Genomic DNA, 230,435 nt, shown 5'->3' on the forward strand with positions numbered 1-230,435 from the left:
GGTTTTTGAAAAAAATACGAAAATCGCAAAACTTTGGGATGGGTCCAAAAAAGGAGGGGTGTTCCAATTTGGTTTAAAATCGGGATTCATACATGTTTTGATAGTATCAATAGCTCCACTAAATTTGAGCTTGATCAGAAAAAAGTGGATTTCGAATTTGTTTTTACTTCGACGCATCGAATAAATTCAAAATGATCGAAATCCGTAATGAAAACTGATTTTATGAATAATTTGAGAATAGACATAATAAAGTCTCATCTCATGTTCATTCTAACACCATTCAAACTCAAAAGTGTCACTTTCAAAATGATCATCATCGGACATGAATTGCTGATTTTATGACAGTTTTAAGGTAAACGTTAACTCATTTTAGTCCTGATTGGATCCGATTTTTAGAAACGATAACACAGCACAAAGCTATGAATAACTGCTAAATTTTGATCCTACTTATATTGATGCAATCTACAGAATCAAAATTTGGAGAATTTCTCGCCCAGAAGAAAATATTTCCTTTTGCCTTCCTCACCTCAATGAGGAAAGGCTATAAAATCACTCGAAAAGTGAACTTCTTTATTTGACCTCGTAGACCCACCTTCACGTATACCTATCGACTCAGAATCAAATTCTAACCAAAACGCTGTGCGTGTGTCTGGATGTGAGTCCGGGCACCGAAAAATAAGCACACGATTATCTCCGGACTGGCTGGACCGATTTGGACCGTTTTGGTCTCATTCGATTCGTCTTGAGGTCCCATAAGACCCTAGTTAATATTATGAAGTTATGAAAAGTACTTCAAAAGTTATGCTAAAAAAACGATTTGGCTAGGGTTTGAAATATTATAAAAAAGGGTGTTTTTATGAAAGTTGAATAAAACCATTGAATGATTCCATAGCATTTCTACTTCCAATTTGGGTTATTGTTTCTCGGCCGTAAATAACCTAATATTTCATTCTGGCTCAAAGCGGTTTCAAAAGCACAAAAAAAAGCAAAAACTGAAAATTTTGTTTATGGACCTATTAAAAAAAACTCAAGATTTGATCAATTCCGTTGTACATAAATTTGTGTCGAAGTTCAATACCATTCCTACTGTGCTACCTACAATAAAACATAAACAATCATTGATCAATCCGCCACCCGCTATCAATCATCATAACGCCGCGCAGCGGCGTCCACCTATGTATCAAAACAAAGCAAACCGCGCACCGTCACATCATCAACTGCGACGTGCAACAACGCGACTCCGCGCAACACGCGATCATTGCACTGCATCAACGCAACATCTGGCAGCATGCCATGCCATTGAAGCGCGCGCGCAAAAGTCCACTCAGTCTTGCAGCGTACGATCAACCATTCGGTCGAGTTGTTCTTCAACACGTTTTTTAATCACACCGCCGCGAGGATCACTAGATCAGAACGCATTAAAAACTGTTCGACGGTGGAAATTTACGTAAGGTTCGCGTGAAAGAAAGTTAAGCAACGGCCTGCTAAGATCAATCAAGATCGCTGGTCACGAGATCCTCGTTAGAGCAACAACGGTTTCTAGTGTACAAGTTGCATTCCAACGTGCTACCTAGAACTAGAACAATGCCCATTCTATGGAAAGCGAAGGTGTAACTGCTTTCGCTATCGTTTGTGCTAATTACCAACAGGGCGGTGAATTTGTAGTCTTCGACGTCAGCTGTTTGTTGTGAAAAAGTCGCCGACGAAGATCGCGACCGGCTTCTTATAAATAGAATTCTTCTGCCACAAGCCTCATTGCTGCTGTATACGATCGTGAGCCGGACTTGGAACGCTCAAAACACTTTCTCTTGAGCTGCTGATCCGGTCAGTTGCGCATTCTTTCGTTCCGTTCAACAACAAAAATCACAAGTGAGTGACAAACGCGCGCGCGCTGATCTTGTTGTCGCTGTTTGCTGATCATTCTTTGTTGATGCGCAATTCTTGTGTTCTAATCTTCGGCAATTAAACCGGGAAGAAACAATAGAGGAAGAGAAGAACCAATCAACAAAACGATGGAAAACGACGGAGGAGCCTTCAGCGCGAAGCTGGCGAAAGAGAATGAAGGTGAGTGAGTGAGTGTGATGATGATTCTTCCGAAATGATGGTTTGAAAATCGCGGGATCGCTCGCGTATGCAAACTAAAAGCCCATTGACGGCAGCAACGGCCAAAGTGGTTTAGTGAATGAGATAATTGGGCAGTTCGCGCTTGTTGAAGGGGCTTTTGGGCGAATTTGAGGCAATTTTGTGTTACGTATCGTGATAGATGATCGTTTGAGAGGGTTTTTTTTGTTGCTTCTATTATTTGTGTGTGCACCTTACGGTTGGTTTTCGATTCGTGATTTTCGAAATTTGTTCTAGTTTGTGTTGAGTAGAGTATCTCACACGTGAATGAAATTGGGCAAGAAGGTGTAGATGCCGGCGAGTTATGATCTGGGTCAGCAACAGAGAACATACTGTCGTGACAGTACGTTGATCTGTTCCAATCTGAATCTGGGTAAATTGAATGATTGATATGAATTTGGGAAAATGAAAGTTGCCGGTGAAGATGCTGACTTAAAACAATTGAGCCAACTGATCGTTGGGTTGGTGCTGGGGTTTCAGTAAAATAAAATAAATTAAGGGGTAAAAAAATATTATTCAGCAATTCCATATGAAAGTTATAAAACTCGAAATTTAAAATGGCCCAAAAACGGTGAGTAAGTTTCTTTTAAACAAAAATTTACTAAAATTTGAATTTTAATAGAAAAACTTGAACAATCGATTGAAAACTATTCGAATAGATTGTATAACAGTTATTTATGCATTTTAAATTAATATTTTAACAAATTTAGAATTTTGAAACCACAGATCGGTAAAAGACGCAAAAGCCAAGAAAAAAAAATTGATATTTATTGATATTTGGCAAATTTGTGATGGTAGCATTACTGATTACGTTTGATTGCCTTTTACATTGAAAAATGAATTTTTTCAAAATGTCATCATCGCCATTTTGACCGCCATCTTGGATTTAAAAGTTCTAAATCATTTAAGAGTTGTTTACGGGTCATACTTTAGCTCGATCTCAAAAATAGGACATCGAGTAAATTATTTTTCGTGATTCGATTAACCGAAGCGAAATTTTTCCGAGGCATTCGGATAATCGAGTTTGGACTGTATAATACATTTTCCAATGGTATTATTTTGTGGCAAAGTTGTCCAAATATGGCTCTAAAAGCTGTCCTTATTCGTTCCATTTGATCCACCCCAAATGCCGAAAATTTGTTTCGGATTAAAAAAATATAATAAAATCCTTTAAAAATTATAAAAATGCATATACAATATTAAAAGAACTAGGCATTTTGTGGATCTGTAAATTCATCAATTTTCTTAATAAGCCAAATTTATGCTTATATATGCCAATTAAAAATGTAAAAAAGTAATATTGAAAATTCCGGAAATTCTATCCCGGGAAATCCCGGGATGCACTATGGTACCATTGGGTGGCCAAGTTTCAAAAAAATTACCTTCTCCAAATATTTTTGGGTATTTTTTTTCTAGAAAGTAAACATTTAAATAAGAAAAATCCAAATTTTCAAAGCTCTGAGTTTGTTCATTACGGAGATACGCAAGCTGAAAGTCAAAAAATTGGGTAAAAAGCTAGCGTTTTTCATGAAAAAAGCTGATTGTTTAATTTTAACATAGCTCAGCCATTTTAAATATTTTATTAGGACAATTATAAATCGTTGGAAAGGTAATAAAATAAGCTTTGAAATTATTAATAGATAAAATGTTGTTTCCAAACCAAAAACTAAAGTTTTCATTGAATAACTGCATCATTTTTTTTTAAACACGGGTTTTGTGTCGAGTACTTTTGCTAAACATGACACTAAGATCACTTGAAAGCTTGGATCATAATCTAAAATTGCTGAAATATTCAGCCTGCGATTTTTGGCGTTTTCGGAGATATGCCATTTTGAACATTTACGTTATACCAAATTTGCTGCAATCTACATATGCGTCCGTTTCTATCACTTGCTTTGCTACCTACTTCGTGGGCATCATCGGGGTGAACGAAAGAGAGAGGAGAGGTTGTGTCCTTAAAGTGGGGATGTGTTAGCATAACCATAATTTAATAATATAAATTGGCAATACAATATATACGCAATTCTGTTGTACTTGCAAATGTATGAAAACACTATTTATTAAAAAACAATCAACTATTGAAAAACATGAAAAAATCGACCTATACCATTTCAATACTTTTTTCGTTTCGTTTTGCTGTGTTTATAACATGAATTCAATTGAAAAATGGCCGAATAACGATTTGAATAATTCTCTACAATTGAATATAAAATTTAGCAAGAATCTACAGGAAAGTTCAATTCGATATTTTTTTTGCAAAATGATAAAAAATCACGATTTTTGTACACGGACCGATTACAGCATAGGCTAGATAAAAAAAAAGTACCGACTACTGGGGTGAATCGGGATTACCGTCTGAATAGGGACAGCAGTTTTCAGTGCAAATATTTTTTTTGAAATTTGGAAAACGATGCACTATTTTTGTTCTTCTGTGTCTGTTCTATCCGAAATCATTCTAAAACAGTAACAAGGCTAAAACAGCTGTCTCGATTCGCCCCAGATAGTGGTATTTTTGATAAAATAATAGTTGATCAAGGAATAAACTTATTTTTTAATGCTATCGAATTCAATTCAGATTATTCTAACTAACTAACAAATGTTTTTGTAAGAGCCATAGTGGGTAATGGAGGATCTTTCCAGTTGTGCATAATAATTCTATCTCGTTGGATACTTTTATAGTTTGTTGCAGGAGTATAGTTTCTTGTCAACTTATCTATATATTTTTTTAAGTTTACAAAATAACTCACCCATTTATATTTAAAAAAAGTTGGAACTTTATCTTTATCATTTCTATACATTTCCAAAAAAAACACTGCAAATTAAAAAAAATGTTTTTAGTGGCTGAACATCAACATTAAAATTTCCTTACAAAATGAACGCCATAAATGAAACCAACTATTTTGAAGGTTACTTTAACTTGATGCGATACCTTTTTGAAAGCATCCCATTAGAAATTGAGTCGGTCATTCAATTCTCGTCCAGACAGTAGCTTTTTTATTTTTGATTGCATAAATCCCACTGACATGCCACTGGCGCTTGAAAAAAACACACAGAATTGATGATTTCCTGCTATATTCCCCACCTGTTTCACAGTGTGTATGAGTGTTTGTACCGTATGTGTGGTGGATCACGTCCAGATCTTGATGATGCCTTCCAGATCTTTTCGAACATTTTGAACTGCGCTCCAAACACGTGTCACTCGACTCTGGATTAATCTGGCGCTCGGAATCTCTGGATGCTGCGCAAAACGTGAATGATTCTGGCAGAATTGGACGATTGTTTTGGCTTGTGTAATACTTTTTTATCAAGACTGAGGTTGGCTAATGGAAATTGTCACGAAATTTTGCATTGCAGCGATAAAAAGTTGACTAATTTGATACAATTTGCTAGCTGATAGCCTGTCTAATGACTTCTGGAAGAAGTTGCATGATGTGCTCTAATCAGGATCAAATGGAATAGATGAGCTGAACGTGTTGGTAAAATAATCATTCATAAATGAAGCCATTAAGACTCGGTGCTTCTGATTCGAGTTGTGATCATGAAATTATTAGAAATGGTGCTGACAAAATTCATAATTTAAATCTTTTTGTAGGTCAATGACATTCTAATCCAACATAGGCATGGGAGCTCAACCGTGAAAAAATGTGCTGTATCATGCTGAAATTTCAACGTAATCCATCATCATCATCATCATTCCGACCGAGTGCCAAATGTCACTTAACATATGTGTGTCCTTAACCTTCACGCGCATGAAGTACCACAGCCTAGCCAAATCTGCAAGAAACATTGCAGAGGAAATCGATCCGACTTAGCTCTTACCGACCGTTCTGTTGAAGTTGAATCAAGTTTGAAAAAAATAAGCAAGCGGGGGTAGGAGATTTACTTGTTTTTTTCTTCATAGCATACTAGATCTAAATAACGAGTTTTGTGTGATTTCTGCAAGTTGTTATGAGTTGGGACTCGAAACACTCGTTACCCGATCATACCTCGATGGTGACAACCTGTCTGTGCTTCAACATTGCCAATTTGCCAATCAGTTCAATAATCTCATTACGCTGCCTTTTTATGAGGCTCTTTTTACGATCGTCACTTTATACTAGAACACTTTCATTATTTTATTTTTTGTGTTGAAACATAACTTTCAATTAAGTTATCGTTTTTATTAACTATTGCTTCCACTACAATGTACTCACGCCCTAAAGTGAAATCTATTCAGCACTTTAGTTATGCCACGGCGCAAGTACAATGTCGCGTGCGGTTTTCTCATTTCGTCGGTGTAAACAGGCGTTAGTCGAACTAATTAGCGATCATCTGTGACGACGACGGCGACGACCAGATCAAACATGTAGTTTCGACATTGTACTGTTGTATTCTTGCATTTGTGGGAACTATAACACCGACCAACAAAATTTCTGTGTAGGTTCAACTCGAGGGGAAGCATGCAGTTTAGAGTCCCCAGAACCACGTGCACTTTGAATTTTTCAAAAATATTTAGACAGAGCCGAATCGTTTTTCTCCAAAGTTTGTATGAAGAATTAGTGCTGTTCGCTACTCCCACATATAGGTCAGTGTAACGATTGCTGAAGAATTAAAATGTGCTTAGGGAAACGCCGTGACATTAGTGGTAATGGTGGACAATTGAAGAACTTGCTAGATCATCATGGTGATAACGTTGGGCAGCTGTAGAATGGTGGAAAGTTCCACTGGAAAAGTAAGAAAGCAACGAAGATTATCGGGGTAGCATTTACAAAGCGGATTCAGTGGCTTTTTCTTAAGGTTGATGTTAACATTCCTTAGGTGTCGTTATAAGATCCAGCTTGTTACGGATGTGGTCCAGAGTAAAAGGCTTGAGCGTCTGTTCGATACAAGAGCTTTAATAGAATGACTTTAGGAGGGAATCAAGAGTGTTCAGTGTAGGTGGGAATACAGTTTAGCGTGTGTGGTAACCCGAGTAATAGTTAATGTAACATCCTCCTTTCTTTATAAAAAATTAAGTTTCCAAAACGTAGTCCGCAAACTTGCTTGGAATTTTTCTCTCGCGTGTTGGTCTGTTCGTCGCATCTGTGGTTTGCTTGCCGGGTGTGTTGATCGCAGCAAGCTGGCTTCCTCTCTCTCGCACCGACGGGGTGGCAGCAGCTGATTGGTTGACAACGGGTAATGTTGTTGTCGTTGTTGCAGTTTCGTCGAACCTCATCGCAGCAAGCGACGACGCTTCAGGTTCAGCTGTCAAATCAGCGCCAGTTTGTGCAGCACTTGATTCGGTTGGTGGATGGCTTTGGGCTGGAACGAGAGGGATTGTTGTTGGTTCTTTGCGCGGTCGCAGGTTGGTCAGGTCTCGGCGATAGCTAGCTCCATTCACGTCCACCACATACGAGCGATCATTCAGTTTCTCGGTCACAATCGCTGGCGTCCAAGTTTTGCTGATTTCGGGGTGAGCCTGGACGTACACCGGCGAGCCAGTCTCCAGTGCAGGTAGGTTGCGAGATTTTCGATCGTAGTAGTATTTGACCTTCCTCTTGTTTTCCAGAATTGCTCCCGGAACGTTCTGCACGATTCGAGGAGTGTATTTCTCGAACGAAGCGGGTACTCCACACCTTGTGCTGCGTGAGAACAGCCTGCTCGCCGGACTGCTGCCGATCTTGTTCGGGATGTTCCTCCAATGCAGCAAGACGTACCAAACGTCCTGGTCGGTTTCCTCCGCCTTTTGGATCAACCTCTTCGCAATCTTCACCGCTGCTTCCGCTTTGCCGTTTGCCTGCTGGTGGTGAGGGGCCGAAGTCGAATGCTTGAAGTTCCATTTGATCGCCATTTCCTTCATCTCCTCGTTCACAAAGTTTGTCCCGTTGTCCGTGACAACGATCTGTGGGCATCCGTAACGCGCAAAGTTCTTCCTGCAGGTCTCGACTAGGCTTCTGGCAGACATGTCCTTGAGGATATCCAATTCGATGTAGTCGGAGTAGTGGTCCACCGTCACAAGAAACTGGTGTCGCTTTCCCTGGTAGCTGGTGAAGAACACGTCCATCGAAACGACTTGCCACGGATAGATCGGGACTGCGTGACTCTGCATCGGCGGTTTCTGCTGACTTGCAGCGAATTTAGCGCAGATATGGCACTCCTTCACCACATCCGTAATCTGCGCGCTCATTCCGGGCCAGAAGATGTTCTCTCGCGCAAGCTTCAGTGTAGACTCGATACCGTTGTGGCTCACGTGCACTTTGTCGATCATGGACCGCTGCAGTGCACACGGGATCAGAATACGATCGTTCCTGAACACCAATCCGTCTTGCGTGGACAGCTCGCTTCGGTACTTGAAGTAGATTTTAGCGGCTGAGGGAACGCGATCGATGGTGCTGGGCCAACCGTTCCGAATGAAATCGATCACCGTCTGTAGGGCTGCGTCTTGTTCAGTCGCCTTTATGATCGTGTCCAGGCAGTTGTCGGAGATGCTCAGGTAGTCGCTTACGTTGCAATCTTCGAGTTGCTTGAAGATCTTGTAGATGTTCAGCTTCTGGTATTCGTCACGCACCGTCGAGTCGTTGTGAGGTGCACGAGAGAGCGCATCTGCCACAACGTTCTCCTTTCCGGTGACAAACTCCAACGCCAGATGGTAACGTTGCAAGTTCAGGAGCATGTGCTGCAGTCGCTTTGGAGCCGTCAACAATGGCTTGTTGAAAATGTTGATCAAAGGCTTGTGGTCGGTTTTCACCGTGGTTTGGGGGTTACCGACAATCAGCTGGTCAAAGCGCACACATGCAAAAAGAATCGCAAGCAACTCTTTCTCGATTTGAGCGTAGTTTTTCTCCGTGTCCGTCAACGTTCTCGACGCGTAGCCCACGATGCCGTCCTTCTGGAAGACGGCCACTCCGAGACCGAAGCAGCTCGCGTCGCACTCGATAGTCAACGGCTCTCGAACGTTGTAGTACCGCAGCGTTGTGATATCGGACACTAGCGACTTCACCCTGGAGAAATCTTCGTCCTCCTCTCGAGTCCAACGCCACGGTTCTTTCTCCGAAATCAACCGCCGCAGCCTTGTGAAGGCGGCGCTCAAATTGGGAATGAATCGGCTGAGGTATGTGACCATCCCAATGAAACGGTGCAGTTCCGTCCTGCTGGTTGGCACCGGGTAGTGCTTTATGGTCGAGATCTTGGTGTGGTCCGGTTGAAGCCCTTCGGTGGTGAGAACGTGTCCGTAAAACTTGACGGATGTCTCACAGAGCTTGAGTTTCGAATTGTTGAGTTTGACGTGGTTTAGCTTCAAGCGCGAGAGGAGGTTCTTCAGATTTGCGTTGTGGTCACGTAGCGCTTCCTCCATCGTTGTACCACGGCCGTACACCAAGACGTCATCTGCTATGCACTCGACCCCGTTCAATCCCTGGACTATCCCCTGCAGTTTGGACTGGAAAATTTCCGGCGCCGGGGAGATGCCAAACGGAAGTCGCAGCCACCGATAGCGTCCAAATGGAGTCCAGAACGAAGTCAACTTGCTGCTCTGCTCGTCTAGCACCACGTGCCAGAAACCCTTCCGTGCATCCACGGTCGAGAAAACCTTTGCCTGACCCAACTCCGGCAAAATCTCGTCCAGCGTCACAAATTGCAGATTTGGTCTCTTCAACGCTTTGTTCAGAGGAATGGGGTCCAGGCAAATGCGAATCGACTCGGCTCCGGCGATACCCCGTTTCACGAGAAGAATGTTACTCACCCATTCGGTGTGGCTGTACTCTCGCGCGATGATTCCATCCTTCTCCAACTGGTCCAGTTCGGCCTTCAGCTTCGGCCGCAGAGCTATCGGGACTCGGCGAGGCTGCTGAATCACCGGCGGCACCGATTCGTCGATCTCCAGGGTGACTTCTCCGTCGAATTTTCCGTAGCCACGAAAAACGTCGCCGAACTCGTCGACGATCTTCTCAGCTTCGATGCGGTAGATTCGCATCAGATCTTGAGCTCCTTCCGGCGTCGCTTTAGCTGGAACCATGCTAACGGAGTTGCAGAACTTGATCAGGCCGAACGTGGTACAGACCTTCAGCGACAGCAACGGCCTGTGACTGACGTCGACAACTTGAAGCACGAGAATGTACTTCTTGTTCTGGCACTTGCACGGCAGCTTGACTTGGCCCATAACGTTAATGATGCCACCGCCGAACGCTTGGAGTTTGAACGGTGACGGCTGCAATTCGGGGTCAGACTCTCCCGTCAGCTTGCACAACCAGTCGTGGCCAATCAAGCTCGTGTTTGCTCCCGTATCCAGCTCGCACTTCACACTTTTCCACTTGCCTTTCACTTTCAGGGACACTTCCGCAAGAACGTTTCCCCCTTTCTTCGAGTTATCGAAGATCTTGCCGATTTCGCCTTCAATCTCCGTCTCTGTTCCGGACTGATCGCTCCACTCGTCGTCCGACTCGCTGTCCTCCGAGGATTCGTCGTTGATCTTCTTGACGCGGCGCACACTGTTGCGCTTCGACGAACTCATTCGAGCCCGATTCTTCCGGCACACCTTCTCGAAGTGATTCTTGCCGGAACAAAGCTTGCACTTCTTTCCGTAGGCTGGGCACGATCCTTTGGTGAACGCATGCCAATCGCCACAGAACTTGCACTGGCGGGCCTTCGACGACGATGCTTTGAGCTTATTCACCTCCGACAGCTTGTCCGCTGATAGCACCTGAACGTGCTTGGCCGTGATTTCCTCCACACGGCACAGATCTACCGCCTTCGCTTCCGACAAATCCGCCATCGTGAGCATCTTGGACCTCAGATGAGGCCACTTGTTGGAGGTGGCCAGCTTGAAGGTGATAAGTTCTGCTTCCACGGCTCCGAGTTTTGCCGGCTTGGCCAGCGACTTCAGTCGGGATGTGTACTCGTCGATACTTTCCACCGGTGACTGGGCTGCCGAGAAGAAGTCCAGTCGGTCCACGATGACGTTTCTGGTTCGAGTAACCTTCTTCTTGATGGCGGCCAACACGGTTATCGGCGTAGCCCTGTCGGCTTGCGTCAGATCGAAGTTGCTGAACTTTTTCAGCGCATCGGGGCCAACGATCGACAGCAAAAAGCTCACTTTTTTCGGGTTGTCCGCTTCCGGCCAGTCGCCCATGCCCACCGCTGTGGCATAATTGTTCCAGTTGTCCTCGAAGAACGCGTAATTCTCGTCCATGTCCCCTTCCAAGGACAATGGCGGAGGGAGCGGCACATTGTGGGGCCCTGGTGCTACCGCTCGGGGCTCGGCCTGCTGCTTCTTGAGCAAATCTTCGAAGAGCTTGTTCTGGTTCTTTAGCAGCGCCTTCAGCTCGTCCATTGTTGTGGATTTTCGGCGGAAGTTTAAATCGCTTCCTTCACTCACTCTTCACGCGATCCCGGGTTGTACGATGCCCGACGATTCTAAACGTTTCTCGAACTTTATGCCGCAAAAACTTCTGACACCATGTTACGGATGTGGTCCAGAGTAAAAGGCTTGAGCGTCTGTTCGATACAAGAGCTTTAATAGAATGACTTTAGGAGGGAATCAAGAGTGTTCAGTGTAGGTGGGAATACAGTTTAGCGTGTGTGGTAACCCGAGTAATAGTTAATGTAACACAGCTGCACAAATTTGGCGCTTTTAAGGGGTTACATACATGTAGAAAATCACAAAAATTAATATTACATAAAATTTATCACATCCATGTATAGGTCATCGCTGAAATTTTAAAGTTATAGCAGTTTTAGAAAAAAAAGTTGATTTTTCCCATTTTCGTCATTTTCTAGATTTTGCGCACGGCACGCCGAAAATCCCAGATTTTATTTTCAAAAAATCTTATCTCAGAATCCTGTTAATGAACACCTTCAATTTTTGAGTATTTTATGTAAAATTGTCCAAGGAATCCGATAAAAAATATTTTTAGATCTAGGCTCTTTGGTCCTAACACTGTCAAAACGGCATTTTAAAGTGTTACTCGATCTTTTGAAATGTTAGGCTAGATGTTTTGGTCTTTAGACTATTTTCCCTAGAAATACCTACTTATCACATTTACTTTGCGTCCAAAACAACAAATTGCAAATTACAGCTAAAATCGGTTGAAATGGCGTGGAGTAATGATTTTTTTAAATGTGGTTTTTGCTAAAAAATACGAAAATTTCCAATTTGGGACCACCCCAGCACGCTTTGGTCACACTAACAGTCAAACAAAAAAAAATACTGATCTAATTATTTTGGCCAAGTAACCCCCACAAAAAATTGAGCCCGATCAAAGAACTTTTTTTTTCGGTTTATGCTCCTTTCAAATGGAATTGCTGTATGGGAGCGTTCTTTCATTACGTATACAGGGAAGGGGGGATGGGGGGGTGGAGGGTGGTTTAAGGCTGTGTTACTCTCCATATTTTTTTTAATTTGTAAGGACATTTTAAAGCGAGGGGGTTCAAAAATCTTTTTTTTTGCGTTGCGTAACAAAAGAATGCCCCCTTTATCCCTTAACTCAATTTGGCCTAAAATCTATTAAAAAAAACAACATTTTTAAGAGCGAGTCCATGAACAAGGCATAACAATCTGCCTGAAATATTCAGGGGTTGTTTGTAAATATAAAACTAGCATCTAGTCAAAATATGAGCACTCTAGGTCAACGAGAAGGGGGGCATCGGGACACAAAGTTTAAAGCTTCAAAAACGTCAAAAATCTTAAAAAGGCTGTAACTTAGTTAAAATTCAATTTAATTTCAAAATTCAAAATGCATCTGAAAAGGCTTGAAAAATGCAACAAAATGCAGGGTAGAGCATCCCAGTTGGTTAAATTTAAAGGGAGGTATTGGCATTTTAGTGAAAAATAGCACAATTTTCAAACTCAAATAAAAAATATTCCACCCAGATATCAACTCGGTTCGACCTGCAGCTTGAAGGGGACATTTGGGACAACCATCGGAGACTGATAACTCTTTGGGGAAGGCTGTTTAACATATTACATGTCTACTTTTTCGTTTAGTGAAATTTACAACTCCCATACCTCGTGAAATTTTCCGAGGATTCCGAATATGACAAAATTTAGACGTGCCACTATGGCGGCCTACAGGGCAAAAACTAACGTTGTATAATGTTAGCTATAGAAAAATCGAAAAACTATGAGATAAACTGCGATTGGCCAAAAAGTTAATACCGTAGGCTTATAGTCCATGAAATTCCCTAACTTTTAACATATGGGAGTATGGGTGTTGGATGCTGTTGCAAAAAGATATTAAGGTTTTAAAAAAATCCATTTTTAACAGTAATTTGCAAAAGCTAAGAGAAAAATTGGAACCAATCCTGGATGTCTATGGCACATTTTGAAGTGCTTCAAAAGACCTTTCGAATGCATTTAAGAGAGTTGGAATTGATGAAGTTTTACGGAAATGCGAGCGATTTTAAGATTTTTTTATGTTTTTAGGACCTCAAACTTCAAAGTCCGTTTTACCCCACTTCCCTTCCCTTTGAGGGCTCATATTTGGCATGAGTTCATCTCATGTATAGGCAAACAAACGATGAAAGTTTCATACAAATCGGAGCACCCCGATACGACCTGTTACACATTGGTGAAAAACTCGCTCTTAACGCAATTCCTTGCCACATTACACATTAATTAATGCAAGATTTGCAAAAAATGTATCGCTTAGTTGCGAATTTGCAAAAGTGTTTGGGCTTCTATATTTTTTCCCCCATTTTCGTTTGATGTTCCTGAAAGTTTCTCAGCAAGTGTAGCTGCGCATCTGTCAAACCGTCTGTTTGACACTCGCCCGATCGCTGAGGGTGAGTGAGAAGGAAGATAGGAAAGTGCGGTCAAGTTTGGATTCGGGGTGGTACGTCAGTTCGTCAGTGCTAATATAGTCGTTTTTTCAGCAAAAAACCATTTAAAATGAAATTTGATACGTTCAAAATCATATTTAGACCGATTCTTAGCGGAGCTACACCAAAATGTCACATTTTTCAATTTTCAATGTGATTTTTAATATGAAAGATTTCATTTTTATTATGATTCAATAATTGCAATGTGCTTTAAATGCGTTTTCTAACCTTAAAAGCCAAGAATATTGACCAAATATGGTCTGCAAGCCATTGAACGGGAGAGGAGTTTTTTCATAAATCTGCTCCTTTCGTTGTCCCGTCACGAAAAGAAATGGCTGGCAAAAACTCAAATTTCAACCAATTTGTTCAGTTCAAGGAGCAAAAGATTCGTTTTTTAATTTGTGATAATGTGTAGAACAGCAAAAGTTTTTGAACATCAAACTGGCAAAACTGTAGCGATTTTTGTAGTGTGCCTTTTAAATGTCCAGTTTTACGATGTTGTCCCGTCACGCTACATTTTTATTTCAGGGGAAGCACAGGTACTATATGGTTCATTCTGCATGATATTTCTTTGTAGGAAAATCAATTATCTTTCCAAATATGTAATAACATTAGGGGGTTTCTTCGTTTATTTTGCCAGTACAGCCAAAACGATGAAAAAAACTTGGATTTTTTTTGAAAAGGAGCCGAAGAATCGGTCTTTATCATGTTTGGGATCGACTTTAAAATATTTGTATTTTTTGTAAAATTCCAATGTTTTTTTTTCGCAAAAAAAAGTATTTCCTCAGAACTTAGATATTTTGAAAACATGATTGCAAAACAACTGACCAGGTGTAAAATGCATTTGAAAACACTTTTTTCATTCAAACCCCTAAGTGATTTAGAATTTTTAAATCCAAGATGGGGCGGGCAAAATGGCGGTGATGAAATATTGAAAAAAAAGCATTTTTTAATTTAATAGCCTAGGCAATCAACCATTCAAATTTGACTAAAAAGGAGTATCAGAACTCGAATTTGATATTAAATGTAAGAAAATAAAAAAAAACGAAAAAATCGATCATGCGAAGTCCCAAATCGAACTTTGGATAATCTTATAATATATAAGGATTAAATTTGGCCTAAATATGTGAAAGTTTTTCCTAAACTAACCTACGAAGTTGACTTTATAGCTGTCGGCCACCATTGCTAGTACCAACCACTAGTGTCTTCCTTTTTATCTACAAGGACTTCGCCGCCCTGGGCTCCTAAGTATATGAAAGTATGGCACAGAGCGATGGCGCCGAATACCCATATTTACACAAAGAATTTTAGAGCGCCCGCCGCGGGATTCGAACCGGCGACCTCCTAAACTAACCTGCCGTAAGTAAAAAGATCACCCTAGTTAATGAAAGTCTAATCGATCACATAACGCATTAGAACTCATTCAAACTTCTCCAAAGAACACGCAAAAACGTTCCGTGCCAAGTGACTTGCTCCAGTTGTGACGACCGTTTGACAACCTCTTGACAAACGCTCATAAAGATAAATTGCCCGCTAACCTGATGATGGTGAATAACAAAAAAAAAACGTTGATCAGGAAACGACCGTTTTGCGGGCACGATTTCGTTCTCCGGCGGTTATGCTAAAGATGCGAGATCAAGATGATTGATTGGGTCATTAGTTGATGTGTTTATTAGGATCATATGCGTGTTTTTATTTTAGAATTGAAGCCGCAGGTAACGGAATAATATGCTCACTGCTCTGCCCATGATCGCATAAATGTCCCATATGCATTTTGGTCAATTATGAGTAAAACATTGGAATAAGTTCAGCTATTAATCTATTTATCGCTGAACTAATAATATTAACTACTTTGTTCCATAAATTTGAAAATCAACCGCAGGTTAGTTTGTCCCATCCAACAAATTTTCAAATATGAGTCCCATCGTGAAATGTTCACAAACATGTCCCGCTCAGGATTATCGTGTTCTGAACTCACTTTTCTGTCGGCTCAAAGTTGATTTTTTTTGGCAGCGTATCCTTAATTATGCTAACTTACACTAGTTTCAGCACAAATAAGTTGGCACAATTATCATAACACTCAGTTTTTTCAAGTTTGAAAAATCAAACTTTTATCATTTTGAACTGAAAAAGTTGTTTACAACTACGGGTTTCCTAGGCAGCATGCTTCGATCAGGCTGATATACGAACATTTTGATGAACTATTAAGAAAATGATCACATACCAGGTCCCATCCTGCACACTTTTTCAAATCGGAAGCATTAAATCAAGACGATAATCGAAACTAACTTAACAAAACTATAAATAGAAGCATGTGTGAGATTTCTGTTGAATTAATTTTCAATGGAATGATTTTATAATTGAAATTTACAACAAATAATTTTGAAAACTTCCAAGCTCGTTTTCTCAACTTGCTGAAAATGCATATGGGCAGCGCCGTACCTAGGGGTTGGCGCAGTTGGCGACCGCCAAGAGCGCCAGCCCTTGGGGGGCGCCAAAATTGATGATTGTACATAATTTTCATGTCAGCTATAACATCTTCATTAGATAATTGAAACAGAAAGGGCGCCGAATTATAAAATAGAATTACAATTAACTTATTTGGTTTAAAATATAAAAACAATATTTAGGGGCGCCAAGGTCAATTGTATGAATATTTCTACTGAAGTGTTTTTGAAAATTCATACTTAATGCTAAATTATTTTTTTCATCGAAGAAGGGGCGCTCAAGCGACAGAAAGTTAAAGGAGTTTTAAAAGAAATTCTCAAAATAAATACACGTTAAAGTTTGGACCGTTTTATAATGAAGTTTAAGTCATACCTTCCAGACTATAAAAATGTCCCCCTATATGTTATTATCACGTTAATTTGGCTGTGAATCACAATATTCTATGAAATGGGAATTATTTTAACATTAAAACATATACCTTTCTTTTGTAATTTTGACATTCTCGAGTTAAAAAAATGGCCTTTGCAATAATTTCAGCACGATTTCCCCTTTTATAATCAACTTCGTGCATTGAAATTTGCATACTCTTTTTCAAAATACAAGGGCTTTGAAATTGGAAAACTGCAGTAAATTTTCACCAATAAGACCAACATTATTTGTTCAAGAAAAAAATGTTTTTCAGAGCACATAACTTTTTATGTTTTAGCTTAACCAGTGTTATTTACTTTTTAAATCGTCTAAAAAGCTTTGATAATGAAAAACAATCTATTTGTTTTAAGTTAAAACCAAAAAATAATATTTTATCAAGGTTTGAAATTATTTGTATAGTTTTACGCACAAAAATATTTTTCTAGAATATAAAATTTAACTTTGCGAATTAAAAATAAACAAATAAATACATATGAAAATAAAAATTAATGCGAAACATAATTAAAAAAAATTAAATGATGAAATATATTCTCAAAAATCGTATGGGCAAATCACTCAAAATTAATAAAAATTTCTTATCTTTATATTTTTTTTAACTATTTTTTCTAACAAAACATAAAATTCGTCGATATTTAGACATTTTGGAAACTTGTGATTGCAAAACAACTGAACGGCCCAAGTAGCAAGTAAAACATCGCTTTTTATTGTTTTTGTTGATCAATTGCTTCACTAGCGCTTTTATACGTTAATTATTGAACAAGTGTCAGAAAATTTGGTCAATTGTTCACATTTTGATCAAAAAACCATTATTCAACATGGTTGTGTAACATATCTAGCAACGGATAAAGAATAGTTCATTTTGAAGTTTAGTCTGACTTAAATAAAACATGCTTGTAGAACTCGAAAAGCAAAATGACATTTGCAGACATGATGATTCATTTCAGTTTGCTAAACATGATAACATAGTAGATGTAACCTTTGGTTTCAGCTGGGATTTCTCGTAAACAAGTTGTTAATGTGTAGTTCTCAAATCGTTTTCCTAAATCAGTTCTTAATCTTAAGGGCAGGATGTTGTTAAACGGTTCTAACGACGTTTACCTTACCCGGTTCAGTATCTTATGGTCATGAGTTCTTATGACATGTTCAAAAAACGTTCTCTATGCAAGTATGACTTGCACTTGCAAAACTAGCTCGAAACACGGACTTTTCTAACGGATGAAGAGATGTTCAACAAAAGCAAAAACGTGCGCTTTTTCCAGCGTTCAAGAGTTCTCGGGGACGTTCGGAAAACATAGTAAATGAGTTCAACAACCAGTTCGGAAATCTCTTGGCGAACAAATGTGCTACTTGGGGGGTTTATAATGCATTTTTTGCAATTCCGTCGTGAAACTATTTACTTTTCCTGTCATTCTTGAACGAAAAAATAGCCTACTTTTCTGTACCAAAAATAACAGAATCGAATAGCAACATTTTTCAAAATAAATGCTGAAAAGTTCTACTTTTCAGCACTGAAATGGGTGCTGAAAAGTTGAACTTTTCAGCACTTGTTTCGAAAAGTAACACTTTTCAACATTTTTTTGATTTAAACGATTTATTGACAAAATACATGAAAATACGACTTAAAATTTCACTCAATGAGTGTTTTTCGAAATTGCAAAAAAATGTTGTATGGAACTCGTTGCAAAACTTGATTTTTTCTGCACTCGTCGTATTTATCCGACTCGGTGAACCTCGTTGGATAAATGTACAACTCGTGCTGAAAAAATCCTCTTTTGGCAACTTGTTGCATTAACTACTATTAAAACTTTTTTTTCGTTAAAATTTTGAAACCGTGGCCTGTAATTTAAATTTTTTAACTGTTTTATTTTTTTGGTCATAGTCGAGGGACATAAACTTCAAAAAAAAATTGCAAAGGCCTAAATTGTTTTTAACGAAATTTTGTTCTGCCGCTGCATGTTGAAAAATTATACTTCGATGCCGGTGTGCTCTTTTGAGCTAAGCTTGCTGGGATTCACATCTAGATAGAACAAGATAGCACACGGTCATCGAATTATTATTTTTTTAATTTTGAAGAAGGATTTTTTTTCATTTTTCGTTGTAATTATCGAAATGAAATCCAAAGCCAAATCAGCTAATTATTTTTCGCTTATACAATCAGATTAAGACTAGATCAGATCAAATTATGCAGGCTTAAAAATATAAAATTTGCTAACAAGTTATAGCAAAATTTATTATGATTGAGCATTTAATTCTGTGCATTTATCTGAGAAATAAATTTAAAAAAGAAAAAACAAAAAACTGCTATCATTATCGATTTTATGAAATCTGAGAAAATATTCAGCCAAATTAACTCCTGTAATAAATTTTCAATTCAACCTATCTCATATTATATGAACAATAAAACATACAATAACTGTGTTTCTGAATTTTACCATATTAAGGTCTCCAATTGCAATTATAAAATCAAAACTCATATTGAAGCAATAATTAAAAATCAATATCAATTTATCAAAATGCTTGTTAATTTGGGAGGGGCGCCAAATTGATGCTTCGCCAAGGGCGCCGTAGACCCAAGGTACGGCTCTGCATATGGGACATTTATGTGAACAGAGGCAGTAGCTGCTGATTTGAAAAATATGGAACTAATCTACCCTGGAAGCAATCTAGGAACCAGTAAATTTAATTATTAGCATACGTCGACACCTGACGTTGAACCACCTTGTTCAAATGTTTTGATAAATACGCGAAACCACTTGCAGTCTACTTTTCACAACCTCATAAGTTGTATAATGATCTCTAAGTGCACATGCATTATCAGCAGTTCAAATCTTGGACTGCCTTAAAAAGAAGTTGGTGACAAGTCCGTTACTTTGTCGTCTTAGTTTAGTGTGTAGACAACTCTATTATGCGTCGATAATGCGGCAAGGTGCGCGAAATGTCATTTTAACACGCGACACGCTCATTTTTTCTGCTCTCTTCTTGTTAAATGACAACCGCGCACACACGCTGTTAAACACGTTAATTAGTCGTGTCTGGCGCGCCACCAGCGGCAAGCCTTTTTTCGCACTGTCATACCCCTCGTACAGTTATTGGGATTTGTAGCACGTGCCTTTAGTACGGTATGTCAACAAACCCAGCGCATGCTTTGACTTAAAAGTGCCGTTCAGATGCATTCTTCAAGTTGGCCAAGTTCTAGTTCAGCGAGTTCTTCAAGAACCGTGGACGTTTCGAAAGTCTTCACCAAGGTTACGACAAAGACTTTTTGGATTGAATAGGGGAGTTGATTTCCAGTCAAAACACATCTGTCAAATTACATTTTATGAAGCGTCAAACGATGATAGCGCCAGCAAATTCGTAACAACTGATCAACTCTCCCGTCATTTTGTCTGTGGTTCCGCCATAGACTGATTTAGTAGACAGCTCACACCTAACGTCAAACAAAGTTGACATTTTGCTTCCGCGTAAATTCCACAAACGATCCGCGCTACACTGCACAACAAAGATTTGTCTGTGACTGAGCCGGACTAGGGCTTCTGGTCTGCGTGCAAAAATTTATGACTTTGGGCGCGATCGTGCCGTTGTGGTTAAGCCCTGTTTAACTAATCGCTTTGTGTGTATGACCGGGGGGAGACTTGCTCGTCTTCTGTTCAAATATCTAATTAGTTACATCACGCAGCCTGAAGATGGCACTGTCACGAACTGCGGTTAACTGTGGAAAAGATATTTTGTTTTTGTTTAACGTTGCTTCCGTTTCTGGGAAAACCCGGTGCTCAGGATCAACTTATCATCCGGGCCAGACGGATAGAGTCGTGATTTATTTTCTGAGGAGTAATTATTTTTTTTTTCTTCTTAACTTATTTTTATTAGGTCCTTTTAGGTGCTTGGACCAGGTTAGGACCGAGGGACAGTTCAAAATACATTATAATACATTACAAAAAGATGATCATTTTCCTCCATACTTGCCGAGCATGTAACTAACGAGTCTTAATTGATCCACGCGGGTCTTGCAGGTCTGGAACCTGGCGCTGTACTCGTTGAAAATGTGCCACAGCTCAGTCGAACTGTAGAGCACCTCCTCTCTTTCCGCCGTGGGGGTGGTACCGGCGCCGGCGCCGGTTTTTTGTTGACTGCTTCCTGCGGGTCGAGGGCGATCCTTTGGTTTTACGTCCGGGACTGCGCCCGGCAGCGAAGGGAACTCCGCCGGCGTGAACACCGGAACTGCTGGACTCTGCTTTTCCGCCTTCCGTACCGGCGGTTTCGGATTCGATGACTGCTGCCGCATCCGGATGAAATCCGCACACTTGGGACAGCTTCGGTCCATGGCTTCGTGCGTTCCGTTGCAGTTGGCCCACCTCTTCGGCTCGGCTTCTTGCACTTGGCAGTCGTCCGTCGTGTGGGGACCCCCACAGCTGTTGCACCTGGCCTTAAGGTGACATTTCCTGGTTCCATGGCCCAGATGCAAGCAGTTCCTGCACTGGGTCACGTGCGGCTGCTTGTTCCGGTAGGCCTCCCACCGGATGATAGTGCTTGCCACAACCTTCATTGCAGAGAGCTTCTTCAGATTGGTGTATCCCTTGGGGAAGACCACAATGTATGGAGTTTCGTCCACGGTGGACTTTTCCTTCCGCTTGATGACATGCACCTCCAGCGCGTCCAGCTTGAGATCCCTCTTCAGCAGGTACTTGACCTCATCCGGTTTTAGTTCATCAGGTAAACCACGAAGAACTAATGGTTACGGTGTTCGCTTTGTAAGCGAATGGTTCTGGGTTCGATTCCCATCTGCTCCTATCGAGAAAGTTAAGGACATAGAAATACTTGAAATGCTGAATATGAACGAAAAATCAAAGTCGCTTGTGGCGGGGTTCGAACCCCCGTCCTTTGGATTGGTAAGCAAAAATGCTAACCACTAGGCCATGGCGACTTGGTGAGACTAGACTGGAATTAGGAATACTGTTACAACCAACCCGCAACGCCTTTCGAGGTGTATCCTAGGGTTCTACCTCTCCTACTAACATTGAGTCCAAAACCTCCCTACAAACATCTATACCACTAAGGTGACGTAGGGGTCCTTGCGCACTTTAGATAGGTGTTTACTAACGATCCTCCCCTTATGCCCTGGGTAGTATTACACACTCATCAAAAGATGAAGACATGGTATCTCCCGTTGTTCCGGATGAGGGTCTAACACAACCAGACCAAACAGTGGGATAAGCGTTGTGGAGCCTTCCGGTGGTGGGGCGTCCTCCAAATGCTAATGCTAATGCTAATGCTAATGCTAGGTAAACCACGAAGAACTACCCGATGATTTCGTTCGCTCCGTCGTTCGTGGGTGTAGAATTCCACTTTGTGCTTTTTGAAGAGCACTTGCAACTTGACGAAGTCTTCGACAGAGAAGCTGGTTACCTTGGTGCCAAACCGGGTAATCTTGAAAATTGGCTCGAAGTCGTATTGACACAGCGACGTTAGCTTCACAAGCCTGTAAAAGGCCGTGGAGCTCTTTACCACCAAAGGTGGTTGCTTTTGTTTACCTGCCGACTGGCCGGGTGGCGGAACTGCCGGGGCGTCTCCTCCTCCTGCTGGGCTGGCATTGTTGTTGTTTTTGTTTTCCGCTAGCGTGCTGAACTTGTTGTTGTTGAGCACATTCTGCTCCACTTTTCTTTCTTCGACGACAGCTCCGGTGATCTCAGGGGACTTCTTCCGCTTCCGATTTCCGGGGATGATTTGGAAATCATCCGTCTCGGAGGTCTCTTCCACCTCCATCCGTCAAACAACTCGAGGCACGCAACGATGCCTTAGCGCGCACGACACAACAAACACGTCTACTCTCTCAGAGCTGTCGAAGACGCAAACTGTGAGGAGTAATTATACGTCATATTTTTACCCTAAAGGTTTTAAGAATCAAGTTGAATCAAAACACCCTCAGGTCGATGATATTCGATCCAATGTCGTGCAAAAAAGCACATAAACTTAATTTGATTTTAATTAATTGGTTGATTGATACGTAGAACAACAGGTAACTACTCAAGTAATACAGTCTACTCTCTGGTTGTCAATATCGAAGGGACAATTGAGGAAGTGAAGTATCAGTTCACAGACTGATACCAAATGAAGAATCAATTGAAAACAGAGAGAATCGTGGCAAAGTCGAGCAAAAAAAACAAATCTGGGCTCTCTGACAGACAGAAAGTATTTTTGGAGCAAATTAAATCCAAAGGGCCATCGAAGAAGGGATTCATCGAGCTAGAAAGAGTAACGAGGAAGGAAGAGCATGGAAGTATGCAGCTTAAAGTGACTTAGAAATTATCGATGTATGGAGCAACATTAGCGAAATGCGGCAACGAAAGAGTCGACTAAATTTAGGAAAATTCTTGAACTTCTACAAAGGGTTATTGTACTCAGAATAATTAACTTTGACCGAGCCACGTAACTTAGTGGTAACGCTTTCGCCTCGTAAGCGGTAGATCGGGGTTCAAATCCCGGCTTGGACCAAACAACTGCTGATCGTTTCTCTTCTGGATTCGATTGCTTAGTAAAAGGAAGGTAGTGCATCGTCACAAGCTGAACCTTGTCAACGACACCTTAGGAAGGCGTCCTATGATTAACCTTAACATCACGCAGAAAAATATTTTGTAGAATCAGCCTGTACGAGGTTTGATTCAACAAAATTTTTGTTGAATATAACCAACGCCGTTTTTGCGTTGAATCAAACCTTGATTTTCTCAATTCCACAAAAATCTTTTGTTGTTTTAAAAAAGTTGCTTTGACGTTTAGCGTTGATTCAACAAAAATCTTTTTAATTGATCGTACTTCTTTATTTTCTATAGAAATTTATATGATTCCGAAAATAATTTTGTTTTACTAATTTGATTAATTTATTTTTACTTCAATTAGGTATTAGCACTAATTTTTGTAACGTTCAATTCAATTATAACGTTTGTGTTCCTTTTAAGTTTTAAAGTTTAATTCAAGAGTTGATAAAGTAAAATTCTTGAATTTCACGGGATTTTGCGGGAATTGTTGAATTTCACGATTTCTACGCTGTCCGTGAAATCGTGAAAATTAACTTACCCTTGTCATCAGGGATTACATGGGGTCTGGGGGGTAAGATCGGCTCAAATTTATATGACCCAATCTCACATCCCAGACCCAATGTCACCCCTGATGACGGTACTAAATTCGGTACAAAAAATCCTAGAGTGTTAGGATGATAATTATTTATTATTAAATATTTTTATTGACTTTGATTAGTTTTTTTAGTTTCATATTGCTTTTCACTTTGTGTCATTTGTTTTATATTCATGAGTGTTAATTTTACTTGTAAGTTTATTTTATACTGGATTATAATTCCAAATTCAACAATATTTTAACTAGATTGGGACGATACGCCCGATATGACATTTCCATTATAATTCCTTGAATTATTGTGTCTTAAATATGTCATAAATTTTGCATAGTTTTGAATATCATTGTAGGGAAGATCTTGCAACTGTCTTTATCAATTGCATCAGTTTCCTATCCGTTGACTTTATCTTTATGATAGCAATTTAGCATTAAAAGTACCGTTCTCTAAGGTAAATCAGCACATGAGGCAAATTTGAACAGCTGTTGCCTTCCTCACTGAGGTAAGGCTATAATCCTGCTCTGAAAATGAACTTTATATTAAAAGCTCCTAGACCCACCTTCATGTATACATATCGACTCAGAATCGAAATCTGAACAAATGTCTGTGTGTGTGTATGTGTGTATGTGACCAAATTCTCACTGAGTTTTCTCAGCACTGGCTGAACCGATTTTGATCGAACCAGTTGCATTTGACTTGGTTTAGGAACTCATACATCGCTATTGAATTGTTTGAAGTTTCGATGAGTAGTTCAAAAGTTATGTATAAAAATGTGATTTCACAAATACCCGGATCTCAATTATATGCATGTAAACGATGTCCGGATCCATCATCCGACCAATCGTTGGTTGGGTAATTGAAAGGTCTTTCCAATGAGTCCAAAACATTGAAGATCTGGCAACCCTGTCTCGAGTTATGACCACTTAAGTGATATTTATATACTTTTTTGAAGCTGGATCTCACTTAAATGTATGTAAACTATGTCCGGATCCATTATCCGACCAATCGATGGTTGAGTAATTGAAAAGCCTTTCCAATGAGTCCTAAACAACCCAGTCTCGAGTTATGACCACTTAAGTGATATTCACGTACTTTTTTAATGCCGGATCTCACTTAAATGTATGTAAATTATGTCCGGATCCATCATCCGACCCATCGTTGGTTAGGCAATTGAAAAGCCTTTCCAAAAACTCCTAAATATTGAAGATCTGGCAACCCTGCCTCGAGTTATGACCACTTATGTGATATTTATGTACTTTTTTTAAGCCGGATCTCACTTAAATGTATGTAAACTATGTCCGGATCCGTCATCCAACCCATCGTTGGTTAGGTAATTGAAAGGACTTTCCAATGAGTCCAAAGAAGAACTGACCAACTGACCAATGAGCCCACATTGAAAAACTGACAATACAGGGTATCGAGTTATTACCACATAAGTTATATATTGTGTTCATTTTTTCTGGATCTAAAAAAAAGCTGAAACCACTCATATTACCCATTTTTGGTAAAAAGTGAGGAAGGCATCAACCACATAGGTGGATTAAGTTAATATTTTAATATTTGTTTTGATTGGCTTCCGTTAACCCTCTACTGCCCAAATGTTTTTTTTCCTTTCTTATATTTTGTCCGTGTTCAGAAGGTCATTTTGAGTAACTTTTGTTCTACGAAAAACTTTACTTCTCTTGTTTTATGTTTTTCTTGTTTTATTTTTAGTATTTTAATTTGCATTTATCTTGTTTAGTTTGAGTTTGTTTTTGGTAGTATTTGGCCTATTCCACCACCTACTATGATTACATTTCGCCTAAATATTTTTTTCATGTTTTTATAGTCACTTTTTCAATTGTTTGCTTGTTTTTCACATGTTCTGCTATAGAACGGCCTCATTATTATTTAAATTGTAAAAAAAAGTAGAGGCATAGTCACTACAAAAATTACTGCATACTTCTTTTTACTTAAGATATAGGAAATGTTAGTAAAAAACACAGCCAAAGTTGACCCCTAAAAAAATGATTTTTTTTTTAATTATAAGAGTTCTATCCAATGCTTTTAAAAAATCAAAATTGGTTTAAAAATGGATTTTTGGTGATTTTTAAGATCGAAGCCCGTCTTGAGGCGGGTTAGGTTGTAGAGGATTAAATCAAAAACGAAAATTTCCAAAATTTAAACTTTCAAATTCTCTAAAAATTTCCGTCCTTGTTCAAACTGTAGTCCCGATTCATTCCGGTTGAGGGTATGCGCTCTAATTGATCCCTTCTTCCAGAACATCTTATCTCATCCAGTCCCTCATATTGCATAACCTCAAACATTAATTATAGCAGCAACTATCAAGCCACCTTTTGGATTCACGCTTCCACGATTACAAAATGCCAATTATTATTTATTGTGCAATACTGAAAATGTGGCAACCTCCGCTTCCAGAGACGATGCTAATTAATTGACGCAACAGCAAAGTGGACGATAAAAGAGAAGTCCCATTAACAGGGAAGCTTCTCGAACGAATCGGGAAGAGTTCTTTCGATCACGACCACGAAGGTGGACGGACACCTGTCGACGAACTCTTAAAGAGTAGCGACTAACGGATTTGCTCTCGAACTTTCAACGTAACCGCAGACGAAAGGTGAACAAGTTCCTACTTGAGGCGTTTTTAAATGTAGTAAAAAAAAGCTTTTTCGGAATATCCCAGCAACTTGGTGGCGCAGTTGTTGATTATTAACCAATCAAGCTTCTTTTAGTTCTGGGCGATTCGTTCGGAAATTGATGGCGTGTTGATGCTAATAAAAACCTGCCTCTTAAGTTTTTGTTTATGACTTGGTTTATTTTTTGCTTGCCGGTGGTGGCGTGCCCGACACCTGATTACCAAGAAATGGAAATTGCACCCGACTTATGAATGGACAAATCGTGTGTGTGTGGTCGAAAGCGGGAAGTGGAAGTGGAATACTTAATCGGAATCGTGCACTACGAATTACTCATTCATCGTATCGAGTTTCGTTGATTTGTTTCTTGGGTTGGTGCACTGTCATAAGAATTGTTTTTTAAAGGTGCAAAAGCACCTTTTTATCAGCTTGTGCGATCTAGATTGCAGCCCTTTCTGACATCAATTAGCCCTGTTTGCACTTAAAGTGCATCGATGCTAAGCCTGAGTTCGGTTCGTTGCACATCAACATGATTTCACCATACCTCGATGCATGATTTTGAATCTAAGAACGGATATATCAGTGGCAGCAAGTATTTAAAGTGCCTGACTGACACGCCTAGCGTTTAGTAGAATGAATCAAGCTATAGTCGTAACAGATTCCCAAAAAAGTGTCCACGTGGTTTATGGATGGTCCCTAATTGATGCAACAAATCATGCGTTAAAACAAGATTGTACGTGTGATACAGACAATTACAGCGAATCTTATCAACCGAGTTTGTCGAGTAAATTTTTATTTTTTTCTGTGCAGGGAATTATGAAAATTCGCCCTTTTATTTGATGAAAATGGCTGCATCTTGGCACTGAAGTAGGCAACAAAAACTAATTGTTCAAAAAGCAAAATTGTTCAGAAAGAAATTACCCAAAGAATGATGCTATTTGTTTAGTGGCATTTTTTTAGATGGTTTTATGAGAAAAAATCGTAATAAACTAAAAATGATATTTTCTATGAAAACAGACTATTATTTGTAAATTGTAAATCTTGAGTTCTAAACGATTCATTGGAATATTTCATTGTGTGAAAACATTGCACAGTGGTTCATGAATAGGGTGATTTTGAAAATCTAACGTTTCAGAAATATTTATGGGATTTTGTTGTCTTCTATAAAGTAATACTGCCCATGTTCGCATAAATGTCACATATGGTAAAACAGCAAGCCGAGAAAAACGCATTTGAAATTTGTCCCACACATAAGGCTACGAGTTAAGTTTTCGCGAAAAAAAACTGGATTTCCTCCTGATTTCTAGAACAAAGTACTGGATGTTGTAGGTTTGTTTGAAAGAGCACACGATATTGAACCAATCTGCATCAATAACTCAAAAACGATGAAAATTCATATGGGACATTTATGCGATCAGGGGCAGTATAGGGCTTGCCAATCTAAGCAACCAAAATGACACCAAAATTTAATCTTGTGATCTACGCTTTCTACGACCAAATTAAGAAAAAGCATCTGAGCAAAGCTTCAAAAATCAGAAGCAATTCAGGGTTAAATTTTGGAGTAAAGTGACTTTTACTGCTCTGCATTTTACATTTATATGTTTTGATGAGACAATTTGGACTTAAGGGTCAAAAGTTTCAACCATTTTAAGATAAAAAAGATGCAAATTTAAAACTCAAATATCTTGAAAAAGCGCAGGCCAATCTCAAATATTTCGAAAAAGCGCAAGCCAAATTTTAAGCGCCTGGTTGCATTCGAAAGAGGAGATCTAGATCTTTAAACGCTGATAAAATGCCTGGGGTATTTTTCTTTAAACTCTAGATAATTTCCTTAAAAAAATGTCTAATTTTCAAGGGAAAAGTGTATGAAACCACCCGAACGAAATTCGAAAATTGTCCACATATATGTTTTTCCATGTAATTTTGCCCGCTAAATCTGTCCTCAGAATTGAGCCAAAGTGTCAAAAAATCGATTTTTGGTCATATTTTGGGTTTCTATGTAAAATTATCATAAAAACCCAAAATATGCCCATAATTTTATTTACACTTTGACTCAATTCTGAGGACAGATTCAGATTCAGCGGAAAAAATTACATGGAAAAACATATAGTTTAACAATTTTCGAATTTCAACATTACAGGTGTAACTTCATTGAAGAATGTTGAAAAAAGGTTGCAAATTTCTTTTGAATTATTGTCTACATTTTCGTCCGGTTACATTTGCGATGGAAAGTTTCTACTTCCGGATTTGGATTTTACGTAATTAAAGAAATTTTTCGGACATGATTTGACTTCAGATTCGACTTTACTATTGTATTCTTCGTTGGCAGTATTGAGTGCCGAATAGAATTGGTCAGAAATATTCAGATAATTCAGAAGATTTGTGTCATTTTGATTGCTTCTATACAATTTGTAGGCTTTGAATATTGGCTTCTGAATTTTTGAAATTATCCAAATGAGCAATTATTCTCTGTTAATTTTCAAGTTTGATAACACCTTCTGTTCGGAAAAAATCCCCCTTTCGCCTTGCCACACTCTGACCACTGTGACTACACTGCGTGCACAACTGAAAATTGCCTGTCGTAAAACACTTTATTACTGAAATTTGCCTAATCAAATCAAACATCCTCTCACGTTCCCGGAGCAGCTTTCCATATACGTATACGATTCTCCCATTGAAGAAAAAAAAACACACAAAACAGTTTGCAAACTTGCAACGACAACTTTATTTAGTAGCTGAGTCAGACTGACTGTTGCATTTTGATGCATGGCACATTGGCACACGTTCGTCATGCTTCTGTGGAAACTGCCTCTCGACTTTTCCATTTTCAAGACGCACGCGACGACGCAGCCGACAGTATCCCACGGGAACCGTCACCCACTGGACGTTTTCACGACATCAATTAGTTTGAAGTGAAGCATGGAAGAAAATGGAAAATCGCCGGAAGTTTTTCGTTAGCGGGAATCAAACTGAATATCGTTAGCCATTCGTTTAATTTTGAGTGGACGCTAGATAGTACATAAGTTTTAATCTTATATATTTTTTATATTTTTTCCTTTTCACAGTTCCGATGGTTTCGATGGACGGTGAATCCCATCCGGAGATTACCCTGGCAGCGGTCGGACTTGGCGTGCTGGTGGCCTGCATCATCCTCATCACCTTGATCGCGTTTATTACGCGCCGAAAGAGGTAAGTCGATGTTCTGCTTTTTTACAGATTTTCATTTTTTAGTTTTATTTAGCTTTTCTTTTTTCCAAAATACTGAAGACTTTTTATCAACTCGTCGCACGTCGATATCAAGTCAAAAGGAGTTAATGACACAATTTTGTGCAGCTTTCAATGCCCTACATATCCCCAAAATTCGATTTCAATCGTGAGATTTTTAAAAAAATTGAACAAAAACCGGAAGGCCTCCGTGCATTGTTGTCACTTCTCATATGAATGAAGTTTCGATCTGATCGTGCTATCTTGACATACCCTGAAAATGTCTGTAAGTGCGACAACTAGCCAAAGGGAGTTTAGTCAGAGCGCGTTTGACACAAGTACATGACTGACTACTGTAAACATTTTTAATCATAACTGACTTCGTTTTTATTTTCTATACTTTTTTATTTGACTCAAACTTTGTGGGGGCCTTCCCTGGAGACAAGTCTCCATACAATTTTGGCAGCTGTCCATACAGAAATGGTGCCTTAATATTTGAAAATCTATATTTTTTAAGTGATTTTTTGATTAATTTGATACCTTTGGCAAAGTTGTAGGTATGATGAGGACTGTTCAGAAAAAATAGGTTCACGGAAAAACAATCTGGTCGATTTTTAATAATTTTTTTTTTCACATAAACTCAATTTCCCAAAATCGGTATTTATTTTATTTTCGGGAGTTTTTGATATGTTTAGGAGACCAAAACCCGCAACTTTTGAACTTTTTTAGAGAATTATGATAAAAAATGTTGCCGCGATTTTGCGATCGAAAAGTACTTTAAATATGTTTTGATAAAGTTCCTCGTCTTCAAGAAAGTTTGATTTCAGTGAAATATTTGATTTACAAAAAATGGTGACCATTTGCTATTTTGGTCTTCTAAAACATATCAAAAAATCTTGAAAATAAAAAAATACACATTTTGGGAAATTGAGTTTTTTGAAAAAAAAAAGTTAATTAATAAATGTGCAGAAGTTTTTACCCTGTACCTATATTTTTTTTCTGAACAGTCCTCAACAATACCTACAATTTTGGCGAAGACCAGAAAATTTCTTCAAAAGTTACAGATTTTCAAATATTTACGTACCATTTTTGCATGGAAAAATAAAAAAAAATAAAAAAATGGGCATAGGGAAGGACCCCAGAAAGTCAAATAAAAAAATATAAATAACATTAATTTCCGGATTTCGTAGAGATTGCTCAATAAAATTTGTTTTTTTTTTATTACAAAAACTCGATTCAAAATTGAATATAATGCAAAACTTTTTAAGTGAAATAATGATTGAGTACATCCTGGGTGCTGAAAAGACAGAATGCATAACGTGATTTTCGAATGCTCCCAACTGCTCACTACTACAAGTGCTCTACCTGTAAACATAAACAAAGTAGAAGGCTTTGTTCAAGCTCAAGCGTGACATATTTTTTGCTGCTGAAGTGACTTGTTACATTTTGAATCTGTTGATGTTTATGTTTTCGCTGAAAAATTAAATGCTTCGCTCATTTTTTGTTGGAAGACTAAACGATGGGCGGCCAAAAAATGCTCTTTGTTCATTTTCAACGTGACGATAACTTGCAACAGAATTAGGGGAAATCTACCCTTTCCAATCAAACACCTATCTTCGTCATATGGAGAGTTTGATGCTCGATTAAAGCTCCAAAAATACTATTTGGGCTATAAACTTACCAGCAACAGCACCGCCTCGAGTAAGCACGCAAATGTATGCCACTTACTGGCCAAAAAGATCACATTTAATGCACTTTTGATCATAATTTGTATTTTGCGAGACCACTTCTCATCATTTTGTTGGCACACACAGTGACACACACGAGAATCCCTCAAACGCTTAATGAATATCGCCAAAATTAACTTTTCACTTTCGCTTACTTTTTCACGGCGCTTAAGATATGAAATTGCTTCCAACTACCGGCAACATGTTCTTTTGATCATTAGTAAGGCACTCACTTGAAGAATAATCCCGAAAAATGTAATAAATTAGCAAGCGCCATCAAAAAAACAAACGCGTCAAGTCGTTTGACGTTTCAATTTTCACTTTGCATTCCAAACGAAGGCTGAAGAAAACCGAGCGAGAGACGAAGGCAAAAAAGAACAAAGGCTGGCCGTCAACACCACCAGCAGCACAGCCAGCGATGCCAGGAAACTTTCCCTATAAATGCCACTTTTCGTGAGTGTTCGTTTGAACTGTCAGCGCAAATGGCAACACTCGACAGAGTGTTGGAAGAAAAAAGAACTAAGCCGATATTAGAAAAATGGGCGTGGCCCAATGCATTCGCCTCGATTAGAATACCCTTGGGATTTTTTTTTGTTAAATGCTTGGTAAAGAAATAGAATAGCTTTTAGTGAAAGTGAAAATAAACAGAAATGTTCACAAAAACTTGCTCTACTCGTTGGTGTACTTGGTTTTAGAAAAATTCAAGGGAGACTCTAGATTATCCAGCATCATTCAAACACGACCGCTTATTAGGATTAAAATGGGTAGATTTCCCCTAGGTGGAATTTTGTGACCAGAAGAACAACCGAATGGAAGTTCAGAAATTATGTATCATTGTATCTTAAGATTTGTTGACTTCGAATACCTCAAAAGCTGGAGTCATATTTTTAATGCTGACATAATAAATTATCAGAGTCAGTTTGACAGCTTGCTCAGAGCAGACGTGTTTCCTTTGAGCGCGTTTTTGACGGTGTTTTTTTTTAACTTTCGCCGACGGCCATGGCGGCGGCCGCGACGGCGGAGAGTGAGTGGACGGAGCATAGGGCTGAGGATGGAAGGCCGTTCTACTGGAACGCGGCCATGAAGAAAAGTGTGTGGGAGAAACCGGACGGGTTCCAACCCAAAACGCAGGCGGCGACGGGCATGGAAGTGGAAGACTCCGAAGGAGGAGGAGAGGACGGGGGCGAATTTCGTCCCGTGATCAAGGTTCGGCGCAGGAAGGCTAAGGAGGAGATCAACGACGGCAAAGGCCAGGAAGTGGAGAAACTGCTCAGCAACAACAAGTTCAGCCCGCTAGCGGAGAAGAGCAACAACAACAACAATGCGAACCCAGCAGCAGAAAAAACCACCCCCGTGGTACCAGCATCCGGCAAGTCGGCAGGGGAGAAGAAGCAGCCGCCGCTGGTGGTGAAAGAAACGAGTTTCGCCCGCCTTGCGAAGGTGATGTCGACATGTGATGTCCAGCCGGAACACAAACTGACGCGGTACGGCACCAAAATTACGTGCTTCTTGAGCGACGACTTCGACACGGTGCAAGCTCACCTGAAGAAGAACAAGGTGCAGTTCTATACGCACGGAAAGCGCAGTGCGAGACCGCACCGGGTAGTAATGCGAGGTCTCCCGAACGCGGAACCGGATTACGTCAAGGAGCTGCTCAAGACGGAACATCAGCTGGACGTCTTGGCAGTACACGCCATCAGGCGGAAGCAGCAGCTTCCCGCCATCGATGAGACGCCTTTCATCGTGCTCTTCCCCAAGGGGCACACCAGTTTGAAGGAGTTGAGTAGCAAGGTAAAGAAAGTGGGATCAGTCGTCGTCCGGTGGGTGGCCTACCGGAACAAAGAACCGCACGTGACCCAGTGCAAGAACTGCTTGCAGTTCGGTCACGGAACCAGTAACTGCCATCTCAAGCCAAGGTGCAGCAGCTGTGGGGGTGCCCACAGCACGGAAAAGTGCAAAGCAGAAGAAACGCAAGCCAAGAAGTGTGTCAACTGCTCTGGATCCCACGAGGGTCTGGACCGCAGCTGTCCCAAACGTGCGCAGTTCATCCAGTCGAGGCAGCAGGCGTCCAAGCCGAAGCCGCCAGCATGGAAGAAGGACAAGCAGACTCCGGCTGTAGCCGCATTCAACGCGGTGGATTTTCCTCCGCTACCTGGAGCGGTGCCGTCCGTCGGGACGGAAGAAAAACATCCTCGTCCCGCAGGAAGAAGTCCAGATAATACTGGCGCCGGCGCCGGTGCAACCCCGAAGGCGGATCAAGGCGAACCGAAGCTGTACAGCGAGTCGGAGCTGTGGTCCATTTATAGAGAATACAGAGGTCGCTTGAGGCAGTGCAAGACACCCGAGGAACAGATTGACGTGATCGCACACTTGCTGACACATGGCACGAGAAAATGATAATCTAGATTAGTTCCGTTTTTTTTTTTATTTTCCTTTTATTATTTTTTGTACTTTTGATCCTCGGTCCTAACCTGGTCACAGCACCTAAAAGGACCTAATAAAAATAAGTTATGAACAAAAAAAAAAATAATAAATTATAGATCGATTACAATACTTGCCACTTCTTGGTGGCAATTTGCAAACAGTAAATTGGTTCCGCTTTGACAGTTCTAAATTGAGGTCGCTTTGCGAACCACTATAGAGCTTTATGACGTTTCGCGTACGCACACTAGCACACCATCTGATTTTGCTGGCTGGACAAAATTTAACCTCAATCTTTTTCGTGCACGTACACGCAATACATGCGCACGTAGAAACCACTATTCTGCACCCAGAGTACAACATTTCCGAGTTATAACAATTTTGAAGAATAATTTTCAAAAAAATGTAGTTTTCAGAAATTTTTAAAAAATGATGTCCAACCGTGTCTATTTCTGAAAAAAGTATTTTCAAACAATAACAGAGGGTTGTTCAGAAAAAAAATCATGAATATACAGTAGGGTAACAGTAAAAAATTGACCTCAGGGATACCCCCAGATTCGATTCCTCATGCAAAAATAAATTACTGTTTTAATTTTGATCGAAATCTGTTAAGGTTCAAGGGTCACTTTTTATCGTCTAAGTTGGTGTAAAAAATCTTTTCATACAAAAACGTCTTCTTCAAATCGCTAATAATTCGTCAGGGTTTATTCAGATCGTTTTGCCATCTTCGTTGTTTGTCAAGAAATTTTACACCATCATCAACTATAAAAAGCGACCCTTATACCTTAACCGATTTGGCTCAACATTTGCACTGTTTCTAAAAAATCGAACCAGGAAGTATCTCTTAAGATTTTCATTTTTTTTTTGTCACCCTAATATACAGTCATCCCACATATTCCGAACACCTACAAACTCGGAACACTTTTGTGGTTATTTATCAATAGCATGCCAAATAAATCATTTCTGTCGACCCTACTATTTTTAGGACTATTATTTAAACATTATCTTGCTATTTCACTAGTAAAAGTAACACGTTTTGAACAAAAAACTGCTTAAAATTTTGGAATGAATGAATACATTTTGTTGCTCTGAATCTGGTCTTACCGAAACTATGTCAAGAAACCAAAATATTAGGCTGCAACAGCGTTAGCGATTGTACACGCTCCATACAATAAAGATTTGTATTGTATGGAAATTGTTCAGTAGGGTGGAAGGGGGTATGAGATTTATAAAAAATGTCCACGTGGTTTATGGATAATCCCTAAGGATTTTTCATGAAAAAATAGCATCACAAGTGCCTTCATCGATTTCCACCACTGGTTGCCAGAATTTGACCCAAATATCTTCATCTTTTTTTCAGACAACTCTTCACCAACATGGAGAGCGGCGCCCGCGAGATGAACACCTCCTCCAAGCTGGACTCACCCGCGATTCTAACCATTTCCCAGCGAATCGACACGACGACGCCCAGCAGCTACCGAAGAAGCTCCTCGACGCTGACCATGTGCTCGGACGTGGTGACGCAAATTTAAAGAAAGGGGGTTTGTCTTCTTCCATGACGACGGCGACGAATGACTGAGACTGAGTTTGTTGAATAGCTGTGGGTTGCTATTAATGACTGTATTAGGGAGTGAATCTTTTATTTATATGTATTTAGTTTAAGACTTAAGATAAAAACAAACTGTATTTTACCGCTTTAGGATAAATGTGTTTTTACTACAATATGGCAAATGTGTCTAAGATAGAACCATCAAATGGTTGATCACTATTAAAGTTGTTAGCAAAAAAAAAAAGTTTTATGATTCATTCCAATCCGAAATTCCGGCTCAGCATTTGCCCAGAACCATCGCGAGCAGCGCCATCCGGATGTACATGCCGTACTCGGCCTGACGGAAGTACGCCGCCCGTGGGTCGATGTCGATCTCCTTGCTGATTTCGAACACTCGCGGAAGGGGGTGCATCACGATCATGCGGCGTTTGGCGCGGGTCATCAGCTGCGGGGTGAGGACGAGTTGGCCGCAGCACTGGTGAAGGAGAAACGGTATTAATTTTGATAGTGTTTTCGAAAATAAAAATTAAAAATATTGTGAGATATGTTGGGAAATCGAGTTTTTTTTCGTGCCACCTTCTAGCTGTCAAAAAAATTTTAGCACAAAAAATGGATTTTATATGGAGATTTTCGAAAAAAGAAAATTTGACCATTTTCCAGGCAAATTTCACATGAATTTTTTGGTAGGGTTACTTAACATGCCCAACTGGATCGTATGTTTGTCAGGCTCAAAACTTTGCTTACTATTTTTTGACAGCTGAAAAACCCGTCTTACTTATCTAATCTATATTCTTTACTAGCCCACACACTCACTCACATACACTCACTCATTCTCACTCTCCTTACTGTTTTACTAACTCACTCACTCACTCACTAATGACACGTGCACTAATGATGCAAAATAAAGGCGAAATTTTGGAAGTGATAAAATTGTGTTATGGTTACACAATTGAAACGTACCTTTTTGTACTCTTCCTCAGAGTCAAAGCGTTCCTTCTGGATGCGAGTCATGTACAGGACATCTGTCTCAGCAATAGCGTCTTCCAAGTTGTCGTAAATCTGCAAAAACAAAAACCAAAATCAACATGACTCACTCACAATAATCATCTTCAATTCAACCCACCTTCTGCGAGATCCCCTTCGCCTCGACCAGCTTCGTAATCTTCTCCGGCATGCCCAAACTCTTCGGGCTGACGTACCGCACGTTAACGTTGTACAGCGTCAACAGACGCGCCAACGAGTGCACCGTCCGGCCATGCTTCAAATCTCCCACCATGGTAATGGTCAGTCCGTTGACCGTTCCGATTTCCTCCCTGATGGTGAAGATGTCCAGCAGGGCTTGCGTGGGATGTTCCCCGATTCCGTCGCCGGCGTTGATCAGCGGCTTTCGGCAGTGGTGGGCCGCCTTCGAGACCGCACCCGGTTCCGGATGTCGCAGCACCACCACGTCCGAGTAGCCTGCCATCACGAGGATGCTGTCTTCGAGCGTTTCGCCCTTCTTGACGGAGGAGCTCGTTTCGTCCATGTAGATTACGCGACCTCCGAGACGTTGCATTGCCGCCGCGAAGCTGCAGCTGGTCCGCGTGCTGACCTCGTAGAAAACGGACGCCATGATCTTGCCTCGCAGCAGGTCGTCCAACGGACGATCTTTCGTAACGCGAGCACGCATCGTTTGTGCCACATTGAAGATCTCGTTGAGCTGCTCCTTGCTGAACATCGAAACGCTGAGCACGTGCTTGCCAGCCAGCGTTCGCTCCTTCGGAGTGAGGCTAGCGGCCGGAAGGAGGACGTCCTTGCCGTAGTTGCTGGTGGAGTCGCACCGGATACGGGGAAGAGGAGAAGTTGGATGGTTTTGAGGAGCTTCCCCAAAGTGAACTCCGAGTTGTTTGGACTCGTTGCCGGCGAGCAACTTCGAGAACACGTCGTTGGTGTGGCCGTCATTTTCCCAGAAATCGTGGCGGATCGTATCCGGCAATGTCTTACTCAGCGTCAGCAGGTCCAGCCCGTCCAGCGATCCGTTGATCTTCTCGACGGACGGCGCCACCGTCGGTTTCTTGATGTGCCACTCGCGGACGTTCTGTCCATAGCCAGGATTAGCGAGAACGACCCCGTCCACAAACGCGGTTTCACCGCGCAGAACTACCCGGTGGACGCGCCCCTTTACCTTCATGCCGGCAAACGGCGTCCAGCGTGCTTTGGAGTGCGGCGGGGACTCCGGGATGGTCCACTCTTCGTTGAAGTCAACCTCCACGTAGGTGTTCGGTTGTTCCGGGAGCCCAAAAATCCGCTTGGGGTTCTTGTAGAACTTGGCGATGAGGTCCTCCAGCGAGAGGCGACCCTCGTTGACGGCGGTCAACAGCAGGGGTAAAATAGTCTCCAATCCCGGGAACCCAGGCGGAGGATTCTCCGACTCCTTCTCCTGCTTGGTATGCGGCGCATGATCCGTAGCAAACACGTCGATCACGTCCAGATTGTCCCAGAGGGCTTGCTGATCCTCAGGACTGCACAGAACCGGCCTGACTTCACCTTTTCCATGCCCAATCCGGTCAAGATCCGCCGTAGAAAGAAACAGATGGTGCGGACAAACCTCACACGTGATCTTGATTCCCTTCTCCTTCGCCGCCTTAATAATCATGATCTCCTCCTTCCGCGCCACGTGACAGATGTGAATCGGTCGATCAACCAACGACGCCAGCAAAATCACCGCCGCCGTCGACTGCCGTTCCGCATGAACGCAAAGTGGCGCCCGCTTAGGCCAATTCGACAAGTGCTTCTGCCACACGATCATGTCCGTCAACTTCAGCGTCGTAAACGTCTCATTCAGGTACATCTTCAACGCGGCCGCATGCGGTGCCAACTCCCCAATCGTACCATAATTAGTAGAAGACGCCCCCACAAACAGCGCGTAATCACAGCGAGCCCCCTTCTGGGCCAACTCCTGAACCAGCTCGAACGCTGCACGATCAACGATCGGCGGTGTCGTATTCGGCATCGCGCAGATCATCGTAACGCCACCCGCCAACGCGGCGGCCGTCCCGGAATCGAAGTCCTCCTTGTAGGTGGCTCCGGGTTCGCGCAGATGTACGTGGACGTCGATGAAGCCGGGTAGTTTGACCATGGCCCGCGAAGACATACAGTCGGTGTGGGTCTTCATGACGGGGGCCCGTCCGATGCGGCTCATGGCTTCCACCAGCAGTTTGGTGCACTTGACGTCCGTTACGAGTGGGATCGAGTAGTCGACGGCCAATCTGAAAAAGATTATTTATAAAATATCAAATTTACATCAATATGGACCGCTTATAATAAGAAAATTGTCAATTTTCGAATTTTCCAAGCCTTCTGACTTTGACAATTTCTAAAAATACAAAAAAAAAAATCAAACCATCCACATTAACGACCCCCGGGTCTTTTGTGGTCTCTATTGCAAGTTTCTGCTCGAACCTAGGAGTCCGAAGGCTTGAATGGGGAGAGCACCCAAACCTCTTTCTACTCCAAGGAACCTTCCACCCCAGTGTTTGAACTGACGACCTTTGGATTGCGAGTCCAACCGCCGCCAGCGATTCCACCGGAGTAGGCTTGGTTTGGTGTGTTGTTTGTACTTATGGCAAGGAGACGACTCCTACACCTGGAATGAGTTAACGGCCTAACAACAACCAAGGCCGAGACCGCCATTTTACTTCCTCATCCGATGGAAGGTTGGAGCAGATGGGAATCGAACCCAGAATCATCCGCTTACAAAGCGGACAGCGTAACCATTCGGCCACGCACTGCTCGGAAATAAAAATACCCGTAACTTCCAAAATCCCATGACAGCATTTCCAGATTGTAAATCTTTATGACTGATCGGAAAAGTTTTTAAAATACATATGGAATGATGTACATTAAGGATGAAACATTCATGCCTCAAAAGTTCAATATATTCCACCAAATTGTTATATCTTAAGACTTACATCTTAAGACTGTGCTACCAAGCTTTATAGCTGAATGGTAAGGTTACCGAGCTACTGTGGCCGTAAGGTTACGGGTTTCACCTTGTAAGCAGAAGGTGATGGGTTCGATTCCTGTCTGGCTAGGCAAAGTCGGATCCCTTAAAAGAGTAATTCTATTCACTGGGAATACTGACCGGTAGGAATGGGCAAGGAATGGGTTTCGACTAGCGGCGTGCTGGATTTCGATTCTCGTACCGGGATGATGATGATTCAAAGGTATTTCGAACACATATTCAAGGATGAACAGAATGGAGGATCCGAAAGTTATTTCCAAAGTAAGGCTTTTATGTTAAGGCGCCCAATTCGACAGCATAATCAAAATTCTGAAGAAAAAAAAAACTCTTTGATCAACAAAATAATTAAAAATTGTTTATGTAAAAAATCCTGAGAAGTTTCATTTGATTGGAAATTGAATCAGGCCATTTTTTCAAAAAACAAAAAAAACACGTTATTTGCAAGGGGTTTCCAGCATCGTGTCAGACTGGTTATCCGGAATTACTTGAAGTTTGAGCAAATAATTCTGTTATTCCGGATTTACCCAGTAATTCTAAAGTAATCCTGGTAAGTCCATGATTACATTTTGTGAAAGGTAATAAAACAATGAAAATAACTGTTAAAAAGATAATCTCGATAAACATTTTACTAATCTATTTATTACCTAATAATTTTCAAGTAAGGAGCCAAAGTTGCAGCTAATACGGAATCATTCGGACTTTGGACAAGTAATTTTAGAATTACTCCACAACTCTGCAGTAATTCTTGTTATTCCGAAATTACCTAGTAATTCCATAGTAATGGAGCACCCGCAGTCGAGCAGTTTTTGACAGTTCGCTCCATAAGAAATACATTGTAGAAAAAAGCAAAAACTGCTCGAATGGAAATGCTCCATTCGTGTAATTCCATAGCTACTCAATAATTCGTGTATAAACCGTTGATTCAAGTAACTACTGGAAATTATATAAAGGGAATTCTGCAGAAGGCATTTTGCTTTCGCTTGATGTCTTTATGTTTGTGAGAAGTACAGAGCGGATTAAGAATGTCCGCTAATTCGAATGCTCGCTAATTCAAATGTATTTGTATGAAAAAGCACTCAAACGTCAAAACCAGTTGTCAAACTGATGTTGATATTTACCCCATTGTTCGATAAATTTCAAGTAGAGCGTTCAATTTTCCCGGGAAACGAGAAAAATATTTTTTAATCCCGGGAAATTTTTGAAACGGTTCTAAAGTCTATGTTTTAGTTATATTTGTTATGATTCCAAGAATTAAAATCATAGAATTAGCTGAATAAACAAGAATAGCAACATTATATATTATCTATTATATTATATATTGTCTGTGATAGCATTTTAAGATAGATATAAAAAAATGTTCTTTTTTGTGCCTTGGATTTTAAATGCACCACAATTTCTTATCAAGTTTGATTCCAAGTCACTTATAAATATTTATATTTTATTCGTTTCCATGGGACATGACTCTAAAAAACAAAAACGACAAGACAACCAATACAATGATACCAATTTATGTGAAATTTTAGATAAGTTTAGACTTGCATGGGAATCTTTGAACAAAAATTTTAACAATTTTCCTTTATAAACCAAACGTATGCTTCTGTATACTGATTTAAAATTGTTATGCTACAAATTTCTTATCAAACACTAATTATTCAACTGTTCATCTATTTCCACAACCAAATCTTAATTTCTAGACCAAAATTTGATTCTCTTTCAATTCCGGAAATTCCCGGTACAAAATATTATAATTCCGAGTATACGGAAATTCCCGCTTTATTTAAAAAATCCGGAAATTTTGTGCCAGGAATTTCCGTCATTAGGGGTGACATTGGGTCTGTAGTTGAGATTGGGTCGTACAAAAATGCAGAAATTTATATGACCCAATCTCAACCCAAATTCAATGGTTACCCCTGACAGTACATATAACAAATAAGCCCCTTTGGCACCAAATTTCTCTCTCTTCACGGTTTCTAGTTAGACATCATTGCAAAACGTGCTTTAGTAAATCCAAAAATCGTGTTTAAAATCCAAGAATCGTAAATGAAATTGGAACAATGCCAACCTCAAAAAAATAAATTATACTAAAAATTGTACGCATAAAACAATACTAACCTTCTCGTCCTGTACCCGTGGGTCATGAACGAACTGACCCTACGCGCTCCTCCGCCACGCATTGGCAGATTGATCACCATATCGAACTGCTTGTTCGCCAGGAACTCTGCCAGGTGACGTAACTCTCCAGCTCCACCGTTCTCGTCCCCTCCGGAAAGGGCCGCATCGAACGTCCACTGGACACACTCCACCTGTTGAATAGCAAAAAAGAAAAACAAAGGAATAAAATAAGGTTAGAAGAAATTAGAATGTTGGCATTTTTAAGATAACAAACTGTAAAAGTTATAAATTTTGTTCAAAGTAAGACTTAACAAAGATTATTTTAGAAAGTTACTGGAGCTAACCTTTCAATGCTTAAAGCCATGAAAAAGCCTGCAAGAAGTTCAACTCAAAACAGAGATGCGAACTACATTGTCCTTACATAAAAACCACATTTAAAAAAACGCACCAGGAACTAGAGTTTCCCAGGTTATCGAAACCGGCAGATCTTCCCCGGCTCCCTCCGCAGCAGTTGCTTCCATCACCAGAGAGGGTAGCCAATCAAGATAATTGTGATGCTACTGAGGGCGATTTCTGCCGAAATTTGTCGGGCGGTTGGAGCTATGTCAATTATGTTTGAACTAATTAAATTAAACTTATTTGATGATTGGTGTTCTTGGTTCAGAGATTGAAGATGGCGGCAATTAGCAGGAACATTGATGTTGGGGAGATTATTGCGGAAAAGTGTTTGTGGTGGAAGTATTGAATTATGAGCGATTGTTTTCGCATTTTTGCTTTTAACAATTGTTTCATTTGAAAAGTTATGATTGAAATGTGCTGCAAGTCATTTTCAATCAAATTGATTAAACCCACTACGGTACGACGTTTCCGAAAGCCATTTTCTATTATAAGTTCAATGTTTCTATTCACACAGATATTCAGTTTTTCAATCTAAGTCGAATGCCAGCCTGAGGGTGGAAGGCCAAATAAGGAATTTAGTTTTTCTAACAAATCATTTTTTAAATTACACAGACAATTTTTTTTTTTTTTTTTTGGAAGGTTGAAAATGTTGTTGGTTGAACATTACCTCTTTTATGAGATATTACCTAAAAAAAGGGAAATTCAACAGAAATTGAAGAAAATTTAAATTTTATCAAGAAATAAATATCTTGCTTGGCAGCGTTTTGGCAGCAGACTAGGGGTCGGACAGAGTCGATGGTTTTATTATTCGTTAATCTATTGACGGCGGTTTTGATATTTTTGTCAATAGATCGACGAATAGTTGAGCTAGCGTTCCCACCGTGTATTATCAATCTCGGTTAAATTTGACATCTTATAAACATCATCACATCATTTTCAAAAAAAAATTGCGCAAAACGGAGTTTAACACGGTTTATATCCAGAATCGACGATTCCTTCGTATGACCCTTCTGCCTGAGCCGCCCGACTAGGAAAAACGGGGACGGGGACTTGGTCAAACCATCCGGAATGGTGTGGTGCCCGAGGACGTTCACGGCAATGTCCACGAAAGCCAAAACCCACTTTCTTGCTAGCTAGCTTTCAAATGATTTGTGTCCGTTTGCTCCTCTGAAGGAGGCCATCATTTGCCTTTGGAGCACAAGGTGTTTTTTCAGCATCTCAGGACTTTTGCTGTGGCTTTTGCGGAACCGTCTACAGCATGCCGGTTGCACAGAACAACACATAAAAAAGGCTCACAATCTGTAGAAGGCCCTCCTAAGTCAACAATCGAGAAGAATACCATCAAGAAGATCGTTGGAGAAAACAAAAACCCGGGGAGTTCATCCATCACGACGTGACTACGGCGGACGAGTTGAGGCCCATCATCGTGAGCGTTCTTAATAGGGTGTCCAGGGCCTGCTATAGGACGAAACGAAACCCTCCTCTCCCTTTTTCGGTGGTTTATCAATAAAAAGCGGAGACACAACTATATTTACAACAAAAAAACAGCAAATTAAAGAATTATACAAAAAATTTAAAACAATGAGTTTGAAATCTTCGTCGGCATGTATCCCGCGAACCGTTTGTAGGTCTGGTTGAAAAAGTGCAGCAACTGGGACGAAATGGATTTAGCACCTCCGCGTTCCGCTTAAAACTTCCGCACAAGTGCCGAAACAATGTAAATCGTGTTGTTGGTTCCCGGAATCTTTCGACCGCCGCCGCCCGTGGCTACGTTGGGATTGAATCTGGTACTGGCGATCGTACCGGATGCGCTTGAACGAGCGAAGCTCGCCGAGGTTGTTTAGAACCGGAAAAGAGTCTGAGGGAGGAAGTCGATTAGATTTTTTGATGTTAAACCATCCAGCTTAATAACCTCCTCAATTGCTCCAGTTCAACCCTTCCTCGCTCCTGTCCCGCTTCTTCAACAGCATTCGATCGGACCGGACCGAAATCTGCACGTCCAACTTCCACTGGCCTCCGCTCACTCGAACCCGCTCAAACACGTCCATCAGCTCGACTCCGCATCCGCATCCGGCAGTTGGTTGATCTGGTTCACCGTAACGAGACTATGTCCTATGATTTGGAACCGATTTGGGGGTGAAAGCAGGTCGTCACTTTCCATGTAGAACAGCGCCGAAACGGCGCCCAGGCCACTTTTTCATGGGTTCCGTTTGGTTTTCTGGAACGACGTCGTGACTGTAACCGAAACCGGTGAAATTTGTTTTGTTTTGATTTGAATATGACATTTCAACTCACCAAGGTTCCTATAGGCATGGTGGGATTTCGTTAATATATTGACGAAATGTCGATATACTGACCAATTATTTTGATGCGTTGATAATGTATTGACCGATCTGTCCGACCCCTAGGCAGCAGATCTCGGGAAGAATTTCTCATCAATTTTTTTAGATTATTTTAAACTATAAAGACTCATATTAAGACCATCCATAAACCACGAGGACACTTTTTTTTAACTTTACAACAAACACAGTCTGGAATATAACCAAAAACTGCTGAATACGAGGGGCGTGACATTGGCCTTTATGAATTAATTTTAGCAGTTAATATATTAAGGAATTAAATACCTCACGTCATTTGACATCTGACAGCGCCACACCTGCATTCAAAACATTGGTTTTGTTTGTTTCTCTTTCGCGCGCTCAACTGTCAAGTTTGTTTGGATTCCGTGAAGCGTTGGAAAAAAAGTGGTGATGGATAAAGTGAAATTTACGGAGAATGCAGAAAAGATGTGATCCGCTGGTAGAGTAGATGTTGCCGGAGGAAGAGATTACATTTGCATCATTATTTTGCTTCCAGAACGATGGCTTTGCTGAGGGGAACGGAGAATTATTCTTTAAGCATGAACCCAACCTGTTCCGCGCTCGGATCGCACACAATCTACGCCAAAATCCCGTGTCCCCGCTGGACGATGCCCATCAGCCGGCTGCTGACCGAGTTGACCGGCCTAGATTCGAGCGAGTGCCAGCCGCACTGCTGGCCTCCCGGTATCTGGTAAAGCCGGCGGTGAAACGACCGGAAATGAACGACGTTTGCCTGTGGATGATGACGGCGGGCCGGATGGGCGGGCGGTGCCCTTTCAGAAGAACCTGGACAAAAGCAGCTGATGCAGACGTGTTGCTTAATGGGAATGGGTGGACGCAGCAGCAGCGAAGCAAGAGGCAGAACAATTTGGACGAGGAACGGCTCCAGATGGACGAAGCGGAGATTTTTTCTTTAAGCATGAACCCCACATGGCAGAGTTGTTGCGGATGATTACGGTGGAACCTATGCTGAGGATTCTGAACCGGGCATGGTGAAGTACCTGACAAAATGGCGATGAGCAGCTGGAGAACAAAACGGTGCTGCAATCCGAAGGATTGAAAGGGCAAACCGAAGTTTCTTCTCAATATTGTTTCTTAGGACTAGACAAAATCAAAATAAAGCGGAATAATATTCTTTAGTGTTGTGTGGATATTACGTTGCGTGGTGAAAATGCATTTTTATTAGCACAAATAAAAATAAGATTTGGTTGTTGTTTTTTTGTGTTCGCTTTTTATTACCCAAATAATTTTACCGAAAACTCTGCTCTCGCAGGCATCTTCCGTCCTAACCACTTCTCTGGAACCAAGTCTGGAACAGTTACGTAATTTTACATCGTTACATAATTCGCCACAATTGGCTCTTGGTCCTGGCCCATCCTCATATTCCGGGTCTTCCGGTCACAAAACGTACGTCCGCTGGATCGTCTTCGATGGCTTCTTCGTTGATGTTCAGGTGCAGGCGCTCTTCCAAGACGAAATCCATGAAATCGGTGCTGTAAATGTTGGGAAGGCAGGGTTGGAGGCCAGTTTGCACTCGAAAACAGACACGGCGATTTGTCGAAGCCCCGTGAATTCATTTGCGATCATCCAATGGGGACGAGTCAGCTAATTTTCCAGAGTTAATCATGTCGATGGAAATGATGTAGGACGTTGTCTGCCTGGATCCGGTTGACCACGTTCAGGAGGCAGGTTAGGATCTGGAACGCCACAGTTCCAAGTGAACTGGCATTATTGTACTTTCCGATGCAGTAAAAGCGATGTACATCTGGCAGGAGTTCAACCAGTTGGCTTGTTGGAGCAGATTCCTGGCGAGCAATGCCCTTTTGTTTGGTTAACGCAAATACGCAATCAAAACAAAACAAAATTTGACCAAACACAACAACAAATATCCCGCGCAATGTCAAGCTGCCAAATCAATGTGGTGTGAAAAGAGGTGGCGTTGTTTTGGTCGTAAACAAAAGTTAATTTTGCCTTAATTTGTTAATTTTGACCGTTAATTAATTAAATTATTTAATTTCTTACTATTGTCCCGCCCCTCGGCTGAATACTAATTTTGGCTCGAAATATAGAGAGTCAAAAATACGGTTGTTGACCCATTAAAAATCAACGCAATCGAATCAACGCAAACCCTTACAATTTTTTTTTCATAGGCTGCCCAGTTTAAAAAAAAAACAATTTATGGTATTTGTCCCTATTTTAGGTCTAGTACTTATTTTGGGTCTACCAAACTTAATTCAACGAAATTGTGCATTTCATCAAATCTGGCAAGAATCTGCCACTTGAGAATGATTCGTGCTGTCATTTCCTTTATTTTGGTGGGCAAGAATAATTCACTTTTTCCTCTTGAATTAGCAAAAATGCAATACATATATTACTCTTCACATTTTTCTTGGCAAATTGTTACTTGCCCATTAGGTCCAAAATTTTCACCACTTTTGCTTACCGCTTTTTGACACTCAGCGTCACGGCTTTCATCGCTCAGCACACGAATAAGAGCCGTCCCCCGAATCTCCAACCACCGGCAATATGTTTTTATTGGTGGGTGCCACAATCCCGTTGCAAAAGCAATCACTAAACTACCACCAAATCACTTGAATTGTTAATTAAAGTTACTTCGACCATCTCGAAGAGAATGGATGTATTTACAGCACATTTGACGCTTCTCCAAACTGTGACAGTGTGTGTGTGCGCTTTTCAGATAGACTTTACAGATTTTCTCGCATATTACGAGTTTATTGTTTGGCTGTGCAATAATTGTTTAATTGTGTTTAAAACTCGTAAATAAATGATATAAATGATGTCCAAGCTAATTATGCACGTAATGCAAGTGAAATCAATCATTCTAATGTTGATTTGTGGCTTAAAACATCACAATGATTTAGCATGTTTATCGACCGAATTTGTGCGGCTGTACTGTATGAGCTGGGGCTGAACCGTACGCCAAAAAAGTTCAACACGTGCTTCCAGATTTCAACCAATCAGAAGGTAGGCCGAAAATTGGCACAAAGATGGTCGTATCCTAGGAGCAATATCCCCAAGATAGGGACAAAAAATGTTTTAGTTTCTCGGGCTTAAACAGCGATATAAAGTATTTTTATGTAATTAAGTACGAGCATAAGCATAAAAAACCAACTTATTCATGTAATATAAGCAAAGCTACCTAAAGCAGCCTTTGAGAATACATCAAATTAAAAGTGCGCTCGGCTTAGTAGGCCCAAATAGGGACAAATACCCTTTGAATTTGACAAACACCTAAAATTATTATTTTTAATTTTCAAAACCTGCTCTTTAATGAACTGATGTTTTGATAACTTGGCTCTATTTATGTTTGTAAAGTTCTTATTAGTTTAAGTAACCAAACATCATTAAGACCACCGGGTTAACAAGGTAATATTACATAGAATTTCATAATAATAAGGCAAAAATTGTTTTACGCCTAGGCCTTTTACATGCAGCTTGATTACTACTTTTTTTGCATTGTAGTTTGTACAAGTTGTAATAACTTAAAAAAATGCAATAAATTAAAAGAATAATTCTAGAGTTTTTTTTTTAATCGTTCCTATAAAAACGTTACTTAATCCACCCTTAGGTGGTTGATGCCTTCCTCACATTCATATAGTATCATTCACCCTACACATTTCTTCTAATAGATTTGTCAGATCTTCAAAATGAATATAATTCAAAAGGTCTTTAGCTTAACTTTCGAAAGACGCGTAACATGATGGATTCGGAAACCATTTTCATAGAAATATATGAGAACCAACTGAAAAAGTAGGTAATCAACATCTAAGTGCTCGTAAATAAAAAATCTCCTGATGGCCAACACCATCTGTTTTAATTTGTTTTTTGTTCATATTCTATGTCCAATCCCAATGCCGTTTCAATGGGAACAACCGGAATTTGACCCCTGAACTTTCAGCTTATGAGAAAGAAGCTACGGAGCCGGAGATCATGATATCGAGCTTCTTCAAACTTGGCGAAAATTCCACTCCCATCAACAGCACATAGCTCTTCATGACCACCCCCGACACAGTCTTGCGGAACTTCTCCTACTATACCCTCCCCTTGACATGTCCCTGAACCACGTTCTCAATCGAATCCACTTTCCGCTTAATCAACGGCGCTCCCCCGCTACTGTCAATCTGAATCCACCCGTTGGACATGGCCTTGCTGAAGCCAACCTTGGCATTCGGCGAACTCTTCATCAGCTAAGCCTGTGCAGCTCTTCAGCCAGAACTACCCGGTAAATCGTTGCTTCAACTGCCCGTCTCCAGAATCACTTTACCCTCCTCGTTCAGTTCCCAGCACATCCGGGTGTCCTGTTCCGTCTGGATCACGCCTCTGACCGTCGACTCGATACTTTTCACGCCGCCCACAATCTTCTGGTGCTCCAGCACAAACACCGGCACCAAATCCAGCGGGTCGACGATCGTGCCTTGCTGGTCGATGCAGGATGCGCTCCGTTTCTTCATGATAGCCGATTCAGAATCGGCGATTCCGTCCGGGGATGGAATAAATTCACCAAAAAATATCATACAATCACAACCCGGCGACGGCAGATCACTCTCACATCAAAAAGATAAACAGAGAGAGAGAGAGAGAGAGAGAGAGAGAGAGAGCACGTTTGACGTTTACGCAGCAGCAGTGCCAGAAATACAAAACAAACTTATTATACAGACTTTTCAACACCAAAAATTCGAAACACTTATAGAGTAATCCAAGGCTGGAGTTAAACTTTCTGTGAAGTTGCTGTGAAGATTATCATAGCACTTTGAAAAGTTTAACTCCATGTTGCACGCACACACTCTCACTTTTAATTTCTCGATATCATAGGTAGAAAGCCATGAGCGCAAGCACCACAAACACCGTTCCCCCGAAAATGGTGCGGAGAGTAATTATTATTCGTTTACATTTTTACTTTTATTAAGTTATAAAATTAGTTAATAAGTCTAAGTGTTAAGTTTCTTATTAGTTTTTTATTTACATGTAATCGAGACATGACGACGATTTGTTTCATATTCTATACAGACTTTTTCAAGAAGAGATGCAGACTCTCATTTGAAACAATGTGGCAACCGGGCGATACGCATGCTGCGCGACTCTCGCGCGTAAGCAAAAAGATCCGGCCTTTGAGGTTATGCAAAAATCACCCTTTTTTGTAGCTACAAAAAAACTTTTTCGTGTCATAACTTTAAAAGTACTTCACTAAACAGAATAAAATTTAATAGGGTCTTAGGGGACCCCAAAACGAACAGAATAAGGCGGATCCGGCCAAAATCGATTCAGCCAGTTCTGAGATAATCGTGTGGAAAAAAAATCATGTCTACACACATCCCCACAGACATTTGTAGAGAATTTGATTCTGAGTCGATAGGTATACGTGAAGGTATATCTAGGAGGTGTATTTAAAAAGTTCATTTTTCGAGTGATTTTATAGCCTTGCCTCAGTGAGGTGAGGAAGGCAAAAAATGAAACACAATAGCTGATGACCTTTTCAAAAAAAAAAATTCTGGAATTTACCCCCAATCACTTTCAGTTTTTTTTTTTAATACGTGAGGATAATTATAAAATAGATTGTTTGTGAAAATGTTTATGTTTCTTCGGGAATTTATTTAGAAAAATAGTTAGTGTTAGTATGGTTTTTTTTCATTTTACAAATAAATTCCAATTTTACCCAAAAACTGATTCGGGATTCCCCAACTATACTTTCCACAGCTTAAAACATTAATCATTCGGGTACTAAGCTGAGTCACGCGTACTCTTAGGCACTTCCGCCGAACTCGGAACAACCCTATCCGATCATGTCCCAGCAATTACGTCATTGCTTTAGAAATACCATCAGAAAAGTCCAGCTGTCTCTTTCCAGCTCGTCGTTTGCCAGAACCACCCAACTTCGGCGACGCACATACCGATTCGATAACCGATCCACGAAGAAGCTTTCAACGATGGGGAAGTTCTCTGGAGTTTTTGTTTTGTTATTATTGCTGCACTTTTATTTTTTGTTGTGTTAGAAAATATGTCATCAAAATACTTGTTTTAAACAATAACACAAGAAGTGATTTGACAGTTTAAATCAAATCAATCTACCAATCCATTAAATTATTAAATATTTTAAAAGACGAAAAAGAATTATAAAAAATAAAATTATGACCAAGACTGTGAAGTTAACACCACTGACGAACTAACGTGCCACCCCAACTTCAAACTTGACCGCATTTTCCTATCTTCCTTCTCACTCACCCTCAGCGAACAGCGATTGTCAAACAGAAGATTTGACAGATGCACAACTGCACTTGCTGGGAAAATTTCAGGAACAACAAATGAAAATGGTGGAAAACATATTGAAGCCAAAAACCTTTTGCAAATTCTGAACTAATCGACGAATATTTTGCAAATCTTGCATTATTTAATATGAACTAAGGCTAGAAATTGTCGAAAACTTCCAAAATTCCAAATTTTCAACCAATTTTTGATGTTTAAAAAGCATTGGAAAGAAGAACTCTTAAAATTTTAGAAAATTTTAGGGTTGGATGTTTGACTTGTTTTAAAAAATGTCATTTTTTTAGGGGTCTACTTTGGCTGTGCTAACGGTATTTCCAGTAAAAAGAAGCATGCAGTGATTTTTGTAGTGTACCAGACTTTAAATGAAAATGGTGCCATTCTAGAGCAGAAAATATGGAAAACAAGCAAAAAATTGTAAAAAGCGACTTTAAAAACATTAAAAAATTAGAAATGCAAAATATAAAGATACGAGGTGGTAGAATAGGCCAAATTCCTCCTAAAACAAAGATAAACTAAACAAGATAAATGCAAATTAAAATACTAAAATGAAACAAGAAAAATATAAAACAAGAGAAGTAAAGTTTTTCGTAGCATAAAAGTTGCTCAAAATGACCTCCTCAACACAGGAAAAATAAAAAAAATCGAAGAAAAATTTGGGCAGCAGAGGGTTAAAGTGGCAGTGCGTGGCCGAATGGTTACGCTGTCCGCTTTGTAAGCGGATGATTCTGGGTTTGATTCCCATCTGCTCCAACCTTCCATCGGATGAGGAAGTAAAATGTCGGTCCCGGCCTTGGTTGTTAGGCCATTAAGTCATTCCAGGTGTAGGAGTCGTCTCCATGCCATAAGTACAAACAACACACCAAACCAAGCCTACTCCGGTGGAATCGCTGGCGGCGGTTGGACTCGCAATCCAAAGGTCGTCAGCTCAAACACTGGGGTGGAAGGTTCCTTGGAGTAGAAAGAGGTTTGGGTGCTCTCTCCATTCAAGCCTTCGGACTCCTAGGTTCGAGCAGAAACTTGCAATACACACTAAAAAATTATGAATTTTACATCAAACGGAATTCAAAACCAGACGTAAAAACTCATCATGTAATCAAAAATCAAACGTAATATTATGTTTGGTTTGATGCTGAACAACCAAATTCACCGTCACAAAATAGAGAACAAAATTGTATCTGATAAAATGCAACATTAAATCATTTTTAACTGAACATTACATCTAAGATGATGCACATGACTGGAGCGTGTTTTGTCGTGTAATATTCTGTGCGATGATTTAATTTTACATTAGAATACCCCAATTATACGCTGATTTGCTGTCTTTCCACTTCACAGTGCAGCGTGGTGCTGCAAACGTCAGACATGTTTGAGATTCAAGAAAATCGGTCGAGGTCGCGAATAAGTTTTTCCGTAGATTTTTGAGAAATGTACAGGTTTTTTATTTCGATTGAGCTGAAAAGCGATATTAAATCAATTTTTAAGGCAGGTTTAATGATTTTTTGTTTATATTTTTCCTGTCATTTTAATTCTGAATTCTTAATTTCAGTCAGGAAAATGTCCTCCCTTCTTCCGGACGATGACGCACCGGTCCGTTTCATGTTCAAGCTGCTGGTCAAGGTTATCCAGCAAACGACCACACGGAGACGGCTGCTGGCGACGGAGAACTGGAGTGCGAAGCAAACTTCAAGCTGTGCCCCAGCAACGACGCACGGTTGATAGTGCCGCGGAGGTTTGTGATTGATGCAGACGGCGGCATTTAGCCAAGGAGGCCGCTTTCCGGTACTGGCGCATCGACACTTCAACTTAACTGCTCCGGTGCGCACAACAGTTTGGCGGTCCGGGTGTGGAGCGGTGTCGAATCGACGAAGCTATCCTGAACGGCGCATCTTTAGGACAGGTGGGACAAAAACGGACGGAAGCCGTTGGCTGGGGCCTTGCTAGACAACCGCAGCTAGCTGATAGACGCGTACGACGATCTGAGACGAGCTCGGATCAATATCCGGCGCAGCTGGATGGTTGTGGCTCGTTGTGCAGAACGCGATGAAAGAGTCTTCTGTAGTTCACAGAAAAAAATCAATTCCCGTAATCGTGAATTAAGTTCACGAATGTGAGATCCACGAAGGAATTTATTCATGAGTATGGTGCATTTGCACCATAAACGTGAATATATTCCTTCGTGGTTCTCATAATCGTGAACTGACTTCACGGTTTCGAGAATTGATTTTTTTCTGTGTTGGACAGTTCCTGGCACAGCCGGGCGTTCCGGTAGTGACAGAAGAAGGAAAATCGTAGGACACTTCGCTCATCGCGACCACCGTGAGTTGGATCATACTGGAACCAGAAGCCGGAACCGCGATGAGATTGATTATTCGTTCCGCCACGGCAAAAACACTCGTGCTTTGTTATACCCTTTTTATTATAATAATATCAAATTAAATGTTTTTTTCAGTAAGAATGTGTTTTTCTTTCTCTGCCCAAAAAAATCCAATCCAATAAAAGTAGATTCTAATAGGAATGCTTTCCAATTCATTGCGTTGATTGTAATTTTACACGACCATACCAATCGCTGGTTTGGTCGTGTAATTTTCAAATCAGATGTAATTTTCCGTCTTATGTGACGCTCCAGTTATGTGCATCATATAAGACAGAAAATTACACGATTTTTTCGAAGTGTGTAGAGACCACAAAAGACCCGGGGGTCGTTAATGTGGATGGTTTGATTGAGGGTTAAAGTCGGAACCGGAGTCGGTGGAGTCGGGTCTTTTGGAGATCTGGAGTCGAAGTCGAAATCGCTTCAACGCAAACTGTATTGGTACATCCAAACGAAATTCCGCTGGCAGTGTGCCTACGTATGACTACGTCGAGCAAAACTTTCAAGTTCCTTATTTTCCAAAGAACTCCTCTATTGCTCATTACATTAAAGAGCCTCGGCACTGATAACAGCCAGTGAAGAGTCTGGTAAAAAAAAGTTGTTCACCAGCTAATGTCTCCGATGGCCACCACGTATTCAGTTCACTTCGGTTGCTCTACCCCTCGGTACACACATTCCAACAATTCTCGTATCCGCGCGCGGCCTCGACTCCTCCCCAAAAAATCTTCGGATTAATCGCCTCGCTGGACGAGGAGGCATGTCCACCTGTCGTCGTCGTTGCTGATCCGTCCTCCGCCCAAGGTCACCGCGATGGGTCGTTCCGCGTCCAAGGAACAGCCACAGTCCACGCCCAACAACCCGTGGGAGGCGGAAATGGCCCGCAAGAAGCGCCGCGAGCAGAACGTCAAGGATGCCACTGCGGAGCTGAAACGGCTCGAAAAGCAGCGGAAACGAGCGGACAAGGCAGCGAAGCGGGCAGCGGAGAAGCAGAAGCAGAAAAGGGGGAAGAAGGGTCGAAAGTCCAAGCTGGACGCGCTGGCGGACACTCAGCCGCCGCCGATTGTACGAAAGTCGAAAGCCAAGCTGGAAGAGAGTGACTACGATTCGGAAGCTATCCGCCGGATGCAGGATCAGCTCGCGTTCAACAGTGATGTGTTCGTGCTGAACCAGCTGCTGCTGGGAGTGCAGTTCTACGGGAACTACGAGAGGTAGCTTGAAGTGACGGGTTGCCCTGCGTTTGACAGTTGCTTACCTTCAAGATCGTTCACCTTGGTACTGCGCATCTGTCAAACGTATACATATTTCTGAAATGAAGATCTACGAGTATCATCAAGTTCCTCAATGTTCGTCAATAGCTTGTTCCATTAAGTGCATTCTCAGAAGTGTTTTGTAAACGCTTCCGTTACCTCGTCGATAGAAGAATCAAGAAGAGTCAATTTATTTTCGAGCCACCAAATGAAATCATTGCTCCCCAAATTAGATGAAAATCGGTCCAGTCCAAATAAAAAGCCCAATTCGATTCGATAGAGTGCGCCACCGCTATCAGTCGGTCGGCCGAGGCGGTTTGACGACAGTTGTTCGACAAGGTGTTGAGTTCGTGTGCGCAAAAATAAAGCGAAAGGAAAACAGTTTGCGCGCAGAGCAGCGTGATTTAGACAAAGTATTTCAACGTTATCGATTACGGTTGTGATTCAAGAGTTCAAGTGCGAAAAAACAGACAGGGAACATGTGTGCTGGGTAATAAAACTAGACAGATCAACCGGTGTTTCAAGTGTCGTGGAACTGTTATATAAAAAGTACATGGGCAAGTGATGGATCTAAGGAAGATAAGGGTAGAAAATAGTTTGAACAAACCATGCCGAACTTGTGATGCACCAGTTCCACTTATAAGCTGTTAGCCAGGCCCGTAGCCAGGGGGGGGGCTACCGGGCTACAGCCCCCCCCGAAATTTTTCCCAATTTTTTTAAATTGTACTGCCTTAAAAAATCTCAAAACAATGATTGTGTGTACTACCTTAAAAATAATTCAAAAACAATGATTGTGTGTTCTCTCCACAGAAATAATTTGTAAGAGAGAATCAAGAATAGATTGATCAAACTAAGTAATTTGCCTGTCCATTGCCGAGCTCAGTTTTCGTAGATTATGGGTCCAATATTTAAAAATTGAGCTGCAGATTTGAAGATCGTTCCGTTCAGTAACTTTTCATTTATCTCGTATTTTTAGCATTACATTGGTTAGGGTGGTCCAAATCTGGGCTTACTTGAGGCTACCCCCTAAAATCAAAGATTGACCCATCACTACACAGCTAAAAAAGTAGTAATCCAGCTGCGTGTAAAAGGTCTGGGTGTAAATTAAATATGCTTTATTTTATGCAATTTTATGTGATTTTACACCCTGAAATATGTAGCCCATCAATATGGGAAACCTACTTGACCGAATCGTAAAAATATATGGAGAAAAGCAACTGTTTCAGTTTTTGACCTGTGGAAGGCGCTTCCACTTTCCCGAAGACACCTTATATTTCGGGTTTTTTGCTAAAAAGTTATTAGCCTTCGAAAATAGCAATATCCGGGGCTACATAGAAATAAATAATTTTTAAACTCATGTCTGTGCTAGCTTGCCTGGCAATGCACCTGTTATGTTGCGCAAAAATGGTCATTTTCGGAAGCTGATAACTTTTTAGCAAAAATCCTTAAATCTCGTTGTCTTACTTTTGATTGTCGAACTTAAGTATGACCCCTGAAGAACCATAAAATAATTTAGAATTTTTAAATTCAATGTGTCGGCCAAAATGGTGGTCAAGAAATATTGTTCAAATTAAACTCAAATGTGGTTGCAGGTGCCGAATTTGATGTTAAAAGCAAACAAATAAAAAAACGATTTCATTTATTCATGATTCGATTATCCGAAGTCCTTCGAATTTTTGGATAATCTGGACTGCAAAATTAGTAACCCTTCTTTATTTGCATTAAAAACCCTTATCTTTTTGAAGACCTTCATACTATTAACAAATGATTTTTTCTACATTTTTCAAAATATACCATAATTTCTACAAAATATTCAGTTTTATTTCAAAATCGAAAGCTTTTAAAATGAAGAACATTTGAGTGAATTTCGACTATTTTAGAAATACACTTCTAATTCTATCGTTTTGGTTTTTAGAATATGGTTAGTTACATATCTGAGACCTTAGAGAAAAATGCTTGAGAAATATCTGTGTGTATTTTTTATTACATTTTCGTAATCCTTTTTCCCGAAACCACTCGTCCAAAATGCTTACTTTTGGTAACATTTATTTGTTTCCACCGTGGCCACTCTCCAATTTTTATTTAATATATCAAAAATCGAAAGATCCTCAAGTGAATCCTTATTATCAACTAATTTTTGCTTTGTGCATGAGCTTGCGCGTTTTTAAGCAAGAAATAAAATGATAAAAATTGAAAACGTTAAAAAAATTGAAGCTTGCATTCAAAAACTCAGAAATTAAATTAATTAAACAACATTTTCAAATTGTTAAATTTGTGATAAATAATTTATTTTTAAACTTCTTCATTTCAAATTTTTGGATTTTATGGATTAGAATTTCCATTTTGAAGATTTTAAGATTTCTTTATTATTTTTTTTTAAATTGTATTTCATTGTAAATATTTTCCAAAGTATATGTTGCCACCCTTTCAAAATTGGCCAAACAGCAGAGGGTAAATACAATATTTTTTAAAAAAAATGAAAATGGAAGTCTAATCAACTCAAAACAGTTATTTTTTTAATCATAACTTATTTCGATTAAGTCCTTTTAGGAGCAGCGACAACAAATTTGAAATGTTTTTTCCTGCGTTGATAATCATGTACGACATGTTTGGGCTCGTTTGAAAATATTTATAATTTTTTTAACATTTCGTTGAACCGCGGCAAGTTGTTTTCACGAAAAAAGCTTTTCGACAGTTACTGGATATTTTGAAAACTAATGATGCAAAATGTACTGATTTAAAGTGAGGTTTTGAAACACGTTTAAAATGATAAACCAATGGCTTGTAATTTAAATTTTTATATTTTTCATTGTTTGCTCTACCCTGTCGACTTTGGTCAGAGTTTAGTAACATAAAGTTCAGAATAATATTTGCAACGGTCTTATTGAGAATTTAAAAAATTTACTACTTTTTAATTTATAAACTTTAGATTTCAAATATTTTGGTATTAGACAAAGAAAAGTCAAAAATCAAAAATAACAATAATAAAAAGAAACAAAAATTTATAATAACAATACACATAATAATTTAAAAAAAACAGAAATTCAATAAAAAAAATAAAAAAAACTAAAAAATAAACAAAATAATTGATATTAAAAAATATCAAAATTAAAAAAAAAATACCATTATTGTAATGGCTTTTCTCTTATTTTAAACTTAGTTCTGAGCAAGAAACAAAATCCATTCTTAACATCTTCGGCATTTTAAGAACAGTCGGCTTCATGAGGCAATTCTTCAATATTATTTTAGCGAATACATTTTCAAATATTATTCTCAGTCGCATTCAAATAAACAAATCAAAATCTCATCAACACATATTGCATCCGAAGAAATATCAAACACCACTTTTTGTTTTTGTTGCTTTTCAGCTGCGTACCGTTAAAGCAAAATCTATTCGTAAATATTTTCTTGACCGTTTCTTGAGCATTTTTTTTGTATGGATTTTAAGAGTCTCCGTGCAACAGGACATTTTTTTAAATTTTCATTTGAATGTAAAATATGGTTCTTGTAGCAAAATTCAGACTAAGATTAAATTTACAGGAATAATCTACTTGGTTCAAGAATTCTTACATAAAGTTTTCTTTACTTTTAAAACATAAAAAAATTAAGATAACAACTACACATGATAATTTAAAAAAATCAGAAATTGCAAAACAAAAAAACTACAAAAATTATAAATAATTAATGCTAATAAATCCTGAATTTTTATAAAAATAAATTTTAATCATTTCAAAAAAAAGATATTCAATAAAAAATATTGAAACATTTCAATGTATTATTTTTTCTAATATAAAAAAAAAGGTTACAATTCTATATTATTCAACATAATTTTTATTAGTTATATCCCAGAAATCCAAAAAAGGATTTCATTTGCGTTTTTTTTTTTTTTTTTTTTTTTTTAGAAAGATACAGAGAGTTTTTTCCTGCATTATTTCAATTAACAATAATGCAAAAATAAACCGGAGCGTTTGGTACGGTATGTCCACGCATCCCTCCTCCCCTGTAGATTCTGTGGAATGTGATCCGTTCAAAGAATCCTCTCTGCGGTAAACACAACGTAGTAGGGCTGGCCGCTTTAATTTTTGTAATGCATTTTCGGGTGTACTCGGTTGTATTGCAATTATTAATATTGACAAGAAAAGTGCTTGGGGCGTTATCTAATCACAAGACTTTCCAGCATGCTTTCATCGAACTGGCTGCGTTTGTGTTAGATTAGATTAGATTAGATTAGAAAGATACAGAGAGTCTTTTCTATAACCAGCACAACTAATTATCTTTTAAAATCATATTGGTTATCAACACTTATTTAAAAAATTAATTCAGTTTTGACAGTTATTTCAAAATAAAGAAATAAGTAAATTGAAGATTTTAATTTGTTAATCGTGTTAACATTTATATTTTTTATCGTACAAGTTTATTTTTTATTTCAAGAAGATGTGTCAAAGAAACTAATAGACCAATCTCCAATGGTTCTTAGTCGATAAGAACAATAAAAATTTTGCTTGAAGTTGCTGTTATATCATTTTCATTGAAAACACTTGTTAAACAGTTTGTATACTATTTTCAATAAATTTGATAATGTTAATTTTTGCGTTTTAATGAAATAAGCACTTCAAAGCTTACTGTGCATTTAATTTTTTTCCCGATAAAAAAAATAAATTATTTCTAAGAATTCATAGACTTTAAAATATGTTGACTCTTGATATCTCTGGATACGAATGTCTTTAAGCATTTTTTGATACTCGTTGGTTGAAATTTAACTGTTATTTTTTTTTTCAATTTCAAAGATAAGCAACACTGAAACGATACATTGAAATTTTATTTAAAAATTACCTTAAATTAAGATCTGATTTATGTCAATTTTTTTAAATTCTCAAATTCTGAACCAATTTGTCAGATAAACCATCACAGTGAACACACAGCTGAAAATGTAAACCCAGACGATTTAAAATTTGATAGTTCAAATTTACCAGTTTGCTCGTGAGTTTTTCTATCAGTATAAAGTACAAAAATATAATACTTATGGGTAGATAAATCGATACAGGATTTTTTTTTATTTCAAAATATTTATTCAAGTTATGTAAATTTTAAATTTTGCGACAGTTTATCACGAAATTCAATTACAATTAAACAGTTCAAGAAAATGTAAAAAAACACTTTCTTCTCTACTCCTTCAATACAAACTAGCTGTATGAATAAAGAGAAACTTTTGACGAAGGAGTTTCTTCAATAGAGACATTGAAAACTTAAGAACAAAATCTTTTAAAACATTTTTGCATATATTATTCTACAATTTTACAATTCATCCTAATAATCATACCATAAACCAAGTGATGGTATAAATAATTTGCTGGTTTTTATAATCTTTGAATTTTTGCACCCAAGCCCCCCCCAAACAAAAATCCTGGCTACGGCCCTGCTGTTAGCTTAGTGGGGATCCCCAATGACTGTTGTGAAGGACTAAAGGATTTACGTTTGGAACCAGAGTGAGCAAAGATCATCGACTCGCAACAAACAAATAGAGTTTAAAAGGAATAAAAATTTATACAGATGCTGAACCTGATTCCGTACCAAAAATTAGTCAAATGACGAATTTGGACATAATATAAATCAGTTTAATCAAAAGCTGACTTCATATAAGTATAAAAATTTCACCTGAGCATCATAACTTGAGATTTAAGAGTTATCAGATCATCATTTAACATATTGGAATGATCTATTCAACCTATTCAACGAAGGGTCGCATGATGGTTTCGGACATTTTTTATATAAATTACAGAGATCATGCTTTGAAATGTACAAGAAATTCATTTCATTCATTCATTTTTTTACGAGTTAGAAAGATTATTACTCATTAAATTACACCGACCAACAAAATTATTGCGCAGGTTCAACTCGAGGGTAAGCATGATGTTTGAGGTCCCCAGAAACACGTGCACTTTATATTTAATCAAGGCCCAAGGGTTTTTCCCCAAAGTTTGTATGGAGAATTAGTGCTGTTCGCTAATCCCTCATATTGCATGCAATATTTGCTTATATACAACATCAAACCGCCCTAGTACACCATACAAATTTTGAAAAAAAAAAACATACAGCCCTGTCTAAATATTTTGGAAAAATTTAAAGTGCACGTGTTTCTGGGGACCCCAAGCTCCATGCTTCCCCTCGAGTTGAGCCTGCGCAGTGGGTGCCCAGAATATGGGACTTTTTTTTAAACCTCGCTCCAAAAGCTGATTTCTTGTTCTTGAGCTATTACTCTGGACCAAAAATGAGCAAAATTGGTTAACATGTACCCATTGATACTCGAAGGTAATGTTTGTATGGGAAAATCGAAAAAAATATGAAAAATCCCATTTTCTTAAGGTTTTACCTGCAGGGTACACTACTCCCATCCAAAATGCCTATTCTCAAAAGTTCTCGTTGGAAATTTAATGCTCTACAACTTTGTATTTGTAAACTGAATCAATCATGCTAAAAATAAATATCATTTTTCAGTTAATCGCATGTTTAATTTCTTTGAAATTTTTAAGGTTTTGGAGAAAAATATTGTTTTGCCCCCTGGTTTTTCGGGTCAGTTTTGAAGGGGCGACATAAACTTCGAAGAAGTATTCGCAATGGCCTTAGGCTGATGTAAATTCTATTTAATGTTTTTGAATTTTGCTGCCTCACATAAAAGAATAGACGAAACACACAAAACAATTTGTTCGTGAATTTACTGTTACAATGCATACAACTTTTTGTGATACGTTTTGTTTCAAAAAATTAAAGTATGGCATGAAAATTGAAATTTGGTCTTTTTGCTATAAAATTCCAAATCCGTCAACCCACACAAAATTTAAAAAAGTTGCCCCGTCCCCTCTTCAATTTCCGCAAAACTTTGCTCTAAAGGGTTATTCAGGCCCCTGATCACGAAGAGGGTCCATTTTTCGATATCTCGTGACGGAGGGGCGGTACGACCCCTTTAATTTTTCTGGATTTTTACTGAGATAGGTTTTGCCTTCCTCACTAAAGTAAGGCAATAATCCTACTCTAAAAATGAACTTTTCACAAAAAGCTCGAAAACCCGCCGTCATGTATAGGGGAGAGTGGGGAGACTAGATCCCTTTTTTTATCACAAAACTATGAACTTTTTGCATGAGTTGAAAGCTTAAACATTCAACTTTGTTTGACTGGTAAGGATACTTGATCAGATGAATTCTTCGAATAACGCCATGTGTTTAAAAAAAATATTTTAAACCTTTCAACATTTTGAAGAAATCTTAAGCGAAATGTTTTTTATTAATCTAAACTATTGATTTTCTTAACGCTCCCGCCTAGTAAGCGGTAGAAATTTTATGTGTTTTCTACACAAATCCAAACAAAGAAAAAAGATCTCTTGGAGGTTTTTTACAGTACTTTTTGGAAAAATGTGTGTAAATCAATCCGACCATTTTGTTTTCTTTGTTTTCCACAATCAGTTTGAGTCAATTTCGCACAATTTTCTAGAACAAAGCTATTTTTTACCCACACGCTTACGAGATACAGGCTAGGGATCAAGTGTCCCCGGGGATCAAGTCTCCCCGCTCTCCCCTACAGTATCAGTATTGAAAACTGAACAAATGTCTGTCTGTCTGTGTGTGTGTATGTGTGTGTGTGTGTGTATGTGTGTCTGTGTGTTACTACTGTATCTCAGCAACCAGTGCACAGTGGGAAAAAAGGGCCCAAAAAATTACCGCAACATGATTTCGCGCAAACCATCGATTGCTATACACCAAAAGCTTCGTTTTTGCACCAGGAACAATAACCCGATGAAAAATCGCACTGCACGGACCGGTGGCCGGAGTACAGGCCCCCGGAAGATCCGGATTTTTGGAAAAAGTGTCAGATTTATCCAATTGTGAACTGATAAGCTTTCTTCTACCATGAATAGTCATGCAAAACAATCCTAGAATAATATGAAATACCATAGGACCCATCGGAACCGGTTCCACCGATCTCCGGTGGCCACATCCGGAACCGCATTAGGAAACAGCGTAAACTAGTCATGCGACGTATCAAACTTCTTGATTTTGGATGGAGACATAAGTTATACAATCCTTTGTTAAAAACATGAAGTTTGATATGTCGCAAGAGTGGTTTCAGGAATTTGCCAAATATGATCTTCGGATGTGGCCACCGGAAAACCTGGGATCCGGTCACCGGAGGCAAAAATACATTTTAAGGATACTCTCCATCCAAAATCAAGAAGTTTGATACGTCGCATGACTAGTTTACGCTGTTTCCTAATGCGGTTCCGGATGTGGCCACCGGAGATCGGTGGAACCGGTTCCGATGGGTCCTATGGTATTTCATATTATTCTAGGATTGTTTTGCATGACTATTCATGGTAGAAAAAAGCTTATCAGTTCACAATTGGATAAATCTGACACTTTTTCCAAAAATCCGGATCTTCCGGTGGCCTGTACTCCGGCCACCGGTCCGTGCAGTGCGATTTTTGATCGGATTATTGTTCCTGGTGCAAAAACGAAGCTTTTGGTGTATAGCAATCGATGGTTTGCGCGAAATCATGTTGCGGTAATTTTTTGGGTCCTTTTTTCCCACTGTGCAGTGGTTCAATCTTTTTTAGACAAAATTGCAGGAAATTTTCAGAATTTTTCGAAAAAAATATTTTTAGGAATGGAAAATCATTGACACTATTTCAAAAAGTCAAAAATACGGAATTGATCTGACAAAATTTAACTTGGAATGGCTATATTTTGAAAATGGTTTACTTAATCAAAAAATGTGTAAATTACTTTTCGATTTCACATAAAAAATTAGGTCAAAAAATGTTAAGTACAAGATTTCAATGTTGTTAACTATTTAAAAAAAAATCATAACTCGTCGGCAAAATTTTGGTCTATACTTCTAAATGGCCTAAAAGCTGCAAGGTTTTGTCCCCTAAAACGAATAAAAAATATTAAAAAAAAAATACTAATTTTGGGAAATAGATTTTTTGTGAAAAAATTAATTAAAAAATCACCAAAAAAGGTCGAAATCGGACGATTTTGTAGAGAATTGCTCATCTGATAAATCTATTTATAAAATGAAAAAATGGCAACGCAGAGCATGCGACTTAAAAAAAAACAATTAAAAATATAAGAAGTTTTGTGAATTAACCTGCATTATAACAAATACTGAACAATAAAAAACATATTTCTTGTTGAATTTTAAATAACTTCGACTTCGAGTTATCAGAAATTTTCGGCTCCGACTAAGACTCCAGGTCCCCAAAAAGACAGGACTCCATCGACTCCGACTCCACTTCCCTGAATATATCCTTCTGTCACTGGCCAGACCAAATGCCTAAAGTTAACCGCAAACTTGTAGTAGATATGATTTCTTCTTTCAAACGCATATGATGCAATGAAGAAACATATGAATTTAGAAAAAAAAAACAAAAGGACTTAAATGCCATTCACTAGTCGATACCATGATGCTTTTACATTCATGTATAACACGTCTGTTAAGTACCTCAGCAAATATTCAGCAAATGCCAAACATCCTCCGAACTACAGCAATCAACCCCATTACATCCACTTAACAGCACTTGTCTTATCAGACAAAGAATTTCCTTTGCTTTATCGACAAGGTTGCAAACGTTCTATCTACCAAAACAAACGCACTTTAAAGTAGTCGTCGTCTACTATCTACACTACAGCAATACAGGTTGAACGCCAAACACTCGTGACCACACGTGCTTCGGAATCACGTCTCTTCCGGACATCCCGATACCTCAACACTCGATACACTCGGACGAATTCGTCACCACCTTTTTTTTATCAAATATGCCGTCACAGTTCCCTTATCAATGCACACACTAATTGACGAATGCTGTTTATGTTGTTTTTTTTTTCGGTAGAGACATGTGGGACGCCGTCGAGCGAAACCGGCAGGAGGAGAACCAACGCAGCGGCAAGATTGCGCACCACTGCAAAACCGTCATCCTGCCGGACCGGCTGCAGAGCGCCGTCGACCAGCGGGTCAAGTACATGGCAAAGTGAGTCATCTGTGGCGTTGTCTCACGTAGACCGTCCTCAGTATCAAGATTCATGTTTGTTTCCTTCCAGGCACGGTCCACAGAAGAACGACCTGCAGCCGTTGCACATGCAGACCTGTTACGTGATCCACGACAACATCGAGATCTCGAATCCGGGCGAGACGTCGGTGTACAGCATCCTGACGAACGCTCCTATCTACAAGGTGGAGATCGAGGACGGTCTGAAGGAGAAGATGAACGACGCGGGGCAGAGAAGACGGCGAAGGAACTGTCACCACGGGTACGTCAAGCTGAAGAGCACAGAGTACATTAAGCCGAACAATCCGACGCCGCTGGATAAGATGGAGCAGAATGGTGGGATGTACGGGGAATCTAGCGGAATGAGCAAGGGTCGGACGAGGCAGAATGGGAAGAGACATTCCAGTTCTGACAGTGATAGCATGGATGAGGAGGACGAGGTTAGTGAGGACGATGAGGTGCCGATCACCAACTTTGGGAAGCTAAAGTTCCGGGACAGCATCGCGATAAAGGCACCTCCTAAAGCGTTGAACGGTAGCATATACGGGTTGAGTCGGTTGATGGTGCCGTCAACTTCGACAAGTTCTACTTCTCCACCCAGCAGTGAGTACGACTACGCGTACATTACGGCGATCAACACGCATCAGCCGTTGAGTGTGATGAAGAGTATTGGTGAGGATCACCCGTTGAGTACCACCGTACTGCCGGACTATTGCGTGACCACGATCAACTGTTCAACAGAACTGAGCGCCGGGTACTACTCGGACAACGAATCCGAAGAAGATAAACTCATGTACATGGTTAAGAACGGTTTGCAAATCAAGAACAACCCAACGGAGTACATCACCGAGCGGAGACAATACCTCAACTCCAAGGGATTCCTTGCGTACTTCATAAACCTCTTCCAGGACACGCTGGCATACGACCTGGGGATCGGTCAGGATGATCTGGACAACGCGACCTGGAAGGGAGCCGTAATCTACACCGGAAACTGGGAGATCATCCCAGCGATTCTATGTCCTTGGCCACAGGAAGCCAGCGAGTGGATTCAACGGAAGCGGGAGGTCAAGATAAACCCAATGACCAAACAAAAGTTTCAATGGCCTACACCTCCCATGATCCAAAAGGTCAAATCGTTCGGATGTCACGTGGTCCCAACCGGGTACGCTCCCAAAATCGGCACCAACACGTACCGTCAGCTCGAGTGGAAGATCGTCTTCCCGGAAGCCGAACGCTACCTCGAGAGCTGCCTCACCAACACCCAAGTAAAGATCTACATGCTAACGAAGCTACTGCTGAAAACCTTCGTCGAACCCGCCCTCTCCACCAGCACCAACATGTTCAGCAACGAACACCTTCGGGCTCACCTCTTTTGGCAGTGCGAAAGCAACTATGCAGCATGGCCCGAAGACTACCTCGGAGAAGCGCTCATCCGCTTCCTCAACGGTCTACTCGATCGCATCAAAACCCACAAACTCCCCGACTACTTCCTACCCAGCCGGAACCTCTTCGAGAACATCCCGGAAAAGTTCCTCGTAGAACTGCACAAACGAATCTTCCGAATCACCGAAAACCCCGTAATGCACATGCTGATCGCGCTCCGTAACGTCAAACTCCCGGGAGCCCAGGTTACCTTCTACCCGAAGATCAACGTCAAGCGCCTCTACTCCATGCTGATCATCGACAACCCGCTCAAGATTGTGAATCCACGCTTTCGTGACGAGAACGAAAACCTCGCCGCGGAGGACTCCGCGGATGAGGCCGAGGACGCCGAGAAGGAGATCGCGGTCGGCTCGATGGCGTACTTCAACCAGCAGGAGATCGAGTCGCGGAAGCAACGCACGAGGATCGTACGCTTCATGGAGGCGGAAAAGTTCAAGATGGAGAAGCAAGGCGAGAGGAGACCTTCGTTGGAGTCGATTGATCTGATGGTGCGTTGCGTGATCGTGTGTAATATCAACTGATTGTTCTGACAAAGTTCTTGTTTTACAGTTCGCCCCCCTCAAACACATGGAGAACCTGCGCCGACAGCTGATCTACAACATCTTCGTGCAGCATTTTATCGAGATGGCCCGCGTCTCGTACGTGTTCCGATCGATGAACCAGGGCTTGGTCTACCTGAAGCAAGCCGAACGACTGTGCAGCTTGCTTAGCGACGATCAAGGCGTGGAAGAAGCCCGTAAATACCTCTCCAAGATCTACAGCCTACGCAACGAGATTCAGAAGACGGTCAGCAACGCCTCATACGGTCCGGCGCTGCCGAAGCGAGTCAGTTTGGTGACGACGAGTCCACAGCACCGACGATCGAAGCTGAAATCACCCAAACAACAAGAACAACAACCGCGACGCGGTGGAAGGTCCTCTTATACGAACCTTCCACCGGGACAAGAATCACCGGAACGAAGGCGGACGTCACGACAAGTATCCAAGCGTAGTCCGAACGTTGGGAAACGGGTGGGGCCGATGGACCCGGACCCCGACGACATCTCACAGCTGTTGGGGAATGTTACGGTACATGCGTGAGGGTTTGGGGTTTGAGGTTATGAAATTATTCTGTGATATCGAAAAGGCAGTAAAATACAAGTTTTCGTTGACAACAGTTGGTTTGGCCATTGTGGATAACCACAAAGTCCCTCTTAGCGAAATGAATTCTTCTAACGCTTCCCTGTCAACTGTCAATCATTGCACGTTTCAGGAAGAAATGGTCTCTTTTGGGTTATTATAACGCAGTCAACAAGATTGCATGATCTTGGGTGACAAAACCCTATTGTATCTCGTCCTAACAGATAATCTTGGCGAGAATGTTGGTTTAGTACTCACGTCAACTCCATGCTCCGAGTAGAAGTCGCCGGTTCCCATCGACGCGTACAGCTTGTAGCCCATCTTGTGCAGGATACGGATGCTCGGTAGCAGTTCCATTTTGTGCTGTGTTGACAAACAATCGATAAGCTTTACCAACTCAAACTTGACATCCACTCAACCTTACCTTAAAGCTTCCAATACTGAGCAGAATCGCCCGCTTCGGGATCTGGAACCCGGTCGACATCATCGCCTTCAGGTACGCCTCGTACCGGTTGTCCCCGAAGCAGGCGACCTCCCCAGTCGATGCCATCTCAACGCCCAGCATAACATCCGCCCCGGCCAGCCGCGCAAAGCTAAACTGCGGCACCTTTACGCCGACCTTCCCACAGCCCGCCAGCACATCGACCGGTTCCACACTGAGCCCCACGATCACGCGCGTTGCCATCGCGACAAAGTCGTGGTTGAGGGTCTTTGACACGAAAGGGAAAGATCGCGACACGCGCACGTTACACTCGATCACCTTCAGTTCGTTGTTCTTCGCGATCAGCTGCATGTTGAAGGGTCCGGTAACGTCCAGCAGGGCCGCAATGTGCCGGACGATCTCCTTGATGCGCTCCAGCGTTTCTTGGTTGATGTCTTGGGGAGGAGTTACCAGAGTGGCGTCTCCGGAGTGGACTCCGGCGTTTTCCACGTGTTCGGAGACGGCCATGCACAGGATCTCACCGTCGGCGGCGACTGCATCTACGTCGATCTCTTTGGCTTCGACGAGGAACTTGGAGATCACAACGGGGTGTTCCTTGCTAACGTCCGAAGCGAACTTGAGGTAGGTTTCCAGGTCTTGGTTGGAGTAGGCAACGTTCATGGCAGCTCCAGAGAGCACGTACGAAGGTCGAACCAGGCAGGGGTAGCCGACATGTTCGCAGAACTCGATCGCGGACTCTAAGTTGGTAAGCTCCTTCCAGCGAGGTTGAAGGATTCCTTTGCGATCGAGCATTCGGGAGAACTTGAAGCGATTCTCGGCACCGTCTACCGATTCCGGTGACGTTCCCAGGATCCTCGCTTGCTGTCGGTGAAGATCCATGGCGATGTTGTTCGGTAGCTGACCGCCCATCGACAGGATGATACCTTCCGGTTGTTCCACGTCATAGATGTCCATCACCACCTCGAATGAGATCTCCTCGAAGTACAACCGATCACACATATCGTAATCGGTACTGACCGTTTCCGGATTGTAGTTCACCATGATCGTCTTTCTGCCGAGATTTCGCAACTCCCGCAGACATCCAACGGCACACCAATCGAACTCAACCGAACTGCCAATCCGGTACACCCCCGATCCGATCACCATCGTGTACTGCCCCGGGAATTCAATGTCATTCTCGGTGCCGTTGTACGTCATGTACAGGTAATTCGTCGAAGCCGGCCACTCGCCCGCCACCGTATCGATCTGCTTCACGAACGGCAGCACTCCAGTCTCCTTCCGCTGCATTCGCACCACCAGCTCGGTAGTATTGATCAATCCGGCGATTTGCTTGTCCGAAAAGCCAATCTTCTTCGCTTCCAGCAGCATCGCTTTGCCAGGAACCGCCGACAGCTCCTCCAATCGGTTTGTAAAGTCGATGATCGTCTTCATTTTGCGCAGGAACCACCGATCGATCTGTGTCAGTTCGTAGATCTTCTCCACCGTGTAGCCCGCCTTGAGTGCCGCTGCAAGCACAAACATCCGCTTGTCCGTGGGCTGCACCAACTCGTGCTCGTTGACCGCCTTCAGGTACGGATCGAACCCGTTCACGTTATCCACCATGCGAAGGGCTTTCTGGAAGGCCTCTTCAAACTTACGACCGATTGCCATAACCTCGCCAACGCTCTTCATCGAACTGCCGATGTGCTTGCTGACACGCGTGAACTTGGACAGATCCCAGCGGGGCATCTTCACCACGCAGTAGTCCAAGCTTGGCTCAAAGCATGCGGTTGTGACGCCTGTGACGGAGTTCTTGATCTCCGGCAGCGGGATCGCTAGCGCAAGTTTGGCCGCAACGTAAGCTAGTGGGTAACCGGTTGCCTTACTGGCGAGGGCAGAACTTCTGGACAACCTGGCGTTCACCTCGATGATGTAGTACTCCTCCGAGTACGGGTTCAACGCGTACTGGATGTTACACTCACCAACCACTCCAAAGTGTCGGATGACCTTGATTGCGGTCGATCGCAGCATGTTGTACTCTCGGTTGGACAACGTTTGCGACGGTGCTACTACGATGCTCTCTCCGGTATGGATACCCAGCGGATCCACGTTCTCCATGTTACATACCGTGATACAGTTGTCGTAAGCATCCCGAACCACTTCGTACTCAACTTCCTTCCATCCCTTAAGCGACTTGTCGATGATCAATTGGTTGGAGTGTGCTAGGGCGTGCTGGGCGAGAACCTTTAACTCATCCTGGTTGCTCGCGAAACCCGACCCAAGACCTCCCAGTGAAAAGGCCGCCCTCGCCATCACCGGATATCCGATCTTGTTCGCAGCCTCGATCGCTTCCTGCACCGAGTACACCGCCGCTGACGGAGCAACCTTCTCGCCAATTTCCGCCACACGATCCGCGAAGATCTTGCGATCCTCGGTCTCTATGATTGAAGTGATCGGTGTTCCCATGATCTTAACACCGTACTTTTGGAAGATCCCAGCCTTTTCCAGCTCAATACCGCAATTCAGAGCTGTTTGACCACCGAATGTCAGCAGGATCCCGCCCGGGCGTTCCGCCTTGATCACCTGCTCAACGTACTCCGGAGTCAGCGGCAGGAAGTACACCTTATCGGCGAGACCCTTGGACGTTTGCACGGTCGCAATGTTCGGGTTGATCAGCACCGTCTGGATCTTCTCCTCCTTCAGTGCCTTGATCGCTTGCGATCCGGAATAGTCAAACTCTCCCGCTTGACCGATCGACAAGCCACCCGACCCGAGGATCAGTACCTTCTTCGGTCTAGCGGTATCAACCGGACGCTTCGGCGTGTACCGCAAGCTCTCAATCAACTTCTCCTTTATCGATGTCTTTGTAGTTGCACCTGACTTGTACTCTTTCACGGCATCCAAAAACACGTCAAACAGCACCTCCAGATCTTCCGGTCCCGCCGTATGCTCCGGATGGAACTGCACACTAAAGTACGGCTTCTCCTCATGAACAATTCCTTCGTTGGTATGATCGTTAATGTTGGTGAACAGCTCTTCCCAACCCGTCGGGAGCTTCTCGGCGTCAACAGCAAACCCATGGTTCTGCGAGGTCATAAAACACCTTTTCGTTCCCTTATGGATACACGGCAGGTTGTGACCCCGATTGCCGTACTTCATCTTGAAGGTTCGACATCCGGCCGCAGTCGACAGCAGCTGATGACCCAGACAGATACCGAAGATCGGCTTCACAACCGGTTCCTGCAGCAGCTGGCGGATGTTGTCAACCGTGATCTTGCACATGACCGGGTCTCCGGGCCCGTTGCTCAAGAACAACCCGTCAAAGTCCGCCGGGTTCAACTTGGCGTTCCACGGAACTACGTCCACGCGGGCTCCTCGCTTGATGAAGCAACGCACCTGGTTCAGCTTCAGACCACAGTCGATCGCGCAGATCCTCGGACTTCCGGACGGGTTGTACGTGGTTGGCTTCGACAGCGATACCTCCGCAACCAAGTTGCGCAAGTTCTGATTGCTAAACGTAATGCCGGAAGGACTCGAGAGGATACCTTGGACGATCTTGCCTAAAAATACATCAATTAGTACCTAACACGAGTCTCCCATCGAAATAACCCTTACCCAGCACCGTTCCATTCTCGCGAATCTTCTTCGTCAAGGCCCTCGTGTCAATCCCGCTGATCCCCGGCACCCGATGCTTCTTCATCCACTCCGACAGAGTCAGCTTGCTGCGCCAATGTGACGGTTCCTCGCAGATCTCCCCAACCACCAGCCCCGACGTCCAGATCTTATTGTTGGACTCAAAGTGCAACATCATCCCACGCTCGTCCAGATCCTCGTCCGGAATGCCGTAGTTCCCGATCAACGGGTAAGTCAGCACCAGGATCTGGCCGTGGTACGACGGGTCGGTCATCGACTCCGGGTAGCCGACCATTCCCGTCTGGAAGACCACCTCGCCGTCCGAATTGGTGGCGGCACCGAACGTGTCCCCGTGGAAGATGGTTCCATCTTCGAGGACGAGAGAGGCGGGCATTTCGATTGAGCTAGAGAAGGAGAATTAGAATGAGAAAACTTCTCGTTATTTATTAATATGTCAAGGGGATGTGGAATAGAGAATATAGTCAGCAAAGTCAGAATTTTCTATTATGTTATTTCCACAAAGTAATTGATGAACTAATAATCATGCTGCAAAAACAGCTGTCTCGATTCACCCCGCTGGCGTTGAGAGTATCAAGATGAAAGAAGAGCAGTGATATTTTAGTGCAAAATTAATTATTTTGTCAAAATTGGTCAAAATTTTCCCATAGTTTCAGAGGAATTTGATAAAACACTTTAATACCAAAATAATACCAAAATGTGCCATCCTGACTTAGAAAATTTTCAACAATTTCAAGTAATTTCTTTAGGGGGTATATCAAAAATGTTTAAAATCAAGTTTGAAATTTCCGGTTTTCAATGAAAGCATTCGCTTTGAGACATCATTTTAAAGCAAAATTAATTATTTTGTCAAAATTGGTCAAAATTTTCCCATAGTTTCAGAGGAATTTGATAAAACACTTTAATACCAAAATAATACCAAAATGTGCCATCCTGACTTAGAAAATTTTCCACAATTTCAAGTAATTTCTGTAGGGGGTATATCAAAAATGTTTAAAATCAAGTTTGAAATTTCCGGTTTTCAATGAAAGCATTCGCTTTGAGACATCATTTTAGCGCAAAATTAATTATTTTGTCAAAATTGGACAAAATTTTCCCATAGTTTCAGAGGAATTTGATAAAACACCTTAATACCAAAATGTGCCATCCTGACTTAGAAAATTTTCCACAATTTCAAGTCATTTCTGTAGGGGGTATATCAAAAATGTTTAAAATCAAGTTTGAAATTTCCGGTTTTCAATGAAAGCATTCGCTTTGAGACATAATTTTAGCGCAAAATTAATTATTTTGTCAAAATTGTTCAAAATTTTCCCATAGTTTCAGAGGAATTTGATAAAACACTGTAATACCAAAATAATACCAATATGTGGTGTTCGACCATTGACAAATTCTGCAATTTTGCAATATCAAAACAATACCTTAAATTGGTATGATACCACATTTTGCTCTTGCATAATCCTCAAGACAAATTTTAAAGGGTCCAGGAATACCAAAATTTGGTATTGATACCAGAGAAAGGTATTATTACGCATTTCCCTTGTTATTTACCCATGCTCGGGAAAGGGTATCGAAAATGTACTGAATTTGACATACCCTTTTAAAAGGGTGACGCCGGGTGAACTTTAAAAAAGGATAGAAAGTATCCTTTATGAGGATTGAAAGTACCCTTTTGAGGGATACTTCTGACTTTGAGTGTATATACAGTAGTTGTTCGGTAACTGGGCGCTGTTTAACTGGGCTGCTTTTTAACTGGGCGCTCGATAACTGTGCTGTAGCTGTTACGACGTGCCCCACGGAGTTGATCGTGGCCACCGGCCACGAATAAAACACGACGTAAACAAATTAAAACTATTTATTTACACAGGTCGGGAGAAGACATTCTCCACGACCACACAGAACAAGATCTGGACGAACAAGAACGAATCACAATATGAATGACGATAACAACAGATTAAAAACAGTTGAAACTGTTGTTGACATCTCCGGATGACAACTGAGTTGTCACCGGAGAGCCCAGTGTAAATACTCTGGCTGGCATGGCAGTGTTGCCAGAGTACTGTTCCAGTTATCCCAACATCTCCCCCTTTTAATGTTGTGGGTTGAGTCACTGGAGCGGTCTTCGGGAACAGGAAGATCGTCAGTGCTGCTGCACCTCACGGATGCCGGAAGATGTGGTTGAAGATGACGACGATCAGATCCGGATCATGGACCGGACCGGCAGGACCCACAGCGACGAACCTTGGTGGATGTCACTTGGCTGCGCTGAACGCGACGTCATCGATTCGTTGGTAGTACGGCCGCAACACGACAACGTCCCGGCTGATGAACGATGAGTCGACACCATGTTGAACTGCATCTGGCGGACGACTCGGATGAAGACGTTGTTGCTGCTCGTTCACGCGACCGCACGTTGCTGACCACCTGAAGGTGATGCTGTGGTTGGTCAGCCTTCAAGATTCCAGTGCGTTCTTTCTCTCCTCCTTCATTTTTTTTAACGCGTGAAGAACGACGGGGACTTTTGATGGCACTGGCCGCAGACGGTTGCGTCCGGCGGATTAGGAACCGGTGTGCCTTGATGTGGACCGGGTTCGTGGTTGTGCTGTGATGCACTGCTGTGACGTCATCGGATGCCGTCCGCTTCATGACGTCAGCACACCCAACCTTACCGTCGACGGCGAGAGCGTTGATGGACGCCATCGGACGAGTTGGATGTTTCGCCGGGATGATAAGTTCCGGCTGCGTGTTAAACTGCAAGCGGAACGGTCGACCGCGTCGGCGGGACCTTTGGAGGAGGACGATGCTCGTGCCACTTGGTGCGCTCCACACGGCTGCTGACGACATCGCTGCGAACTCACCGGTTGCTGCTGGAACCGCTGCTGTGGGTCGCACCTGTGCGAATGTTGTTGTTGGAACCGCTGCTGGAGTTTGCTGGTCACGAGTTGCTGCTGGGGAAGTTGCTGGTGGATTGGCAGGATGAAGTCCGTTGGCAGCTTCTGCTGCTGCGCCGTTTTGACAGGCGGATCTCTGGCGGCATCCACGACGAACGCGATGGCTGCCACCTCCATCGCACTTTTCTTCCCCCGCGTGGGGAGCAAGTTTGTCCGGTGATCGAACCGGGTCAAACTCGCGAAGAACACCTCGTCGCCACTGTTACGACGTGCCCCGCGGAGTTGATCGTGGCCATCGGCCACGAATAAAACACACGACGTAAACAAATTAAAACTATTTATTTACACAGGTCGGGAGAAGACATTCTCCACGACCACACAGAACAAGATCTGGACGAACAAGAACGAATCACAATATGAATGACGATAACAACAGATTAAAAACAGTTGAAACTGTTGTTGACATCTCCGGATGACAACTGAGTTGTCACCGGAGAGCCCAGTGTAAATACTCTGGCTGGCATGGCAGTGTTGCCAGAGTACTGTTCCAGTTATCCCAACAGTAGCCCAGTTAAAAATCAGACAAACGTCAAAAAATCAAAACAAACCGAAATGACCCAGGGGTTAATGGATGCTAAAAGCCTGTTCAATGAATAAAAAAACTTGTTTCTAACATTTATTCAATTTCAAGTCACAATTTAAGAAATATGAAAAGTAAGCATTGTAAATAAATTTGAGTAACTTTTATTTTTATATTTCATCAGGAAAATATTATGAATCGGTGGTCCCCTCGTTATTTTTCGTTCAGCCCAATTATCGAGCAGCTTTCGGTGACTGGGCTACGTTCTCAGCCCAGTTACCGAACAACTACTGTATAGAGTTATCTAAGCCCGATCTCACGCACACTAGCACGCCATTTGTTTTGCTGGGCGGTACAAAATTTAACCTCAATCTTTTTCATGTGCGTACACGCAATACATGCGCACGTAGATAACTCTATAGGGTAGAACCCTTTTTAATGGGTTTTGATTTTGAGTGTAGAGCTGTCAGACCAAATCTGTCGGACAAAGACTGTCAGACTGAAAAGTAAAAAGTAAGTAGTCTAGGTTTTTGACTTAGGTGCACACAAATCAAGAAAAAAACAATTTGAAACCAAATTTATCTTTTTCAATTCATAAACTGGTTTTGAGCTGCAAAATTATCTGTACGTCAGAAAATGATTAATTAATTCAGCGTCGTGTAAACAAACAATTAGTTAAGCAGTTAAGAGCCTTATACGGCCTCTTTAATTTTTGATAGCGTTTTTGGTGTTCACCTGAGCAATCTTGAAATTAGTTATGATAATTTGTGATATCTCTTGTTCCATCATTCCCTAGAGAAAAATAGTTATGTTAAATTTAAAAGTGTTAATTTTTGTTTTTAAATATAACACTTTGCCGCATAATTCATAAAGATTTTTCCCAAGTTCAAAAGGTTTTGTTGAACAGCTTATGTTCTATGAAAAACTATGCTTCATTTCTTATTTTTTTCTTCATTCGTGTCTAGCATTTTAAAACGCATTTATTTTGTTTTATTTTTTTTTTGCTTTGGGACATACAAAAAATTCTGATGTTTATGATAAAACTTTAAAATAAATGAAATCTAGAAAAATACAAACAAAAGTAAAAAAAAACGAAATTTTCCCAAAATCTTTCCTAAGTTCAAGTATCTATCTAAAGGTCAGAACCCCCAAAAAAAAGGTCCTAGCGTAAAATCATAAATGGTTAACGTAAAAACACGTGCTGCTCTCAGGTGTATGTGTTAACTTGTTCGATTTCCATTTCGTTCGCGAATGTAAACATCAAATCAGTATCAGTATTCGTGTGTTGCCGACGGAGTTAAAAGTTTGTAAACAAGATTTTGCAGACATGCAAACTTTACACGTTATGCGTTACGAACACTAACGATTGTAGGCATTTGAGGAACTGGAGTAAAAGGGTTATTCAGTTAATTTGATGTTTTAAATTTATTTTAAATAGTTTTCCACTACACGAATATTTGCTGAAAATATGCTATTTTTTTTAAACACAATTGAAGGTTTTGATTCTGAAAATAAAGTTGTGTGCAATAAATTCCGAATACCCCTAAAAATATCCCTAATTCGCACTACAGAAAGTGCTTGCTAATCAATTTCATTGGAGCATTACTTAGAACAACGATCAAGTGATGATAATCGAACTCAATTGAGACAACTGCATTAAGTATGCTAAATATAGACTTTACAAGTTTATTATGACTGCGAATATCTATTGTTTTGTAATTACGGTAAACGATAAAAACCTTGTTATTTCCAGCTGGCAGCAAATATTCCAAAAACTCTCCAAATCCTGTAATTTTTCAAACTGCAAACACACTTAAAACATGCACCCAAACGAGCCTCGTACGATACAATCGCGAAAACACGCAAAATCGTCCCGAAAAACACCGAAATCGTACACTTTAACAAAAACACGTGGCACGGGCGTCACCGGCGAGTCGATTCCTGAAACACAGTTCCGAGCGCGTCAACAGCCGAGATCGGACTGAAACGAGATTCCTTCTGCCTTCTGCCTGGCGCTGCTGGTGCTCCGGGAAGGCCTGATAGAGAGTAGTTGTGATACCTTCTACTAACATCAGGCAAGATGGCAAGAAGAAGAGCCCCAACCAACCGCGGCGCTTGGTTGTCGGCTAGGTTTCGGTAGAACCGGTCAGGTAGGGAGGTAATGCTGTCTGGCGGGTAGACGATAGTTGGAAGAGTTGGGCTCGAGGGAAGTATTGAGATTAAATCTCAACACTTCAATGGTGTTTGTTTGGTTTAAATCTTAAATTCTAGTTTTATTAATTTATGAATTTCATGGATAATAGAGCGGTACGAATTTGACTTTTTCAGGGCTGAATTGTATGGAAGTACTAACGCTAGATCTCGAATATGAGCTCGATAGAACGGAAACTAGAACGTTAAAAAAATATTTGCAAAAAAATCACAAAACAAATTCTTCTGGTACTGTATGGGCGCAGCATTGAAGCACAGTGTGATTGGTACATCCAACCACGGTCCCTGAAATGTCGACTCATACTAAATCGACTTTTCTATTCAATTATTAAAAAACAACAAAATCTGAGCAATATTTAAAAAAAAATAATCACAATAGACTTGTTCATATAATTTAAAAGGTTTCGATTGAAAAACTTTATGATTACAAAAAATGGTAAATTTCACAGAATATCACGAAAATTTTCAAATTAACATTGAAGCAAGCACCAGACGGATCCTTGCTTTATCTTAATGCATCGCTTAATGCAAATCAGGGATCAGAGCGTATTTAATATCAGAAGAATACAACATATTTTTTTTATAAGCTTCGGATGGCCGACTGGTTAAAGACTGGTTAGATCAATCCAAAGGTGTGATTTTGAATCCCACCTGATTTATTTTAGTTTTTGTTAATATTCAAAGTTCAAAATTCCTGATTCCAAATTTCAAAGGCACCGACTGGGAAATGATCCCTGAACCTTCTGATTGTGAAACAGATGCCGTAACCATTAAGTCACGGAACCGGTTCATCATATTTGGGGTCCTTTAAAAGGATGTGCGACAAAATGGCGAAAGACATAAGGTCGAATGGACAAATGGTCGAATGCCAAAAGATCGAAAGACGTAAGGTCGAATTGACAAAAGGTCGAAAGTGGACAAAAGGTCGAATGGACAAAAGGTCGAAAGTGGAAAAAAGGTCAAATGTGAAAAAATGAAACGATTAATTGTAATTATAAACTAAAAAAAATCTTCGAAAAAATATTTCCTTACAAACAAATCTGATTTTTTCCTGTGAGTTTATCTTTGGTTTATCCATCCTTCAAGTAATGATCTTTTTTTTTAAATATTATCGCGGGCGTTAATAATTAGAGTTCACGCGCGCTGATATGACCGCAGAAGAATGGCCGCATGACAGCCGCAGAACAAATTTTTGGCTGTTGTCAAAGGTTGCCTTGAGTTTTCTGCTGACTTTTTGGAAAATATTCAAAACAAATCAGGTTGACAGCCAAATCAACGCTGAATTTCAGTTCAACCTGCTGATTTTTACACAGCGGTAGTTCGGCGGCTGTAACCTCCTGTCAGTCACAGCGATGGAGAAAAGTGATTTTATCTCGCAATAAGCAATAAACAGAATAACTTTCAAACCATTTTTTGAGAAGATTACCATTCTTTCAAACATGAGCAGTTTTTTCAAAATAAGTTCGACTTCTAAAATATTGTTCAAGTTTTTATTTTATTTTTAAAAACAATCTTTTCTTGTTTGTCGTAATATTTTTGTGATTTTTTTCATTTTTTCAAACATGGGCAGTTCTTAGAAAAAAGTTCGACTTCTAAAATATTGTTCAAGTTTTTATTTTGATTTAAAAAACAACCTTTTCTTGTTTGCCGTAATATTTTTGTGAGTTTATAATTTTTTACAAACATGGGCAGTTTTTTGAAAAAAGTTCGACTTCTGGAATATTTTGGAAGTTGATTTTTATTTTTTAAACAACCTATTCTTCATTGTCAAAATGTTTTTGTGAGTTTTTTCCATTTTTTTTTCTGTTTGAGTATTAAGACACGGAATCCTGATTACAAGGACTATTGTATCGTGTTACCCATTTTTACTGTTATTAAGCATTTCCAGATCTATAACACAGTTCCTATTGAGAGGAAAAGTGCTGTTCCATCCAGATGCTGAAAACTCCATTCCTTGTGCTAGAACCGCGGTGATAATTTTTTCGTGTCATTTTTCAAGCTCTTCCCAGCAGCTATTATTTGCCGCGCGGGGTCTTGTAAAGACAATTGTCTTTTTGCGGCGCTACTTTGCGGTGTTCCCTTTGCTCTGATCTGGACAATGCGACTGGACTGCAGTGCAATACCGATCGGCTGGGCATTATTTACATGCGAAGACACGAGGAAAGTATTTTGGGAAAGAGGCGCAAAGGAATATCCCAAGATCGATCACATGCTTGAAGAGCACGTGAAGCAACCGTTTTATACTCATGCGGTTGCTGCTACCTCTGAACTTAAACCTAAGGATGCCACCCTGAGAAGAACCCATGACTTTCCGCTTATGAGGCGAAACCCGTAACCATTCGGCCACAGGAGGTTGGCTGGAGTTTTTTCATTCTTTCATGAGCAGTTCTTAAAAAAAGTGCGACTTTTAAAACATTTTAACCTATCTTGACTGTCGTAATGATTTTGTGATTTTTTTTTCATTCTTTCACATATTAGCGCTACTTTAAAAAAAACTACTCCATAAATATTTTATTAGTTTTATTTTGTTTATAAAAATCGTTGGAATATTTTAGAGACTTTTACCTTCTTTAAAATTTAAATAGTTTCGAAAAATGAAAAAGTGTTGCTTCTTAAATATTGTTTAAAACGTTCAAATCACCTTTCCATAGCTGTTTTCCAATATTTGTGTATTAAGGCTCACATCAAAAGTTTTGTTTAGAAAAAGGTATTTTGTTTGTTAAATTCAACCTTTTGTCCTTTCGACGTTTTGTCTATTCGACCTTTTGTCCATTCGACCATTTGTCCATTCAACCTTATGTCTTTCGATCTTTTGTCATACATTCCCTTTAAAAATGTTTGTTTTTTTTTAACTGCAATGTACGTAGCGCAAAAAAAACGGGAAAATAAAACTCGGCAATGTTTACATATTTTGTAGATATCATGATTAATTTTGACTATCCTTGAGATAAATATATTTTTTTAAAGTAAAAATGCTTCAAAACCCAATGGTTGCTGAGATACAACCTAAGAAAAACAAACAAAAAAAAAGATTTTTCAAAGTTTCAACTAAAAAGTGTCCAATATCTACACGCGGAAAAATAAGGCATATTTGAATCAACAAAACGTTTTGTTGATTTGAAAATCATTATTTTAGTTGAATCAACGCTAAATGTCAAAGCAGCTTTTTCGAAACAACAAAAGACTTTTGTGGAATTGAGAAAATCAAGGTTTGTTTCAACGCAAAATCGGCGTTGATTATATTCAACAAAAATTTTGTTGATTCAAACCTCGTTCAGGCTGATTCTACAAAACATTTTTCTGCGTGTAGTTAAGAATTGTCAGGTTATCCATTTCAAAAAATGTAGCATTCGTTAAATTTTCTGATTTGTCCTATTTTTAATTTTTCAATTATTGAAATCAACTTTGACTTTTCAAAAGGTCAAAGTTAAGTTGTTAAAATCGAAGAATAATGTAAAAAGGCTTTTGATTTTAGCATTTTGTATGACCACTAGGGTGCCCAGAATATGAAACTTTTTTTCAAAACCTCGCTCCACAAGTTGAATATTGTTTCTTGAGCTATTTTAGGATTCTGGGCCAAATATGAGCAAAATCGGTCAACATTTACCCATTGATACTCGAAGGTGAAGTTTGTATGGGGAAAATCGAAATAATGTATGAAAAACTCAATCTTCTTACGGTTTTGTCTGCAGAGTGGGTCACTTCCATCCAAATACCCTCAAAAGTGAGTTTTTTATTGAAAATTTAACGCTCTACAACTTTGTAGAACATACCAAAGCTGTAAAACTCGATCCTGAAAAGTTGTTAGCAATTAAAAATAGTCATTTTTGTATGTAAAACATATTTTTCAACAACTTTAGGCTCGGGTATCGATGGGTTAAGTTTTCCAATTTCGCTCAAAATGGGCAAAGAGGCTTTAAATGACCCAAAGAACCGATTTTGGCTTGTGGAGCAGGGGGTCATTTATTCTGGGCACCCTAATGACCACCCCTCAAATTTGGATGAAAAAATCGATACCAACATTTCAAAAAGCATCATGTACAAACTACGCGTTTTGAGAAAAACGCATTTGAATGTTGAGCATTAATTTTCAATTCCCATTTTAATATAAAAGCAAAATAAGATGTTCTAATGATAACAAACGATGAAAAACGTTGCTTTTGTCGATATTTGATCATCAAAATTCAATAAAACATCATTTCCGTAATTTTATTTGAGAAAAACAAATATAACTTCTTTTGAAATCACCAACGTCTATATCACCCTGCTGTCATTGAGGGGGACGCTTTGTTATGATTCGTTTTTCTTCGCCGAATGTACATGGCGCTTTTTTCATGATGCTTTTTTTTCGTCACGAGGTTCATGTAGTCTTTTATTTGACAGGTTGACAGGGCTATATAAACAGGGACTGCTGATGCCAGAGATTTTGTTTATGTTACTTTATTTAAAATCATTATTAAACAGACTTTACTGAAGTAACTTTTGCTCATTTTTGGTGGAGAGGTAGCTTATTAGGAGTACTTTCAGAATATGCAATAACCCAGAAAGTGTCAAAATGTACATGATGCCTTTTGAAATGTTACCGTCGAAATGTTTTTTTCGGATATAGAGTTATCTACGTGCGCATGTATTGCGTGTTTGTACACGAAGGGTTTTTAGGTTAAAATTTGTACCCGCCAGCAAAAACAAATGGTAAGCTAGTGTGCGTGAGATCGGGCTTAGATAGCTCTATAGGATCCAGAGAACTGCTCATGTGTATGTGCCTTCATTTGTTTGTTTTGGTCAAATTTACAAAATGAACAATCGGATTTCCCGATTTTACCAATCACTTTAAGGGGTTACATACATGTAGAAAATCACAAAATTTCATGTTTCAGAAAATTTATTTAATCAACTTAAAAGATGATTTTCAATCACTCCTGAATTTTTCATGAAGATATTTTATGATTAAAGTAAGTCACAGACGATTTAAGCTGAAATTTTTGCCATGCGCAAAGCGAACTGTCAATCTTTGCGAGCGTTTTTCTCTGAACACCGAGTTGATATACGGGTGCCACGATATCTCGAGATGGGATTGACCAAATTAGCTGAAATTTCGAGTGAAGACCCGTTTTTTGAAAATTTTAATTTAGCTGTATTTCGGCAATGATACAACCAAATGTCTTCAAATTTATTTTGTTATTAGTCGAAAATGTGTATTTTTATGTCCTGAAAACAGATTTAATTTAACAGATTGGTACTCAATCCAACGTCTGACATTTTGCCGGTTTACATGTATGTAGCCCCTTAAGCGACAATCAGAATGTAAAATCGGTCGGATTTTTAGAAAAAAAAATATCCCAAAATCATATCCAGCAAACAAAAAAAAATCATATTACCGGATCATATTCGATTGTGTATATTTCAAAAATCCCCCTCGAACAAGTCATGCAAATGCTTCAACTTTTAGTCCTACAGGCCCCAACACTTACCACTAACACATCAGCATCGCCCAACAACCACTTGCTGGAGTCGTGCCTCGTGCAATTTACCCTGCGGAGCCTTTCGTGGTGCGATGAGTACCCAAGTTCGATCTCTCAAAACGGAATTCAACATGATTTCAATTTCTAAATTGCTCGAAATTAACATGTTTTAAAACATTGATTGCAGAACTCAAAATGAGAAGCCCAAGCTCCACCTCAAACCGTCATCTCTCAAAAAACCCCGCGCGCCAATCTCCAGTTTGCATTACATCGTCTGAACGTGTTTGCCACAACACAAGCGCAAAAACGGGGTCTTTTTTCTCATTAGTTGAGTGCGAAATTGCACTTGTGCGACTCTTCGTCGCTGCAAGGTTGATATTCACCAGAAATCACTCGCACGGCGGGTTGCCTACTTGAGGGCGGGCGTTCTTTTTCGTGTTCATCAAAGTAGGCGAGACTAGTCAACTGATTTGATTTGATCACTTTATTTGGATTCGTTTAAGTGGGGGGATGTTAACAGGTTGTTATTCACGAAGGCGCATGCAACACATAACAATTCACGATCTATTCTTTTTTTTTTTTGCTTCGTCGTTAAAAATAAGTTTAAAACAGTTCCACTAACAATAATTCTCGTTCTATACACATTTCACTACACGTAACAGATGATCTTCTTTTTTTTTTGGGTTGCCCAAGGTGTCTTAAATTTCTAAGGTTAGAGTAGAAGTGCACATTGTTTTTTTTTTACATCGATCGATATAAACGTCGCTCTCTAAGCAGGTTCTAGAGGATAAGAAGTATTTCAAGGTAATCAAATGGCATTAGTAAGTATCATTTTTATATCCTTTGGAATGCTTTCCTTCATTCACATTCATTCTCGCCACTCACTCTCACTCTCACTTTAAGCTTAATATTTGCACATAATTTAATCCGGAGGTGGGGGAAATGCCCTCCTCGCTCACACCGTTGCCGCGATCGTCTCCCGCAGCCACTGCGTATTCGAGGTGATCTTGTCATACATCCGCGGCCGCTCGATTCCATTCGGGGCGCAAGCGATCCGCCACGAGGCCACCCCAACGAGGGCCCACTTGCGTTCTGCCGGCAGCAGACAAACCACCGGACTTCCGGCAAACTCCTCCTCGCTGCAGTCCTGCTTGTGGTAGGCGGCCTCCGTGCACATGCTGTTGACGGTCGCGATCGAGATATTCTCGCACGGCTTCATGTCGCTGATCTTGAGCTGAACCCGCTGAAGGTGGTCCCGCTGACGGCTCCAGCCGAGCGTATTGCAGTTCGTCCAGACGGTTTGCTTGGCCTTCGGCGGGGTGAAGCTGTGTCCGATGTAGTTGGACGGCGAGATGTAGTTGTTCGTCTGCGGTGAGTTCTCCGGAAGTGGGTACGGATTGCGTGTTCCACTAACCGCCCCAACAGCCTCCGCCTTCGGAATCTGCGATCCCTCGTCGGCAAATTCCGCGGTGAACTCATTAACCGAAAATTTCGAAGACTCCGTCACATCGCTGTACTCATCCGAACTGGCAGTCTCGTCATCTCCGGGAGTCTCAAAGTACTGCCGGTTCTCCTTGATTCGCTTCTTCGAGCGGGACTTGGAGAACTTCTCAGCGTGAGGCGTCGGAGTCACGTTATCGCTGCGATCGATCGTTTCCTTGAGTGGGATGTCTGGTAAGCAAATCGGTCGTACAAAGTCCGAGTAGATCACCGGATTCTCCAAACGTACCAACGCAGCAGTGCTGCCCTCAACGGGAGATTTTACCATGCCGATCTAAAAAAAAAAGATTCAAATTTAACACCTTATCTAACGCAATCAAATGATTTTTTTGGTTAAAGTTACGATTCTTCGCCGCTGCGTCCAGGGAGCGTTTGAAGTGAGACGAACTGCGCCGAAGATCGCGTACCAGGTGGCCTTGGCCTGACCCTGGAAGCAGGATTCCGTCGTGAGGACCCAATCGGAAGAGACCTGAAAAAAATGTAACAATTTAACAATTTAACAATTTAACAATTTAACAATTTAACAATTTAACAATTTAACAATTTAACAATTTAACAATTTAACAATTTAACAATTTAACAATTCAACAATTTAACAATTTAACAATTTAGCAATTTAACAATTTAACAATTTAAAATTTAACAATCTAACAATTTAACCATTAACAATTTAAAAATTTAAAAATTTAACAATTTAACATCAAATTTTTCATTTGTTTATTTAGCAAATATTTTCAAGGTTATTTAATGTTACTAAATGCTTTTAAAAACTTTTAAGCTTTTAGTTTTTAGTTTTTAGTTTTTAGTTTTTAGTTTTTAATTTTTAGTTTTTAGTTTTTAGTTTTTAGTTTTTAGTTTTTAGTTTTTAGTTTTTAGTTTTTAGTTTTTAGTTTTTAGTTTTTAGTTTTTAGTTTTTAGTTTTTAGTTTTTAGTTTTTAGTTTTTAGTTTTTAGTTTTTAGTTTTTAGTTTTTAGTTTTTAGTTTTTAGTTTTTAGTTTTTAGTTTTTAGTTTTTAGTTTTTAGTTTTTAGTTTTTAGTTTTTAGTTTTTAGTTTTTAGTTTTTAGTTTTTAGTTTTTAGTTTTTAGTTTTTAGTTTTTAGTTTTTAGTTTTTATTTTTTAGTTTTTAGTTTTTAGTTTTTAGTTTTTAGTTTTTAGTTTTTAGTTTTTAGTTTTTAGTTTTTAGTTTTTAGTTTTTAGTTTTAGTTTTTAGTTTTTAGTTTTTAGTTTTTAGTTTTTAGTTTTTAGTTTTTAGTTTTTAGTTTTTAGTTTTTAGTTTTTAGTTTTTAGTTTTTAGTTTTTAGTTTTTAGTTTTTAGTTTTTAGTTTTTAGTTTTTAGTTTTTAGTTTTTAGTTTTTAGTTTTTTAGTTTTTAGTTTTTAGTTTTTAGTTTTTAGTTTTTAGTTTTTAGTTTTTAGTTTTTAGTTTTTAGTTTTTAGTTTTTAGTTTTTAGTTTTTAGTTTTTAGTTTTTAGTTTTTAGTTTTTAGTTTTTAGTTTTTAGTTTTTAGTTTTTAGTTTTTAGTTTTTAGTTTTTAGTTTTTAGTTTTTAGTTTTTAGTTTTTAGTTTTTAGTTTTATGTTTTTAGTTTTTAGTTTGTTTTTAATTTATAAAAACAAAGCTCACTCACCAACGTCCCATCACACACGTGCGTATCCGCCCGGAATAGCGCCACCAGCCAGGGCCAATCGCCGGGCGCGGCCATCTTAGACAGTCCCACGTTGCCTCCGTTCGGCAGCGCCGACTGCACGCCACACTCCAGCTGTCCACAGCTCACGTACAGCGACTGCTTGCTCTGGCAGGTCGTCCGCACGAAGGAGATTTCCGACGCCCTTGGGTCCAGCACCCTCACGTAGCTGGTGTTCGGTTCCGTATCGTTCCGGATCTCGGAGAAATCGACGCGTTCGAAGCCGAGGGCTTTACAGAGGGACTCGGCGACCGTATTTCGGACGTACTCGTTCGATTCCATGCCGACGGAGCAGAGCTTTCCGGTGGTTCCCTTCTCCGAGAAGACGGCGTAACCTTCCGAGTAGAAGCGCGGTCGATGGGGCACAATTGGCGGGGGGAAGGTCAGGTGGGTCACTTGCGGTGAGATTGACACTGGAAGAAAGTGAGGTTAGAACGCGTGAAATGTTAATATTTGCAACCCACAAAAAGTTTGTTTAAAAGACTTCCGGACGATACTTACGACAATCCTTCTCGTCCGCCCCGTCCGGGCAGTCGATCTTTCCGTCGCACCGAGCATTCCGGGCGTAACAAACCCGACCTCGGCCGCAGTAGATCGCTCCGTACGCACAGAACGTGCACGTGTTCTCATCGGACAGATCGGGACAGTCCGCCACTCCGTCGCACATCCTCGAGGACAGCGCGTTCGACTGGAGCTCTCCGGAACATCCGGGCCGACTGTGGCAGGACTGGATCCCCGTTGATTCGGGGAACCGTTCACAATCCATGAACCTCCGGAAGCGTTCCGGCAGACGATCGCCACATCCGGCCCAGAACGCCTGGCAGTACTGCCGACAGACCTTCCCGGCGGAAGGTTCCTCAATCCGGCGATACTCGCACGGCGGCTGAAGAAGTCGACAGATGAAGTCGAACGCCTGCCGGAAGCACTCCGCGTCAACAAGCTCCCGGAACGAGATCAGATCCGCTTCGACCTCCTCGACCGAGTTGTGGCCGAAAAAGTTCGGATAGGTGGTCATGTTGTACCCGACCGAACGGCAGTAGTTCAACCGCAGCGGTTCACACTTCCGGGGAGGTCGCATCGTGGTGACCACTTCGCTGACAACGTCGTCCTTTCCGCCGAGCGGTGACGAAGACGTTCCCGGGATGTCGTCAAACTGGCCGAGAACCTCCTTGATGATCAAGCTCGACGGGTCGATGGTGAGATTCCGGAAAAACCTAGGGCTATCCGAGGTGATCTCCTCCATCATGATCGAGTGCAGGTCGGCGGCGGAGACTAGTTCAGCGTACGGGTCAAAGTACATGGCAAAGTGGAGCGTCAGGTCTTCACCTTCGTTGCTGCAAGAAAAGTTGAGGTTATGTTTCCATAATTTTTAATTCCTACCACTACCTAACTAACCCGTCAAGTGCCAGTATCTCACTGCCCTCGTACGGTTCCCGCAGGTCCGACCTCCGCATGATCAGGTTAATCCGTTCCCGATAATCGCGTGACTTGTGCTGAAATCGTAGCGTACTCTGGTCGGCGAGCTCCGGCGTCCAGTGGTCTCCGTCGACGACCCGTAACCGGGCGCGGAATATCCGATCCGGGAGGGGTTCCGGCCGCAGGTAGGTATCTGCAAAAGGTTGGGTGCATCGGTTATTCAACGTGATGTAAACACAATGGCACTCTCCACGTGGTGGTGAATTAGTATCATTTGGAAAAAGCGAAATTTCCCAGGAAGATGAGGAGTTTTCACCGAAGTCTTTAAATCTACGCATGGGTTTAAAAGTGAGGTATACGGTCACTGGAACAATGGCACTGACTAGACCGAGTTGCAATCATCTAGACAAGTCATTTAATGTGTTACACGTGTGGGATTTTGAGCTTCAATTTGTTTCATCTGGGTATGTTTGTGAGGCAGTTGTACAAGGCAGTTGTGTAACATTTGAGAAATGATAAGGTATTGTAGATATGAATCAAATGTTTGAGTTGGAAAACGATTGGGTTTGGTTTGCTGAAAAGCAACGACGATCAAGACGACGAAGCACTCTCGTGTGCCAAGAAATTGGTCAGCAACGAGTACACACGCGCGCTGTATGAGTGTGAGTGCTTCGTATAGGTTGGTCCTGCTGCGCAACTTAAAGCTTTGCTAAGAGAGAAAAATTGGAGAGAGAGATAACGAACGATTGCGGCGATGGTTGCAAAGCTTTCGAGCGTCGGGTCGGAATCGCGCGGCGTGGGAGAGATGAAATGAAAGAGTCGCAAGTATGTGTGCGCTCTCAGGATGATCGTGTAGAGTGGCTTTTGTCGGGGACAGGTCTTTAGTCTTGTTTGCAAATTTGCAGTGAACGGTCGTTTGACGACATATTTTAGGTTTGGCCGTGAGTTTACAACATGGCGCAGTTGGTAGGTATTATGGTGACGATTTCATGGCATAAAGACGGAGTGAGCGATGCCTCAACCGTAAAAAAAAAAAAAGGAAAAAGAAGACTGTGGACGAACGCCTCCACAGCACAAAAAAAAACAGTTGACGAACGCCTCAACTGAACAAAAAAACAGTTGACGAACGCCTCAACTGCAGAAAAAAACCAGACAATGTTTTAATGAAAACAGTTGACGAACGCCTCAACTGAACACAGAGAATGTTGACGAATGCCTCAACTTAATTCTTAGCGTGAACTGGATTAAAAAAAAATCGGGTTGATGAGAAGACATGAGAAACGGTTGATTAAAAACCAAGATAAAATGGAAAAGATTTAAAAGAAAAAAGAACGTTAAAGTTTGAAGAGAAAATGCAAAAGTCGTTTTTTGAGAGTTGAAATTGAATAAAAGTGATATTTTATCATGAAAAAACAACATAACAATTTTGAATGGGTTTGAAGAATTCTTAACGGATTTTTTGGAGGAAATTAAATAGAGCTGTCAGTTTAATGACATAATGTAAGAAACGGTAGCTTGGAAACCTACACGTCTTATAATTGTTAATTGAACTGAATTTCTAAACGAAATGGAAAAAAAGAAGTGATTTTTCCCCTCAACGAAAGAAAAACAAACAAAATGATTTGGACTGATATTTGAAGTTAATAAACCGCGTTTTTGTAAGAAATGAAATATAACATTTCCTTTTCAAGCAAAGAGTAAAATAAAATTTGGGATAGCTTAAAAAATAAATTGGCGATGAAAACTACACTGATATTTAAACAATGTATCAAAAAAATTTAAATGATTTTTTGATAGAAAAAAAAAAAATAAAACAATTTGTAATGATTACGAACAATTTTGTCCTTTAAAAAAACGGAAAGTTTGGGAAAAAAGATACCATGGTTTTTGAAATCTACAAAACAAAATAATTTTGAATGGGTTTGAAGAATTCTTAACAAATTTTTTGGAGGAAATTAAGTAGAGCTGATTTATTTTTCACACAAAAAAAATGACGATTCAAATGATTCGGAATAATTTTGGAAATTTAAGTCAGGTTAATGAGATAATGTAAGAAACGGTAGCTTGGAAACCTACACGTCTTATATTTGTTAATTGAACTGAATTTCTAAACGAAATGAAAAAAGAAGTGATTTTCCACTCAACGAAAGAAAAACAAACAAAATGATTTGGAATGATTTCGAAAATTTCAACAATTTTAAGGAGAAAATGTAAGAAACGAGGGTTGAAATACACTCGTTTTCTTTAAAAAAAAAATCAGAAAAAAAATAATTTGGATTGATATTTGAAGTTAATAAACTGCGTTTCTGTAAAAAAATGAAATATAAGATTTCTTTTTCAAGCAAAGAGTAAAACAAAATTTGGGATAGCATAAAAAAATAAATAAAATCGGTCGATGAAAAATACTACAAACGGTAGATTAGATATTTAAACAATGTATAAAATGATAAAACATAACTTTTCTGATATAAGGTTGGGTAGGCATTGACTTTTGTCTTATTTTCCTTCCTCTACAAGACATAATTCTGGTAACAGGAAATATAGCAAAATATAATACATCGAGACCACCCATTGGATACGTAGAAAGTTGTGTTTCACCTTCCTGATTAAGAATATGTTCGGGTCCGGTGGTGTAGTGGTTAGCGTGGTAGCCTCTCACCCCAGTAAGGCCTGGGTTCAATTCCAGGTAAAACGTCAGTCCAAATGCCTAAAAGAGGTTTTGAGCACATAACCTCCGAACGCCTAGAAATTAACAGAAACTTACCACAGAGACCACAGAAGACATGTCTTGGTATCAAAAGTTGAGTATTTTAAATACGAAAATTTTGGTATCCAAACATGTATAGGGGTCTTCCTTCCCAAGTGACCACGCGTCCAACATCGACCTTCACGAAATCTGCTCATATTTGGCATGGGGGTTGTTTTTGCCCCAAAAACAAAGAATCCCAAGTTTGGTGACATTTGGTCCAACCCCGCGCCCGTGGCACCCCCCTCTTTTTCTGAGATTTTTGAAAACCCTCATTTTTAAAATGCATTTTGCTAATAGAAAAGTTTACAAAAAGTGAACTTTTGGGTATGCATATTTGAAGATTTGTTGACATAGAATCGAATGGCGTACTCAAAATTTACGTACAGTGATGCCAGATATGAAAATTTTGCGCTTTAAGTTTTAAAATGCATTTTTAACCCTTTGGTCGAGCACTTACGGGAAAACTGACAATTGCATTTGATTGCTGAGAGTTTTTTACATTAAATTCAATCAAAACCTCAGGGTAAATTGAATATTTCTTGAGATATCACATTTTTAAGTTGGAAAGCTCTGTATTACATAGCAAATGTTTTACTTAACCATCAATTTTCAACAGTACATTGCGTAAAAGCATAGTAGGCCTTGAAATTTGAATAATTTTTTTCAATTTCTTAGCGGAAGCAAGTGAATGTCCCAAAATTGAATTTATGTATGTATTGTATGTATGTATGTATTCATGTATGTATGTATTATATATATATGCATTTGAACACCCGTCTTGGCAGGACTTGGCGTGGTTCACGGATATAAGAAAATGACAAAATGTTTAATTTCGAGCGCTTCAACAGGATTTTTTTTTGGGAAACTTTGTCGAAGAAGATGTTAAAAGTGAAAATTCCCCATAGTAAATACATTAAAGTTCCATTCTAACTTCAGGTCAAAACTGGACCCACTAAACATTAACAAAATGGGCTCAACTTATCAGGCTTGCTTCTGGGGCCATAAAACTAGAAAATTCCTGTTGAAGCGCTCGAAATTAAACGAAACAAAATATTCAAATTTCAAGGCCTACTATGCTCTCACGCAATGTACTGTTGAAAATTGATGGTTAAGTAAAACATTTGCTATGCAATACAGAGCTTTCCAACTTAAAAATATGATATCTCAAGAAATATTCAATTTACCCTGAGGTGTTGATTGAATTTAACGTAAAAAACTCTCAGCTATCGAATGCAATTGTCAGTTTTCCCGTAAGTGCTCGTCCAAAGGGTTAAAAATGCATTTTAAAACTTAAAGCGCAAAATTTTCATATCTGGCATCACTGTACGTAAATTTTGAGTACGCCATTCGATTCTACGTCAACAAATCTTCAAATATGCATACCCAAAAGTTCACTTTTTGTAAACTTTTCTATTAGCAAAATGCATTTTAAAAATGAGGGTTTTCAAAAATCTCAGAAAAAGAGGGGGGTGCCACGGGCGCGGGGTGGACCAAATGTCACCAAACTTGGGATTCTTTGTTTTTGAGGGAAAAACAACCCCCATGCCAAATATGAGCAGATTTGGTGAAGGTCGATGTTGGACGCTAGGTCACTTGGGAAGGAATGACCCATAGGTCATCGCTGAAATTTTAAAGTTATCGCAGTTTTAGTGAAAAAAGTAGATTTTTTGCCGATTTTGTCATTTTCCCGTTTTTGCGCGCGGCCCATTTTTTAGCATGTTACGTAAAAATTTCCGGGGAATCCGATAAAAATATTTCCAGGCATGGGCTCTTTGGTCCAGACACCGTCAAAACGGCATTTTAAAGTTTCATACGCCCTTTTTAATGAAAAGTTTTCATATAGGGGAACTATACCCTTTCTCAGCCTATTTCTATTATCGGCCTATCAGCACTTTGATCATGAATTACAGCTTTCATAAAGTGTTTTTGACTGTTCCAATGTAATAAATAGCTCAAACAAAAGTGAGCAAGCAAATCTCCATTGTTGATACATCTGAAAAAGTTGATTTAATAGCGGAAAACGGCAAAAGTGATGAGAATTGGTCGAACGGCTTAGAGTGATTAAAATGGGCATATTTCCCCTAATAGGCTATATTTTTGAAACTTCTCACTATTTTTCTTTGAAAGGCCAACTGATCACCTTTCATTTGCGTATAAGACAATTGAAATCGGTTGAAATGGCGAAGACTTATGATTTTTCGAAAAAAGTGGTTTTTGCGAAAATCGACGAAAATGGCCATTTTTCAGACCACCCTAACACGGCGTAGGTCCCCCTAATGGCCAAACAAAAAAATACGGGGCTAATTATTTCGGCCAGGGAACCCCCAGAAAAATTTTGAGCCCTTTTGTTTTTTTCCATGCTGTTTTCGTGGGGAATTGCTGTACAGAAAAGTTATTTGTCATGGAAAACGTAATACTGCCCATGTTCGCATAAATGTCCCATATGCAAAAACAGCAAGCTGAGAAAAACGCATTTGAAGTTTGTCCCATACATAAGGCTACGTGTTAAGTTTTCGCGGAAAAACTGGATTTCCTCCTGATTTCTAGAACAAAGTACTGGATGTTATAGGCTCTTTTGAAAGAGCACACAATTTTGAACCAAACTGCATCAGTAACTCAAAAACGATGAAAATGCATATGGGACATTTATGCGATCATGGGCAGTATAGTACTCTAAAATCCAAGATGGCGGCCAAAATGGCGTCGATGAAATATTGTGAAAATGCATTTGGTATTTTAAAAGACAATCAATTATTCAAATTTGACAATAATGGGGTAGCAGAAAAAAGGGCCTCGTGGCGCGGTGGTTAGCGGCTTCGGCTGCCGATCCCTAAGTTGCTATGGGGCGCGGGTTCGATTCCCGCCTTATTCTCCTGGCCTTCTATCGAATGGGGAAGTAAAACGTCGGTCGTAAAAGAGATTTTGGGTGACTCACCACACATAACCTTCGGACGCCTAGAAATGAGCAGAAACTTGCAACAGAGACCACAAAAGACCCGGTGGTCGTTAAAGTGAGTTGCTTTGCTTTTTTTTTTGTGTGAAACACGTAGAATAAACGTGAAATGATCTGGCCAAGCACATTCCGTTTCAACGGGAGTCTCCTCATAGAAGTTACGTGAAAACTTTATTGGAAAAATACCATATAGGATCTCACGTAACTTCAACCTGAATGATTTTTTTTTTTTTTTGAGTGCTCATAACTAATTTTAAGATTGTTTAGGTGAACACCAAAAATACGACCAAAAAATAAACTGCACGAATAAGTTTCTTAACTGCTATATTCAAATGGTTGTGTACAGAACGCCGAACTATTGAATCATTTTTTGAAGTAAAATGAATTTTGCAGCTTAAAACCAGTTAAAGAAATGAAATAAAATATTTTTGTTTCAAATTTCCTTCGCCTGATTTGTGAGTACCTACGTTAAAAACCTTGATTGTTTATTTTTTACTCTCTGGTATGACAGTCTTGGCCTGACGTTTTTGGTCTGATACACCGAAAATCCAAATAACACAGATAAGCTAAAAGCCTTGTACACAGAACTGTGTACAACCGTTGTCTGTCAAATCTGTGTAAAATTTTACACAGATTCTGGGTAAAATTTTGCACAGAATCCGGGTAAAAATTAAAAAAAAATCAGAATCTAATTTCGATTTTTCAGGCCAATACAAGTAAAAAATATAATATCATTTATTAATCTTTGTTTTGGGTTTTATACATAAGACAACATAAACTAAATATTTGACCACTCAGCGTACTACCCAGGCCCGGAAAAGCTGACAGTGTCCGTTTACTAGTGCTGTCTATGGAACTCTCCGCTCGGAACCGGAATTGGGAAAATGGTTAGCGCGGGCTCGAGTTCCGGGGCTCTGGACTTCCGAGGTTCCGCAAAAGCACCACGTCGGAGGAATTCAGTGTGTGTGAGACAACTTGAATAAAAAAAATTGAGTTAGGTTAGGATTACCAAGCAAATATTTATGAGATACATTACCTTGAATTCAAATACGAGCACTGCTCCCCATGGGTTTACGGTGCATATGATGATCAGTTTGTTGATAAGTCTAAAATCATTGAAGTATTTTAATAATTTTCCAATATTTTGATCACGAGGAAAAACTTACAAAAGTTTGCTGCAAGAGCGACGCCATCTTAGCTTTTCCTTTTTTACCCAGATTTGAAAGGAAAGCTGATCGGAAATCTGTGTAACTTTTTACACAGATCTGTGTTATAAAACTACACAGTTTTGACAGCTAGAACATGTTCTACAATCTGTGTAATTTTTTTACACAGATCTGTGTTATCTGGAATTTGCGTGTAGCTTTATCATGGATTTTGGTCTGGACAAGGCGAGGGATAGGACACAGCTCCCTCTTGATAAATTATGGAAAAGTAAACACAGGAAAAAATATGTGAATTTACTCGACACGGAAAAAAAGAATCACATGTAAACTCAGTTGATGTAAACTTGAGATTCGACGTCGAATCACACGTAAAATCATGTTTTTACGTATAATTTGTTGCAAATTTTCATCAAATTGCATTTTAATTTAAATGTAAAATTACCAAATTATGTTGCTAAAACCTGTAATTTTTACTGAATCAGCTTAAATTTAGCTGTTTTGCCTTCCTCACCTTACTGAGGAAAGGCTATAACATCACTCGAAAACTGAACTTCTCAATTAGACCTCCTAGACCCACCTTCATGTATACCTATCGACTCAGAATCGAATTCTGAGCAAATGTCTGTGTGTGTGGTGGGATGTTGATCAAAAAATTGTCACTTGATTATCTCGACATTGGGTGAACCGATTTTGTCCGTTTTGGCGTCATTCGATCCGTCTTGGGGTCCCATAAGTCGCTATTAAAAATTATGAAGTTTAGTTAAGTACTTCAAAAGTTATGCTAAAAAAACGATTTTAACAAAAGTCCGGAAGATTGTAAAAAGGGTGGTTTTTGTAAGGAAATCCAGCATATTATACATTTTTAGAAAGGTATTTAAAAGACCTTTCCAACGCGACCAATACATTGAAGATCTGAAAACCCTATCAAAAGTTATAAGCACTTAAGTGTTATTTATGCACTTTTTGGAGGCCGGATCTCAGATATTTTGATGAAAACGATGTCTGGATCTATCATGCGACCTGTCGTTGGATAGTTAATTAAAATACCTTCCCACGAGCCTGTCTATTTTGGAAAGCATTACCCTTTAAATGAGAGGAAGGCACCAACCACCTGAGGGTGGATTAAGTAACGTTTTATTAATATTGATTGATTGATTGATATTGATAATATTGAGAAAATACGAAAAAAAATCAAGATTTATCATGATCAGAATGGTCAGTAAAATTAAACTGATCGGTAGGGACATAAAAAAATCAAACAAACTACTTACACCCCACATAGACGATCACCCCCGCAAACAGCAGAATCAGCAAAAAGCCCGCAATCAACGCACAGCCACACTTTTGATTGTCGCCCAACTTCCGCCGCGTGAACCGGATGTCCGAATCACTCGACAGCACCGAATCCGCCCGGCTGCTCTTCGAGTGCCGATGGTGATGGTGGTGGTGATGATGATGATGCGCCCCTCCGTTGGAACCTTTATGGTGCAATCCGTTGCCGCCATTCCGGTGGTGGTGCTTGGCGTCCGAACTGGACCGGTGCTGTTTGCGGGACTTTTCCGGACTCAACCCCGTCGCCGTCGTTCCGGTAGGGATCGTTGTCGTTTGGGGCAGGGTGTCCAGGTGGTTCAGGTGGTTGAGGTGGTTAAGGCCCGGCGGTGGGGACAGATCGTCAAAGTAGGGGTCGTCCTCGGGGGGAGGGGGCGGCGGGAGGGAGTCGTTGTCGTCGGATTCGGGATATTTGGAACTTTTCTGGAAATGGGAGAGAAAAAAATGATATTAATAAGCAACCATTAGAATTTTCATTAAAATAAGTTTATTTAATTTGTAATCTCTTCAAGTAAGGAGAAAATTGAGCAATAAAAAAGAAAAGAAACTAACACAATTTTCCTTGGACCTAGATAACATAACGTGATGACCACCAGCACAGCCACAGACTAGTTCCGTCCCTTACCATTTGTGCGGTGTGGTCGTCTCAATAATTTCACCTACATTTTACGCGCCAGTGAATTTTCGAACAGAGGCGGCAAAACATTTAGAGGTGAATGGAGAAAAAGCTTATTCCATAGGAGCGGCCGTGGCTGACTGGTCACGGTGTTCGCTTTGTAAGCGAATGGTCCTGGGTTCGATTCCCATCTGCTCCCAACGAGAAAGTATAGGAATTATAAATCATGAAACTCTGAACATGAACGAAAAATCAAACTCGCTCGAGTCGGGGTTCGATCCCCCGTCCTTTGGATTGGTAAGCAAAAATGCTAACCACTAGGCCATCACGGCTTGGTGAGCTATAAATGGAATTAAGAATACTGTTACTATCAAATATATACGCGCTGGGTCCTTGTCCATTTGACAAGGGTTCGGAAGTTCTAAATAACGTTTGAACCCGATTGGTGCAAACGTTCTTCAGGGCGGGGCTTGTCGATAAAGCTGAAGTACCTCGCGCTCGGCTAGCCAGCGTAGAAATGGGTCACCGAAGCTCGGCAGAGCTAACACCTTCCAAATTCCTATGCGAGTTATTTGCATGTATAGAATGTAGATCTAAAAATACATGGAAACAACTCAATTTGTAAGAAGTGACCGCGTGGTCCCGTTTGGTTGGTTGCACACACACACACACACAATGGAGAAAAAGCTAATTCCATGAAAACTATTTATAGCAGAGGCACGCATTTGATTTTCTGTCTGGAATTATTGGTCGACATTGCGAAAATATTTATAATGCTTGGAATATTATATTAATAATTTCTATTTATTAGAAACATAACATATTGTTAACTCATGATTTCCTAAATTTACAGTAATTTTGGATACAAACTTAATCAAAAACAACTTTTAACAAAAATTTCGAAAGCGCGAAGAGATTTCTGTCCAATATTGTACCCACCCCATTCAGTTCAAAGCGCCGAGATTGTTAGTTCGATGGTTTAAGCGGGTGAAAATCGCACGTGGTCAATCATGCGTTTAGACGCGGAGTCGTAAAGCACAGTGTGCGGTTTAGTTCAAGTATCTATTATTGAGCCCCAACAATATTGAGCGCCAGCTGTGGTGGACAATGACCCTCTCTCGTCCAAGCTCCGTTCGAGGAGAGATTTCCCACGTGCGGCGATCAAGCGTTGAATAGCAGCGCGTTGAAAGTGTTCCATGAATTTACTAGGTGAGTGGAATGCGGTTGAGGGTGATGGAATTTTGAGCGCATCGTCGATACGTTTAGATTTATTTTTTTAAATGGTGCATTATTAAATTCAAAAAAAATTACTGTCAACTGTAAACTACCGAATTCGGTAGTAAAGCTCATTATTGTTCACCTTACAACCAGTTTTCAGTAAAATTTAGTTAATTTTGACAGATTGTTTACCAAACTATTTTTTGTGGTTTATTGAGTTCGGTTGAAAATCTAAATCACTTCGCTTCGCTTAGATACGGTGATTTAAGCGGATTGCAGACTGGATTTCGCCATGTATATGTTATGATTTTACTAGAAATTGATGGTTGGGAATAAAGGGTTGAAAATCTAAATGTATATAAAGTAATACTTTTGAAAGAGAACGTAGACAAATATTCCTAGAAATTTATTCAAGATTTGTAAAGGGGTCATTCACAAGTACCATATTATTGCCACCCCCCCTTCTTCTGTCAGAGCCTGGCCATGCTACTGATAGTAATCGTTTCTGTCAATTGCAATAGCATACGCTGATATCACTAACAGTGTTTCTTACAAATTTCAACCTTAGTGGGGTAACCTTTAGTTAATTATTTGAAAAAAAAAAACAATTAAATGTTTGTTCAACCAAGTTTATTAAGTTTAAAAAAAATATAAAGATTTGAGGTTGAATAACTAATAAGTTTAAAATGAGATCAAAATTTAAAATAATATATATAAATTTTGTTCAAAAAATGTAAAATGTTTGTTGCCACCAAACCCAATTTTGTAGCTTAACGCAGAAAATATTGAATTTACTTATGAAATTGTTCGACGGAAAAAGCTGAAGATATTTTTAATTTCTATTTCAATAACACTTAAACCTTATAGCGTATAAACTAATGTTTACTGTTCTTAGCGTTAAACTTAAAAAAAAGTAAATCTTTTCCAGTTCCTGAGGGGAACACTTGAAGAGTATCGGGGCCGGCATTAACAAAGCGGATTCAGTGGCAGTTTCATTCTCAACTTAATGTTAACATGTTAAGGTTAATGTTAAACATTCCATAGGTCGCCTCCCTAAGGTGTCGTGATAAGGTCCAGTTTGTCACGATACACTACCTTCCCTTTACTAAGCAATCGATTCCAGAAGGGAAACTCATTTTCACAGAAAAAATGACATTTTAAGAGCATTAACAAATCAAATTCATCAATGAGCATGAGCATGAGAGACCACCCGGTTATTTGGTGTTGAGTTTTGCATAAATGATTCAATCTTAGGCAGCTGGCTGTGGAAACTCATTGAAATTCATCAATGTATTCATAACTAGAGTTAATTAACTATAAAAACATTTCAAAATTTAAATAAAACTGAAAATGAAGCCATTTTGTGTCATTGGTTGATCCATACAAATCTTCATACAATTTTGGCAGCTGTTCATACAAAAATGGTACGTAAATATTCGAAAATCTGTAACTTTTCAAGGATTTTTTTTTATTGATTTGGTATCTTCGGCAAAACTGATGAGGACTGTTTAGAAAAAAATAGGAACACGCAAAAACATATTTTTTTATTAACTTTTTTTTCGCTAAAATTCAATTTCTCAAAATTCGTATTTTGTTTATTTTTTTTTAGATTTTAGGGGACAAAACCCCGTTAAGCCATTCAGAAGTATGGACCAAAATTTTGCCGACGAGTTATGATTTTTTAAATAGCGATTTTAGCAAAATTTTATACTTAATTTTTTTTGACTTATTTCTTTTAATGTAAAGTCGAGTTTGCAATCGAAAAGTACTTTACAATTTTTCGATTAAGTGCATCGTTTTCAAAATATAGCCATTCAAAGATAAATTTTGTCCCAAAAATTCAGTTTTTTTTTAATTTAGATTTTCTTTTCCATGTACATTCATTCAGTTAAAATATTATTGAGTGTCCAATCACAATCGATGACTTTTCACCTCAATTTTAAATACTAGCAACTTTCATTTATTCATGAAATATTGTAGCTTTCGCTATTCAGTGATTTCAAATGTAGGAGGTCCTACATGTACAAAAGGGAAAAGGGATACATTAAAACTAACTTATAAACTATATAAAGAGCGGTTTTATTTTTTAACTAGTGTCCATTGTCTAAGAGACATTACAGATTAGACCTCTGGTTGCTGAGATACAGCGGCTTAAAAAAAAGAAAGAGGAAAATTGACCGATTCTTCGGCTCCTTTTCAAAAAAATCCCATGTTTTTTCAGCGTTTCGCCTGTAGTGGCAAAATAAAAGAAGAAACCCCCCAATGTTATTACATATTTGGAAAGATAATTGATTTTCCTACAAAGAAATATCATGCAGAATGAACCATATAGTACCTCTGCTTCCCCTGAAAAAAAAATGTAGCGTGACGGGACAACATCGTAAAACTGAACTTTTAAAAGGCACACTACAAAAATTGCTACAGTTTTGCAAGTTAGATTTTTAGAAACTTTTGCTCTTCTACACATTATCACAAATTAAAAAAACGAATCTTTTGCTCCTTGAACTGAACGTTTTGATTGAAATTTGAGTTTTTGCCAGCCATTTCTTTTCGTGACGGGACAACGAAAGGAGCAGCTTTATGAAAAAACTCCTCTCCCGTTCAATGGCTTGCAGATCACATTTGGTCAATATTCTTGACTTTTAAGGTAAGAAAACGCATTTAAAGCACATTGCAATTATTGAATCATAATAAAAATTAAATCTTTCATACAAAAAATCACATAGAAAATTGAAAAATGTGACATTTTGGTGTAGCTTCGCTAAGAATCGGTCAATTTTGAAGATTTTTTAGTCTCACCCAAACACTCCTCCAATTTCTATTGTCGATATCTCAGCAAGTAATGGTCCGATTGTCAATGTTAAAAAATGAAACATTCGTGAAATTGTTCGAACTTTTCGAAAAAAAAGGAACGTGATAATAAATTTGGTTTGGTCTGATTGATAAGCAAACAATTATTAATACTTTTTGCCTTCCTCACTGAGGTAAGGCTATAATCCTGCTCTAAAAATGAACTTTTTATTAAAAGCTCAAAGACCCACCTTCATGTATACATATCGACTCAGAATTGAAAACTGAACAAATGTCTGTGTGTGTGTATGTGTGTGTGTATGTATGTTTGTGACCAAAATTCTCACTGAGTTTTCTCAGCACTGGCTGAACCGATTTTGACCAAACCAGTTGCATTCGCCTTGGTTTAGGGTCCCATACATCGCTATTGAATTGTTTGAAGTTTTGATGACTAGTTCAAAAGTTATGTATAAAAATGTGTTTTTACATATATCCGGATCTCATTTATATGCATGTAAACGATGTCCGGATCCATCATCCGACACATCGTTGGTTAGGTATTTGAAAGACCTTTCCAAAAAGTCGACAATATTGAAGATCTGGCAACCCTGTCTCGAGTTATGACCACTTAAGTGACATTTATGTAATTTTTTGAAGCCGGATCTCACTTAAATGTACGTAAACGATGTCAAGATCCATCATCCGACCCATCGTTGGTTAGGTAATCGAAAAACCTTTCCAACGAGACTACATTATTAAAAATCTGGCAACCCTGTCTCGAGTTATGACCACTTAACAGATATTTATGTACTTTTTATGCCGGATCTCACTTAATTGTATGTAAACGATGTCCGGATCCATCAACCAACCCATCGTTGGTTATGTAATCAAAAGAACTTTCCAACGATTCCAAAACATTAAAGAACTAGCAACCCTGTATCGAGTTATTACCACTTAAGTTATATCTCCCAAGTAACATTTTTTTCCAGGAGTTCTACAAGAGCTCTTCAAGATAGCTACAGCATAGGATAAAATTCTCTTCAAGTACTCTTCCAAACTCCTGAAGAAGTTTTGAAGAGAATTTTATCCTACCGTGGTCCAAACTGCTATGCTGTAGCTATCTTGAAGAGCTCTTGTAGAACTCCTGGAAAAAAATGTTACTTGGGCTGTGAACTTATTTTTCTGGATCTAAAAAAATAGCTGAAGTATGTGCCCAAACCTCTCATATTACCCATTGTTGGTAAAAAGTGAGGAAGGCATCAACCACATAGGTGGATTAAGTTAGTTTTTCTAGCTATTTTTAAAGGCGAAGCCGTCAATCATTTTCAAAGAAAATCATATCATCACGTTAAATAAAGCACCATGCGTCTCCAGAAAAATGTATTGCGAACTCTATTCGATGGAGAAGCATGGTTCGATTGATAAATTGAGTTCGATTGATAAATTGAAATTGAGCAATTTTTTTTAATTTCGTAGAATGGAGAAATTTTCTTAACCCTCTACCGCCCAAAATTTTTATTTTTCCCGTGTTCAGGAGGTCATTTTGAGCAACTTTTGTTCTACGAAAAACTTTACTTCTCTTGTTTTATGGTTTTCTTGTTTCATTTTTAGTATTTTAATTTGCATTTATCTTGTTTAGTTTATGTTTGTTTTTGGTAGTATTTGACCTATTCTACCACCTCCTATCATTACATTTTGCCTATCTAATTTTGTCATGTTTTAATAGCCACTTTTTCATTTTTTTGCTAGATTTTCACATTTTCTGCTATAAAATGGCACCATTATGATTTAAATTGTAAATAAATGCGTAGAGGCCTTAAAATGACATTTTTGAAAACATTGGCAAAGTCACATAAAACAAGTAAAACTTCCAACCCATACATTTTCTAAAATTTTAAGAGTTCTTCTTTCCAATGCTTTTTAAAGATCAAAAATTGGTTGAAAAATGGATTTTTGGCGATTTTTTAAATCGAAGCCCGTCTAAAGGCGGGATTGGGTTGTAGAGGGTTAACAGATATCGACATAAATCACAAAGCAAACATAAAACCAAAAACTTAAATTTTGGTCATAAATTGGCAGTGCATCTTGATCCTCGGATAATCACAAAATGAGTCTTTTAAAAAAATAATAAAAAAGGTAAAAAAATTGAAATTACGATGGTTTCAACATTTTAACGAAAAAAGTGTTTTAAAATGCATTATACACCTGTCCAGTTGCTCTGCCATCATCAGTTTCCAAAATATTTAAATATTGACGATTTTTTTTTACGAAAAATAAGATTTTTGCGGTGTTGTATATTCGAATTTCATAAAAATTCAAAACATTTTCAAACATGCCTAAACATGCTTAATATGATTATCAATGCTGAAAAATGCATTTTAGATTGTTTTCAGTTGATTAGACTTCTATTTTCATGGAAATTTTGAAGTTATTCGGATTTTTTTTTTGCCCCCTGATTTTTCAGACTAATTTTGGAGGGGGCGCCTAAACATATGTTTTTTTGGAATGTCGAGAATGACATCAAACCAAATTTTACATAAAAATCCCTTTGACACCAAAATTCCATCTCATTACCATTTCAGGCTGCAAATTATTGAAAAACACGTATTTTTTATGTTAAAAATTAAAGGGGTCATACCACCCTTCCGTCACGTTATCAAAAAAATATTTGAAATGGTTAAAATTTTCAAACAAATGTAATTCATCGTTAAGTATGTTTGAATGTTGGTTTTATTTTTTTATTCCTCACAAGGCAAGTAAATCTTTTATAAACTGTTTCAAAAAGTAAAATGCATGCCAAATTCCACAAAGCTCAACTATTAAAAACGTGTTTCCAAAAATGTGTGTCACTAGAGACAACTTAATTGCTAACACACACCCGAGGGCACATTTGTATTGCCATTTCTAGCACTCCAAAAAAGGGAAAGTCTTTCTGTCTGGAAAGACAACTTTTGCCACCATTTATGACACAATAGAGCATCTTTAACAAAAAATGAATCGGAATATCGCGTCCAACCGGTCCCAAAATTCGACCATCAACTTTTTTTTTCTCTCTCTTCTTTTGACAAATCGATGACCACATCCCCACACTTTTGTTTCCAGAGCCAGAAAGTCCGAAAAAAGAAGCAGCTGGGCAACGGTTACGTAACATATGCACAGTCCACGTGCACCATTTTCGGGGGCCGTTTGTTTTGTTATTCAAATTAGTGCCGGCTTGAACCTAACTGCGATTCGATTTCGATGGGACATACTTTTGTCGGCTGCAGGAACTAATTTGGAAAAGGGGCAATTTGACAATTGTTGGTGGATTGTGTAATGCATGCAAATTACTGTAGCGTTTGAGAAAATTTACTTTTAAATTGTTTTATGTAATGTGTCGAAAATTGACAAATTACCCAAACAAGCAATAATAAATTGGAAAACGATCGGTTCCGTTTGTCTCAAATAAATTGCGGTGGCGGAGGAGAAATTTCCAAACTGAAAATAAGATGTTTTTCTCACTCTCTTTCTTTCCTTTATGTTCCGTTCATTTATCTCTTCTCTTTTTGTTTTGTGTTCATTTCTGTCTAATTTTCATAATTTATTAATTTTTAATTTCTTTTGGCCGGCTCTCCCAGCTAATGGAGTACGTTACTTTGCTGTTTTTTGTCGGGGTGCTTTTTACTCTTTTTCAATTTCTCATTATTCCGCTTTGGGTGCTCATTTTCACACTGAAACGACCTTCAACAAGGCGAACGAAGAAAAAAACCGGTGCGCAAATGAACTGTTTCTGCGCGAAATTAAGACTGGCGTGAGAGAGAGGAGAAGAAAAAAACATTCATTTAAGTCTTTTGCGGTTTTGAGCTGATCAAAGATTTAAAGTGAAAGTGTGCGTGTGTATTTGCATATTTTATTAGCTCACCGGGAAGTGTTGGTTGGGCATAAACGGCAGCAATCTCGTGGTAATATTTTGGAACAATCGCCTTTTGTTTTTGTTTAATGCTTAGATTTGCTGGGTGTTTGATTGTATTTAATTGAGTTTTAATCAAACGATTTAACTGAGTCCTGAGTTATGGCTTTTGTAAACATGTTTGAATTTGCGTGTTTTTGTTTAATGCACACACTTAGATTTTTTTTACCGAAATCGGTAAAGTTTATCAAATTTTGAACTGCTGAACAGATCGGTAAACTGAAAACTACCGATTTCGGTAAAAAATACCGAAATTCGGTAATGAAGTTCATTATTGTTCATCGTACAACCACAATTCGGTAAAATGTTGTTCATTTTGACAGATGGTTTATCGATTTTTTAACTATCGAATTCGAATTCGGTAAAAAAAATCTAAGTGTGCAAGAATAAAATACACCAAATGAAACAAAACAGTGAAAGAAAGCTTCCAAACACAAAAACAAAAAACAATACTAAGAGCAAATGAAAAATTAAATTTATTTTATATCAAACATTAATATTTCGAACCTTGGCCATTTTGAGCAACTTTTGTTCTACGAAAGACTTTACTTCTCTTGTTTTATGTTTTTCTTGTTTAATTTTTAGTATTCCATTTTTGTTTATGTTGTTTAGTATTTTTATTTATGTCTATGTTTTTATTAATTTTTATGTTGTTCAATTTATGTTTGATTCTGATGGTATTTGGGTTATTCTAGCACCTCCAATCATCACTTTTCCCTTTTAGTTTTTGCCTTCCTCACCTTACTGAGGAAAGGTTATAAAATCACTGGAAAAATGAACTTCTTGATTCGACCTCATAGACCCACCTTCGCGTACATCTATCGACTCAGAATCAAGTTCTGAGCAAATGTCTGTGCGTGTGAGTGTCTGTATGTCCGTGCACCAAAAAATATGTTAGTACAAAATTTGTTAGATACATCATGCGACCCGTTGTTAGTTGAATAATTAAAAGATCTTTCAAATGAACCTATAACACCGAAGATCTGAAAACCCTTTCAAAAGTTATGAGCACTAATGTGTTATTTATACACTTTTTAGAGGTCAGATCTCAGATATTTCCATGAAAAAGATGTCCGGGTCCATCATGCGACCCATATTCAGTTGAATAATTGAAAGACCTTGAAAGGCCTAAAACATCAAAGATCTGATAACCATATCAAAAGTAATTAGCACTAAAGTGTTTTTTATACACTTTAGAGAGGCAGGATCTCAGATATTTCGATGAAAATGATGTCGGTGTCCAATATACGTCGTTAGTTAGATAATTGAAAGACCTTTCAAATGAGCTTAAAACTCGAAAATCTGATAACCCTATCAAAAGTTATGAGCATTTAAATATTTTTACCTTTTTTGACAGGTATGTTAATGTAGCGATCCATGTGCCCAGTTCTTCCAATTAGTATTTTTAGATTCCCAAAAGATCGAAGTTCTGACAATCCTCTTTTGATATGAGTAATGAAGCTTAAATAATTTTACATTTTTAGAATGAATGGTGCTGTTTTGGCTAAATGTTATCGCTAGTGTGCGATTTTCTGACAAGTCTTTTGTAAAAATATAGGACGTGTAACAAGATAGTACACAAGAGACGATGTAATGTGAGGACACCAACCACCTAAATGTGGATTAAGTAATTTTTTTTAAAAAATATTTTTGCAGTATTTTTTACAATTTGTTGTAATTAAATAACAAAAAAACAATAAATGGAAACAAATAGTTGACGAAAAACACACATGAACTCAAAGTAAAACTCAAAATATTTTAATCAATGGTTTAAAAAAGAGGGTTAATACATAAATTAGTATAAACATATGAAGAAAATCGTAAAAAAAACAAAGGATGTATTATAAAAATAAAATGTGAAAGAAAAACGAAACTCTACTAACCAAACAATGGAAATTAAAGATGACCTAAAAGGTTAAAAAAGCTTAAAAATAGGCTAATATGTACCAACAAAAGCAAAATAAAATTAATAAATAAATAAAACAACAACAAAATGTCATAAGTTCGAAAAAAATGCAACAAATGATCAAAATATGAAAATAAAATAAACAAATTTATGAAAACGAAAATAGCATAAAGATTCAAAGCAATCAACAACAAACCAATAAACAACCCAAAAATAAGAAAAAGAAGACAAACAAAAATCAAAAATATGATCAGCCAAAAACCAAAAAAAATACTTTAACAGTCCTGTATGAAACAAAAACAAATTTGCAAAACTAAAAAAAACAGTCTTTATTTAAAAAAAAATCATATCTCTTGAAAGTACTGGTCAACAGCTCCAATTTTTTTTAAATGTTTTGCGAAATTTTCCGATAAATGCGATAAAAATATTGTCAGACATTGGCTTTTCGGTCCAGACACGATCAAAACTCCATTTTAAGTTTTCATTCGACTTTTTCAAATGTTTGGCTGGTTTTTTCTCATCTCAAATTATTTTTCCTTGAAAGGCAAACTAATCACCTTTCATTTGCGTCTAAGACAGCTAAAATCGGTTGGAATGGCACGGAGTTATATTTTTTTGGAAAAAGTGGTTTTTTCTAAAATTTACGAAAATATCCTCATCTTGCACGTTGAGGTCACCCAACGGCCAAACAAAAAAATACGGGTCTAATCATTTTGGCTAAGAAACCCCCAGTAAAATGTTGAGCCCGATCGGAGATTTCGGTTTATGTTCTTTGCAAGTGGAATTGCTGAAATATCAATAGAAAAAAAATAAAAAAATATAATTTGCAACCTGAATTGTTTTTTTTACTCACAAGAATATTCATTAAAATAAGATAATTTTAGCTGATTGACAATCTAGTTGTAGAGCAAATGATTCTATTTTTCTTTTTGGTTTTCTTGAATTCAATTTTTTTTCTATACTTAAAGGTATTAAAATATAATTGTTATATAGATACTATTAATAACCCTAACTACTTCTTTTCGCATAAATGTCCCATATGCAAAAAACGACAAGCTGAGTGAGCAAGGAAAATTTGCCCCAAAAATTAGTGTACGTGCGAACATGGGCAGTTAAATCCTCTTCAAAAATCACTGTCTAAACTTCAAGCAAATGCCTGCATTATTTTCTTGCACAAAATTTCGTAACAACTCGTCTTTACAACTCCTCATTCAAAACAAAGTTAAGCCGACGATATAGGCAAAACCCACTCCGTCAAGTGTGATTAGTTCAACAGGTCGTCACAGCCATCGTCGTCCTCGGCACTGGGTTATCTAATTAACGGCTGGTCCGGCCCAACTTTACAACTCAAGCTTGCCGGGCCGACGTGAAATTTGTTCCGCCAGCTGGGCCCGAAAATTGGCCAAAAAACAAACAGCTCAGAAATGATCAGGTGATGGACAACCTTACAAACTACCGGCGCGCGGAGAAACAATCGATTATTCAACCCTTGCTAATTTGGGTTTTGTTTTTGTGTGTTGCGCGAACACGATCTGATTTTAGATCAAATTTTGAAACTCTATTTTTTTATGTTTTGCTTTTTTGTAGTGGAAGAAGTATGCACCTAAACGAGCACGTCGTGACCATAAATCGATCAAAGTAGCTTGCTTGTGTTACGCTTATTGGTGTTGTTCTGGTGTAACTCGATCGATTCACCTCCATTTAACACAGTGAGTATTGTTTTTGATCTATGTTATGTATTTGAATAATAAGGAAAAGAAAACTAGATCAGGAACATGGATAAACAAAAAAGGAAATTGTACGCAAATGTGCGTGTTTCTTTTGAACGTGTAATTAATGCACAAACAAAAAATGATTCAAAATGGAGCGCCGCGATTTATGTGTGTGCGTGTATTTGTGTGTGATGACCATGTCCGTGAAAATTAATGCCACCGTGACACACAAAAACGCACAAACACTGTGCACGCAAAATAGTGCTGCGAATGCGATCGGGGTTTGATTCGCTAATGCGATAATTTACGGGATAATGACGAGGTGGAAGCGTGTGTGTGTGCGTAACGTTACTGTTGGATTCAATCGCGATCGAGTGCTTTGAAAAGTTCACGGGCGACGAATCAAAGTAGGCGTAGTGAATTGGACTAGGTTGCACGGCAAGTAGGCTCGAAGTTGACTTTGAATGTAGACATAGACTTAGTCGCCGTAGGAATTGGCCAAAAGCCATAATTCGACTTGTAAACAAACAGTGCATCTTCGTTTGTTGTCTTTTGACTACAAACCAGAGCCAGGGACTAAAACTTTATATACAATCTGTAATGTCCTTATTGAGTCTTCACCAAATCTTTTTTTCATAAAACTTTGCCCATATTTTTTATGTGTCAAAGAAGACAGTCTAAATCATTTGTTTTTCCATACGATTTTGCAGGTCGATCATAGAAAATGGAGTCATTTGACCAACATTTCACAGCATTTGAGTTGATGTCTTCAGCAAACTTTTTGTCTTCAGCAATCTTTTGAACCAAAACCCTCCATTTTCTATTGTCGATATCTCAGCAACTAATGGTCCGATTTCAAAATATGTAACATTCGTGAAATTTTCCGATCTTTTCAAAAACAATATTTTAAAAAATGATTCAAGACTTGCATTAAAAAAGGCCAAACATTCAATATTACGCCTTTTTGATATATTAGTCTTGCTTAAAAAAATAAAATATTGTTTTCGAAGAGATCGGAAAATTTCACGAATTTTTCATAATTTAACATTGAAAATCGGACTTTTAGTTGCTGAGATATCGACAATAGAAAATGTAGGGTTGTTTGGGTGAGACTTAAAAAACTTCAATTTTCCTGTATCTTTTTCTTAGGCTGCTGTATCTCAGCAACCAGATGTCCAATCTTCAAAGTCTTCTGGAAAACTTTATAGCAAATTTTCTAAACTATAAAAAATATTTTCAGAAATGGTATCTCATGGTCACTATTTTTAAAAATCGAATTTTACATTAAAAAATCAGGTCAAAAAAAATTGTTTGAAATTTCAATTTGCGGGTTTTCGTCCCCTAAAACATATCAAAAAATATAAAAAATAAAAAATACGTATTTTGGGAAATTTAGTTTTTGTTAAAAAAAGTTATTGAAAAAAAACGGCATTCTTCCGTGTACCTTTTTTCTGAATATTCGTCAGCAATACCTACAATTTTTTATGGGTGAACCAATGACACAAAAAAGCTTCTTTGGTCGTAGGGAAGACCTCAACAAAGTTTGAGCCAAATAAAAAAATACAAAAAATAAAAATGGTCGAAATCGGCCGATTTCGTGGATTTTTCTATGCTTTTAAAGTAAAGAGGGGCTATTTCCCAACATTTTGAGAGCTAAATCGTCTTATATCGTTGGGGTGCCTATTGCAACTTTCTAAATAGCATTGATGCCAATATATGAACTTCACCTGCAAGTTTAAAAAAAATCATATCCTCATGCCCGAATAAACTTTAGCATTTAAATTCTTTATCGTTTAAATCACAATGTAGAAAAGAGTTCGCAAAGTATTTTCTAAAAATAAAACATCAGCATTTGTTCAATTTTTGCCGGAATAAAAGCAATTTTGTAAAATTAATAGTCAGGACCCGGTGCCTGCAGTTCCCGTTACAGTTTATATGGAATGCAACAGAAAAATCAGGCTTCGGGTCCAGACTGTTATTTTTTTTCCAAAATCCTAGATTTAAGTTTGGGTGCCATTCAATTATTCGAACGTTTAGGTTCAAGTAGAAATCTAGATATAGAGACCGCTAAGATTTATGGATTTCAAACGCATCTTCTCGTTTTGAGTTTTTTTTTTAAATAATTTATAAAAGCCCAATAAAAAAAAACTTCACAATCACACCATTCTTTAAAATAGCATTTTCATCAAATTTTTTTAAAAGAGCGAAAGAGCCGCTCGAGTGAACCAAAATGAAAAAGCGATTTTGCCCACCTCTATTATTGTCAGTTGAAACATCAAGATAAAAAAACACTTTAAAAACGCCCTTTTCTAAATTTTAATTCTTTGCCGTGCTTTATTTCAGCAATTTTAATTTAACTTTTTATATACTGTCATCAAAATTAAGACAACTTAAGTCACGCTTCTCTCAAAACAATCCCTGATAACTCGCCCTCCATCAAGCTGATTGAAGCGGGTGCACCACCACACGCAGATTCAGGGGCACTGGGCCAATGGAATACCGTTTATGCGTGCGCATGTGCTCACTTCATTTCGGGAGGCCGGTCCCGGTATTGTTCGCACCGTGCGAAATTCGATAAAGACCATGATCGCCGTGAATCGCCCAAACGCTCCGTTGATGTGCATGCGGGTTTTTTGTATAAACATCGGCTTAAAACTGTAAAAATGATCAACATTAACTCGCCAGCCAGCCAGCTATCGCAGCTGACGTTTCTCACGCTGAGATTGGAATTAGCGGACGAGAGGGAAAACCCCCTTGATTTGGTCAAAATTGGTGTGGTCAAGTCTAGACATCAGGCAGGTGTATCCCGGGGAGTTGAACGAGCAAATTAGGTTAGGTTAAGATTAGTGGAGATAGCTGAACCATGACCTACCTCTAAGTTTTTGGAAGCTTGAAATGAGGTTAATTCGCCATAATTCGAACTGTCAAAATAGGCATCTGCCATTATGGCATGCGTTTGACAGCGTATCGCCATTATGGCACACCAGATCGAGCTGTGGTGCAACGCTCAATCAACGCAGAACATTTGCACGATTTGCTGTTTGACCTTCTGGTACACCTTACTGCCACTCTAATGCTGTGGTACTAGCAAATTGCACAGCCAGTACAACTTTCTAATCCCTTCTTGTGAACTCCGGATACCAACAGAGCAAGTCATGCGATTCCGTCGCACACAGTGCAGTGTCAAAGCCGGCGGAGAGTGTTTGATGAAGCAAAATCGCAGCAACCGCAGAAAGATGATTGCAGATTTGGAGAGGAAGCAAATTACTGTAACTTTTTTTTCTTCTTCATTCCAACAAGTCAAACCGTCCACGGAAGCTGCGCGCAGCTTCCACCATAATGCCACAACAAAGTGACAGTTGACAGATGGTCGGCAACGACCATTGTTTTGCGTTTTCGGCCATCTTGGCGGCGCCGCCGCCATAATGGCGTCGATTTGTATTGTAAAAAAAGCACGGTAGCCTACTTGATTGATCGCCAACAAGGAACCGTTCGGAAAAGTAAACAAAAAAAGGTACCATAAACCGGCTTAGGTAATAGTCCAAAACGTAAAACAAATTAGCGGCACGTAACCTCCTTCTTCTCGCCAGTAGCTCCAATTATGATAAATTAGCCTGCTAGCCAGACTTTCGTCAGCAATTTCTCATAAATCATACCATCATCAACGTCCTCCTCATCATCATCATCTGATCTGTGCAGGTGAAGCCAGATGATAGAAAAACGGCCCTAATAGACGGCCAATGCGCGGCAGCGCGGCATTGGCTGGAGAAAAATATATAAAGTACAGCAAAAACATAAGTTGCTATAATTATGGCTACTGATTTTGCGCCTTCATTAAGTCCCATTGTTATTCTTTTTTTGTTATGATGAAAAGTATAGATTTTTTAACAAATTTGGCAACACTTTTCAGTAGCAAACATCTGTCAAAGTTATGCTTAACTTTTTGCATTTTTCGACACATGTAAGTTTGACATTTAATGTCGATTTCTCTGTACTGCATTGTTCAATAACTGTTAGGTGGATTGAAACTGCTATTTTCACCTGAATTGTTTGAACAATCAACTCCATTGATGTTCAGTAATAGTTCCCTTAACTTGTTAGTAGTTGTTATATTTATGCATTTAAATTGACGTGCAACCTGCTGCATCTAATCTCGACAATAAAACAACTTTAAAACTGAAGGGTTGTGAATAGATTTACCCCCAATGAAATGGTAATAATAATTCTCATGTCCGACAGGCCCTTCCAAACGATAGTTATTAGACAAACATCAACCATAACCTATAACTAGTGCTCAGATGGAGAGAAAACAGTTGAACGGCTAATTATACAGCTCCAGCTATTAATCCCACCCTTAAACATGGGCTTAAAACGAGCTACTAAGCGCTTCAAAGAGTGAGTGATCTCCGGCTCGGAATAAAAGGGTGAAATGAAGGGTGAACTTTTTTCGGTGCTTTATTAGCTACCGATTTAGGGCATTTTAAATAAATGGCTAAACAAACAGTTAAAAAATAATAATTTGATATTTGTTTAGGTTGAAACTAGAAAGAAATAGAAATGATTTGAAATGACTTAAAAAATGTGTTCACAAATATTCAAATACATTTTTACATTAAAACTCTTTACATTACAGGTGTGTGTCATACCTGTGTTTTGTTTTGAAAAAATGACAGATAAAATAAAGACAAACAGACCTAAATCATTGAATAATCACTCCTCACTACAGACATCTAGCTTTGAATGCGTGCACTGCACGCAATGTCAGGTAGTGTGAATGCAAACAGTTTTGAGCAACTGTCAATTGCTTCTAAATAATGTGTGGTGAATTCAAATTTACCGTGGTGAGTTTCAATTAGCCGTCAAATCAAATTAACCGTAAAATTTTTGATAGATGAATTTTAAAAGGTTAGTTTGTCTGCGGTTGAGTACATTTTTTCACATAATTTTAATATAAATGAAATAAAGCAAACTCACCTTAAAATCCCAATCTTTCTCCTTGTCCGTTCGCGGACTATTGTTGTTGTGATTGTTGAGGTTATACCCGTTGATGTTGTTCAAGTTGTTGACACTAACGTTACTGATGCGTCGCCCCACAATGTTATTGTTACTGTTGTTACTACTCCTGTGATGGTGATGGTGACGGCCACTGGCTCTCCCTCCTCCTCCTCCTCCCCCACCCCCAATATCATTCGATGACGTCATAATGGCGTCCACTCGCAAACACGTGCACACTTCTTCACTGCGGTTTTTCTTCTTCACCTTTTTTTTTCAATCAACAATTAAATCCCAACAGCTGCTGCGCCCAAATTGGCCTGCTTTGGCAGAGTTCTAACAGTTTCCAGGGCATCCATCCACACGAGAAGTAGTAGGCGCTGGCCTCCCCAGGTGGCGCAATCAGACCATGCTGGCGGAATTGGTAGTTCCTAATGGCCCCTATTATTGGCAGGCGTCGAAGCGCACGGGCCACCGAGGTTCCGGATTCCGTGGCGGATTAGGTTCTGAAACGGAAGAGAGAGAGGAAAAAATGTGCGAAAGAACGGATTAGATAAGTGGCGATTTTTGGTGAGATTGATAAAAAAAACGGGTTGGTAAACTGTGGATAATTGTGCAAATTTGGTGGGATTTGCTGGAAAATTTGATAGATTCGATGCCCATTTATTGATTGGTAGATATTAACTACTTACAGACAAATATACGTCAATCATTTCAATAAATGTAAACTCACCACGGAAATTTCAAATTCACCACATCTCATATAAATGAATTTGACATTATGAGCACGCCGTGGTGAGTTTTCAATCATTCAAATTGACCGTTAAATTTCTGGTTGTTGAATTTTAAAAGAGATTCACATCTGTTTGTCTGTAGAAAATTGTAACAAATTAATTCGTTTAACAGTTAATCAACATTCCAAACCTGTACCAACTTTTCCTGAACCAAACTCGGAAAACTCTATCTCATTTCCTGCAGCAAAACTTTTCCTTTTTCCGCCTTTGTCATGATCGTGCACAAAGAAAGCCCTTCCGAAGCCCTTGAAGAGAGAGACTTGGCCTTCCATAGCTGGCTTCAAACCTTTTTGCAAAAGAGGGAATTCCTCTCACATCACTTTTCCTTTTTTCCCATTCCTGGCACCTCGGCACGACGACGTTAGGTGGAAATCCGGCCGGTTCCGTAGCTTTTACCTTCGTTCAAAACCTGATTCTGGGCTCGTCTCGTCCCATACGCAAGAAGTTGGTAATGTTGCAACTCTTGATCGCGAGTACTTGGGTACCACTTCTTGCCGGTGAAGACCGTTAAGTGAAGATCGGATCGGCCTAACTCGATCGTCGTCGCGCCGACGAGGAAAAACTTGATTCGAAATGAAAGTGAAATGCGAGACGAAACCTTGTCCGTGGGTTCCTGTTACGGTTGTAATGCCCTTTCTGCATCATCCGGTTTGTTTGCTGTTTCACTCTCTTGATCGGGGTGTTATTTGTACTGTGGATAATGATTTCTGCGAATCTTGTAAATAGCTTCATCGAATGTGGTAATAAGATGTTGATGTTGATGAAACAATTACAACCAATTAAACAATCAGTTACCCTCAACGTTGATCTATTGTTAATGCCAAAACGGCCTTTTGCTATTTTTCAATAATACTTAGATATTCAATTTGTTACTCGAGGTGGAGATGCCCTTAATTTGGGTGATTCTTAGATTTGGGTGAGTATGACACAATTATTTGTCTATGATACTAATCTGGTGCCAAATTACCAAAAATTGAAAGTTAATCAATTTCCATTTTCCCATTTTTCCTACTTGCCCAGATCTACATCCAAAGTTTTCACTTCCCATCAAACCCAACCACAAGAGGGTTCCAGTTTTCCCCCCGGGTGCTAAGTAGTGCAAAACAAGCAAATAAATCGGATACTTTCCGCAATGAATCTCGGACCCGATCGATATTGTTGCCCACCACAGACTCTCGCGATCGACTCCGTACGGGCGGATTGATCTCGTTGTTTACGGTTACCGATCTGACCCCTTTCGGCCGCCGTGAAACGCACGGCCGTCATTTGGTTCTCCCCACATCACATGCAGGCACAATGTCTGACCACTGGGCACTGTTAAAAAACAAAGTTTTTTCATGTTTTTAAGGCTGTTGAACTGCCCAAGTTTGCCATAATGTCCACCATATCTTCACTTCCGGTTTATTTTTCTTCAAATATTAAATATCAAACATTTATATAAATAAAGGCCTTATTAGGCTGGTTGCCTTATTTTGAAAAATTCCCCACAATTAAGCAATGCACGAGCCGCAACAAATACCCAAGGGGTCATTCATTAGCGAAACATGCTGAACTTTCCGAAAAATATATTTTTTAAAGTACACAATTCTATTATAGAGGTAAAAATTCGAAAAACATTCTTCGTGCTTGTTCACTAAAAGGGTAATTTTTTAAACTTGTATTATGCTATATATATTATATATTTTTAAGTGAATTTACGTGGGTCATGGCTCAAAAAAGTTGTGCAGACGTTTAAACATTTACTCCACTTATGAGATTAGTCAAGTTGTTATTTTAAAAGCATAGAATATCTTACTTTAAACATCAATTTTCTAAGTGCTTTCAAATGCTCCTCGAAAAAAGCAAATAGGTGATATTTGACTGACAATGGGCAAAAATTACAAGGAGTTGAAATTGCTTTGTAAAATTTGTCGTGGTCCGCGGATTAATATCAAATCTTCTCATGAGTCAGCAATGATGTTTAAAAATGTTTAATATTTTAAAGAAAACAAAATCAACTGAAATATCCATCAATTCCTAAACCCAGGCATGTGAAATAGCATAGGGTGACATTATTAGGATTTAAATTTATTTTTCAAAAATTATTCAACCAGTAATAAAATCTCATTTATAATTTTAAAACTTGGACTATGCTAGGTCACATAATTTCCTTGAACGTTTTTCCAAAAAAAAAATCCTGAAAATTGTTATTTAAAAACCGGGGTGACTATGTTAGGCTGTTTGTGTGCATGGGGTGATTGGTCATAATAATTGAATAATGCCTTCATAAGTGCAGTGCTTCTTGGGACGCACAGTCCGGTTTTTTCGCGATAATTTTCGTCGTAAATGATCGTAAAAATTTATTCCAACTTTCAGTTTTAGTATAAACTCATCAAACTATCGATTTTATGAAGAGTAAAGCGTCATTTATTTACTATTTTTGAAATTTGCTCGCGTTATCTAAATTGTAAAAACAGTAAAAATATACTGATAAGTCCAGCCCATAGCACTACTGCTCGGCTGGCACGCGTACGGTAAAAATAAACCATTTTAAATAATCAATTGTCTATCTTTCCGCAGCCGGCTGCCTAAGATTTAAAAAATTTCAACCGATAAACAAAATGCTCATGGTCACATCACTGCCACTCGTGAATCCTGACCTCATACCCATCTACTAACCCCCTCAAAACTCATGTGATACTTTGTCGGAGAAGCAGTCGATTGGGCGGTCTCTATCACTCAAGTATCGCACACTTCGAAAAAATCGTGTAATTTTCTGTCTTATATGATGCACATAACTGGAGCGTCACATAAGACGGAAAATTACATCTGATTTGAAAATTACACGACCAAACCAGCGATTGGTATGGTCGTGTAAAATTACAATCAACGCAATGAATTGGAAAGCATTCCTATTAGAATCTACTTTTATTGGATTGGATTTTTTTGGGCAGAGAAAGAAAAACACATTCTTACTGAAAAAAACATTTAATTTGATATTATTATAATAAAAAGGGTATAACAAAGCACGAGTGTTTTTGCCGTGGCGGAACGAATAATCAATCTCATCGCGGTTCCGGCTTCTGGTTCCAGTATGATCCAACTCACGGTGGTCGCGATGAGCGAAGTGTCCTACGATTTTCCTTCTTCTGTCACTACCGGAACGCCCGGCTGTGCCAGGAACTGTCCAACACAGAAAAAAATCAATTCTCGAAACCGTGAAGTCAGTTCACGATTATGAGAACCACGAAGGAATATATTCACGTTTATGGTGCAAATGCACCATACTCATGAATAAATTCCTTCGTGGATCTCACATTCGTGAACTTAATTCACGATTACGGGAATTGATTTTTTCTGTGAACTACAGAAGACTCTTTCATCGCGTTCTGCACAACGAGCCACAACCATCCAGCTGCGCCGGATATTGATCCGAGCTCGTCTCAGATCGTCGTACGCGTCTATCAGCTAGCTGCGGTTGTCTAGCAAGGCCCCAGCCAACGGCTTCCGTCCGTTTTTGTCCCACCTGTCCTAAAGATGCGCCGTTCAGGATAGCTTCGTCGATTCGACACCGCTCCACACCCGGACCGCCAAACTGTTGTGCGCACCGGAGCAGTTAAGTTGAAGTGTCGATGCGCCAGTACCGGAAAGCGGCCTCCTTGGCTAAATGCCGCCGTCTGCATCAATCACAAACCTCCGCGGCACTATCAACCGTGCGTCGTTGCTGGGGCACAGCTTGAAGTTTGCTTCGCACTCCAGTTCTCCGTCGCCAGCAGCCGTCTCCGTGTGGTCGTTTGCTGGATAACCTTGACCAGCAGCTTGAACATGAAACGGACCGGTGCGTCATCGTCCGGAAGAAGGGAGGACATTTTCCTGACTGAAATTAAGAATTCAGAATTAAAATGACAGGAAAAATATAAACAAAAAATCATTAAACCTGCCTTAAAAATTGATTTAATATCGCTTTTCAGCTCAATCGAAATAAAAAACCTGTACATTTCTCAAAAATCTACGGAAAAACTTATTCGCGACCTCGACCGATTTTCTTGAATCTCAAACATGTCTGACGTTTGCAGCACCACGCTGCACTGTGAAGTGGAAAGACAGCAAATCAGCGTATAATTGGGGTATTCTAATGTAAAATTAAATCATCGCACAGAATATTACACGACAAAACACGCTCCAGTCATGTGCATCATCTTAGATGTAATGTTCAGTTAAAAATGATTTAATGTTGCATTTTATCAGATACAATTTTGTTCTCTATTTTGTGACGGTGAATTTGGTTGTTCAGCATCAAACCAAACATAATATTACGTTTGATTTTTGATTACATGATGAGTTTTTACGTCTGGTTTTGAATTCCGTTTGATGTAAAATTCATAATTTTTTAGTGTGCGGACTAACATTCCCATCCACTTCTCCGTGACCCTACCACTGGTCGTGGCCGGCGCCGGTATTGATCAGCATGATAGGGGCCTTTGAGAAGTTGCGAAGCGAGGAAAGATAGCACCCACTCATCTTCCACGGCTCGTGGATGTAAATTCTGGAGGTCCTGGTCAATAACGGAGTAGCAACTGCGGGTGGGCACCTATGCTTATGCTTATTTAAAAACCGGGGTGACTATGTTAGTAACTTTGTTTCATATAAGTGAGAAAATTTGATTTACAATAAATTGTTTGTTTCACTAAGTTTATGCTCTTTAAAGTCATCCTGAAAATGAGGGGGCAAAAATACTAATATTTCAAAAACTTTTTTTAATTTTTATGGAGATAGATGTCTAATCAACTGATAACAATTACAAATGCATTTTTCTGCGTTGATAATTATATCTATCATGTGTGGGCGCATTACATTTTTTTAATCGTGTTTTTTTTACCGATGTACATAAAAAATGACATAGGGCTTTAGGACCCAATTGCACATATTTTTGCTTCCTGATTTTAAAAACATCTTTTATTTTTTTCAAATATTTGCAACGCTCTTAATTTTCAAAATAAAAATTACGCTTATTTGTTTGAAAAAAAAATCTGCGAAACTTTTTTATGAAATCGACGGTAACATTTCAAAAGGCATCATGTACATTTTGACACTTTCTGGGTTATTGCATATTCTGAAAGTACTCTTAATAAGGCCGATGCAAATATTTAATAAAGTTTTTGTCCCTCGGCCCTGGCCTAGGTCAAGGGGGGGGGGCAAAAAAATAAAAAAAAATTAAAATTTAAATAACAAGCCATAGTCTTCACATTTAAATGAAAAAAAGTGTTTTAAAATGCATTTTACACTAGTTCAGTTGTTTTGCAATCAATAGTTTTCAAAAATCTAAGATCTGACAAAAACAAAAATTGTATCGAAAAAAAGATTTTGCATCGAAAATTTTCAAAAAATCTTAATATTTTTTAATAAACCCAAACATGCTAAAAATGATTTTAAACGCAGGAGAAAGTACTTTAATTTGATTTCGGTTGGTTGCACTTGAATTTTCATTGAAATTTTGAAGTTTATTGTAAATTTTTTTTTGCCCTCTAATTTTTCGGGCCAACTTTGAAGGGGGGGGGGGTGACAAAAACTTTTAAAAATATTTGTACCAGCCTAAGCTACCTCTCCACCAAAAATGAGCAAAAGTTACTTCAGTAAAGTCTGTTTAATCATGATTTTAAATAAAGTAATATAAACAAAATCTCTGCCATCAGCAGTCCCTGTTTATATAGCCCTGTCAACCTGTCAAACAAAAGACTACATGAACCTCGTAACGAAAAAAAAGCAACATGAACAAAGCGCCATGTACATTCGGCGAAGAAAAACGAATCATAACAAAGCGTCCCCTTCAATGACAGCAGGGTGATATAGACGTTGGTGATTTCATAAGAAGTTATGTTTGTTTTTCTCAAATAAAATTACGGAAATAATGTTTTATTGAATTTGGATGATCAAGTATCAATAAAAGCAACGTTTTTCATTGTTTGTTATCATTAGAACATCTTATTTTGCTTTTATATTAAAATGGGAATTGAAAATGGATGCTCAACATTCAAATGCGTTTTTCTCAAAACGCATGGTTTGTACATGATGCTTTTTGAAATGTTGGCGTCGAAATGTCGTTCTGAAAAATACATAAATTTATTTAATGTAACCTTGTTTACGCATCCCTAAAAAGATATCAATTTGATTCGTGTTTCTAAAAAAAGGTAAACTTAAATTTGTGGTAAAGGCAGTTAAAACTGTAAGAAATTTTGATTCCGTTTTCTTCCATTCATTTATAGCTAATATTTTGTCTCACATTTTTACGAATTTGATTTTTTTTCTGGTGTCATTCCTTCAATAAAAAAATTGTTATGGAATTTTATGTACAGTTAAACCTCGCATATGCAACTCATATGGGGGTTTCTTATGCGAAGCACGCATATGCGAGGTACAGGGCTTATGGGATTTTGGTTATATGGGAGACATGTCCTATATTTTTATAAAAAATCATCTTAACTATACAAACTAATAGTGTTTTGGAATCGTTATGAAGTCAGCTATACAGCTACACCAAATTTACAAGGTTTACGATGTTCTAGGTCATCCGAAACTTCCTCAAGTTAAGGCCTTTGTGTTCACCGCCGTACAAGTATGAGGTAGGCGATTGTGACTGTGGTTTGTGACCTCAGATCATATCCGGATAGCCTCAGGGAGGTTCAGGGACTAGTCTACCGATATGTGGTGATGTTCTGGGACTTCTGTAGAGTCCCGGGAGTTACGACCGATGGGTCTACCGCCGTAACAAGATAGAGATTGGAGGTTTTTGACCTCAAATCATATCCAGATAGCCTCAGGGAGGTTCAGGGACTAGTCTACCGATATGTAGTGATGTTCTGGGTCTTCTGTAGAGTCCCGGGAGTTACAACCGATGGGTCTACCGCCGTAACAAGATAGAGGTCGGAGGTTTTTGACCTCAGATCATATCCAGATAGCCTCAGGGAAGTTCAGGGACTAGTCTACCGATGTGTGGTGATGTTCTGGGTCTCCTGTAGAGTCCTGGGAGTTACGGCCGATGGGTCTACCGCCGTAACAAGATAGAGGTCAGTGATGTTTGACCTCAGATCATATCCAGATAGCCTCAGGGAGGTTCAGGGACTAGTCTACCGATATGTAGTGATGTTCTGGGTCTCCTGTAGAGTCCAGGGATATCTCCCTGAGGCTATCTGGATATAATCTGAGGTCAAAAACCACTGAATTCTATCTTGTTACGGCGGTAGACCCATCGGCCGTAACTCTCGGGACTCTACAGGAGACCCAGAACATCACCACATATCGGTAGACTAGTCCCTGAACCTCCCCGAGGCTATCTGGATATGATCTGAGATCAAAAATCACTGACCTCTATCTTGTTACGGCGGTAGACCCATCGGTCGTAACTCCCGGGACTCTAAAGAAGACCCAGAACATCACCACATATCGGTAGACTAGTCCCTGAACCTCCCTGAGGCTATCTGGATCTGATCTGAGGTCAAAAACCTCCGACCTCTATCTTGTTACGGCGGTAGACCCATCGGTCGTAACTCCCAGGACTCTACAGAAGACCCAGAACATCACCACATATCGGTAGACTAGTCCCTGAACCTCCCTGAGGCTATCCGGATATGATCAGAGGTCACAAACCACAGTCACAATCGCCAACCTCATACTTGTACGGCGGTGAACACATAGGCCTTACCTTGAGGAAGTTTCGGATGACCTAGAACATCGTAAACCTTGTATATTTGGTGTATCTGTATAGCTGACTTCATAACGATTCCAAAACACTATAAATTTGTATAGTTAAGATGATTTTTTATAAAAATGTAGGCCATGTCTCCCATATAGCCAAAATCCCATAAGCCCTGTACCTCGCATATGCAACTCTTGCGACAAAACCGAATCAGGTGGAATGACTCGTATATGCAAAGTTGCATATGCGAGGCGCTCTTATGCGAGGTTTGACTGTAATATTACACCCTGAAATATGTAGCCCATCAGTATGGGAAACCTACTTGACCGAAATGTCAAGCTGATACAGTATGTAAAAAAAAAGTATTTACACCCCTTGGGCACTTTCCACATTTTGTGTCACCAATTTAAAGTTTGACAGAAACCTAGTACTACGTTTTGTTCAGAAACTCATGCCGAACACTTGCTACAAAAAGTTCATGAAAAGATGATTTCTATAAAAGGTTTTATAACAAACAAGCACTTCCCGGCAAATTTCGTCCTGCCCTTTTTTGGTTTCCTGACGTTTCTTAACAAAATAGTTAACAAATCAAACAAATCTGTTTTAAATTTTTTAACTTTTTTGTTTATTTTTATTAGAATGATTTTTATTTTTATTAAAATGATCAAAAGTCTACAAACTTCCTACAAAATAAGGAATTATTATTTTTTTTTTCACCGTGTCCACTCTTCAAAGGTGGTTTCCCGGTCCTTTCCCCCCTCGTACGGTTCGGTAAGCAAACTTATTGGTGTGCCATTTAAGCTCTCCGCGGCCACCAGACAGTTATTCATCATCTACCGGCGGGCGAGCTGGCCGCCAAAGAAGACACGGAACGCGAACGAGAGGGAATGTTTTCCCGGGGAGTCGAAAGAAGTGTACGTACACAGAGCGAATCTAAGCCACATGAACCACGAATGGTAATGAACCTTCCGCCGGCACAGTCCCGGACGGTGAAAGATGGAACAAACAAATAAGTCAAATATTTTTTTTTTTTTCGTTGAGTCAGGTAGCCACCAATGAATCTGGAACAACGTCGGCTGGCACGCTTTCTTCGCGGGGACACTTGGAAGAGTCACTTGACATTTTGGTCACGAACTCCATTGGTGATGATCCTCTCCCTGAAGATCAGAGACAGCAGCGTTTAGCGCTCTATAGAAAGTGCATGTTGACAAATGGACTTGGCGTTCGGGACTGATAAGTAGGTTTCGGCAAGCCTTCTCTTCACTTTCAAGCTTTGTTTGCCAGCAGCGCAACTACAAACGGAAATTGGAATGAGTATATTTAATAAAAATTACCATATTTATGTATTCTATGCGTGATGCCAATCAATCTGTGCCATCGAGAGAAATGGAGACTTTCGATTTTTCGCACGAACGTGCGAAATTGTTGAAATGAAGAAGGCAAAGCGACAAGAAAACAATAAGTTGTAATTTATGTACACCCATATCAGAAAAGTTGGGCAAAATTTGTCAACTATTTGTTCATCAACACATGGGTAGATCTGTGCAAAAGCATGCTTTGACATGCGCGCGTGCAATGAAGAATCGCGTTTACCAATACATGCATATAAACGACGCATCGTTGATGATCAGACAGATGGAAGGGCAATCAAATTTACACTCTGTTCAATCAAAGATGAACAAATCGCTCATTGTGCAAGCGCACTCAATCTAGAAACCTTTCACAACCACAAAAACTACTATCAACATGATTCGCATTGAGTAATTCAAATGGCGACGCGGCAAAAAACTCGCGTGTGCACTCTTCCACAATCCGATAATGATTTATGTTTTTAAATTATGTCGATTAAAGATGCTCGGTACTAATCTAGCCGCAACTGCATCGCAATCGGATTACAAATAACAATCTCGAACCACGTGGAGCGGTTAATGCAAATAGGGTGCTCACACACTTGCACAATTATGATCGCAAGCACAGTGAAAAAAATTGTAGTAATACAAAAAAAAATGAAAATTACGTGCAGCATGAGGTGAATTTACATCTACTTATTTTACCCCTCCCCAATTTCGCACATCTTTTAACTGTGTATTATCATTACAAGGCAAATCACACATAAACAAACCAGCAAAGATTCCCTATTTTCAACTATTGGCAGGTGGCGCTGCTGTTAAGCTCTCACAGTTTTGCAACTTTTTCCCATCGCTGCGTGTCGGTTGGAAGAAAACACTGCGACGGCGGCGGTAGAGATGAGATTTGAGTTGAGTTGCAGATATAAAAGATGCCCCCGGGGGAGGCGAAAATTGCATCTTACACTCTACAGCTGCTGCTGCGGCTTCTTTTAATCAAGATGCACGCAGGGAAATAAAGATTTTGCAATGGTTTAGTAGAAAAAAGTATTTAAAGTAATTAGAAATAAAGTAGTATTTATCAGATTTGATTAGTTTATTGAATATTTTGATATTTTTCCCCCTAAAAAGAGCAGTGAATGTTAACTTAAAATTGAAAATATGCAATGTTTAATTTAGCTCATTGTTACTTTTTTCACTAGTGACCCGAGCAGAAGGAAATAACGTGAGAATAACATTATTTGATAATTGAAAATACTAGGCCAATAACATTTTATGTTATTTATAACAAGAATTGTTATTCGTCGTTATGATTTTTTTGTTATTGGATTGTTGTTGTAATAACAGACTGATAAAATTTTTTCTTCGAACAAATCTTCGTTGTTATTTTTTGTTATTTTAACAACAACGATGATCGGATACCCCATCGGAGATTTATACGAAGAAAGTTGTGTTTTACCAGCCTGAATCAAAATCTATAAATATAAAAATATTCTATCGGTGAAAATTGCGTTTTTCTTTGGTTTTTCTAAATTTTAAGTTTTTTGATTTTTGGTACGGATTATTAATTGATCTGGCCTTATAGGTGGATCGATCTTTAACAAATATTTGTTATGATAAATTTGTAGAGAAATCTCTCACCTTTCAAACGCTTTTTAAGGTTTGTAAATTCATTTTGATTGCCAAAAGATTGGGAGACATTGGCTATAGTCCTATGTAAAATCATCCAAACTTCAAAAAATTATGGCATTTTGAAATTGGGCTATCCATTGCAGTTAAAATTATATGGAAAAATACTCAAAATTTCACTTTTTTGCAATATGGGTATCAAATTTTCGAGATTTTTCATACATTTCGAATGTAATAAACAATAAAAAACTAACATTTTACAAAACTACGTAATTTTAAAAAAATACTCAAAGTTTCTGTTTTTTTTGTGAAAATTTTGAGTTTTCGAAATGTATGAAAAATTTCGATCTTTTGATAACCATAATGTAAAAAACTAAAATATTCAGTATTTTTTCGAAAATACGTGGCTTGTAAAAATGTTCAGTATCAAACTTAAATTTTGAGTATTAAAATAATACATAGTTTTGTGAAATCTTTGAGCTTTTAAAAAAAATTATTACATTCGAAATGTATTGTAGAAACAATAATTTTAAGGGTTTTTTTTTTCGAGAAAAAAAAATGATTTTCAAAATATAGAAAAAGTACGTATTTTTTAAAAAAATTCATGTAATTTTAATTGCAATGGATAGCTGACATCAACCTGATTCCAAAACACTATAATTTTTTGAAGTTTTGATGATTTTTCATAGGACTATAGCCAATGTTTGCCATATAGCCAAAATTCCATAAGCTCTGTGCTTCAGTTATGCACGCCTCGGTTTTGCAACCCCCATATTTTGTGCTAAACCGAGGCATGACTGTATGTCAACTTTGTAGATATATACACGATTTTACAACACTATTTTTATGCGGTTTAGAAATTAAAAAAATGATATTAATTAAATTTTCCAAATTTCGTATCTTATTAGGCTGGTACAAATATTTTTAAAAGTTTTTGTCACCCCCCCCCCCCCCTTCAAAATTGGCCCGAAAAATCAGGGGGCAAAAAAAATATTTTTTTTTTAAATCATTTTTAGCATGTTTGGGTTTATGAAAAAAATTTAAGATTTTTTAAAAATTTTCGATGCAAAATCTTTTTTTTCGATACAATTTTTGTTTTTGTCAGATCTTAGATTTTTTGAAAACTAATGATTGCAAAACAACTGTACTAGTGTAAAATGCATTTAAAAACACTTTTTTTATTTAAATGTGAAGACTATGGCTTGTTATTTAAATTTTTATATTTTTTTTATTTTTTTTGCCACCCCCCCTTGACTTCGGCCAGGGCCGAGGGACAAAAACTTTTTTAAATATTTGCATCGGCATTATTTATTTATATTTTTTGATATGTTTTTGAGGACAAAACCTTTTTAGCAGCAGGTAAGGTAAATTTGGCCAAATTTTGCCACGGAATTAAGATTTTTTGAATAAAAACAGAAATATTTCAAAAATAAAATTTGACTAAAGTTTTGAATGTGAATTTGAAATTCGATTTGAAATCGTAAAACTCTTTGCATAAGTTTTGACAAAGTGCACCGTGTTCGATATATGATTATTAATAGTATGATTCTTACTAAAAAAAATCATTTTTTTTAAATGGTGCCGCTTTTCGACCCTACTCTTCACCACCCAGGTTTTCAATGATTCTTATGTAAAATTATCAGGGGATGGTGATAAAAAAAACAAAAATGAAAAACGGGGCAAAACTTGAGTAAAAGAATTGTTTTTAAGTCTCTAGAATCGACGGCGGTGTTCACAATAGAGGTCCAATAAGCTCCAAATTGTGGATTTCTGTTAAAGATCAATTGATAAACGTGCCTTCAAGTTTAGCTCAAATCGGTGCAGGTCGATTCCGAAAGTTTATGATGATTTTTGAACAACTCGTGATTAAGCAAAAATGTCTTAACTGGTGAGCTATAATTGGTAAATTCATTGCGGAGAAATAATTTATCCAATGTGTTATTTGTGTGGCAAAAATGGATGACATCCTCAAAATAATCATGACTGGAAAAAATATTATTATATTATTGAAATTATATTGAGCTTGAGCTTTTTGTGTTTTCGTCTAATCAAGCTCTAATATTTAGGATTTACGCTCAGTACAATTATACAATTCAGAAGAATAGGCCAGTTTGAACCACCCTATTACACACTCGAGTTGAAAGTGAAAGAGAAGATTCCACACTACCGTAATCATCCGGGAGTTCCAGGTCCAGCGATCATCAAGAAGAGTTACCGTACCAATTCCGATGCATAATACAGCAATCAAAGACCCGTAGGCAGACAAGCCAAGATCCCACCACCAAGGAGAGTTCATAGAACGTGTTGAGCCCGCAGAGCAGACGCTAGTGCGCGTAGAAAATCGTGACGAACTCGCGCGCACAGAGAGGCGCACAAGGTCTTTGGCGGGAAAATGGCACTCCAAGTCTCTACCAAGTATGCCTGCTGCCTTAGTCTCTCTCTCTCTCTCAACTTGCGCTATTGATGAATAACACACGCTTCGGCCGCCAATATAATCGAAAGTGATCGTCGAAAACTGGTTTTGGTACCGCTCCTCTCACCCTGGTACAAGTTTTGCTCTAGATTCACACAGTCTCCCGGTAGGTATGGCACTGCTGGATCAAAACACCGCTGAAAATGCAGCATGCTCTTAAAATCGGTGTGCATTGTTCAGCGGAATTTAGCATTGATCGACGTACAAAGAACTTGAGGCGTAGAACCACCTCTAGAAGCTAGCGTTCATGTTCACATTCACATTGTTCAACAGTTAGGCAACAGAAGAAGTCACGCACGAGGTTGAACCGAACCAAACACTTTCTTCTCACATACTGCGAAAGTGCTGGTTACGTTGTGAGATAACAACCGATTTGGTCACGAATCATCAGAAGAAGGGCTTTGGATTACACCTCTCACACACCACCTGTTTCATGAATGCTAAGCCGCTAAGGTGCATCGGAGATAAGTGCTGCAGGCGACTAACAATTAGAGCGCTCGCCGGTGCGCGTGGGTGGAGATGTGCGTGCTATTCTGCAATAATAATTGCATGTTGCGAAAAAGAAGTCCCTCTAGGCGTGTAGGAGTGATGATGCAGTGAGAAAAAAGAGATTTGTATGAGTGTACTCAACGGTTGATCATATTGTTGAGACGAGCGATTTCAGCAAGTCGTCGTTGTCGTTCCATCTTGTCGCACGTGCATTTTGGGCCAAATTGAGTTAAGAACGCCATTTTGTGTAGCTCACAATCCTGAGATATTCAACAAAAAAAACCGATAAAACTCCGTGCATTGTTGTCACTATTCATATGAAAGAAGTTTCAATTTTGTCGCGCTATCTAAAAACACCCTAAAAATTGCTGTAAGTGCGACAACTAGCCAAAGGGATTTCAGGTCAAACCCCGTTTGACACACGGACAAGCCCGACTACCGTAAATATTTGTAGTTAACACTCACGACGTGCGACAAGATAGCACGACCACGTCGAAGTGAAAGGTAACGTGCTAGTAAGGGTTGAATATAACATCTGGTAAACGGTGCATTCATTGCAATTATTGAATCAATTCAAGAACTTGAATTGTGTTGGTTATGGAACAAAAAAAAACATTCATCCCAAAGTTTTTTGTCTTTATTTTCGATCTATGGTCCCAAAATTGAAAAAAAAGGTCTAAAAGTGTCTTAGGCCGTTGCCAATATTTTTGAAATTTACGTCCCGGGCAAAAAATTAAAAAGCTTAAAAATTGAAATTACGAGTCGCGGATTTAACATTTGAATGACAAAAGTGTTTTGAATGAATTATAGGGGAAAGTAGGGCAAGTGTAACAAGCTAAGAAAATGCTCGTTATAGCCCATCAAAAACGTAAAAAAATCTGTCGGATTTTTTTTATAATCAACTTCTTCCAGGTCTTGACTAAGACTTTGACAGACCAAGTTTTTAAAAAATCCAGTTTTTAATGTAAAAAATTGATTTTAAAAAATTTTGATTTTCCGTTCGTTCTACTCAACTAGTGGGGCAAGACGAACAACCCATTGGGGTAAGAGGAACAATGCATGAAACAACTTGTTAATTTGCTAACAATTGAACTTTTATCACTTAGATACATCAGATTGGAATGTATTTGGAACGTTTCTTCATTTTTAGATTAAATAACAATATTTCACTAAAAATTTGATCGTTTTTACGAAAAAAAATTATTACTTAGATGAAAAAAAGGAAATTTTCATAATATCACTATATTTTGTATGGACATTTTTTTTCAACAATTGTTTATTTCCCAATAAAATATGTTGTTGCAGCAATTCGTAATTTTTTCCATACAAAAAATCCATATGGTACACTTGCCTCAACTTAACAAGATTTTTTAAAAGCTTTCAACAAAAATAACCAATAGTTAAATCACACTTTATAATAGGTGCAAGTCATTGGTAGGGACACTACTGATCTAGGAAAAATAACATTTTGATAAAACGAGCCTTAAAACGAACCCTAAGCCTTATTTTGTACTTTCCAAATATTATAAGGAAACAATGGTTTTGAAAAAAACTTCATTAAATCTTATGCCCCGTGGCGTTAACGCCGTTTTGGCGGTTATGTGGTAGTATAATCAGCTGATTGCATTGCTAGCAACAATTCCTCATACTGGAAATAATCAAAATTGTAAAAATTACGGCCGTACGAGCGATTGTTCCTCTTGCCCCATATGGTCATCTTGCCCCACCTTCCCCTACACCTGTCCAGTTGTTTTGCAATCATAAGTTTCCAAAATACCTAAGTAATGACGAAAATTTGAATAACTTTTTTTTTGCAAAATAAAAGATTTTTGCGGTGTTGTACATTGGCATTTCAAAAAATTCAAAATATTTTTAATCCAGGCCAAACATGCTAAATATAATTATGAGTGCAGAAAACTCGTTTTAGATTGTTTTCAGTTCATTTGACATCTATTTTCATTAACATTTTGAAGTTTTTTGCCCCCTGATTTTTCGGACCAATTTTTCAAGTGGGCGATATAAACTTTGAAAAATATTTGCAACGGCCTTACTTGATTAAAAATACAAAAATGAATGTTTATGGAATAGTTTACAATCAAGAAATAGGCAATTCTCTACGAAATCGGCCGATTTTTTTAATTTATTTTTTATTTTTTTATTTGGCTCAAACTTTATGGGGGCCTTCCCTATGACCAAAGAAGCCATTTTGTGTCAATGGTTCACCCATACAAGTCTCCATACAATTTTAGCAGCTGTTCATACAAAAATGATACGTAAATATTCTAAAATCTGTAGCTTTTCAAGGTTTTTTTATTGATTTGGTGTCTTCGCCAAAGTTGTAGATATTGTTGATGACTACTGAAATAACAGGTACACGGAAAAAAAAATATTTGCCGATTTTTTAGTTAACTTTTTTTTCACAAAAACTCAATTTCCTAAAATACATATTTTTTATTATCGAGATTTTTTATATGTTTTAGTAAGCAAAAACCCGCAACTTTTGAGCCATAGAGTCTTGGTCTTGGTAAAAAAATCTGACGCCGAGTTATGAATTTTTGAAAAAAAATAGTTATTTTTGAAAAAAATAGTGATTTAAAAAAAATCGAAATTTCATACAAAAAACATAATTTTTTATGTAAAATTGAATTTGCAATCAAAAAGTACTTTTTTTACAACACAAGTACATTTTTTTTTATTAAAAGCACCGTTTTCAAGATATGGCCACCTAAAGTTTGATTTAAGCGATTTTTTTTTTTGCAGTTTTTCGGTTTTTGAAAATAGTGGCTATGACAATTTCTGAAAATATTTTTTTAAGTTCAGAAAATTTGCTATAAAATTGTCTAAGAGACATTGAAGATTGGACCTCTGGTTGCTGAGATACAGAGGCTTAAAGAAAAAGAAACAGGAAAATTTATGTTTTCTAAGCCTCACTTAAACATCCCACCATTTTCTAATGTCGATATCTCAGCAACTAATGGTCCGATTTTCAAAGTTAAAACATGAAACAATCGTGAAATTTCTCGATCTTTTCGAAAACAATAGTTTTTTTTTTGAATCATGACTAACATTTTAAAAGGGCGCATTCAGGCCCTTTTAAAATGTTAGTCTCAATAGTAAAATTTTCAAAAATAGTGTTTTTGAGATGATCGAAAAATTTCACGAAAGTAAAAAAAAGTAAAATCCATTTCCGGTTTTGATAGAGAATTGCTCAAATGTTTTTTTTTTTTTTTTTTGATAATTTAAATTTCATCATTAGCCCTCTACAACCCAACCCCGCCTCTATTTAGAAAATCGCCAAATCATTTTTTCAACCAATTTTTGATCTTCAAAAAGCATTTGAATGAAGAACTCTTTAAATTTTAGAATGTTTTAGGGTTGGGAGTTTTATTTGACTTTCCCAATGTTTTTGAAAATGACATTTTTTTAGGGGTCAACTTTGGCAGTGGTTTTTACTAACATTTCCTATATTTTAAGTAAAAAGAAGTATACAGTAATTTTTATAGTGTCCAAGACTATGCCTCTACGCAATTTTTTACTATTTGGATGATAATGGAGGAATTCTATAGCAGAAAATTTGGAAACAAGCAAAAAATTTAAAGACTGTAAAAACATTAAAAAATTAGACAGGCAAAATGTAATCATTAGATATGGTGGAATAGGCCAAATACTACAAAACTAACATAAACTAAATATGATAAATGCAAATTAAAATACTAAAAAACAACTAAAAATAAAATAAGAAAAACATTAAACAAGAGAATTAAGTTTTTTCGTAGAACAAAAGTTGCTCAAAATGACCTCCTGAACACGGGAAATATAAAAAATCGAAAAAAATTGGGCAGTAGAGGGTTAATTATTTTTTGCACCCAGGGTTTTTGGGGAATTTTTGAAGAGCACAAAAACTTGAAATAAAATTTGTAATGGCTTTATGAAGCATATTTTTTTTATCTTTTTGTAGCAAAATTGGGCGAAGGGCATAAAACCTGAGTTTAAAAAACAAGCAAATGCTTCGTAATTGATATCACTTGAGAATGGATTCAATCCGTTGCGAATATTTTTTTTTATAATTTTATGTAATTACAATACATGGTTTCAACAAGAGCCGGGACCGTGGTGTAGGGGTAAGCGTGGTTGCCTCTCACCCAGTCGGCCTGGGTTTGATCCCAGAAGGTCCCGGTGGCAAATTTTGAGACGAGATTTGTCTGATCACGCCTTCCGTCGGACAGGGAAGTAAATGTTGGCCCCGGTCTAACCTAGAGGTTAGGTCGTTAGCTCAGTCCAGGTGTAGGAGTCGTCTCCCTGGGTCCTGTCTCGTTGGAGTCGCTTGTAGGCAGTTGGACTCTCAATCCAAAGGTCGTCAGTTCGAATCACGGGGTGGATGGAAGCTTAGGTGTAAAAAGAGGTTTTCAATTGCCTCAACAATCAAGCCTTCGGACACCTAGTTTCGAGTAGGAATCTCGCAATCGAGAACGCCAAGGCAATGCTGTAGAGCGAATAATTTGATTGGTTTCAACAAACATTTCACCCCAGCTCAATTGTTTTGTTTTGTTTTCAGTTTTTTTTTTTTCTGCTTTTTAATAGCTTATCAGGGATTTGCCAGGACTCAGGCATTTGTTTGAATTTAAATTTTATTGCATTTTTCTCGATAATTCAGAATAATACAGCCAAATAATTTAAAAATTGTAGAATTGTCAACAAATGCAAAATCGATTGTAAAATAAATACGATTTTTTTGAATCTTTTTTGTTAGGATCCAAAATTCATTTTTTTAAGTAGCTTAAAAGTTTCTAATCGTATCGAAATTAAAAATAAACATTAAACAATGTATTCCAAATATTAAACACGGTTCAATGTTGTTTTTAAATTTTCAATACGAAGCCATTTTTTTAATTTCTGAACTACAGATCCTAAAAAATAGGTTCATAAATTATTAGATTTTTTTTTTTGATAACAATGCAAAAAAGATTCGACATAGCTGTTCCCTGGAAGTCCGTGTTATAAGCGCATGAGGTTTTTTTTTTAAATTTGATTGAAAATCATTGATTTCAACTTAAATTTAGACTGCAATCCCATTTATATTTTCGATACATTTTATTCGTTCCGGTCCACCAATCCCGCCCAAACTCTGTCATGATGGCATAACACCACGTCTCGAACTTCCATTTCCGATCGCCAGCGATGACTTCATCTGCACACGACACGCGCCCCAGACGTAGAAATGGCCAATTTTTCACCACTTTCTACCGGAACAGATCAACCGTAAACGACGCCGTAAACGAAATCAACGCCCTGCCGCAGTGCATTATGGACGCGAGAAACCTCAAAGGAAAGGAAAAAGAAAACGTAACTCCGTGCTAAAATTGACAACTTTCGAAAAAAAAAATCTCCGACCAGAACCAATCGATCTCTGTGTTGGGGGTGGAAAGTTTCACCTTCGTTGAGAAGAAAGGGCAAAGCTAGCAAAACTGGAATCACAGAACTACATAAATCAGAGTGAACGTAAAATGTTATCTTGTAAAATCATATGAATTCTTCATTAACTTAAGTTCCACAAAAATAACAGGTCACCCTGGAATGCCCCATTTGCTTCAAACTAATTTGCTAGGAACGTCATCCAAAAAAAAGCAACTAATGCAATCCCCCTCCATTTTACGACCAATGAAAAAGAAGTGAATTAAACCAAAGACTTAATCTCCAAAAAACGGTGTCAATTTCTTGGGCAATTCCTCTTGGCACTCGTTAGCACGATAAGCGCGCAAAGCTTAAACTTGAACCCTAAAGAAGCAGTTGCTGCGACAATTAGGCAGTCGAAAAATTTATGAAACCCAGCTCACGTTTTGAGACTTTTTTTTTTTGGTGCTGTTGTTTTGGGAGGTTTTTGAACGATGGGAACCCGGTGTCATTGTCCCAGAAGACCCGCGAAGGCTAATGAACGCGCGAGTTGCATTTTTTGTTTCTAGAGCCAGTCACTTAGCAGTGTGTTTGAAGTTCTTATAAAAGATTGTCAGGGAAGGTTATAAATCGATTCCAATAATTAAAAATTGGTTGGAAGGTAAAAAAAAACAAAAAAATCGAAGAATAATTTTATGCAATATGCAATGAGTCAAATTGGCACCATTGTTTTGAATAATTTTAGATAGAGTAAAAGTTTAAAGTGAAGTGAAAGTGAAAATTAGTTATTATCGAAATATAGAAACAAAATAAAAATTTCAGATAAAATTCTGTTTTTAGTAAACAAATTATCTAAATAACTTATTCAATACTAAATTTCAAATGTCTAGCTCACTTTTCTACAGATTGGAGCAAAAATTATCAAAAAATGCTCTAAACATTGGTTCAGTTACCAGTAAAAAGTTGTATAAATTCTGGAGGAGTAATTTTGGAAAGTTGAATATTACTCCTTTTATGATGTAATTTTACATCAATTTTGACTAAAAAATGGACATTCACCAGAAAAGAGGTAAATTACACACTTTCAGATGTAAAGGTTGATTTTTTCTGACATAAAAGATTTAACCCTTCCCAGATGTAATATTATCATGATTTTTTTACTGTGTATGCAACCGTCATCAGCGGTGACATTAGATCAGCATTTTTATATGGCCTTATCTCACCCCAGACCCAATTTCACCCCTGATGAGGGTACTCGTGAAAATTTACAAAATATCCACGAATTTTGTAATATTTAATTTTTCTTATAGTTTTATGTAATTTTTCCGATATTCCCAAAACTCAAAATTAGCAAAAATCCTAAAAATGCAAAAATAACTTCAATTTTACAACTTTTTCAATGAAAATAAAAATTTGATGATTTTGTTTTGCCCTCTGATTTTTTTGGGAATTTTTAAAGGGGACAAACATTAAAATTTGCAATGGCCTAACTCGAAAACGTCACACCTTTGAAAAGAAGGCTTATAGTACTTTTTGATAGCAAATTCATTTGTACATGAAAAAAAATGAAAACATGTTTTTTTTATGAAATTTGTACACAGTTATATTTTTTTACCGAATTCGGTCAACATACCTAATTTTCAACTGCTGAACAGTTCGGTAAACTGAAAACAACCGAAATTTGGTAAAATGTTGTTCATTTTGACAGATGGTTTACCGATCAAAACTTTACCGATTTTTCAACTACCGAATTCGGTAAAAAAATCCAAGTGTTTAATTTTTAATTTTACAATAGAGCCAAAATAGTTTAAAAAAATTAAATTAAATTAAAATAAAATTTAGTTTTTGAAGCACAATTAACATTTCCAAATGACTCCAAAAAATCTATTTTTATTGTAGTTTAACTATTTTCAAACAATATACCGTTGTTCAAAAAATTACTATTTTTTTAAAGTTCACCCATAAATAATTGAAAATTATAGATTGGACAACTGGTTGCTGAGATACAGCCTACTAAAGTTTAAATTTTGGGAATTAAAATAGTTTTTATTAGTATCATCTTATCAGCCCTATTTTTTTAACTGACGACATCTCGGGCCTTTTAGTTTGAATTTCAATGCTAATAAATGGAATTTTTGAAATTTTATGCTCATCTATTTTTTTATAAAGCCTAACATTATTGGAGGGCTTATTTTTTACATTTTTAAATATCAAGCTTGCGGTTATAATTTCGAACATATTTTAATTAGAATGAGCAGATTTCACAGTAGTTACATTTATTAACATTGAAGATCGCACCAATATTTTACGAGATATCGCTAGTTGAAAAATTAGGGCAAATTAGATAACACTGAGAAAAACTAATATTTCACAAAACATTAACTTTTTACTGAGATTTTTACCAAATACGGTAAAGTTTGCCGAGATTTTCAACTGTTCGGTAACCCAAAAACTACCAAATTCTGTAAAATTTTAAAGAATTTGCTTCATTATTGTTTATCATTAACTGATTTCCGGTAAAATTAAGTTCATTTTGACAGATGGTATATCGACCTAAATTTTACCGATTTTCAACTACCGAAATCGATAAATAAATCAAAGTTTGTAAAAAGCCATATCTCATCAACCAGTAGTCCAAACAATTACAAAAAGAGACCATCCATAAACCACGTGGACACTTTTTTGAAAATATCAATTATTTCAATAAATATTTATAACTTTTTAAACATTTTTCAATACTCTGAATTTAAAAAGGATTTGAATGATTTGAGAAGTTAAACAAAAATCTCCATGAATGTATCCAAAAAAAAAAACTAGTTGAATTTGGTTTTTACATCAAGATACAATTTAGGAAAATATGTTAAATTCATCTGTCCCAAATCTTCTTTTCGAATAAATCAAAGATCTCAATAGGCAATCAAACGTCAAAATTACCCCCCACTAGAGGGCGCTCAAACTTGGGGTGATGTTTTCATTATAACCTACATCGAGTAAATTGGTTTGAAATTTGAAATTGTTTTATTTCATCATAAAATCGACATTAATAGCAAATTATACCATTTTCAGGTAAGAAATAAATAGCTTAATTGATATAAACAAAAATATTTTTGTGATGGTCGATTTAACCTGTTCATTATCTGATTCAAAATAAGGGAATGTTTTAATCAACCAAAACATAACTAATCAATTGAGAATGTAGATTATTCAAGTGGACAATTATTTTTTAAAGTCACTTCTACCATAAAAGCAAAGATCTGCTTGAAAAATGATAATTGGATTGATTTTCAAACTTAGCAATCTAACCTCACTCTCGCGTTTTCAATCCGGATCTCAGAATTTTCAATGAAAAAGGCAACTTAGCAAAAAAATCAAAAAGTCAGTCGATAGAACTTTTTATTTCTTACCTCCTGTTAACTTTATTTTATTCCAAAAGATCAATTTTCTTTTAAAAAATCTTAGAATAGTTTTCACTCCCCTTTGCACTTATCGCGCAAAACCGTAAACGTAACCTTGCACCAAAGTTCTCCTACTCGAATGTAGGTGGCGAATAGAGTTTTTAGCTTTGGTTTAGGGGGCCTATTTCATACCCGATCTTCATCCCCAAAAGTAAACCCATAATATTTCCGAGCGACAAATTTCCTCAGATATTGTGCCCATCGTTCCGATGTTCCGCGCGCACGCACAGTATTCGCTCGTCATTGCATTTCTTCACCACCGCCTACTGACCCGCGAGGTCACCGATTCTTGACCTGCCAGCGCGTCATCACCCCTCTCCCCCCTCGTGTTGAAATTCCAACCCCTTCCCCATTGTTCTTAATCCGCCACGCCTCTTGATCTTGCAGAAAAATCGCAGCTGTCAGATTTCCAGTACCGCAAAACCCCGATAGTTTGACCATGTTTGACAGTTGCTCAAATCAAAAACAGAAAACTGTCAAACCACCAACGTTCCACGGTACCGCTCGCGCGATGATAATGATCACGGATCAAGATGATGACAATGATTCCGTTACACTTTCCCACGCCCAAACCCGGTAGAGGAGAGTGGCGGGTGCCGCCGCGCATGCAAGTTTTATTACCGACATTCAGGGGTGGCCAACGACGAAGAAGGCGAAGAAGAAAACCAGATCGAGAAGAAGAAAAACAAAGCAAGCGCACATATTCGCGCAAACACATGGGACGAAGACGCAGAAGCAGAAGAAGTGACAAAAGGAGGTGGAGCACGGAGAGAAAGGGTGTCAGGAGGAGGTAAACAACATTATTTTTTATTGTTATTTGCATACCGAAGCAGTGCGGCCGGTGACATTGCCGCAAGCTACTTTGTGGTGACAGTTCTCTCCGGTGTGGTACAAAGAATGACACGTTGCGATCCGATGCAGCAAAAGTGGATTAAACTCAATGTTTGGTATGATCCTGTTAACGTGTGGCGCTTTGATAGCTCAACCCTACACGGTTACAACAATGTACTCAATGATGAGTTCAGGTTGTTTTTGCTGCATGGACATAAAGCACCTCACGTCAAGGAAATTGAAGACCCAGCATTTTTCTCCACACCAAACAAAGAAAATAACCTCAAATTCCGCCGGTCCAGGGCCGTAACGAGCCATTCCGGCCACCGGCAGGGTTAATCCCACACAGCGGATTTTTCTGCTTACGTTTTTAATTGCCGTCGGAGGGCACCACCGTCGGCATCGCGTACGGAACAGAGAAAAAAACAATGCTCTGCTTTGCGAAATTGCAGGAATTTCGACACGGATGCCCTTTTGGGGCCGAACCGGTTGTAACTCTCGTCTCACTTTCCTGATGAGATGCTCAAAGAAGAAATTAATTACGGACACAACTGCGCGGTGGGAACCCGCGAGTCGCGCTGGGAGTCGCCGAGGGGTGATTCAAAATAATGCACATGCGGTTCACCAGAGCTGTCAATCCCGGTATTGTCATTGGATCTCTCGGCTGAAACTCGATAGCTTGTTCCGTACTTGGGAGCAGGGTGAGCTCGAGAGGCGCGGAACGCGGAATGCAGCTTCTTCGCCAGCCGAATGGGTAAGAAGGCCAAGCCTTCGGGCAGATTTTTTTGCTCCAAAAGACACGACATTTCAGCGCGCGCACTGCGCAAAGAGCAACAGGTGCCGGCTGGTTGTTTTGCACAGCAAAACCGGATTAACTGCTGATGCCTAGCCTTTTGCTGGAGGTTGACGTAACAGCGGTTCTCGATTTCAGTTGGATTAAATTTAAGCTGAAAGCAAAGAATCCTTTCTGTGCCCATGCAGCAAAAGTAAACTAAACTCATCATTGGATAGACACAATTGGGCGTGTAGCTTGTTAAATGAAACATTGACAGCAAAGGGGTGATTCATGAGTGCCAGTAGCTATTCAAATTAAATTTCCCTCACAAAATCAAACAAAAAAACTCTCACTTTTGAAAGAAGCTGACATTTGAAGATGGTCACTTTCCAAAATCATCCTTCAACAAGGAAAACCACATCGCTATCGCCAAATGCCACCCTCAACAACTCCAAAACAACTTTTCACTTGAATCTCGTGATCTACCCCCTCGAGGGATAGAAAGAAAACAGCTGGGAAGCCTCAACTTCCCGCACGGTTATCGATGCGATACGACACGATCGATATGGTATGCGGCGGCGTCCAGCGAAAGTGAAATTAACCGTACGTCCAAGCTTTGAAGTTGAAGTGGCTAGAGTTGCAAATTACGCCCGGTACACGGACAAACAAAAAACAACCGAAACCGAAGCTTGCGGTGAAGTTAGAGTGATTGGAACTGTAAAAGTTCAGGGTTGTAGTTGGTTACCCTAACTCAGTTTGTAATTTGACAGCTGTCAAAATGACAGCGAAATCATAAACTAGCTGTCATTTCAAATAAATGCTCGCTTGTTACGAAATTAAAAGTTGCTCAGAACTTGTCAGAATCTTACCAACTTAGAAATACATTTTAGGAGCAATTTTTGGTACAAAAAAAGAAATGTACAATATCAAGCGAGGGGGTATTCAAAATATAAACAATTTTATAATTTAACTGTCATTTTTTTTTTAGATTCAACCATGTGATTTTTGTTTCGTTTCTTTTCAATCCCAGAGTTAAAAGTCTATCGATCGAAGTAGAAGAAGGCGAAAAAAAGTGGCCACAATAAGCGCCATCAGCCTTTTGAATCACTCTCTCACTTTAAGTGATTGACTGTTGTTATTGTTGGGGGTGAGTGCAATTTCTGTTTGACGCGATAAGATTGACAAATCGGCGTTTACACTCTTATCTAAAGTAGCTCGAATCTGTGTTGAATAAATTTTGAGCAAAATACAAATTTATTATTGTTTTATTGATAAATTTAATCAGCATTCCTATTTAAAGTTGTTAAAGTTTCGTTGAATAACTATGACTAATATTAACCTAATTTTCAATTGACTGAAAAAAAATTCTTTAATTCACAATAGTCTAGAGTTCCAGCTATCAAAAAAGTTAACCATTTGTGGTCAAGTGAACCGTAATGTTTTGGAGTCGGAAACGTGATGAATTATCTCGTGACGAACACAAATAGGCAGGTGTGCAGCAGCAAATCAACCGAATCAGAGCGCACAATTAGAGAATCGAACCGAGCCGGTAACGTGATCCCGACGCAAATGAATCACCAAATTGACGAATTTCTATTGCGATTTAAAATGATCAGGAAGATGCAGCTTCAGTAGCGTCTTTTGGAGCAACAAATTTGAACAAATTTACCAATTACTCCGGAAATGATATACCGTTCAAAGTCAAAGACTCTGAAGGCTATTAATCCGAGTGCAATTGGAAAATAATTGGTTGCTTAACTGCACGCAAAACAACCAATGCGAATTCTTTGAACATTGGTATCGAAATTATGAGCATCGAATGGTCATAAACGATCATGCACATTCGATGCTCAAAGCGCTTTGACCATCCGATGTTCATCTTGCTTTGAATGGGGTTTGACAGTTCGTTTGATTGTGTGCGTGTCGCCTCGCGCAGCTTTTTTGCTGTTTCCTCTATTCAACACTGGCGGCGCCACTGTACATTGCTGCTGCTGAGCAGTACCGCTTTTCGCCGCTAGATGGCTCTGTTCAATGTTTTTGTCACTAGATGGCTCTGTCAGTTATTATTTTGGGTTCAAATTAAATAATTTGAGAGAATTTTAATCAAAACAGATGTTTTTATTGCTTTTACTTGAAAATTAAACTAAATCGAACTGTTTACAGTGAAAACATTAGATTCATTTAATTTAATTTTCAAGTTAAAGCAATAAAAACATCTGTTTTGATTAAAATTCCCTACAAATGGAAATAATCCGTAAAGCGTTAAATTATCTTTAATTCAGTTTTAACAACGAACGTTTTACAATAAATCTTCGTTACTCCAGTCATCCGTAAACCTTTTTTTCTAGCAGCAGAGTTGAAATTAATAAATCTGGACAAAAATGCTCGGTCTGTTTCGTCTGGCTTGTGCTCGTCGGTCATTCGATGCCAGCGCATCGAAAATTTCCTGATAGAACAGTCGACCGTGCGGTACCGGCGGTTTCCATCCGGGCTTCCGCTTGGTGATGCTCGACCAGCACCAGATCGACCTCGATCAGTCGGAGAACCGCGCAACCACAAAACATCCCCGTTTTTTCGACGCCAGAATGAAATATCTGCTACCACGCCGGAAGTGGTTGTCACATAGACCCACGCGAGAGCGAGAATGCTCTTGCTGATGGCGGAGTCGACGAGGTCGATGCTTCTCTGAGATCTGGTCAAAGAACGTCTTCAGCAGGTTCTGCAGTTTGGTTTTTGTCGGGGCGGGATTTACTAACGAAAAATGCGCGCTGTGGAAAGAGTGAAAGTTGTGAATGAGATTTATATTCTCAGGTTTGTTGTAGTTTTTCGTACCGTTTCGGTCCGTTCTTTTTCTGCGTTCTGCGAGTTTTAGGGCCGAAGTTTTGGGGAAGTTTCGGCTCGGAAAGCTATCCGGATTAACGAGACGACAAACATGCTTCTTCGAGCTGAAAAATTAAACAGACTGTTGGACATGGGTAGAGTAAGACTAAAATATAGACATATACCTCCGTTTCAGCTCCAACGGGAAACCTAATTCATCCACGTGGTCCTCAAATCACTCTGAAGATAAGCCTCTGCAAAATTGGATCGATTCCAGCACGATTCGAGTGTTGATGTTGTCGCAGAGGGCCTCGAGAATGTACTCCGATTGGAGGTCACCGAGCTATGTGCCGGAAAAGCTGTCGAAGAGAGCGCCGATGGGTTGGCCTGGTCCGGCCAGGAATTGGAACGTTTCTACGCACTGGAACTGTCGGACGAGGTTCTCCAGGTTGAGCACGTACGCCTGGTCACGGGTAAGGGTTATGCGATCGAAGTATAGACGGCAGATTGTGTAGACCAGCGTGTGGAGTTCATCTTGAAGCGGAGCGCGCTGTGCAAGTTGGCGTTGGGTTCGTAGTGTCGCTCGGTCGAGCCGCTGTTGAACTTGGAGCGTTTAAGGTACTGGTTGAGCTTCACATGGGAGGCCGTGATTTGTTGGACGTCTGAGGCAACGGCGATGCTTTGCAATTACAATTTCGATTTCGCTTCTCAAAGAACAGCGTGTGGAACTTGTCCGTCCGATCTCTGAGCACTTCCCGCGCAAACTTCGAACCAGTGACAACATGTGCGGAACCTTCCACAACATCGGAAAGACAATCTTGTCAAAGTTCAGGTGCCCACTCCAGTCCGTAATCTGCTTCTGCACCAGCACGATCGAATTCCAAACGTGCGTCTCCACCGTCGGATTCGTCTCGTTCATAAACTTGAACGCACTGCTTACGATCTGCGCCCGGTGCTTCTTCACAAAACGGCGCGTGCTGAAGGGACGCCGACACGACCTCGAACCACGCCGACCGAATGGCGGGATTTTGTAAAGCAGGGCCCCGTGTTTGTCGACCGATTTGTGCAGCTGTTCCTCGTGGACCTTTCTCAGGGAAAGGGCGATCAGCACGCGCTGGTACTTGTTTTCGGGGCGTTAGATCTTAACGGGGGAAGAGATTGAGAAAGTTATAATTTTATTTTCATTTTTGTCATTCCCTTCACTCCCAACATGCTTCGGATTGCTCAGCGTGTTTCCGCCTCGCAAAACACAAACACTTCTTTTAACCTTCGGGAAGTCGCGTGTTTTCGCCTTTCTTACAAGTGCCCTTAAAAACTGTGTACAAAGTACACATATGCGACCTCCGGTGGGTTAACTTGATGGCAGGAACGTACTGCCGAACCACTAGAGGTCAATCCAAACTGTTCCGATCCGGCGCAGACTTGTTCGGTTCCGTTCCAATCTGTAATTTTTTGCCGCCCGGCACAACCATCCGGCAAAATAAAATTTCTTTTGACATTTGCTGCTTCAATGAAACGGAAGCGTCGGAATCCCGTCCACATCCATCAGGCAAAAAATGACGGACCGAATTTGACGACGCCGGATCGGAACAGTTTGGATTGACCTTAGCTCGACAATCTGGCCGCCTGAGCGTGAGTGTCGTATTGGGCCGAAATGCAGACCGGCACTAGCTGCTACAGCAACATTCTTACCTGCCTTCGTGACGACCGCCGCCTGTTCCACGTCGGTGGACAGATTCCCATACAGGTGGGGCCAGAACGGGAGGATGGCTTTGACAAAGTCCAGCTCGGACTTGTTGCACTTACACTTTTTTCGGCGAACGCATCTGTTTAGACACTTTAAAACAAATAAACAACGCGACGCGGCACCAAACCACACTCGGCTTGCTTGGATCGTTTTTTTCAGTTTGACGTTTCCTGCAAATTTTCTAAGAAGATCGGGAAGAACCTTTCGCTATTTAAAAAAAGAAGAGGAAGTCATAGCGCTCGACACATAAAATACACGAACACCATCAAGCGATGCATTGGTGTGTGTAATGTTTACGGCGATGTGAACATCCGATGTTCATAAATGTGAGCATCGGATGGTCAAAGGCGAGTGAGACTTCGATGTTCAACGGATTTGGGCTGCGTGTGGTTAAACAAATGAGGAAACTCGTGAGTTGAGCAGTTGAAACCATACATGCACAGCACAATCAAAATTAAGCAGTTTTAGTTACAAGCAGATTTAGTTACTCACTCAGAAATGGGTAAGTGGTCAACTGTAATAATCGGGTAAATTTTTTATGTCGTGCATGGCGGACGTTTATAATTTGAATAAGTTATATTTAAAAAAAAAACGTTACTTAATCCACCTTAAGGTGGTTGGTGCCTTCCTCACATCCATGTTGTATTCTAGGTTGTATTTACAAATTAATTTAAGAGTTTATTTTTTTTAATTTTATTATTTTTTTTCATTTTATTTTTGATAATTATTGTTTTTACCAGAACAGAAATTTTCAATTCTTTTTTTACCAACTTTCCAAAATAGAGAAGAAAAGGGGGGGCTGTATTTGAATTTAAAAGTGCTGATATGCCAACATTAGGTGCACGATAGAATTGCATGCTGTCCCCCTAGTCTGTCTGTCGTGTTTGTCGAGAAAAAATGATGTATTCAGCAACTTAATTACAGACTTTTTCCAGAAGAGACGCAGACACTGCTTAAGCAATGTGGCAACCGGGCGATACGCATGCTCTGCGACTCTCGCGCGTAAGCAAAAAGACCCGGCCTTTGAGGTTATGAATCACCCTTTTTTGCAGCTACAAAAAAACTTTTTCATGGCATAACTTTAAAAGTACTTCATTAAACAAAACAAAATTTAATAGGGTCTTAGGGGACCCCAAAAGGAACAGAATAAAGCGGATCCGGCCATAATCGGTTCAGCCAGTTCTGAGATAATCGTGTGGAAAAAAAATCATGTCTACACACATCCCCACAGACATTTGTTCAGAATTTGATTCTGAGTCGATAGGTATACGTGAAGGTATATCTAGGAGTCGTATTTAAGAAGTTCATTTTTCGAGTGATTTTATAGCCTTGCCTCAGTGAGGTGAGGAAGGCAAAAAGGTCAAATAAACCAACTTTTCAGTTTTTGCTTTTTGGGTGTTTTTAATACCCCTGACTCAAGGCGGTTTAAAAAACACCCCAAAGACAAAAACTGGAAATTAGGTTTTTTGCAGCCGTCCCCTAAAATGACAGTTTTCGTGAGTTGCGCGTATCCACCGACAGATGGCAAGTGGACCTCGTCGGAGTCCGCCCATTAAAAACGCAACTCAAAATTTGCATGGGAAACTTTTTTTCCGCGGCACGCTCCCTCCAACTGTTCGAGACTAATATTTTAACGTGGCGTATCTTTAAACAAGTTTTTCAAGAAAATGATTCCAGAATGCTTATTTGTTGTTTTAAACCGAAAGTAGGCAAAAACAATATTTATTTAAACTATTCGCCATTTTCAAATGTTTGGCTAGCTGATATCAAAGGCCGCCATCTTAGGCCCACTGGGCCCACAAAAAGGGGTACGCTCAGTTTGTATGGGAGCTGTCAACATGCTCCCGGGCTGGTTTTTTGACCTTTTAAAAAAAAACCAGACATGAACCTTGCGACGGAAACAAGCATCATTAAAAAGACGCCATGTAGATTTGCCGACGAAAAGCTAATCATATCAAAACTTCCCCTCCACTTGCAAAAGGCGCCATGTACATTCGGCGAATAAAAACGAATCATAACAAAGCTTCCCCTCCAATGACATCAGTGTTTTTCTTAAATATAATGACGGAGACTAGGGGCAGGACCAACCTAATCGATTATTTTTTCGCTAATCAATTAGCGCTGATTTGTTGTTGATTGGCTAATTAATCAGTGGCTATTTGACAGAGCATTCACACCACGTACCAAATGATCTTGACGTGTGAACAAACTCCGTTCTGACAGTTCAATGTTTTGATTTTTTTCTCGATGACCGCTGGCCAAATTTGTGTGCATTATCTGGTCAATCTGGCCAAGAACTCGTGTCCCGTGTACAGACTGTCGTGAAGGGATATCGAAAAGTCGGATGGTGAGTAGGGGGGAATTGGGGATGGGGATGGGAATTGAAAAATGATGCTCAACATTCAAATCCAGAGTTTTTTTTGAAAAGGACCAATAAACTATTGTCTTTCATATGTTTATAGGACCTAATCAAAAAAAACTCTAGAAATGCGTTTTTCTCGAAACGCACGGTTTGTACATGATGCTTTTTGGAATGTTGGCGTCGAATTTTAAATCAAAGTCAACCCGATTTTAGGTTGATTTGGTTCTCTTCTCTTAACAGTGTAGCGGCTCATGCGCTCATGTCAAATCTGTCAAATCGAACGTCAGCAATGTTTGAATGTTTAATATTGAGGAAGCATTTCTGGCTCTTAAATTCCCTAATTATGGCCATAAATAGCCGAAACTTGCACCTCCAGTCTGGAAACCAGGAAAAAAGAAACAAATTTGTGCATTGGCCATGGTAAGAGCATGTTAGGTTTGCAAAAAAAACAACGAAAGCTTATTTTTTTGTTGTTTTGCCATTTTTTCAGGTTGTTTGAGTGGGTTAAAAATCCAGAATGCTTCGCGGCAAGAACTCTTCCGGCACCCTTTGGCCCTGACGGCTGACGGTTACGATTCCTGAAACTCATCCCGAAAGATTGCTACAGAAGTGGTACTATGGAACCGTTTTAGCTGGTGTATTTTAAAAAGGTTAATCCTTGCAAGCATATGACCGTCGGTTGGATCGGAAACGGGACGGTCTACAACTCCAGCTGGCTGACTAAAAAAAACCAGCCGGTGGGGCGAGTACGTCAAGATGGAATAAACCAGAAGCAAAGTTCTGGTCAGATTGCTCGGAACGAAAATAAAGGAATGTACAAAGAAGAACATAGTTTTTGAAAATTCATTTTTGTATGTGCTTCTTGAAGTGGGAAGTGTGAAACTAATAAAACTGTATGAAAAAGACAATTGTTGTTTGCTTTCTCAAAAAAAATCCTATGCCAAAATATGAACTTTACGTAAGCCAAATTTCCTATAACTGTAAAATGCTGGATTCGGGCATTGTTTTCATAACACTTGAGTGGTTATAACTCTTGAAAGGGTCGTCAGATCTTCAATGTTTTGGGCTCATTGAAAAGGTCTTTTGATCACCCATCTAACGAAGGGTCGCATGATAGATCCGGATAACGTTTTCATCAAAATATATGAGATCCGGCCTAGAAAAGCGGGTAAATAACACTTAAGTGCTTATAACTCTTGATAGGGTTGTCAGATCTTCAATGTTTTGGGCTCGTTGGAAAGGTCTTTTGATTGCTCATCTAACGATGAGTCGCATGATAGATCCGGACAACGTTTTTATTAAAATATATAAGATCGGGCCTAAAAAAAAGCGGGTAGATCACACTTAAGTGCTTATAACTCTTGATAGGGTTCTCAGATCTTAAATGTTTTAGGCTCGTTGGAAAGGTTTTTTGATTACCCATCTAACGAAGGGTCGCATGATAGATCCGGATAACGTTTTCATCAGAATATATGAGATCCGGCCTCAAAAAAGCGGGTAAATAACACTTAAGTGCTTATGACTCTTGATAGGGTTGTCAGATTTCAAATATTTTGGGCTCGTTGGAAAGGTCTTTTGATTACCCATCTAACGATGGGTCGCATGATAGATCCGGACAGCTTTTTCATCAAAATATATGAGATCCGGCCTAGAAAAATAACACTTAATTACCAATAACTTTTGATAGGGTTGTCAGATCAACAATGTTTTGGGCTCATTAGAAAGGTCTTTCAATTGTCCAACTAGCAACGAGTCGCATAATGGACCCGGCCAACATTTTCATCGAAATATTTGAAATCCGGCCCCTAAAATGTGTTCAAATGACACTTAATTGCTCATAACTTTTGATAGGGTTATCAGATCTTCAATTTGTTGGGCTTGTTGAAAAGGTCTTTTGATTACCTATCCAACGATTAGTAGCATGATAGATCCGGACAACTTTTTCATCAAAATATTTGAGATCCGGCCTCTGAAATGTGTACAAATGACACTTAAGTGCTCATAACTTTTGATAGGGTTATCAGATCTTCAATGTTTTGGGCTCATTAGAAAGGTCTTTCAAATACCTTTCTAAAAATGTATGATCAGACGGGTTTTCTTACAAAAACCACCCTTTTTACAATCTTTCAAACTTTAGCCAGAATCGTTTTTTTAGCATAACTTTTGAAATACTTATCAAAACTTCATAATAGTTAATATAGGTCTTATGGGACCCTAAGACGGATCGAATGAGACCAGAACGGCCCAAATCGGTTCAGCCAGTCCGGAGATAATCGAGTGCATTTTTTTCGGTGCACGGACTTACAGACATACACACGCACAGACATTTGCTCAGAATTTGATTCTGAGTCGATAGGTATACGTGAAGGTAGGTCTACGAGGTCGAATTAAGAAGTTAATTTTTCGAGTGATTTTATAGCCTTTCCTCAGTAAGGTGAGGAAGGCAAAACAGCCATTTTTGAAAAGTTCTGAAATTTTATTTCTTTGAATCTTATTTGGATGAAAAATTGAATATGTAATTCAAAAGTACTCTAATCGAATTTTGATTAAATGCAAGTTGAATTTGAGAAATTCTAAACGAAATCGTTTTTTTTTTTTAATTTTTGTATTTTTTAATCCGGTTAAAACTTTTTTGGTGCCTTCGATATACCCAAAGAAGCCATTTTGCATCATTAGTTTATCCATATAATTTCCACACAAATTTGGCAGCTGTCCATACAAAAATGATATATGGAAATTCAAAAATCTGTATCTTTAGAAGGATTTTTTTGATCGATTTGGTGTCTTCGGCTAAGTTGTAGGTATGGATAAGGACTACACTGAAAAAAAAATTATACGCGGTAAATTTTTTTTGTGATTTTTAATTTAACTTTTTGTCACTAAAACTTGATTTGCAAAAAAAACACTATTTTTATTTTTGATATGTTTTAGGTGACATAAAAGGCCAACATTTCAGAAATTTCCAGAAAGTGCAAAAAGTCGTTGACCGAGTTATACATTTTTGAATCAATACTGACTTTTTTCAAAAAAAAAATCAACTTCTTTTTTTGATGTAAAAACAAATTTGCAATCAAAATGAACTTTAGTGCAATTTGGATAAAGTTCACCGTTTTCAAGTTATAGCCATTTTTAGGTAACTTTTTTGAAAATAGCAGCAGTTTTTCATTTTTTTTTTTAAATAAGTGCACATATAGCCCACTTTTGAAAAAAATATTTTTGAAAGGCTGAGAAAATTCTCTATATTGTGTTTTTTTTTGCAATTTGTTGATACGACCCTAAGTTGCTGAGATTTTGCCATGCAAAGGTTTAAAAACAGGAAAATTTATGTTTTCTTAGTCTCACCCAAACAACCCACCATTTTTTAATGTCGATATCTCAGCAACTAATGCTCCGATTTAAAATGTTAAAATATGAACAATCGTAAAATTTTCCGATCTTTTCGAAAACAACAGTTTCAAAAATTTTAAAACAAAATTAACATTTCAAAAGGGTTAAACATTCAATGTTGTTTCAATCCATTTTTAACAGTAATTTGCAAAGCTATGAGAAAAAGTCAAACCAATCCTGGATGTCTATGGCATTTTTTGAAGGATTTCAAAAGACCTTTCGAATGCATCTAAGCACGGAGAGACTGTGCCCAGAAATTTTAACAATCAAAATTGTTGATTTTACTTTCGTAAATTTTAACAAAAACGTACTTGTTACTGCCAATTTTCAGTTAAAATAACCAAAATTCAGTAATAATTTAATTACCTGTTTGTTGAAAATGCTAGAGGCAAAAAGCTAACAGATTTCCCGAACTCGAATGAACGTGCTCGACTGTTAGCTTTGGTTTTAGGAAAATCAACAATTTTTTTTGGTTGAATATAATTTACAATTGGTTGAATATTTAAAAGTTGAACTTGGGTTTGTTTACATCTGTCATTTGAAGTCAGGATTTGAACAAGTGCGGTCGATTTGTTGAGTTTGTGTTGTTAATTGTGAAGTGAGAGGGTGTGAAAGGTGAAAATCACACTATTGGCTAATGCTGAAGTGGCATATCGAAGTGAACACTGTTGCAACTGTGGAGGTGCAATTGGTGAGTAAGTTTGTTGATGATTTCTTTGCAGGTGATAAACTATGAAGAGCAAGACGATGGCATTCGTCATGAGGACCTCTTATGCGAGGGGACTTCATGACAATGTTTGAAGGAAAGGGAAGGGCAGTGGAAGGAAGAGGCGGGCGAACTCTTGCATGACAATACTTGCACGGGCAAATTTAACAAAATGTTGGTTAATCTAAGTAAGTATGGGTTTATTTTTAAACAACAATTTATCTATTGTGATTTTAATTAGAATACTGAATCATCAAAAACCTTCGTGCCTACGATGAATACAATTTTAATGAACCATTATTTTTTCAGAATCATCAACCATAAAACACATGAAAATACGTACACATAATATCAAAATAAAAATTCGATGATGGAAAATGTAAAAAAAAATATATAAAAGATATACAAAAGAAGATAATTCATATTTTGAAAATGCTGTTGAAAGAAAACTGCTCAATAAACTGGTAAGTAAAACTCAAATTATTGTTTTCAGGAATCGGAGACCGTTGAATAAATTGAATCAATTGAATGAAAGTGTGTTGCCAAAAGTAGTTGTTAAATTAATGCAAGCTTGGTAAGTAGCATTATTGATATTTCTTCTTTCCTCATTATAATGTATGCAACATTTATTTACGTTCCTTTTTCAGTTTATAGCCGAAATTAAGAATTTTGTATAAAATTACTAATACATTTCATATGTCTATTTGCAGCAAAAGGTTCGCTTTGGTGTGAATTCTGTGTCCAACAGCAAGGAAAATAACTAAACCTGAGACCGTTGTAGATGATGATAACTTATCGGATGATTTGACTGTGATGGTAAGTGAATATAACACTTAATTTTATTCAACTTAATAAAAATATAAGCTTAAAACTTTGTGAGAATTTTGCTCGATTTCTATTTTTAAGGAATTCACGAGAAATCAAACATCTTTATTAAATATGTTTAACAAAATTTGTGACATGCTTTTTATTATTTTTTTAGATTAATGCAACGTAATTTTTTCAAACATTTATCAAACTTTACTTGTGTTATAACAACAGTTTAAAAAAAATGTATTGATGCTTTTTAACAGTAATTTAACAACTCAATGCAAAAAAAAAATAGTACAAAACGTTAAATTTTTAGGCAGAATAAATGCGAAAATAAAAACACTCAGCATTAATTTGTGAGGCATTTTTACAAAATTTACTGCAAATTCAATAAAAATATTGCTTACAACAGCTAATTATTGACTACATGTAAGAATATTTTTCTGTATTCAAGTAAGACATTGGTTAAAATATAGCTAGAAATTCGACCCAGCCTATATCGTTAGATAATTAAAGAAAATATATATCAACACTTACATAAATTATGTCTAATTAAGAAATGTTTTGTTATAAACCATTAATAATTTGCTGCATGCAAAAATATTTCTGTTGATACAATAAAAAATATTGTTGAAAAATAGTTGAAAAATATGGCCCAGCCAGTTTTTTAACAGAATATTCCACAATATTTCAGCTGAAAACAACAAATTTTTAGTTAATTTTCTGAAAAAAATATTCTAGCAGTCGACTGCTAGAATATTTTTCAGCCATTTAACCAAAAAAAATGGCAATTCCAACTATTTTTTTAGTTACTTTTAGTTACTGGTGGTCAGCAATTTCGGGTTAACAAAATCAACAATCGATTGTTGAAAAAAAGCTGTGTAAAAAATTAACCCATACTTTTAGTTAAATTAACCAAGAATTTCTTAGATTTGCCCCGGCCGGTCTCTCCGTGAGAGAGTCGGAATTGATGAAGTTTTACGGAAATGCGAGCAATTTTAAGATTTTAAATTTTAAATTTAAATTTTAAAGTACATAATTCCAAAACACCCAATTTCACGAAACGTAAAAGATGTTAATAGAACCAAAAAAATCTCATGTTGAAATATAGCCAGTATTTTCTACACTTTACTTTATTTTAATCATTACTCGAACTTTAATAATCCTCACCAATTTTGACTGTCTTACCAATAGAAAATCTTGATATTCATTTGCTCTACTTTTTTAAGGGGTTACATACATGTAAATCGGCAAAAATGTCAGAGGTTGGTATGAGCACACATTTATAATTTTTTGAAATCTGTTTTCAGGGCATAAAAATATACACTTTCATCTATTTACAAAACAAATTTGAAGACATTTGGTTGTAGCATTGCCGAGATATAGCAATTTGAAGTTATCAGTTTCATAAAACGGGTGCCACGATATCTCAACACTGCTTTGACCAAATCGGCTCAAAATTTTTGTCAAGGCTCCTTAAACCGGTTCTGTTTGCATGACAAAGGCCGATTTTCAAAAAATTTATTTTTAAAAAAGATAAAAATATTTTTTTGTTTTTTAAATAAAAAATCGTCAGTTTTTGATTTTTGTATTTTTTTTTCTAAAGCAAAATTTCAAAATCGGGCTTCGTCATGCACACGGAATATGTCTTGAGAGTCTTCACCCCAAATTTCAGCCAATTTGGTCCATCTCATCTCGAGACATCGTGGCACCCGTTAATCAACTCGGTGTTTAGAGAAAAACGAACAGAAAGTTTGACATTTCGCTTTGCGCATGGCAACATTTTGAGCTTAAATCGCCTCTTTTTCAGTTAAATCATGAAATATCTTTATGAATCTTTCAGGAGTGATTGAAAATCATCTTTTTAGTGGATTTATTGAATTTTCTGTAATATGAAATTTCGTGATTTTCTACATGTATGTAACCCCTTAAGTCACGTAATAATGAAAATCAGCAGTTCCTCACAAGCAAAGATCCAGAATGAAATTGGGAAGACTTACTTTTATCAGGCAATCGTGTCCCAGTTCGCTTGGAATGAAACTAGAAGAAATATTTGAATATAAACTTAAAAATAATTTTATGAGCATGCGCAAATGCCTCTCACACCTGTCGGAGGATTTTTTGATTTCGAAATAAAATGGTGAATGAACTATTTTCTAAAGTATTTTATGCTAAATTTTTTTTCCAAAATTAATAACTATATATCTGTAGGACTACTAAGAAATACTAGAAAAAAAGAACCTGTATCAGACTTTGATTTTACCAGCATCCTGTTGAATCCTTAAAGTCACGTTTAATTGTTCTTCACGCCTTTGAATTGAGGTTGAACATTTACCTGAAAAGAAAATTATAGAAAACAAAAATTAAAATAAAATGTCAAAAGAAAAAATGTATGTCTTCATAATTATCATGCAACTAGCAGCACTGATATTGCTCTAGCATATGCATGATTTTTTCTGTTTTGGTTTTTTTTACTAAATATATGAAATTGCACAAATCTTCGTCTTTGTTTTGAATAATTTAGTCTAAACACAATATTTGCGGTGAAAGTCAACACCCATTCGCCATCATCTTTTGCCATAAAACTCTAATCTCACACTCTAAAAGAAAAACGAATCTTAAAACGATTCCAAAATCTGGTACAAAGCTTTAAAGTCTTAAAACACGCAAATCCGCGAACGGACCCCAATCTAGATTGCCACGAATGGCGTGTTTTTTCGCTGTTTGAGGTGCAAAACCCAGGAAGCCACGACTTCTCGATCCCGTCGCCGTGATAATGTGATACAAAGTTGGTGAGGTAAAGAAAAACACAACAGTAGAGAAAAGTGTTATGATGGATCGCTGGAAAAGCGTTAATCTATATCTCAGGTCGAGAAGTAAAACAATGATTTTTACTTTAGTTTTAAGCTGTTAGTGTAACGAAATGACGTGAGAGTTGCGACCAGCTTCAAGAAGTTGGGGTGGCAACATTTGCGATGAAAATAAGAAAAAGTCAGACAGAATTTGAATTTAGCTGCACACGTGTGCGTGAAAATGTTCGTTTAATGTAAAGTAAATAGCTGCTCGCGCGCATAAACAACTCGATACACAAAAGAAAAGAAAATATTATCGCGCGGCGGCCATCTTTGTCGAGAAAAGAGCACTCACATCATGCGTTTTAGTTATTTTTTCTAAGACAATCCAAGTGTGCAATGAAGCGCACTCACGTGTCTAAATGTGATCGATCGCGTAACAGTGGTTACTGGAGGGCGCACACACATTCGTACAGTGATGAAACAATAGCGCAGTGCGAGATGCATCAAAGATGGCGTTGCGTTACGCCGAAACGCGTAACGCCCATGCGCGAATTCGTTCACCGGGAGTTTATGGCCCATGGCCTGCTGATTATGTTTTTTTCGGTGGATGGTGATAAATGTTGTTTTGGCGAACAAATTGTGCAACATTGTGTGGTTTATGATGAAATAAAAGTCATATTTGTATGCAAATTGAAGAATTGAAAGATCAAATGTCACTCAGTTACGAGAGTCGGATGTTCGGTTGGTCCATATCAGGTATCCCCGTTGACAGGAAGTACAAAACCGCCACGAAACCAGCTTTATTCTCTCTATTTATGACTATCGTACCATGTCGCATGCCGTTTACAGGAGGGGTTTGCCCAGCGATACAAAATATGCACTCGTCTTGTCTGAGGCGAGAAGAAAAGAAAGTTTTGCGGGACTACCTTATTTTCATCATCTTGGGCAGATGCTGAAGGTTTGCAGCCGCGCTAATTGGCTGTCGTGCTCGGGCGAGGGGAAAAAAGCTATAGCGTTTTTATGTCTTGTGATTATGTGAATTTGCCAACGCCGCCAAGAAGCATAGAGCGCTATGATTGTGATGTTGGGCTGGTGGTCCAGCATCCATTCCGTAACGTACAGTTTGTATCGGAGGCCGAAAACTAGAGCGTAAACAGCTCTGTTTATGAAAGTGTGAACACAAGGTTGTGTTAAATGACAGATTAGAGAAGATTTGGAACGTAAAATTGTTGAATTTTGGCTAAACTGATGAAACAATAATTATAACACAGACGATCAAAGATAACACATTTCCCAATTTTATAATAATAGAATTTATCGAAATCGCTAATTGGAACGACTGACAGCTGTCAAGAGCTTGAAACCACGAGCCCGGAAATCGTCGAACAATGGGGTAGAAATGTCAAAATCAGTTTGACAACTGGTTTTGACACCGAGTTAAGCAAAGTGTTTCGCTTAAAAACTGACAGTTCATCATAACACACAGAAAAAGACTCCCCCAAAATACTCATTATGAAGCGCAACCCTTTGCAAGGTTATCAAACGGCAAGCTTTCGCAACTAACCCCGCCCTCCAACAGTTCTCGAGGAAGCAAACACAGCCTACTTGGCCCAGCCAAGTAATTCCTCATGTTTACAACCACGTCGCACCTTTCAGGTCATTGTTCATCGAGCATACGTTGGAGAAGGTTGTCTGATTCAACATGACTCGTCGTGTCCCGGCGCAAAACGCCGGCAATATCGCCCTACCTGCGGCTCAAGCAGGCAAAAAAGTGGGAATTTCCAAAAGGAAGGTTGAGGCCTCAACTGATGGCCAAAAACCGGGGATTTCCAAGAGGAAGGTGCTTTTGGAAGTGACATCGAACAGCAAAAAGACGAAAAAGAGCGACGGTACTGTACCGATGGACGAGGAGGAGGAGAACTCTTCGTCGCACGAGGAGCAGCTATTGAAGAACAACAAGTTTGCTGGACTGCCTGACGAGGACCAGGTAGCGAAAGCAAAGGAGAATGAAGTGAAACAGCGAAAGGAGAAACTGCCTCCTTTTTATGTACGGCAATCAGCAGCAACGATCGACTTTCGAGCGGGGCTGGTTGAACTCATCAAGTCTGGGAAAGTCCAAGGCAACATTCGTCTGTGTCAGGACGGATTTAAGGTGCTGGTGCAATCCAGGCAGCACTATCAACTGGTCAAGGATTACTTGACCGAAAACGAGGCGGAGTACTTTACCCATGATGTCGCCATGGATAAGCCGTACAAAATCGTCGTCAGAGGTCTGTACGACATGCCAGTGGAGGAATTAGCTGCCGAGCTAAAAGTTTTGAAACTGGATGTGTTGGCCGTGCACAAAATGAGCCGACGCAACAAAGACATCAAGTACCGTGACCAGCTCTACCTGCTGCATTTGGCTAAGGGATCGACGACGCTTCCTGAGCTGAAGGCAATCCGAGCGGTTTTCAACATTATCGTGTCGTGGGAGCGATACCGACCAGTGCACCGTGACGTCACACAATGCTTCAACTGCCTGGGTTTCGGGCACGGAGGTAAGAACTGCCACCTAAAGCGTCGTTGCGCCAAATGTGGTACCGATGCGCACATCACATCCCAGTGCATCCAGGATTCGCTGGTTAAGTGCCTCAACTGCAACGGCGAGCATTCGTCAACTGACCGAAAGTGCCCCAAGAGAGCTGAGTTTGTGAAAATTCGGCAGCAAGCATCGACGAAGAATCAGCCTCAGCGTCGTAGAACTCCTCCAGCCCTGGTGGAGCAAAATTTTCCACCTCTTCAACCGCGACGCCAGGTCCCAAACTTGGCACCGTTGCCGTTGGATCCCAGGAAGAGAGCTGAGATGAATCATCCACGGCCGGGTTCCAGCCAGGAGCCAAGACCGCCACCACCGGGCTTCAGCCAGGAGCCAAGACCAACCCAAGAACCAACAGTTGAGGAAAATGGTAATGATCTTTACACCTCAACCGAACTCCTCAATATTTTCCAACAGATGTCCGCTGCACTGCGTGGATGCAAAACCAAGACCCAGCAGATTGAAGTGCTGACCTCGTTCGTCATCCAGTATGGATCGTAGGTCTCTCAAGCTGCTGAACTGGAACGCTTGCTCCATCAGGAGGAAGAATTTAGAGCTGGTGGATTTTCTTCGCGAGAAGGAGATCGACGTAGCTGCCATCACGGAAACTCATCTGAAGCCCGGTGAAAAAGTTTATCTGCAAAACTACAAGATCGCGACGCAGCTCGATAGGACCACCTCTGGAGGAGGAGGTGTGCTTGTCGCTGTTCATCGTGATCTCAAGCCACGCCGGCTGCCACACTTCAAGCTGGACATCATCGAGGCCGTTGGGGTGGAAATTCCCACTTCGGTTGGCCCAGTACTCTTCATTGCTGCATACTGCCCACGTCAGGTGAATTCCAGAGATGGTTCAGCAGCAAAACTGAAGAGTGATATCCAGAAGCTGACACGGCGGAGCGCAAAGTACATCATCGCTGGTGACCTCAACGCGAAGCATGAAGTTTGGGGCAACAGCAGGAGGAATCGGAACGGAGTGATTCTGCACAACGATCTGCAAAACGGATACTACAACGTTGTGAGTCCGGATCGTCCAACGAGGGTGGCTCGGTCTGGGAATCACTCAATCATCGACTTCTTCATCACCAATATGGCTGAGAACGTGGCTCATCCTGAGGTGTTTGAAGAGTTGAGTTCTGATCACTATCCGGTGGTTGTGGAGGTTGGAGCATCCGTTACTCCGCAGCGGCAACCAACCCGGAAAGATTATCACAACGTTGACTGGCAGCAGTTTCAGCAAGTGGTCGACAGCAACATCGACTATGATCAACACCCGGAAACTTCTGCCGATATTGATCGTTCGCTGGAGGTGATCCAGCAGGCTATCAACCAAGCAGAGGCTGCCAACGTTCGGGAGGTTCCTGTTAATTTTAAGGTAACTGATATTGACGTAGATACTAAACATTTGATAAGACTTAGGAATGTTTATAGGAGACAATATCAACGAACTGGGGACTATGACAAAAAGATTTCAGTAAACAATTTGAACAAAATCATACAAGACCGACTTGACAATATCAGAAATCAAGAATTTTCAAAACATGTAAGCCAGCTTGGGAATTATTCAAAACCATTTTGGAGACTTTCAAAAGTTCTTAAAAACAAACCAAAGCCTATTCCTCCTCTTATTGTTGAGGATTCTCCTTTGATTACATCCGAGGAAAAGGCAAATGCACTTGGGCTTCATTTTGTTAGTTCTCATAATCTTGGCGCTTCCATGACCAGTCGTAAAGAAACATCAGTTGCCAATAGTATTTCAACAATCAATAACTCTACCTTTGAATTTCCTGCAGATTCCCATGTTTCTGGTGAGGAAGTCAAAGTTGCAGTTAAACAAATGAAAAATATGAAAGCTCCAGGCTTTGATAACATTTTTAATCTAGTGTTGAAAAAACAGAGTGATCAGTTCTTTCAACATCTAGCCAATATTTTCAATAAATGTTTACAACTTGGTTACTTCCCCACCAATTGGAAACTGGGCAAAGTCATACCAATTTTGAAGCCTCAAAAAGATCCAACATCGCCAACAAGTTATCGTCCCATAAGTCTTTTGAGTAGTCTGTCCAAACTCTTTGAGAAGGTCATCTATTCAAGGCTTTTGGATTTTACCAACGATAATAATATAATTTTGAATGAGCAGTTTGGCTTCCGTAAGGGACATAATACTGCTCATCAGCTTACGAGAGTAACTAAAATCATCAAGCAGAATAAGCTTGAGTCTAAATCAACTGCTATGGCTTTGTTGGATGTTGAGAAGGCTTTTGACAATGTTTGGCATGATGGTTTGATACATAAACTGTATTTGTACGGTTTTCCAATGTATCTTATCAAAATTATCCAGCACTATCTTTCGGAGAGATCGTTCAGGGTTTTTCTGAATGGGATTGCTTCTGGATTATTCAACATTGATGCTGGGGTTCCCCAAGGAAGTATTCTTGGCCCACTTCTATACAATATTTTCACATCTGATTTGCCTACTCTTCCTGGTAATGGTGTGTTGTCACTTTTTGCTGATGACACTGCCGTTATTTATAAGGGTAAAATAACCAGATATTTAGTTGGCCGTCTTCAGAAGGGTCTTGACGTTCTTTCTGAATACTTTGGCGACTGGAAAATTCGCATAAATGCAGCCAAAACTCAAACCATCATTTTTCCTCTTTCCAAATCGGCCAGATTTATCCCAAAGGATGATGTTTTGATTAAAATGAATGATGTTTCGATACCCTGGTCAAAGGAAGTTGTCTATTTAGGTCTCATACTTGACTCGAAACTTTTGTTTCGGCAGCATGTAGACAAAATATTGAACAAGTGCAGCATTCTCATCAGGTGCTTGTACCCTTTAATTAACAGAAAATCAAAGCTTTCTTTGAAAAATAAGTTAGCAGTATACAAACAAATAATATACCCCGTTATTGAGTATGCAGTACCTGTTTGGGAGTGTTGCGCTAGAACTCATAAATTGAAGCTCCAGCGTGTCCAAAACAAGGTACTCAAAATGGTTTTGAATGTTCCTGGCTGGACAAGATCAAGTGAGGTTCATGAATTAGCAGAAGTAAAAATGTTGGATCAGAAGATTCAAGAAAAATGTTTGAAATTCAGGGAAAAGTGTGCAATTTCTGAATACCCCTTGATTCAAGGATTGGTTTAGTTTATGGTATGTTTAAGTTAGTTTTAGGTTAGGTTATGTTTTCTTAACATTTTTTTTTTCCTCAATGTACCTAGTGTTACAAAAATGATAAATCATATACTTTTAAAGTTATAAAAATGAACAGTGTTTAAATCACGAAAAGCAAATTAAAGCTGAAGAGCCATAGCTGACCACTTATTATGTAAACCAAATGTAATTATTATAAGAAAGATTCAATAAAGTATATTTAATTCAAAAAAAAAAAAAAAAATTCGCACCTTTCAGGGGGACATTACGCGTCCAACTACCGCATCGTACAAGTACAAGTAACGCCACCACCGCCATAATGTGGGTCCCGCGAGGACCCTGGCGCGTAAACAAAAACATCCAACGAAAAAAAAAACAAACAAACTTGACAGCAGCTGCTGCTGCCGTCGCAACATGGCGGACATCGCGTAAAACAATGGCGAGACCTCGGCCACCGAACGCGGAACTGCCGCCACCACGGATCGCTGACCACCGCCCGACAGACCCACTAACAGCGAGGGAGAACTTTCTTCGTCGTACGGTGGGCACGTGCGCGCGCAGATTTGACACGTGAGGTTTGCGCTGCGTGCGCAATAAGTGGGTCGCCTGCTTGATTGGAGTTGGGCGCGTCGACTCGAGGGGTAAGACAAACGAACCGGACATGGACACACACAAAAAACATTGCAACTGGGAAAATTGCAAGCTCAGAGCGGAGCGGATTGGGCAGCGCAAACGAAGGTAAATTAACACTTTCTTTTTTGATATTTTTTTGTGGTTGATTTTCTTGGTGACCATGGTCCAAAGTTGTTTAGTAGGTGCTTGCAGCAAATGTGTTTTAAACACATTTCTTGCTATAATTTTTGAGCGTGTAATTCGGCTACACGCTTACAGAATAAAACTCATTATTGAGTTTAGCTTACTTTTGCTGCAAGGGGTTTTGAAAAAACCTTCAACAGCGGACAACATTGTTAATTGTTCAGTTAGTTTTCTGAGCAGAAATTTCTTTCTAAAGTCGACGTCCTAACAGTATGACGGAACATGAATCTTCAATTACCTCGGCGAACCACTACACTTTATGCATACATTTGTCACGGTTGGCTACCCGCGCTGGCATCTCGCCAAGAATTTCTATTAACATTACCCTCCCCGCCCAATCCCCATTTCTTCACAATTTGTAGCAAAAACTGATATGCTCCTTTCCCGCCAACCATAAAGACGATTAAAAGGTACTTAATTCCTCTTCCACGAGCTTAGTGAGCATTAGATCTGGAAGCCCATTCTAGAAGCTTTTTTCCCCGGACAAAACTAAAGTTGGAAACTTCAATTAAAATGTCGCTTCCTGCTGTGTATACTGAACAATTGGACAGTCGCGGATCGGACAAATGATTGTACTTTCCTCCCACAACACGGGCTGATGGAGGGGGGCACTTTCTGTTGTGGTGGCTCATTTTTAATCTTTTCGATGACAGCGAAACCGGTGGAGGTCGGTGGCGATCTTCGATGTAACTGTCCGCAATTATCATTGCTGGGATTCCCACACGCGAAGGGGAGCACGGAAAAGAAGCGGTGAAGAAACTTTGTTTTGTAGACATTTTGTAGGCTTTGAATTTTTGTGGAGACTTTAAAGACAAAGGGGATTTGGAGAGTCTTTCAGATTGTTAAGGTTTGAAAACTTTGAAGGTTTCAAGTTTTCAAGGTTTAGGAGACTTCAAAGGTGTGGAGACTTTAAAGATTTGGAGACTTTAAAGGTTTGGAGACTTTAAAGGTTTGGAGACTTTAAAGGTTAGGGAACTTTAAAGGTTTGGAGACTTTAATGGTTCAAGGTCTTCAAGGTTTGGGAGACTTCAAAGGTGTGGTGACTTTAAAGGTTTGGAGACTTTAATGGTTTGGAGACTTTAAAGGTTTGGGAACTTTAAAGGTTTGGAGACTTTAAAGGTTTGGGAACTTTAAAGGTTTGGAGACTTTAAAGGTTTGGAGACTTTAAAGGTTTGAAGACTTTAAAGGTTTGGAGACTTTAAAGGTTTGGAGACTTCAAAAGTTTGGAGACTTTAAAGGTTTGGAGACATTAAAGGTTTGGATACTTTAAAAGTTTGGAGACTTTAAAGGTTTGGAGACTGCCAAGATTTGGAGGCTTACAAGGTTTGGAGACTTGTAAATTTGGAGACTTACAAGGATTGGTGATTTGGAAGATTTGGAGACTTAAAAGGTTTGGAGGCTAACAAGGTTTGGAGACTTGTAAAATTAGGAGACTTAAAAGATTTCGAGACTTGGAAGGTTAGGAGACTGATTAGATTTAAAGACTTGTAAGGTTTAGAGACTTGTATGGTTTGGAGACTTGTAAAGATTGGAGACTTGTATGGTTTTGACTTGTAAGGTTTAGACTTGTAAGACTTAGAGACTGATTATATTTGAAGACTTGTAAGGTTTTGGATACAAGTCTCTAAACCTTACAAGATTTGGAGACTTAAAAGGTTTGGAGGCTAACAAGGTTTGGAGACTTGTAAAATTAGGAGACTTAAAAGATTTCGAGACTTGGAAGGTTAGGAGACTGATTAGATTTAAAGACTTGTAAGGTTTAGAGACTTGTATGGTTTGGAGACTTGTAAAGATTGGAGACTTGTATGGTTTTGACTTGTAAGGTTTAGACTTGTAAGACTTAGAGACTGATTATATTTGAAGACTTGTAAGGTTTGGAGACTTGTAAGGTTTGGAGACTTGTATGGTATGGAGACTTGTAAAGATTGGAGACTTGTATAGTTTTGACTTGTAAGGTTTAGACTTGTAAGGTTTAGAGACTTAAAAGTAGGTTTGGAGAACTGCAAGCAATTATCATCATCCCCACTTAACCCGTTATTTAATCAATTCAAAAGCCAAAAAAATCATGCCACGCTCCCAGAAGCGCATCAGCAGCTGTGGTTTGGACACTTTAAAGGTTTGGAGACTTTAATGATTTGAAGACTTTAAAGATTTGGTGACTTTAAAGATTTGGAGATTTTACAGGTTTGATGACTTTAAAGGTTTGGAGATTTTAAAGGTTTGGAGACTTTGAAGATTTGAAGACTTGTAAGGTTTGGAGAATTGTTAGGTTCGTAGACTTTAAAGGTTTGAGGACTTTAATGGTTTGGGGACTTTAAAGGTTTGGAGACTTTAAAGAATTGGAGACATTAAAGGTAAGGAGACTTTAAAGAATTGGAGACTTTAATGGTTTGGTGACTTTAAACGTTTGGAGACTTGTATGATTTTGGAGACATGTAAGTTTTGGAGACATTAATCGATGATATTTTGTAGACTTTGGAAAATTCAGGAGTTATGGACCATCAACATAAAATTTTCCGTGCTCTTTCAAACCGCCCAACGCCAAAACCTTGAACTTCCCGAAGAAAGAAGCCCCCCCTAATTCGACTTGATTGTATTTGAATTGCGATGAGCGATGCGATCTTCAGTTCCATACTAATGGTAATTTTCGTTCCGCACGTTTTTCCTCCCTCCAGCATTACTGAAGAGAGAAAAAGGGGGGAAAAGCCCCAGAATAATACAATTAAATCGGAAGGAACGCCTCTTTTCGGCGCTAATTTCTCGCGCGTCAAGGGAGAAATTACGCTGCGGTACCAGAATTTACGGTGGGAATGCGGACAACCCGGGCCACCATGGTCATTAGAGCACAATCCGATGGACAGTACTGACCGGCTTTGGAGAAAAGTGCGCGGGAGGAGAGGGAAAACTTGACCTCAAAGTTGTTGTTTTTCTTTCATTTAAACCTCCGAGTCCCAGTCCGGTAATGAGTTTTTGATTTAGCGCGACACCTGCCGAGTTGAAGTGGCACTAACGGGTTTCAACGTGGAGACAGTAATTGCACGCGCGCCCAGGTGGTGAATTTTAATTTGACAGAACGGGGGACAGCGCTTGACGGATGGATCTGATAAGAGGGATCAGACTTTTGAGACTTTGGAGACTTTGGAGACTTCGGTATTTAAATAATGCGGAGTTTTGAAGAACTACAAGAATTTGATGTTTGACTTGTTTGATGACCTGAATGAAAAAAATGAGCTAAAAACGCTGGAGATTTGGAGACAACAATAATATTTGTAGACTTCTAACATTTTGAGACACCGGAGATCTAAACAGTTTCAAGTGTGATTAAAATGATGTTGCAGACTTCCAAAGCGGAAATTGTCGTATTTTGACATAATGTTTGAAAAAATGATTGACTCGAAGAAAAACAAAGATATTGTTCCTCATCAATTTCAAAGCATGACGTTACCTTAACCATCAAATGTGTTATAAATCCTTGATCCTCAATCACTAAGAGAATCGGTTCACTTAAACCGTCATCACAATTATTATTAAAGACCCCACACCGCTAGAACCGGGGTACACCACTTAATGCACAAAATTGAATGGAAAAAAATCCACCGTAAACAATAATTTGCCAGAAGTGTCGACAGCTTTGATTCCGTTCACACCTTCGCCGTCTTTGTCATGCCGCTCGAGCCACATTTATCAAGCTTCGCCAGAACAACGTCGAGTTTCAGAGCAATCAATTTCAAGATGTGTGTCGAAATCGTGCTGAATTGAGCGTCGAGTTGATTGATTGATCGGTTCAAAACACGTTGAGCGACTTCCGCCTGCGAACTTTGGCGCCAAAATCTGGATCGGCTCAGGGGTGCGTCCAAGTAGATTCTTCCAGTCGCTGAAGAGCTTAAATTTTCCCATAGAGTCACCCTCACGTGATACAAATTTCCCATGTGCGAACAACTTAATTCGGAATTGCTGGAGAGAAGATGAAAGTGACGCGGCACTCGACGACGCTGGCTCGAAAAAAGGGCTCAATCACGACTCAATTTCGTAGGGAAGCCACTGCTGATGCGCTTCGGGGAGCGTGGCATGATTTTTGGCTTTTGGAATGAAAAAATAACGGAATGAGTGAGGTATGATGGGATTTTCTTGCAATGTAACTGATAACCGATTTCAAAAAATGCTTTTTTAGCGTGATTATTGATTTTTCATTTATTCTTGAAAATTAAAGAAATAAAAATAAACTTCGTAACAAACATACTTAAGGAAAAACCGTCCATCACTTTGAGAGAATCTGATCATTTCTAATAAATGCTCTGTATTTAATTGAGATTAACAAATATTAGCGTCAAAATAAACCAGGATGTGCCAGTTGTACCCCTTATAAATATACTTTATTGAATCTTTCTTATAATAATTACATTTGATTTACAAAATAAGTGGTCAGCTGTGGCTCTTCAGCTTTAGTTTGCTTTTTGTGACTTAAGCACTGTTCATTTTTATAACTTTAAAAGTATATGATTTATCATTATTGTAACACTAGGTACAATGGGAAAAAAATGTTAAGAAAACATAACCTAACCTAAAACTAACTTAAACTAACAATAACCTAAACCAATCCTTGAATCAAGGGGTATTCAGAAATAGCACATTCTTCCCTGAATTTCAAACATTTCTCTTGAATCTTCTGATCCAACATTTTTACTTCTGCTAATTCATGTACCTCACTTTATCTTGTCCAGCCAGGAACATTCAAAACCATTTTGAGTACCTTGTTTTGGACACGCTGGAGCTTCAATTTATGAGTTCTAGCGCAACACTCCCAAACAGGTACTGCATACTCAATAACGGGGTAAATTATTTGTTTGTAAACTGCTTGCTTATTTTTCAAAGAAAGCTTTGATTTTCTGTTAATTAAAGGGTACAAGCACCTGATGAGAATGCTGCACTTGTTCAATAGCCAGTTGTACCCTTTTTTAAGCAAGTGAAGGAATTTTCGATCGGAAGCAAATGCGTCTCAATTTTTTTATAATTTTGTGATACAAGCATTGACGTCCTATAAAATAAAGTTGACAATCAATTGTCCTGATTGCACCAAAAAGACTCGCTCACTAGCGATCACAAATCGAACATGACCGTTTGTCACTTCCACACCAATCGCCACTGAATACTCTCTCTCTGCTCTCCCTCTCACTCCAATCTGGTAGTACAGCGAATAGCTCAGACAGACACGAAATAGTCGGCGATTGGCTTTGTTTTGATCATTTATTAAACTGCTTATAATCAATGTTATCAAAAATGTTTTGCAATTTTGTTGATAACACAACAGCAAAGACACACTTGGCAGCAATTACCACCATGCCAAAAATAAATTAGTGTAGGCCAAGTGAGCGCCTCGCTGGTTTTCACGAAGTATTTGTTTCGCTGTGTGAAGCGATTGGCCATTTAGACCACGTTTTCCACTTTTTCTCCATCGAAACCGACTACTATATCGACTTCATTTTGCTGAGCGAGATAGGACGCCGTCTATTTTTAGACGATGACTCAGCACTTTTCCACTCTTGCACCAGATGGCAGCACGATGTAACGCCACGTCTCTATGGCGCTGGCAGCTAGCGTGTCGTGTTCGCTCGCGAATGGTTGCGCGCTCCACTCGTCAAAGAATCGTTCGGCGATGAGTGAGTGATTTCTGATTTTTGCACCGAAAATCAGGATCATTGCTTTCAACATTTTGAAAAAAAAAATATTTTAAATGCATTATAAACAATTATTACCGAAATTTTGTTTTTGCGGAAAAAAAAGTTGTGTATTAGAGTTTCATAAAAAATATTTTTTTTAAGCGGGTCCAAACATGCCTAATATGACTATCATTTTTGCCCCCTGATTTATCGGGCCAATGTTGAAGGGGGCATAAACTTTAAAACGTATGTGCAACGGCCTAAGCACGCAGTAATTTTTGTTATTTATGTTATTGTGAAGGCAGACAAAAATCAAAATACGAGCGCAACCTGTCAAAGCCTGTTGCGCCACAGGCAGATGTACACGCTTACGACAAACCACTCAGTTTTGTACGGCGCAACAGATTTTTTCGCGCAACAGAAGAGATGCACTTAGTTGCGTCATAAAGCTTTATTTTATATTAAAAAACCCGATTTAATCCCACCTGGGGTGAGAAAGAGCCTATCTTACTAAAGAATATAACAATGGTAGAACTTCTTTCAATTAATAACATCGACTTTGTTTATTTATAACGTCAGCACAAAAGAAAGTCTTATGATGAAAGCAAAGTATTATGATGATATTATGAGTATTATGAATGATATGATTTCCAAAAGAAATAAAAAACGCAATTTTCACCAAAAGAATATTTTTAATCGTACAATATGTTTGTACGTTTCTAATCAAACAAGCGTTTATGACAAACGCGATCATAGCAAGCTTCCCAACAACGCACACCGCGGTTTTGGTTTTAGTTTCGGTACGAGCCCTTTTGTGTGACTGTGTTGGTGTTTTGGTTCATCGTACCAGCGCACCAAGACAAGCAAAACTGAGGTACAAGTGAACCGCGTGTGCCGCACGGTGCATGGAAGCTAGCCATTCAGCTTCTACGAAAGTGACAGAGTCAGAGATAGCTATTTTTAACAACCGCACCACTACACACTCAATCGCGAGAACGTTAGGTAGAAAGCCATTAGCGTCACCAGCATTGAAAACTTTGAAAACGATATAAACGATGAAAAGCTTAGCAAACTCCTATTGGAATCCAATGAACCTTGTTAAATAAACTTACGAAATCACGAAAAAATGAAGTCTACATTTAGGCGATTTTAGGAGCGCACGGGAAACAAATTGATTGTAGCCGGATGAATGTCCTATGTCACAAAGGTTTTTGCATAAACATTGGACAGTTATGCAAAAACGGACAGGGCAAAACGAAAACCGAAAAGCTACGATATCTTACATGTTGTGGGAAACATCTGTAAATAAGCTACTACAAAACGAGTATAAGTCGAGCCAAAAAATATATGCGCCAGCATTCAAGCGCCAGTATTCGAAGCTCAACTTGACAACTTGTCGACTTGGCGACAAAGCGTCGAAAATCGATGCAGTGTGATTTTTTGACGATTTTTCCGATTAAAATTCATGCTGAATCGACATATTTACGAAGATGGAAATGACGTCCTGCCTTAAAGTAAAACCTATACTTTTCTTTAGTAAGAAAGGCAAAAAGTAAATCGTTCTAAAAATTGATCGGGATTGCCGATCGATGTCGAATTTGTTTCAGATGCTCACTCATGGTCTGTACTATGAATGTAGCAAGAAATTTCGAATAAAATCTGAAATGAAAAAAGTTGGCGAAGGTCACCAGGTGGGCTTTTACCTTTTTTTATGGATTTTTTTTCTTATGGTAGGTCAATCAAACGGCTCTAACTCCAGAACCATATTATGAATCTGGATGAAAATTTGGGAGGTTGTAGGGCTCGAAAAATGCAATTTTTCAGATAAATAAAAGATAAGAAAATGAAAAAATTTGACCATATTTTCATTTGAAAACTGTGTATTTTGTTGAAAAGTCTGTCCACATCCGAAAACAGATGGATATTTCGAAATTTGCGCGGCAACTCGCCCAGGTTCAGCACACTAGCTTTCATCTGCATTTAGAAGAATCGAAATCGGATATATGGGAGCTGAGAACGGCGCGACACAAAATTTTGCAAAATTTTACCACATACGAACATCACTCGACCTCCACGGAATTTATTTTCTCAAAATTCGAGGGTTGGAGATAGACGAGTTCTGTCAAGGTGAATCGATAGAGCGTCGAAAATCGATGCAGTGTGATGTTTTGACGATTTTTCCGATTAAAATTTATGCTGAATCGACATATTTACGAAGATGGAAATGACGTCCTGCCTTAAAGTACACGGAGAAAAAAGAGTTCTCAAAATCGTGAACAAGCGTTCATGAAATTCGGAACCACGAACAAAGTGTTCAAATTTCATGGTACGTTTTTCAAAATCGTACCATGGAATTTGAACACTTTGTTCGTGGTTCCGAATTTCATGAACGCTTGTTCACGATTTTGGGAACTCTTTTTTCTCCGTGTAAAACCTATATTTTTCTTTAGTAAGAAAGGCAAAAAATGTAAAAAACAGACAAAAATTCAAAAAGATTATTGAAAATAATTGGGAAAAAGCACAACAGACCTAATACTAACAGAAATGAAAGAAGAAAAACGTGAAACAAAAGAAGTAAAGTTTTCATAGAACAAAAGTTGCTCTAAATTATTGGGAATTGAAAAATGTGAGCACTTCGCAGAGTTCTAAGCTAAGCGTCCTATATTTATCACGATAGCAATTTTACGCTTCACAAAAAGTGAAGTTTCTTGCTTTCTTCAATATAAGCTATTGATTTTTTCTTGAACAGTTCAATTCTCTTTTAAAAATTTTACTTAAAGGCCAAAATGCTGAAAGGATGTTTATAGAAATGAGATATGAAACGAGATTTCCCTAATAATTGTGAATTTTGGTACCGTGTCGTTTTAGCACATTCCGATTCTCATGCCAGAAAATCATTATTGAGAATCCACTGAAATCCGGATTGTTTGGCTAAAAAAACAAATCAAAGTTACAGATTGTTGGATAAAAAAATGAGAAAGATGCCGATTTGTCAATCTTGTGAGTATAAAGAAGAAGCTAATGGTGAATAAAATGCCTCAGGTATTTAGTCAAAGTGCAAAAAAAACAAATTTCAAGCCAAAAATTAAAACTTTTGAAACAAAATCACAAACTGCTCAAAAGATTACTACAGTTATGCTGCTGTTAATCATTAACAAAAAATCAATGATTTTGTGGAAAAAAAACTAAAGTTTTACGTCCTAAAAGTTAAAGTATGTAAAAACCCTGAAATTGCCTGGTAAATTAGGAATACGAAAATAGACGTTGATTCCCGCGTTGATTATTATTTTCTAAATGCAGTGCAAACTTGACTGTTCAAAGTCCACGGAAAAATTCCACTTCGCATGATCGAATCATCGGATAATCGAATCACGAAAAAAGATAGTGTCTTAATTTTGGTCGTTGAGTCCAATTATGACCCTGAAATGCTCTTAAATGATCTGCAATTTTGTAATCAAAGATGTCGGCCTGTATGGAAATTTAGAAGGACAAAAAATACAAAATTTTGAAATAAAAATAGCATTTGCCTTAATTCAGTGCTAAGATAAAACACAAGTGAACCATAGATAACTCATTTGATTCACATAACCGCAAGCATATGAAGGTATCCGCAAGCCCTAAATTAAAACCATAATTTGTTAACAAAATTATCAAAAAACAACTTAGAACACCACGGTTTAAATTCAACTACTAATATGATACAAAAAATGTTCGTCACATTAAAACACATTTATTGTTCATTTTTTCATTATTTATTATTTGCTTTTCACCCCATCTGTCCTCTCAAGAAAAAAAAAACCCAAAAATCCCCAATCCCATATTTCCACAGCTGCAAGCCAAAATTCCACGCGATATCGCTCCAGCGCGTGACTAAAAAGCGCTCAAGACGCGATAAATGCGAAAACACAACATCATCATCATCGCGCGTTCGCATCGTTCGTCACCCATCGCATCGCGGCAATCTCGATCATGTCTTGATCGTCGTCATGAGAACAAACCACGATAATCTACGCCGACTACTGAGACTTTCTCACTCGCTAGAGTTTCGATTTCATGCCGCATCGTGACACACTTCTTTTCCATGCGCGAGCTCGATATTGTCTACTTTGATCATCTCTTTGCTTTGAGATTTTCCCTTTCCTTCTTTTCTTCCTCCTCGTTGACAGTTCTTCTCACCGTGCGACACTTCCTCGCTTCACTCTTGCACGCGCGAATTTTCTCTTTCATTTGAGTGTGCGTGTTATTATTTTATCTTTATTTTTATACTTTTTCAAACCATTTTAGCAGTTACTAACTGCGCCTTGTTTTGTATTTTTTTTTTGCCACATGTTTATGTTTACGGTCGTTTTACTTCCTCGTCGCCGTCTTTGTGTCGTTTCTTCCAAGCTAAAGGAGTCACTTTTGTTTTGTTGGAGCTCGTTTTTTTGGGTGACATATCCAAGGCTTTTCTCTTTCTCTTGCGTGAGAACTACACGATTTGCGAGCACACGCAAAACGAAAACGCACCCGAGGTACTCGTCAACTGCCGGTAGCTTTGCTTTCAATTAGCAAGGTAATTACGAGTCCACAGTGATTCAAATTTAACCCTTATTTTTTTTGTTTTTTCATTCAAAAATTAAGACAATTTTGAAAAAAAAACAACAGGAATAAAAGGCAGCAACATTCAAATTAAATTTAGAGATTTTTTTACACAAAAGTAATATAAAATAAAAAAGTTTCAAATTGTTACAAATCAAATATCATGGAAAGCTTAGGGTTAAGACTCCCGTTTCAATTACCTTTGCTTCAAAATGTCTTCATCTGTGCTTGTTTTACTGCCGTACCAACTACGAAGTACAAGTGTCCCCACTAAGCAACAGTAAAAAATGGCAAACATTTCCATATGGTAATAAGGGAGCCTTCGAATGGGTGTCCGTAACGGGTGCTCTGGCGATGTTTCTTTAGCATTGGGTTGTGGTGAAAGCTTCCGGTGGCTTAGTAAATTAGCCGGATTTTGGTAAAAAATTACATATTTTTTATGTTAGTTTAATTTTATCTTTACATCATGATACAAGATTTCGGACGTTTTGAAATTTGAAAGGCAATAAATATATTAATATTTCTATAGGAAAGAAAATTGTAAATCTAAAAAAACATGTTGAGATTTCATTACAGTTCCATTCCATTTCGAGGGTGCACGTCAAAGCAGTCAAAGAAGTTGTTGTCTTCTTTTCCCAAGTTCGCAAACTTACATATGGATCTAGTCCTGAAACTGATTGTAAAGTCAAACTTTGTTTCAAAGGATTTTGTATACAGTATTTTAGGGAATGAATCCAAAATTAAATCAATAGTTCCCGTAGTTTTTAAAATACTAAAATGTGTGTAACAAAAATATCGATGCAAAATACTCTGGTCAGTGTGCACCGTTAGCCTTACCTACTTATCAAACAATTAATCCTTAAAATAAGTTGTGTGTTTTACCTGTAAGAAAAAAAAAGATATTCATGATTTAATTATATGATTTTATAAAAATACACGATTTTCAAGGCGATTCTACTTTTTATGAATTAAATGTTGAAATTAACACGTCCAAGTAATCTAATCTAATCTAATCAAACACAAGCCAAGCCAGTCCGTAGAAACCATCCTGGAAGATCTTGAAGTTAGATTACGCCCCAAGTTCTTTCTTGTTATTATTGATGATTGTAGTTATGTCGAGATCACCCGAAATGTATTACACTCATTAAAGCGGCCAGGCCTACTGCGTTGCATTAGCCGCAGAGAGGATTCTGTAAACGGATCACATTTTACAGAATCTACAGGGGAGGAAGTATGCGTGGACATACGGTACCAAACGCTCCAAATGAAATTAACACGTTCAAGTAAAATTACAAATTGATGATGTTTGTAAAAACCAATAAGTAATGTAAAAGTTGGGACAAATACAAATTTATTTGGTTCAAAAAATGTTTCATTAATTAAAGAGAACTTACTAGTACACATATTATTTGTCAAATTTGCAAAATATCATTGAATTTACAGAAATATTTTTTCCTGAAGTTTTATGTCTTTTCCGATCCGAAACAGATTGAAAAACCTTTTGGTCGTTGATTTTTTTTTTTTTCAAAGTATGTGCGATCTAAACAATATTTAATACAGTCATCACGGATGACATTGGGTCTGGGGGATGAGATTGAATTTACAAATTTCAGCATTTTTGTATGACCCAATCTCACCCATAGACCCAATGTCACCCCTGATGAAGGTAGCTAAATGAAATTCGCAATCAAGAATGCTTAAGGGGTTACATACATGTAGAAAATCACAAAATTTCATAATACAGAAAATTCATCAAATTCACAAACATATGATTTTCAATCAATCCTGAAAGTTTCATAAAGATATTGTGTGACTGAACTGAGTAAGAGACGATTTAAGTTAACAATTTTGCCATGCGCAAAGCTAACTGTCAAAGTTTGTTAGCGTTTTTTTCTGAACACCGAGTTGATTTACGGGTGCCACGATATCTCGAGATGGGATGGACCAAATTGGCTGAAATTTGGGGTGAAGACTCTCAAGACATATTCCGTGTGCATGACGAAGCCTGATTTTGAAATTTTGCATTTTTAAAAAATACAAAAATCAAAAACTGACGATTTTTTATATGAAAAACATAAAAATATTTTTATCTTTTTTTAGATTTGTTAATAGATAAAAATGTTTATTTTAATGCCCCGAAAAAAAAAAAAAAGTTTTATTGTGTGCTCATACCAACCTCTGACATTTTTGACGATTTACATGTATGTAACCCCTTAACCGAATTTTCGATATAGTGCACCGTATTGGAGATATAGTCGTTTATAGGTTATAACTGTCGGAAAGTTTAACATTTTTAGTTTTTTTAAATACTTTTTAAGGAAAGCCACTCTTGAAAAAATCTTTTTGCGAAAATGTCTAGCAGTTTTCCTTTTGGGACTTTGAAAATCAGACAATCAGCTTCTGAGATACAGCCTCACAAAGAGTTCGAATCAATGAGTTTTCCTAAGTGTCACCTAATTAGCCTACAATTTTCAACTGACGATAATTCGTAAACTTTTGGTTCAATTTTCAATGTTAAAAATTATTCTTTGGTGAAATTTGAAAACATTGACGAAGACACCAATTCGATCAGAGACAGACTTTTTCAAAATTAATGTAATTTTCAGAACAATATGAAAATCTCGTAAATAAGACACCAGCAAGGTTAAATTTGCGACATTTTGTATAGAATCAAATTAAGTTTAAACTTTGAAACTTCAAATAATCAAATGAGCTATATATATTTTAATTAAAACTTTATTGAAACTGAAAAAATGAACTACACAGCAAAAAATCCGATGGTAAAATCGCATGCAAAAGCATGCACATCACCTTCGTCAAAATAAACACTTAATATTACACACTGCATGTACAATTTTTGCAACACACAAAAAAAAGTTGCAACCGACGGGATTCAAACCCAGCACCAACAGTAAGGACTGGCGCCTTAGCCCACTCGGCCATCAGACCAATGTAAAGTTGCATGGATAAACGCATATATGAGCTTGACATTTCGGTCAAGTAGGTTTCCCATACTGATGGGCTACATATCTCAGAGTGTAAAATCACATAAAATTGCATAAAATAATGCAATATTTATTTTACACCCAGGCCTTTTACACGCAGCTGGATTACTACTTTTTTAGCTGTGTACACGTGGCAAAAGATGTACTGTTTCAAAAAATCTGCTAGAAATAGTAAAAGTGAAGTTAAGTATCAAATCCAATTAGCTGTCCTTTACCAGAAAACAAGTGTTCAGATTGCAACACACTCCTACGCTGATCCTTCAGTGCCGATAAACTTGTGTACCTTCAGGCACTTTTGCTACCAGTTTTTATTTTCCAGACCTCCTCACCTTTCGGGTTGGTCCCTACTGAAACGATTCTTATCTAGACAACTGGCAACCTTTTTCCAATCCAACATTCTTGCAGCACCACCCCGTAGAAACTACTTTTCCTTTTAGGCCACTAATTATGTGTTCTTAGTGGTGGGTAGATATCCAAAAGGCCTATACCAGTTGTTCAGCAGCACAGTCCGATCTGATGGCTTAAACTTTGATCTCCAGTGCAGCAGCAGTACTTGCAAGCTGTTCAAAGTACGAACTAACCAAACCAGAGCAACTTTTAATTTATATGTTTTCTACACGATCACCACACCAGACACATACACACAACATGGATTCGTTGAGAGGAAGGTTAGTTTGTAGATTTTACGTTGGTGTTTTTTTTTTTGCATTCAAAGTTCGTTCGCGGAAAGGTCGTAAAGTCACGGGGGCTTTCTTTCGACGCTCGCTTATGCAATACCTCACACAAAAATGGCCAGCACAAACCAAACCTAACCTCAAAACAACGGCCGTCCAGACCGCTAGTTGGATATGCAGATCTTGGAAAAATTCGAAATCGAAAAGCTTTTTTGTTGCGATCGCTCTATGGTAATTAGGTTAGGTCAGTCCGCAACGGGGCGGTTGCAAATTTTAAGGGTTCAAAATTGATTGTTGTGTCGAGTTCTGGGGTGTTGCGAAACTGCATCAGACAACAACTCAAAACCGGTGAGCGTTCTTGGAAGGATAATTTGCGTCCCGGTTTGGATTGTGACTTCCAAAGGTGCATATTAACGAGTGCCATTTCCGAGAAGTGGCACGTGATATTTACGGTTTTGAGCTGTGCGGAATCTGAACAGAACGGGGTTAGGAATAGACGCCAGGCAGACCACAGACGGAAAGAGGGCGAGAGAGGGATCAATAGGTCAGGCAGCCAATTTTGGAGGTAAGCACGGTTTGTTGATGCAGCTATGAGTAATCGAGTCAGGAGTTAAATGGGTAGTTTTCCGCTTGAATTATTTGAATGTTCTTAACCAATGTTTTTAGATTGCCTTCACACCAATTTCTCATTACTGTATTCAGTTAAATTTACTACAATCTGCACTACTGAACTTTCAGTAAATGAAAACTTGCTGAAATTTCAGCAAACTTTGACAGCTCCAGACGAATTTTTACTGAAGTTCAGCGAAAAACTAACTGAAAATTTCAGTAGTGCAGTTTTCAGTAAATAATAACTGAAAACAAACATCAGAATTTGCTGTGTTGTTTTCATTCAAATTTGCTATAAGAAGATGAAATTGCATTCAGGGCTGTGGAGTCGGAGTCGGAGTCGGAGCCGGAGTCGGTGGAGTCGGGTCTTTTTGGGGACCTGGAGTCGGAGTCGGAGTCGGAGTCGTCAAAACTCGAATAGCTGGAGTCGGAGTCGGAGCTGGCTAAATTTGATGAGCTGGAGTCGGAGTCGGAGCCGGAGTCGTAAATTTCTGATAGACCCGGAGTCGGAGCTGGAGTCGGAGTTATCAATATATTTTATATAATTTATGAACTTATTTATTGTTCAATATTTGTTATAATTCAGGTTTATTACCAATTTTTTAAATTTATTTATTGAATCGCGTGCACTGCGTTGACATTTTTTTTAATCAATTTATTTTTTGGATCAAGATAATTATCAGATGTCATGTTGTTTTCGAAGCATTTTTATTGTGATTGGAAAGCTCTTATTGTGTTATTTCACTAAGATCACAGCATGATAATCTGTTAATCCTCTCTTGTCAATGTTTGTATACACTAAACTATAGTTTCATAACTCAAACAATAGTAAACAATTGTGGCTGTGTAGTCAAAAAATTAAAACATATTTAAGTTATTTTTTACTGTCTCTTTTTGCTTGTATTTACAGTATTTAAAAACGTATTTACAGTATGTAAAAAAAGTATTTACACCCCTTGGGCACTTTGCACATTTTGTGATGAAACATGTAAACAATTTGAAATTTTACAGAAACCTTATACTACGTTTTGTTCAGAAACTCATGCCAGCAAAAAAGTTTGTACACCTTTCAAAAAATTAACATAAATAAAGTTATTTGTTGACAAATCACCATAAATCCAGTCTCCCAACTCCAAATAGGCATCCTTGACTGATTAAAAAAATAATTGGGATTGAATATAAAGTTTACTGACTACTTAGTATAAAAGTTTATATAACTCTGGAAATTCTATATAAAACTTATCTAAACTTAATTTTGCAAACTTTTAATTCAACTAAATGTAAATTTATTACCATAGAATTGCTAAGATTTTAAGTAGATCCTTTTTTTATAGGAACATTTTTTGCTTCGACTTTTTTACAGAATATTGTCATAACTCTGAAAAACAGTTAGAGTCCCACTTTTTGCATTAGGTCTTGTAGAAATGTTATGCAAAGTTAACAAGATTTTCAACAAGTTTTTTTTTGCTTTTTGAAGAAACTATTGAAACAATCAGATCAGTTTAGGTCTTGTTAACTTTGCATAACTTTTCTACAGGACTTAATACAAAAATTGGAACTCTAACTGTTTTCTATTCAGAATTATGACAATTTCAGTAAAAAATCGATGCAAAAAATGTTTGCGTGTAGTGGATCCTTAAATATTATCTTTGAACAAGTCTATTGTTTTTAAACACCTTAAATCGGGGTGATATAATTGCTATAATTTTAATTTATTTTTCAAATTATAGAATTTCCTCATTATTTATATGTTTAAAGTGTGTACTGGGCTGGATCATACAATTTCCATGTACGTCCTCTGAAATAAATTCATAAGAGCTTTAAAAAATAGTGACTTTGAAAATTGACTATTCTTTGATATTTACTGTGTTTCTTCAAAATTTCAGCCTAAAATTATGCAAATTGATTTTATATGTACGATCATGAAGACTAACTTTCTTTTAATATTTCATTAAAAAAAGTACAATTAAAAATTAGTTAGCTAGCATATAAATTTAAAAAAATGAAAGTAAATTTAAAGTAATTAAATAAAAAGTTCGAATTTTACAAACAACAAAATTTAAATTTATTTAGAAAATTTGTTGTGCTGTAAATGCGTTTAAATCTGAAGATATTTATGATTTTTATTTATATAACGCTGAAAACATGTAACATAGAACAACGAACACTTATCTATCAAGCTTAGTATGGTTCCATACTGTTTGTATAAATAATTCCGGTTTACAGTATTCGCGCAAGTGTGAACTGAAATGTGAGTGATGTGATTAATTCAAATTTTTAAAATATTTTAAATAAAGATTAGGTGTCGGAGTCGGAGTCGGAGCCGGAGTCAACAATTTGTGGAAAGCTGGAGTCGGAGTCGGAGTCGGAGTCGGCTAGAGTTGGAAGGCCGGAGTCGGAGTCGGAGCCGGAGTCATCAATTTGTGGAAAGTCGGAGCCGGAGTCGGAGTTGGAGTCGGCTTAACTCAGAAAGCCGGAGTCGGAGTCGGAGTCGGAGTCGCTTGAAATATGTCCCGACTCCGCAGCCCTGATTGCATTGACCATCTAGTTATATTGAGTTCAGCATTTCTTGAAATCAAAATAACCTTCAATGAAACAAAAACACATAATACATTTGGCTGATATCATTAGTCTCTGAAAGTCTCGGATGGACGTGATTTCGTTCCTAGAAAATGGTAGGCAAAACTTGTTTTAAATCACAATCCAGTTACTGCAAACGAACGTCTTAAAGATTTAATCAAGGATATACGATTGCACCGATTTTTTGTTTGTATTGCTGGCACGGTGATATATGTATTTTTGAGATAAAGTCAACCCTAGAAATAGTATATTCCGGAGCGTTTGGTACGGTATGTCCACGCATCCTTCCTCCCCTGTAGATTCTGTAAAATGTGTTCCGTTCACAGAATCCATCAGAACAACTCAGTAGGGCTGGCCGCTTTAATTTTTGTATTACATTTTCGGGTGTTCTCGGATGTACTCAATTGGGTACTAAAGCCATATATGTCAATTTTTATGTACAACGGTAAAAAACACGATCAAAAACCATTTCTGATCACTTTTTTTCATTTTAATGCAAAAAAATATTGACAAGACAACATTTTTTCGATGGATTAACTATGGTCCCCTTGGAACGAGCTGTCAAGTAGGAACTTTTCTGTCAAGAAGGACCGCGAGGTTAATTTTTCAAAATTGATTTAAAAATCCATTTTAAACTCTTTGTGGTCGTACAAAGGGTCAATGTACTCAGAAAAATAAGCTTTATCGCTGTAAAAAATAATATCAGCAATCTAACCTTCATTTTAGGACCCAATTATTAATATTGACAAGAAAAGTGCTTGGGGCGTAATCTAATCACAAGACTCCACAACCCTGTACAAAATGGTTAGAGTACTTTTCATTTTGATTCATTTTGACTATGTTTATAACATATGAGATATTTAATATTGAATATTTGGCCCTTTTGAAATGAAAATATTGTTTTCGAAAAGATAGGAAAAAATCACGAATGTTTCATATTTTAACATTGTGAATCGGACCATTCGTTGCCGAGATATCGACGTTAGAAAATGGTGGGTTGTTTGGGTGAGACTTGAAAATCATCAATTTTCATGTTTTTAAACCTTTGCATGGCAATATCTCAGTAACTGAGGGTCGTATCAACAAAGTTAAAAAAACCAATATAGAGAATTTTCTCAGCTTTTCAAAAATATTTTATTCAAAAGTGGGCAAATATGTACACTTATTTAAAATTATTAAGAACCACGACTATTTTCAAAAAAATGGCTTTAACTTGATAACGGTGCACTTTATCAAAATTTCACTAAAGTACTTTTTGATTGCAAATTTGATTTTACATCGAAAAATTAAGTTGAAAATTTTTTGCGAACAATATTTCGATTTTTTCAAAAAAATAGTATTCATTAAAAAATTCATAACTCGGTCAAAGATTTTTTGCATCACCTGGAAATTTCTGAAAAGTTGGCATTTGATGTCCTCTAAAACATGTCAAAAAATTCAAAAAATTAAAAATAGTGTTTTTTTGCAAATCAAGTTTTAGTGATAAAAAGTTAAATAAAAAATCACCAAAAAATTTTTTACCTTGTATCATTTTTTTCAAGTGTAGTCCGTATCCATACCTACAACTATGCCAAAGACACCAAATCGATCAAAAAATTCCTTCATAAGATACAGATTTTTGAATTTTCATATATCGGTTTTGTATGGACAGCTGCCAAATTTGTATGGAAAATTATATGGACAAACTTATGATGCAAAATGGCTTCTTTGGGCATACCGAAGGCACCAAAAAAGTTTCAGTCGGATAAAAAAATACATTTTTTTTATTTTTTTAAAAAGACCGATTTCGTAGAGAATTGCTTCGATGGAATTTTGTCAAAATATTAACTACGAAGCAAAATTTATATCTTTGAAGGAAAATTCATGTCACTGATGGCCGGCATCACGATAATGTTGTTCAAAAAGTTCTTTTAAATATTAAATTTATGATCAATCCTTGCTAGTAATTGACTTGTTTTTTTGTTTTTTTTTTCTGAGAGTTAACAACTTGTTCAAGCACCCTACTAGGAGGATTTCGTAAACAAAATTTGCTACGTTATGAGTAAAGATAACTGAAAGATGCTGACAAGACACCTTGAACATTTGTCCAAGGATCCACGTACGCTCGAAGAAATCGGAATATGGGGATGGGGATCATCTTGTACCATTTGAAGGTTTAACGTTTTCAAAACAATATGCCATGATTTCAAGATCGCCTTTGATGTTATTATTATGGGGCTGTTTTAAATTCAAATAAACTGGGAATGATGAGCTTAGAGATAGTTTGTTATCGTATTGCAAAAAAAAAAAAATCAAGGCATATATTTTGTCGACATCTTCGCTATTTTTGTATTAATGAAATCATACAATCGACCATTTCCATCGATTCCAAACTACGCTAACTTGAAAACCTCTAATGAATCATCGGTTCCACAAATGCCACGGCCATATTGGGAAAATTGAAGCCGTCCTCTTCAAAACGCACCCCAATCGTCTAAACTTTTATGATAATGTCTCCACCTCTGCATCGAATTTCCACTGCGCAAAAAAACCGTCTTCTTCTCTGCGGCAAAACTTGTTTTGCATCCTCTGAAAACACGCCTTCAGCAAACTGACTAACTCGCAAAATGCCATCCAAACCGCCTGAAACCCTCAACATTCTCAAACCCTCAGTACAGTCATACTACTTTTCTAGACAAAACGAACGACCTTTGAGTTGGCACCAAGCTTCCTCCACGTTAGTAGACAAAAATTGCCCAACCATCTGCGCGCAAGTTTATCGAGAGACTTGAACGCGCGCCAACGGGCGCACAAGTGACGAACCTCGTCAATCCGTCAAAAAAGGGAAATTTCACTTAGCAGTCACACTGAGGAGTTGGTATTTCGAGTCACTTCGAGTGGCTCTCCAATGGTCATCGTTTGAAGTTGCTGTCAGTTTCAATGGGGCAGCCCAAGGAACCTCCACGATTTACACAGCTCAAAGGTGTTGATGTTTCAGCCTTTTTTTGCATCGTTTGCGCTCGCTCTGTTTACAGATGGCGATTGTTTGTGTGGCGAAAAGGCCACAGAAAAGTGGTTTCGTTTTCGAGTGTTTTATTGGGTCACTTCGGCCTGGGGTTTGTTTGTGTTTAAATTAAAACATAAGTGTGTTGGTGTTGGCTGCTGGCTAAGGGTTCTTCTATGGTCGACCAGAATTGCAACATGTGACGGTTGACGACTGACGCGGTGTCGATGTGGTGACGGTTGTCAGAGATGGAGTTTCGTGTGTTCGGGAGATTTGCTTGAGAAATGGAAAGCGACAAGGAGTCACGGGCTGGGAAGAGGAAAAGCTGTCAATGGGGAGGGTGATGTTGAGATTTTCCAGTAAACCCTAGCAAAGGTGTCAATTAGTTGGATGTCACTGGTGGATTTGATATTGAAACATGTTATTAGTTTATTTTTTAGGTTTAAATGATTTTTGAGACAATCTAGTACTTTTCGAAACATGGATTTTCTATTGACAATCTGGCAACCCTGTTTCATGTTATGAACACCTAAGTGATATTTATGTACTTTTTTCAAGCCAACATTTTTTGAAACATGTCATTTTAAGGGAAATTTGATGTACTTTTCGAATCTACACTGACCCAGAAGTGTCATTTTTTCATTTTAAAATTTCGTGTTTTATCTAACTTTGCAGGTTTATTTTTTAGAGTGTAACATTGTTCTACAAAGTTGTAGAGCGACCATTTTTTTTTGATATGTAAACATAAGGGGTATGCTTGTAACCATCACGAGTTATCGCGATATCACGAAAAAAAAAAGTTCAACGTTTTTGTAATTGAGCAGTTCTCTCAGATTTCGGTCGGAAACCTTTTTGGTGCCTTCGGTATGCCCAAAGAAGCCATTTTGCATCATTAGTTTGTCCATATAATTTTCCATACAAATTCGGCAGCTGTCCATACAAAAATTATATATGAAAATTCAAAAAACTGTATCTTTTGAAGGAATTTTTTGATCGATTTGGTGTCTTTGGCAAAGTTTTAGGTATGGATACGGACTACACTGGAAAAAAATGATACACGGTAAAAATTTTTTTTGGTGATTTTTTATTTAACTTTTTATCACTAAAACTTGATTTGCAAAAAAATACTATTTTTATTTTTTTCATTTTTGATATGTTTTAGAGGACATCAAATGCCAACTTTTCAGAAATTACCAGGTTGTGCAAAAAATCTTTGACCGAGTTATGATTATTTTAATCAATACTGAAGTTTTAAAAAAAAAAAATATTGGTCGCAAAAAATTTTCAACTTTATTTTTCGATGTAAAATCAAATTTGCAATCAAAAAGTACTTTAGTGAAATTTTAATAGAGTGCACCGTTTTCAAGTTAAATCCATTTTCAGGTGACTTTTTTGAAAATAGTCGCAGTTTTTCATTTTTTTAAATTAGTGCAGAGTGGGCAAACAGCCCACTATTGAAAATAATATTTTTAAAAAGCTGAAAAAATCTCTATATTTTGTTTTTTTGAACTTTGTTGATACGACCCTTAGTTGCTGAGATATTGCCATGCAAAGGTTTAAAAACAGGAAAGTTGATGTTTGCTAAGTCGCACCCAAACAACCCACCATTTTCTAATGTCGATATCTCAGCAAGTAATGGTCCGATTTACAATGTTAAAATATGAACATTTCAAAAGGGCCAAACATTCAATATTACAAAAATATAAAACTGCGACTATTTTCATAAAAGTCTCCTAAAAATGGATTTAGCTTTAAAACGGTGCACTTTATCAAAATTTCTTTTTGATTTCTTTTTGATACTTTTTGATTGCATAACTGATTTTACATCGAAAAATGAATTTGAAAAAAAATTGCGACCAATATTTCGATTTTTTTCAAAAAATCAGTATTTATTAAAAAAATCATAACTCGGTCAAAGATTTTTTGCACAACCTGCAAATTTGTGAAAAATTGGCATTTAATGTCCTCTAAAACATACTGAATTACTCTACAACTTTGTAGAACATTGTTACACTCTAAAAAATAACTCTGCAAAGTTAGATAAAACACTTAGACTTTTCAAAAAACAAAAATGTTTGTTTTTTAGAGCTGTAAAAGTGTCCCGAACATCACTTTTCTCTAAAACTTAACCCTGAACTGCTACGTTCAAAAAGCTGTTTTTAAGGTTTGCTCGGATGCTTCCCCTAAATTTGGTCTACGAAATAAAATTTTGGTGTATTCGACAAAGTTGTTTGGATTGGCAAGCTCAACAACTTTCTACAAGACGCAAAAAAATCCTAAAAATATTCCTGAAAAGTATCGCGACTAATTTTCAACATCTCTTCTCAAGACATCAAAATCCAGAACGTCACCATTTTTTCTGACAATTCATTTTCCACTTGGGGGGGCTCAAAAATCAAAATTTGTCAAAATTATAAATAAAACTTCAAATAAAATTTGCATTGGCCTTAGGGGCCATCCATAAACCACGTGGACACTTTTTTGGAAATTCCGGATTCACTGCACTTTATAAATTTGTCTGTTCAACTATTACAGAACGAATTCAATGGTTTAAACTAGTTTAAACAAAAGTAAGATCAATTAATTTTGCCTTAAAAGTGTTCGGGGTTTGTGAGTGCTCTAAATATGTGGGATGACTGTAGTTCAAAATGCGTTGAACTCGCTTATCTGAAAAGTCTCGCATGCCTCAAACTATTACGTTCACTTTCAAGCAAAAGTGAAAAATTACCCAAAACTGCATCGTACGCCTCTGCAGATTTATGGCGGAGATGCATTTTGGCTGCTCCGCAAGGCAATCTTTAACCACAATCATCATCAGTTTTGGGGATTTTTGGCCCGCTGCAGAGTTTGGTGACCGCGGCGGCGGTGTAGAGGGCGCGAGCTCGAGGAGGCGGATACACGTGAAAACAAATTGACCAGCAAATTAATTTCCAACCCAAAAGCCTGCACACAACCGTCTCGGAGTTAATTCGTTTTTACAACTTTCTTCCAACCGGCGCGTTTTGGGTGTTACACAGATATGAAAACGAAACGAAACTATTGGCACTACGCCCCCCGGGGCATGGCCTTCCTCTAACGTGGGATTTCTGCTCCAGCGCCTCTGACGAGACAGGAGAAACCGGGACCGACGTTTTACTTCACCATCCGATAGAAGCTCAGTGGATAAGGCGGGAATCGAACCCGCGTCTCATAGCATCATCGGGATCGGCAGCCGAAGCCGCTACCCCTGCGCCACGAGACCCCCGTTACACAGATATATATGGGGGGAAATTAGCAACACTTTTTGCTACGTTAATTAGTTTTTGCTTAATTTTTCGGCTTAACACATTTGGGTGAAGTTTTCGAAGGCTAGGGAGGGCAGTACCATCAGCCGAGGGGGGGATTGAATTTATTTCACCGCATTTCGGCTGATGACCTTTTCCGTGGACCGCGGTCGATACAGAAAAAAAAGATAATTTTTCCAAACTTGTTTTGGTTGTTGATATTAATTTGGACCAAAAAACCAAAAACAGAGGAGAAAATTCGCTGAACCGCGAAGCTCGCGCGCAAATTACGTCAGACAATCGCGGGCAGAAATGGGTAAAAGGTAAGGGAAAGACTCGCGAGGAAAGGTGATTAAGGCTACGGTTTTACGCAATCGTACGATTTGTGGACGGATTTTCGATCGTTATCCGTTACGGATCTGTGACCAGACGGGGATGAGGTGACCATGCGGCATGTCATTGGACTGTTACTTATTGGTTGTGCGTTAAATTGAACTTGGTGCCAGTTTCAGTCATAGATGGAACCTGATAAGCCGTTCAATTGTGCAACTGGGTTGATGTAATCATGTTTTGTACATTGCAGGTCCCTTTAACAGCATTGATTTAGTTCAACCCGTTATCATTATCATGGTCAGCGAAGTGAAAAGAAAATTAATATAGATGTGACACCAAAATTATCGAATAACAGGCTTGCACACCCAGCATTAAACTGATCCAATTGTATAACAAAACAATCATTGTTGGTTGAATTTTTTACGGGTTTTCATACACCACAATGTAGACTATTGAAAATTTCTGTTAACTTCTGATCAGTTTGCTATCGTAGGCTAATAGAGTGAACAGAACTAGATAAAAAAATGTACGTAGCATCGAATATACTGCCAATAATTGAAGATTCGTTAATTATGCCAAATCAAGTATTCTGAGAAAGACGCGTTTTTGTGTTCGTCAAACTAAACACTATTTTAGTGAAATTCAAATATTGGAAAATGTCTTTACCATCAGCAGAAAAAAAATGCTTTGCCAAATTATATATTATGAAACATTTGAATTTCGCAAAATTTTATCAACAAAATCGGTTTCAGTAAGTTGAGTCAATAATCAATAGACATTTGGTAAAGACATATCCCATCAAAAATGCCTCACAAAAAAGAGGGGACACAAAGGCAAAAGCTTTACAATTTCTTTGGAAGTAGAAGTCGGCTATACATTGAACGCAAATTCATGTACATTTCCAGCCTTTTATAATTCTACCCATTTCAATTCAATTTAAAACATTTTGAGTGTTCCTGAAACTATTATGCAGTTTTTGTTTATCAAAACATTTTACATAGAAAACATTTTTTTTTTTTAAATTATTAAAGGCAAGTATGTCCTTAAGTACATTTTTTCCTTTTTGCGAAATCATAATAAATTATGAAGGCCAAAATAAATAGACTTTTCAGACTTCAATAACGTTGAAAAGTAATTTTTAATGTTGAACTAAGAATAAAATATATGAAATGTAACACAACAACAAAATGTAATTAGTAACGCAAAACGAAACCAATTTAAATTATAAATATATTTAAATAATAAACTACAAACATCTAATATAAGTTTTATTGAAAATAAATTTGATGCTGTATCAAATCAGATAAGGTGTATTCAAAAGAATACAAAAATAGCTGAAATTAATACAAAAAATCAGATTTGACAGTTTAAGCCAGCTAAATAATTGTAGATTTTACTAATTTTGCTATTTGGTTTTGGCAACATAACTTTAAATCGTTTTCCGTTAAACTTGCTGGGCTTTTTCAGCTAAATTTCAGATAATTTGTTTTAATTTTTCTTAATTTTCAAAATCCTTGAAAATTTTTATTAATGATGTTAAAGTTAATCGTGAGAGTTAAAAAAATACTAATTTTTGCCTCGATTTTAGCTGACCCTACTCAGCCAGCCAGGATCATCTGAGTGATCCATTCCAACCTTCGGTATCAGAACACCATCTTTGAGCACTTTAAAAACAAATTAAAAATTAAAAAAAAACCACAATTGGTCGTGATCGTGCTATTTTGACGCACGCCAATTTTGGGCCAAAATGAATTGAAACGCCATTCTGTGAAACTATCAATGGCTCATCACTGATTCCCAATATTTTATGTCAATTCTGATATATTTCACAAAACCGTAAAAACAACTCGGAACACGGGCAACCAAATTCAACCAGACTTCGGGACAATGCACGGAAAGGTCAACCAAACAAAACGTGTTTGTTATTGTTTATATTGCGTGCTCTGGGTTCTGATTATTCAATGTTAGACAATAAAACGCATTTTCATTTGAAATGTCAAAAAGCGTTTTACGACAATTGTAAAGCTGTAAAATTGGTTTTCAAATGATAGAATTGAGGCAACAGTTTTAGGAAGCTTTATCAATAAAGTCTATGTTTGTTATCAAATAAATTATTTATAAAAAATAAAATTCATACTTTTCTAACTAAATACATATCAAAACTATAACCGATATTTTGTCATTGGAATTCTTAAAACTTAAAACGGATCAACGGATTCAAATGAGCAACAGTGGCAGTGAAAGCAAGCATAGACTAAATATATATAGATACGCCACTCCCCTGTTGGGGCTGGTGACACTACCGCCACGCCAAAATTGCGACTGGTGGCAATTCACAGGTACTAATTTTGGGTGTACCCCTTTGGGAATGCCGAGAAAAAAAAATCTCCCGAGTTTCAGTTCAAGCATAGACTAAATATATATAGATACGCCACTCCCCTGTTGGGGCTGGTGACACTACCGCCACGCCAAAATTGCGACTGGTGGCAATTCACAGGTACTAATTTTGGGTGTACCCCTTTGGGAATGCCGAGAAAAAAAAATCTCCCGAGTTTCAGTTCAAGTGGTTGGGTTGCATCGTAGCAACTATTGCCTTGCAAGTTGTTTATTTTCTGTCAACAACAGCGGAATTGGAAATCATCGGTCGTTGGTTTTGAAATCACTTTATAAAAATTCCTCGAATTTGGGCTGCCCACACCCCCACAAATCATATGGATGGAATCGATTCCTTCGGTGGTGCCCACCGTTAGGCATGGAGACGTGTCGGCAAGTGAGTAGAATTATGTTCGATAGAAAAAATAGTACTGGAAAAGCTACCCTGCTAATCATTCCGCCATTCCAGCCAAAAACGGACGGTTCTACAGCGCGCAGCCTTCTTTTGGCTGGACTCTCAAAAATCGGCGGAAATCGAATGCTGGAGTCTGGATAGCAGGATTCTACGACGAATCAAAGCTTCAGCTCTATCCGGCCTGTTGGCAAAAGAATCACAAAGCAAACAAGATGCAAGGATTTTTGTCGCAGTTTATTTATTTCTGTAAATTTTTAATCATTTGATAATAAATTCCTTGAAAAGATTGTCCAAACGCACAATAAAAGGGTTCTGTATTTCTTATCATTTCGAGCCTGCCAGGTGGTTTAGTGGCACTTCTATAACCGAAACACGTACGGCGAAACTGTGGCAAAACCATAGCTGGATTCGCCTTGATACTAGTCAGATTCATGCTTGCGTTCTGCCGGAAGCTTTGAAGTTTTTTTTTCTTATCTGAAAAAAAAGCAAAATGTTATCATCTTCACAAACCAGACTTCACGATGCTGTTTTGAAACTAACTTTCATTCATCTTTTCGAAATCAGAATTTTGTTAAATTCGCTCACCGTCGGTGACCCGGTGACTTGTGCACACGTTACGTTTCAACCTGTCCGGTGGGGAACACTATGAGGGCGGTGCAAAACTGCAACGGTTTCGTCACCGAGGGGGCACTGTCCATGATCGGCTTGAGGTGGATCAGCGTGTCCCAAGGCGTGTCCTCTTATTGTTCCTTTGTTTTGGTCTGCTGATTGGTATCTCCTGGATTCGCCACTTCTGCTACCGCTGCCACCTGCGCTGTTGGCGTTGGCCTGCCATATTCCTGTTTTTTTTTTCGCGATAAATCGACGACGGAAGAGCAAATTATGAAAGCGATTCTACACGCGCTTTCATAATTTGCTCTTTGGTCGTGACAGGTCGTGACACTTTGACAAAAAAAAACAAACATCAAACTGGCATAGAGTACTATGATTTTGTTCAACAATTTAGTACCTGTAACTTGACTGTGGTGGCGCTCGGAGCGCTAAAGGGGTGTCGCCAACTTGATGTATGGAAAAATCCCGAAGTGAGACATCTAGGTAATTAATAATCTATGAAGCAAGCCAGAAAGGGTGAAGAAAAGCCCCAAGAAATCGTTCCCTCTCCTTTGTTCTGCTGTCGTAAAGCCATTCTTGACCCCATTTCTTGGCGGGTGCGTATTGTCCCTCAGCACTGAAATGGTTCCTCTCATTCATATGTTACATGTCGCTTGTGTACTATCTTGTTACACGTCATATCTTTATACAACAGACTTGTCACAAAATCGAACACTAGCGATAACATTTAGCCAAAAGAACATTCATATTTAATAATTTAAGCTTTATTACTCATTTCTTTTGATAGGATTGTCTTTTAGGACCATCAGAAAAATCTTTTAATCTATCAACATACCTGCCAAAATGGAATATGTACATTGTGTTGTGTTGTGATCAGACTAAAAGTCGAATTGATTCTTAAAATTAAGACTTAAGTGCTCTTAACTTTGATAGGGTTATCAGATCTTCAATGTTTTAGGCTCATTTGAAAGGTCTTTCAATTATCTAACTGACGACGGGTCGCATGATGGACCCGGACATCATCTTAATAGAAAAATCTGAGATCCGGCATCTAAAAAGTGTATAAGTAACACTTAGGAGCAAATAACATTTCATAGGGTTGTCAGATCTTCGATGTTTCAAATTCGCAAATTGGAACGACTGACAGCTATCAACAACTTGAAACCACGTGTTCGTAAATTGCCGAACAATGGTGTTGAATCGTCAACATTAGTTTAACAACTGTTTTTTACGATTGAGTGCTTTTTAATTCGAATACGTTCGAATTGGCGAGCATTCGAATAAGCGGACATTCGAAGTAGCGAAATTCGAATTAACGAATCCGCTCTGTATCACCCTTTTTATAATCTTCCGGACTTTTGTTAAAATTGTATTTTTTGGCATAGCTTTAGAAGTACTTTTCTAAACTTCATAATAATAATGGGATGGATCTAATGGGACCCCAAGACGGATCGAATGAGGCCAACATTTGTTCAGAATTTGATTCTGAGTCGATAGGTATACTTGAAGGTGGGTCTGCGATGCTGAATTAAGAAGTTCATTTTTCGAGTGATTTTTTAGCCTTTCCTCTGAAAGATGGGGAAGACAAAACACCCTTTATGCAATCTCCCGGACTTGACCCAAAATAGTTGTATAGCATAACAGTTAAAGTAGTTTACTAAACTTTATAGTTATCAACTTATGGCATCCCAAGACGAATCGAATGAGACCAAAACGGTCAAAATCGTTTCAGCCAGTGCAGAGATAATCGAGTGCAAATTTGTTTTATACACATATAATCATACACACACAGTCATTTGCTCAGAAGATGATTCTGAGTCGATATGATATCGATATTTTGAAATTCGGAAACAGAGGAAATATTTTGACCGTTAGTGACAAGACGAAGTTTTCAGGGACAGTTGTTTCAGTAGAATTATATTTTTTTCAAAGAAGGTATTTTTTTGAGTTCAAAACTTATCACAATTAAAGAAACAGTCATCATAACAGCTTTAACAAAACAGCGTTTAATGAATCATTTTACCTGATTGACTGAAATATCATCAAATCAATGCTAACAAAAACATGTCATGCCCCAAATCACCCAAAAATAGGTTCAGAACAAGCATCCTTCATTTTTAGCACCAATTTGTGAAAAGTGCACAACTTTTTCGTTCACACAACCATGCTAAACAAGTTGTCACACACTCTCCCTCCTTTTTTTTGGTCTTTCCACCAGTGCCGAGTTCATTGCTGTCACCTCCTTAGCTTAACAACTTTCTGATCCACTTTCGTCATCATGCACACAGGAATCGAGTTGTGTCCCCCAGCAGGAAAGGTGCAACCGTCTTTTATTTTTCCTTTCCTTTTCTTTTTATATCACTTTTTCTTATCGCAACTCTCCCCAATTTTGCATTACGTACTTTTATTATTTTATTTTTTTCGGTTGTCTTTTTTTAACTCCAAAAAGACTCAAGTTCACTTCCCTTCTCTTTTTTTCGGAGCCCTTGCTCAAGCTCGCACGTGACTTACCTTAAGCGTTTTGTTGCAGTCTAGTTTGCTGAAGGTTCCCAAAGTTGGCCTTGCCTTTTATTTTACTTTTGCTTCCAACCGCCGACCAATCCCAGTTTTGCGCGCGCGCGCCTTCTTGGGTCGATCTCCCCTTGCGCCACACAAACGTCAAGAAATAGTTTTCCTTCTTGTCCAAAAGAGGGTTTGGTCACGCCCGGGTTAGCTCACGAAACCACACTGCTCCGTGGTGGTAATTAGACTTCAACCTGCTGGACGCACCTTAAAAACTTCTTTTTTTTAATGAAGAATAACTTTTTAAGATATTCCAAGTTTTGTTTTAGTGCTGTTTCCAATTGTTTCACAACCGTTTTGAAAAAAACTTTTTAAATCGCCGTCACAAAATTGCACAAATTTTCACCTTTTCTTCGAGAAATCATACTCGCAGTAAATAAAATAAATTCATAAACCTTTCTTTCGCACAAACTGACCGATTTCACTCGCCAGGTGCAGATCTTTCTTCCATCGATAATAGATCGCCGCGTGCACGTGAAGAAAAAACGAAGCAATAATAATCAAAACACGCAATCGCCAATCGAGTAAAACTGCGCGCAACGTCTGTTGAAGAAGCAAAAAAAAACTCCGTTTCTCCGTTAGAGTTCTCCTGGCGCGCTTTCGAATCGGAATCACCGCAAAAGAAAGCACACTGGACAATACCGCACTGAAAAGAGAGTTACTTCCGAACCCGACGGCCAACTGCGATCAACTGACGTTTGACGGCGGAGGCGCCGATCGAAGGCGCGAGGAGTTTTGCGCAAAACACAGATGTGAGTTTTGCGCCGCGACGCGCGCCTTGGAGAGAAACGCGCAATACTCTCGCGCGAAGAGTGAGAGAATAACGCGAAAGCTTACTCTCGCGTGCGCGGGTTGAGCTTTTTGGGCAGCTTTGGGAGAGAGTGAGAAAAGTGAGAAGCTTTGAGTGAGTAATGTTCCTCATTAGGTCATTGTAGTGAGAAGGTAATCATAACTTTCTTTGGCAAAGAAAAATTTTATAAATGTAAATCGCCGACTGCTTTAAAACATTTGTGAAGAATAAGAGACATTCAATTTGTATTCGATCAAATGTTTATTTCGGGTGGATAAACACTAAAGTTACTGTCAAAGTTTAGCATAGCATAGCATAGGAAGCAACTTGTAGCGCCATAACCACGGCAAAAAGTGTCTAGGGCATTTGTGGAAATACGAGTTCCTATCCAAGCGGATCCAGAAACACCAAACCTTCATAGAATGATGGCTTCCAACGATTATGATTCAAGAAATGTGCCAACCTATTCTAAAGAAACAACTTTGCGGTTAACTTAACGCAGTTGGTCTGGCCGCTTTATTGTTTGTGATGTTTCTATGCATTGTAATGCTTTGGCGCACTCCAGTGTGCTTGATGACAAGAAGAATGTTAAACGTAAACCAACCTAAAGCATTATACACACAGCAAATTTTGGATTGCCATTTCAGTAAAACAAATAACTGAATGCGATTCAGTAATCATCACTTTTGCTGAAATTTGCCAATGAACAAAAATATCAGTAACTGCATGTCTGTCAAACTGAAGTGTCACTAATTGTTGGGATGCTGCCGAGAGAAAATGTGTTGTTGTTTTTTTTTAATTTGGTACAGTCATCCCACATATTCGGAACACCCACAAATTCGGAACACTTTTGTGGTAATTTGTTTATAGAATGCAAAATGCAACTTTTCTGTCGACCCTGCTATTTTTAAGGCCTTTATTTGGACATTTTCTTGCTATTTCACTAGTAAAAGTAGTACTTTTTGAGCAAAAAACTTTATTTCAAGACTATTTTATCCTGAGCAGCAAAACACTGCCTCCAATTGGCCTCCAAATTGCCTGTTCCATGATTGTGGGATGTTGTTGTGCCTCCCACAATTATGGAACACCTGTATTTAACTGATATTTTCACAAAAAAAGTTATCAGACCATTCATAAAACATTACTAAGCATGAGTTTTATTGGTTTTGGAGTGCGAAGTCATTATTTTGTAAAAAATATGTACTCCTGGAGAGAATAAAAAGTTTGTTTACATCGTAAGAAAAAAGTGTTCCGAATTTGTGGATTTCAAGGGTTAATGTTTTTCTTTGAAAACTTGATATAAAACGTAAAAATGTACAGCCAGTCTATAAATCAATCGAAAGATCGCAAGAAAAGCTTTCACATGAAGGTAAAAGCAATTCATTATGTTCAATTATCGATTTTATATGATTTGTTGAACATTGGCCGATCTGTAAACTGTTCCGAATATGAGGGATGAGTGTATTGTGGTAAGAAAAATGTGAAAAACAAATGCCTCGATGCTAACCACCTGTTGTTTTTAGTTTTGAGGGATTGATGAAATAAATGTATAAATAATAGAACTGGAAACATTTCTACTTGCAAGCAAAATCTAATTATGATACACTCAAACCTCGATGGTTTGACACCAACTGTTGTCAAACGAACGGGGTCACTTTTTAGTTTGACACCCCTCTTACACGGATTTCACACACACAACCAAACGGTTGTTTTGATAGTGTGCGTGAGCGCCGTGTAAAAAGTGACAGTTCGTCACTTTTTAGATTGGCTTTGACCAACCAACGGGGTACAAACTAAAAAAGTGTCAAACGAAAAAGTGACCAACCACCGGGGGTTAAGTGTAACTGAAATACCAACAATGATTGCTGAATCCTCAGCAAATGATCTGTCAAACTTACAAAAGAAAATTACTGAATTTTCAGCAAAATAATTTGACGTTTCTTTAGCTGAAATTTCAGTTGTTTTGACAACCATTTTGCTGAAATTTCAGTAAACTATCCAAAATACCATAAACTGGGGTGACTTTGATAGCCCGGGGTGGCATTTATAGAAATTTGATTTGGCCACTAATTTTGATACATCCAATGTAACAGTCACATTTGTGCATATATGATCGATAATAAGCTATCCCTTAATGCTTACATAATCAAAATTCTCAAAAATGTTTAGATATTAATTTGACGGGCATTTTAAAAACCTATCAAAGTTACCTCGGGCTATCAAAGTCACCCCAGTTTACGGTATCTGACAAAGTGGCAAATGTCAGTTAACTGAGAATTCAGTAAAATCTAAATTACTAAATCGTTTACTGAAAGCTTTTCCTAGGAGAATGGGCAAATTTGTATGGGGGCTGTTCCAAGGATGTACACGAATGGGAGAAACTTTATTCGAAATATCTCGCCGAGACATGAAAAAAAGTCTTCTGGACGAACTCTCTAAACCCCGGGGTTCAAAAGTTACAAGTTGTTGAAGTTTGAGTATTTTGGGTTAAAATGTACAAAAAATCGTATTTTTGCTTTTTCTAAAATCACTCATAAAATCCTTATTTTATTATGGATTTAGATCATCTTGACTTCATTGGACGCGTATCAGCAAAAACTAGCATGATTGAAACAAGACCGTTTGAACCGTTTGTGTAAGAGGCTTACCATAGAAACAAGTCGAAACTTGAAGATTTTGAAAACGGATCCTACTCAGACTGCTTCAGTTAGTATGGAAAGTTACAGTGCATTGTTGTAACAACTTATTGAGATGTTCTGGGTCATCCAAGATCCCTTGGAGTTTGGACCGGGGCTTACCATAGAAACAAGTCGAAACTTGAAGATTTTGAAAACGGATCCTACTCAGACTGCTTCAGTTAGTATGGAAGGCTACAGTGCATTGTTGTAACAACTTATTGAGATGTTCTGGGTCATCAAAGAACTTCTTGGAGTTAAGACCGGTGGGTCTACCGCCGTAACAAGCAAGAGGTCAGTGATTGTTTACCCCTGATCATTCCCGCATAGCTTCAGTGAGTGTGGTTGGCTACTTTGTTAATGTTTTGAAATGTCCTGGTTCATCCTTGGACTCACTGAAGTTGAGAAATGTGGGTCTACCACCGTGACAATCAAGATTTCTACCTGTTTTGACCACTGATCATACCCGCATAGCTTCAGTCAGTATGGTAGACTGCTTTTTTAATGTGTTGGGATGTCTTGGGTCATCCCAGGACTCACTGGAGTTAACAGCCACAAATCATAACTCCAGGGAGTCCTTAGGTGATCCAAGACATCTCAAGTCATTTACAAAGTAGTCTAACCTAGAGTCTAACCTGTTCCTTCCGATCTGCGTACTAGCCTTAATAAGAAAGAGAAAGCAGAATTCGTCGCCGTCGTGCTAACTTGTCGCACGTGCATTTTTGGCCAAATTGAGTTAAGAACGCCATTTTGTGCAGCTAACAATGCCTCACCTTTTGACCTTCACAGATCCCCAAAATTTGATTTCAATCCTGAGATATTCAATAAAAACCGAAAAAACTCCGTGCATTTTTGTCACTTTTCATATGAAAGAAGTTTCAATCATGTCGTGCTATCTTGTCACTCCCTGGAAATTGATGTAAGTGCGACAGTTGACCAAAGGGATTTCAGGTCTGAGCGCGTTTGACGCATGTACAAGTTAGACTACCGTAAACATTTGTAATTATAACTCGGGACCTCAGCAACCAACTTCAACCAAACTTCGGGACAATGCACATAATGGTCAGCCAAACAAAACGTGTTTGTTATTGTTTACATTGCGTGCTCTGGTTTTTGTTTATTCAAGGTCAAACATTAAAACGCGTTTTTCTCGGAACGTCGAAATGGCGGGTGCGACAAGATAGCACGACGACGTCGAATTGAGATTCAAACAAACCAAATTCTCTTCTAACCTCGCAACCAGTTAGACCTACAGAATTTTCCATATAAATTTGTATGGGGAAAACCATATTTTTTTGATTTTGATATTTAAAAAATCCACGTTTCAAGCTATATTAAAACCGGATTCATATTTGATTGCTCTGAAATGTGCTCTACAACTTTCACGAAGAGAGTATGGTGCTAACTTGTTCTCGTCTAAAACGTGTTTTTTGCTCAAAAATCACGTTTTAGACGAGTTTTGAGGACGCTGAATCTTCTTTCAGGAGCAAGTTAGCACCATACTCTCTTCAAGAAAGTTGTAGAACATCTTCCAGAGCATCCGAATATGAATCCGGTTTTAGTACAGCGTGAAACGTGGATTTTTTAAATATCAAAATTCAAAAAATGGGTTTTCCCCATACAAATTTATATGGAAAATTGAATCGCTTTGCGCAATGTGAGGGCTGAACCAGTCGTTCTCAAACTTTGGGGAGTTATTTAGGACCCCAAAAGGAACTGAAAAATTGATGTGCTGTAAAATCGATTTTGTTATTACACCCTAATACGTCGTTAAACGCTTATAACTTCCTTCCCTCGGCATTCGGCCCGATTTTTGTTTCATTCGATTCGAGAATTATTCAGCAATTTGCTATTAAATTTTCATTGTTGGCGAAATAGTTTTACTATTGAAGCAATTCAATGTTTAAAAATGTTTTCAAAATTAAGAGATTTTGCAAGAAAAATGAGCGCTTCCCAAACACGGACGGGGATGTCAAGTACCTATTTTGAGGAGAAAATCATCCGTGCACCACGACCGTGTGTCGGTCGCGAAAAAGCGGCGAAAGGTTATGCAGGTTGTTTTATTTTACTGAACTGAAACATTGACACTGACACTTGCTACAAATCGAACTAGTTTGAAGCCAAGCCTCCTTGTCCTCCTCCGAAACTTGCGTATTTTCTCCACTACATCTCCGGCTTTGCTCTCGTCTCCATTTGCCAGGCTGACATCTCCGGCGGTGGAATCTTTCGGCGTTATGTCGGACGGACCGGATCCCATATCAAGATGCGCCTGATGCTGCTGACGGATTTTGTCCAAATCCGTGAGAGACTGCGCAGCTTCTTGAAGTTCGCGGCCAGAAGCGTTGGTTGCGGATTCACGCTCGAGAAACACCCACAACTGGTGATGGATGTCATCGAACCCCTGGATCGCACGAGTGGTCTCAATCGGCGAAAGCTTGTTATCTTGGGATTGGCCGCCTGTCGAGCTCCTCCTCTGTTCGTCGTCGATCGCCCACTGTTACGGAATTTTTACCAAGGGCCATTGCGGTTTCCAGTTGGCCGGGAGCCTCCTCCGGTTTCTTTTTTATTTCCGATTGGCCGGGAACCTTCGGTTGGATCCGCAGTGAGGTGTGCCGCAATTATTCCGGAAGCGCTCGAACCGGCTGCGGAATCGGCGTCGATGAGGCCTGACGCGTTGACGGAGTCGGCATCGAGCTGGCCGGGAGCGGAATCTGCGCTACTGCAGCCGGTTGCTAATTCGGTGCCGAAACGGCCTGCAGCGGCATGGCCGTCGGAAAAACTGCCGTGAGCGCAATCCCGGGCCGACATGCTGTACTAAACTCACGGCCAAAACTAAAAAATGTCGTCAAACGACCGTTCACTGCAAATTTGCAAACAAGATTTTTTTTCAAATATGTATTATCCTACACACATACACATACACATGCGGCGGCAGTTTTTTACCGAACCGCAATGGCAGCAAAATTCAATACACTTTCTTCACTTTTTTAAGAACTCAGCACGCAAGCAGGTCTAACTACAGACTGTCTAGGGTAACAGATTGGCCAATGTTTCTGGACACCAAACGCCCTTTACGCCCAGCAAAACTGGCAGTGTTGCAAGCGCAAAACATACGTTGCCAGTGCCTGTTTATTTTGCATTGGCCAGTCTGTTTCCCTAGACAGTCTGTAGTTAGACCTACTTGTGTGCTCAGTTCTTTAAAAAAAGTGAAGAAAGTGTATTGAATTTTGCTGCCATTGCGGATCGGTAAAAAACTGCCGCCGCATGTGTATGTGTGTAGGATAATACATATTTGAAAAAAAATCTTGTTTGCAAATTTGCAGTGAACGGTCGTTTGACGACATTTTTTAGTTTTGGCCGTGAGTTTAGTACAGCATGTCGGCCCGGGATTGCGCTCACGGCAGTTTTTCCGACGGCCATGCCGCTGCAGGCCGTTTCGGCACCGAATTAGCAACCGGTTGCAGTAGCGCAGATTCCGCTCCCGCTCGATGCCGACTCCGTCACCGCGTCAGGCCTCATCGACAGCCGGTTCCACCGCTTTCGGAATACTTGTGGCACCGCCCACCGCGGATCCAACCGAAGGTGCATTCGGAAGGTTCCCGGCCAATCGGAAATAAAAAAGAAACCGGAGGAGACTCTCGGCCAAACGGAAACCGCCAAGAGAAAGGAGGAGACCATGGGCGGAACCGGTTCGGCAATGGCCCTTGGGAAAAATTCCGTAACGGTGGACGATCGACGGCGAACGGAGGAGGAGCTCGACAGGGTGGCCAATCCCAAGATAACAAGCTTTCGCCGCTCGAGACCACTCGTGCGATCCAGGAGATCGATGACATCCGTCACCAGTTGCGGGAGTTTCTCGAGCGTGGGTCCACAACCAACGCTCCGGGCCGCGAACTTCAAGAAGCTGCGCAGTCTCTCACGGATTTGGACAAAATCCGTCAGCAGCATCAGGCGCATCTTGATATGGGATCAGGTCCGTCCGGCATAACGCCGAAAGATTGCACCGCCGGAGATGTCAGCCCGGCAAATGGAGACGAGAGCAAAGCCGGAGATGTAGTGGAGAAAATAAGCAAGTTTCGGAGGAGGACAAGCAAGCTTCAAACTAGCTCGATTTGTTGCTTGAAACATACACAAATGTTACAGTGTCAAAGTTTCAATTCTATTTCATCCTGCAAAACCTTTAACCGCTTTTTCGCGACCGACACGCGGTCGCGGTGCTCGGATGATTTTCTCCTCCTTTTCTCCTAGGTACTTGACATTCCCGTCCGTGTTTGGGAAGCGCTCATTTTTCTTGCAAAATCTCTGCATTTTGAAAACATTTTAAAACATTGAATTGTTTCAATAGTAAAACTATTTCGCCAACAATGAAAATTTGAGGCCGAATTTCGTTATTGCGATGAAAATGATGTCTTACACCATCATGCTACCATACGTTACATAATTGGTCAGAAGACCTTTTCGATAAGCCTTTTATTTTGAAGATCTGACAACCTTATCAAAACTATCGATGAATAGACTGCCCGCTTTGTTTATAGAACATTTTTGGGCGGAGCATTCAAGCATTATTTAGATTTTTGCATCAAAAGTATTCTGAAAGAAATCAACATGGACTATAGAGCAAATTGTCAATGATTAGTAATTGAATAAACGTACATTATTTATCTCATTTCAGCCTTCTCTCAAATTAAGACCATCACGATGCCCTGGAGCACACTTCCGCCGGAAGTGCTGGCGAAAATACTCTCCAACATTCGCTTCCGGGATCGCGTGGATTTTTCGCTTGTGTGCCGCCAATGGAACGACGTGATCTTCGGATTGTGCCCATCAGCGGACTACCTGTTGCCATTGAGAAGCTACAGCTACACCGATCTTTGCATCGACCATGAGCCATCGTTACTTAGAAGCAGTACCCGCCGTTATCGTAACCTGGAGATGAACTGGGAGGAATCAGAACTACGTCCAGATAATCGTGAAGATACGTTTTTCACGCATTTAGATCAAGCTCTAGCGATTCTTGCTGGAAAGGGATCCGTCAAATGCCTTTGGTTAACCGCTCCCCTTGATCAACGAATGGTTCGTTTTTTCGCCAAACACGAAGCACTTATTGACTCGTTGGAAGAGCTCTACCAGTTCAGGTTAGGCTTAGCAATTTGCGTAGGCTGAAATGGGATGAATACAAAAACTATAATGGGGAAACTTTTAAAGATTTTATATTCGGCTTAAGCATGCCAACAAAAATAAAGTTGCGCAGAGGTCACCACTTTGAAAGCAGAGATAGAAGCTTGATCGAGTTAAGGGATGCTGATCATGTCTGCGATATGACTGTTGCCAACCTTGAAGAGCATTGTTCAAGACAATATTTCAAAGTGGCTCGACCAAAGCTGCGCCGCCTACGTTTGGACAATGCGTTGAGTGAAATGGCAAATCAGGAGCTGCTGGAAATCGCAAGTAACCTTCCCAATGTGCAACATTTAAAGATCAGCATGGTGTGAATAGATTTTGCAACGTCCTTATAGCTAGCAGCGATGTTATACAATCTTTAACAGAACTAACGATAGATTTGCACTTGGTAAACTTATCAACTTTTCTAAAAAGCTACAAGATATTCACGGTCTCACCATTCTTCATTTGAACTGTCAAGGTACGTGTACCGTTGAGGAGAGCATCCAAATCGAACTTCCTAAGTTGGTAGAATTTCGCTGCCGGTACGAAATAAACGAATCCGATAGCCGTGTATTTCTTTTCTGTCCGCGAATAGTCGTATTCGAGCAGACAAGCGATGTCAGAAACGGCGGAAGTGCCGTCTTCTTCCGGTTGCAAAGCTCCTGATTTGGACTCATTTTCTGCTCAGCTCTTTGAGGGACAAATTGAACGACGATTGTGTAATGAGTAAAGCCAAATCCTCTGGTAAGATTATAGATAGCTTGAGGCACAGACTGACAGTGGTTGTATGTATTTATGAGGACTGTTTCGACGGATTTAGAGGGATAGGCCGGCTATGAAATTAAAAGAAAATATAGAATCTACATATATCAGACATGAGTTTGTTTAATTGGATTTATCCTGAACGCTTATTTAGGCTGCAAAAACGTATTGCCAAATATTCTTCATGACAAATGGATTAAAAACCCCTCTGAGGATTTCTCAGATTAGATAGGATCTGATAAAAGATAACGCACTCATCTTGGGGACCGTAAAAAGTTTATTTATTTGCTTTGTATTCGTATTTTTCTCGGATTTATTCGTTCGGATAGTTTATTTTCCACGCTTTTTTCAAATTATAAAAAGAATAGCACAAATTTACTCGTGTGTGTGTACTTTTTGTTCTTGTAATTGTTGTAGGATTTTACGTTTTCACTAGCATGTGTGTGTAAGTGTATGTGTGGAAATGTTCGTCCGTTTCAGATAGGTTTCATCTAACGTTTAGCTTTTATTTATTTTTTTCTGTGTAAACTATTTTTTACGTTACTTTTTTCTTTTAAACATACGTTAAATCATATCCCAATCTCGCGCAACAGTACAGAGAGTGTGTTTAGAAGTATATGTTTACCTTTTTGTTGTCTTTATTCTGTATAAAAAATATCACAAGAAGTTATTTTTTTTGTTGATTTTTTTTCCGCGAATTTAAAACTAGACTCCGACGACGCGACTCCGTAGATTTTAATAGAAGAGGCTTTTTTTCTTTTTGTTTTCCCTAGAGCCCAATTTTCAACAGTCGGCGATAGAGTGCGAGTTTGTTACCTTACTTTTTTCTGTTATTTACAATTTTTTTAAAATATATATATTACTATAGGTTTACAATATAATTACTGTTTAGTATGGCTTTTCTTCTCTTCTTTCGTGACAATCTTTTCATTTCTCACTTCCAATTCACAGTCTCTCACATAATGGCGACTCTTATCGGTAATTGTGCTTGGGTGGTTAATTTTTGCTTTTGTTGTTTTCAAAAAATTGTAAGAAAATTATTTGCAATCGAAATTCGTTGTTCGGTGCTTTTCTGGTGCGCTGCAAATTTGCTATTTTATGTGAATAATTTATTTTATTGTTTTTAACTTACGTGATGCAATTTTTTCTCAAAAATAGTACGGAAAACGTGCAACATTTAGCTAAACAGATTAAATCCAACAGCACAAATGATTTAGAGTGACGCTCGCGTGTATTTTTTTTCTCACCTTTTCCCATCGTGCATTTAAGAACAGTAATTGACTAAAAACAGTGTTTTTGTTTGTTTGTTTATTTCAGAATAGCATTTAAAGTAGAGTATCTGGAAGAGCCTTCAGCGGAAACCGCCAAACGTGGGTGATGATGTGTTTTAGGGTTAGAAAAATATGACTGATTTTGACTTGCTTTAAAATGGGGCTTTCTAATTTGGCGGTTTCGCGACTGTATTGTCAGAGTATTGGAGCAATTTTCTAGAAAATCTGCGTTTTTCATTTTGTTTATGTTTTGTAGGCTAGCTGAGGAAAATTCTCGAAAAAAGCAAGCCCCTCGTTTTCTGCGTGCTGTTTGTTTATATGTTTTGACAGATCAATCAGAAGATTCAAAAACGATCTAAGCAAGCGGGAGAGCAAGCAAGCCGGACAGGTCAGCTGCGATAAGACACCGAATTTGTGAGAAAATGTAGAATTGTGAACTATCAGTGTATTTAAATAGCAAAAAATATACGAATTCGGACGTTCTTTGCGGGCACGAGATATGAACGAAGCTCGAGGAGAACCTGCTAGCAAGAAGTTTTCGAAGCGGCAAGGCTTTTGGGCGCAACTCTACGACATGCCAAGGTAAGTCACGCCGGTGGAGGCTGATTAGGAATGTGTGGGAGTTCCGCAGTAGAGTCAATCAATGAAAGCTTCGACCAATTTAAAAAAAAATGTTTTGCAAATTTTCCAGAAAACTGCTCAGAAGTATTATTTTGATCATACATTTTTTTTTAATTTTATGATTTTGTATGAAAGATATCTATTAAATATTTGTGTGAACTCTTAACCTTGGTAACGTTACGTTTGCTGTGTGAATGAACTGAACTACCTTTTTTCATGTGTGTTGATATGTATTAGGGTTATTTGTCGTATGTGTGTCCTTTGTGTTGTCCAACAGAAAACAATACTCGTGTTTTTTGTATAAGAGAAGTTTCACTCATCTTGAATGAGTTTCTTTAAAAATATATTTGTAAGAATAAGAAAACAAATAATTCAACAACACAGACCACTAGGAATGAACAACGATTATGTACAAGAAAAGAAAATAGGAGACAGTCGTGCCACCGTTTTACCCGCCTCAAACATCGATCGAAACCACATCGCCGTTGATGGACGAACTTCCGGTGAGTTGATGGTGATGACGATGATTCCGCTGGCCCCCGAATCTATGAGGCGACGGTGGCGATTGCTGCTGCTGCTGCTCACGTTGCTGCTGCTGTTGCTGTTGGTGAACGGCGGCCGGCAGCAGTTTGTTGGCTTCGTCCAGAAACGATTCCGTCTCGTCGTACAGATAGTGCGGCACGAGGTTTTCCCGGCGGCGTCGACGCCAAATGACCACGTACGCCAGCATGCTGACCAGTCCGAAGGAGGCCATAAGGCTACCGGCGAAGATGACTGAAAGTGGGGGGGGATGGGTTTGTAGGGACAGACAACCCGGGGTTAGCTTCACTGACGTGGTGCAAACGTATAATTATGCCTTAACATTACTGTTACCCTTAAACTTAGGTAAATTTGATGATTTAGTAAATTCCTGCTTAGCCTTACCCATCAACGTCACCGTCCTCGCCGACGTCCCGCTCGGATCGTCATCGTCGTCGTCCCGCGAGTCATTCCTCAGCACGGCCACGATGTGCTCCCGCTTTCCGTCCAGATAGTACGGCGCATCCAGCCCCAGCAGCTCGCAGAACAGATAGTACAAATCGACCGTGTCGAACGGCTCAACGGTGGTACGTTCGCGGATTCGCGGCCCGTACCCGAAGAAGATCGGATGCATGATGGGCAGCTCGTTGTCGTACCCGTGAACGCCGTACTTGGTCTCGGACGTTACTGCGAGGTTTAGTTTAAGAGGTTAGAAAAATTGTTGAAGGCTTAAAAAGAGAAAGACCTCACCCGAAACGTTAAACGCCTTCCGGTAGTACTCGACCGTTTCCCACATGTCGTCGAAGCCATAGCCCAGCTTGGCCACCGCCGTAATCGGTCCGGTTCGCTGCGAGTTGTTAAAGTGCCACCGCGTCGGAAGATTCTCCAGCGTGTATACGTCAAAGTTCCCGCTCTTCTCCGAAGCGTTCTTCAACGCCCGATACAAATCCGCCGTCTGCTGCTTCACCTTGGGCACGACCTGCAGAACCGGCGTCGATCCGTACACGTCGAACTTCATGTCCGCGGGCACGAAGCTCGTCAGGTTGATAAAGTTCTTCGGCATAAGCGAATCCATGCCGTGGTCGCTCAGGTGCAGCACGTTGACCCGCTCGACCAGCCCAAACTCGCGAATCTTGTCGTGGATGTACCGCGTAAGATCGTTCAGCTTGACCACCAGCTGGGCCACCCGGTCGGACTCCGGGCTGTAAATGTGCCCGTAATAGTCCGGCTCCTCGATGTACAACATGACCAGGTTCGCCGGTCGGGTTGGGTCGCGGATCCACCGGAAGGCGGTGTCGACGCGGTCGTTCCACGGCAGCGTCAGATTGAACGGTTGCAGGTGCGAACAGGTTATGTTCCCACGGGTGTACGGAAAGTCCGACCCGGGCCACATCATGCAACCCGAGTGGCCGCCGTGCTGCTCGTTGAGCGTCTAAAACAGATTGTGATTTGAACTTCATATTTTTGTGACATGTTAAGTTTTTAAACGCTTAAAACATCGTTCAGCAAATCTTAAACAGCATAACTTGCAAACCATTCGATTCGACTGAAATCAGCCTTTTTCTTTCCAACATTTAATAGTGGTACAATGCAATGATTTACTATATTATTATAATTTCAGGCCAAACGTGCACTTCCCTAACACGGACGAAAACTTCATGTACCTGAAATGCATAACTTTCAAAAGGACAGGATTGCTCACGCTTTAGCGCTCCTCGGTAGATTATCGAGAAATTAAAAGTGAGAGTGTGTGCGTGCAACATGGAGTTAAACTTTTCAAAGTGTCATGGCAACCTTCACAGCAACTTCATAGAAAGTTTAACTCCATGTTGCACACACTCTCACTTTTAATTTCTCGATTGATCTACCACGGAAACGAGAAAGAACTATTGTACGATGGTAAGTTTTCCAGTATAATTGAAATAAACGATCATTCTTGTTCAGAGCCCGAAGTTGGACGTGCTTATTTAAGGTGAAAGGAACTCATTTACCACCTCAAGGTCGTCCTAACAACAAGGAAAAGTAGTTTGAGTAGCTGAAAGACATAAAGAAACCGAAGTAAAACTCAGTGAACAAAAAAAAGAAAGAGTGATAGAAAAATTACCAAAGGATTTTTTTTCTTATGGCAGCTACATTGAACGATTTTCTGGTGTACGAAAATTTTCAAGATCTTAAGCTGCGCCAAGGATTAAGCACCCGAAGGCTAACAATGGACGCGGAGGATACGGTATCGCTTAGATAGTCTGACCTGAGTCTGAAGCTAAGACGGCGAATCCGAAGGCTAATGATGGCCTGGGAGCTAAGTTGGCAAACGTCAATAGATCGTAAACCAATTAAATGGGATATTAGATTTAAGATATCTTAGCTTTCTCTTTATCAAAACCAGAATTACGTATTTTTTGGTCGTTTTCGTCTGTTTCCAAATTTCCCATCGCATTAGGTACTTGAAATTTACGTCTGTGTTTGGGAAGCGGCAGGCTGAGAAATTATGTTTTCAATGGTACTTGGAATATTGAACCACGTTAAAAAGTTTCTGACGTGAAGGAGGAAGATTTCGACTAGATAACGTAGAATGAAAATCTTTTTAGCAAAGACACCAACCAGTACGCTTATTTAACATTGCCCAGACACAAACCAAACTTGACTCAGTTTGTTCTACAAGTCTCTACGTTTTCCAAGAAATAGTTTGAAAAACAATAATTAGCTGAGAAAAACAGTCTTCTACGAATTATGATCACAAATCGTCATCAGCCGCGTGCATCTCAACAAAGTGTTTGACTCAGAAACATCCCACAGGAATAGAAAGACTAATGTGTCACGCGACTCAGCCGTTTCTCCCCCAAGGGATGCGCTTATCAGCTTCAACTAACTCAACAAACGCTGATAAGAAGCGGACACTCTGCCGCCTGCCTTCCCACCTACCCAAATCGGCACCAGCTCCTCGTTGAAATGGAACAGCTCGTACGAATAGTTGATCTTGCCGCGGCCATGGTCGTACAACCCGTTCGCCATGACGCCGTGCTGATTCGGGAAGACCCCGGTCGCGATGCTGTGATGGTTGGGGAACGTCTTCGTGGGGAACACGTTCCGCAGGTACTCGGCCCAGGTCCCGTTGTGGCCCAGTTCCGCCATGTAGGACGCACTGCCGCGGCGCAGATACTCCGTCCGGAACGCGTCATACGAGACCACGATGAGCACGGTCTCGTCCGCGGGGTCGTTCCCCCGAACCCGTTTGCACCAGGCTCCTCCGTCCAACAGGTGCAAAAGTGTCACCACCACCAGCCACCGTGACCTCGCCGTGGACCGTGGAATCATTCCGCTGGCTAATCTGTGTTCTCTTTCACTTTCGGAGGGGAAAATTCAATTTAATTCGCGAAAAACGACCGTTCCGGGATGTGCGACGTTGTCCTTCGCGCTCAGTGACTGGACGACATTGTTAAAATCGTTTTTGCGACGGAATTTTGCAACCTTTTGACGCGTTTTGCTCTTTCTTCGCGAAATAAAATTTAGTTTTGTTTTGCACTGTGTGTTTTTGTCTGACTTTGCCTTTTTCCTCCTGTTGGAAATTCTTGACTAAGATTTCAAAGTGGCGAGTCAGTTTTTTTATGAAAATATTTTTACCTCAAATTTAGTAAACAAAAATTTAATATTATATTTTTCTGAAATTGCATTCAAAAAATTCTAATCCATTACCCCCCTTTTCAAAACATATGCCAGAAAAGCTTACCAGCGATGACAAAATAAAAGTGACAGACGTCATGGTTGCAGAACCTGACTCGGAGTGGCGCTACTAGTCTGCTAACTCAAAAGCTCGCTCCTTGGCTGGCTCTCTCTTTCGCTCCGAAAAGCTTCTGACGCTGACTTTGAGATTTTCTGAAACCCTTACGTGAGCGATGCTTTGTTTTTTAGGGGTGAAAATGCCAGGTGCAACAACTGCAGGGTGGTTAAACTTTCGCGATTTTCGCGGATTTCGCGAATTTCGCGATTTTCGCGGATTTGGCGCGGATTTAGTCAGCGATGGCGCGGATTTCGCGGATTTACAAAACTGAAAAATATTTTTTTTATTCAATACATTTTTTTGTTCAATATATTCGTATAAAGTACCTAATCATGTCTTGATTTGAAATTGATTATTTTTGACAATTTCAAAACATCATTATTGAAAATTTTGCAAGATATTTTGTCAATTTGTTATTCAATATTTGTTAGATTCGTTTCATAGCTTCAATATTGTTATTTGAAAAATATAATCAATGTTCATGAAAAATGATCTTAATAATACATTTCAAACTTCAAGTGTACCTAATTCGACTCAATCTTGTTGGCTCAGACCAAATTTAAAAAAAAAATGGTAAAAAGCAAAAAGAACAATAACATAAAAATCAAATACAAAATTCTAAGCCTTTTTTTAATTTTGCTAAATCGCAATGTTGAAAAAAACTAGAATCAACAAAGTTTAATCTGATTAAACTTTCGATTTAATAAATGTAGTGATCACCATACTGCGATCCACGAGGGAGATTGGTGTCCTTTTTATTTATTTTTAATTTTATGATTTCTAAAGATGATAACTGAACTAAGCTCAATAGCTGAAGATTTTGTCTGACATCTCACTAAGAGGAACAACTTGTACTTGGTTATGCAATAAAAAAAAAATAAAAATGGGCCGTCCATAGAAATTCTAATATGTTTTATTTTTTGACAATTTTACCGATTGTTAAAATGAACTACATAATCTTGAAAATTGAGCATTTTTTTAATTATTCGAAATATAATATTATATAAAACAAACTTTTTTTAATTAGAGCTGGGACTTCGGATATCCAGATAATTTACATTTATTCCATATAAAATCAGATATCATATTTTTAATCAACCAAATCAAAAGAGATGTACGAAAATCGTATCAGAACTGAAAATTATTTGGATAAAAATATTTGAGGAACCCAAAATAGAATTAAGAATAAAAATGTAACGGATCGGATAGTTTTTCGAAAATAGTATTCGACCATAAATCATGTGATACAAAATTAAAGGTCTTTTGAATACCTGTAAAATGATTTTTTGTCGTCTTAATATCGCCCCACAGTCGTGTGACAAAGCTGACATGTATGAGTTAGTTTATTTCCTAATAGAATTATCAATGGTACAAAATATCCGGATATCCGAAGCGACTTTGAAAGTTTTATTTTCATGTTAGACATAAGAAATTTATGCTAGAAAAAATATGTTATAAAAATAAATTATTTTATTTTAATTTGATAAAATTGTTAAATAAAAGTCAAGTCTTTTACAGCTTATTTGAATTAAATAAAAAGGATTATGATTTATATTTGAAATTAAAATCAGGTTGAATCAGAAAGACTGAATTTTCCAAGACATTTTCAAATTCTTTGTGACATTTCTTTTTTTTAAATTTCAAAACATGGATGTTTCTATGCGTTTCCATGAGAAAATGTAGTTGTTTAGGTTAAATAGCTTCGAAACATGTTTAAAACTTTGTTTAAATAGTAATAGGCAATATTCAAAAAATCTTTTATCCGATGAAATTTCACCTAAATTGTAACATTTTATATTCTGAAACACCATTTTAAATGAGTTTTATTTAATGTTAAAACAAAATGATTGTTCGTTTTTCATAAGTCAAGTGCGAAGATACAATGGTACAAACACATTTGACGTAGACAATTTATTTTACACATTTTCAATCTAAAGTTTTTAAGAATCACTGTTAGTATACAGTCCAGACTCGATTATACGAAGGCCTCGGAAAAAAATGACTTCGGATAATCGAATCACGAAAAAAAAAATGTTTTTCCTTGTATAACTTTTGATTGTTGAGCCCCTAAACTATGCTAAAATGATTATGAATGTTTAATCCAAGATGGTGGCCAAAATGGCCCCTAAACTATGCTAAAATGATTATGAATGTTCGGATTTTTAAGCTTTTACATGATTTGCTTTCATTTGCGCAAAAATGACTCGCGATATCAATTTTTCCATGGGAAGCTGGCTAAGCTAATTTGTAAAAAAAGAATACATATAAAATATATCAACAACACGTTTCATATTTTGCTGCAAAATTAACCTTCAGAATTAATCATTTCTGGCAACCTACCAAATTAAATGAAAGATGGAATATAGATTTAAAATAAAATATATTAGAATAAAAAAAAAGTTTGCTTTACCCAAATATTTATTTTATATATCGAATGTTTATTTCTTGATATTTGATATGCCCCAAATCTATTTCACAAATTTCAATTTCTCTTAGTAAAACATAATTTATCATTTTTAAAATAGTTCTTACAAAATGAACATTAAAGTAATGCGTTTGCTAACTTGTTTGATAAAAGTGATTTTGATTCTTATACTTAATTAGTATTTAAAAACACTAAATTGTTTTGAAATTTCGCGAAAAAATATATGGCGCGGATTTCGCGGATTTGAAAAAGCTCGGCGCGGTTTTCGCGGATTTGATTTTGGGAAGGTTGTAACCACCCTGCAACTGTGGTGGTCCCTCAAGACGGACGACTGCAAAGTCTATGAAGCCGAGCCAAAGCGGTGTGCCAACTGCTCTGGAGCCCACGAAGCGCAGCTAGCTTTCACGCCGGCGGAGTTCCCTCCGCTGCAGGGCGCAGTTCCGGACGGAAAATCAAAGGATCGCCCTCAATCCGCAGGAAGCAGCAAAGGAAGCAGAGGCTCTCGAGATGGTGGAGCTACGGAGGAGGAAGCGGGGGATTTGCTCTACAGTTCGGCGGGGACAGGGACAATTTTGACTCTCTGACACCACATGAAAAAGTACAAGGTGCAATTTCACAAGCATAGAAGGCGAAGTGAGCCTTTTGAAAAAAGTGGCTCCCAAATTCATGAATAACAATTCACGATTTCAGGAATTGACCTTTTCTGTGAACATTCGTTCGTGAAAAACTTGAATCATGGATTAAGAAAAGAAGAAAACTGTTCACGTATGATATTTATTTCAGTAAACGGTTGCACAATTTGATTATTTAAAAATTAAAAGTCTACATTCTGACTCGATCAATTTCTAAAGAAAAGCAAAGAATACTTTTACAATATTGACTAGTTTAGTTTCTTTTCATTTGTTTATTGCTAAGATTAGAAGGCAATCTTAACTCGTTTCCACTACACAGCTATGTACATGATTAGTACCAATAATTTACACCATGATTTCTTTAAAAAAAGTGTACTGTTGTTTGATATTTAGATTTCATAAAAAAAACTCAAACCATCACTCAAAGTAAAGTTTAACCAAACATCAAACGACTAGATTAGTGGCTTTTTTCGTCTGCCGCTGCCGCCGCCGCCTCCATGTAATCCGCCTCCAGGGCAATCACTTCCGGCAGTCCCTCTCCCAGCTGAATTTGCGGCAACTGTTGCTGCAGAAATTGCTGCTGCTGCTGCGGTGGCAAACCGTTGGCACTCGCTCCGGCAGCACGCCGTCAGGTCATAATGTTGTTGCCAAAGTAGTTGAGATTAAAGTCGTCCTCGAACAGGATCTGGTCCTCGTCCTGGCCGCCGGCGCTCATGTTGATCCCCAGCTCGATGGGATCGATCGTGGTGATGTAGTAGTCTGCTGCGGGGGTCGCTTCGTTCCGGTGGACGGCCGCCGCCGACCGGAGGCCACACTCCTGGACGATTTCCTCCTTGGAGACCGGGTTCAGGTAGTCCGCCAGGTAGTAATCTGGATAAAGGGGGTAGATGTTAGACCAATTCTTGAAGTATTTTGAAATGTTTGAAGCAAATACCAGAATCCAACAGCGCGTAAGCCTGGAAGTTGTTTGAGCTGATGGGATGGACAATCTGGACCTCAACGTTTCGGCGAATGCCGTTGAGGATCTCTCCGGCGGACCGCTTCAGGTCGTCGCCCTGTGGCACCACCTCGAATTGATTGTTCTGGCCGTTGGCGTACATTTGCTGCTGCTGCTGTTGATGGTGAAGATGTTGACTTGAAGAACCCGCTTGTGGATGTCTAAATTCCAGGGGCTGACGAGTAAAAACCAATAAAAAGGTTCATAATACAGATTTTTGCCTAACTTTTTAAAACAGTTTTTTTCGTACAAAGTACTGAAAGTTTGCTGGAAATGAAATTCTGGCAGTTTAGTGAAATGCCAACACAAACCTCAATGAGCGACCCGTGGCCCGGCGAGTGCGGTTCGTACTGGGCTAAACTGGCCGTTGCCGCGGCCGTTTCGTCCTGACTTGGCGACCCGGGAGCTGGTTCCCGCAGGTTCTTGGCATTGGCAGCTTCCATCTTGAAGAACAACTCTAACCGTTGGCGTTTCTGGAAATAACAGGAAATCAGCAAAAATAATGTCGCACTCAACCTTGAAACGCTTACATGTTCCCACGCCAAAAAGTTGGCCTCCGAGTCCCGGCTGGAGATGGTCCAGAGATGGCCCGCCCCCTGAGGTGCCTTGTTGCCCTTGCGGAAGTGCGGGTTGATCGACAGATTGTGGCGGACCGAGTTCTTCCACCGGTCGTCGTTGGACTTGTAGAACGGAAAGTGGTCACTGGAAAGAGGCAAACGAGGAAGAATGCTTTAAAATACCAGAGTTCAAACCAAAATCAATACAGCAAGGAGAATTTAAACAGGGAGTAACCTGTCATGTAGCTTGTAAATCGACATTCCTTCATCTTTTTTTGACAAATGGCTTTCTTCCGTGTAATACGCGAAACGAATATTATTACGATTTTGTCCGCAACCATGATTGATTTCTCACCGGATCCATTTCACCCCGCTGAATCCCCACCCCTTTCCTCAAAAAACCCACACCACGGCAGTTGTGTGTGCGGTTGCAGATATTTCATATTTTATATGCCTACTTCTTGTAAGGCTCAAACCACATGACCCCTCCCTTCCCTTTGGCACAGAACGCTGGCTGTCACTCTTCCGCGGTGACAAGTGATTTATGAGCAAAGGTGTGCGATTTTCGCTAAAGTGTTCGTCCCTTGGGGGAAAACTACTTTGGACCGTTTGGGAAAATGAGGTAGCTTTACTAACGCACTTTGTAAATCATGAAAATGCGAAACTTGATGGAATCCAATTTAACTATCGACATTAGATCGGGGCCAACATTTACTTCCCCGTCCGACGGAAGGCGTGATCAGACAAATCTCGTCTCGAAAATGCCACCGGGACCTTCTGGGTTCGAACCCAGGCCGACTATGTGAGAGGCAACTGCGCTTACCCCTGCACTACCGGTCCCGGTGGATCATTATATTTACCTTTTTTGGCAGGGGGTGTGGTGTGGGATTTTAATGATAAATTTTGAAAAATGTGAAGGACACTAAATCAACAAATCATTAGGAAAAACTATTTTTGTCAAGCTTCCCTGCACCGTGCGGTACACGCGGTTCACTTGTACCTCGGGTTTGCTTTGCGCCTGCTTTGTTCGGTTTACACCCGTACCCGACTCACACGAACCGAGGGTATTTTGGTTCATCGTACCAGCGCACCACGACACTCTCGGTTCGCCGCGTCGCTTTTGTGTCTGGCACTCACCCATGGCATGAACCCGGTGTATGAGCCAAGGTGCTTCACTCGGCAGAGAACCGAGGTACGTGCCGTGGTACGCGCTGGCGGTACAACACGGGTTCAATACCACGGCGCGTACCACGGCACGCTGGGTTCATGCCATGGGTGAGTGCCAGACACAAAACCGATGGGGCGAGCCGAGAGTGTCGTGGTGCGCTGGTACGATGTACCAAAATACCAATAGAGGAGAAAATTGTGACGTCAGAAATGAACTCAAGTCACTCAAAGTTCATTTTGTGAGTGACTTTAACAGTTTGGCCTAGTTTGACAGCTACCTTGTCCCCAGTTTTTTTGTGGGAGAGAAAAGGAGGCGAATACTTTATGAAAATCATACCTGTCAAAATTCCTAGCCTCAAAATTTTGTCGCGAGTTGCTTTTCTCCTCTATACACAAATGGGTTCAGGCACGTACCGAAGTTAGAAAACCAAACCCGCGGTGTGCGTTGGCACTGGCGCATGGGAAGCTTGATTTTTGTTATTATTAGGTATTATTATTAAATTATTATTAAATGCATAATTAAAAAACTAAGTAAATTTGGAAGGTAGAATATTATTTCTTTTATGATGTAATTTTTCCTCAATTTAAACTGAAAAAGTGACATTACACCAGAAAGGTGGTGAAATTACACATTTTAAGAGGTAAAATTACACATGTACTCCTTTCCAGATGTAATATTTATTACCATGATTTTTTTTCTGTGTAGGATTTTAAGGACACTCAGCAATTCCGTGAAATTCGATTTGTTTAATGTGGGGCAAAGCTACACATTACGCGAGGCAAAGGATTTTTTCGCTTTTTTATGTGTAAAAGTTAACATTTCGTATAGTCATCAATTGGGAGTTGTTTTTAACCACAAGTAACGATTTTTATTTGTAAATTGGCCAAATCGAACTAAGTAATACTTATAAAACTAAAGTTTAATTTTCAGGGGTAAAAACATTACTATTTTTGCATAAGTTTGATTTGTTGGTCCGATTTTAACAGAAATACAATTTTTCAGTGATTTTGATTCAATACTATCAGAAATAATAGTTATCCAATGTGTTAGAATTTTTTTCAAACAAAAATGTATGGAAATTTGAGTGCGTACCTTTTCCCATCAAATTGCTTTTAAAAAAACAGATGGTAAAAAATAAGAAAATGAATTTCAAAAATTCTTCAAAGGTTAGCAAGGTTACTGACGTGGCTTAACACTAGTTAAAAGTTAACAAAAGTTTCGTGAACCTGAAGTTTGTAAATTTCAATAAATTAGATAAAAATTGCCAAAAAGTGAAACATTTTCACTTTATTTTTTTTAATACATAATTGACTCTTAAACAAGTCGAAAACTCGAATATGAGCTTTTCAGGTAACAACTAAGTATCAAAATGGCCCTTTCTACTCTACTTAATTGAATCGTATTTTGATTCGCTGTAATAAAAAAAGTTGACAACCATTTTATTTTCAAGGAAGAATCATGAAAGAAGTTAGGAGATTTGAGCAATTCTCTACGAAATCGGCCGATTTTGACCATTTTTATTTTTTGTATTTTTTTATTTGGCTCAACCTTTGTGGGGGCCTTCCCTATGACCAAAGAAGTCAAGTCTCCATACAATTTTGGCAGCTGTTCATACAAAAATGGTAAGGTAATATTCGAAAATCTGTAACTTGTGAATGAATTTTCTGACCAATTTGGAGTCTTCGGCAAAGTTGTAGGTATGAAGATTATTCAGAAAAAAGGTACACGGAAAAAAATTGCTGATTTTTTTATTAACTTTTTTTTACAAATACTCATTTTCCCAAAATTCCTTTTTTATTTTATTTTCGATTTCCCGCAACTTTTGAGCCATAGAGAAAATATGATAATACAAATGCTGAAAATACACAAAAAAAAATGTACTCGCCCATTAATTTGCTTCTCAAAATATATTGAGGTTACTTTTTTCTAATCATTATTAAAAAAACAAACATGTTTTGCAATGCCTATTATAAGCCAGTTTTACACATCGTCAGCTGTGTGCTATCTTGTGACATAGACCATTTTGGTCGAAAATGAGTTAATGATGACGTTTTGCTATACTTAACAAACACTACAAGACGCTTTAACCCGATTTTGGGAACTCGCTTCCGTTTCCCGAATATCGCAAAACACACTTGTGACATAGACCAATTTATCATCAAAATGATCGAGCACACTTGTGACACGTCATACATGTTGTTGGAAAATGTTGACATTTTTTCTTGTTTTTCACAAATTTATGTTGATACACACTTTCTAAAGGCAATGCAATCTTTTGTTTTTGAAAATATACTGATTATGTCGGTTAAACTATTTATTTAAGCTTATTTTAGTTTTTACGGGAATTCTGTGCACACATGTGACACGTAGTACAATTTTACTTTAGAAACACACTTGTGACACGTGCTTTTCAGATTTTTGTTTACGTAATTTACTGTATCTTTTGACTGGTGTAACCAAATAAGTTGAAACTTGGAGCGTTTGTTAAGCGATAGTATACGAACCGATTGCTTCAAAAAGTTTGGCTCTATCATTCATAGTTTTGAAAATATTTATCATCAAACTTTAAAAATCGATTTTCTCGAATGGTACTAACTGGTCGTTGTCACAAGATAGCACACAACAGACGACATTTTACTCTAAATTTTTGCGGTAGTTCTATACAGAAGACAATGCTATGGTAAGAACAATCTAACGTGGCTTAGAAGAACAAATTTGGAACAAATAAATTTAAAAATATTTTTATTAGTTTCTCGTTAAAGCGATTTAAATTTATATTTCATTAAAGAATAATTTAGATGCGTCTTCAATTACGAAAATTTTAGTAGCCAAAAAAGTATACACACTCAAATTCCATTTTTGACATCGGCAGAATTTTCTGCCAAAATCTCGGTAGAATTATGAAAGATGCCGAATATTTCAGTTATTTCAACCGATACTTCGGCAAAATGAAAATAAATGCCGAAGTTCGTAACATTTTTTGACATCTCGGCGTAAACAAAACTTGCCCAGCTCGGCAAAATAAAGCTAAAATTTTGCGTTACGCGTTCAAGACAGTTTTTGCGGAAATTTACGAAAATTGCCATTTTTGGGACCATCATAGCACGGCGTAGGTCACCCGAATGGCCAAACAAAAAAATACGGGTCTAATTATTTTGGCCAAGATACCCAAACAAAATGTTGAGCCCGATTGGAGAACTTTTTTTTTGGTTTTTAGATTTTTTCAAATGGAATTGCTGATATACTATAAAAAGTAGTTTCTGTAATTTTTAAATGATATTTTCAAGGTTATTCAAACATTTGTCACGTTCTGTAAACTTCCCGTGAAATTAGGTGTTTTGGAATTATCGGCTCGCGAAAATTGCATTTTTTAAGCGGGAAAAATCACTAAGCCTAGTTATAATAGCCGTTGAGTGTTTCAAATCAGTAGCCAAACCAAAACAGCATTTTATTGAAATTTATGTTTTAGAATATACAATAATTTTTCTCCATACATCTTGATGTAAAAATCTTGATCAATTAAATAATATAACGGTTATTCAAAACGAGATCGGCCATTTTCTGTCCATTTGTCCAACTTTTTAACCCCCAAAAATAATGAAAAGGGAAAACACCGTGGGGGAAAACCGATTCCCCTTTTACAACTGCTGACTTTTTTGAGGCCACCGAAGGTGGAAAGCAGTTGAAGAAAATTTTGACGAACAAAGAAGAAACGGGCAAGAAAAATTCTCCCTTTCCCGAAGGGGGAGGGGGGTCACTCAATTCTCATTCTTGATTAGGTTGCGTTTTTTCGAAGCGGGAGGATAATGTGGGGAGGGGGCTAGTAAAAAGGGGACAACCCGAGGCAGGCAGGCCAAATAGCTTAATTGACTGCAGACACGTGATGGTGAGCTAGGATGGGTTGGCCAATAGAAAAAGGGGGACCACAATTTGGCTCATTCCAGTAAGTAGGAGAGTGCATCGATCGATGTGACAAGAAAGCGAAAATGTCACCCACAAGATTATGAATATCACGTCGTCACGAAATGTGTCTGTTGCATAATTTTCAGCTTCATTTTTGGGCGCTGGAAATTGATCTTGGCACAGGATAGCATTCTAGCCGAGCAGTTTGAGGGGAGGGCGATTTGGCCAACAAGATTTCCATATTTTTGCCCTGACGCATAAGTATAAATTTGGGCATTGAGGGAAAATGAAGAAAAAAAATCGTTGTGCAACGAACGGAAAAATAGAAAAACGGTTCGACGTGTTTTCCGATCGATGTCACCCAGCTGTCCGATTGAAAAAGTCCGATTTTTCAACCCCTTTAGTCGTTTTTCTGCATGGTATTTTGATTATGATTCGCTGCTCGTTATTCACTGTGAAAAATATTTAAAGTTGTAGTAGGACAAATTTCCTGAAACATTTTTCTAAAAGTACAAATTTTGCAACATAGTTTTTTTTAAATGGGGAGCGAAAAAAACCAAAAAATAAATTTGAAAAAAACTGTTTTTCTCACGGTGTTTTGCAGATAGGCTAGCTAGTCAGGTTCAGGCTGGACGAAGCTTTTTAGTCAGGGAGCAGCAAATGGCTCACCTTTTATATAGCCGTTTGCACTGGCGGACGGCAAGCAAGCAAACAAAAAGCAATCAAATGTAACCGTTAAAAGTAGTGGAGGAAAAATCGATCCGCAGAAAGAACGTCCACGTTTTGGGATCTTTTTTATTGCGTTCTATCTTGAAGTGAAAGAAAAGCACTCGAAGAATCGGAAGTATGCACTATTGCGTTGGTTCAAAAACATTACTTGAATATTCGAATAAGACACTAAAAAACACTTGCACAGATTCTGGAATTCAGTTTTTATGGAAATTGTAGAAAAGAGAATGCACAACGACTAATTCCCCTTCGAATGGACACGAATCAGACTGATCAAATTGGCCTGATAGACTTGCATGCCACTGCGGACGTCCAGTGAACCGTGAAAAAGGTGCACTTTACTGAGCACGACCGACCGACGGCCAACCGATATCCTGCCTGCCCTTTAAACACCTGCTTCTGTCCTACTCCCCCCGCGGACGACGGATGGTACGAGCTTTTTCCATTTTTCCCATATTTTACCGTGCACGTGCGCCACCGTGAAGGCGGAAAACCTCCGTAGAATGTTTGCGCTGAAAACCATTAATCATGCACCAAAAAGCGTTTTCCTCTTTCCCCTCTTTCCAGTGCGCGATACGGTCCCAATCGTACAGTGTAGGCAATTCACTCGCACGCCACATGACACATGATCCCCTGGGCAGGACGCGGCCGGGACAAACCTCTCCCTGCAGAAAGGTTCGGATAGGGCCCAATATCCGCAGTCCATAAAAAGTAAATGTTTATTCATGTGGAACCCAGTTCCAGCATTTTGCGTTCTATAATTTTAACGATACTACACTAGACAAGGACCAGCCCACGGGGGTGTGATCCATACCCGTTTCATGGGCTTTATAGACCTATGAGGACATTTAAATCGGTGGGAGAGTGGGCAGGTTGTGCTCGTAAATTATCTAGTCCTCCTGCATGAACAACCTGCGATGGGCATAGTTTAGATTCCGCCGTGAAATGGACTTGATATCGTCCACCTGATCGTCGCTGTTAAACCTTTTTCAAATTTCAATGATTAAATTTGTACTAACTAGGGTAGCCCGTCGCTTGCATGATTTTTGTTGCTGCAAAGTATCCCCAATGGGCCACTGGTAACCGGTTCCAGGTTAGCCAGAATGGATCAAAGAACATCGACATGTCCATAGATTGACATATCTTTTAATTTCATGAAGTTTGAAATGTCGAATGATGGGGTTTCCCTTATATTTCGGAAGTGTCCCCAAAGGGCAACCTGTAACCTTTTCCAGAGTGGCCAGAATGGGTCTGAGAGCAACGGCATGGCCATATATTGAGATATCTTCAATTTAATGAAGTTTGATATATCGGATGATAGGGTTTCTCTCATATTCCGGAAGTGTCCGGAAGGGGCCACCGGTAACCGGTTCTAGATTGGCTAGAATGGGTCAGCGAACAACGGCATAACTATAGATTGTCATATCTTTCAATTTCATGAAGTTTGATATGCAACATGATGGGGTTTCATAAAAAAGTCAAGTTAATCGTGTATCCGGGAATCGGTTCCAGGTTATCTGGAACTGACCAGCAACACTCCAGAGTGGTGCTGGCAATCGTGTATTATGTTTTTAGTATGTTTTATGGATCAATATCACCTATCGGGAGTGTAATGGTATCGTATATACGTGAAAAACAGTAAAACATGAACTTTTGGGTTATTCTGGATTTGCGAAACCGGTAGGTCACCTTTCCCTGATATGTCGAATGCAACGTGGAGCATCATGATTGGTTGAAATTAACCGGAGATACACTGCCCATGTTCACATAAATGTCCCATATGCAAAAAAAGCAAGTTGAGAAAAACGCATTTGAAGTTTGTCCCACACATAAGGTTACGTGTTAAGTTTTCACGAAAATACTGGATTTCCTCTTGATTTCTAGAACAAAGTACTGGATGTTATAGGTTTTCAGAAAGATCTCGCGATTCTGAACAAAACTGCATCAATAACTCAAAAACGATGAAAATGCATATGGGACATTTATGCAATCAGGGGCAGTACAGATCGTCAACGTTGGGGTCTCAAAAAGGTATTTTTTCTGTTGTAGCAGATTCCCGGTGGCCACAGTGACCAAATCCGGTTTTCCAGGACAGTTTCGGAAAGGGGACATCCTAAGCTTTCATTTGAGACTAAGAGAACAGGATTTGGTCAAAAACTGATTTTTTGGCGATTTGTTAATGTTTGGGGTCGATAAGGGCCCCAACACCTTTAAAGTAACTTTTTTATGGACGCTCCCCTAGGGGTCGTTTTGTTTTGTAAAACGTGTCTTCATACTATAAATTCAATGTCAGAAAATTATGGCTCTAGCTTTTAAACAGCCAATGTTATTGCAAATTTAATTTTCAAAAAGGCCGATAAGGACCCCAATGCCGTAGGAAGGTTAACCCTCTACAACCAAACCTCGTCTCTAGACGGGCTTCGATCTAAAAAATCGCCATAAATCAATTTTTCAACCAATTTTTGATATTTATAATGCATTGGAAACAAGATCTCTTAAAATTTTATAAATTTTTAGAAAATTTTGGAGTTGGAAGTTTGACTTGTTATGTGACTTTGCCAACGTTTAAAAAAATTTTTTTTAGGGTTCAACTTTGTCTGTGTTTCTTACTAGCATTTCTTATATTTTAAGCAAAAATAAGTATGCAGTAATTTTTGTAGTGTCACAGACTATGTTTCTACACATTTTTATACAATTTAAATGATCATGTTGTCATTCTAGAGCAGAAAATGTGAAAAACGACAAAAAAAATTGAAAAAGTGGCTGTTAAAAAAAATGAAAAAATAGAAAGGCAAAAAGTAATGATAGGAGGTGGCAGAATAGACCAAATACCAAAATACCAAAAACATTGATTAAACTAAACAAGATAAATGCAAATTAAAATACTTAAAATAAAACAAGAAAAACATAAATCAAAAGAAGTATAGTTTTTCGTAGAACAAAAGTTGCTCAAAATAAACTCCTTAACACGAGGATATTAACAATTTCAGAAAAAAAAATTTGTGCAGTACATGGTTAAAATTTTCACAAATGACAGGAACTGACAGTCTCTCAACGTGAGAGTAGCATAAATTCCGTTATGATTAGAATTTTAGTTTTAAAAAACTAATTTAAATCCAATATCCATGCGAGACAAACTTGCTTCGAGTCGTAGTTTACTTGGTTTAAGCAAATCTTTGAATATGTGCTATATTGAGGCAACGATTGTTTTGATCGAAAGTGACTAAATGATGAAGCAATCTTTAGAGGAGAAAATCGTGACGTCAGAAATGAAATCAAATCACTCAAATTTCTTTTTGTGAGTGACTTTAACAGTTTGGCCTAGTTTGACAGCTACATTGTCCCCAGTTTTCTGTGGGAGAGATAAAGAGGCGAATCTATATATATAAAAAATTTCGATGGTTTTGTTCGAACGCGAATCAGTTCAATACGGAGCGTCGGATCGAGGTGCTCTTTGTTGCGTTGGGTTCGTATAAGCCCAAGGAAGGTTCTTACGCCAAAAAGTGGCAACTTTGGCCACTCTGGAACCGATTCCGGAGCATCGGCAAATTGTATGGAGAAAGTTACGTAAAATCATATTTTGATCACAGGAGGCTGAATAAACGAACAAGCTATACGTCAAGACGAAGTTTGTCGGGTTAGGCTTGTACTTTATAAAAATCATACCTGTCAAAATTCCTAGCCTCAAAATTTTTTCGCGAGTTGATTTTCTCCTCTATCGAGTTTAGAACGACATTTTATTCGAATAGCAGTTTTCCGTCTCATATTCCTTTAAACACAACAAACCCAAATTGCTTTAAACCAATTTTGGAAATTTGCTTCCATTCCCAGATATCGCAGTACAGTCCTGGAAGGATAAACAGGTTACTCCGAAGGAGAAAAATCCACCACAGGATCCGGCTTCCGCCGCAGTAGTGGGCACCCCAGCAGCCACGACCTTTTTAAATGTTGGGCGAGGTTATTCGGTCTTTAGACATTTTTTCCTAAAAAGACCAACTTTTCACCTTTCATTTGCGTCAACTAAAATCGGTTGAAATGACGGCGAGTTATGATTTTTTGAAAAATGTTTTTTTTTGCCTAAAATTACGATACTGGCCATTTTTGGGACCACCCTAGCACGGTGTAGGTCACCCTAACGGACAAACAAAAATACAGGTCTAATTATTTTGGCCAAGGAACCCCCAGACAAATTTTGAGTCCGATCAGAGAATTTTTTTTTCGGGTTTGGCTATTTTCAAAGGGAATTGCTGTATAACAATCAATTCTCTCGAAAAGAAAATGGTCGTTGATACAAGATAGCACACAAACGACGAAATAACTAAAATCCCGAATTTCTTCCAGACATTAACGTTTATACAGCTGGGAACAGGCAATATTTTGAAATTGTCCAGTTTCTTCTATCCTCTCCCACAATGGTTTAGAACGTTTCTCATTCCAACGTCTCTCTTCGCTATCAAACTCAGTTCATAAATCACAAATTTTCATTCCAAAAGTCACCCTCAAAGTTGTTCGGTAGAAAACTTCTTCCACCATTAAGGGCCATAGCTCATAAAACGAAATTGCCTCTCCTCATTCCCCCAACTTCAAGATACATTTCCCATCCCAGAGTTTTCCCTTCCCTGTGAATATCCACCAACGTGACCCGGTCCGACCAATGGTGACCGCAGCTACAAAGATGGCGAAGTTGTGCCACCCTTCTTGTTCTTCTAGGCGGTGGGGGCAATTTTCCGAATGGACATGCGCAGACGCAGATCGAGCAGTGGACGCCTAGCCAGAATGTCGCGTGTCACCATTTTGAATAGGCCACCGCCGCACGAGAAAAACGTGAGCCAATTGCGGCAAGATAGAAACTTGTAGGGGAGGGAGGGCGTCATTTAGGGGTGACATACCATATACATCGCGGGGTTCTTCGTTCGATGAGAAACGATTTGCTGATGGAAAGAAGCAAAATTACAGTCTCGTGAATGATAGTGAAATGGTGCACAGAATATAGTCACGAATGCGTTGAGAAAATCGATTTCATGATGGAATTGATATATTGAAAGGGGTCCTCGATGCGTTTACTGTGTTACACGTTACAATTCATTGATATTTTTGAGTTTTGAGAAAGCAAAAAAAGATCGATTTTGTAATTTTGGCAAAGTTGTAGAATATATCTACAACTTATATCTAGACTTTTTCAAAACAATCAATGAACTCCTGTTACGTCCAATCAATCCTAGGGGTTAATCACTTCGAGTATATTGCATACGGCGTTTTATACGCGCATAATATTCTCACTGGCTGCATACCGTATTGACGATATAGACTCATATTAGTTGCATATCCACCCAAATATCAACGTGAACACACAGAGAAAAAGTTGAATTTTTGAAGGTTGAAAATTTGGTAGGTTGAATATTACCTCTTTTTTGAGTAATATTACATAAAAAATGTGAACCTAATAAATATTTATCAAAAACTGATGAATATTCACCAATTCATGATGTAATAATAAACCATTTTTTTCGAGACAAAATCTTTCACCATTTCCTGATGAATATTACCATCATTTTTTTTCTGTGTATCTTATTCGCGTAATATTCACGCAGTAGAGTAGAGTGGGGCAAAGGTGCGCACCTAATTGTAATCGTTCTGTCGCTGGTGACCATACAATATTTTCGATTCGTTGTATATACCAAATGGTACCCTTGTCCATGGGCTTCAAAACGTAGTACTAGTATTTACCTCAAATCGCTTACATCTCCAGAACAAGGCAATTGCCCTTAAAAAAATTAAGTGCACATCTTTGCCCCGTATGTGCGCACCTTTGCCCCGTATGTGAACTTCAAATATTACACCCAAAGGAAATATATAGAAAAAATCTGCAGCAGTGGATTTGCTACAGAAAATGTTACATTTTATAACAGTATTTGCAGCAAGCTCATAGCTCAATTTTGCCCGCGTGTAAACATGTCAGCGATCTGCAGTTCTCACCAACACATAGAATGCTGGCGCGTCCCCGCGCAACACTCCAGAGAGAACAATATGTTCGCGCCCTGTCCCTCACAATTCATCAAGCGTCCATGGCGCGATGGTAGAGTGTCGGATCAGCAACCTAGAAGTTGATGGTTCAATCCTCGTTCTGTTAAAATTTTTTTTTCTGCAATACAATCAATCAGCCGTCGGTAATGTCGATAATTGTCGGTAACGGGCAAAAATGTCATACCCCTATATCGCAAAAGATGCATGAGGACAGATTTCATGCAGATTCTGATATACTTTCATGCCGCCATGCATCACAATCATGCGACCGCCGGTTGGGTGTACATTAAATAGCATTTAAATTTAAATGTTTAATGACGTGCAAAAGTGTTACATCATAAATGATGTGACATTCGGAAATATTTTTTTGTGTGTAGGCTTAATATTGATGCAGTAGGGTAGGGTAGTCATCAATGAAACACTTTTGGTTTTCAACTTTCAACGATTTTTCTAATTTTTTCATCAGCATGTTTTGATGAGTTTTTTGTTGCATTTTCTTTCTTTTGATGTGTTCTAACATTGACCAAAATCTGAGATCGATCCGACATCTACAGCCAGAGTTATTCAACTGTCTCATTGTAGACGCACTTGGCAGGAACAATGAGACAGCTGGGGAACAATGAGACACTCTACGAAAATCAATACTTTTCTAGTAAAACATCATGATTTTGTATTGTTCCAATGCAGGTGACTTGCCTTGAACATTTTAGAGCAATTTTGCCAACATGAAACTTTAATTAACAAAAGTTATACTAAAAAGTATTTAAATTTTGTAAAATCCATAAATTAATACCAAATAACTTTGTATTTTTGGTTAAATGAAGTTAAAACTCAATAAATATGCTGAAAATCACTTCCAATTAGTGATTTGAAGGATTTCCCTAGATTTTCAAAAGTTTCATGAAGAAAAATCAAAGTGTCTCATTGTTACCCATGGGCTGAAAAGAGTGGGGAACAATGAGACAGCCCTAGATTCTGGGTATATTCTTAATTTTGGTCAAACCTAATGAAAGGACATTATAGCCCAACTCAATCCCTATGGAACGTCGAAAGAAATTTGAAGAAATATTAGTTTTGGTGTTAATGGCAGCCTACGAGCGAAAAAGTATTTTTTGTCCATAATTTACTTCTACACCTCAGAATCATACATTTATGAATAACTTTTCAAGAGAGCGTCCATAACCAAAGCCACTATTATGGCAGACGTGTATTCAGTAGACACACCTTTCCCTCAAATATGAGCCTGATTGGTTGAAACTACGACTTGTGAGAGCCATTTTATCATTGTTCCCCGTGTCTCATTGATGACTACTCTACCCTATCAGAAGTGATTTGACCAATCTCATAATTGGGATTTGGGCTCAGCATGCACATCGGAACAAACCCCTGAATCCTATTGTTGAGCGAATGATTTAATTTTTATAAAGCTTATCTATCTAACCACAATGACATTTTGAACGACCAAAGAGACTTTTATTTTATTTTTTAATTGCTCTCTGGCTCTTGACAAAACTTGTTTATTATGATAGAAAAGATATAATTTTATGTAGCTGATCGACGCATAATTCAGACCGCTGCAAACATTTTTCAAGGGTTATGTTCAAAGTTTAAAAAAGAGAAGTTTTTTGTCACTGAAATATGAAAAAAGTTGCACCTTTCCAATTATGATGTTCTACCGAGTTACGACAACCCTCACGATTAGTTACCGACTTTCGCGTGCAAAAATGACTTCATCAATGCCAATCAATCAATTATATATAGTTCATTTACCCATTCCTCCATTGTCATCGCATAGACTCTCTGTGCCAAGCCCTCGATCCTTCCAAGGCCGTCTCCTAGGTGTAGGTTCGCGCCAACAATCAGTCCAAAACTTCCGGAAATACCGCCAACTTTCCCGACCAGATTGTTTCGTGTAGCAACAACACCAACTGCACAAGTTATTGGCACACTTCAGACCACTCAACAAGTTAACCTCAGACCGGAATGTAAACAAAAAAAAAAGACTTTTTAACAACTATTAGATATGCAATCTCACCGCGAGCAACAGCAACCAAGAAACCTTGCCCCAGAGACAAGGTTCCAACATTCCGTCCCAACACTTCCGGTTACGACCCGATTCTACACAAACACACACGTTACGACCTTTTTGTTTACCAAGACTAAACAGAGATTACTGGTCTAGGTCTTTCCGCAATTACACACGACCTCCTTCCCTTTCCTCTGGAAGTCAGCTGATTTCCCGAACCCTCGTCGGTCGGTAAGGTAGAAAGTGGCTGCCACTTTGTTTATTGTTTGTAAATATTTGCACGCCTATTTAAAACAACCAGCGCCGCGTCAAGAAATACCAACACAGGATCCGCGTCCTGTTTGCGCGCGTGTTGTTGTTGGTGATGTTGTTGTGATGATGTGAACTTTTTTGTTTATCCGTGATTCCGCGTGAACCAAACCCCGACCCAGACGGACGGGGACGGGTTGGCGTGAAAAAAGATACTCTCCGCCACTTCAACACTTTCGGCGTGTGTAAACAAATAGCAACATGTGCCCTTTCCCAACCGCCGAGCCAGATTGGGTCTTTGGCCGGAAGAGACCTTGAACATCGCACCCTCCTGCCTAACCACGAGGCTAGACCAAACGGCCCCAATTGTGATTGAAAGGTAATTATAATCAGTTTGGAAGTTGGTTGTTCAACTGTTGCGCTGCAATGCAGATTTTGACAGATGCCTTACCTTTTGTTTTATTTACTTTGATCGCGCTCAAAGCAGCAAAGCCAAAAATGCTAGAGGTGAGCATCTGTCAATCGACCGTAACTTCAAAGTTGAATCAAAGTTTGAGTCTACTTACGAGATCCACTGGTAGATACCGGACACGGTCAGCTCTCCCTTGTCCTCGAGGGCGTACTCGATGAGTTCGGTGTAGGTGAAGGGCGGTTTCTTGGTCCTACGAATGAGATAAATAAGACCCAATCCAACTCGATTAGTTCGAAATAGTCGATTTTCCCCCAAAAAAGAAACTTACGCCTTTGCCGCGGCGGCCGTACTATTCTCGATGGTGACATTTTCGGCCACCATCAGGTCGTCCTCTTCGATGGCCGCAACGCCACCAACCCCACCGTGATCCAGTTCGGATTCCGGAGCCGGGCACATTCCGTTCGAGTGAAGGCCACCGGTGGACGTGCTGGTGCTGGAGCTGTTGGCGTTGCCATTTTTGGGAGCTTGCTTGCGCTTCGCTTCCGGTGACAAGTGAGGAAGATCCTCCAGCTTGAAGTTGAACAGCCAGGAGAGGTTCTTGTCCTCAATATCTTCCGGTGTTTCCGGGGTGCCGGCGGGAGCGACTGCTGGAAGGGAGCGAAAAAAAATGTGGGAGTTTCAGGGGATGTCCAATTATAGAAGAAATAATTAAATTTCTTAAGAATAAAAAAATCATTTTATGTAATTTTCAATTCGTTTGTGTCTCGACCGGCTCCAAATTTCAACATGTTAAAGAAAAAAAATTGACCCCTCCAAATCCACAAATTTGGAACATATGTAGAGTTTCTTTTTGTTTAGTCCTTTAAACATTTTTATTTTTAAGTATTTTGGGAAAATATTACAATATGCATGCAATATTCATTCATGCAATATTCCAACATCAAAAAAACAATCAGCAATCATAACCAAATTTGTTATTATCTTTTATTGTTGAATTATCGGGTTAGTTTGCAAATTGTCCTAAGCGCCAGCTGTAAACAAAGCCGTTTTTCGATCGGTTCTTGAACAATTCCCAAAGAATTATCAATTATCAAAATCAAAAATGCTTTAAATTGTTCATCTGCACATCCTTTAAATGCCTTTTACTGACAAATAATCAAAATTTGAGTTGTTTCTGAGAAAAAATCAATAGGTGTCGGAGATCGCTGACGTATTGCAACCTAACCAGAGAATTTTACTTTAACTTTGGGAAAATGTTGACCGATTTTCCATAACCCAATTTGTTATTATTTTTTAATTTTCCAAATACGTCCAGAACTATGGGAAAATGTTGCCAATTTTGTCAAAGACATTGTTTTGTTCATGGCCATACAATGTAGTCATAAAAAAAGATATTTGATTGTTTTAATTATTGATATACCCCCCAGGAAATTGACAATTTGTTCGAAAATTTTTGAAGTGTCCATAACCCAATGTGTTATTGTTGTTTCTTCCTAAGGCTGGTAAAAATTTAATTTATTTTTTTACAGAGGCAAGAGATATTTGAATGCGTGACCGTTGGAATTTTATGATCCATAATCTACGTTTACCGGAAGCAGAACCTCTTCCAGAACTAGGACCAGGGCATTTCATTCAAGATTGAATAGAACTTGTTTTATGGAATATTACCACATGGTTGGAACTCCATACATCCTGTTAGCCCAGAAAGTGTGACGATTGTTGAGTTCTGTCGCTGGTATAGTGTAAATTTGTCCAAGCTAGTCACAGCCTACTCAGCATAAACAACTCTCAAATTTGAATCTCTTATACCACTCGCAGATTGACAGACAGACCTTGTTTTCGTTTTATCTACAAATTCTGCGTAATTCAAGTAATGTTTTCAAACACTTGTGGAGATTATGTAGCTTTAGTGACGCGATTTCTTTGCCAACACTTCATTTTTTATGCCCTTCTTCAACAGTTAAAGCTTGCTCACCCTCGGGATTTCACTGATGGGTTGTTAAAATCGTGGTTTTAAACATGAAAGGAGCAGATTTTGAAGTTGCGAATGGGGGATGGGAGGAAGACGACCCCCCATATTTTTGTTCGATGTCACAGAATTCAAGCCATTTTACCAGCACTAGCTAAATACCTGTTCCCAAACGAATAGAATGATGAGCCATGATTATTGAACATGCATTTTTTAACTACACAGATTTTTCCGGCATTTTGGAGCATGAAAAGTAAATAAATTGCAAAAACAAACGGCTGACACGCGAGGCGCGCGAGAAGAAAAATGAAAATTCAAATCATGGCATGCTGCGATTTTGTTTACTTGAGGCATCTTCTCAGTATACCAGTTTTGATCGGATGAGGGGTCAATGCATATTTCATGTAGCCGGTATCTGTTTACTAATAAATCACATTCTACAAATCTAGAGTTTTTTTTTTGAATAGGTCCTATAAAAATATGAAAGACAATAGTTTATAGGACCTTTTCAAAAAAAAAAAACTCTGGAAATCAACCAAAATTTAGAAAAAAATTAATTATTAAGAAATTGAACGAAAAATGGGATGTTGTCGTTTGAGTAACTTTTAAAAATGTTGAATATAAGGAAACTAACTAGAAAATTAAAATTTGGTTTTAAGTAAGTAAGTAGGAAAAGAAAAACACATAGGTTACATAATAGAGCCAGCTTGACAAAGTGTGACATAGGAGAGAGGGGGTAATTTTTGGACGATTTTAGCGTTACATACTTTATGGATGACGCCCAAGGCGGTCACTTTGGTCCTTTAAAAGTTTCCGAGTTTTATTACAAAGGTTCAGGCAAAAATGATGAAGTTAAATTGCACGCCGAAGTGCCGTTGCGTCAACATTATGTGCTGGATGGAAATACATGCTGTTATCCAAAACAAAAAAAATACATAACTTGCTACTTTTAATAATTTTATGAAATTCAAAATATTCTTACTACACGCACTATGGACGACCCATTGGTGTGCAAAACTGCCATAAAAACTGGTAGAAAAGTTGCAGCTCTCCACCGCGAGAGGCAGCACCTGTCCTGTCTTCGTTTTTGAACCTAAAGTTCCACATATGTGATATTACTCATAATGGTATGTAGTTTTTTGTTTACTCGTGGTTGCCCCTTGCATGAAAAAAGCACAAATAGTTTCAAATATTACGCATCAAAATTTATAAATATTCTTACAGATATGAACTACTTATAATGTTTTTTTAAGTTCTGCGGGTTCATAGAAACAAAGTCCTTCAAATTTAAATGATTCCACCTTCATTCGATCGATTCATGAGACATTTCTTTAGAATGAACTGACTTGCCTTTACTTGCATATGGGACAGCATGAAAGTAATTTTTGTTTTGGAATTTTTAGAACAAACATCACATTTTATTAAATTGACTTAAGGTACATGTTAAAACAATACTTTTGCTACGTTTATCTCAAAAAATACCAAAATACATATGGGACGGACTAGATTAGAGCGGCAGTATGGTCAATCTATCAAAACATAAAATAAAAAACCAAATCAAACCATCCACATTAACCCTTTTTTGGTCTCTATTGCAAGTTTCTGCTCGAACCTAGGAATCCGAAGGCTTGAATTTCTACTAAAAGGAACCTTTTACCCCAGGGTTCGAACTGACGACCTTTGGATTGCGAGTCCAACCGCTGCCAACGATTCTACCGGAACAGGCTTGGTTTGGTGTGATGTTTGTCTTTATAGCAGGGAGAGGACTCCCACACCTGGGATAACTTAACGACCTAACAACAACCAAGGCCGGGACCGACGTTTTACTTCCCCATCCGATGGAAGGTTAGAGCAGATGGGAATCGAACCCATGACCATCCGCTTACAAAGCGGACAGCGTTACCATTCGGCAAAGCCTACTGCAACACGTCAACACTTTCAAAACATATATGAAGTGAAATTTTGAAAGTTGATTTTTAATTTTTTGATATACCCCCTAGGTTATAAATAATTTGTTAGAAAATTTTCTAATTATGCATAATGAAATTTTTTTTATACTGCTATAAATTTGGGAACCTTAAATAAAAAATTCTGGTTCATTATTTTGGTTATTTGCTCACTTGAATATTTTGAATAATTTTCAAATGTTGAACAAATAAGCCAATGTTTGCTGATTAAATTCAGCATCTGAAAGTATGTACCGTAAAACGGGGTGACTCTGATAGCCGGAGGACTTTGATAGGTTTGAGATTTTTCCGTAAAATGAAGAGTACAAATCAAATATGTACGGAATGGTATGGAACCGTACTGGTCGTGGTAGAGAAGTGTTCGGCGGGATACGATCGCAGCGGAATGATAATTAATCTTGATACTCGCAATAACTTTTTAGCAAAAAAAATCCGGGTCTTTGGGAAAGCTTATCCAAATTAAATGAAGATCTGAGCTCTGAGAATTGATAAGAATCGGAGTTATTGCGCCATCTATAGGTTAAAAACTGAAACAGTTGCTTTTCTCCGTACATTTTGAAGATTATTCCCATACAAACTTCAAGGGCAAAGATGGAGGTTTTCCGTGGTCAGAATGAGCTCAAATTTGAAATTAAGCCTAAAAAAAGCAAAGCAATCAACTTTGTGGATTACTTTCCTTTTTTGACTACTTTGTGGACACACCCCAAATCGATCAAATTGCTGGGTGCATGCGAAATCGTTCGACTACATTCAGCATTGGCGACAATTTATCAGCTTTCCAATAACTCGTTACGAAACCCTCAATTTGAACTTGAAAACCGTTCCTCCAATGTCACCTGCGCGATCATCGTCAACTGAAACGACCATGTCACACCGCATCGTTCCGTACCGGACTGCCCTCCATATGACCGATCCACCCTTATTTCACGCCCCAGTGACCTTCCTTGCCGTGTCCATCACCCCCTCGATTTTTTTTTGTTTTGATCCTCTCTTGACAAACACGCTTCAAAACGGTATCGTTTACAATTTTACACCGCGTGCTCAAATTCACTGACCATGTCAACACGTGTTGACCTTCCTCCCTCCCTCCCTCAAGCACAACACAATTTATCACAGGAAATTGAACTTTAAATGCCCGCACCCTAACCTTTAATTACACTTGGAAAAAGGATTCGAAACTTACCCCTACGACCGGTGGAACTGCCAGCGACGGCTGCGGACCTGACACAGCCGGACGATGTCACGATCGTCAACTCCTGGGTCTTTGGATGATTGTTCCCAAACGGGGTCGACGGTTGGCCGTGAAAGTGCCCCGGATGATGGTGGTGACCGGCGATGTGATGTTGCTGCTGCTGCTGGGGTTGCTGGCCGTGATCTACGCTGGCAATCGGGAAGCAATTGTGGGAATCGGTTTGGATAGTTGGAGCGGTCCGTCGGTCCAGATCCAGTAGCTCCTGGGTGCTGGTCCAGTTGGACGAGCTGATATCGGTAAGGACAATCCCGTTGGACGTTGGGATGTCCTGGGAGATCATCTGGGAGTGCGGAACTGGGACTACCGGGACTGTGCTCCCGCTGGCCACCTCGTAGATGTATCCGAGTTGTTGCTGTTCCTGACGGACGTGGTTCTGGTTGTTGTTGCCGTCACTTCCGGGTGCGGCAATCACTTGAAACTCTGCCGACGGGCCGTGAAACGCTTGTCCGAACCCGTGAAAGTGATCCACCTCTGGCAGCGCCAGGTGACTGTCCTTGCGGACCTTGTGTATGGACTGACCTGGTTCTTGGTACGCATGGTAGGCCACCGTGAACCGTTCCTCGCTGTGCTTTCGCTTCAGATGTCTGGGCTCGCAATGCTCCTGCTCGTAGTGCTCTACTGGAACCACTACCGAGCCATTTCCGCCACCGCCACCACTACCGCTGGCCATCACCGGAAACGGGGGTGTAGATCTTCGCATGTTCACTAGCCACTACCTACACGCACCACAACTTAGCTCAACGGTGACAGTTTGACAGGTGCACTGCAGTAGTGTCCGCAGTGGCTACTTGGATAACTTTCTTTGAATCCTCAACGCGCGATTTTCCTCCTTCAAATCAACTTGGCCACCATATTTGAATTCACTCAGGCCACCTCCCACGATAAGACACTTTTCACCTTCTTAACCCCAAATCCAAAATGGCCGCCGGAAAATTTTCGAAAGAAAACCCTTTATTTTTCACACTAATCGATTTCTTAAACCAAGCAATGACCCGTGGAAATTAACACTAATATGGCACCTGGTAAAGTCTTTTCTATTCCAAATAAATTTCATGCAATCCTCAAAAAAAAATCTCGACCCCAAACTTGGCCCGTACCGCCGTTGGACCGTGCCTGGCGAGTGTCCGTACGAGACTGAGACTCCTGCTCGATGTCCTGAATAGTCCTGGGCACCTCCTCGCCGTGGCACCTGGCACCTGGGCACTCAATGCTCAGCTCTTCGCGGGTTTTATGTAAATATGTACCTCTACCTACATAAACGGGGAGTCCGCGCATGTTTGCGTTGTGGTGGTGAGCGCTAGTGAGCCGGAAAAATCGGCCATTTCCGGTTGAGTGAGCGCGCACTCAGCGGCAGTGTCCTAGCGGGCGGGATATGGGTGCGAAGGAGTGAAAGAGAAAGGGATTATGGAGATAGTTGGAGGGGTTGATCGATTGCATTGGCTTTTTAAAATTAATTCGAATGTAGCAGTAACAGTTTTAGCAAATAAATACATTTATTTTCCTGAAATTCCCTATGGCAAACAAAACTTCTTACTAAAATAAAGGCCGTTTCAAATAATGTTCGAAATTTAGGAGAATTGTTTGGTTTGCAAATAATAACATCAATGTAATTCTCACAATATTGGAAAATAGCTTTGCAATTATGTAAAATATTGTTGTTATGCTTCATGTTTTTTCACTGGACTTGTGCAAAATATGTATTAAAATTGAGTTTTTCCGTTTTTCACCATTACTCGTAACTGGATCGACCAAATTGGATTAAATTTTAATGGTTATAAGTTAACTAACTAAATTTAATTAAATATATCTTTATTGAACATTCTTATAATAATTACATTTCTTTTAAATGCTAAGTGAAGAATACATTTGGGTCACTAATCCTAACTTAAAACTAAGTAAATTCATTGAAATATTCTAAATCATTAGAACGAGTAAACTACGAACTGTATTTTAAGATGAATCCTCCAAGCGTTCTTACTTGTTCCTGGCGAGTTTTGCTACCCCGCAGTGTTGTTGTCATCTCGGTGAAAGTGTTCAGAAGTTCTTGTGGAGAAAACAGGTCAATACTGCCTTCATCCGTTGATGCTGGTTGGTTTTCCTTCGGTTGCTGACTGAAACCAGGAGGTGTTGTATTCTCTGCAACTTTTTGCCGCTGATTCAACGGCAGATCCCGCTCCAGGTGACGCCAAAGCAGGAAAATCCACGTCCGTGAATGCTGGTGGTGTTTTGCGACGATTTGGTTGGTGCCTCGTCGTCGCTTGCTGCCGAATTTTCACAAACTCAGCACGTTTTGGGCAGCTCCGATTCTTGGTCGAATGGTGGCCACCGCAATTGAAGCATTTGACTTCGATGTTCTCGTTGCAAGCTTGAGTTTTGTGCTCACCTCCGCAGGTTGCATAACGACTCTTGATGAAACAGTCGTACAAGCCACGGAGGACCTGTTTCATGGGTCGTTTACCTGGATCGTCATGGCTGTAGTATTCAATCTTTGTGTTGTTCAGGAAATCCCGAACGTAGTTGTAATTATTTCTGCTAGGTAGCAAAAATTTAGTCCATCAGCACACAAGCGTATGGAAGTTCGCAAAGCACCAGATTTGATAAATCCGGTCAACCACTTTCGCACCGAATCCGATGACGATGTTTTCACAAAAATGGGTGGCACCTTCTCCCGTCGTTCAACTTCTTCTTTCTCGCTCACGTCCACAGGCAGGGTAGCAAACTGGTTTCCAGGCGATTTTGAATTCAAACTGCCTGACTTTGCAGGTAGTGCATCGGCATTCTTTAGCTTCTTCAAATCTAACGATCCTGCTGGTGAGGAACGCCTCTTTTTCTTGCCGCTTGCTTTCATACAAAAGAAAATTGTTGCGTTGCAGACTTCATCTTGATTT

At 38.9% G+C, this 230,435-nt stretch overlaps 8 protein-coding genes and 2 long non-coding RNA genes across 12 annotated transcripts; 3 read left to right on the top strand and 7 right to left on the bottom strand.

The window, feature by feature from the left end:
• Window positions 1-6,967: 6,967 nt before the first annotated feature.
• On the top strand, window positions 6,968-7,911 carry LOC128092472 (uncharacterized). The gene is made up of 2 exons (XM_052706346.1): window positions 6,968-7,593; window positions 7,649-7,911. The coding sequence occupies exons 1-2, from the start codon at window positions 7,391-7,393 to the stop codon at window positions 7,887-7,889; spliced, it is 444 nt and encodes a 147-aa protein (XP_052562306.1). The 5' UTR covers window positions 6,968-7,390; the 3' UTR covers window positions 7,890-7,911.
• A 24-nt stretch (window positions 7,912-7,935) lies between these two features.
• Window positions 7,936-11,407, bottom strand: LOC120413425 (uncharacterized protein K02A2.6-like). Its single transcript, XM_052711685.1, has 2 exons — window positions 8,043-11,407; window positions 7,936-7,939 (listed from the first exon to the last, which is right to left on the bottom strand). The coding sequence occupies exons 1-2, from the start codon at window positions 11,405-11,407 to the stop codon at window positions 7,936-7,938; spliced, it is 3,369 nt and encodes a 1,122-aa protein (XP_052567645.1).
• A 17,936-nt stretch (window positions 11,408-29,343) lies between these two features.
• On the top strand, window positions 29,344-35,668 carry LOC120432296 (uncharacterized). The gene is made up of 3 exons (XM_039597485.2): window positions 29,344-29,501; window positions 29,589-29,712; window positions 35,236-35,668. The coding sequence occupies exons 1-3, from the start codon at window positions 29,453-29,455 to the stop codon at window positions 35,405-35,407; spliced, it is 345 nt and encodes a 114-aa protein (XP_039453419.1). The 5' UTR covers window positions 29,344-29,452; the 3' UTR covers window positions 35,408-35,668.
• On the bottom strand, window positions 35,462-76,333 carry LOC120432271 (CAD protein). Its single transcript, XM_039597456.2, has 8 exons — window positions 76,076-76,333; window positions 70,833-71,254; window positions 67,221-70,777; window positions 67,055-67,159; window positions 41,540-41,730; window positions 36,548-38,672; window positions 36,385-36,483; window positions 35,462-35,899 (listed from the first exon to the last, which is right to left on the bottom strand). The coding sequence occupies exons 2-8, from the start codon at window positions 71,242-71,244 to the stop codon at window positions 35,702-35,704; spliced, it is 6,687 nt and encodes a 2,228-aa protein (XP_039453390.1). The 5' UTR covers window positions 71,245-71,254; window positions 76,076-76,333; the 3' UTR covers window positions 35,462-35,701.
• On the bottom strand, window positions 43,427-44,347 carry LOC120432305 (uncharacterized). The gene is made up of 2 exons (XR_005608050.1): window positions 43,851-44,347; window positions 43,427-43,796 (listed from the first exon to the last, which is right to left on the bottom strand). It is a non-coding gene; the product is annotated as an uncharacterized LOC120432305 (long non-coding RNA).
• LOC120432278 (uncharacterized) lies at window positions 53,580-66,841 on the top strand. Of its 2 annotated transcripts, none has more exons than XM_039597468.2 (4): window positions 53,580-54,159; window positions 64,079-64,216; window positions 64,287-66,165; window positions 66,227-66,841. In XM_039597468.2, the coding sequence occupies exons 1-4, from the start codon at window positions 53,762-53,764 to the stop codon at window positions 66,755-66,757; spliced, it is 2,946 nt and encodes a 981-aa protein (XP_039453402.1). In that variant the 5' UTR covers window positions 53,580-53,761; the 3' UTR covers window positions 66,758-66,841. The 2 variants fall into 2 exon arrangements, with proteins under 2 accessions (XP_039453402.1, XP_039453409.1); XM_039597475.2 differs by lacking the exon at window positions 53,580-54,159 and adding an exon at window positions 54,198-54,688 and having other exon boundaries at window positions 66,227-66,840.
• Window positions 76,334-82,475: 6,142 nt separating the features above from the next.
• LOC120412520 (uncharacterized) lies at window positions 82,476-188,453 on the bottom strand. Its single transcript, XM_039573018.2, has 8 exons — window positions 187,608-188,453; window positions 111,970-112,493; window positions 94,747-95,227; window positions 86,587-86,800; window positions 85,693-86,525; window positions 85,135-85,604; window positions 83,853-83,978; window positions 82,476-83,783 (listed from the first exon to the last, which is right to left on the bottom strand). Exons 2-8 carry the CDS (start codon window positions 112,195-112,197, stop codon window positions 82,965-82,967), a joined length of 3,171 nt encoding a protein of 1,056 aa, XP_039428952.1. The 5' UTR covers window positions 112,198-112,493; window positions 187,608-188,453; the 3' UTR covers window positions 82,476-82,964.
• Window positions 92,979-93,665, bottom strand: LOC120412529 (uncharacterized). Its single transcript, XR_005604822.2, has 3 exons — window positions 93,476-93,665; window positions 93,346-93,415; window positions 92,979-93,283 (listed from the first exon to the last, which is right to left on the bottom strand). It is a non-coding gene; the product is annotated as an uncharacterized LOC120412529 (long non-coding RNA).
• Window positions 188,454-198,355: 9,902 nt separating the features above from the next.
• Window positions 198,356-203,023, bottom strand: LOC120432371 (bis(5'-adenosyl)-triphosphatase enpp4-like). Its single transcript, XM_039597567.2, has 4 exons — window positions 202,382-203,023; window positions 200,210-200,891; window positions 199,865-200,146; window positions 198,356-199,714 (listed from the first exon to the last, which is right to left on the bottom strand). Exons 1-4 carry the CDS (start codon window positions 202,772-202,774, stop codon window positions 199,398-199,400), a joined length of 1,674 nt encoding a protein of 557 aa, XP_039453501.1. The 5' UTR covers window positions 202,775-203,023; the 3' UTR covers window positions 198,356-199,397.
• Window positions 203,024-206,420: 3,397 nt separating this feature from the next.
• LOC120412940 (uncharacterized) lies at window positions 206,421-228,927 on the bottom strand. 2 transcript variants are annotated; one of them, XM_039573588.2, is made up of 7 exons: window positions 227,479-228,927; window positions 222,688-223,003; window positions 222,514-222,609; window positions 207,822-207,993; window positions 207,603-207,764; window positions 207,229-207,466; window positions 206,421-207,164 (listed from the first exon to the last, which is right to left on the bottom strand). In XM_039573588.2, the coding sequence occupies exons 1-7, from the start codon at window positions 228,245-228,247 to the stop codon at window positions 206,923-206,925; spliced, it is 1,995 nt and encodes a 664-aa protein (XP_039429522.1). In that variant the 5' UTR covers window positions 228,248-228,927; the 3' UTR covers window positions 206,421-206,922. The 2 variants fall into 2 exon arrangements, with proteins under 2 accessions (XP_039429522.1, XP_039429515.1); XM_039573581.2 differs by having other exon boundaries at window positions 222,688-223,006; window positions 227,479-228,925.
• Between the last annotated feature and the right edge of the window lie 1,508 nt (window positions 228,928-230,435).

This window comes from Culex pipiens, chromosome 1 (genome assembly GCF_016801865.2).
Source record: "Culex pipiens pallens isolate TS chromosome 1, TS_CPP_V2, whole genome shotgun sequence".
Lineage (NCBI taxonomy): Eukaryota > Metazoa > Arthropoda > Insecta > Diptera > Culicidae > Culex > Culex pipiens.

Excerpts from the sequence above, each read along its gene's own strand:
- LOC128092472 (XM_052706346.1), top strand. The coding sequence starts at position 7,391 with ATGGCTTTGGGCTGGAACGAGAGGGATTGTTGTTGGTTCTTTGCGCGG. Across the intron at positions 7,594-7,648 it reads CGAGCCAGTCTCCAGTGCAG|AATTGCTCCCGGAACGTTCT; the intron begins GTAGGTTGCGAG and ends CTTGTTTTCCAG.
- LOC120432371 (XM_039597567.2), bottom strand. The coding sequence starts at position 202,774 with ATGATTCCACGGTCCACGGCGAGGTCACGGTGGCTGGTGGTGGTGACA. Across the intron at positions 200,892-202,381 it reads AGGAGCTGGTGCCGATTTGG|ACGCTCAACGAGCAGCACGG; the intron begins GTAGGTGGGAAG and ends AATCTGTTTTAG. Across the intron at positions 199,715-199,864 it reads GAGGACGGTGACGTTGATGG|TCATCTTCGCCGGTAGCCTT; the intron begins GTAAGGCTAAGC and ends CCCCACTTTCAG.
- LOC120412940 (XM_039573581.2), bottom strand. The coding sequence starts at position 228,247 with ATGCGAAGATCTACACCCCCGTTTCCGGTGATGGCCAGCGGTAGTGGT. Across the intron at positions 222,610-222,687 it reads ACGGCCGCCGCGGCAAAGGC|GACCAAGAAACCGCCCTTCA; the intron begins GTAAGTTTCTTT and ends TCTCATTCGTAG. Across the intron at positions 207,765-207,821 it reads ACTTTTTGGCGTGGGAACAT|AAACGCCAACGGTTAGAGTT; the intron begins GTAAGCGTTTCA and ends TGTTATTTCCAG.
- LOC120432296 (XM_039597485.2), top strand. The coding sequence starts at position 29,453 with ATGGAAAATCGCCGGAAGTTTTTCGTTAGCGGGAATCAAACTGAATAT. Across the intron at positions 29,502-29,588 it reads CGGGAATCAAACTGAATATC|TTCCGATGGTTTCGATGGAC; the intron begins GTTAGCCATTCG and ends TCCTTTTCACAG. Across the intron at positions 29,713-35,235 it reads TTTATTACGCGCCGAAAGAG|ACAACTCTTCACCAACATGG; the intron begins GTAAGTCGATGT and ends TCTTTTTTTCAG.
- LOC120432278 (XM_039597468.2), top strand. The coding sequence starts at position 53,762 with ATGGGTCGTTCCGCGTCCAAGGAACAGCCACAGTCCACGCCCAACAAC. Across the intron at positions 64,217-64,286 it reads CGGGTCAAGTACATGGCAAA|GCACGGTCCACAGAAGAACG; the intron begins GTGAGTCATCTG and ends GTTTCCTTCCAG. Across the intron at positions 66,166-66,226 it reads TGGAGTCGATTGATCTGATG|TTCGCCCCCCTCAAACACAT; the intron begins GTGCGTTGCGTG and ends CTTGTTTTACAG.
- LOC120413425 (XM_052711685.1), bottom strand. The coding sequence starts at position 11,407 with ATGGACGAGCTGAAGGCGCTGCTAAAGAACCAGAACAAGCTCTTCGAA.
- LOC120432271 (XM_039597456.2), bottom strand. The coding sequence starts at position 71,244 with ATGCCCGCCTCTCTCGTCCTCGAAGATGGAACCATCTTCCACGGGGAC. Across the intron at positions 70,778-70,832 it reads CGAGAATGGAACGGTGCTGG|GCAAGATCGTCCAAGGTATC; the intron begins GTAAGGGTTATT and ends ATGTATTTTTAG. Across the intron at positions 38,673-41,539 it reads CACGGGTACAGGACGAGAAG|ATTGGCCGTCGACTACTCGA; the intron begins GTTAGTATTGTT and ends AATCTTTTTCAG.
- LOC120412520 (XM_039573018.2), bottom strand. The coding sequence starts at position 112,197 with ATGACGTCATCGAATGATATTGGGGGTGGGGGAGGAGGAGGAGGAGGG. Across the intron at positions 95,228-111,969 it reads AGAAAGATTGGGATTTTAAG|AAAAGTTCCAAATATCCCGA; the intron begins GTGAGTTTGCTT and ends TCCCATTTCCAG. Across the intron at positions 86,526-86,586 it reads GAGATACTGGCACTTGACGG|CAACGAAGGTGAAGACCTGA; the intron begins GTTAGTTAGGTA and ends CTTTTCTTGCAG.